The 239,619-nt window shown below is 39.6% G+C and overlaps 17 protein-coding genes and 1 long non-coding RNA gene across 29 annotated transcripts; 9 read left to right on the top strand and 9 right to left on the bottom strand.

Annotated features, from left to right (window-relative positions):
• The first annotated feature begins 223 nt into the window (after window positions 1-223).
• On the top strand, window positions 224-5,029 carry ddx49 (DEAD (Asp-Glu-Ala-Asp) box polypeptide 49). The gene is made up of 13 exons (XM_088312601.1): window positions 224-469; window positions 854-977; window positions 1,670-1,755; window positions 1,829-1,950; window positions 2,147-2,334; window positions 2,406-2,546; window positions 2,936-3,011; window positions 3,109-3,185; window positions 3,538-3,635; window positions 3,718-3,792; window positions 3,914-4,002; window positions 4,147-4,218; window positions 4,451-5,029. Exons 1-13 carry the CDS (start codon window positions 355-357, stop codon window positions 4,619-4,621), a joined length of 1,434 nt encoding a protein of 477 aa, XP_088168727.1. The 5' UTR covers window positions 224-354; the 3' UTR covers window positions 4,622-5,029.
• Window positions 4,618-18,985, bottom strand: upf1 (UPF1 RNA helicase and ATPase). 2 transcript variants are annotated; one of them, XM_088312600.1, is made up of 24 exons: window positions 18,530-18,985; window positions 17,986-18,128; window positions 17,344-17,433; window positions 15,405-15,572; window positions 14,810-14,990; window positions 14,546-14,707; window positions 14,219-14,303; window positions 13,857-13,955; window positions 13,468-13,576; window positions 12,841-13,000; window positions 12,539-12,657; window positions 12,257-12,421; window positions 11,552-11,666; window positions 11,276-11,419; window positions 10,556-10,769; window positions 10,335-10,452; window positions 9,952-10,108; window positions 9,695-9,837; window positions 9,396-9,570; window positions 8,652-8,733; window positions 8,388-8,552; window positions 8,044-8,261; window positions 7,694-7,816; window positions 4,618-6,882 (listed from the first exon to the last, which is right to left on the bottom strand). In XM_088312600.1, the coding sequence occupies exons 1-23, from the start codon at window positions 18,698-18,700 to the stop codon at window positions 7,697-7,699; spliced, it is 3,303 nt and encodes a 1,100-aa protein (XP_088168726.1). In that variant the 5' UTR covers window positions 18,701-18,985; the 3' UTR covers window positions 4,618-6,882; window positions 7,694-7,696. The 2 variants fall into 2 exon arrangements, with proteins under 2 accessions (XP_088168726.1, XP_088168725.1); XM_088312599.1 differs by having other exon boundaries at window positions 14,216-14,303; window positions 18,530-18,984.
• A 5,814-nt stretch (window positions 18,986-24,799) lies between these two features.
• Window positions 24,800-34,895, bottom strand: LOC148324257 (pyroglutamyl-peptidase 1-like). The gene is made up of 5 exons (XM_088313855.1): window positions 34,707-34,895; window positions 31,471-31,523; window positions 28,368-28,484; window positions 26,745-26,977; window positions 24,800-25,752 (listed from the first exon to the last, which is right to left on the bottom strand). The coding sequence occupies exons 1-5, from the start codon at window positions 34,738-34,740 to the stop codon at window positions 25,557-25,559; spliced, it is 633 nt and encodes a 210-aa protein (XP_088169981.1). The 5' UTR covers window positions 34,741-34,895; the 3' UTR covers window positions 24,800-25,556.
• A 912-nt stretch (window positions 34,896-35,807) lies between these two features.
• Window positions 35,808-38,969, top strand: lsm4 (LSM4 homolog, U6 small nuclear RNA and mRNA degradation associated). The gene is made up of 5 exons (XM_088313856.1): window positions 35,808-35,962; window positions 36,388-36,429; window positions 36,597-36,695; window positions 37,144-37,324; window positions 38,232-38,969. Exons 1-5 carry the CDS (start codon window positions 35,960-35,962, stop codon window positions 38,333-38,335), a joined length of 429 nt encoding a protein of 142 aa, XP_088169982.1. The 5' UTR covers window positions 35,808-35,959; the 3' UTR covers window positions 38,336-38,969.
• A 2,443-nt stretch (window positions 38,970-41,412) lies between these two features.
• On the top strand, window positions 41,413-44,158 carry LOC148324259 (transcription factor JunD-like). The gene has a single exon (XM_088313563.1). The coding sequence runs from the start codon at window positions 41,587-41,589 to the stop codon at window positions 42,415-42,417; it is 831 nt and encodes a 276-aa protein (XP_088169689.1). The 5' UTR covers window positions 41,413-41,586; the 3' UTR covers window positions 42,418-44,158.
• Window positions 44,159-45,398: 1,240 nt separating this feature from the next.
• On the bottom strand, window positions 45,399-56,643 carry rab3ab (RAB3A, member RAS oncogene family, b). 3 transcript variants are annotated; one of them, XM_088312724.1, is made up of 6 exons: window positions 56,511-56,528; window positions 53,966-54,067; window positions 51,123-51,347; window positions 48,856-48,974; window positions 47,844-47,968; window positions 45,399-47,621 (listed from the first exon to the last, which is right to left on the bottom strand). In XM_088312724.1, exons 2-6 carry the CDS (start codon window positions 54,014-54,016, stop codon window positions 47,431-47,433), a joined length of 711 nt encoding a protein of 236 aa, XP_088168850.1. In that variant the 5' UTR covers window positions 54,017-54,067; window positions 56,511-56,528; the 3' UTR covers window positions 45,399-47,430. The 3 variants fall into 3 exon arrangements, with proteins under 3 accessions (XP_088168850.1, XP_088168851.1, XP_088168852.1); XM_088312725.1 differs by lacking the exon at window positions 53,966-54,067 and having other exon boundaries at window positions 56,511-56,643; XM_088312726.1 differs by lacking the exon at window positions 56,511-56,528 and having other exon boundaries at window positions 53,895-54,045.
• A 749-nt stretch (window positions 56,644-57,392) lies between these two features.
• mpv17l2 (MPV17 mitochondrial inner membrane protein like 2) lies at window positions 57,393-62,912 on the top strand. Its single transcript, XM_088312266.1, has 5 exons — window positions 57,393-57,715; window positions 58,961-59,122; window positions 59,567-59,643; window positions 60,895-61,023; window positions 61,139-62,912. The coding sequence occupies exons 1-5, from the start codon at window positions 57,526-57,528 to the stop codon at window positions 61,241-61,243; spliced, it is 663 nt and encodes a 220-aa protein (XP_088168392.1). The 5' UTR covers window positions 57,393-57,525; the 3' UTR covers window positions 61,244-62,912.
• Window positions 62,913-63,636: 724 nt separating this feature from the next.
• On the top strand, window positions 63,637-67,688 carry cist1 (colon, intestine and stomach enriched 1). The gene is made up of 4 exons (XM_088312325.1): window positions 63,637-63,685; window positions 64,363-64,647; window positions 64,968-65,131; window positions 66,706-67,688. Exons 1-4 carry the CDS (start codon window positions 63,637-63,639, stop codon window positions 66,751-66,753), a joined length of 546 nt encoding a protein of 181 aa, XP_088168451.1. The 3' UTR covers window positions 66,754-67,688.
• Window positions 67,689-70,808: 3,120 nt separating this feature from the next.
• LOC148324263 (3',5'-cyclic-AMP phosphodiesterase 4C-like) lies at window positions 70,809-133,491 on the top strand. Of its 5 annotated transcripts, XM_088313054.1 has the most exons (18): window positions 70,809-70,970; window positions 76,909-76,956; window positions 85,488-85,690; window positions 121,581-121,772; window positions 121,928-121,969; window positions 122,860-122,896; window positions 123,214-123,287; window positions 123,371-123,420; window positions 123,611-123,723; window positions 126,135-126,228; window positions 128,561-128,733; window positions 128,808-128,906; window positions 129,644-129,808; window positions 129,898-129,997; window positions 130,382-130,536; window positions 131,346-131,468; window positions 131,848-132,030; window positions 132,712-133,491. In XM_088313054.1, exons 2-18 carry the CDS (start codon window positions 76,942-76,944, stop codon window positions 133,237-133,239), a joined length of 2,346 nt encoding a protein of 781 aa, XP_088169180.1. In that variant the 5' UTR covers window positions 70,809-70,970; window positions 76,909-76,941; the 3' UTR covers window positions 133,240-133,491. The 5 variants fall into 5 exon arrangements, with proteins under 5 accessions (XP_088169180.1, XP_088169181.1, XP_088169182.1 ...); XM_088313055.1 differs by lacking the exon at window positions 121,928-121,969; XM_088313059.1 differs by lacking the exons at window positions 70,809-70,970; window positions 76,909-76,956; window positions 85,488-85,690 and adding an exon at window positions 103,308-103,489.
• A 3,423-nt stretch (window positions 133,492-136,914) lies between these two features.
• LOC148324264 (gamma-interferon-inducible lysosomal thiol reductase-like) lies at window positions 136,915-141,887 on the bottom strand. The gene is made up of 7 exons (XM_088313064.1): window positions 141,599-141,887; window positions 139,619-139,807; window positions 139,466-139,537; window positions 138,701-138,790; window positions 138,264-138,416; window positions 138,124-138,192; window positions 136,915-137,784 (listed from the first exon to the last, which is right to left on the bottom strand). Exons 1-7 carry the CDS (start codon window positions 141,740-141,742, stop codon window positions 137,725-137,727), a joined length of 777 nt encoding a protein of 258 aa, XP_088169190.1. The 5' UTR covers window positions 141,743-141,887; the 3' UTR covers window positions 136,915-137,724.
• Window positions 141,888-142,620: 733 nt separating this feature from the next.
• On the top strand, window positions 142,621-167,260 carry LOC148324265 (uncharacterized). The gene is made up of 4 exons (XR_015846305.1): window positions 142,621-142,836; window positions 142,909-142,978; window positions 162,794-162,883; window positions 166,830-167,260. It is a non-coding gene; the product is annotated as an uncharacterized LOC148324265 (long non-coding RNA).
• Window positions 143,257-158,776, bottom strand: LOC148324266 (phosphatidylinositol 3-kinase regulatory subunit gamma-like). 2 transcript variants are annotated; one of them, XM_088313063.1, is made up of 12 exons: window positions 158,187-158,776; window positions 155,966-156,561; window positions 152,760-152,894; window positions 151,796-151,898; window positions 151,560-151,658; window positions 151,072-151,252; window positions 150,747-150,869; window positions 150,527-150,669; window positions 149,596-149,772; window positions 149,338-149,406; window positions 148,955-149,116; window positions 143,257-148,869 (listed from the first exon to the last, which is right to left on the bottom strand). In XM_088313063.1, exons 2-12 carry the CDS (start codon window positions 156,195-156,197, stop codon window positions 148,680-148,682), a joined length of 1,614 nt encoding a protein of 537 aa, XP_088169189.1. In that variant the 5' UTR covers window positions 156,198-156,561; window positions 158,187-158,776; the 3' UTR covers window positions 143,257-148,679. The 2 variants fall into 2 exon arrangements, with proteins under 2 accessions (XP_088169189.1, XP_088169188.1); XM_088313062.1 differs by having other exon boundaries at window positions 150,747-150,872; window positions 158,187-158,774.
• LOC148324267 (GTP cyclohydrolase 1-like) lies at window positions 159,797-162,330 on the bottom strand. Its single transcript, XM_088313421.1, has 7 exons — window positions 162,297-162,330; window positions 161,103-161,297; window positions 160,730-160,839; window positions 160,576-160,631; window positions 160,178-160,209; window positions 160,018-160,102; window positions 159,797-159,926 (listed from the first exon to the last, which is right to left on the bottom strand). Exons 1-7 carry the CDS (start codon window positions 162,328-162,330, stop codon window positions 159,797-159,799), a joined length of 642 nt encoding a protein of 213 aa, XP_088169547.1.
• kank3 (KN motif and ankyrin repeat domains 3) lies at window positions 163,643-185,313 on the bottom strand. Of its 2 annotated transcripts, XM_088313060.1 has the most exons (12): window positions 185,197-185,313; window positions 173,107-173,175; window positions 172,504-172,589; window positions 170,366-172,141; window positions 169,969-170,077; window positions 169,654-169,875; window positions 169,481-169,571; window positions 169,024-169,243; window positions 168,118-168,264; window positions 166,852-167,048; window positions 165,306-165,407; window positions 163,643-164,863 (listed from the first exon to the last, which is right to left on the bottom strand). In XM_088313060.1, exons 3-12 carry the CDS (start codon window positions 172,538-172,540, stop codon window positions 164,804-164,806), a joined length of 2,961 nt encoding a protein of 986 aa, XP_088169186.1. In that variant the 5' UTR covers window positions 172,541-172,589; window positions 173,107-173,175; window positions 185,197-185,313; the 3' UTR covers window positions 163,643-164,803. The 2 variants fall into 2 exon arrangements, with proteins under 2 accessions (XP_088169186.1, XP_088169187.1); XM_088313061.1 differs by lacking the exons at window positions 163,643-164,863; window positions 165,306-165,407; window positions 166,852-167,048 and having other exon boundaries at window positions 168,120-168,264; window positions 169,492-169,571.
• Window positions 185,314-195,099: 9,786 nt separating this feature from the next.
• Window positions 195,100-197,717, top strand: LOC148324269 (angiopoietin-related protein 4-like). The gene is made up of 7 exons (XM_088313168.1): window positions 195,100-195,726; window positions 195,836-195,946; window positions 196,028-196,115; window positions 196,520-196,633; window positions 196,717-196,812; window positions 196,906-197,187; window positions 197,266-197,717. The coding sequence occupies exons 1-7, from the start codon at window positions 195,100-195,102 to the stop codon at window positions 197,439-197,441; spliced, it is 1,494 nt and encodes a 497-aa protein (XP_088169294.1). The 3' UTR covers window positions 197,442-197,717.
• A 400-nt stretch (window positions 197,718-198,117) lies between these two features.
• LOC148324270 (dipeptidyl peptidase 9-like) lies at window positions 198,118-211,345 on the bottom strand. The gene is made up of 21 exons (XM_088313902.1): window positions 211,181-211,345; window positions 208,700-208,790; window positions 207,337-207,581; window positions 206,380-206,492; window positions 205,512-205,685; window positions 204,944-205,112; window positions 204,755-204,865; window positions 204,541-204,669; window positions 203,980-204,041; window positions 203,738-203,838; window positions 203,427-203,604; window positions 203,184-203,343; window positions 202,992-203,071; window positions 201,858-202,028; window positions 201,464-201,599; window positions 200,952-201,097; window positions 200,625-200,771; window positions 200,330-200,482; window positions 200,052-200,194; window positions 199,723-199,834; window positions 198,118-199,379 (listed from the first exon to the last, which is right to left on the bottom strand). Exons 2-21 carry the CDS (start codon window positions 208,753-208,755, stop codon window positions 199,287-199,289), a joined length of 2,679 nt encoding a protein of 892 aa, XP_088170028.1. The 5' UTR covers window positions 208,756-208,790; window positions 211,181-211,345; the 3' UTR covers window positions 198,118-199,286.
• A 328-nt stretch (window positions 211,346-211,673) lies between these two features.
• On the bottom strand, window positions 211,674-230,087 carry dazap1 (DAZ associated protein 1). Of its 3 annotated transcripts, XM_088313481.1 has the most exons (13): window positions 229,878-230,087; window positions 227,393-227,433; window positions 226,185-226,351; window positions 225,748-225,813; window positions 223,417-223,524; window positions 223,174-223,222; window positions 220,171-220,253; window positions 217,823-217,970; window positions 217,615-217,647; window positions 216,994-217,143; window positions 216,614-216,778; window positions 213,673-213,762; window positions 211,674-212,490 (listed from the first exon to the last, which is right to left on the bottom strand). In XM_088313481.1, exons 1-13 carry the CDS (start codon window positions 229,907-229,909, stop codon window positions 212,324-212,326), a joined length of 1,299 nt encoding a protein of 432 aa, XP_088169607.1. In that variant the 5' UTR covers window positions 229,910-230,087; the 3' UTR covers window positions 211,674-212,323. The 3 variants fall into 3 exon arrangements, with proteins under 3 accessions (XP_088169607.1, XP_088169606.1, XP_088169605.1); XM_088313480.1 differs by lacking the exon at window positions 213,673-213,762 and having other exon boundaries at window positions 223,417-223,521; window positions 229,878-230,084; XM_088313479.1 differs by lacking the exon at window positions 213,673-213,762 and having other exon boundaries at window positions 229,878-230,083.
• A 5,217-nt stretch (window positions 230,088-235,304) lies between these two features.
• On the top strand, window positions 235,305-239,189 carry gamt (guanidinoacetate N-methyltransferase). Its single transcript, XM_088313687.1, has 6 exons — window positions 235,305-235,635; window positions 237,390-237,535; window positions 237,640-237,703; window positions 237,793-237,860; window positions 238,009-238,119; window positions 238,937-239,189. The coding sequence occupies exons 1-6, from the start codon at window positions 235,449-235,451 to the stop codon at window positions 239,075-239,077; spliced, it is 717 nt and encodes a 238-aa protein (XP_088169813.1). The 5' UTR covers window positions 235,305-235,448; the 3' UTR covers window positions 239,078-239,189.
• Window positions 239,190-239,619: the final 430 nt, after the last annotated feature.

Genomic DNA, 239,619 nt, shown 5'->3' on the forward strand with positions numbered 1-239,619 from the left:
TGTTATCTTCTTTTCTGTTTCTAAACAGGGCACCTGATGGCATTTTCACATCACCCAATCAATAATGTGAAGGCATATGCGTTTATATTATTACTATTATTATTATTATTATTATTATTTATATTTTTCTCAAAGTTTCTCAAGGTTCTCAAAAACACAAAAAGACGCCGCGATACCACCGTTTGGCCACTAGAGGAACCCATGTGTATTCTCAACCTCCTGCCTGTTGCTATTTTACAAAGAAGAAGAAGGTCATCCATGTTGCGAAGCTGAGATAAGCACACGAGACTGTCTTTTTGCCTCTTTTCGTATTTGTTCGTTACTTGGGCGTGTTTAAAGCGAGATAATTTCAAAATGAGTGACTTTTCGTCGCTCGGGCTCTCAGACTGGCTCATTAAACAGTGTAAGCAGTTAGGCATCAACAAACCGACCCCTGTCCAGGAAAACTGCATGCCAGCTATTCTAGAAGGTATAATTAACAAACTTGCATGTAAATTCATCTCGGAACATTTTACAACTTTACACACCTAATTAAAATAAGGCACCTCGCATTTTGTGACGTCAGCCAGTGCGACACTTTAATGGTATATATGTGTATAAATGTGCTTTTGAGCATCAACAGTTGCTAACGTTTTATTTACATTATTACATAACAAATGTCAGAAACTTTCCAGCTCTGGTGTCTGTAAGGTTATATTAAAAACTGCAAATTAGGAGTTTTCAACATTCTGACAGACATATAGTCTCTGTTTTGTTGGACGATGACTGTTAGTGGAGTTGAGTTGGCGACCTGCTCTGCCTCTTCTTCTAAACACAAGACCCTTGTACAATATTTTGTGCTTTTTGCACCTAGGTCGTGACTGCATGGGCTGTGCCAAAACTGGAAGTGGGAAGACTGCAGCGTTTGTGCTTCCGGTGCTCCAGAAACTGTCAGACGACCCTTATGGCATCTTCTGCCTGGTGTTGACGCCCACCAGGTTGGTGCTGCTGGATCACACTTACTGCTCTTTTGGGTCATTTAAGGGAACATTCACATCTTCATCTTGTGATTTTCTTTTTCATTTTGCTTAACATTTTTTTTTGAAGGAGACAAGAGCTGCTTCATTTCGGTCAATCTCTAGACTAGATTTATTTTTGTTTATAGTACTGATATAAGAAGTGCAGTCCAGTTGTTTACGTATTGTTTCATGAAATATTAAATTGTATTTTTTTTTGCATTATTATTGTATACTTGTTTATGACTGACTCACCGATTCATGCTTGCACCATACTTGTTTGGTAGAATTTTGTGAAGTTGTAAATGTGAATGTTTAAAAAAGGCTGCAGGTCTCCAACTTAAGTAGATGGATAAACTTATATTCAATCTTGATTCATTTGCCTTTATTTTAATGTAATTCTAACCAATAACATCAAACAATTTGTGTATAATAAGATTGAGATTATTTTTTGTAATGCAATTAATATATTGCCTGTGTTTCTTAAAAAGAAAATGAATCACTGGTTGATTTCTTTTTTTCTTATTTTTTTTCTATTTCAAAATCGTTCAGCCACAGTTTCAACATGTTTGTCATGTTGCCGCCATGCACATGCCAACTTACTCCAAATACTCAAGTGCTGATTGTGCTCATTCATCTGCTAACCTAATAAGTGTCACTGTGTTGCGATGCAGGGAATTGGCATACCAGATCGCGGAGCAATTTCGAGTCCTGGGGAAGCCGCTAGGTCTGCGCGACTGCATCGTTGTGGGTGGAATGAGTATGTGCGGTCATCGTGAGCAGCAATTTAGTCCCAAATTGTGCAATTCATGACACACTGTGCTCACTAACAGACATGGTGAGTCAGGCCCTGGAGCTTTCGAACCAACCTCACGTGGTCGTAGCCACGCCGGGCAGGCTCGCCGATCATATCCGAAGTTCCGACACCTTCAGCATGAGGAAGATCCAATTCCTGGTGAGTTGACCGCAAAAATATAGATAAGAAAAGGCGGTCCAAAGCTGACCAGTCTTCGCTTTTAGTCAGCTGATATAGACTCCAGCTCACCCATGAACCAGCGAGAACAAGCGCTCCCCCAAAAAAAAAAAATAAGGGATGACTGTACGCTTCATATTTAAATGTTTGTCCTGCTTTGTGACATTTTGTCTGACAGATCTTGGACGAGGCAGACCGGCTGCTGGAACAGGGCTGCACAGACTTCACAAAAGACCTGGAGGTAATCCTTGAGGTGCTGCCGGTCAAACGACAAACTCTTCTGTTCAGCGCCACGCTCACCGACACGCTGCAGGATCTGAAGAGTATCGCCATGAACAGGCCCTTCTTCTGGGAGAGCACATCCGAGTGAGTGTCCCGCAGATCATCGCGGTGTGATGGTACGTGACCGCTACTCTACGTGTCGCCGTTGTTAACAGGACGCGTACGGTGGAGGAGTTGGACCAGAGGTACATCCTCACTCCAGAGAAGGTGAAGGACGCCTACCTGGTCCACCTGATCCAGACATTCACGGACGAGCATGACGACTGGTCCATAATTGTCTTCACTCACACGTGCAAGTAAGAAAAAAAGCCACTTTGGGAACATTGAACATGACATCTTACATATCTGTGCTAGTAAAGCTTATAAATGCTTCCTTCCGTTTTCAATTAGCAATAGAATGAAAAAGTTTTTTTTGTTTTTCATCAAATACCAAGTAAAAAAAATGACACATTGTTCACATTTTCGGTTTTGTATGGATCACCTTTGCATTCATTAAAGTTACATTGGCATAACAGTTAAGATTTTTCAAATATTGTCCAATGATCCTGTTTCTGGTTAGCTTGCAAAGTTTTCGGTTGTTTGATGGTCAGTTTGAAATCGATTTTTGTTGTACTCTTAAAATTGTTTCATATGTAGGATTTTCTCTGTGGTTAGTACAAAAAGACGTGGTTTTGTTTTGCCACAGGAGCTGTCAAATCCTCACCATGATGCTTCGGCAATTTGACTTCCCCGCAATCTCCCTCCACTCGATGATGAAGCAGGTAATGAACGCAGTGGAATAACCCGAAATTTAGACTGCAAAAAATCCTGTGAGAAGCGTGTGAGCTGTGATGTAAACACTCCTCTTTGCAATCCCAGAAACAACGATTTGCCAATCTCGCCAAGTTCAAGGCCAGTGTTTATAAAATCTTGATTGCTACAGACGTAGCTGCCAGGTAAGAAATGCACACTTGGTGATTAATTGCAATTAATTCGTCACTCTTTTGTTGTTGTTTTTTTTTGTAATGTCTGTCGTTCAAATGGTTGATGCAACAAAAGGGCTGCAAACTGAGAGGAGATAGCGAGTGCTTGAAAAGTGATGCTTTTCAAAAAAGCCAACTAGCGAGGTTCATTTTTGCCCCAAAAACAATCATTTTCACATTACTGAATCAAAAATAATTTTTTGGTGAGGAATGATGCAGATTTTATTTCAAGGCCATATCACAAAGCGCTACTCTAAAGGAAGTGGCGTATCCTTCTTTTTCATTCACCCTCATGCATACTTACTCACCTTTGACTTTGCAACAGGGGCTTGGATATTCCAACTGTGCAGGTTGTCATCAATCACAACACCCCTGGCCTGCCAAAAGCATACATTCACAGGGTGGGCCGAACAGCAAGAGCGGGTAATCATCACTTCAATGCCTGTAGGAATGTTCAATGATTCCTCACATTGTGTGACTTTCATGAGATGCTCTTCGTCTGCAGGCAGGAACGGGGTGTCCATCACACTGGTGACACAATACGACATCCATCTTGTCCACGCCATCGAAGAACAAAGTCGTAAGTCGTAATAGAGGACCAACGCTTCTTTTGGTTTACTTATTTAATAATGACCAGTTTTGTCGTCCATTACATTTTGTCAGCACGAGGAGATCTAAAGTAGTTTTTTTTTTTTCTACAGAGACTAAAATGAAGGAGTTTGCCGTAGAGGAGAAAGAAGTCCTGAAGATCCTCACACAGGTCAACGTAACCAAACGAGAGTGTGAAATAGTAAGCGCTTGGCTGCATTTGTTCCCATTGAATGCATGGCATCTTATGTTCGATTTTCACCTGAAACAAAAGCACTCACTCATTTCAATGACAATTAATGGCCTGTCCCAACGAAATACCAAATTGTGGGGTTTTTTTTGTCAGAGACTGGAGTCTACAGACTTTGATGAGAAAAAGGAAATCAACAAGAGGAAGGATATGATATTGGAAGGAAAGGCATGTATTTTTTTCTCTGGAAATTACTATTTAATGTTCATCCACACAAATGATAAATGCCAGTTATACTGCTTCATACAATATGCATTCATGTTTTCTGTATTGAAATACTTTTTAAGAATGGAAAAAAAAGTGTTTATGAAAATGAAATCTGTAGTCAAGTGACCAGAATTACACAAAAAAAGTTCTCTGACTGAACTTTTAATTCGTGAGGTTTTTGTCTTGATTCCAGGATCCAGACATGGAGGCGAAGAGGAAAGCAGAACTGGAGAAGATCAAGAGCCAGAAGAGGAAGTTCAAAGAGCGCATCCAGAATAACATTGAAGCACAGAAACGAGGACAGCTCAAAAGGAATTTCAAGACCAAACATTCGCCGAAAAAGACAAAACAAGGGACAGATTGACACTTGTTGGGTGATTGGTTCTTTTATTACTGTGCAATATCAAATACTTTCATATTTGTGACCGTCTGCAAATCAACATGACATCTATTTTATACCATAAAGGAAATAGTTCTTGGCAGCATTTGAGTCCATCACTTCACCAGAAATGAGACTGCTCACTTGTACTTCATAGTTACAGCTCACTGATAGATGACAAAGTGCTGCCGTTAGATGTTGACAATCCATGAGAAAGATCACAAAAGTTCAACGGATCACTACACTTTACACGATGCAAACACATTGGCTCTGATGACAGAACGTAAGCTATTCTTTTTAAAGCCATTACATGTTAGAAATAGATCAAGCACAAATTGTCTGCAAAAGGTAAAAACTAAATCTATACTTAATAAAACTATAACCACAAGCAGAGTCTGATCTAATGAAGAAAACCTTCCTGTTGGCTACACATTGCTACAAACTAGTAAAAGCAGACACTCGACTGAGCAAAAATAAACAACAAATGCAAATAGAAATCAAGAAGCAAAGGAACCCCACAAGAACTACACAACATAGGCAAGTCTGCGTTCTAAAGTCCACAGAAGCAAAAGAGTCTCTCCTCCTCCATTGATTTTACCCCAGAGAAGGAAGGTGGCTTCACCCGGCCTCATTTCTATGCCGTGGGTATAAAACAAAAATAAAAATAAAAGTTGAGCCATGTGATGTCAAAAAAGGGCGTCAATGCTGTTTTTTTGTTTTTTTAACTTGACAACTGCAGTTCATTCATGCTTGTTCTGCAGCCATTTCGGTTTACAAATGTGTAGGCACTGATTCAAGGTTAAAAACTGTCATAGTCCATCCCATCAGCACTGGTGGCCTCGGGTTTAGTTCTATGAAGAGTGCATTTTAATTCACTCAATAAGGGCCCCTACGGATTAGGAGTAGTTCTCCCATGTCTAAAACTCTTGATGTAAAATGTTCCTTATTTGGAGATTTGGTCGCAGTTTCAACATTTTCTTCTCTGTGGCTGGGTGACAACCATCAGCGTCGCGTGACTCATTACGGCAATGGCGTATATTTGCAGACTCAAGCGTCCCGTCTTGTCCTTTTCTTCTCAAGCCACCTTCCTTTTCTTCCCCTCCCGTGTGAATACTGATGAGCAAGTTTACAACATCACTTCAAGCAGGGGTTCATGTTGACGCTTCAATGAATTCACAGACTTCCAATTTAAGCCTAAGCAGAGTTCATTCATGTGTGGCCAAGTCACCAACGCTGCGTTCGGGACATTTAAGAAAGCAATAACCTTGGCTGAAACAGAAGACCCGATATTCAATGCTGGTCAGGTTAGATTAAATCAGTCTTTTTTTTTTTTTTTTTTAAATTTTGTGCTCAGTGATTAGAAAGCTACTTCAGAGAAGAAAATGGTCTCAAAGAGTGTGGCATGGCTGGGATTTGTGTGCCATGCCTTGGAAAAAGTCTGAAATCCCCGATGCCAGTCCACCACTGATGCGTGGTGCTAAACCATTCCATGAGAAGACCTTGTAAAAGAGCCAGGGGTTCCCAAGGCAAATGGATGGTTTCTCAGTTCAAGGCTCCAGATCATCAGTGTCAAGCACAGAAATTGTTTCCTTCCCTCTCAGAGAGAGGGAGAGAATGTGTGTCGACTGCCGCTTTTCCTTCAGAGGCCGCTGAGGATTTTGGGACCCTCCTCCCAATATCAAACTAATTTAGATCGGCCCAGGACTTCTCCTGAGTCGGACATTTTAAGGATGAAGATTTTTTTTTTTTCGTTGCCTGTTGGACCACTTTGCGCGATCCTGCCTCGTGCAAGTCTGGAGAACCAATTCTTCAAATTCAGCCGGAAAACTTGGGAGCATTACCCGCAGTCTTTCCTGGCGTCTGCGAGGTGAAGGATGTTTGTTGGACATTTGGGTTGGCATTTGAGCCTCGAGACCGCCGGAGTGTCTCCTCGGTTCCCCTCGGCAGCTCGACAACACGTGGCCATCTTGTCGACTTCCCTCCTCGCTCGTCGCACCGCCGTCGGTGCCCGCCTCCTGCCCGTCCACCGGCCTTTTGCCTCCTCCTCGCCCGTCTCTCCGTGCCCTCGTCTTCTACCCTCTTATTTCTCTCGCTGGTCATTGGTTTGCTATTCCGTCGCTTTCACTCGGTGGTGCTTCGGTTGTAGCAGAGGAAAACAGGTATCCATTTTATGATTTTATTATTTCCCAGATTAAAAAGCTAGTGAACTAAGCTCAGCTCAAGCCTAGCTCACTTCTTCAAGCAACCTGCATAGAGGAGAAGTCTAGTTTAAACCAAAATGAACACACAAATAAGCATACCCCTTCACTAAATGATATAGTTCAATTGAAGAAGTGATACTAAAAATACAGTAGATTCTTCCAACAATTCTCACCTTAATTTAATTAATCCTGTTGCCTTGTTTTCTATTTTTTCTCACGTGACATTTTAGTGTCAGCCATAATTGGCACAATAAAATATTTCCCTGTATGTGTGCAGTGAATCTATGAGTTTAGCTTTTTTTAATTTAACTCCTGTAATCTGCCTATTTTTAGTACACTATCTGCAAAAATTGCCTACATTCGAATTCAAAACAATACATAAACAAATAAAGTCAGATATACGTACTGTCTGAATAGTAATTTGACTCAATGACGGAGGTTGAAGACATATTCACGGAAAGACAAGCTTTGTAAATTGAGGAGTTAGGCTGAGCCCGGATCGTTGTTGGAAGGTAGCAGAGCCATCATTGCATATGCATGTAAATGTGCACTTTAAGTGCATTTTTTTTTTCCTGGAAATGAAATCACCTTGAGCCATTAATGAGGGTAACGTTGTAAAATGAGATTGAAATGTTTAACTTTATAGTTTATTGTATATTAATATAGCTTAAAATATTAATTTGAGCATTTTCTTTTTGTCAATTGCATTTTTTTACTGTTCAAATTTAGTATTCCATGATCTGTATCATTTATTGCAATGCACTTGTAGTTGCTTTCAATAACATAAATCTCATTTGCGCGTTCTGTGTGACTGTCAAATAGAATCCAAGTTAAATGTCTGAGCTGCAAAACTTACACTCTAGTACTGTGACAAGCCGGTCACCCCACCATGCTGGTATGCACGTTCACCCTGGTAAGTCGAGTCCTGTGACAAAGCCACGTCGATTTGGGACTTGAACTCGTCACCCAAGTAACTGTCCTGTAAAAAATAGACCCCCCCCAAAAAAAAAATCTAAGGCAGTGATTCTCAAACAATGTGCCAAGGCACACTAGGGCGTCGTGAAAGAAATTAGCGGGGGAAGAATATTCAACTTCACTTTACTGACTTTTTAAACAGGTTTAAATTTTATCAACACATTAGCCCACTTCAAATAAACGTCAAGATGCTGCGTCCATGTCAGTGATAGGGACAGTTTATGCGTTTACCTGCGACAGTTCTGGCTGGGAGAGACCAGGCTGGCTCATCTGGGAAGGCTGACTCATGGAGATGTAGCCTTGAGTCAGTGGCCCCTGTGAGAAGGACTGGGAGGCACCGTCCTGGCTAGCTTGGCTGTTTGGTCCGTGACTGGCACCTTGGGCCGCCGAGCCACGGGGCCTCTGGCGCCCGCCACGTCCTGGCTTATTGCCCTTCATAGCTCCACGGCCTGAATTGATCACATCGGTCATGTAGAAGGATTTTAACACGGGAACAGGCTGCTCAACTTGACGCTGTCCTTTATTTTTCCACCTTATGATGTGACTCAAAGGGTTTTCTCTTTGCGGTAACATACCTGCAGCGGGGCCGTTAGTCTGGCCTAAGTAGCTGGGCGGAGGCATGGGGGGCATCACCAGGTTGAAAGGAATGGGGAGATTCATTGCTGCCATGTGACCAGGACCCGCCCCAATCATCCCAATCTGGTCATGAGTTTGGAAGTACATGTTGGATGGGCGACCAACTGTAAAATACACACGCACGTACACAAAAGAAAATTACCCAATTCAGACCTGGTAAAAACCCTCTTTTCATTTTTCAAATTTTCATGCAAAATGAGCACCAGTATTGCTGCGGTCGTAAGCAGAGCCAGGAATAAGAGCTTCACGGGCATCATACATTGCAGTGCTCATGAAACGTCCACCCTAAAACAACACCAAAGAAAACAAAAATAATAATTACTTGCAGACTATAAGTCAAATTTTTTCATAGTTTGACAAGTATTACATTCATAGACCAGTGCAATTTCTTTATATTGAAAATGGAGCTCCGACTGCCACCCAAAATACACAAAAGTAGGAGAAGAAATGGAAGCAGAAGAACTAAAAGATGAACATAAACTGCAGTTATGGCAGCAATTGTGTAACGCAACTCTGCTGCCGCCATTCGAATGCAGAAATCGCCACTAGATTTTGCTTTTTGCAGCATTAAAAGACCCAACAACCGACAAGGATTTTACTTTTGGCCACTGCCAGACGCATCCGACTTCGGCACTCTTTTTTTGGGGCACTCTAAATAACCATATGGTACATTTAAACAACAATCTGAGTTTCCAAACAATAGGAGTAAAGCAGTGGTGCGTCTTGCTTATTGTAAAATAAATTTCCCCCCAAAAATACTCTGGGTCAACATGGATGTTTTTGTTTCTTCTTCCTGATACGTTTTTTGGACTGGTACAAATTACACACAGGAGTAAAGAAGAGTCCAAAAAATATGGTCTTTTTTTTTTTTTTTTTTTAGTGCATATGTTCCTGAAAGTGTTTCTAGAGTGTTGCGTTGCCCCACTGTCGTCTTCTCAGCAACTCACAGGATTGATGGTGTTGACGAGCTTGCGTGGCTTGCTGAACTGCATGAGACTCTCCCTCAGGTTGTTGAGGGGACCCTCCACGAGGACCTTCTGCTCTTTGTAGTTGTTCAGCAGGTTGTTCCACAGAGGCTGCTTAGAAAGTGCCTTGGGGTTCCCCACAATGATCACACCATATCTTCACAAAGAGTGAGAGAGTATTTTCAATATATATGCATTACATTTTGCACTTGTGTCAATAAATACAACCAAAAGTAAGCGTGCTGTGTTTTGCAATTCCAAAATGGTCAGTGTGTCCTTACTTGGCTCTGGTCAAAGCCACATTAAGTCGACGTGGATCATTCAAGAAGCCGATGCCCTGGTGCTCGTTGGCACGAACACAAGACAGGATAATGAAGTCTTTCTCTCTGCCCTGGAAGGCATCCACACTTGCGATTTCCACTTGCTGTTATGGGATAGGATAATGAAAAAGTATTACTTGTCTGCGCAATCTTTTGCATTGGAAAAGAGTAGTTGAAGAACTAACATATGTGGTGAGCTTTGCAGCTGGGTTATGTACCTGATAGAGTTTAGTGTGCAGAGAGCCACTGAACTGCATGTATTGGACCAGGTAGGAACGCTGACCCTCATAGGGGGTGATGATCCCAATTTGGTCAGGCTTGGCACCTGCCTTCAACAGCCTGGTGGTGATTTTCTCTACATTTGCGGCCTCAGTCCTGAGCGGGAAAAAAAAAAACACCATGCAATGAACCCAACGAATGGGTAAAAAAGGATTGACTGTTGAAAATTCTGAATGTGAGCAAACGTATGCTGCTTGAATTGCCTGTCACAAACTGTCACAAAGAGCAGAAGCAGACCCCATTTTAACTTTTGCACAAATGTAAGAAACTTCAAACGCTTCATGTACTTTTTTCTTCCACTGTATGCATTGTGAGATGTTACCTGTTCAGGTAGGAGGTTCCAGAGCTAGCAATTTCCTCCTGGCCTTGAGTCACATAAAAGAACATGGGTTTGTCTGGCTGCGGCCACTGGAAGTCAAAGCCCTTTTTGATGCGGTCGGCTAAAAAGAGTGGAAGAATCTTGTGTTTTAAATCTCTCCGGGTATAAGATCTTATTCTCCTTGGTTCTGTTACCACAATACCACAAAAGCGACAGGCGCAAACCTGCAGTGACGCCGTTCTGCAAGGAGCCCTCATAGAAGATGTTAGATGGGAACGCGCTGAGAGCGGGATGCATTCGGTATTGGACTTGAAGGCGAATTGGTCGGATCCCCAGAACCACCAAGCGCTCAAAGAGGGACTGGGACAACCCTGCTTTGGCTGCCTTCTTACACATCACCACAGGACCAAGCTGGCAGTGGTCACCCACCAGGATGAGCTACAGCATAGCAAAAAATTGGTAACGTTAACAGAGTTTGCAAACAGCTTACATACACTTTTAATTTGGTTTATTTGTTGATGGTCAACATTTTGGGGGTGGAGAAAAAAAAAAAAAAAAAAAAACTCCAAGTACAATTAGATCCGGATACTAATATTTTAAGGCTAGGATTGAAAACCTGATTGAAAAAAGACTCCCCACCGTTGTAATCGCAAAATTATATAAACCAATATTTTATTTTATGAACTTTGTGATCGGTCATAAAGTCATTATTCGCATTCCGATAAATGACTTGAAATTACGACCGTACAGTTCATCCCACAAATCTATTTATATATTATGAGTCGTTACAAAAGAAGTTGGCCATTAGAACTACCTGTAAATATGTAACCACTTAATTTTGCTTCACGGAAATTGTGTCACGAGTTAAAATACTCTTTATCCCTATCACCTGACCTTGAGCCAGGTATCCATGACATTCTCAACCACTTTTGTTTTAATCATACCTGCTTTGCTCCAAGCACAACGGGCACCATGCACTCTGGCTCGGTGGCCTGGGTGCTCTCGTCAATCAGGATGGAGCGAAACTGCATCTTGGCTAGGCGAGGGTCTCCTGCACCAACACAGGTGCAGCAGATCACGTCTGCGTTCTGTAGCAAAGGACAAGAAAAATTAGGAACGTCAAACCTCCTCCAAGTCAACTTTTTACTTTTAGCGTGAACAGCTTCAGATGAAAAAAACAAACTTTAAAAAAAAAAACTGTCCATTTTGGTAGGACTTACCATTAGAAGCTCTCTCTCAGCGGTACGTTTCAAGGCTCTATAGCGCTTCTCATCAGCGGAAGACAGCTCGCCGGTCTCATCCTTCAGCTGCTGAAGTTTCTGAAGTTCCGGCATGCTAAAATTCAAACACTAAAGGGATGAATACACAAACTATACATAACAATGCAAATTCAAATACAATGTCCTTGGTTTATGAAGGTGCCGTGATTCGACATATCCAAGTTGCAAATGGCGAGTACTGCACGGTGTAAGAATCCGGAGTAGCATGGCATAAGAAGCCACATTGAGTCGATGCCGTACTTACTGTTTTTCAATTTAATTAAGTTTGTTTTATGACTTGGAAGCATTTTTCGAACAATTACTGTAATTATGACTTTACTACTGCGTTAGTTACTGAAACCAAGGTCCCTCGTTACCGTAGTCACAAAGTGCATCCAGTACTAGTAACACAAAATTGAAAAATGTGCCTGTGTATTCAAGGTTTCAAGTTCTTATTCTGCAAGGTAATTGCGAATAACCAAGGACCGGTCTACTCGTTCCTGGATGCAAAATCCAAAAATCTTACGATACATTCTGAGTAACAGAGGAAAGCGGATGCGTAACTCGAATGTAAATTGGGGTAAACATGTGACCCAAACCATCCAGCAAAGAACAACTAATTTCTCAGAGCAGAAGAGCAAAAGGACTTAATTTTGATAAACTGACCTGTCCATATTACTGATCTGGTTATGCAAAGCCAGGAATGACACTGGTGACTCAATAGCCTCACGGCTCTTAGCACAAAGCCTGACCACCTTAAGCCCAGTCTTGTCAATCTTCTCTGTTAACTGGTCCACGGCAATGTTACTGGGAGCGCACACAAGGACTGGTCTACAAAGACAGTGAGGGATAAAGACAGACAGAAAGCTTAACAGACAGTGGATACTGACTCACATAAATTACAGAATTAAAACTAAGGTACGAAGAAAAACTTGAAAACGTTGTTACCCGTTGCCCTGACGAGACAGGTGATAGACAATAGTGGCAGAGGTAACAGTCTTGCCAGTGCCAGGAGGACCCTGGATCAGGCTGAGAGGCCTCTGCAGCACCGTCTTCACAGCATACACCTACACACAAAAGTACATATTAAAATTAACACCAAAATGGCTTGAATAATGATGAGACACTGAATTCTTAAAAACTCAAAATCTCATCTTGCTAAACTGCTTTTCATACCTAATTAGCGACAAACCACCGGAGGCAATGTTCAAAGAAGGCGAGATAAAAGAGAAGATTTCTAAAATTCTGACCTGTGAGTGATTAAGATCAGGTAGGCCCTGGGCTGTGAAGCGCTTGGGCAGCTGACACTTAATGGTAACATCTTCCACTTCATGACCCAGAAGCTTGTGGTAAATGTAGCCCGACACTGAGGTCTCATCCACAGCAAAGGTCTTCAGAGCACTCTGCATTCTGCAATTGAACAAGCATGAACGGTTAGTATCTCTGGCTGACATTGATGACGAGCATTTGTTAAGTACTAGACATGACACCTGAACGGCTGGTATGGGATTACCCATCAAAATGGAACGCGACAAATGTTTTGTCAACCAAGTCAAGGTAGTGCAAAATGTTTTTCAGTAATCAGTTTGAATCTTGTCATTTTTCTGAATATCCCATTGCCGTAGTTCAAGGACAGAGTTCCAATATTCAGTCTAAGCAAGGAAATATAAAGAGGCGGCGCCCAAGTTCTGTGGCCAGAATGACATTATCTACTATAACAAGATGACCTCTTTTTAAACTACATTCGTATGTGTTCATAAATGTCTTCACCACTAACAAATGACATTCTATCACATCATGCCAAGTAATGCCAACGGTCATTTATATGTTCTTAAAGAGCTGCTAAAACAAACAAAATTGGGGTTCGGCTAGCCTACCTGTCAAAGGAAGTAGCCTTCCATACAAAGTCCACCTGAAAGTTATGGGGAATTTCAACAGGGGCTCCAACACTGCTACGCAGTTCAATAGCAATTTCATCCCCATAGTCTGTAAAAGGAAGCCGTTAAGGAACTGTACATCTTACATATCACAATAATACCACTAGGAGGCAATAATTGCTCCATCTATAATACGCTGGAAAGTGGCAGGTTATGGTGCAAGACAGCCTTTCCTAAATATACATCCAATAGATGTTCTGTGAATGTCTGAAAATCTCTTGCCAATGTGAATGTAGTATTTTAACATTTTACTGGACATGTTAATTTATCCTCAGAGGTATAATAAGAGGGTCAACGGACACTGAACCCGCCAACCATGAAAAGGATACTGTCTGGAACCTTGATGACATGGCCGATGCCTTTCCAGAGCGGGGCCAGGTCGCCTTTGTAGCGCAGGCAGATCTCATCACCTTGCATCAGACGCATATCTGATATTGGTAAAGGAGAACAGAAGGAATACTGTGTTAGAGTGATTCACATAGAAACTTTAAAAAATGACTTGCTATTGAGTCCACTGATACAGTTTGTTAAAAAAAAAAAGCTGACTAGAAGCCAGTCAAGTACAAAATTAAGCATGCATGCATGCTACTAATTGATGATGGTTGGAGGAAGTTGTACGCAGTCAGTGGGAGGAGATAAGATGAGGATCTTTCTGCATGACTGGGAAGAAATGAATCTCATGAATTACCACCTGAATCGGTCTTCGGCAGAGTGAAATATGCAATCCGCTTCTTATTCAGTCCCAAGTCCCACCTTACTGTTATATTATCTTGGGTCTGCAAAAGGAAAATACAAAAACTGATGTGATGTTTTAATCAAATCCATACAAAAGGAAATACTTAATTGTAAAGTTGCGGTGGAAAAAAACTAGCAACTAACCCACGCAGCAGTGGCAGGTTAAAAAAAGAAAAAGAAATTGTGCTTGCTATACAGTACATTTGAATAACTGCAAGCACAAGCTTTTTATGCTATAAACAATATGTGAAGATGCTTAAAATGAGAATCATAGCGCAAATACCTGAGACTCCTTAAGCTTCTTGTCATAATCGGCCTCCAGTTTGACCAAAGGACCAAAAATGTTTTGGTACTGGTAGGCATCCTCATAGCGCAGTAACACATGTTGGGGCTCCTCATCTACACCTGGCTTCTCCAAATCCTCCAACGTGGCAGTGGGGTTGTCCTGAAGGCAAGACAAAAGGCATCATCTACTTGAAAACCAAAGCAGCAACCGATTGCGCCTTCTAATCTTACTGAATAGCCTCGAAACATGTCCGAAGCCTACCTTCCAGAGTTCCTCCAGCTTGTTGATCTGCTGGGCAGTAATCTGCCGGGCGCGCAGCTGCTCCTGCTCCGACGGGATCTTCACCAGCCACGAGAGAAAACAGCGGTCTTGGATCAACGGCTGCCACTGGGAGCTATCCCAGTTGATGTCTTTCAGGCTACTCTGGCTGGCACAAGGCTGTCTGTGAAGAGATGCAATGTTCAGAAAGATGGGATCACATTGCTTCTGACCAGCAGACCAGAGTTATAAACAGGCAATATAATACAGGGTCAGGAAACAGTGAACAACATTTATATATTTTTCGCTACTGTATTTATCTTCCTCACTTTCAAGTAGTTTCACATACCAATTTCAATTATCCGTTTAATGCCTAAAAGAAAATACTATGCGTTTAACTGTGAAATATTGCCAACAGCATTGCTTTGAAAATAAACAGACAAGTAAATACGGCAAAATTATGACAAATTGCTGGCTTGTGTTCCACATAAACTGCACACCTTCAGTTATCGAACCATCAAGACACTACAAACTAATGTGGCGTTAAGAGAGACAAGATTTATAGGCCATTGAGTTTTGGTACAAGTCGGTCACATACCTACAGAGCAGCACCACGACAGAATCAGCCTTGGCAGGGATGAAACCCAAGAGGAAGACATTACGACACCCGCAGTTGTAACACTCCAGGACTGTTTCTCCCAAAGGTCCATCTTTGTGAAGGGTCACCTCTTTGCATTTGGCTCGGACCAAATGGTTCACTATGTGGCTACAAAGTCAGGGGGTGACAAATATATATATAAAATATCTCAAGATTTCAAACCATACATTGGAAGCTGATTTCAAACATTTTAAGTCATGCAAACAAACTAATCAGCATTTTCAAGGGAGAAAATATGAAAAGAAGAAATTTAAAGTATAACACAAGTTGGCTTTTTCTGAACTTTTTTGTGATGATACAACAGCAAGGTTAAGGAAATGCCAAAGAGGAAAAGACCCATGATAACAGGACTAGAAAATTATATGCACCAAATCACTACAATAATTGACAAGCGTAATTTCTTAGTTGTGTGATGAGATCTCTGCCTCTGAGTGAAAACGTAATCGAATGTCTATGTGTGCGTGCTTAAAGCATGCACACGTTTTAGGGTTATGGTCACATTGGGATATAGACGATCAGAATAGAAGACTTGCACTGGGCACAAAAATAGGGAACTTTACGATGAAGAGTTCAGAACACGAACAGTTCTTCAACATATGAACAAGATGAGAGACCCAGTCCACTCTCTAATCTTCCTGGCACTTTGCATGCGCTTCAGCATGCCTGATTGAGTTGAGTAATTCTTTGTGTATTGAAGGCATGTCGGAGTGCCCCTTCTGCCCTATAATTAAACATTCCGGGTCAAAGCAACATTCATTATCTCTATAAAAAAAAGGATGGAATGGTGCATTCTAAAGTCAGCTCTGAGTAGTGTTAACGTGAAGAAACTCACCTGCCAGGTACATGCAGTAATCCTCCATCTATATGTTGACCACCGCGCCACACATCCTTCATGCGTTGTCAGTTTTATAAGTTTTACAGTGTTCAACCTATTTTAACATTTATATTACTGTTAAAAACATGTAGAAATACAAAGTAATGTCATCTCGCCTGCAGCAAGCACTCTTGTAAGTTCCTGAAAACGCTGGGTCCACGACACACGCATTTGAAGGGTTTGCAATTTTGCAATAAAGCGTTTAAATTTATATTAAACTTGTACAATAGTTACGAATGTTAGGGCCCAAACCTTATGGATTTTTAGAGGCTGATGTTGATTTTTGGTGGAAAAAAAAAACATGACCAATTAATCAAATCCATTCATCCATTATCTGTACCGCTTGTCCTCCAAAGGGTCGCGGGGGGTTCTGGAGCATATCTCAGCTGTCTTCGGGCAGTAGGCGGGGGACACCCTGAACTAGTTGCCAGCCAATCGCAGGGCACACAGAGACGAACAACCGTCCGCGCTCACACTCATACCTAGGTGCAATTTAGAGTGTTCAATCGACCTGCCATGCATGTTTTTGGAATGTGGGAGGAAACCGGAGTACCCGGAGGAAACCCACGCAGGCACAGGGAGAACATGCAAACTCCACACAGGAAGGTCGGAGCCGGGATCAAACCCACGACCTCTGCACTGTTAGGCCATTGTGCTAACCAGTCGGGCCACTGTGCCGCCCTCCAGTTAATCAAATGATAAATTAAAAAAAATGGATAATGCATAAAATAATAATAATAATACCAATGGACGTACATTATATGGAGATTTTGCTATCCGAGGACCTGCCTGGTCCCTATTTCACGGGAATATTACGGTAATAGTGAATACATTGCTTAAAATAAAAAATGAAAAAAAAAGGCAACGTTCCTTTTTGTTCTTTTTGGTTCCTATGGGAAACGCATTTCTTAAATACATGCAAAGTCGGAGGTTAATCAGCACCCTGGAGAAAATTGTGTTTGATATTTTAGGTTCCATTAAGGTGTGAACAGAATGCCTACACACCTGCCAGATGTATTTCCACGTCCATTGCAGAACCACTTTTTGCTTGTGTTGCAGTACACCACACACGCTGGATCGTGAATGCCACAATAGCTGGGGGGGAAAAATGTGTTGGACAACATGCAGATTTTAGTGGATGTTTTCAAACCGCAGAAAACACACACATTTGTGTTTAATGTTCTTGAATAGGCTTTTTAACCTTGCACTGTGCAGGAAAAGTTTGACTTGCTTATCTACTGATTATATTTAAGGGGAGAACGTCCTGGCATGACAAAATTATGTCAAGCATACAGCACTTCCACATAGGAAATTAAAACAACATTAAAGGAAGCTTTTCTGAAGGCCACAAGTCACCAGAGTGTACTGTAGTTATTTGCAGAAGGCACCCATTGGAGATTTACCTTATAGTAGTAGAATCGTGACAAAAGGGAAGACTGTTATTACATTTGGAGGGGTTCATTACGTAAACGTTCAAGCGCCATTTCGTTATTTTGCTCTAGAAACTGAATGTAAAAACATTTGACATTTTAACGATGATGTTTGCTTATGCATTTGCTTTAAATACAGTGTTGTAACTCAGCTAGAATAGTGCGTTTAATGTGTCGGTATTCATCGGTATAGCCAACGTGTTGCTGTCAAGTGTACCTGCAAGCGTGCACGGGCAGGTCCTTAGTGTAGTAGGCGTCTTCTTCATCCTCCTCAAAATTGAGTTCTGCCAATAGCTGACTGGCTTTGGCCACAGAATCCTCCACTCCGCCGTTGTGGAGACCCTCATCAGGACCGTTTATCTGCCGCACAACTCAAGCTTTACCTCCAAAATAGCCTAACGATAACGTGTTATGCGAACAACTCGAAGCTAACGTTGGCGGCCAGACATCACATTGCGGAAAAGACGCTCTAACAAAGTTTCGTTCGGGTCGCCATATTGTCAAAGCACGTTAATCTTTCTCCCTCAATAAGATAACAAATATACAGATTGGGCCCCATCGAACTCTTATACCAAACGACGGCGCACATGTATACTTTGGAGGTTAGTCGGAAGGGTAGCTTAGCAACAAGCTAACAGTCGCATACGTCCAATAATAATAGCGGGTTAGCATAGCATGCAACGCTTTAGCAGCTAACTAGCTTCGGCTAACGTCAGTATACCGCGCGAGGACGTTTCTTCTTAGCAAACACATATGCAAACCTGGCCATCCAGCTGACTCTGAGTCTGGCCCTGGGTTTGAGTCTGGCTCGGGAGGGTGAAGTCGGTGAAGTCGTATTCGGAGCCCTGTGTGTCCGCTCCGAGCAACTCGGCTTCCTCGGTGTCCAAGAAGGTGAGGGTCTGTGAGCTTGGCCCGTACGCCTCCACACTCATCTCGTCTCGTCTCAACTTTCGGTTCACTCAAGTGTTCTGGGGCGTTCGTCTAAATAGTTTTACAGTCCGCGCCGTATGTGCTTCTCTACGCGGGGATGTGAACTCGACACGAAAGGTCTGCTGATAAAGCTGGAGCAGGTAAAATGGTACCGAACAGAACCTCGATGGAGGTCCAGTAGCGACGGATTTCTGTGCGGCGCTCGACGTGTGACGTCCCTTACGTTTACAGTGAGCAGCAGAGAGAGGCGATCACATGAAGAGCTCTCACTCAGGGCTCGTTTCCGGGTGTCGAAAGACAAACGCCAAAAAAAACTTTGCGAGGCAAACATCAAAGACATAAAAGCGATGCCGCTTTTCTGTAGCTGTTACATCACTGCATTTGATTTGGTCGAATTATTCAGCAAAATGATTCCTTTACTTTCTGATTACAATTTTGGAAAGGGGAATTTAAATGTAAAAGGTTTCTTGGTAGTTGTAGACTTAACGAGATATGATTCATTTTGTGTGTTTTTTTTGCCCTTAAATACAGCTGTGTAAATTGAATCACCCCTTGATGGATTCTAATTATTACAATAGAGAAACGGTAACTCCCCAAACATGGCAAATAGAAAACTTGCAACAGGACAGACCATACAAACGATGGTCCAGGAGCCATTTGAGGCCCACCCATTTTTTTTGTTTGCAACCCACTGCATTTAATAAAAATCATATTTGACATGGCCTGCAATGCGCTTTAAAAAAGGGTGTGTGCAGTGTTAGAAGAGCGGCTGTCGAAAAAGTGGGGGAAAGTGAATGGCTGACCACTATAATTGTATAATATTCCGTGGAGCATAGATAATACAGTTTCAGAAATTGTTCGTGATGGGTCCAACGACACCGAGGCGTCGATGCGCGCGCCGAGCTTCCAGGGCAAACCCCGTGTCGGTGCGCGTACTGCTTTGAGAAAGTCACGTGACCACTACCAGAATCGTGTCGACACAGCGGTCGCGCGCCAAACTGTGTTCATAAGGAAGCGCATCTGTCAACAGGATGGACGCTCAAAACAAGCATCGAGTTATTGGCGCGTTACTTTGCATTAAATATCCGCAAGATGGAAGACGTCACTGTTGATGCGCACTCAGAGGTGCAGCGCTATATGTCAGCAGGACACGTTGCACGTACGGAAGACCCGCTCTTATACTGGAAGTCCATGGAGGCAACGTTCCCTCACCTATTTATATTAGCCACACAGGCGTTGTGCACACCGACCTCTTCAGTGCCTTGTGAGAGGATCTTCTCAAAGGCGGGGGAAATTGCCTCAAAAAAAGAAATAGACTGAATAACAAAACGCTGGAGAAACTAATTTTTTGGAATAAAAATCTTTAATTACAATGAGTCCATTGTCATTCACAACACTTTTACTTGGGCATTCAGACAGATGTTCTCTTAATTTATCAACTGCGTCTCGAATATCAAAGATTTTTTTTATGAAATTGCGTGTATGTAAAAATAATGTGAAAGCAAATGCCTAATCAGAATCAGAAATCCCTTTGTCTTTGTACTCAAGTGTGCGACGAGATTAGAGAGCTCCCCTCTCCAGTGCAATACAACAATAATTCAGTTAAATATATAAATTAGATAAGAGAATAATTAGTGCGATGGAAAGTAATACGAAATAGGATATATAAAAACACATCACGTCGCTAATCAATGGAATTGGATAAAATTAGTTTGACAGATCAGTGTCAGATGACCCTGTCAAATGTTTCCTGCAAGTCCACCAGGTGTCAGTATTCAGCAACACAGTGTCAACACAGTGTCAACACAGTGTCAATACATTGTGTCACTGTGTCGAAACGATACAGGATGCCTCAGCTACCCATCACTAGAAATTGTTTCCTCCACTCTCTGGTTTGTGTCAAGGTACAATTTGTGAACATGTCACATTATTGATCCTCAAGTATGGTCAATTTAGTACAGAATGCTCCTGGTTTGGTTCTGAAGGTGGAGATGGAATTTAGCCGCTCCTCAGTGGAAGTGTGGATCTATTCTAGGTGGATTCAGGGCCATGGGCCACCCCAACCCCGCCCCAAAAGTAGCATAGTAGGCCTCCGCGTTCTTCAAAAAACAAAGCAAAAGTTTGAGCATGCATTGCACTTAAATATAGGAAAATGAAAAATATATTCATTTGAAATGTTTTGCACATAAATGTAATAACATGGTACATAAATAAAGGTTTAGCAACAACATTTAACGATTAAATGCAAATGAATTAGGATGAATACAACAGAACTGAACTTGGCCAGTGATTCTTGTGCGTACCACTAATGGTACTTGTACCAAACTTGGACAGTCATCGTAGCCTACAACACTTGTAAAGCTCCCTCTCAAATATATTATGACATCAATGAGATCAGTCTTTTTTTCCACAATGAAATGATTCTAAGAATTATATTATCAATTTCTTATACATGACGGATATGGAATGGAATAATTTCCCTTTGTCCAATTATAACACCTGATTCATAAGATAACAGTTGCAAAATGTTATAATAAAATGTGACACACATCAATTCGTTAACATCTCAATTATCTTTATTTAAAAGCCTTTCCTCTTATAAAGCCAATCTTACTTATTGTAACAGTGCTTTGATAATGTCAGAAGCAGAGAACAGGCCTTTCATGGGATGTTCCCATACAGAGGTACAGTACTTACAATAACTCACAGTCATAATGTTGCGCCCACATTGAGATTAAAAAATAGTTTTGAGGTAGCCACACATTTGCCTGGAATATATCCAAATATATCTTTGAACTGACCGGCCACCCAACATTTAAGGCCTTTATCCAAAGAAAAATAAATAACAGCAAGGCACATGAGTTAAAAGGGCTAGATGTCACTTGAAACAAACTAGCTATACATTTGTGAGCAGCTATTAGGCACAGCACGACCCATTCACATACTTGCGCTCACAATGCCACACCCCGTTAAACATTAGCACCTACCAACTCTGAAAGCTTGCTCGATCAGCAATTCCAACATTTTACAGACTATAGTTGTGTACAGTGCTTAACGAATGTATTAGGCCACCTGTCATCAAAATGAGAACGGAACATCCAGCACCATACAGGTATAGTGGTTTAATGTGGACTCTTTCGATTTCAGCGAGTCCTTAACATTTTACGACTTTGAAGCAGAATAAGCCATTTTAAATATGAGATTGAAAATCAACCACAGCATTCCAACGGCCCAATTTTTGTTTTCCTTCGGGAATAACTGTAATTTCACATTCTAATCAAGGAGCAATTTTGCATTGTATTTTTTCATCACTAGAATTGCATTTCAGGATTAAAAAGTTCACTTTGGGTGCATCTTCTACACACTGGTTTCACAGAAACAAAAATGTGGATTTTGTTAATTACCAGTGCTGTTAATTGAAAGCAGCAGTGCCATAACTAAAGTGTGGCTTGTGGTTTAATAAACGTGTTAAGTACTGTACAAGTTCTGCCTCAGGTTACTGGTTGCTACGTATTGGCATGAAAATAAAAACTGGCCTAACTCACGTTAAGCTGAACTGAAAATGAAAAGCATGATACAACTCTAACAATGCCTTAAAAAAAAGCATTCCTCCCCCTTGATTTTATTTCACATTTTGTCACCTTAAGACCACAAACTTCTGTTTTGTCTTTTTAAACGAGATTTCATATGATCGACACAAAGTAGCTCATAATTGTAAAGAGGAACAAAAATGATGCAGTTTGCAAAATTTTAGACAAATACACATTTTAAAATGTGGTGTGCATTAATATACTTTACAGCGCCACCTTTCTCTGCAATTAACACAGCAAGTTTTTGGGGGTCTCTTTCAGCAACATATAGACCTTTTTTTTCTTTGCAAAGAAGCTCAGCCAGATTGTAAAGAGAGCATCTCGGAACATCATTTTTAACAGACGCTCAGTGGCATGTAGGTCTGGACTTTGACTGGGCCACTCTAACACATGACAATTGCTCTCAGTTTTTATGTTAAGGGTCATTTCTTCTCGCTGGAAAATGAATTTCCTTCCCAAATCTCAAGTGTTTTGCAACCTGCACCAGATTTTCTTCCAAGGTTGCTCTTCATTGCGCCGCATCCATCTTCCCATCAACTCTAAGCAGCTTGCTGAAGACTATGACTTTCTTTCGTTCTTAGAATGATGATAATTATGTTCTACTTTGCGTTGGTCTCAGACATAATCTCAACAAAATACACTCAAGTTTGTGAGGAGTTGAGTGTTTGGGTATGCATATGTTCTCAAGGCAGTTAGTTTTCTAGCCAGAACAATTTACTCCACAGTTTCAGCTTTTCCACATACATATCAATTTGGGGCGTTTCGGTTGTAAAAACTATACACAGCTACAACTCTGGAAGAAAATAATAGTTCGATGTCATGCTGATGAACCGCTGTCGTCAGGGAAAGGCTGTTGTACATGGTCAAATAGAAGACAGCTTAAAAATAAAAAAAGCCATAGAAATAGAATCACATTTAAACCTGGAAGTGGCACCAACGTAAAGTTAGGGGATTTCCTACATATGTTAATATTATTGAGAAAAATAACTCAAAAATGCAACAGTAAATACTTTTTAACAACTGATCTGTAAAGCTACATCAAGTACTAAATATAAAGGAGTATGCCATCTTGAAAAGGAAGCTTTCTCAAAGAACATGAACAATTTTCATAATTTTGATGATGATTACACAAAACCCTCGGATAAAATCTAACCCCTCGTTAGATTTTTTTATTCTTTTTTTTTTGCTCTAACCTAAGAGCAGCGATTTTTAGCATAGTATGCCCTAGTAAATATTGAGAAGAACGCATTGAATATGTCGGGGTGCACTCCTTTATGTTCAGCAACGTATCGTAATAGCGATGAACTAAGAGTGGAAAAACAAGAAAGTGCTACAGAAACCATAATTTCCGGCCCAAATCTGACTTGACACAATGTCCCGTGGATTGTTATGTAACTTGAGCAGCGATAAATGACCTTTGAAAGCTTTAAACAAGAAATATGGTTCCAGGCTGCGCAATTTGGGCAAGGGGGAAAAAAACATTGTACTGGTAGGAAAAAAAATATTGGCAACTGTTTTTACAGACTATCGAATGAAAGAAGGAGAAAAGGTCATCGATTTCAGTGTTCATCGTTGCAATTTTGTTTAAGTCTGAGTATTATAATCTGAATATTTTCTACATCCGTTAATTTGCTGTAGCACTCATCCATTTTCACGGGTGAGCTTAATACCTCTCGCAGTTAAAATTGACAATAGGAGGCGTCCACCCGGAACTGGTCGCCAGCCATCCGCAGGGCACATATAGACAAGCAACCATTCACATTCATACCGACATGCAATTTAGAGTCGCCAATGAACCAAGCAAACTCCACACCAGAAACTTCAGAACTGTGAGGCAAACGTGCCGCAAAACTACAGTCTCTATAGTATTATTTGTTTGACATCAAACACACAATGAGTTTTCAAATAATTGTGCAGCCTAGTAAATCAACAGAACTGGAGGAGATCTGTTAACATCATATTGCACAACCTTTGATCAGATCTCAGGGGGCTGAATTATTGGCTGCCGGTCAGAAATGGGCCACGAACTTAGGGAATGTGAGCTGGAACCAACCCGTTCCCATTTTTAAATCACCTTTGTAAAAGAAGGTAAATTCACAACTTCTTATAAAGAAAAAGAGTCCAGAAACAATTCAACATCAAATGTGAAATAGCAAAGATAGACTTAAACGGGTCAACTCAAAACAATTCCTGACAATAATAAGTTCTATGTGCCTTCACTTGTCTAAATACGACACTCTGATTAATATTGCCTTTGCGGAATATAAGTGATGCAGCAAAATCCATCCGTTTTTAGCCATCTCAGGGGGCAGCCATTTTGTCACCTTTGTCGACTGAAAATGACATCACAGTTGTTCGCGGCTCAGGTAACGACCAATCACGGCTCACCTATTTTCTAAAGCTGAGCCATGATTGGTCATTAGCTGAGCCCTGAGCAACTGTGATGTCATTTTAAGTGAATAGCAAGTGGCAAAATGGCCACCCCCCAAAAAAAAAAAGAAAAAAAAAATGGCCACCCCCCTAAGATGGCTAAAAACAGATGGATTTTACTTCGTACTTAGCTCACATTTCGCAAACGCAATCTAAAGCAGAATGCCGTGTTTTGACAAGTGGGCCGCATGGAACATATTCTTGTAGCGAAATCTTTTGGGTTGACTTCCCCCTTTTAGAGAAGATGGAAAAAATATCAGAAAGGAACAGCATGTTTTATGCTAAGGGTTTCTACATTGAATATACTCATTTAATTGTTCACACTGATATTCTGCTGACTTGTGGTGATTTATGGATTGAGAATAACAAAAAGAACATCATCAGAAGTTGCCTGGAAGCTTTGGTAACATGAATAAGGCAAAATTCTGAAATGTAAGGATGAAAAATTCCTAATTCAACCCATTTAAGGCTACCAAATGTGACTTCTGTAATCATGTCAATAACCCTAACACTGTAAGGTGCAATACTAGTAGCCACATTTGGAGTAATGCTGTGTAGAATCTGCGACGCTCTGTCGCAACTACAGTTTTTGTGAACACCAAAGCTTCTTGTGCTTTGGATCTAAATCATTTAGAAGTGGGAATATCTCGTAACATTTCTCTACTATTGAAGGGCAAAAAAAGGAAACTAAAGCCAGGACAGATAGTGAAAAGGTCCTACACACTAAAACGTTTGTTATATCAGACAGGATAAGAATAAAAGAAAGAACTTGGCTACTTGTGGTCGAGTGCAATTTGTCTTGCGTGGCTGGAGAGGCTGGCTGGCATCGAGAGGTCACTTAGTGGAAGTGTTGCTGGCAGTGAATCTGCTCCTTGGCGTTCCCCAGAAGTTCCAGCATCTCCTGGACGATGGCCTGCAGCGCACGGCCCAGGTCTTCGCCGCTGTACGGCTTCCCAAGAGGAGGCACGTGAATGAAGGCTGAGCGACCGTGGCTCATGTACAGGGAGGTGTAATAGGTGAAGTCACACAGATACCTGGAAGAAAAGGCAAGTGAGACAAGCCTCTCGCTTTGAGAAACAAGGTGATGAGAAGATGAGGGGTCGCCGTTTGCACGATCCATGGTGATTTCTCAAACAAATCAGACTGACATGGTTTGGACTTGTTTTACCTTGGCAGAAGTCTGTGATCTATTACTACCAAGTAGAATGGCATTCTCACAGCAAGCGCTATCAGTACAAATCATTTAACCCGACAAACACTATTTGTAATTGAGACTAATTGCATTGTATTGATTTGATTGGAATCAATTGTCTTTGTTCATAGTGACAATTTTGGTGGGTTGCATCAGGAAGGGAATCCAGAGTAATAAACTGGACCAAAACAAATCATACGAGTGACTCGCTGTGGCTACCCCTGATCAGACAAGTCGGGGGATTTCTGCATTTTTCATTTTATTTCTTTTTAGGGGAAATTGTAAACATTTTCCTCTACTTCAATGGACCTCCACGTAGTCATGGCTAGGTCCCAGTGGATCGTCTCAATTATAGATTTCTTTAAAATGATTTATTAAATAAGATATCATAAAGTACAAGATTCAACAGAAAAAATTAAGACTGCATGTTGTCATAAACTAGGCTAGGAAGTATGTGGTCCTTATATATTTAATTCTGATAAATACTCCCTCTGTCCTCAAGCAATGTCAATATTTGAAAGCAGTTTCTACTTAAACTGTTGAATGGACACTTAAGCTTAGATATTATATCCGAGACAGTTTTTTTTTTTTTTTTGTATTTTGTTTTCATTCACCCCCACAATGGATTTCTTTGGAATTTCTTTGGATTACTCTGTATAGCAATGGCTGCAGACTTTAACAGAAAATGCCATGTGTTTATTGGCAAAATGATAAAAATGATCTCACTGTCCAAACACAACTGGGCTGAACTCTGTAAATATTAAAGCCAGCCACTTGAACTTGTACCTTTGACTAATTCCTGTTGAACGCAAACAAAATAAAGTGGAAAAATACCTTCCAGCATCTTTCGAGACTGACACAGCGACTCCCAGTCCAGAGGCAGTCACCCTCTTGCAGACTGATTCCATATCAATAACGGAGTCAATGCAGTCTGGCCCTCCCACAATGCAACACTGTGAATCGGGACAGAAGCTGCTGTTGTCCAAGCCCTTGTAGCCATGATTTCTGCCACACTTCTCTAATGTGACAGTGGTGGCCATGCCTGATACTCCAACATGAACAACCAACTGGGAAATGGAAAAAAATAGTACATATTATTCAGTATGCTTCATGGTGTGAAATCAATAATTAATGCATAGTTAATTCGTAACACGTTGCATAATTTCATGTGATTTTAAGGACCATGCATGTTTTTGTTTTATCACATATTAGATGCAAATATTCGATCAGTTTGGATCAAGTTTTACATAAAGTCTAAGTCCACTAGTAATAAAACAGCGACTGTTCATGAGCAACCGGAATTTGAGAGTGTGAAATATTGGGTAGTTATATTTGGAACATGTTCATTTATAGCAGTTCTTCAGTCAACATGAGCCATTATGACTTTTATTATTTCTTTTCTAAAAAAACAACAACAAAAAAACAGATGAACTGCTTTGGTGATTTACTGTTTGCCTATCCATTTCGACTTTGTTAATAAAAATGAGTTACATGAATAAGCAAGATTTTCAGTTTTAGATTCAGCAGCAAGTGAAATATAGTAGCATGGCCTCAGGAAGCAATTTAAATTCCAACAAGGGGTGACCGATGTAATTTCAAGCTTTTGACCGTCAAAAAACAAATTTCTGCTAAACAGCACAGAAAAAGAATTGAGTAATTTTCGCTTTCAGGATCAAAATGTGATCTCTTTTTTTATTTTGTTTGACTTCTTCTTTTATCTGTATATAAAGATGTCCCGAGAATTTGTGATCCCGTCATAATTCAGGCTTTGCCTTAAAAACTTTAGCAAGTTGAAGATGGTTTGATTCCATTAAAAGTAGGTCACCCTGGCAGGAAAAAAGCCTCACACATCCAGAAGATAATCATCGCTGCTGAGTGTACTCAGCAAGCGTGGGGTAGCTGTTGGTGCTACATGAGCGGCCCAAAAGTGCAAGCATATTCAACACATTTCGGGAGATCAAGAAAAAAAATGATTGACTCAACTTTGTCCGATACCTCCTTTTTGAGATTCAAGATCCAATTGAAGAATCTTCCAGTTATTCCTAGCCTATTTTTATTTATTTTTATACTTAAGATCAAAAGTCATATAGACGGTGTGGGGGTCAGAGCATAGGACAGGACAGTGTCCTGACCCCAAACTGGGGTCCCTGCTTGCCCCGCACACTGCGCCCTTACATCACATTACTTTTGCGCGCTAAGAATATTTTAGGCCAGCTTCAGTTTGAGGTCAAGTCAGCTGCCACAAAACTTGCTTTCGAGGACTAACTTCAAAATAAAAGTCATTTTGTCAAGGGTCTGCGTCAAAGAGGTTTGAGATCACCTAAGAGGCAATTTCTTCAAGTAATACAATCTACTGCACATTTTCTGGGCGGGAGCTTTTTTTTTTTTTGCTTCTACCATGTTGACAAAATTTACAACGGCAATATATTTCAAGGTCTCAAACATTCTCTCACTTACCATGGGATGATACTTCTTCCATAATGACGGAACTAAACTCTGCACTGTTTGGTACTCCACAGGGACCTCGTAGACCTGCAAGTCCACTTCAGTGCCGAGCCCAAGCTTCTTCAGCTCCTGTCAGGGCAGAAAAATGACATTCAGGTTTGCATGCTCGGCCCCCAGGCAAATTTCTGCTTATGAATACGACTTATCGCTGGTTCAATTCGATGCAGTTGTCAATTAGCAATCTCAAATTGATGCCTATTTATTTGCTCTGTAAATATTATTTTTTTTCTTGCTGTGTGACGAGTTCTTCCTATTTTAAAACAGTATTTGTGATGACCTAAGCTTCTATGATTTAAAATTCACTGCAGTCACATTTACTTCCATTTATTCATCCTTTTTCTAAACCGCTTATCAGTGAGTTGGAGCCGACATGGTACACACTAGACTAGGGATGGGAATTGATAAAAATTTGGCAATTACAATTCCGTTAACAATACTGCTTATCGATTCGATTCTTTTCATCAAGTCTTATTGGGTGAGAGAATGAAAAAATCCAAATGATAAAGGGCATTGTTGATTTAACTACCATTGTTAATATCCTTATGATGATAATCCACAACATGATTGTGCATAGTGCAAAGATCAAATTTTAGATCACAATACACATTACTTACTTTGTATCCAAAGAACAATATATAACCTAGTATAATATTTTTCCTTAAAATTACATCAAATTACAATAACATAACAGTAACATTTTTCCGCTGATCTTGCAACCACTTATAAAACATGTTTTGTATAGGAAATTCAATGGATAAAAGATAACTACAAATTTAATAAAATGTAACTAATGTTTTCTCTACTCAGATGAAGATATAATAATAAAAAAGTAACAACAGATTAATAGATTATTTAAGAAAATTTAGTTTTTGTACCAAATCCATGTGACTGATTTTGATATCAGCCGGTCCCACTCATGGATGATCGGAATAGGCAGCTTTAAAACCTGATTTTTTTAAAAAAAATTTTCAAGAGAATAAATACAAAACATTTGCTGGCACAATGCAGAATCAATTCAGTCAAAAGGATAACTAAAAAAACTTACATTTACCATCTGGAAGTAACACAATCTTTAACACATTGAAATAATCAGGACTCTCAACAGTACTATAAAGAGTGCAAAAAGTCAAATAACTAAAGTGCCATAAAAGTTCCACACGGCAGCCATGTTTGTTTGAGTTTGTAGCTGAATAGCACCTGCGCAGTGTGAAGGAAAGGGAGAGGGGACGCTACACTGCACACAGGCGGTGGCTGCAGGCTGCAAAGTATGAGCTGCATGTGGTCGCTTTTTGTGACCGGTAATGAAAGGCTTTGATCAACATTGCCACGATTGGTGGCCGATAGTGTGACTAAAATAATTAGTCGGATGTTTTTCAATTGCATGTTTTGAAAGCAGTTGTTGGTAAACAGTCAGACTAAGCCTGGGTTCCAATCCCTACACTAGACTAGTCACAGCACGCATATTTACTTCCATTATGTTTAACAAACCATGAGATGTCTAAAGATTTCTCATCATTTGCCTTTGTGATGCAATGTCACTGAGGTGCAAGGTGGTCACTTGCCTTCGAGCCACAGCCACAAGCAGACCAAACCCGACTCACGTCCAAATATTTTCTAGTTTATCCGGTTCAACAGACTTCCATATTGAATCTATTGCGCTAACGAGAGGAGTTACGAGGAGCAGCTGTGCTCACCTTTGGCTACACCTATGCCGCCTTTATTAATGTATTAGAAATTATTGTGCGGGTACTCTAGAGTTTGGCAAACCAAACAGTGGCTATTACTGTATATCAGGGGTCTCCAATCCTATCCCGCGAGGCTCACTGTCCTGTTTTCCATCTCTCCCTGCTGCAACACATCTGATACAAATAATCGGAAAATCAATAAGGTCTACAGAAGCTAGATTGCAATCCTGATTATTTGTATCAGGTGTGTTGTAGCGGGGAGATAGGGGAAAGCGGCCAGGACAGCCGACCTCGAGGAACAGGATTGGGGACCCCTGCTGTATATTTTCAGCACAGAATACTAAATCATCATCTGCAGAGGCCGACATGCTTTTGCTCCATTCTCAGACATGGTGTGGCTGGATTTTTGTGGTTGCCTGTGAGACCGCGTATAAATAAGAGCTTAATATATAGTAATAATACATTCCTGTATCATGAAAAAAAAGGAAAAGAAAAAGGCATACAACAATTTTTAAAAATCAATTTTATGCCTTAATCCGTTCAGGATACTTTACGACAATTATTTCTCCCACTTCTATTCTAACAGCTAAATGTGCGCATGGCTGATGGCCACATTTTACAAATTCAGTAAAAGTGATGGAGCAATTATGGTGGGCATCAAACACAATGTTTGGAAGTAAAACTGAAATATGACAAAATTACTTTAAAATCAATACATTAAAAAAAATGTAAAAAGCAACCAACAAGACAAATGTGTGACAAATTCACAGACGACGCAGCAACTCCTCCCCTCAGCTCGTTGCAGGACAAATAGCCCTGGACACTGACCCCCACGGCCCCAAAAGAAGGCTCGTTTGACCACGTCTGTGACCCTGCCACAAAGCTGCCCTTTGTTTGCCTTTAATATCCTTATCAAGTTTGTCTAGACACCCTGAAACACACACACACTCACGCAGAAACACATTTAGTAGCTCCAGCAGGACCTCAGGACACCTGCGATCCACTGCTGTATACTCACTGTGGTGGGTAGGTTTGATGCAATTGTCGAACGTCGCATTGTGTACAACACACAGTATAATCTTCAACTCCTTAAAAGCTCTCTGAATATTACACGCGGACCAATTGTTACAAATGAAACAAATAATGTAAGCCTCATATTTCTAGCAAAAAATATGTGCGGTGTTGTACATTTTGCGCATCTAAATTAACATTGTGGATTAATAATGCTCTGCGATTAGCTGGCAACCAGTCCAGGGTGTACCCCGCCTACTGCCCGAAGTCAGCTGGGATAGGCTGCAACATGCCTGTGACCCTTGTGAGGAGAAGCGGCTAAGATAATGGATGGGTGGATTAATAGTGGTTCAACTCACCTGGACCGCAACCCAGCTGGCATTGACTGTATGCTCTCCGAATGGCCCAAAACCTGCAAAATATTGACTGTTACTTCAGTAGTATGAATACAAAATATTGTCCGCTTTCATTGTGTCGCAATTTGGAATTAGTCTGGTTTCTCTTGAAATACAATCACTGAACACATAGCATTATATTTGTTTTATTCACCGAAATTGTAATTAGGGTCTTCGGTTTATGGAGGAGTTCAATTTCTATGTGGGCGACGTAAAAAGAAAGTCTGTGGCTAATCTTCACTGACATAGTGGAGTCAAGCTCAACACGGTGAGCTCAGATAAAAAAAGAACTGAGTCCACGAGTGTGTTTTGCTCATTCTATTATTTTCATGTGTTTTTGTGCTGCCGCCAACAATGGCTTGGAGAGAAATGTGGAGTTAGGGTTAGTAAGGGTTAGGTTCGGCAACAGGTCTAATTTTCCTGTGAAATGCCACACCTATAAATTACAAAACATGGTAAAATCTGTATTGTGCAAGCTTTTTATGGGTGAAACTTAAGAACAAAAAATAACTAAATAAAATGTAGCAAAAACTCGATATGCTTGAAAAAAATATTTTTTTTTAAGTCAGCATTTGAAATGTGTTGAAGCCATCTCTTATTCAAATTTTCAGTCGACCCGTTGAATGGGAACTTTAGTTTGGAAATTCAAAAACTTTGGAGGTTCCAATGTATTTGTAAAAGTATATTTCCACTTGACTGCAAGTTTAGGTCGAATTACGGATTGTATCTTTATTTGCTACGTTCAAGTGACCAACATAAGGGCGTTAACACCCCCTGCCCGAAAAACAGTCACTACGTATTTATCTATCTACCTACCCAATTTTCCGTGACCTGCAAAACCAGCGGCGACAGACGAGAGCTATTCCCTCACACAGCCTTGTTTATATTGGGATCTATAGCCAAGACCCCTCCACCATCCCTCCAAGGGTCAGCCGGTCCCTGGGGGTTGGGTGGAGGGAGGCTCAGTCTGTCTGACAGGCTGCTGAATAGGAGCTGAGCGAGGGGTCGCTAGTTGCCAGCCGGCAAGCTATTGTGAGGAGGCCGTTCCCAGGCATCCTATACATCTAGCATCAGCTGGGCCGCCTTTGTGTCTGGAAACGGAGTCAAGTCACTACCCGTGCTACTTCTCCTCACATTTAACATTATGATGTCCTATCACGCGTGCTTGTTGCTCTATTGATAAGCAATACAGATGCAGGTTGAAATTGGTTCTCTTCGGGGAAAGGAGCCGACTGTAATTGCAAGGTAAAACTCGTGATTTGCTTTTGAGAGGTGCAAAGCAGTCGCAGAACCACGAAATGTGATTCAAGTGTCAGATCATTGCTTTACTATGAGCTCAAAGACTCTTTTAAACCAACGCCAATATACTGTATGGTAATGAACGTTTTATGACAGATTTGATACGTACCAATACTTGTGATACAACACAAAGCAATAGATTGCTTTTTTTGAACGATACGATTCAATATGATAAAGGCAATTTTGATACCTTATTTTTATACAGTAAAAATGGCATTTCAAAAAAAAAAAACTGTACTAATTAAGGTAACTGATAATGAGAAACAATTTTATTTTTTTTCACTGGATTTCATTTTAAAACCAATTTGGTTTTACTGATCCCAAAATGGAAAAAAAACCATTGATATTTGAACAAGAGAGTTCTCTTAACAGACAAACAACAAACTTGTTCTCATTTTATACGCCAACTTACTACCTTATTACCAGAATAAGATGGTTCTTTTTATTTATTTATACATCAACAAACTCTCTTGATAAAGTGCTTCATATTATCTGAATATTCAATGTTCTCTTTTGTGCAAGTATTAAACTTATAAACGTACGTTTTCACAATAAATAAACCTCCTGCTGTGATTGTTCTGTAAAAAGAACAACTGTATGTGATAGAAAAAAAATTGTCAAAGCCTTACATATTCTTTTTAAAAAATATCAGTCGTCTAATGTTGTATGGCAGCAAGACACTTCTCGACATACTCTCCATGGGCCACGTTTATTAACCGTGCGTATTCACCAATTTGTGCACAAAACGTGCATACGCAATCATAGGTAATGCTTTGGACACAATGAGATTTATGATCGGGTTTTTTAATAAATAAGGCAGCAACACCTTTGTAGTTTGTCCCAGTTATTGCATGGAAGCCACCGCTCTTAATTCATTCTGGTTTGCTGCTGTTTGTGATATCGTCGAGATTTGTCAACAAATTACCGGTATCAAGTTCCTGTTAGATTTCACTTCGCATTTGCAAAACATATACATGAAACCATTCGGTGTGCCCTCAGCGAAGAATGCATCCTGAACAAGATATGGAAAAGGACTCAAACCACAGCTGAAGTAGTCAATTTAAGCAAGAGAGGGGGGTAAACGAGACATGGGATCCAAACCCTTCCTTTTTGTGTGTGTTACTCGTCAACGTAAAAATCAACAGCCGTTCGAAATCACAGTTGTTTGTTTACATTCATAGCTTGCAGCCATTGCGAGTGACGTCATGCACACCCTCAAACTGATCATCAGTCAATGGAGAATTAAATCATGTTTCTCTCTCATCTACTAGAAGATTCAGCACAATATTTATAGTAGAAGTAGAAGTACGACAGGATAATTAGTTGGAATAGCAATTGTAGTAATAGTCGTAGTAGTAGCAGTACTAAAACACTAATTGGGATTTATTGTTCCAGCCGCGGTTGTTGTTTTTTTTTACCAGTCCTCCATAAATAAAGTTGAGTTGAGCATAATAATCAAAACTTGGATGACGTATTTTCGGTTTTAAACATGTATGCCACCATACGAGTTGTGCATGTTGCAGAATAGTTAAGTTTAGTGTAATAACAAGTGTATTATCATAAAACTTCGTTGTCGCTTGTTTTTCATTGCACATCAAATAATTCGACCAGTCTCTTGCAAATTAGTTCAATTTTGTTATTTAGCATTGTAGCACAACATGCAAAAACAAACAAACGACATTCCACTAAATCCATAAGCATGCAGTTCCGCGGTGTTGAATTGGTACTTTCTGCAGTCTGCAAAGGCAGCCGAGTGGAGCAAAAACAGGCCGACGCCATTAGTGTTCGAGCAGCTGTCATCAACCAACCAAACAACCAACTTTTTCACTACTTCCACCCTTGGACTAGCTTTCCGCGAGACTCGATAAAAGGGGAGCAAAAAGAAACAAATACGGACACACCTGTAACGACCACAGTCCGTTTACTGTTGTCCATTTCCCGTCGCGAGACGTCGAGTGTTTCGGTGTTCTATGTGGGTTGTGTTGTGCTGCAAGACCATAAAGTCTCCCCCGTTGACCCCCTCTCTGTGCAAGCAAAGGGCCAACAACAACCACAGACCGCCGACGACCAAACATCCAGGGCGAGAAGGAGACGTGATGACGTCATCAGAGACGTAACCACGGCTATGGCAGCTGAAACGTGTCAAGTCAAATATACCGAAATATCAGACTACAGTCGTTACTGATCTTTAATTACTTCATCCATGATCCTGCAAGAAAAACGCTTCGTCATATCTATTTTCTCCATAGAAATTGCATATATGCAATAAAGGGATTTCTAATTCTAATTCTAATAAATTCATCACAACCCAGGAAAAAAAAGCTTTGTTTTGTTTACAATTTTCATATATATAATGATATTAGCACTATTATTGAAAAACCGAATAAGAGAATGTAACGTATGTGTTGGTCATTTATTTACTCATCCGTGCATTCGTTCATTCATTCAGTCTTTATTATTTCAAGTTAGGCAATTGAGAACAGTTTATCTTTTGCAATCAAATAAATACATATACAACAAACTGATTAACGTCATGTACACAAACAAAACATAACCCTTTCATGCTTTTTTTCATGGGTTATCATAAATCGTATTAACCTACATCTGGATTTTAGGGAGGTCGTTCATATATGAGGGAGTAAATTCGAATAAGGGTCCGTTGTGGTGACCATAGTCCCGAAGAGGGTTAAACATATACATAATTAATAAAATATTAACAATTATGCAATCATAAATAACGATTAAAAATCTTATCCAGACATAACACCATAGCTCCCTTCACGTTGGCATGTTACGTACGGGAGGTGCAGAATTGTATTCACTCTTGTTGCAAATGTTTTGCAGTTCGCAGATGGGGAGCAAATGTTAAGATGAATAGCATGTATGTATTATGTCATTATTTTAACCTAATCTTTGAATGACCTGACCCATGTGTCCATTTTGAAAAGTCAAACGTGATATTCCTTGAGCGCAAAGGTTCGCCCACCACCCTCGTCCTGAAGTCAAGTTGTACTGCCCATTTGAGACTGTAGAGGGCAGCATTTTACATTGTAGTCATAATCCGCCTTTAACAATTGCGGAGAAGAAGGCGAATACAAATCGTGTGCTATTACGTCTGAAGTCGGATTAAAAATCTTAAACATATACTATCACAATGGTACGTTACCTATTGTGTTTTTATGTGAAATGTGATGCGATCTTAACGGTAAAAAAGGTGGTTAGTTTGCATGTTAAGAAGGTAATCGCGGCAGGAACATAGCAACGACACACATTGCTCGGTGGCTAGCTAGTTTGTTGTAGTCAAAACGTAGTGTAAACGTTTCGTTCGGGTTTCTTGTTCTGAAGAGTAAATGGTTGAATGTTTTACGTAGAGCTGCAAATTTTCGTCCTGTTTCAGATGCTCATTATGTTTGGATACATACGCTAAAAAACTGATTGTTGAGTCGACCAGAGCACCTGTTTTATATTACTGAAATCAAATACTGTTACGTAGGAAAGCAATGTTTGTAATATGTACCCATGAAACTTAGGTAAAGTTACCCATGAAACTTAGGTAAAGTTTTTTTTTTCTTCGTTTTACAGCTTCCTTTGTCTCTGCTGAAGACTGCCCAGAATCATCCAATGGTGAGGATGAATTGATTCCTGTGTGCTAATGTGCATTAACACAGCAGTGAAACTACACTTTACTTCTTTGGTTTTCTGTGAAAGCTTCACTCCTGCATTTATTTTTTGTTTAATGAGGAAACAAAGAGCATCACCAATTGGTTTGTCATTTTTTTTTTTCTCAACAGCTGGTGGAGCTGAAAAATGGTGAAACCTACAACGGCCACCTGGTCAGCTGTGACAACTGGATGAACATCAATTTGAGAGAAGTCATTTGCACCTCTCGGGTATGGCTAAATCTTTCTTTTGTGTGATTGCTGTCAGCTGTTTATTGCGAAATGGCTTGTCAATTCTACTCCCTTCATATTCTAAAGGAAACATGCATTTGTTTCACAATTTTAAACCATAACTATGTCTTATTTTTTACAAAATAATATTTTCCTAATAATTCCTGTGACATACACATGTCAATGGTGACTATGTATTTTTTTAAATTAGGAACTTCTAAAGACAATCAGAGTACAGGGATTTAAATATAAAATTACAAATACAAATTTGAAAACATAATTTTCGTTCCACTTCTTGAATATGTTCTACATTGTGTCGATCACAAAAAAAATCTCAACCAAATGCACCAAGTGTGAAAAAGTTCTCGGGTTATGAATACATTTTCAAACTTTTGTACACTGTGTAAGACACTTAAAAAAACATAAACACACTTGACTTGTCTCTCAGGATGGTGACAAGTTTTGGCGGATGCCAGAGTGTTACATCCGAGGAAGCACCATCAAGTATTTACGAATCCCAGACGAGATTATTGACATGGTGAAGGAGGAGGTGGTGTCGAAGGGTCGTGGGCGGGGAGGTGCCCAGCAGAATAAACAGCAGGGCAAAGGAAGAGGAGGAGCGGGTCGAGGTGAGCTTTGCAATTCCCGCTTTTTGCTAGCCAGATTTCACTTGGATGTAGTGTAGTGTGCAGTCTCGAGACCTTTGTACTTGATTTGTTAGCCATTCCCTTTTAGTACAATTTCAGAGATGCCTGAAAAATATAACTGCACTAAAATAAATTGTTGATACTGCTACTACATACTATACAATCTATACTGCTGACACACTGAATAGAGTGGAAGCGGTAGGACGACCCTTTGTTCTTACTTTCTGAGAACTGAGCATAATCTTAAACCCTTTTTCCATTGTACCGGTTCTGAACTGAAACTGCCCTTTGTGGTCACTTTCCCATGACACTTTTTCACGGCTGTGGAGTTACAATAGAAGTGTTCCTCAGGACCTCGTCCAACTTGGTTCTATAACACATACTGAGGAGGGCCGGGACATCACTGTCATCTGATCGGCCGATACCTGTAGGTCTTTCTTTAAGTGTCGCCGCACACTGTGTGAGGCTTCCAAATCTGACAGGACCCAAACATCGCAAAAAGTAAGAGCTGGCCACTCATTCCAGCACGTTGGGTGATTTAGCATAAGGACTCCTTGTGATGTGAAATGTGCAAACCTGATTGTGTTTTGAGGCTCCTCATTCAGTATGTTGTACCGTCTCTCTTTTTTTAAACCCTAAAAAGATGAGTGTCAGTTGAGAAAGACGTGCATTGTGAAAAAGTTGCTAAATTCAGAGTCACTTCATTTTGTTTGAACCGTGTATCCAGAAAGATTGAGGTCTCAAATAATTATGTTTGAAATCTGGTGTTAAATTAATTATGGGCATTGTAATGTTATTACTCGTGTTGTTTTGAAAATTGCATTATTTTTGTCATACTTGATTATTTTATGAATCCAACATTCTCCCTCGCTGTCTCTTTTCCCGCTAGGTGTGTTTGGGGGTCGAGGCAGAGGAATGAGCGGCCCTGGGCGAGGTCAGCAGCAGGTGGATAAGAAGGCAGGCAAACCACAAGGGATGAAGAACCAGCACTGACATGATACCTCATCAGCGACACACCCAAAAGCCTCTTCCTCACGACGCCAATATATAACCAACACTCAAATAGTCAAGCTGAAACGTGATGGATAACTTGTTTTTTTTTTGAGGGGGGGGTGATTAACCTTTTTATTTTTTATTTTTATTGTAACCTTATTTCAGTATGTCACCCCCACCTGCCAGAATTTTTATTGTTAAATTGTACTGGCAACATGTTTAGTTTCTTCCTAGACATAACAGTTTTCTGTCATGTGATGCACTGGAAAAAAAACTTTTTGATTTCTTGTTGTATGTTATCAGCTTGCCTCTTCGAGTGTAGTTTTATAGCACAGAGCTGCAACTTAATTAGCATGTCCTTTTTCCCCCTTTTTAGTTTTTTTTTTGGTCTATTGTACAATAATTGATCTGCTGTGCGTGTTTCACAGCAGGTGGAGCAGTTGACTGGCTGCCCTTGGTCATGAACACTTTAGTTCAAGCACTTGGGTGAAGATTTGTGATTGAAAAAAAATATGAAAAGATTTTCATTCTGTTAAGTCTCATGTGCTACAATGGTTGTTTCTTTTATTTGTCATTACAGAAGTGTAATAATGTATGTACATGAGAACATGCAAATAAAGAGCTTTTGTTTAAAGTTTTGCACTCATTTTAAGCAGGCACATTGTCATAATAAAATGCACCAACACCGCATTATCAAATATATACAGTTGCATGTCAAAAATGCATTTTTTTAGTTCACATTTTCAGCATTCAGCAATACATTTTTAATGCATATATGAAAATAGTCATTCAACAACAAAGAGAAAACAAACTGTTTTTTCTTCCCATTACTGTTGGCTCTCATGTTAAAAGTACTATTCAAGGATGGCACAAAACTGATGAACAGCCAGGGATGGTGCTACATGTGGGCTAGGGGGGAGGGGGTGGCTATGGCCCTGTCTGAAATTTGTGTAGCCACAGATAAACAAAACAAATGAAAAAAATGCATATTATAAATAATACAAATAAATGAATTTGCGGTTTCTGAGCTGCAACTATGTGCGTGTTCTCTGTCGTAGAGAAAATTATAAAAAAAAAAATAGTCCTAAAACCATTGTTACATAACCACACCAATGACCCTAACCCAAGAAGAAGATAAGTGGATCATAATTTCATATAAATCACATATGTACCATGAATAAGGGGGTCAATCTGGGGATAAAAATTAGAAGACTTTTTGGAGTGCTTCGAACACCGACGCGTGCTGTTGATTTTTTGATATGTTAAATATCATCCAGCACACCACCACTGCCCGCCCCATTGACAAAGGTGGCAGAGGTAGCTTACATAACATAATGTTAGAAACTATATTTTATTTATGATTCTGTGTCATCTCTTGCACAGTGTAGCTGAGTAGCATTTTAATGTAATTTTGAGAAAATATATTTATAATGTAACTGATGATGTGTTCACATTTAATGGTTCATTCTGAGGTAAAAAAAAACAACAACAGTATTTTTAAATATCTATATGTGTCTGTCTGCGTGCATGCATGTGTTTATGATTTTCATGTAGGAGGGTTCATTTCAATATCTCAATACCATGCCACACTATCCGCCTCTTCTATTTTTGCAGTTGCCAGCCAATCATCATCTTCTTTCCTTTCTGCTCCTCTTACCTGCGTCACACTCCACGTGTTGCCTTGGTAACCTCTGATGCGGCCCCCCTACACACACACTCTTTATCCTCCAGCCCTCTTGCAGTATGAGAATGAAAGCGACTTGCGGTTGCTGATGCAGACATGCTGCATACGTCATCACTTCCCGCAGGATGAAGGTCTATTTTTATCAATGTGCACAAAGTCTACCAAGATGTACAACATACAGTATTTATAGAGCTGAATCTAATGTTTCTCTCAATATTCCGTTCCTCCTATCTTTATTTATGAATTCATCCTTGACCTATCCTTTTCTCCCTGGAGTTGTGTGGACGTTGTGGTGGTGTGACAGACTCTTTTATCGTTGATTAAAATTGCAAATTTGGACAGATACACAAGTGAGCAACTCTATGATAATGTCTTAACATGTGAAACGTGCAAATGTTAAACATAGGCCGAAACTCCCCCACATTTCCTATATTGGTTAAGCCCCCACAAGCTTCACCAACAGCACTCAGAAATGAACAAGTTTCATTTCTGCCACATTTCCATTGAAACTTGACATCAGAGGCTCCTCCATATTATCCACCCGCACATTGCTTTGCAGACGTGGATAGCGCCTACTTGTGACGCACAGATGTCATCTGGTAACTCTTTAATGGCCAGAGGCATCATCATGAATAAAACAGTGGCTCAGACTACTTGCTTTGAACAAAAAGCGAAAATACATTTTGCTGAGCGAACTATAAAGTACGTTATTAGGATTGCATTACAAGTATAGTTCTCGAGCCACAATTTAGTTTTGAAGGCCGTTGTTGTAGAATCATTTGTGTTTGTTTAGGTTTTAATAAAACCCTAATGTAGAAAAAACATCCAGGAGCTAGGATGTTTGAGGACATTTTTCCGATATTTTGTCAACAACTCTGCCCTATGATTGAAGTGGACTCACTATATGGTATAATATCATACCATAAATAGGCAACGATTGCAAGTGATACATCACAGTCATTCTCAACCATTGCGCCGATGACAGAGCACCATGTGTACAGTGAAATGTGGCGTGGTAGTAGAGTGCTTTGAAATATGTTTTAATGTAAAAGAAAATAAAAAAAATAATTAAAAAAAATAAATAAATAAATAAATAAATAAATATATATATATATATATATATATATATATATATATATATATATATATATATATATATATATATATATATATATATATATATATATATATATATATATATATATATATCAGTTACCAGTTCATCAAAATTATACAAACATAAATAAAATTTGATTCAGAGTTATGTAACAGCTGTAAACCACTTAAAAACAAAGCAGAGTGAGACGATTACCTTTCTCCTATCTCTGGACGAACTCGTTGAAATAGAATGGAGGCAGGCTGCGTTAGACTGATACTGCGCATGCGCTGCTGTGACATAACCCAACTTGGCTGCATTGAAAAGCTCCAGGCGGCGTTGGCGCGCCAGCATTGCTCGCATCCAGCTGCCAGCAGCGGCAGTGATCACAACTGTTTTAGCCCCGAGGCTAGACTGTCAGGTTATGGCCAGGGCACAGCGCTAAATGTGAAAGAGGAAGATTCCGAAAGAATGATGAAGAAGGATATTAACTTGAGTCTGACCGACGCAGACATGAAGCCGCACCTTCGCGACGTTGACGGCATCCTGGGCTCATCGGACATGGGGCTGCTCAAACTGTCCTCGCCTGACTTGGAGAGGCTGATCATCCAGTCCAACGGGATGGTCACCACTACAAGCAGCGGCTCCCACTTCCTGTTCCCGAAGCCAGTGACTGACGAGCAGGAATTCGCCGAGGGCTTCGTCAAGGCGTTGGAGGATCTGCACAAGCAGAACCAAGTGCCGGCGAACAGCTCTTTGGATCTGGGCACCACCATCAACATCGCCCCCGTTACAACACAACTGGAGCTGCCCGTTTACACGAATCTCAACAGTTACAGCAGCGGGCCTTTGGGAACCACCGTCAACTACTCCACGGACACGGTGCCTTTCCCACCGCCACCCCCGCTCCCTCCACCGCACAACTTCGGCGGTGCGCCTTCGGCGGAGCCGGAGATCTCCAGCCGAGTGCAGCCGCCTAAGGAGGAGCCTCAGACGGTACCGGACGTGCAGAGCTTCGGGGACAGCCCGCCGCTGTCTCCCGTCGACATGGACTCACAAGAGCGGATCAAGGCCGACAGAAAGAGGCTCCGGAATCGGATCGCCGCTTCCAAGTGTCGCAGACGCAAACTGGAGCGGATCTCTAGGCTAGAGATCAAGGTGACGACGCTGAAGAACCAAAACACCGACTTGGCTTCTACGGCCAACGTTCTCAGAGAGCAAGTGGCCCAGCTCAAGGAGAAAGTCCTCACACACGTCAGCAGCGGCTGTCGGCTGTTACCACACGAGGTTCAGGTGCATTAGACCAGCCAAGGCCAATTTACAATTAGACAAATCTCACTGCACACCACCAAACAAAAATATCGCCAAAAATATAGAAAATGAAATAATCACAGTTGATCATCATAGTGATGTTGTATAAATGGCAACAGATTGCAGTGGTTTTCAACCTTTTTGGCTCTCCAATTATGACCAACAATAAAATACAGGAAGCTTGCAGTCAAGTCAAATTTATTTGTATAGCCCGTAATCACAGACAGTCTCAAAGGGCTTTACATACGCACAATTGACATCCCCTGATCTTAACCCCCAGGAGGGCAAGGAAAAACTCAAAACCCCATTTGGGGAAAAGTGAGAAACCTTGAGAAATGGACCACAGATGGGGGAATCTCCCTTCCAGAATGAACAGGCTGCAATGGATGCCAATTGGGCAACATTTGACACATAACGTGATGCTATTCACAGTCCTATGTGTTCACCCCAAAATAAAGTATCAATTTTTTCAATTGTTCTGCCTTTCACTATGTCGCTCACATATATTAACAAAGAAAAAAAATGACCCAATTATGTGAGATTGAATAATTTCATTTCCTGAAACCAGTAGTTGGGAGTCATTGCTCTCGACAAGAACGACCCTTGCTCTATAAACTCTCTTCAGTGGACAGTGTGTGTTGTACAGTGATTTAACTGGACTTCATCTATCACAAGGCAGCTTTTATGAATCAAAACTGGGTTATTACTGATCAAATATTCATGGTCAGACGTCAAATAAGTAGTGTAGTGTGCAACATGGTGACTGGCTTTGAGGGCGAGACATTCATTCACATTTGCAGTGTTTGAGTGTACGCTCTGATCGATCATTTGTGCACCTGTACAAGTACAAGGGGGCCTTGGTACCAACATTCGGTTTCAAGGCACTTACCGATGTAGTAACTGTTTTTCATTTGATATGGTGATATGTTTTATATGTATGGCCTAAAAGTGTTTTTCTTACAAATATCAACTGGAATTATACCTGCTACTGTCTTAGCCTAACACTATGATCTTGTTACTTTTCGAAACAATGTTACTTTAAAGGTATTGATTTGTTGGTGGTGTAGAAATGCACTGCATCATACTGAGCTAGTATTTATTTTATTCGTTTGAACACCACCCCAGTATGTTGTGATGCAGTTCAACACCACTGGAAGCTTCACTAAGAAATGTGTTGATTGGATAGGTGAACATATTGAATTGTATTTGTTTGCATGTTGTTGACAAACTCGAATGTAGCCAACAACTGAGTGTCACATTATGCAAATAATTAGCTGTATATGACAGGTCATGCGATCTTCAAGGTTTCTATTTCATTTTCGGGATCTCATCCCATGCCTGCAGTTAATACTGTATGTTTTGTGAAATAAATTGTAATAAATTGTACATGTGGTTTGCTTTAATTTTGGAAACACATAAGGATGTATGCAACAATATATATATATATATATATATATATATATATATATATATATATATATATATATATATATATATATATATATATATATATATATTTATTTAGTGAAATTTAATTTGTTTCGACTTTTAAATGATGTGCAGCAATTTATATGATAACTGAAGATTCAGTGCAAGTTGACAATTATTAAATTGTTCTTTCAAATATCTATATTTTGAATTATATCACATGTATTGTTCCATGTTGAAGTTTGTATCGAATAGTAATATATAGTTTCAATATTCTGCAATTAAAAACTGATTGTTTTTGTGATTTCTTTTTAATCCTGGAATTTTTTTTCCATTTACTCTTTTTGCCTCACCCCCAGGCACGTTCCAGAATTTGCGTTGTATTTACTAGGATCCGTTTTTGTTTATTTTAATGTGATCAAGTATTTATTCACTTCATTCTCACTAACTAATAATTTTATTGACTTTTTAACCTAAGCTCCTCAAACAATTGGGGATGTATAGTATATAGTATTTATATTTTTTGTGTTTAATTGTCAAAGGTGTGTTTGATTTTAAAATAAGCCTTTTTAGAGTCAAATTAGCTCACCTTGACCAAGGCCGCCCCACTGATGGCAAACTATCATTTGCCTCCATCTGCTGGACAGTTCGAAAATAGTCCGAATTTTCGCTTCATTCGGACTAAAGTACAGTATTTTATTTTATGCTATCATGTCAAGTATTGGCGCTACTCTGGGCCTAGAGGGCGCTATAGCACAGTCAGAAATCGGCGTAGCTCCAGTAGAAGCCTCTTAAGCATAAACAAAAAAAAGAAAATGAAAATATATCTATGAATCACTCTAGCCTTACTTTAAACCCGGGAGGCTAAAAAAAATCAAAAAGCCGTGCCTGATTATGCAACAAAAGCCATTCATCCATTTTCTATCGCGCTTGTCCTCAACTGACTTTTGAGGACGTCATGGAGTAGCTGCCAGCCAATCACAGGGCACTTATAAACACACATGGATAATTAAGACTAAATGAACCAAACAATGTTTTTGAAATGTGGGTGGGGCCTATCAAGCAACGTGATTATCACATTTGATCGCAGAAGTAGAAGGTCAACCAAGGTGTCTTGTTTCTGGCATGCATAATCACAGTGAAATTATTTATTTAATGCAAATTTTGAATTTTATGCTTGTTGTACCCTCGCTATTTTCTATAAATTGCAATCTGTCATCACAAGGTCCCAGCTGGCCTGTGACGAAAACAGAAATGATTTTTTAATGATGGTCTAGCTTATGGATGCAAGCTTCAATCACATGATAAAAACAGTTTCTTGTTTTGTTTTGTTTTGGGGTTGGGGGTAATTCATGTTTTTTTTTTTGTTTGTGTTTTTTTTCACGAGAAGATTCAAGGATAATATATAGCTGCAAGTTCAGAATGAAGCTGAAATTGATTTTTGGTTGTCATGTTAAATACTTTTGTGAACTTCATGCATTAGATGAGCCAATCATTGACAGGAAAACATGAGGGCAATGTTATGCCTAAACACAACAGTGCACTTTCAGTTAGTAATGCTTTTATTGTTTTACCACAAAGTACAGAACAGATAAAAACACAACAGCATATTCTTTAATTTTACTGGCCCAAACTGAAAGGGGGAGGATGTAGGTTGAATAGGCAGTGAGACAAGTCAGCAAGTCCTGCCGAGATGGATGGAAATTCAATTTTTTGTAGTTACTCTATTGCTTTGTAACTGTAACTGAAACATTCATTCTCAAACAGGCCTGGCGATATGAATGCAGACGTGCTGCAACATAGCTCTTTTGCATTGTTTTTTCCCCCCTCCCCTCTATTCTTTTTTTTTTGCAAGCCTGAGTCAAGAGAACACAACCAACACACAGGAGTCCAAGGTTCAATTTTTACACTTCTGGTTCATAAAGAGAGGAAGACATGAGATAGAGAATAATTTTAACAGTTCGGAAAAGAAACAGTCACCACCAGAAGGACACAATTTGACTCCTTGGTATGTCTAGATTATCATAAAAAAAAAAAGAAATCCTCACTTGCACTCTAATTGAAACATTACAACCTGACATGTCGACAACATGAAAATAGATATTTCAAAATAGAAATGATGGAATAATGCCTTGCTTTAATCACAATTTTTTTTAATCATGTTTTGCCCTCAATCCTTTGAGATTATTTTCTCGATGGGGCTGGGGTAAACTTGAAAAAGCTTTAATATGTAATTTCATTCAAATGAAATAAAATTACCCAAATTTATGTGGAGGTAAACCACCACAATATATATATATATATATATATATATATATATATATATATATATATATATATATTCAACTGACAACACTGTTAATTTCGTTTCAAAAAGTGCTGGATTGTTTGAACTATAGTGCATGAAGCTATTTTATCATATAAAGCACCTATGTGAACATCGAACCAGATGACAGAAATGAGCTGCTTTGAAACAAACAAGCTAGTCAAGATGCACAACATGATATATGAATTTCTTTACCCTATGTTAAATACTATTCTGTGAATATATGAGGCAAAAGTTTGTTCAACACCGTCATATTAAATTTGTCACATCCCTAATATTTCCAAGAGCGTTTGTTACATTTTATATCAAATACAATGCCCCTTAATAATATTTTCCCCCAAAATTGTTTTAATAGCAGCGGTGTTTGCATTTCATAATAAAATAGTGGTTGTCCCATCTTTCAAGTGTTGAATTTGTGATTTTGCAACATCGCAACAAAGCTGCATGAGACCAAACTGACCGGGACACGAGGTAAGGAGTCATTTGCACACAAACCATCCAAACAAACTTCACAACAAAGACCTGATAGATGTATATAATATCATCCTCATAGAACTTCATATCTTTTTAAATTGACTTCCTGTATATATTATCATATATTCCACAATATTCATATATAAACATCTGAAATAAATACAATGAAATAAAAAAACTTTATCCATCTTGTTCATTCACCCAGTTCTTGATGTCGCAACATAATAAAATAAATGTAAAAAACAACAAAAAAAAAGGCTGGTGTCTTGCTACCTTCAATAATAATATGTCGATACAAGTTGAGACACACATATTCATACCTGACTACTGAAACTGAACACATAGATGGGTTCAGGTGGAGTGTTTCTTCCTGCCAACTACATCTATCATGGCTCCACTGGGGACTTCTTGTTCACCAGTTCCCCAAAAAACATAAAAGTACTGTAAACATCAAAAGGATTTAAATGGCACCCTGACGGTGGATGGACGCCGTCAAATCCTTTTCAACACACACACACACACACACACAGAGAAACAATAAAATAATCCCAAAGAACCTGATTGAAAAGAGTCTGAAACACAGTGGTGTGATCGAAGATGAAAAATAAAAATATGACTGTGGGGAGCAACATAAGAGCATCTGATGAGCTGATTTGCTCAGAGAATTTCAGACACGTTCACAAAATGGTTCCCGGGACCACCAGCCGACGGTCCTCACTCAGAAGAACTGGAAAGTGGGTGAAAAGGGTGATGGACAATGGAAGAAGGAAGCTGATTTAACATGCACAGTCCTGGTGTGGTGGAGCAGGCTGCTCTGTTAGCTGAGGCCCCTGCTTGGCCCCCGTGATAGCGGGATCGCCAGCATCCAGACTCTCTGACATCTTTTCACATATAATGTCGACCAGACGCTCAAAGGTCTGCTTTACGTTGATGTTGTCTTTGGCGCTGGCTTCCAAGAACTCGAAACCTGGAACGGGGGAAAAGGACTGAAATGTTGAATGCTCATCTGTGTGGTGTGATGTTTGACATTAAATAACACTCATTCTGGAGCAATTTATTTATTTTTTATGTAAAGCCTATCATTACCACACAGAGTTCCGACCCCCGTTAATGTGTGTTAATGCTATGAAAATAGCAATAAACTACACAAGATAAATCACAAATTTGTGCAGCGTATGTGCGTACTCACCGAGATGGTCAGACAGCTGCCGGCCTCTGTCTCCACTCACCATGCGCTCATCGTCCATATCGCATTTATTTCCAACCAACAGCACCTGGGCATTATCCCATGAGTATGTCTTAATCTGAGTAGACCTGGAAGTAAACACACACACACACACACACACACACACAGGAGTGGGAGATTAAAACAATCAATTAATCCCATTATTTTTCTTGAGGATTTTTACAATTGGAATTTTTGTTAACCCAATATTTTATTTAAAAAAAAAGCTGTGCTACACAGCGTGTTCCCCACCTGCTACATCATCGTTTGCATCAGTGAAATGTTTGTTTTCAAAGTGATTTAAAAAAAAAAAAATATCCCTCTATGCGCTCAGTAAAAGGAGCAAAAAAAACAGCCATGAAAAGCAAAAAAAATAAATCTGAAAATAATTGACATCCTCCCTCAAAAAAGGTGGTCTGTGATTGGGCAAAGCACTTCAAACAAAGAGGATCATAAAGTATCAACGCTGAGCATCTTTCAAGTACATAATCATAAAAGCATGTTACATAAACAACTGCATTCAGTCATTGAATTATTTAACAAGAAAACCACCTTCGCGTGCGGTTTATCGATATTATCAGTGAGCATATTAGCCTGAATAACACGCCTGCAAAAACACACGCGATGACACATATGGCCAAACAAGCACATCACGCAAATGGAATTCAAGTCATTAAACTCACAGCTTGGCATTTACACACAATAATAAATTTTAGGAAGTACAGCAAAATTGTATTGACAAAGTGGACTTCATGAGCTTTAAGTAAGCTACCAACAAGAATGGAATCCAAAGAGAATATTCATGCATGAGCTGATCGCTAATATTCATGATTGTTAATCAAGGATATTGTAGTCTAATGCCCATCCCATATAACATTTATGCTAAATTAAAAAAACAACAACTAAATATCACGCATTCATTTTGAACTGAACCAGATTGAAATATCCCGTATTTCTTATTTCTCTTCTGACGTACCAGTCCTGGACGGCATTGAAGGACTCCTCATTGGTGATGTCATACATAAGGATGAAGCCCATGGCTCCACGGTAGTAAGCTGTAGTGATGGTACGGTAACGCTCCTGACCCGCCGTGTCCTTGAAATCAGAGAAACGAGGATGAAACATCTTTTTTAGATCAACATGTATTGAAGAAATGAACGGTTTATAGATTATTAAGAAACATTAACAGGAAAACCTGAGTCATTGTAAAATATGGATTTTACCCCAGCTAAACTGTCTACTGCCAGTGAGGCCATCATTTATACAGACAAAATACATGGGATACTTTATGGAGTACTCAATGAAGTTACTTATTGGAACTAACTGAGTACATTGAATCACCCCTGCGACTTGAGTGTGTATATGACGCACAGAAAACAGATGTATGTGCAAATATATTGAATCACCAAATGGGAACTTGGTGATCAATAATCATGCTGCTTTTGCTTCAAGTGCCATTAAGTCAAACTCTGAATTCAAAATGCACCGTATAATTTGAGATCACATTTTCTAAAAAAAAAAAAAAACAAAACAAAAAAAAACTAAGACAAAAAGCTTCCAATGTTGCTAACAAAATCCAGACATTGAACCGCCAAAATGCATGAAGCCACGTGAGATCACAACACATCTTGCAAGACCTCAGAAAATCAATAAAGGTGTGCACCATCTTCTTGCTTTTCTGTTGCACATATAAAGCGGTATATTTTACACTCATGTCAAGGTTAAGAACGAAGTTTGAGATGAAAGGCATGAATTCTTGATCCTCCCAATTAGTGATCTGATCTCCCCCCCTGCTTGCAGGTCAAATCAGGATTCAGAATGAGAACACATTTTATTGTTCTTTTTCTTTCAGCGGTTAACTCATTTTTAGATTTGTATGAAAGTTACGAATATTACAATGTGACTTAAAACCGTGGCAGGTTTTATGACGTCAACATTTTCACCTGGCAACATATTAATTATCACCCTCTCTGTATTTTGTTCCAATCAGGACAAACAGCACATTTGAATATTGCAATCTATATTTGGAACAGGCGCTCCAAACAAAATCGAAATAATCCACACATTTGCATGAATAGAATGTTTTCTTATCACTCTCTTCTCTCTTCGTTCTGCGATGACAATATTTGTCTATTTATAGCCAGCTACATTGCTGATGCATTTTAAAATACTCATCTGTTCATCCTTCATCCACTCAATGTGCGTGTTTGTAGAGGACAGGGTCCTCATTTCTAGGACTAAAATGTCAGCGTAGGTAGCGCCGAGTGTTATGTAACGGACACACCGTGAGTCAACACGAGTGCCCTATATACGGTAAATGCGTCGAGTAAATAACTACATTCAAATGAGATATTCTGTTTTAGTGTGATGGCGGGGTGAGTGATGTTGACATCTCACTGTATATCCATTTGATACATCAGCCGCTTTGCTTTTGAATCACAAATAATGTTGAATCGTTACTCTCAATACAACTGGAGCTCAAAACACATCATCTTTACGTGACTTGGTTGAGAGCGTTGCATGAACCGGGGGATGGGGATTTTACGTGTGTGTGTAACTGAGGCTATTTGCTCCGAGATGTCTACTAATGGGGGAGGGAGAGAGAAGCACCGGTCAGCCAACGCTCATTTGTGATTGGCTGATCGCGTCTTCCTTCTTGGAGGCAAGATCTGAAAAAAGGGTGACAACAAACTAACACAGACATACTGTATGCTTACCCGGAAGAAAACAAGAGAGCATAACGATAACCTTGAGATGTTCATCCAAAAGGCCAGCCAACATTAACATCTTCTATATTGCTTCTCCTCATAAGGGTCGCAGTCGAGCTGGAGACGAGCTCAGCTGACTTTAGGGCGAGAGCTAAGGAACACTGGATTGGGTGCCTGCCAATAGCTGGCTAAATATGTAAAGACAAGCAACCATTCACACTCACATTCGCACAAAGTGTCGCCAAAGTAAAAATGTGTAATTTAAGAAGTAACTTAGTTAAGCAGAGCTGGGCACTTGACCCTTTTTTGCCGGTCAGTCCCCCGCGATCTGGATAGCCTTCCAGCCTCGACCCTGTGGCCTCAATCATAAAAATTGCCATTTCAGCTTTTCATGAGATCAAAATAATCAAAAAATATTCCACTGTGTGTAGTGAATTTATATAAAACACAAGTGAATATTATCACTTTTTTTTAAATGAACTGCTAAAATAAATAACGCTTTGTTAACTGCATACAAGTCATCAAAAGGACTTACCCAGATCTGTAGTTTGATCCTCTTATCATTCCTGTAGATGGTCTTCACCTTGAAGTCGATGCCCACCGTACTGACAAAGGCGGGTGTGAAGGAGTCATCGGCGTAACGGAACAAGAAAGAGGTTTTACCCACACTACTGTTGCCAATGATGAGGATCTTAAACATATAGTCAAAGTTCTGATCTGAGGACTCCTTTTGTCCATAAGTCGCTGTGGCTGACGCCATCTGCAGACAGAAATCGAGGACAGCAAAGTCAACTTCTGTGATCATTTCGGTAACAGCTAAAGTTGTAGAATCTGTGATCATAAAATTCCGTCCGTCAGCAACCAAAAAATCATTTTTGCTCAGTGAGCATTGAAAGGGCAAATGCCACAAGTTGGTTTGTTTTTGTGTTCCAAACAGAAAAAACTGTGAAATTGTTACAAAGCTCTTGAGTGTTACCCGTTTAAAAAACAACCAAACAAACAAATGAATACACACCACTTAATATGAAACCTGTTAGATCCTGGAATTATTCATTTGAAAATGAATTCACAATCTGAACAAATTGGAGGCAAATTTGTGTCCTGCAATGCGCAGTGACATCAGAAAAAAAATAATGTATAGAACAGAAAAAGAGTATTGTTTACAATATATCATTGTTGTACAAATGTAATATTCCAGTTTCATTATTGGTTGCAGTTGTAATTACGATTTTCTGAAAGGTTTCTGTGATGCATCCATCTCCGAATTGCCAAAACAAACATCGTTTGAGACTAAAACTAAAAGGATTTAAAAGGCAATGAAGACGAATGAAAATCCTAATCATGTGACTTGTTGACAAAAAGGACTGAAAAAAACATGGAGACCTTGAAAAGATGTTGACTTCAGCCCAGTACTCAGACTCCCTCCGAGTCCCAAAGCGCCGCTCTATGTTTAGACCATTATCTTGACTTGCTGCAGTGCAACACTAGAATGCTGAGAGCCTGAAGCGCCAGGCAAAACAACTGCACCCTGCTATCAGCTTACGTGAATGAACATAAAAATGCTGGATAATTAATGAAGGAGCACAAAACCAAAAGGTAAGAATGAAGCTTCTGTTTGTGTCTGTAAGTCAGAACTTCCCTCCAGTTCTGGTCAATGAGCATTTACACTGTAGGTCTTCATGGCCAGTTCTCCCTTTTTTCTTTTTTCCTCCTTTCAGGGGACTCATGTCTAATACTGTGTTTACTTTTACCCGAAACATGTATGCTCACAAGCACAGCATGCAGTTAAAGAACATTAGTGGGCAAAAAATACAAACGCCGACAAACACTTTCCTAAACACTATAAAGAGTAGAATTGAGTTCCCAAGTTTGAGATCTGTGAACTTCCAAGCATTCATGATAGTTTTGTGTGTTTTTGAAACATTGGCAGCAGGGTAGTGGTTGGCATAGATCAGGTGTGGGCAAACTACGCCCCGGGGGCCACACGCGGCCCATTAAACTTTTTAATCCGGCCTGTTGAATTTGAAAAAAAAATAAATGGATCAACCTTGTTAATGTATTATTTTCTAAATTCTGTGGTTTTTCAAAGACATATATATTGTTGTAATGCTTTTGTTCACTTTCATTTAAAGTTAAATGTATTTTTTTTCTCCGATGACATGAGGTTACCAAAACACTCCATCCATCTGCTCCTCTGTCAAATTTTAGAACCCATTGTGGCCCGCCAATCAAAAGGTTTGCCCAACCCTGGCATAGATGATATTTAAACAGGTGGCTGGGATTACAATCGCCTTGAGATTGACCAGGTTCATGCTGTGAGGTGTATCTGAACTGCGCCAAATATGGGACAAGGAAAAGAATGACCACATGGCAGTAAGTCAGCTCACAATTTATCACTGCCAAGGTTCAGTGTTTGTTCTCCTCGTGGCTAGCCTCATTAAAAATGTATTTTCTCTTACTGTCACACATGTTTACTCAACTTTGAAAGGATTTAAAACAGTAAACTGTCATATATTTGATTAAACATGTTTTGAATTTTAGATTTTATTTATTTTTTGTTCATCGTTGGCTAGTCTGTGGCCATTCATACTAAACTGTAATATATATCATTGTCTACCCAGAAAAAAAAAATAATCTCGGTCTGACCTCTTTTACCTTTTTTTCCACTTGATAGTTCATCGGTTGCAATTATGGATGTCACTGCTGTTAGGTTTAGTTTGACAGCTTTTGATCCAAGAGCATCATAAATGGTCACTGTCTTTCACGGGCACATTTTCCCATCAGAAATAACCATTTGCCATCATAAAAGCTTGATCAACGCGCCAGGTAATACCTCACGTTACATTATTATCTGTCCTCTTTGGCCAACTAAACAATATCCACTGTGTTATATTTGTATGATAAATTACTTCTGTGTCATCATCTCCCAGTGCTGACACTTGTGTGGCTATTTATGTGCTTGCAGTTGCCCAAATTATTTTCAATACATGTTATTTTCAAAACATTGGACATATGCCCTTTATTTGAAGTGGCCACTTGGACCTGCGGTGTAAACCCATCCTTAGTGTTTTAAATGAACAAAAATGGCAGCATGGTAGCGACGGTATGCAGAACTGCTCTCTCACAATAAATCTGTGAGAGAAATAAAACCTTTACATGATGAAATATTTATTAATATGGCTGTTTATTTTGTATATCTTTTCAAGGGTGCTCACGTTAAACCCCTGTGAACATCATGCTAGTTTAGAAATCTTGCAAAACACAACTACAATAATATAACCCATAAAAGAGTCTGAATCTAACATACATCTTTTTCTGAGAAAACCTGAGTAAATTCCACAGGAGAAGGGCATAGCTGAGTCACTCCGAAATGCTCACCACCATGACACCGTGCTGCCCATGTGGTCGTGTTTTCAGGAATTCAGTCATGAATCGGACTGTCTGTTCTCGGTGATGACGTCACAAGGTGATAACTTGAATCTGTCAAATAAAGAGGAATCACGAGCAAAGAGCGCGGTTGTTCTGGAACAAAGTGCTGCTGCCAGCGAGTCGGACTCATTTAATTAATCAGTGTTTTTCTGCAGACTGCCAGTTCAAGTGCTACTGGGATCAAACACGCAGCCCCCTTCTTGAGAAAGCAGTCAAGACCGCTGACAGTGACCTCCTGAGCGCAACCTGAGCACAGCAGCAGCGGCGTAAATGCTCAAGTGTTTTTAAGATGCTCATTAACACCTCCACACTCATGTAAACATCCATCCACCCATTGCCCATAAAGTTTTTCCTCATTAGGGTCACTGGTGAGTTGTAGCCCATCTCAGAAGATTTTTGGGCAAACGGCAGGGTCGTCATCATTACTGTACTTTTCGACATCCTCAATGAAAATTCAAACATCGCACATCATGTGACTTCAAATGATGTCATTCAGAAGATCACATTATTCCTTGTAATGCAGCAGCTGTCCTCACAGGTTGTCTGAGATGACATTTCCCTCTATTCCCTCCAATCACATGCCTCTTTTTCTAGGAAGCGTGTGGATACAGATGAGAGGAGGAGGAAGATATAAATAGCACCGCTTCATCTTTTTTCCCCTTTTCTGCACAGCAAACAGAAAAGAGATGCAGATAAAAGGGTGGTGCGGGTTGGTGAAAGACAGTCGGCATGAAAACAGGAATCCGAATACAATGCGGAAATGGCTGCCTTGTATTCTCAAATTTTCGAGATATAATGGTAAACTTTACATAAATCTGTAATTGGTGATAAACACAGTCGCTTTCTGTTCTTTGTTGGAGTTAAAATTGTTGATTTGTGTGTCTTATATGGCACAGTACAGACGTATAATACAGTAAATAGCAATCCATCATCCAACCATCCATCCATCCAAACCAATACGGCTTATCATTACCAGCATCACAAGAAAGCTGGAGCCAATCACAGCTAACATTGCACAAAACCCGGACCTTGGAATGACCACCAAAAAAGAGAGACCTCCATTCACACTGTGACTGAATGAGAATTAAACTTGCCCTAACTGCACGGAAGTCAGGCGAGTAAACCACTATACCGTAGAAGATACAAACCCATTACAATATTGTAAACTGGGGCTGTACACGAATCGGTGCTGGCTCATGGCCGTTAAAAACAAATGCGAAATCACAATTATCGGATTCAAGTGAGAATGAATGATGGCATATTGACACTTGGAGTAGTGCTACAAGAATTTGACTGGCGACGCATGTAATGTATGCCCACATATGTCATCATGTGAAGTGTGCTCTGCAAGAGTGACACTTGGACGTTTTTGCACATGTATCGGAATGTTTAGACTTTAACTAAAGATGTTTATCTGCAAGAAATTTAATTTGGTGGGTGTTCTGACAAATACTGCAACATGACAAAACGTCTAGGGTTCATTATTTGAAATGAGTGCATTTTTTTACCTCTAGTGTTTAGCACATCTGCTTCATACTTGCTCTGTTTGGAGTTCGAATTTCAACTCTTTCTTTGTGGATTTGCTACAGATGCCATGGCTTCCTCAAACATCATATAAACATGCATTAGGTTCACCGAAGACCCTCCCTCTGTGTTCCCTATTGCTGGCTGGCGAACACTCCAGGTTGTCAGCTCGGAGAGGCTCCAGTTACACTGACCTTATTGAGGACAAGCCTATAGAAAATGGATGGTTGGCAACCTGATGATTCCTATCCAATAAATTGTATGAATCCAATATTTTTTATTAAGTTTATAGCCTCTGTTCCATGAATACATTTATCATGGATCCAAATGTGATGATAGTTTTTTCCATCAAAATGGGATAGTAGATTTTTCCACCAAGGAATTCATCTGTTGTTAATTTGACAAGATATGATTAGTTGAGCAGCAAACATTTAAGCCTATCGCAGATAATACAAACAGCCCTCGTGATTTATGTTACATAGTGATCTAATATTGCAAAATGCATGCAGATCATTTTGTATCACCAAATATTAAAGCAGTATTTGCAAAAATGCATTACAGTACTAGAAGATGTCTGAATGAAGTCACGTTTTCTTTGTGCCTTCAGCACAGTTAGGATCCATTATTTCGATTAGTAGCATCCGACAGTGAAACGCGTTTGCTTGCAAGACGCCTTGCATCACTCCAAACGCCCTGTGCACTTGTCTTCATCACCCATCCAAAGCCCCAACAAATAAATACGTTAAGCGTAATACGGTATTGGTTTGGCCTTTCTAAAACAGCTGTTGAAATGCCAACATCTCCCGCGCGTGGCTTTTAACACCTCACATTTGACAATTAAGTGCAAGGTATTACAATTATTGATCAAATACATTGAAATCATAACGGTATATTTGTTTTAAATAGGATTGGATATTATGTCAACGTATTACACTCTATATATTTATTAAAAAATAAGATTGAACCCCACCTTGTAGATTCCTTTCCAGCTGCTGTCAGTGTCCACCGCGTCCTGCAACCGCAGAGACACCACAAGGATTAAGTTGGAAAGTGGAGAGGTTTAAGTTCCGTGTATACTTTCAAAATAAAATTAAACTTGCTGAAGTCACAATGTCACTGTGACGCTCATAATCTAGGTGGTATGGCTCGGACAAATCATCTGACGAGAGCCGAAACGTTACATTGTAAACAGGAGTAACTGGCTACACTACGGCCGTTTCCCACCGTTAGATTTTATTTTGAAGGCAATATTTGCCTTCCTTATTTTTTCTAACTCTACCAACTACTGGCCCAGTTTAACCACACGGTGGACCAAAGATGGACAGTCCGTGTAACCAATCAAGAGCCACACTGGAAATACACACCCAAGCATCACATTTTTTATTGATGATAGCTGCTGGAGGGACTGAATTACTGATGATGAGGAGGTCACTTGCCACAACTGTCATTTCTACCCCTAATGCTCCACGCTGGGTGATCATTACTGCACAACATTAGTGCAAAAGCCCAAATGTCACGTGGTGGAGGGCACTGAATTCACTGCTCTTTTTCAACTGCATTCGTTTGTTCATTCAGCCAATGTTAAATATTAAAAGAAATTATTAACAAGGGCAGCACGGTCAGCCAGTTGCATCGTAAAATTCGGGTTATGTCGCCGCTGTAGAACTCAGAAAGACTCAAAAAGAGAAACTCATTTGCAAATCGAGGACATCCAATACTGTCTTGAGCAATTGTGAGCAAACAGCAGTCGTTCAGTCTTCCACACCAGCAGGTGGCGTGCCCACATTTACTTTTTCTTTTAGCCCTCGTGAATTATCTTGAATAATTTCTTCTGTTTGTTTCGAACATGCAACCAATACGTCATCAAGTTACACCCTGTCATTGGGAGTCGCTTCGTTTGAAGAGTGTATCCGGAGGTCTGTCCTTTAAACCCGTCCGAAAAAGAACTTTATACATGACAGTGTTCTTTCTACGGTCCAGACAATATGCTTCCCCGGGCGGGCAAAGAGTTTGTAGTCCGCATACAGTTCTCGTGGCGACAGTTGTTCCAGGGTCGTTACCTGCTGCTCACCAACACGCTGAGCGGAGGAGGCATGCTGGCGCTGGGTGACTTCCTGCAGCAGAGCCGGGAAACGCACAAGGACCCGACCAAAATCCGAGACTGGAAAAGGACGGGTGAGAGGCACAACCAGAAACGTACTGGGAGGAGGGGGGGGGGGCAATCAAAACGTGTAATGTAAAAAAAGTTTAACGTGGCTTAGTGTTAGAAACCTACGACCAATGGTGATCAAAATGCAAATGCACATCTTTAATAATCTGTAATTCTGCCCACAATCGCCATAGTATTAATAAATAAGTTTTTTTTTCCTCCCCTGAGACATTCTGAAAAAGCTTAAAGTATCTGTCTAGCAAAGATGGCCCATTTTTCCACTAACAAACTCAGTTTGTACATTTTTTTTTATTAGGAAACTGAAATCAGTTATTTTCTTTTTTTATCCATTAATTTTGGAGAAATTAGGAAATAAGTGACGACTTCAAAAGCGTTTACATTTAATGAAGAATATGGCCACGCCCCCTCCGCTCTATCTGTGGGGGGCATTTTACTATGGAATGAAAATGACATCTCAATTGCTCGCAGTTGCTCAGGCTTCTGTTACTGACCAGTCATGGCTCACCTATGTTATACTGGGGTTTGTGATAATCACAGGATCTTACTGTACTTAACATTGTAGGGGGACACTCAGAACTGCTCGCTCACAGGCACATCTTTTCAAATAAAGTAACAAAGGTTTTGCATGATGGTTTAATTTCACATTTGATGGCTCTCTGGAGAGAGCTCACTTCTTAACAAAAATATCAAAATGACATTTTCCCTCAAAAGTATGTCCTCTTTAATCATATTAAATCTGTGGCAATTATTTCTCATTACAAAAAAAGTGAGTCTGAATGGTTGCCAGGATAAACACTTGAATCAAGTCATTCATTATTCAGATCAAAGAACTGCGTAGCGACTATATAAATCATTTACTGAGATGATTATTTTAAGTGGTAAATATGGTACTGTTGACAACTACCGTATATAGACTCATCAGCATAATAGTCTTCATTGCTTTCTGATCACAAAAGTAGTACTATTGTTTTCAGAAATTAATTTTCTTGTGGTCAAATGGTTATATCGTAGGAGATCTCTTACATGAAATAGTACTTTACATGATACATTAATCATCAATATACCAACCAAGACCTTTCTGTGCTGAAGGCAGCAGTAGTTCAGTGAGGTTAATAAAGCACTACTATCACTTCAAACTAAATGCTCATAAAACATATCTTCTGTAAGTATTGTAATAAGAGATTTATTGTTGTGTTGTACATTATTTGCAAACCTCATCAGTATTTTTTTTCCCTTCTTCTTCCCAAAAGGTCGTATGTTTGTGGTGGGCTGCTCCATGGGTCCCGTGCTGCACTTTTGGTACACATGGTTGGACAGAAGATTTGTGGGTTATGCTGTCAACACGGTGGTCAAGAAGGTTCTGGTGGATCAGATGATAGCGTCGCCAACACTTGGCATGTGGTACTTTTTAGGTGAGCAGTCGTTATTTTTTTCCCTTCCGTGCCGGCACTGTGCATAAGTGTTTGCGTTGCCTGTCGAAGGTCAAAGCGGCTGGTGGGGTTCTGAACCTCAGCCTAATTTGCTAACTTCCCGCCATTTGTTTCATTGTGCGTTTTTTTCAAGTGTAAATAAATGTCACATAACAAACAGGATGTTTTATCAAGAATAGTCTGTCTGAAAAACTGTCAAAGGTGGAGGTCTTGATGTGGGTGAGGTCTGACAAAAGACGGTATGTTTTCATATCAGAATGAGTTCAAAGGTTGTTTGTGATAAATGAAGCCGACGCTTTTGTTTGGTGCCAGCAATTCAATGCTTTATAAGAGTTGAGCTCACCGCAAGTGTGCAACTTATCTCTAGCTTGTTTTGATGAAGCGCCTGGCTTACGCACAACTGACTCACAACTGTGTTTATTGCAGGTATGGGCGTCATGGAGGGACACTCTTTATCCCACGGATGGGAGGAGTTTAAAGATAAATTCTGGGAATTTTATAAAGTAAGTGCACGTGCTTGCAGAAACTCCAGGGATTAATGGAGATGTGACAAGTGGGTCTGGATTTGTGTGTTCTTGTCATTGAAGCGCAGTGTGGGGACCACTTTTCTAAATGCTCTCTCGTTTCCACAAATGGTTTTGTTGTTGTCAGTCAGTCAGCATAGTTCTCATTGGAACAAATAAAGACAAAGATATCAAGCACTTCAATGTCAAGTAAATTCCAGCGGTGGCCGCGGCAATCCGTCAATCAGCTTGTAAGCGACAGCCAAGCATCATCCAGTGCGTACTTACATTGTCACACACAGTCACCGCACAAGCTGACATGTTTTATTTATTAATTTTTTTTTATTTGGATGTGTCTCTGCTTGTGTGGTCAGCACGTTATTGATGCTGATTGGCTGTTGCCAAAGACTCAGACAGATTGGGGCGGCCTGAAAAAATGACGTCGTGCATTATGTCGTTCTCTCATCTTTTATGTCTAAATGTTCGTGTGAACTACCACATTTTAAAAGATGGTCATTTGTTTTGTTTGAGTTTGAGAGACAGATGTTGATGTGGGTAGAGTTGCAAAGGGGTGGTAATTTTCCCCTAAAATTTATGTAAAGTTTCCAGTTAAAATTTCATGGGAATTTTAATTGGGGGATTTTGGAATTATTCCAAATTTATGGAAATTAACCGGGAATTGAGGTGAATTCAATGGAAAGGTATCATATTCAAACCTAAATAAAACCTTTTTGATTTGTCATAAGCAGACATCCATTCAAAAGGGAGAGTTCTCCTTGCCTTCGTGCGATGGCATTACACTACCTTATTTGCTTCTTTTTTTCCCCTCCATTTCACTCGGGCACCAGCGCGTCTGAAGTTTGCTTATACTTTACCTCAAGTATTGTCTCACAACACAAAGCAAAACTTGACTAACTCGTAAATGAAGTTGCCACTGCTACCTGCATTCAATTTGGTCCTTTTACTCATGATTGTGCTAAAGTATATTTCCCCAGCTATGAAATTCCCCATTAAGAGCCACCCTTCAATATCATAAATCCCTGATTTCTTCCCATAAATTCCCATGAATATTTTCCAACTTTGAAAATTGATAAGCTTAACGTGGCTGATGGAACATGCTGAGCCTCGATGTCGCTGCGCGTTTGTGGGTAGAAACATTTGGCTTGTAACACGAAGCTTTAAACAATGTTTGCGTTGCCTAATCCGCTAGGGTTTGTTTATGCTGATCTGTGTTCCTCCTCCTGCTAACAGGCAGACTGGTGCGTTTGGCCTGCGGCCCAGATGATCAACTTTTATTTCCTCTCACCCAAATTCCGTGTTGTGTACGTCAACACCATTACCTTGGGGTGGGACACCTACCTGTCCTATCTAAAACACAGAGTAAGTTGGCCTTGCTGGAGGCTAAAGGGACTTTTTTTCTTCACAAAGCTTTTGCTTTGAGCATGAAAAATGTACTTTGACTGAATTTTTGTGTCTGCGCTTGTTTCGTGCGCAGGATGACAGTCCGCCCTCGGAGTTGCTGTCAGACAGCAGTGTGGCAGATGTGCAGCAGAAAGCTCTGGAACCATCCAAACCTCTGGAGGAGAAAAGTGGAGGGTGAAGCCAAAGACGGGTTGCGCTTCTCAACTGGATGTAGACATTTTTTTTTTTTTGCTGGGACATCTTTGTTCCAAGTCAATTTCAATGGGACTGCATTCATGATGTTAGAGAATTCAGACAGTGCGATGGTGCACCATGTTTGTGTGGACATTCCGAGATTAAAAAAAAGAATAAGATGAGAAGCTGTACCACCTAAGACAGAAAGAAGCGCTGCTTCGTGTACTACAAATCCAAATTTTGACACTGGTCACAAAATACTTAACATGCAGTGTATATTCTTAACATGCCAAAACCTCTGACACTGATCACGAGAGAATTTTTGTATTTTATTATAATTATTAGTACATTATTATGTGTTAGGTTATTCTATTGTAAAAATGTTCACATTTCAATTAAACAATTTAATCGACACTGTGAGTCGGAAAATACGGATTTGATTGATTTAAGGCCATATTTTTGTAACTTGTTCTACACAGTTGCATTTTGTTATTTCATCACAACGCAACAACAATATAAATTTGAACGAACACTGGGATTGCTCGGCGCACTGTCCAAGATGCACCGCTTCGTGCCCTCTGTCCGACTACAACTCTCCTGGGATATTGAACTGTGGAACCGGCTGACATAAAAATATGTAAATTAGCATTTTTAATGTGTAACTTATCCGCTTTAATTTTATTGTTTTCTGTGTAGTATGCTCAACATGTTTTAGTTTGTTGTTGTGTGCGTGCGCACGTACAAGAATTGTTACTAGAAAATAGTGCTTCATTTTCTATCTGCATGGCCTCTCTTTCAAGTTATAAAAATATGACTGCACTTTTAGATTTGATAATGGTCATTTTTAGAGTTGTGTCAGCTGTTAAATTAAAAAGATTAAGATCTTGTAAATCGCTGATGCTTAACTGAAGATGTACGTTTAAAGTGTGGAAAATCGTAATTTTTAAACAACTTGCGATGAATGTTACAAGATATCATAATTCACTCTTGCGGCAAAGTGTCACATGATGACTTGATCACATAAACCGCAAGATGTAATAGTTTGGTGCTGACAATTCATTAGTATAATAAGAAAACTGTTGGCTTTGTGTTTATTTACACGTTTACAATTACTGTGTAAAAATAAAAAGCCTCAAAATTATTTCAAATGTATTTTCACTGGAGGGTCCAGACAGTTTTTCTGCCGTCTCAGGAGGTTCAGTTGGGAGGGCAGAGATTAGAACTCTGTGTATGCCACTCAATAACAATTCTCAACTGGGCTGGGACTGCCACAAACGATTATTTTGCTAGTCCGCTAGTCACAGATAGCTGATTCCAATTAGTCAACTAATCGACTTCTATGTAAATTGCGGCATATCGCAACAGCAAGCAGCTTCTCTTCAATAATTAACATTAGTTTACAGATTGAATTCTTGATGTACAAATTAAAAATGAACACCGTTAAGGTGATGGTACATTCAACTTTGATGGAACTTTGCAGCTTGTATCAACATCCCCGACATGTTTATAAATGGTGGTGCGACATAAATTGAAGGCGATATTGTGGCTTAACATTTTTTGCGATAAAGGGTATTTTAAAATGGAACCAAAAATGACTTTATACTCCATGTGCACTTGCGCTATGAATACTATGAAAGTATATATAAATACAAAATAAATACTTGGAAACATTTTGCTCTTTTCAATTTCTAAGCATTTACTTTGTGTGTGAAATGTGTTTGCTACAAAAAGCTAAAATGAAAAACTGAAAAATAAAATGTAAAAACTTTATGTTTTTTTTCTCCCCTTTTATCGTTTGTTTTGCGAACTGTTTGCTGCTCAAAGGGGTGAGGCCTGGGTATGGTATGTACATATTGAAATTATGATGACCTCATTGCAATTTCTTCACTTGCTTTGTGAAATCTGGGCCTGTTTATTTGAACTTGAACGCTCAAAAATCTAGCTCCCTATTTGGGATTCAATAATAGAGACTACACGATTCGTTTAGCGCTGATGAACATACAAATAAGTGGCCTTGTACACCACTGCAAACAAAAATAAATACGCTATTAAATGCCAATTAAGTCAATCCAAATTGAGTAGTGTTATCTTTCTATCGAATATATTTGCTGCAACATTTCTCATGGAGTTTCCCTGATGAATTACCGCAAAGACTTGAGAATCTTAAAATCACACTGCTTGTATGTGAAGGTGCCAGCTTCAGTGTGCGATTGTTGTACACCAACAGAGATGGAGAGCAGCATGCCAACACTGCTACCAATCAAACATTGCAGAACAAGCTTTTAGGAGATTATGAATTGGCCAAACAGACTTGCGACGCATCCTGTTCATAAGGATGTGTGTGTGTGTGCAAGCGCGTGCTGCCAGATTTTTTTCCTTGTTCACCATACAGCAGTGATGCATCTGATTGTGCTCATCTCCTTGTTGGCTGTGACCATCAGTCAGAGTAAGTCGGACTTTCACATTTCTACTGCACAACCGTGCGTGAGTGTTTGTGTGCTTGTTTAATAATTTCAGTCTGTTTGAAAAACTCATTTGCAGCTTCATGCTGATTTAAGTATGAATATGAATTACAATGGCTCCTTACCGATGCTTCCAGTAATAATGTAATCTGTTAGAAACTTGAGATGATCAAAAAAGATGTGGTAATAGTAGTTTCTTTCCGTAGATGTTCTACCAATTATCGTCACGCTATTTTTATTCCAAGTTGTGACTTTTTGTATAGTTGCGTAATTTCTTGTTCGTGATGATATGAGTAGAGAAGCATCTATTGTAAACTTGAAGGACTTAGTGTACCTCAGTTGTGAGAAAGTCCTTGGTAACAAATTCGTATTCGCTTTCACTTCTTCAAGGTATTAATTTTATAAACTACTTAAGTGAAGCATGAGTGTATGCTGGAGTCTTGAGTGGGTGCTTTCTTCCCTGAAATTACAGCAAGTAACTAACTTGAGTTGTGTCTGTTCAAATTACTAACAATAATTTCATGTTGCGATAATCAAGAACAATTCCTTTGAAATATACTCACAATTCAGCATGATACTTGCTTATATGGTGTATTTGTAAAAAACTAACTTTTGGCATAATGTATATGAAACATAAATAAAAATGTTTATTCATTTGCAGGCATCGGCTTCTCTTCAACAACTGAACAGACGCAAGTGGCAACGATCACCACCGCAACAGAAACAAACAATGAAAGTTGGACCAGCCACAGCACGCTGAAGCAAACGATTACTCCTACGAGGACGTCACAAGAGTCAGAGTGGCCTCCGCAAACATCCAACAGGATACAGGAGGAGCATGACACAGCGGTTACCAGGCAGACTCCCACAGAAACAACACCTCTTCTATCGACAATCTCGATCGAGTCAACTGCCGTCACACCTCCCCAGAAATCAACCAGCCGAGGCCAGTCCGCTACACCAAGACATCGATGATACACAAATTAGGCAGCCTCAGCCGACCTTTCCCCTAAAATTGTTCTGTTCATTGTAATATACTGTGGAATATATTTGCTCATCTCTAGGCTCAGGCGCAGCTTGCAGTTGACAGCATCGATCCAGCCATTCATTTTCTATGGCGCATGTCATCCGTAAACTGAAAAAAATGACCAGTCCAAAAACCCCCAAAAAATTCTCTCTCTCTCTCTCTCGCTCTCTCTCTCTTTTATACACACACACATATATATGTATATATGATTTTTTTTTTTTTTAATGTAACCATCTCAGGTCCCCCTCAAGACTTCGATGAGGATGACCTGCCGGCCAATCCTGGCCTTGTCGCCATCATCACCATCTTCTGCATCATCCTTGCGCTTGCGCTCATCGTGGCCACTGTGAAATGTATCCAGTCACCGAGCTCAGACTTTGAGAGGCTTGAAGATGTGCCCATGGTGAGTTTGAATACAATTACAGTTTTTTGTTCCCTAAGTGCTTTACTGTTTGGTGTTGTTAACATTGACTGTCAATCAATTTGGTCTGCTGGTGAGGCTGAGCGGCTTCGAAAATGAATGGATAGTTTTAATAGATCAATTGCAACTGACTTGCAAATACTATATATATGTATATATGTGTAAATGTATGTATGAATATTTGAACTCTACTGACAACATTGTCTGTACATACAATAACATAACACCATAACGAAACTTATTTGAATTTAAAAAGCTATCAAAAGCTCTGTTTAAAGTCTCCGAACATGTTTCTTTTATAATTGTTATCCTCCGCCCTTCCCACGAAATCCTACTAAATTCTGGCCAAAACAGGTTGAGCTCAGACCACATATGCCATTGTGTTCCCACTCAGTCATGGTGTTCCCCGTGCAGAGGCCACCATGAAGCAAAGGGTGATACGTCGAGTCTGGAGCCAAATGTGGATGAATGGTGACTGTTGTAGAGTGATGAGCTTCGCAGGGGAATTGAACACTCAGCCATGGCGGGGAATGAAAGCTTGTATTCAAAACACATTGGCGTCATTTGTTCTCCTTTGCCCCTCAGTGGTTTTTTGCTTACTCTTTTACGTCAACAGATAAGCTGACTGGATTGTTGTGCTTGAAAAAGTGAGAGAGTCAGGAAAGCAAGACTGTTTGTGTTGTCGCTTAGTTTTTTTTTTTTTTTTGCTTCTTCTTTTTAGCATTGCTGCCAAATTCTTCGTACTATCATCCAGAAGTTTGAATGAGATTTTAAAGTCCTTATGTTCCGTATATGGCAAGCCCGCTCAGCACTTTGATTAGCAGGCTACTAGTGCGTGACACGTGCCTACTATTCGGGCCTTATTGTGTTACTATTGCAGCTTAGTATCTTATTTTACCCATCACCAACGATGTCAGTCAAAGCTGAGCATTATCACCTTTGCAAAGGCAAAATGGTTGATGACATTACTGAATATTGTGCAAGTGTACCTAATGAAGTGGCCGGCGTTGTTTTTTTCACATGCTGCTCATATGGGTACAAACACTGACTCTGCAAAGTCAGAAGGTGATGATTATCCGATAAGAGGCAGGCTTAATAAATGACAGCAGAAGCGACGTTGAGAGAAGCGGAGGAATGGAAAGGTTGCCTGGAAGTCGGTTAGTTGGAGGTGACTTTTTGTGTCTCGTTAGCTTCAAAACAAGCTGTCATGTTTCGTAGAAGTGTCATCATTTACATTTCCTGTTTGGTCATTGTATTGTTGCAACACGACTGATTGTGAAAAGAAGCAACTTTTAGTATTGGAATCACATGATTTCTTCCAGATAGTCAGCAGAGAAAAGATAATTCATGCACTTTTGGATTTTATGACAAAATCAAAGAACTTGTGGTACTTCAATAATTATGGTTGACACGTTTCCAAGTTGTTCAATTAGTGTCCAGTTGAAAGAGGATTGTCGGCTTTGTCGAATGACATCAAATTAATTGAATGTCGCATAAATATTAAATGCATGTAATGTAATGGATCATATTATTTGCTTTTCTTTTTATCTTCCCAGGACAAAATCAACGAAAGATCTTCATTTGCTCGCTACTCCAAACACTAACTTTGACAACTTCAAGAGAGCGGTTTCGTCAACGTCTCTGCTCCAGTCTCCACATCCATCACTTCGGAATCAGAATCGGAATCAGAATCAGAATCAGAATGCCCTTTATTATTATACTCAGTGTACAACGAGATTGAAGAGCTCCCCTCTCAAGTGCAAATATAAAGAATACAAATAAAAACAAACAAAAAGAGTGTTGCGGCAGTTCTACAAAGCAAAGGTAGTTGTGTGCGAGAGTTCATCATGGAGATGGCTCTTGGGAGGAAACTGCTTTTCAGTCTGTTAGACTTTGTTTTAATGCACCTGTTGCGCCGGCCAGAGGGCAACAGGTCGAAGAGGTGTGAGCTGGGGTGAGTATTGCCTGGTGGTGTCTATGTCCAACAGTGAGTGGAGAGGGCAGCCAATAATCCTCTGCGCTGTTTTGACTGTCCTCTGGATTCTCACTCTCTCTGCCTCAGTGCAGCCGCCGTACCAGGTAGAGACACAGTAGGTCAGCAGGCTCTCGATGGACGAGTGGGAGAAGGCCAGCAGCATCTTCCTGTCCAGGTTGAATTTAATGAGTACCCTCAGGAAGTGTAGATGCTGATGGACCTTTTCACCATCTGTGATTAAAAATTGAGCCTCCACTTCCCTTTTTCAAAAAGCCAATCAGTCAATTACTGGCACTGTAAAGAACAGCGCAATTGATGCTTGCACTATAGCACGGTTCTCAAGAATGTATTTCTGAAATGGAGTGCTGTATAACAAAGTCACAAGATGGCTGATTGAATGAATATCGAGATTAAGACTTTTTGTTAACGCAACGGGGGATTTCAAGGATATGTAAAAGAAAATGTAATAAAAGTAAGAATCTCTAATGTCAACACCACTCGGCCTCTGTCATAATACTACACTTATGCGCGGGAAAACTTTTTTTTCGTGTCTTTTTTATCATTTGCCGCAGTGATATAAGCTCCTGTTATGCCACGCAAAACTATTGTCCGCTCACACACGTTTCCTGCAGATGACTCAGCAGCATACAGCAGCTGTACACACGCTTCGATGGGGAAGGTCAGGGCCGCTGCAACATGACCCACATGATTTTGTGGTCAAAGACTTTTCTTATCGAATGTAACCTTGAAGAAATACATGACGTGAGCCACTCGTCAGCCGAATGTCTTTCCGAAACATCCTCAAAACCTTACTGTACATTTGCGCAGTCCATGACATAAATATTGTTTAGTAATCGCTTCAATCCATCCATTAGCTTGGATAACGCTTGTCCTCCGACTGTCTGTGAGCGACAGACGGGGAAAATTCAGGACTGGTCACCAGACAATCGCAAGGCCGGGCGGGGGTTAACTTGAGTAGCCACAAAAAAGAAATAAAAAAATAAAAAAATTAAAAGCATGGTAAGAACATGCAAACTATTCCCAGAAAGGCTTGAATTGAGATTTAAACTCAGGACCTCCCAACTGTGAGACAGACATGCTAACCAAGATCACACCATGCTTCCACTTTAGTAATCTCTTCAAGTAACAAAATAGGTTATGAATTTCAGCAGTAGTTGTACGAGTGATTAGCTCGTCTTCTTCAGTATTCTGTTGAGCTTGCACACTGCAAATTGGCCAGACTTGATAAAAAGTGTTGCATTAACACTAGCCAGTAATAAATTAAGCTGATACGTTGATAAAATAGGTGTGACCTAGAAATTGAAACCATGCCCTCACGTAATGACTGAAGTTGACTGGTTGGAGTCAGCATCATTTTCCTCCCCGCTTGCAAGACAGAATGAAATTTCCCTAAGGTAGGCAAAATGTCCACATGTTTTTATGTGATTTAAAAAAAAAAGCCTCAACTTGGTTTCCACTTGAATTTTCAAGTTCATATTGTTTAAAACAAATTGGCCAATAATTGTTGCATTTTATGTACACGGGTTCATTAACACGGTATTTAGCATGTTTTGGTTGAAGCAGGGATAGGCAGGTATAGGCTTTTTTTGGACAGGTTTGTAGCATACTTGACTCTGTTCAGATCAGTGAGCGTCATTTGTCAGCTGCTTAATAAAGAATAAGCACATCCTCTAAAATGTAACATATAAATAAGATGATATGATAAGCCAAGTGTCCTTTCAAGAATTTGATTGTGTAAAAGTTCACGTCTGTATTATCTATGTCTGTGGAATTGTTTCCCTCTATCCTAATCTGGAAGACAAGGTCTCACCAATTAGTATTGAGTTGTAAAAAAAAGACATCTAGGGTTTTCTCATTTGGCCGTAAAGGTATTTAGGAAATAGACAAATACCACCTGGGTGATGGAACTGAATGCCAGAATGGAATGTTTGTATTTGTGGGTACCGAAAACTAATCTGATACTTTTAGGTACCGTATTTTCCGGTCTATAAACCGCTAATTTTTTCCTAGATTTTGAACCATGCGGCTAATACAGCGATCCAGCTTTTCTGTGGATTCTTCTTTCACCAATAGGGGCGCTCTATTGTTCAGAAAATACGCTAAATAAATCTCAATTTTTTTTCTCTTGGATCTGTTCTGTTTTAATTAGCAAAGATGTTGCCGTGTTAAAAGGCACTGTTTTAACAATCTGTTTATGCACCTTTACGTGCATTCACAGTACAAAATTGTTCTGTACATGCAGAAAACAACAAATTTTTTTCAACAGAGATAACTGCGGCTTATAGCCTGGTGCGGCTTGTATGCCGGATTTTGCAAATGTTACTTTAACACCAAGTTGTGTCACACTGGTAGATATTTTGCCAAAGTTAAAATCGACAACACACACACACACACACACACCCATACACCCCCACGCACACACACACACACCGACATGCACAAGGTTGTGCAAACCTTCAAACTGAACTTTCCCTTTGCTCTCTCATCTGAAATGTTCCTTTGTTTCTTTGCTCTTTCACCTTTGATGACATAAAAAAACGCCAATCACCAGGCCCACACCCAGAGATAATAAAAAACGAGCAGTGCATTTGCTTCTTTGGCTTTTAGTAGAGATTTATCCGACGTCATTCGCATTTTTATACCACTATCATGTCAAAATCGTAGAAACCACCAATGCTATATAAAAGAGCAATATAATGGCACACACCTATGCTCAATACCTGGGGAAATTTCAAAACAATCTATCTTAGAACATGTCAAAAATATTTAAGAATTAAATAGAATTAATCATATTTACTTGAGATGCAGTTTATTAAATCTATTAATGTTTGTAGTTAGCTACAATGAAAACATTTTTGTTATATGCAGAAATAAAATGCTGTGTTCCCTGTCGCAGTTCATTGATTTTTTTTGCTATAAATGAGAGTTATAGCAATAAGATAAGAGATGTCACGAGAGCTCCTGGTGATGTAATTAAACACTTAATCAATGCAACCCACTGAGTTTTTTTCCCGTTACATGTAAAAAAAAAAAGGAATAAAAAACAAACTATTTTAGCACATCTCCACTTCAGCACTTCTATCTCATGCACTGATTTACACTTGCTAGATAATAGCCAATAAGAGTGATCCATTATCTCATTCATTCAGCTTTCAGATCAATAAGTAGTTCATATAAATAAAGTTTGGCAGAGTATCTAGTTGTCAAAGAATATTGCATTCATGCGAAAATGGCAGGGATATCACAGAGAGCAAAATTTTGTCCGAGTTGGTCCGTCTGGGTGGCAAGAGAGAGTGACCATGACCACCTCTGGCCACGACGTAGCTCCGCCCCTGCTTTGCTAGTCGAATTTAACATGTTCTGACCAAACATGCGGAGGACATAAAAATATTTATTGACATTTCGTATTAATAATTGCCCGAATAAGGGTACGCAGAAAAAACGTCATAAATAAAAGTTATAGCAATAAGATAAGAGTTGTCACGAGAGCTCCCGGTGATGTCATTAAACACTGAATCAAATTTAAAAATTAGGTGCGACAAGTCAGTTTAATATTTTTATATTACTTCGATGAGCTCTCCTCGTGCTCGGTGTCTTGTTGACGTCTTGTCATGTGATCTCTCGGTGACGTCACTGTGACGGCGCTCGGCGACGCACAGTTTGAACAGTGTGAGGAGTTTGAAGTCGGACTGTCCTTTCGAGGCGCAGCAATAAAATGCAAGAGGCGATAAGAGCAACCGTGTTGCCCGGTTTACTGGCTTGAAGGGAAGAAGAGGCGTTTAGACGTGCGGGACAAAAGACGGCGTCGACACGAGAGTCTCACCGGTGAGTTCAAGTTTGTCGTTCAAAGTTAAAAGACCAACTTACATGTAGTTCAAGGAATCTACATAATATGTATTAAAACATTTCTATGAGCAAATTTATGGCAGGTTACTTCGCAGTATTAGACATGCTTACAGACGCACTTTGAGTTGAATGCAAATTTCTCACAACTTGCACTGTATGATTCTTAACTGTCGCATGCTAGTTTGATTAGTAAATTAAATCATTGTGTAATGTCAGCATTGTTTTTAATAGTGTTGTATTTGGGTGCAATGTGGAATGTATTTCCTCCCAACTATTTATTCGTTCCCTCCTCGTCTTTTTTTAATCTCCTTCCTTCCACCATTTATCTGCTTCCTTTCTTCTTCTGCTCACCCCCCAGACAGACAGACACAGACTTGACGTGGATTATTTCTTTCCTGTATCTCAGGGGAAGAGACCGTCTCGAATGTTCATCATTACGATAAACGCTCCAAAGTCCAACACAAACTGTTGGCAAAACATTTTTCACTTCGGAACAAATGGTAATAGAGCTGACACAACTTTTGTCATCATTAAATCTGGCCAGGCAATTTGTAAAGAACATTTTAACTATATAAACTGTCATACAAGTGCGATACATGCAAATTGAGACAAGCATGCACACTCACAATGATTGGATGATAACTGATGAAAGACACATTTCCTAAGCGAATTCACAAAGCTTGCAAAATGTTCAATATGCGCACCACCTGTGGCATTTTTTTATTTTGCAGTCCTCTTTGAATTGTGTGTTGTATTCTCCAACATCTGCTTTCTAGTTAGTGGGATTTTGTTTGGGTAAATTCTTGTACACAAAGTGCCTTTTTGTTTCTAGTTAATGCCATTTGTTATCTGTTGCAAAAGTAAAACATTAAAGTTAAACATTAAACAGTTTTTTTTGCATGTTAAAATTCAAGGATATTTTGTAGAGAATTTGAATTTATTTTAATACTTTTATATACCGTATATACTCTTGGGGGGATATTCTGCTCACACTTTGTTCAGACTATGACATGTTATCAAATTGTTTGGAACTCGGTATACTTAATATTTTACAACAAGTGACTCGCACGTTGACTTGTTGCTTTGAACATGAGTCCTCTGATCATCATATTTTTGCAGTATACTTATTTTCTTCATGGATTCTGGCTCCGGCCTTCCTGTGTGGAGTTTGCATGTTCTCTCCGTGCCTGCGGGGGTTTTCTCCGGGTACTCCGGTTTCCTCCCACATCCAAAAACATGCATGGCAGGTGGATCGAACACTCTAAATTGTCCCTAGGTGTGAGTGTGAGCTTTGCGTGCCCTTCGATTGGCTGGCAACCAGTTCAGGGTGTACCCCGCCTACTGCCCGAAGTCAGGTGGGATAGGCTCCAGCATGCCCGCGACCCTTGTGAGGAGAAGCGGCTTAGATAAAGGATGGATGGATATGCTCTTTTGTGATCAAACCATATTATGAATGGTCCTTTTGGGATAAATTTCACAAAAGAAAACGCTAACGGAATTGCATCATTCGCGGCCCTTTTAAATTATCTGATTTTTAAGCAAATTTTTATATATTTTTTTAATGTGTTATTACGAGTTAAAGTTTGTTTAAAGTACGTGGGATGGTAAACTACAGGACACATCCCTCATGATAAATTTTAATTCTATTTTAGGGCATGTATTAAAATGAGAATTTTAATTGAATAAGACGAGTACAGTGGACTTTTATGTTGTGGTAAAGTTTTCCCAAAAAGCGTGAACAGTTTCAAATAAGCTTGCAGTGAAGCTGTGACAGACCCCGAAGGCTTCACAAGACTGAAGAAGGGCCTTTTCACCACACATTTCTACAACCCCTGGCAAAAAAATATGGAATCGCCGGTCTCAGAAGATGTTCATTCAGTTGGTTACATTTTACAAGAAGAGTGGGAAAAAATGATGGAATTACTCAATTCCGAGAAAAAAAACTGGAATCACCCTGTCAATGTCCATTCCCCAAACTAACACCTGCATCAGATTAGATCTGCTCATTGCATTGGAAAGCCGTTGCACCAATTGGACTGACATATATCATGTTACATGTTACTACATGAGAGATGTGAAATGAAACAACGGAGAGGATTATCCAACTTCTTAAAGAAGGTAAATCTTCATGCAAGTTTCCAAAAACTGAGTTGTTCACTGACAGCTGTGTTTAAAATCTGGATCAAGGTCAAACGTGAGAAGGTTGTGAAAGGCAAGCATACTGGTAGACCATGGAAGACATTGAAGTGTCAAGACAGAAAACTAGAGCAATACTTCTTGAAAACAGAATACGCACAGCAAAACAAACAAAGAGCAAATGGGAGCAAGCTAGAGTCAACGTCTGTGACCAAACTGTAAGAAACCGCCGAAAGGAAATGGGATTTACATACAGAACAGCTCAACGAAAGCCATCATTAACACCTGAACAGAAAAGAACCAAGGCTCCAATGTAAGGAAAAGCGATCGTAGACTGTTGATGACTGGATGGAAGTCGTCTTCAATGTTGAATGGCAAATCTGCATTTGGCAAGGTGATGATGCCGAAACTTGTTTGGTGCCGTTCCGATCAGAAGTATGAAGACTGTTGCCTGAAGAAAACATGCTTATTTCCAGAGTCATTAATGATGTTTTGTATTCTTTTATTATACCGTCGATTGAAAGGACGTCTGGGGATGAGGAAATCATTTTTCAGCCGTCAAAAACTGTGAAAACATTTCTTGAAGAAAGACTCGTAAGTTCAATGTTGCGGCTTGCAAATAGTCCAGATCTATATCCACTTGGAAAATTTTAAGTGGAAGTTGAAGAAATTGGTCCATGACAATTCTCCAAGCTGCAAAGCTGATCTGGCAAAGGAAATCTGTTATAAAAGCCAGAGGTTGTGTTTGAGGGATTATTATTATTTTTTGACTGTTCTAAACAAATAGTTGCTACTGACTGCCACATTTGATCTTTTAGTGATCCTTAAAGCCAGAAAATTGTCTTTTGAACAGATTTTTAGTTTTGTCTTTGATCTGCTTATTTTTTTCTTCCCACAAATTTAAACAATTGAACGAACATCCTCTGACTGGTGAGTCCATAATTTTTGCCAAGGCTTGTGCAACATCCCTTCTGTGTGCGTCCAATAGGTGGCATGCTGCTACTGCTGAAATAACTGATTGTCTGATCTGTAAACATTTACAGGCATGTCAAACGTTCCTTTTTTCTGCATCTGGTTCGTATACCGGCCAAACTACATAAACCTTTTCATTAACAAATCATTAATAGGAAAAATAGACTTTTTGGTCACCGTGACGGGTGACTGTCGTAAATGTCAGTAATATATTTCATGCTCGTTTTTTTCCTGTGTAATTGCTTGCTTAGAATGCCATCAGTCTTATGACATCCCGGCAGAAAAATGCCACTTGTCACAGTTATTGCATTTGCAGTGCTTTCGGTTTTGAAGTTTGACAAGATATCAGGCTGAATGGAAGTTGAAGATAATATGTCATGAGTTGCTTGGTAACAACTCAAAAAGTTGTTAAAGGGAGTTGAGTTTTCAAAGCCTGCTCAGGAAGGATAATGGCAGACCTGTTGGTACATTAACACGTTATTTTCAACATTATTTTGTTTTCCTACCGAGGAATTGAAACATTTTCCATATTGCTATGCATATGTAGTTACACATAACAATGGGCCCAAGTCAGTAAACATCCGTCTGAAAGTGGGTGATAATCATCAGTGCTACAGTATGTGTCTGTGTGCGTGTGTGTGTGCGTGTGTGTCTTAAAAGTAGGGATACCCCTTTTTTGCAGACCGATAACAGTATGAGTTTTCAACACTTGATTACTCATGCTGCCCATACCAAGTATCCAATACCGCTAGTACTTTTGATACTTCCAATTTCTATTAAACCAATGCCAAATAATTTCAAATAAAGACCTTTTGTTTATTTCTCACCAAATGCAGATCAGTCACTCTGTAATAAAGTGCAAAATAAGTCAACTGAGATTCATGATTCATTTCATGATTCATATGTATTAAATTAACAGTTGTCCTTATCGGTAATCCCCCATGCCTACAAAAAAATGTTTAAACTCAAAATAATTTATGAGCTTGTCTTTTCATTAATTTCATGTTAAATATCAATCACAATATTGAGTAAAACAAATTGTATTTCAATTTTTTTCTAAATCGTTCAAAACTGAATTGTGCCACGTCATTGAATCTTCTTGTCATTTGTCGTGCAAAGCTTCTTCCTCTTAATCTGGAAAACGACCCTTTTTATTTTGTATAGCTCTTAGTAGTAATTGTTTTGCCTTGCGTGACAGTCACGTTTTCCCCTTTGCGGATTTATAGCTTGATGACTAAACTCTTGAACGTTGCTCAGACTCTTATCAGCTTATGTTTTAACCAGAGCTACCTTCTTTGCGTCATTGTGACGATACAATCACAAGACATCTTGTTTTCACCGAAAGATGGTTCTTCTTTCTTGTTGGTTAATCATAACAGGACTTGGTTTAGCTACTACCATATTTCTTCCTAAATCTTTTTTTTTCAATTCTGTAGTCAGAAGTGCTTTCACTAAAATCATATTTTTAATTTTGAAATTGAATTATTATTGTCAATAATGCTTATTTTGCCCTCAAAAATTACAGCAGATTAGTTCTTGCTTAGGATGTCAAATTATAGTTAATTGAATTACTAAACGACTTGTTTGTGGTTGAATGTTTGCTGTGATTAATTTCTGACTGAGTATAAGAAGTTGAATTGACTTTGAAGTCGCACCAGTGATAACTCACTGAAATTGAAAGACGAATGATTAGGGAGAATGCGTGAATCGTCTGATGCATGGAAAATTTGAGGGAACATTGATCAAGGGCCCTATTTTCGGTTTGTGCATTAGTGCAGTTTTCTTGCTTTTGGTATATTCCCCGACTCGCACCGGTGGAAGAGGGCGTCTGCGCCGTTGTGGGATGGAAAAAAGCCGACTCCTGGTCAACGAAGCGGCTCCCCTCATTCCTTTTAGAATTATAGCACATAGTACTTGACATTGACTCATTGGGATTTGTGCATGAGATTGTGCGAAAGTGCATGTAAACATGTAAACTGCAAGATCTCCACTTGTCTGCACATGTTGAATGGGCTATTGGAGACCACCTTGCACCCCTGATTGAAGCTGCCCACATATCTGCTGTATTTGTCATTTGTTTTGGTTGATGACAAAATACTGGCACTGTTGTGGAAACAAATTCAGATATCTCAACGAGTTTATTAGCTGGTCTGCTTTTTAACAAACGTTACCTCGACAGGTGCTGAAATAGCTCCAGTGTGTCCACTAATTGTGTGTTTGCAGTAGTGCTGGGCGGTTATGGAAATAATAATAATCGCGATTTTGATTGTGATTGAAATTACGATTAATAAAAGGATTATTCATTGACTTCAAAACTTTGTATTGATTCAACCACTAAAACTCAACTATTCAAAAGTATAAATACTCCAACCCTAACCCTGCACATTGAACACTATTATTTTTGTCAAGTGCAAAATTACCTTGTAAAAATCATGTGATGTTCAAGCCTCTTGCATTTTCATTCTGTGACATCCACACCTTTGATGCCTTACATCTTTGCAAGCATTGAAGTCGTGAATAAACATTACCCCCTTATCTCTTTATCATGTTCATTTTTTCTTATACTATTGTTCGATCTTTATTTTCACAAATCTTGCGACTGACTGGTCTAACCTGGGAAATTGTATATCGCATATTGCGTCAGATCATATGGAAACTTGAAAAAAAGCCCTTGGAAACTCAACTTTAAATATAATTTTAAAGGACAGCAAGAAATTAAATGAGTATAAAGTAAAAAAAAATCATAAAGACTGTATTACTTGGTATTGAGTAATTTCTCAGTGTGGTTTTTCTTTTGTCTTTGTCTCAGCTGCTGCTCTGCTGCAACAACTAACACGCATCAATGTCTTGGCTTGAGGTAAGCAAGACAGACAAGACAGACATACACACACCCACACACCACGCAAACACACACACACACACCCCCACACACACACGCACACGGTGGGTAAAAATAGTAATGTCATTAATCTTTATAAAAACAGTAAACCTGTAAACTGACAAGATGTATTACTGTGTAATTACCCAGTGTTGCGTTTATATAGAGGGGGGTGGTACAGTCTTGTTCCTCCTGTCGATGACGATCTCCTTGGTTTTTGCAGTGTTCAGCTGTAGTTTGTTGTCCTCACACCAAGCCGTGAGACTCTGTATCTCCTCCCTTTAAGCTGTCTCGTCTCCTTTTGAGATTAGACCGACACCACTGTCGTATCGTCAGCATATTTGACGATGGTGTTGTTTCCGTGGGCCGGGCTGCAGTCATTGGTGTGGAAAGCGTACAAGAGAGGGCTCAGCGACATCCCTGAGGGGAACTGAAAAGCTTGTTAAAAAGCAATCAAAGGACAAGTTTGTGAAACATAATGATTAAAAATGTTAACAACCCAGCTGTTTCCTTGCATATTCACGTTATTATATTTAGTTATTTACCATTTTGTAATTACTGTACTGTTAAGGTTTTGGTCATTATTTAAACATCAATACCATCAGTGTTTTTCCAGAACATATTCTCTTTCTGTCTGCTGCTTGGTAATTCACGGTAGGTTGGTAGAGGAAGAGCGCAAATGCAGGAAATATGGTAACAGGTTCTATTCTGGGGATGAAACAAATCACACTCCTTTCACCTCTGGGTGTGATTATGCATCCAGTATAGGTGAAAGTTTTCCAGATTTGCTTCTGGCTTTGGAGACCTGCTGGGATACACGGTGACAAACATCAGACTCGCAACGTGAAGGTCATCACGGTTGCTCTTCACAACATCATGAGCAATTAATATTCACTTTCTCAATTAGGGAAATAGTAGCAGCTTTTGATTGCTTCTGATGCGTTCTTCGAACAACAGCGGGTCCTGATGAAATGCTCTCATCACTGATTACATGATGCTGCCACATACTGAGACGGTGCGTGTGTCTGTGTGTGCGCACATACGTGTGTTATTTTAAAGCCAGCATTAGGTGCCAAAATGTAGTCTGAGTAAGTTTCAAAACTGGAATTGAAGTTGAGCTGTTCCACTCTAAACTCACCCAACAATGATTGTACCAGTGTTGTAATAGATTTTTCATAATATTTATAAAGTTTTATTGATTTATTTATTTATTTTAATTCAGTTAGTTTTAATTAGTTTTTGGGGCTGGTTTGTTAGTTTGAAATGTTGGCAAAATGCTTCATTTTAGTTGTTTTATTAGATTTTGTATTAGTTTTAATAGTTGCTGTATGGAGTATTTGTGGAGTGCAACTGGAAGCAGCCACCATATCATAACCCACCGGTGAGTGAACAAAGGCTTGGTCCCAAAAATGACTTGTGAGAAGTGACATGTGGCCACTGGACAGCCACACTGCAGGCAGGTTGCTTCCTAATTTGCCGTTGTTCTGTTTCACGTCACAGTCAGTGGCTACGTTTACATGCAGTCAATATTCGGGTTAAGGTCAAAATTCCGATCATGTGGCTTGAGCTATCCCCCCAACCTTTACATAACCCGATTGAAACGGCGACGCACGGACAAAGTCATGATACAGTGATATGTCATCTCAACTTTTTCTTCCGCGTACTACAATGACCAAGATTTCTTGTGGGTGAGCATGTGCAGAGTGTCCCATTCGATTGGGGTATTCCCATTGGCGTATACACGCGCACATATTTGGGTTCGAAAAAGAGTAACCTAGGTATAGGTCACCAGGTGGAATCAGAATTTTAAAAAACTGAATAAGGTCATATTCGGTTTATTGGACGTGTTTACATGGCTTGTAAAAAGCGGAATACTGCCAATATTCGGGTTTCAAAAGGTTTATTGACTGCATGTAAATGTCGTCAACGAGTCTGTGGCAGGGGATTGAACAGGTTAACTTTTGCTCTGAACTGTTTTCAGCTCCGAGTAAACGTCACTCTTCATACCTTACACCACAGGAAAATCATTCTGGATATCAGATAATTTGGCCTTTGAAATGCTCAAATGCAGTTTGTAATACTGTTATTCACACGTGCTAAGCAATAAAGAGACCAGCGTGATAACGTTGAAGAAATGATATTGGAGCTTCCAAATCGCACACTTGACACACACGCAGTGTGTTGCCTCTGTTTCATGTCTATCACTAACTTCTTTTCATTTTTATCCGAGATGTCTAAATCCAAACTGCACTGGGGGTGCCGTTACCGGTATGTAGTTAGTTTAAAGACGTTTGTAAAAGACAACGGGCAGATTATAAATGCCAAATGTGTTCAGGAAACAGCCAGTGGCACTTTCATTTGTCTACGGAATGAGAGCACAAAAGGCTGGCATATAAAAGGCAATTTGTGAAAGCAAATTATGCTGATTGGTGGCTGGTGTCGAGATCCATATTATAAAGATCTCTCTAGTGACACAAGTGACTGCATTTGAGTGTGCGCCGCATTCAAACAACTGCTTGAATTAAATCAGAGAGAGTGGTTCTTCCCAGTGAAGATGCAGCCACCTGACTTCTTACCTTCAGTTTTATTGATCGAAACGTGCAATGTGGCTCCTTTTCTATGCGACAATACGCACTTCATCATCACTGCCCATTGAAAAGCTTGCATGGTGGCACCTCTGATGTTGAACAAAATTCAATTTGACAGCACACATTTGATTCCATCTTGAAACCATCCATCCATCCATCCATTATCTGTACCACTTCTCCTCACAAGGTTCGCGGGGGTGCTGGAGCCTATCCCAGCTATCTTCAGGCAGTAGGCAGCGGACACCCTGAATTGGTTTGCCAGCCAATCGCAACATCTTGAAACCTTAATTTTTAAACCTTTTATTACAGATGTTAATCAATGTTAAAATGAAAATAAAGTAGAACTGCATGCCATTTGAAGACACTTGTCAGACGCACATTGAGAAGGAATGCGATATATGTAACTGATATTTTTTTCAAATGTATTTTTTTTTCTCCATTTACTGCCCTTTTTTGTGGGGTTAAAAAATATTTATATATTTCCCCGCTATGCAATTCAATGGAGCTGTAGCATTTCAAGTTCTTTGCCATGTCAGTATTTTTTTTATTTTTATTTTTTGATGGCTGCGGTTTGAGGACCATCACTACAATGGCGCCTCGGCTCATGCATGAATCCCCCTTTCCCCGTTATACAAAAACTTGACTGCCGATTTTCGCATCAGTAGGTAACCGTCACAATTGCAATGTGTATGCATGTCCCCACTGATAGACTGCTGGCGTGAACGCCTCATAATGTCTCAGAAAGGTATAAGAGCGAGGGGCAAAAATAAAGTCAGAAAGCACAGCCAGCTTGTGGAAAGGTACTTCGAGCTAGGATGACCGCTTTGTCGTCGCTTGAGAGTACCTCGTTGTTGCCGCGTGGAAAAGCCTCACCACGACTGTGATATATTCCAGCCAGGTTGTAATGGTGGTGTTTGATTGACAGCTGACAGTGGAGTGCATCGTGGTTTCAATTCATTCAGCAGCGTTTCAGACGACGACGTGATTTTTATAATTTAGAAGCATCGGTTTATGAACTTACAATTTTTTCAATCATTCAAATTTGGCAGGGTTGTTAAAAACACTTCTCTATAGTGTGCCAAATTTAAAAGAAATTTTGAAACCTGAATTTGAAACCCTAACCCTACTTTGCCATGTACTACTTAATAAATAATCCTTTAATGCAGTGCTTCTCAATTATTTTATGCCACACCCTCCTCTAGGAAAAAGAAGACATTTTGCTCTAGATTCGTCTATAAAATCGTAAAGTATGCCTTTGTAGAATATTGTATCCTTATTCAGACAAAAAAAAAAAATCTAACAATTAAAAGGCAGTATACGGCAGATCAATTTACGGCAAAGAATAACTTTAAAAGCATGTTCCCTGGGGTCAAGGTTTATTGAGGAGCCATTCTTCTTCAAACATACCCATTGATTGCACCTCTTAGTTAATGAACTAAGTGCAAGAATTGAGGCTGGGCTTGAAGTAGTTGCGTGCAATACATAAAATCACTTGGGTAAAGCGAGTGAGTCATCCATCTGCATCGACACAGCAGCAGCCTCTTGATTAATACAGAAGTGTGGCGAATAAGAGCGCAATTGTCTTATTGGTTTTTCCCATGTAGAGGCCTGCTGAGCATCTTCTGTCTCATCTGATTACACACTGGCCAAACTGCTTCCATCTCAGTCGCAGCTCTTGTTTGGCGCGTGGCGGGACACCAGCCAGGTGATAACGCCACCAGCTGCTTTCTTCCTGCTGTTGCTTGCCTGGAAGACAACGTGCCATTCAACTAATAAACAACATGTTGAAGGCCCCAGGATAGGGTACATTATTCTGCATTCAAAGTTTGCACTTCAAAAATGGTCAGCCTTTGGCAAAATGGCGTCTAATAGCTAAGGAGTTAGTCATACAAATAAGGTTAAATTAATGTACCATGTGTGTACTTTTTCTGGTTCCTTCAAATGAAATAATGTTGACAAGAAAACTTGTTTTATAATTGCTTTTAACGACTGAGCCTAACAAAAAGAGGATATTGATTTTTGTGGCGTCTGTTTGCTTGGCTGCCTCTGTATCATCGTGACACTTTTAAAATAGGGTACTCTGTGTACCGTTCACGCCAACCAGAATGGATTTGTCATGTTGTCATTTGTCAAGAAGACAATGCTACTCTCTTCAAGCTGTCGTTCACCTCAGCCATCAACACAAAAAGAGGTGGACGTGCGGTTGTTCTGTGATAACTTGTGAAAAACGTGCCTCCTCTGCAATGCCTTCACACAGATATGCTAGCATGTAATTTGACCTTTAAGGGTGCATTTTGCATGCCGTTATATTCTTATCCCCTGTTTAAAAAAAAAAAAAAATAGTTGCTTAAACACAGTAATTGATTTTTTTTTTAAACTCATTTAGCACTTGTGAGAAGTTTGGCATTTATGTTGTGCAAGTCAATGTGGGGAAAAATACCCTATGACTCACAACCTTAAATAAAACACATTTCAATTTTTTTTTATTTAATTGCATTCTATATTTCAGACAGCTCACATAAAATAGCAGGAGCAAATACTATATTTTTTCATTTCATATGAAAACTGCCCATCATGCCAATAATAAAATTAGGTCAGACAAACCAATAAAAGTGAACAAAGCACACAAATCACTACTAAATTAAAACCCATAGTAATAAAAATCTATGTTCAAAATAAATGTCTTATCATGAAAATATTAATTTCCTGAAAGTAGGGAATTTATTTTTACTACCACACATGAGAAAGATTCCATTCTGTCATTTAATTCCAGTTGTTTTCATTCAGAGTGGACTGGCAACACCAGAGATCACTCGGTCTCGTTAGTGTCGCGTGTCTCTGTGTGTGAACAATGCCTTCATTTTGACAATTTGACAACTGGCCAGTTGGCCAAACATTTAATCATGGACATGCACTCATCACCTGAAGGCTGTTCAGATGTTGAGTGGTCTTGGAGTCTTTATTTGCAGCCTGCAAAATTACAAGGCAGCGAACAGACAGACGAATGTGAACACAAAACAATTAACATTGCATAGTCATCCGTTTCCCATATGTCAGCATGGCCAAATGAGAAAACCCGGAGTTGTTGTTGATTTTTTTTTTTTTTGCAACTCAATACTCAGATAAGTTGGTGAGGCCTCGTCTTCTTCTCCTCTTCCAGATTGGGAAAGAGTGTGACTATTCCACTGCCGTGGATAATGCAGACATGAACTTTTCACACAAGCACTTAACTGAAGTCGTATTCCTTCAAGAACACTTGGCTTTTCATATTATCTCATTTACATTTTGGAGAATAGAAATATTGTTTGCCAAGCAGCAGACAAATGACGCTCATTAGACTCAATGGAGTCAGATGCAGAATTCACCAGTCCCAAAAAAGTCACATGCAGCTCGTCACTTCAGCTGCATGCCTGCTCCAACCAAAACATGTTTAAAAACTGTTAATTAACACGATTGGTCGTGAAGCTCTTGTGACGTCACACGGAACACAAGAACTACTGGCCAATTGGATTTAAACAGTACGAAATAGAAAATTCAAGTTGAAACCAAGATATGAGGCAAATTTTATTTTCCTCATTTACCATAAGGTAAAAGTTTTGCCTAAGTCAGAGAAGTTTGACACCATCTTGAAAGCGAGGAGGAAAATGATACTGAAGAAAATTGTCTCAACTCTGACCCCTCAATTTCAATCATTACGGAAGGGCGTCGTTTCAATTTAATCACCACAAACCTTAGACACAAACCACTGTAATCAAGTCGTTTCGGTATCAAGTACTGCTTCAATTTCAACCGACACTCAGCAAAAAATGCATATTTAAACTAAAATAATTAAGGAATGACAAACATGGTTTAACCTTGTTCTTTGAAGGCCTATGTCCAGCTGGAACATGGAAAACTTTACCATCAACTAGCGAGGAGACTTCCGGATTTATCAGACGTCCCTTGATTTAAACTCGCCCGTGGAACCTCCTTGATGCTTGATCCTTGCACCTTAATGTACGTTTTTAAGCCGGTGAAAGAACAACTTCAGGGTCGCTTTCTTCTGACGAGCGAGTAGCTAGGAATGTTGCAATTAGAAGACTTCGTCACCCCTGCATCACTTGAGCTAAGGTGGTGAAGACAAATGGGTCACCTTGACGGTAGCCAGCAAGCACTGCAGCATCTCTCCAACCATGATTTGCCATTTTTATGTCTGTAAAATTTTTTCCCATTTACTCAGGCTAAATGTCACCGTATTTCATTTAATCTTTCGTGATCAAGGATAAATGCGAAGAATACAACGTATGGCCACAGAAGAAAGTTCATCCATTTTTTATACAGCTTATCCCTTAGAGAAGGGGTGTTGAACTCATTTTTGTGGACGGGCCAAATCTTAGTTTGGTTTCCCTCAGGGGCCGTTATGACTGTGAACCCGTATAAATGTCTGCTCACCTTACGTTACCACATACACACAACAAATTGATAGAAAGCCAGTTTTGAAATCAGAAGCCACTCAGTGTTTGTTCAACAATTCTTCAAATTATTTTAAAAGGGGAGGATTGGTAACAAATAAAATGCAATATCCCATATCTCTATGTTGTTAAAAGTAAAGAAAATGTGTAACAAACAGGAAGTTGACGCACATGATTTGCCTTATGCCGGCCACATAAAATGAGGTCGAGGGCCAGATTTGGCCCCCGGGCCTTGTGTTTCACAACTTTTGCCTTAGAGCGTAGGTGTCAAACTCCAGTCAAGGAGGGCCGTTTTCTTGCATGATTTCATTCTCTCCCGGCTGCAACACACCTGATTCAAATGAGCAGCTCATCAGCAAGCTCTGAAGAATCCTGATAAGTATCTAACTCATTTGAATGAGATGGAAAACATGCATTTTTACTGGTTCTATTAATGGACGTATTTGTGTTGGTGGAGCCAAAAAACAAATAAGACAAATTACTGTTAAATAATAAATGGCACTAGTAGAACTGTTGTGTAAAAGCCACATCACACTTGTTGTGATGTTCTGTGTATGTCATGGCTGTGATTCATTCATGAGCACAAGGCCCCATCGCTTCATCTGCTGTGATCTTGCTTAATTAATTGTATCCATATCTTGTTGATATCGTTATGATTGTGAGAAAACGCCATCATGCAACTTTATAACAGTCCAGCCGTAAGTGCAACCAAAAGTCTGTTGAGCTCTCCTATTTCTGTATTGCATTGATTTTTTTTTTATATTAGATTTAGGCTGACAAAAGAACAAATTACCTTGAGACAAATGCTCATCATTTAAAGTTGTTATTATTGTCGGAAGAATATACACTCTCCCTTGCTGTTAGGAAAGTAATCAGAATCACATCGAATCGTTTCATAGCTGTGAGCAGGTGTGATGTTTTATTGACCTTCACCCATCACTGGCAGCCTCCCTGTTTACACATTGACGATGTGGTTTCGAGGGGGAGGTCATTTTAAAGAGACAAAGCGTCCAATTATATGGTAGACAAACAGCAATTTAATCTCACTGCTGTTTGACTGAAGTGTTATATTTTGTTAGTGTGCGGTGTTGTTGATTGTAGGGATATCACCCCCGAAGCCCTTTTGTTACGTGCACATGCACAAAACAGGCCCTGAGAGAGCTGTGCCACCACTTAGCATAATGGTGAATATGGATATGTGGCGGGTGGGAGAAGAAGTTGATCCACATGCACACAGGACCAGCTGCATTGAGATATATACGGGCTCCACACATGAATTGAGTCCCGAATCTGACTGTTTTGAATGCACATTGTGTTTGTTCTTTAAATGATTCCCCACATACTGTTTGGGGAAAAAAAGACACCCTTGGATTCTATCTTTCATGGCATCAATAAATCTTTCTGAGCTACTGTCAGTCTTTACGTACAACCATCCACATTAATTTCCTCGTTCCTTGTCATTGCTCTACAGGGTCGTAGGGAGTCGCTTCCTGTGGCCCACCAAGTGGTCAGGCGACGCTACTCAGGCCCGTTGCTGCTTCCTCCACTTCGGAGGAGACACTCCTGTCAGGATCATCACTCGGACACTCGCCGCTTTTCTGCTGCACATGGGTTACCGCTGCATCGCCTCGAGGCTCTCTACTTTCGGGCATTGGAGAGTCATGATGAGCACCGGTCAGTTCCTTTTTGTATTTCAGTTACCTGCCTGTTTGGCTAATGATTGGACTTTGTGCATATGCACAAAGCCTTTGGCTCTTGAATTCATGGGTGGAGCGACGTGGTGCCCAGGTCAATTTTCTGTTATTTGTGTTAACTGCATATTTAAAAAAAAATATATGCTCTTGATTTCAATGCAACTCGAAAAGTTAAGTAAAGAACATTCCATTCTTCAATTCAACGTCAATAAAAATAATTACTTTCACGCGATAGCAAGCCAACAACATGGCTGAGAAGTCACCATTTATTTCCCCCAAATATTTGAAAAATAGTGAAAATAATTTAAAAATAAAAAATCTGCAAATATCTGAATCTGCTGGACAACTCTATACACTTTTCTTTGACGACTAAAATCTCTTGCAGTTTTCGTCAACTAGAATGTTCTGGTATTAAAACTACATTGACACTTGAATGTAGATGACAAAATAATGACAAAAAATAACTTACTTTTTAATCAAAAGACTGACTTGACCTAAATCAAATTTTGCGGTCAAAATTGACACTGATTCATAGAGTATCAGCTCTATATTTAGAAACGTATTTCCCAGAGTGAGTCCATTTGTGAGTAAATTCATGTTGTTTTCGTACTGTATTTGTTCTTTTAGTAATATTTTTGTTTGGTGGTGTGCCGTAAGATTTTTCAGTTCTTCTGATGTAAAATACACCTCTGAGATGAAGCAAATCCTTGCCTCAAGTGCATACCGCGGCACTTCCCTCCCATATGTGCATTAAACGCTCAGGAAGGGAGTTTAAAAAAAAAAAAATGACACGATTGATGGACAGATGGCGAACAGCTCGGACCCATGAGGGCGGAGAGTGGCATAAAGGCCAAGTGAGAAAGGAAGCAGGGCGATCGAGCCGCGGAGAGGAGGAGACAGAAAGCAGAGTGGTGCACAGCCAGTCTCATCATCAGTGTGGCGCGTGGACAGCAGCGCACCATGTCACACGCTCGCATCCTCTAACGTCCACTTTAAATTTGTAGTCTGCACCACTCCTGTGTACTGAAGAAATTGGCTTTCCAAAGGAGCCTAGCAAACTAGCGACCGAATACATTATAACATGGAGTGCGCGACGCTGAGCAGAGAGGGAGCCGGGCTTGCCAAACCACCCAAGCATTTGTGGCGGCAGCCCAGGACAAACATACGGATCAAACAGCGCTTCAACTCGGACACCGAGCGCTACCTGTGTCGTAACAGGACCCTGGAGAAGCTGCGACCCGTACTGAAGAAACCGCGATTGTCCTGGCCCTCCTCGCTTAAACGGTAACCAAATTCTCTTGGCAATTATACTCCAAATTCAGAACTTCCCATAAAGTGACCAGGGACACAATATTAGCTGTGTATTTTTCATTTATACCGCCAGAGAGGTTTTGATTGACTTTATTTTACTGTTCTGTGCAAATACACTGTGTAGTAGTGAGAGGATGCCACATGTACTTACCAAATATACCATAAACGCTCTCAGTATGATTCAATGCAGTTTTGCACTTCTGAAAACGACATCCATAATAATACACTAATCCTTTACATTTTAAAGTAAAACCTCCCTGACATTGTGAATGTATGTTGAGCATTAAAATTTACACAATTAAGTGTTTCCAAAATGTTCGTGTGTGTGTGTAAGAATAAAACGCTAAATCAATAGAAACTCCAATTTGGGACCTTTGTCCAACGATTTTATTGGACTTTAAACATTGAGAGGTTTTCCAATATGCTCACGTCTGAACACACGTTTGTCTTTCTTTTAGTAGTGTAACAAAAACAATTTGAATTGGAATTTTTTTTTTTTTAATTTAAAAGATGCAAGAATTCAACTGTTCTTCTTTGAAATATATGAGATATGTAATGATATGAAATATTCGTCTCTGTGAAGGAAGTTGAACATTCACAATACTGACAAATTCATTCAATTGAATGTAGAATGGCAACAAAAAAAGTCATTGCGTCATACCCATACAAATCCAACCGAATTGAATCATTCCACTCGTGCTCTGCGTGTCAAAGTGTATGGGACACAAAGAACTAGTTACCCGAAAAACCTTTTTAAGGATGAGTACAAGTACAAATAATAGAATTCCAATGATTACTTTGGTCAAAATGAATAGAAAATATTTTGATATTTTCGTGAGCTGGGTCCGCCCACAGACCATTTGTGCTTGCGTGTCATCACTAGCCCAACGGGGTCGTCTTCAGACTCTGAAGATGGCGATGACAAGCTGTAGGTAAGTAATGGTCACACTGTTTTTATTGTTTAACTTAGGGAAAAACAAAATGAATCCGAAAAAAAATCTCATCGAGAACACTTCATGGCCTGAAAAGTCAGAGATGAGGCTCGATTATGTCATATCCGCCTTCTTCCAGATTTCACTGCCGCGCTGGCCCCGCCCGGAAGATTTTCAAAGTGTGGCTAAATCCATGATAATGTGTATCAATTTGTGAAATCGTTCATTGCGACATGGATATTTTAATGTTTCATACAACAAAATCATGTCCCATACACTTTAAGCTATACATAAAAATGATATTTTAGGCATGTCTCTTGTTTATACAAATTTTGATTGGTGATAAAAGTGTGACAAAAATATCTCCCACTTTACACTTGAGCCTTTGATCCAAAGCAGAAGTATGCCTCGCTTTTTTCGTCGACACCAATTAGAGTCCTAACACCAGAATTTACAAACGATTTTATGCATTAGAGATTTTTCTCTCTAAAGAAAAGATTTTCCGAGTCACCATTGTCTTCCTATCAGCTTGCGCCATCTGGTCATTCTTCTTTGACCTTTGTCATTACTGAGTCGAAAGAACTGTCACTCCGTGGATGATTTCCCTTTGTTGGACCATTCTGTATAAGGCCGAGAACTTGTGTGTGAAAATCACAATAATTCTGCAGTTTCCCAAATAGCATTTGGCACCAACAACTATAAAACGTTCAAAGTCGTCTCACTGTGTATCTAGGCCATTCAAATCATCCAGGGTATGATCATGAATAACTAGCAAGAGAAGCAGTCAAATAGTCATCATACGTTGTAGAGCTGGTTAATAAATCAAAATTGTAACCTGATTTTAAGTTTGGATTCTCTCGATGTTTGTCTCAATGACTGTGAACCCATATAAATGTATGATGGTCTTCCATTATCACATACACACAACAAATGGATGGAAAGCCCGTTTTGAAATCAAAAGCCAGAAAGTAATTGTTTGTTGTTTCAATTTATATTAAAAGGGGAGGACTGCTAACAAATAAATGCCAATATCTAATATCTCAATGTTGTTAAAAGTGAAGCGAATGTGGTAGAAGTGGGAAGTTGACGCACATGATTTGCCCTTCGCGGACCACATAAAATGAGGTCGCGGGCCAGTTCTGGCCCCCGGGCCTTGAGTTTGACACTTGTGCTTTAAACTGTTTAAAGGAACTCACTGGTCCAAATTCATGTAGAATTTGAGGCATGCCTAAAAAGTGAAACGCATGAGTGTACGTTAGTAAAAGATGTCATTTTATTGCTGTAGTTTTTCGCGACCAGTTTAGTACCGGCGCTCGGTACTCTCTTCACTCGTCTGTATCAACTACAAGAGACCAAGCACACTTAGCAGACGAGAGATTCTCCTTAGTGGCCTTCGCTCACGACACTGTGTGTACACAAATGAGCCCCCCATTTTTTGTAAACAGGTGATGCCAAGAGATTCACCACACCTTAATTTGGTTAGTTTTTTATTACTTAAATGCCGAACAAATTCTGCACCTCTTGCTATAATGGCCATCATATAATTGTGGGAGTATGGGGGACGTTGAATAATACTTAAAAAGTTCATTCGTGTAGTCATTCAGATCCAATCAACTTCATGTCTCACTTCAGTGAGCATTTGTGCGTATGCCTGCATGTATGTGTGGTTGTGGTTATCATTTCATGTTTCTGCATGACTGAGCGTGCAGCGGACAAAGTCTACCTTTCCCATTATGACAATTGTGTTGACTTTAAGGCATGCAAATTGCTGCCGTATGTTTGGCTGGTAAGATATTTTCATTGGTATTGTAAGTGCATAATCATTGTAAAGGTACATCATTTGCATTGAAAACAATTATTTCTAAACATGAATTGAATCAATATGAATAGATGCAATTGTTAGATTTGCATCGCCTGCTTCGCTGGATGTACTCCAGATCCCTGCAGCCGTGCCTAAGAATAACAGATATAAATAATTGTGAAATAATTAAAAAAGAAAAAAATATATAATAATAATAATAATAATGATAGTAATGATGATAATAATAATAATAATAATAATAATAATAGAGATATGCTTAGTAATATTCATGTATTTAGTTAGGTTAAAAAATTGGTGGATTTTTTTTTTGAATTGTCATAGCCATACAGCATGGTAAAATCATTATTGCCAAAGCTCTCAAAGGTCAAATTTAAAAACACAAAAATGAAAAATCTCAAAAATATGATGTGCTGGTTAAGACATTTTTTTTTTCAAATCCGTGTCAAAAGTACGTTGAAGGGCACATTAAAGCCATATATGATTCAAATTTGCTGCTGACCAGCATATATAATTGATGGAAAATGTCCAACTTTTGGTTTAGCGTGTTTTATATTTCGTGCACACAAAGATGTAGTTGTGTGATTGATGGTTTAGCAACTGGGGAACGAACTGGCTTCTGCACTGCATCAGTCATGGAGACGGAGGTGCTGCTTTGCTTGTTTGTTTTCCACTGTCTTTCATTCCTCACTGCCAAGCGAGGAGGATGGCGTCCGTTGTTCTTGCTCTTGGATTTGTTGGTCTTGGAGTTTTGTGTGACACCAACATTACACGAGAAATGGGGTTGTGATTTATTTTTTTCATTGTGCAAAGTAAGGAGAAATGCAGTTTGTCTTGATTTCAAGGCGAGATTTTTCCCATTTGCATTGCTCTTGCTGACCGTCCAACTTGTGAAACACCACATTGAACTGAAACCACTTTAAAAAGATCTTCAGTCTTCAGTGTGTGATTGTTTTTACTCCTCAAATGAAAGGCTTGAATAACAGCACATTTTAATTGAGATTCTCACTTTATCACACATCCTACATCACATCACCCTGGAACAGTATTTGTGTGCAGTGGCTTTTGTTCGGCACGACAAAGGAGACAAAAGGCTTCAATTAAAATTGTGTTTGTGATTGGCTGCCACACAGTTGATGGGGTATGACAGGCGCCTTAGCTGAGCTCTTTTGATGACATTTGCTGTCAACAAGTGATGCTGCGGCTCATTTCACACACAGAGGAGCCGTTTTGTTAATCCCCTGATAGTTAATTAGATCATCGCATTAAACATTTTCCCTTGTTCGATATCTCTGTTGGTAGATACCAGTAGATGGAGGAAAAACTCACCACACTCGGTTCTTTACATTTGGCTTGCATGCAACATGCATTAACTTGTGAATGAGCTGCAGCCGTTTGATGATTTCACACTGGTGAGTAACCCCATCTACGCCCCCAAATGTAGGTCACGCCAATTAACAATTTGACAAACATTCAACAATCTCTAGCAAGTGTTTAGTGTCGTAGATGATTCACCTATTAGTCAAGATTAGTTGAAGAGAAATTATATTAAAGATTGCGATAAATTGGTTGGCATTGCACACCACACACTGAAACATAACAGGATTGCATTTTCATCAGAATGGCACGGTGGATGACTGGTTAGCTCGTCTGCCTCACAGTACAGCGGTGCGGGGTTTGATTCTGGCTACGGCCTTCCTGTGTGGAGTTTGCATGTTCTCCCCGTGCCCGTCTGGGATTTCTCCGGTTTCCTCCCACATTCCAAAAACATGTAGTATGATTGTGAATGATTGTTCGTCTTTGTGTGTCCTCCAATTGGCTGGCAACCAGTTCTGGGTGTACCCAGCCTACTGCTCGAAGATGGCTGGAATAAGCTCCAGCACTCCCGTGACCCTCGTGAGGATAAGTGGCTTGGATAATGGATGGAAGTCATTTTCACCACAGTGTCTAAAGGCAGGACTGTGATAGCTTGGATATATCAGCCAAGTGCCAGATTTTCTGGAGTATAAATTTCCCCATTCAAAAAAAATACATCATGGAGAAAAAGAAAAACATACAGTTTATGTAAGTCATACAGGGGAAATTTATTTTCCAAAAAACGAGACCAGGAACAGCAGTGCTCGCATTCTCGCCAAAGATAGCTGTTCCCTAATTGTGGGTAGAATTTGCGGTAGAATTCAGGTCCGTTATTGCGCCTTTTGGTTCCGCAAATCCTTGTTGTGGAATAAGGAAGCCGCAAGTCTAACTCAAGATACGCCATACATTAATTGCACGCACCTTCCAACCGCTGGCGGTCATGCACCAAAAATATTTGCCAACTGTCAAAAGAAAGGCAACAAGATTAGGCAATAGGGTGCCATCCAAACTCTTATTTTAATATTTGCAAGTCACACCTGAGTATACGTTGCATAAAAAAATAGCATTTTATGGTCCGAAAAATCCGGTAAATATCATGACATTTAGAATGTGTGCAATTTAAAGAATAGGAACGTGCCACAGCCAATTATTGCTTGTTTAAATGATCCAACTTCAAAAACTCAACTTTGGCAAAATGGACGTTATTTCAAATGCTGCTCATTTTCTTCCCGTTCCTCTCATACGTTCCACTGTAACATACAAGAGACAATTATCTGTTGACCAATCAGGAGATAGCAGTGTGTTTAACGCCATGCACAATGAATATATTTAAACACGTATGATTTATCTGAATTCATCAGCCTCTGCAGGGTTAAAAGTGCAACATAAACACCCGTTGTGCCACTTTGGCGGCGAGCTTCTTCCATTAGTCTGACTGTCGGCTTGTTGCTGTAAATGTGTAGCTGGAACTATAACAATGCTTGTATTCCTGGAATTTTTTTTTCACTCCCACCTATATCATGCATGAGTCAGATCTGTCTCATCAGTAAAACATCCTCATTATTGTGAAGATGAAGGGGGGGGTTCAAACAAAATCCTGTAATTCAGTAAAATATTGTTTGCATGCTGGCAGCATGTTGACAAAAATCTGTAAAACCAAATATTTTGTGTCGTTCATTCAATGTGAAAGCATCAAAAAGGAATGAGTGGAAGCTGTCTGAGACTTAGCTGTGTAAATGTTTATCCAACGACCCCAAAAAATTCAATGACCATCTGCCATATACTGGACCCCGCTTATGGTGCATCGTCATTAATGCGCTGCTTCTTGTTGTAGACATTTTTCACACTATATCGCTCAGCTCGTTATTCTGACTTTGGTTGACATTTAAGACACCTCCAATATAGACATAATCACATAGTCGCTTGTGAAATATTTATGTAAAAGGAAAGGCAGCTTGGAGTCCTTGAATGCAGTCTGAAGAATATCACATTTCCAAATGCTTTTTTTTCTCGACTTGAAAGAAAAACTATGTTGACACTTGACAGACAGTGTTTCTTAAGCGTGACACAATATACAAACGGGCTCACAGTCTCAACTCTGATTGACAAATGATGAATCCAGGGTGTCCCCACTTATGCAAAGTCTGCTTGGAAGACTACAGCATCCTAAGCATGATAAATGTTTTTTTCTCTTTGCACCATGGTCCAATACGACCATTCATTTATTCACTCCTTGGGAACAACACAAAAAAAAAGATGGCTAATTTGTTCAATTATTTTGCCTATTTATTAGTATGCAACGTTATTATGCTCTTCCTATTTTATCATTCTATACATTATCCAAACATTGCCACCTATTCATCTTAAAACGACTTGAATGGTTAATTGTGGAAGTTTCCCTCTTTCTATTTCAAGATAAATCGCCATGAAACTATTTACTTATACTGATTTGCAAAATTGAATATACTTAATATTCAGGAAAGGCCAAACATTAACCATTGATAGCTTCATGAAAAAATAAAAAAAGCTCTCTCACTCTGCCTGAAAGTGGTGAGTTAACATTGTTTACGCATTTCCAAGGCACACCATTCACCCATAGCGGAAAGCATTTAGCCGTTTCTAGGAAACCACTGTGTGCTTGCTTGATCAAACCATTTATTCAATTTACTTTGGATGCGGCGTTTGATGCCCATTTGCGCTTCCGTAAAACCCTCTGTCAATGTCGTTCTCCCTGAAAAAGGAAAATGAATATGAATCTCAGATGCAGTGTGGGTGTTGATATTAATCACACAAACGTGAAGAATGTAACAAGGCAAATTTGTATAGAACTCATCATTTCTACACTCTGTGTAGACCACTGTATGACTACATTTTAAACCAAACTCAAAGACACATCATGTCAAATTTGACTTTCGTTGCTTTTTAAAGAATTAAAAACTGAGCTGCGAATTTCTTCACAAAAACTATTGGCAAAAACTGCTCTCTCTGCTGATGATGATTTTATCGTACGGCCACAGTGAGCTCTAACACGAAAATCCTCGAACAAATATCAGCAAGCCCGTCCGTGCTAGGTGGGGTTTGTTCAGTGATGCTCCGTGTATTGCTGGGAAGAAAGCAATCACAACTGCAAATAGAGATTCTGAGCCATCCGTCAGCAGCCGTTCTCTTGCTGGCTGATTGATCACTTCTGGAGATCTCGTACTGTCACACAATATGGCCCTTCTTGGTGATATGCATGTATATAGTGAGACCCAGTTCACTCAAGTTAAAACAGGTCGCTTATGTCAAACCCATTACTCAATGTTTTTCGTAAGTGGGATTGACATTTTTAATGTTGTCAGTTTCATTCATCCGACTGGATTTGAAAGTGATTAGGTGGGAGGGAAATTGAGCCATCTTATTATGGTGGTGGGAATACTCAACCTCAGTCGAGACTTTCCATAGTGCATTAAATCGACCATAGACGAGAGGAAGCTCCTTCTCTGAAATGATCACCAAAAAATACAATTTAGGTTGAGAGTTAACATGACAAATAAGGACAAAGAGAAGACATTCTATTGGCATTGTATTACGTTGACATAATGGATCGTATTCATCAGATCGCTGCGGGTCTTGGTGTCAATCAGTCAAACATATGGACAAAATAGATTACAGCTTCCATTTATGGCACAGAGGCCATTTTCCAGAACAGTATAACTGTCAACGCTTTCCTGCCATCATGAAGCTTTATTATACGATGATTATTTACAACATGTGACTCATGGCCGGAAACAAACCAGAGCATGTTAGTATAAGGTTTATTAGTTTCCATCCTCTCATTTTTTTAACTAAGGTGGTATATTCATTTGCTTACTTGTTTAGCTTTTACAAATGTCTCGAATATTTGTTTGAGTAGACTTAAAATTACCCGAGGAGGGTATTTTAAGAAATCTTGCTGGTCTGTCATTCATCATTTCATCATCCGTCAGCAGGCTGGCTGCCCGTCCATTATTTATCAGTCCTTCATTTTTTTTTCAAGCTGAACCAACCTGTAATCGTCAGTTAGTCTGTCCGCAAGTCCCTCCATCAAATACTTCGAAAGTCTATTCTATTGAACTGGTGCCTGCCTGCAGCTGTTTTAACTCGTAGATCGGCAAAATGTTTTCATTTAAAATTTACAATCGGTTATCTTAACCAGAATCCAGCTCTGCATTGTGGCCAAAGGGAAATAAAATCCAAACCAAGTAGCACACTTCAACTATTGAAATAACGTCTTCTGATTTAGCCTCTTTAGCCAATCACAGCCGGCCATCACATTACCTGCAGAGATCTTCTTGAAATCAGATGCACTCAACTCTGAAAAACATTAAAAATTGCTCTGGATAGCTACTAATCAAACTTTACAGAAAATTCTCTGAATTTAATTCACTTTACAGGGTCTTTAAGGCTAACAGAAAATACAAAACCATCTTATACCCACTTAGCACCTGCAATATTTGGGAATATAGTCAGAGTCCACATTGCACCAAGAAAGATCAAACCTGGAAATGACACCATTTTAAACTTTTAGGGGATTGCCGATTACTGATGGGAATAAAAATGAGCCTTCCCCTCAAATGCTGTGTGACCTTTCGCCATACAACCAGCCTCATTGTAAATGTCAGTCTCCATCTTGAAACGGAGCAGATGTGTGACCTATAGTTGAATTATCAACGATCTTCACCCTTGGGATGATGAAAAGACTCGGTTAGAATATACAGTATACGATAATTGAGTCGTTGTATAATATTTAGGTTTTACGTTTGTTTTCCTTCAATTATCCTCTTTACCACCTGAACTAATTATTACTCAATGCCCATTTTGGTAGAAAAACGATATGCACTTATTTGAAAATATTAGGATTACAGCATCTCTGTCTCATTTCTCCATCAACCTGAACTCATTTCAATACCTATTTTCTGTCAGAGTTGTTTGTTATTATTGAATTATGTGTGCGTCATTGTTTATTTCTAAAAGTCTGATATTCAGAGATGCGAGGAAACCAGAGTTGCTTGGAAAAAACCTACACAAGCTTGGGATAAACATACAAAGTCCACATAGGCGGGCCTGGGGCAAGATTTGAACCCAGAACCTCGTGACTGTGTGGCAGTTGTGACAACCACTGCATGCTTTGCTGCATAAAAAAAAGAAAATAATGAGTAGGGTTCTTTAAATGAGATTGTGTGTAGGAAAAACAAAACAAATAAAAAGCCACATCATACAAAGAAAATGCCAACATACATGAGTTAAACCTTGTGAGTAATGGAGAAAGAACTCGACGACTTCTGCAATGTCATTGAAGGGGATGATAGCAAGAGGTTCGTTCCGAGATCTCATCTCTCACTGACTCGAATGTCTCCAGATTCACTAGCCGTGTTTTGTGATGACTTAAATAGTCCTACTGGCATTCTTGGCACGGATGCAGCTCTCCCAGCAGGCATTGTAAATGCAACTTGCTACAGCAGACTGATAAAAGCTCTCCAACATCATTTTGCAAACACTGAAAGATGTGTAAGACCCTCCTCCACAATCTCAAGTTTTTGTTCCAGATATTTTAAGATTTGGAAAGTGTTAATAGCAGCTAAATAAAACATACAAAAAAAATGTCCAGAGAGGAAATTCAGGTGTTGCAGAAACACAGCACAAAACATATTGCATATTATTCAAAAATAAAAATAACAGTTAAGAAATAGACTAAATATGTTCAGTAAGGAACTATAAACAAGGTGAGTGAAGAGGAAGATATTTACTTGGGTGGACGGGAAGGTTACAAGAACACTGCTCAGCTTTAATAACTCATTCTGGTGTTATTTTTCTCACCATCTGGTGTTAAAATAAATGCCATCTCCACCTTTAGTGAATAAAAAATAGTTTAACAATGTAGAAAATCGTGCTACGATAGCTTTCACTGCTAAAATTATTCAGTTCTTCAGAATAATACAATAGCGACTGTGATCAGTAAGGAATGTTTTTGTGTGCCATTTTAAATACAAAACAAAAAATGTTCTCCTGGGTCTTGAATCGCTCTAAATCTTTCTATTTTTATCACAACAAAGACTGCCTATAGGAATGACTGACAGAATATTTAATTATATTTCAGCAGCTGCTTTAATTATTATTTTTTTATTCATTGATTGTTCAAAACCAAAAGGATAGTTATGCAAAATTGTACGATTATACCAAAACGCACCACTGGGTGTCACTCATGAGTAGGACCCCAAAAGACATGTTACAGATGAACAATCGAGTCATTAGTTATGTAATGGCATTTTTCAGCAGTTTAAACTGAAGAAAAATATTGCTTACTTCTCACGTGGCTATATGCCTTTGTAGTGTAGCTGATCCTCTTGTGTAAGCAAAACAAAATTTTGTTGTGAGGCATGTCATTTCAGAACAAATAGTTCAGAAAATTAATTTTGTCTGGATTAATGCTGTGTATGCTTTTCAAATGTTTTTGTTCTGTCTTAATATTTGGCTTTATTCTTGGGTGTGACGAGCTAAAGCTGTGGATATCCTTATACAATCCAATACAATACACCTTTATTTATCCCTGTCTCTTTAATAATCCTGCAGTGAATCACTAATTGCAACATATTTAAACATCAAACATCGGCCACAAATAATTGGCCAATTGGCTGATGTTTTCCGATTTGTTTTTGCCTTCATGTACGCTCACCAGTAGTTGTACACAAATAACACTGGTCTCATTATGTCTAATAAGCTTGTATCCTTAAATATATACAGTATAATGAAATTTCTTGACATTTTATAGAGCTGTCATGAAGAAAAAAAGAGTTAAAAAATAAAAACAAAGCAAATGTTAATTTTTACCAACAATGCTTATGTGATCAAAGCAAATAGTGGAACTTGGTGTCAAAGAAAATCTATTTTACGCGCAACTTAACGTCACAGTTGGTTTAAAAAATAGTGAATTAAAAACAGGCAGTACAATATAGATCAAACATGAACATGTTAAATATGACACTCAATTTGCTACCCGTATCAAAGACACACATAGGAAAACATTTAATACCCTAATAACTTCATTAAGCAAATGCATTCTGGGAACTGAAAAGGACAAGTTATTTTTTTTTTTAACAATTTAAAGTTGACCCCCGCGACTCGTGGAGGACAGGCACCAGGCTGCCCTGTGAATAGCAAAAATCTGTGTCTAATTGCCGGCCGTTGAAAAAAAGATGTATTAGAAAGATTATCTTTTTTAAATGAATCAGCTGGTTAAAAGATAATCAGTGCCAGAAATCAGCCTGGGCATCAGCCTGCACAAAATCAATTTCATTCGGGCCCTAGTTCATATCTAGAACCATCATCAGTAATTTGAATGGCCATGTCTAAACATACAACTGCATTTTGTAAGATTATTTTTTAAAAACCAAAAGTTATGTAACCAAGTTATAAAATATGTTTTTCCAACAACAATAACAAGTACAAATAGCAGATCCTTAATGACCAGGTTGGCCTGCCATATGGAACCTTTCTCCAGCCATCCATGAATTCCTTCCATCTGTTTTCTTCTGCTTGTATCAGTGGCAGGTGCCACCTTCTAATTTGGTATACCTAAACTACTCTTTGACTGATCTTCTACTCTAGTTCCACCGGCGGAAACTGATACGTTCCTAGACCAGCTGTGCCTCGTATCCACCAGCTGGTCCACTTTCGTTTTGGTTTGTTGTGCTTCTCAGACAGTTAATTTTCTTTTCCTGAAGTAGAACTTTGCGGTAAAAGCTTTGGCAACCGGCATAGGAACTGCTTGGCTGCATGTTTTGCTTTGCTTGCTTTTGTTTGATGCATTCAGACTTGAAGTCCAAGGCCTTTCAGGTGTTTTGACACCGATTTTCTGATGTGTTCGATGATGAATTTGCACCTCTTTGTGATCGCTTTTTTTTGTGTGTGTGTGTGTCTGGTGCGGTGGTGGGAGGACGAATGTTATGTGACTCACTCCAATATATAGTTCCATTCCCTGCATTAGTCACAAACATGGGATTCAGTGCTTGTGTGTTCTCCCTCAAAATTTATTGTCATTATTTTCACCCCCTTTAGTCAAAGCTATTTGTCACTTTCAGGCACACTGTGCGTGATTAAGACCATTTCTAAAATGAGTGGCTCCAATGTTACTGTATCAGCCTGTTGTGTGTGCGTGTGTGTGTCGGGGCTTACCATCTACTGGTCACATTTCGTGTTTCTGTTTGTAAGCTCATGCTCTGACCACGTAAAAGGAATTATACACGTATTTGAACATTTTTATATACACCCCCGTGTATTCCGGACTATAAGGCGCACCTGTATATAGGTTGTAGTTTTTCGATGTTAAAAAAAATTTTGTTGTTTACTGCAAGTACAGAATGATTTTGTACTGTGAATGCACATAAAGGTACATAAACAGATTGTTAAAACAGTGCCTTTTAATACGGCAACAACTTTGCTAATTAACGTTCTATATTAACAGCATTAACATTTCCGTTGTAGTGATGTGGGTCGTTGAGTTTTCCCATGAGATAGGAGCACCGGTTGAGATGACAATGTCAGGCTTCTTGGTGTCTTTTATCTAAAGATGACTCTGTTTTTAGAAAGCAGGGGGGGGCCCCACTGACCATCACATTGAAAACGTCTATCTCAACTGCTGCCTGTTGACACAAAACAGCTCCTGTTTTTTGTCCACTGTCTGACACGTTGGTGAAGAAAACCGATGTGAACTGGTGCTGCCAGTTTACTTCTGCAGGAAGTGGTACCTGTGGCACGAGTCTCTAAAATTGAGTCTTGTCCATATTTAGGCAGGGCTCAGTGCCTTGTAAACAGAGATAGCAGCATGAGGAGGGATTTGTCTGCTCTCTTCTCCCCCTTCCATTTCTGTGTCCCATAGTAGAGCGTGGATGCATGAAGGGGATCATTATTAGTTCAGCGTGAGTTACATTTTACTGATGGACTACCTGATCTGCATGTTAACATGAGAAAAGTTGTACAAGAGCTCATTGTGAGCGATTGAAGTCTCCCGCAACGAGATGAGTGAGGCCCTCCGGGTTAGCTATGGAGAGACGGGCTCCTTGTCACTCAGCAACATTCAGTCGGGCAAACCGAAGCCACATTCAACATCTGCCTCGCCTTGCGGATCGCCAAGGTTGTCTCCCTGTGACTCTCCTCTGCTATACCGCAAGCTCCTGGTGAACCGCAGCCTTGCCTTGCAAAGACGCTTTACATTGGCACACGCTCCCAGGTATTGTCAGAAAAAACACGTTATATCCTGTTGTATCAAATATCACAATCACATGACTCTCTTTGCTTTGTACGGAAAAAAATCCCAATTGTTTAAAAAGGAGCTATTGTCTGAGGATTGTTGCATTGTGCTCGTGTGTCATCTTAGTAGGCCTTGGTGTTTTTTAGATAAAGGGAAGGTCGCTTCATCTGGTATGAAAAAAGTTGCACTATCTTTCAAAGTTAGATTTTTAGCTCTCTCACAAAGTTGGTATTAAATAAGTCTTAATGTGGCGAGAATGTTTTCTATCCCTTCTGGTCAGCGAACTTGCAAAAATCAATAATTAATTGATTACTAAAATAGTTGTCGATTTATTTGATAATAGATTTGTTGTAGATTAAGTAATGGATTTTTACACCATCTGTATAATGTTTCTAAAGATAATTTTAAGTTGGGGCAACTAAATATATTTGTCTGGCTTGCTTTGCTATGTAGGTATAGTAAAAAAAAAATCTGGATTACCTTTGCTCTCACCTTGATTTGCTGTTGTTGATAAAACATGATTGATAAATTATCTATGTAGTTGGTTAACCCATTGTGATTTATTTTTCATTGGAGCTGAGGAAAGATGCTTTCAGAAAATCCTTGTCTTGTACACATCATATTGACGCGGATTGTTTTGCCGACACGGTTACACTGCAGACTGAGCTGCTGGGATTGTGGAACAAAAATAAACTTGACTTTGCTGGCCCGGTCTTAAATATTACAGCCTGTTATAATTCATCCTCAGCTTCTTAACTTGCTTTTACTCCATTAATCTGTCGAATGCATGTGACTTGATTGTGCTGTTTCTTCATGACTGGACTTTGGACTCATTTTTTTTTCCAACAACCTGTTTTGCTAAAGTTTGAAAGGTCTGTTTTAAATGTCCTGCAAGCTTTCTGCAGCTGCCAACTTGCAGATTTTCATTGTCAACATATACTGTCGAAAATGGGCCGGCAATTATTTTCCTTATTGTTCGTCAGTGCAAGAACCCTTTTGATTTTGATGTTCTCACTTATGCTGTATGCTTTGGGTGTTACCTCACCACCAAGTCAGCAGTCTGTTGGCTGTACCACCATCCATGTGTCACCTCGTTCGCTGCTCTAGCTTTGACTGATCATGATCTGTGTGAATTGTTAATGAGTTGCGAAGATGTCAAGTGTGTCTTTGTACTCCACTTCTGTTGTTGTCTCTCGCGCACAATAGTAGAATTTTCCTTGGCTATTTATTAGGGCTGCATCTAATCTGTTGATTATTTTTTGTCAATTATTTGTCGATCGACGGATTGGATGAAAAAAAAAAAATACTCAAGTTAATAACGTTAAACGAATGATGATTCAGTTCCTGGTTTGGTTGGTAAAAAAACGAACGGCACATTGGATCAGGTTTCTGAAGGGTCTGGGTGTAGCAGCACGTTCGGAGCGTATTTTGGAACTTACCTATGATGATAGAACAGAGATTTGGGAGGCGGCAAACTTTCGGGCGTGCTCGGAATTGCACTCCACGTGTGCTTTGCTTCAGAAACTCAGAGCGTTGTTTCGATGCGCTGTTCGGTTTAATCGAAGTGGCGAGCACAAGCTGCTGATTGGTTTACGACAGGCTGCGTTCAGAAGTTATTCAGCGAGGAACTCAGACTTATTTGGACAATATTTGGTTTTGCATGTTGAGTTCCCAACTCTCACAGTATCGTAAAATGAATTACATTGACTTTAAGCTGGCACACCTTAACATATTGCAAAATAAACACAAAATTATGATGGTGATCTAAGACTTACATTTTGTCTGTGTCTTGTACGTCTATTAAAGTGCACCAAAACTATTCTCAAGATGACTTAGTTGCAAATTCATTTGCTGGGTCATGATATTTCGTGGTACACTTAAATATTTAGGGTAAATGTGTTGTGATGTTTCATTTTATAGAACAGCTTCTGTCGTAAATCCTTGTCCTTGTCATTTCGTCTCACACAATATCGATCAAAACCTGCAGTAGCATTTCACTTCAGTTTGGCCTTCCTTCTCATTGCATGTCTCAACAAGAACTGAGCTGATCCAGCTCTCTGCTACTCACTACCTGACATAAAAACACCCTCCGGATGTACAGCTGAGTTGAATCTGCCTGTGCCAAGGTGAAACACCCTGAAAGTTGCTGCGTTACTCTAAAAACGCTGGCGTGTTCTAAGTCTTCAAATGTTCACCACTCTCATAGTGTCTAGGTCAGTGTTTTGGCATTTTAGTCATCGCAAAGTGCAGCTTAAAGGATAATCCCCTGTAACTTGATGCCAAGTCATTGAGGGTTGGCCGTGGGACTGGATACCCTGTAAATATCCAGACTCATCGACAGCCACCGATGACGCCGTGGGCAGCCGGCCACAGCAAGCTGAGGGGACTGTCCGAGCACATTGCTGGACAAAGACTTTGGCTAACGCGTGTGGACGTTAGCTTGCAAGAGCAACTGATTCCTCTTTCGCAAGAGACTTAGAAAGCAATTGCATGACAAAGCAATTTTTTTTATTTTTTTATTTTTGGCTCTGTTTTTCTTTTTTTTTTTTGGTAACCACACTATACTTGCTACAACATTGGCTGCGAAACATGAACTCACTAGCTTTGAGTGAAGGTGAGAAAAATCCTTCACTTCGACTCAATTCTTTGTGACTTCCTTTTGGAACGACAAATTGACATTCACACTGCAGCCCGTCTTGTCTTGGCTTGTCTCACTGGATCATCTGTTAAGCATTCTTCAGCAATTTTTTTTCCCCCCCTTGCTTCCCGAGGCTCTGAGGATTAATCAAAGCTTGCATCTGCTTGCATTACTTTTGTTTTTTGTTTTTTTATCTCTCACCTGTTTGGGTTGGTGGACGAAAAAAAAAAAAAAAAAAAACCTCATGGAAGTCAGTCCACACCCATCCGCTGGTTCATCAATGAAAATAACAACTCGAGTAGAAGAATTTTCACAAGAGGCTTGGTTCAGATGTACATCTTACGATTATTGAGAATGATTTAAGGGTTGAGTGGGACGATGAACAAAGACACTCGATTGTCAAGGAAAGGGTTGCCAGCAGGTTTTGGACATGGTCGACGGCATTCGTGCCTGGGGTAGGTTTTCTGTTTCTGTTTTGTTGGCTTATCCCTAGGGAGTGTTTGCTTAGCAAGATGATTCACTGATTGATCGTACAACACAAGTGCAACGATGTTCGGTAGCTATTTTAGAATGCCAGTTGTGAATCTTGTGAATGAGGTCATTGTCTTTCAGCAAACAACAGCACATGGAATCCCCAATTCTTCACTTTTTTTTTTTAAAATTAGTCAGATTTAATTTAGCGTTCTCGTTTTGTCCCTTCATTTGAAAAACAATTGTCTAAAAAAAATAACCCAATATGAGTCAAAAAGAGGCCGACACAACATATTATGTTCAACCCAACTGTTTTAGTGTTGTTGAAATTTCCACATGGGAGTTAACAGGAACATAACTCACATTCCTTCAGAAGGAAGGTTGAAGTAGTGTGTCGTCAAACTGAAGTATTCTAATTGGCGGGTGTGGCAAATGTTTGCCTCGGGGACTTTCATATTGCTCTCAGCTTTATGGATTTTGTTACGTTTTGAAAATAAAGTCCAAACATATTACGTCGTACGGTTTAATACGGCGGGTGAGTTGCAATAGTTCCCGAGATGTATTATGTTGTCTTATCACTGTTTGAGCACGTTACAGTAAGAGAGTTCCTGTTTTGCGGTCTCGTTTTGACAAATGTGGTGTCGTGAAATATACTCTAAATTGTTACTGCCTAAACTAATTAAACTGACATAAGTGTTCCACCATGTGGAAATATTTGCTCTCAAGCATTTTAAACAAATGAATACAAAGAACAGTTTACTTTGCAAGACTGTCGGAGTTGTCGCCAAAGCATTTTCCTGAAAGGAGAGTGTGTACACGAGTTTAAGATTGTAACCATGTCGCGAGTCACTCTGTTAGGTACGTTTTATTAGACGCTGTACGGAGAATTATTGATGAATGGTGACTGTGCTTCACTGCTCATGTCACAAAGTGGAAGGGGCATGTGCAGTATGCTGCTGAAAATAAAGTGCATGCACTATTCTGTACGTCTCCATAGCCAGTGTTTACATGTGTTCGAGGGTGTATTGGGAGTATTGTGCCGGTTTCTATTCCCAGTCAGGCCGGGCTGGGATTCTTGGACTTTCCGCTCGACTGCTCGGTCAGCCGCCGCACACGACCAAGTTTGACCACAAACACATGCCACAAGTAATGGCTGCCTGCCAATCATTACATAAGTTGTATACTATGGCAGTGGTCCCCAACCACCGGCCCGCGGCCTGGTTCAAAGCTCAGATGAAAGAAAAAAAACAACGTGCGTTACTTCTGGTTTATTTATTATTCAAGGGTGAAAAATATTTTTCTTGTTCTCCCGATTCCGTCGGACTCCTGACTCGGAGTGGGACCATTCACATACCTCCCGATTCGATTCAAGTCACAACACTAGTGTTGCGGTTAGATTGAAATCACAATTATTGATTCTAATGCAATTTGCGATTCAATATCACAGTAATTGCTATTTTTCTCAAACAATACTCTGTTTTCTCAAATAACATTTTAAAACACTTCTAAACAATATCAACCGTAAATAATTCATAAGTTGAATCGTGTACTTCAATCAATGCAGCCAGATGAAAGTCAGTCTTTCTGACATTTATTTTCAGCCAAATGCCAGTGGTATAATATTACAACATGATGCGTGGCTCAGGCATTGGATTATTCAGATGATGTAGTGACACTCTGCTGAATGCTTAAGATGGTGTCTGGACTAGATGTGGCTGCATATAGTGTGAAATGTTTCTTAATAAAACATTTCCATAGTTTCCCTCCAACCCGCAAAGCGGTCTGATTCCCAAAGCAACGGAACATTGACCTTACGGCTTCGACAGGCACGCAGGACACCAAAGGATGATCCTCACAAAATTGGCAGTAAATGTACTTTATTTATTTTTTTAAATGATTATTATTTAGTAACTCAAAACATACAAACAGGGGTGACAAACATGGCGTCAAAGAAATATATTACAAAAATATATTATAACGTATGACGAGATCAGCGGGCGGCCAGGCCACCGAAGGACCCCAAACGCATCGAGCAACCCGACCACATCTAGGACTGACACCGGCTTACTCACTACAACAAATTGTCTCTGCCCTGCCATCTGCTGGAGGAAAGAGATTGCCTCACTTTTGATTTCTGAAAAATCATGAATATTTTGACATTGATTTCTTGCATTTTAGTGTATAAAATCTTGATTACTGAGTGAATCGATTTTTTATTTATTTTTTTCACCCCTACTTAATTGTCTCGCACCCCTACTCTTGATACGTCAAGATGCTAATTGTCTTGGTCGTGTTACGCTAATATTGAACCCACAAGCTAGCAAAATGTGTAAAAAAAACAGACCACGTACAAAACCCGCTCTGCCCTATAAACAGCCAGCCACCCCTCCGCAAAAATTAGCGACTTGTATGAACCGGTCCGTCAAAATATAACAGTTTGATGTCCGCAGTGCACGCATACACATCCATATTTGTAGGTGAAATACATGTGTAACTTATCAAAATAAAAATTAGCAAGTGGACTTTTGGAGGCGGCACGGTGGACGACTGGTTAGCACGATGGCCTCACAGTGCGGAGGTCGCATGTTGGATTCTGGCTTTTGCATGTTCTCCCCGCGCGTGCGTGGGTTTTTTCCGGGTACTCCACGTTCCAAAAACATGCATGGCAGCTTGAACACTCTAAATTGCCCCTAGATATGAGTATGTGAGCGGATGGTTGTTTTTCTATGTGTGCCCTGTGATTGGCTGGCAACCAGTTCAGGGTGTACCCCACGGATTACCGGAAGATAGCTGGGATAGGCTCCAGGACCGCCGCAACCCTTGTGAGGAGAAGCGGCACTGATAAAGGATGGTTGGAGTTTAAGGATAGTCCATCCAACTCAGAGGCACTGTCTAGAATTGTCCTTAGGCGTAAGTTTGAATGTTTATTTACCTATACGTGCACTGCCATTGCCTGGCAACCAGTCCAGGGTGTACATACTGCAAGCACCTCTTTTTTTTTTTTTTTTTTTTTTACAATTACCAACTTTTTCTGAGGGTGTGAAGCCCAAGCAATTTCAAGTTAAAATTTATAATCCTGTGAAAGTGAACCCTCTCTTGAGACTCTGATCCAGCAGCTGTAGAAAGAGTGGTAAAGGGGGGAAACAATAATACAACAGGTCCCCAAAATAAACCCTCAATGCCTGGAATAGTTCCTCAGCCCCGCCGCCCTGGCTGCTCATTACACGTGAATGTGACCACGTGTTTCTTGTTTCTCATACATACACACACAGTTGAAATCTGTGAAATAGCATGCATGCTGACGTGAGTATCGCTCATCAAGTGGAAGTGCAGGTTAGAATGCGACGTCTCTCACGAATCAAAACTATCTTTGTTTGCATGTCAGTAGAATGTCTAAAGTTTCGATCGCTAATCTTGGTTTAGAGCGACATCTGCTGGCGAGTCACTTCGCTCTTCTTGCAAGTATAACAGGCAACCCTTGACCTGCAGGAGTTTGTTTTAAGGGAGGTATGTGATCATGGCTGAATCCTCATTTGCGGAGGAATAAATAACGAAAGCAGCAGCTTGACTACATTCAAACTGAAGGTTGACTTCAAAGAAATGGATTGGAATTCATACTCGCGTGTGATGCTTATTTCCACAAAGCCAAAATAATGCCCTCGTCTTCTGCAAAGTTTTCTGTGCACCCGTGGAGAGCATGATGCAGATGAATCGAAATTCATTGTATTAATATTTGTTCACATGTTATTTTCTTCATTTTCATTGACAAATGTGTCTTACCTTGCTCATGCAATGACAGATACTTAAAACACATTGGCCAGCCACAATATTATGCGAACTTGCACAAAATGATTATATGTGCTGCACGAGATGTATCAAATATGCTGCCGTTAAGATAATAATGCTCAGTTTTTAAATCGGTATGAATGTAAAACAATGTTTATTATTGTGGTTGTAGATTTCCGCATTTGTAGAACTGCACTGTGTCTCAATAACGTCCTTTTGTAATATTCAACTGTTTCTCGTCAATAAGTTACATGTCACATGTATTAGACATAGCGGTCTATATAATGTAGTGCAGTTCTTTTCCGAAGCACTGATACCTCCATGACAGTGTCAACCAAGATGAAAATTATTATTTTTTTAAAAATTGGATTTTTGATTCCGCTCTTGTGTTGGATATCTTTATGCTACGCAAATGGTTTTAAGGTGTCTGGCCTGGTCTATATATAGTGTCCAGTCCAGCACAGGCCATCTGCTATAACTCAGTTTCTCCACAAGGTGGCAAACAAAACACACACTACCCTTTTTGTGACCAGAACCGTTAATTTCACCTCAAGCCACTTTGAACAACACTGTTTTGTAGTTATAGTTACATTACATTTAAATACACTTATTTGAGAAAAAAAACATAAAATAACTTCTCATGACTTCAATTCAAACTGCCTCTTGTATTTCTGTGCATTAACATTCCTAATGTCTCAAAGGCATTAGTTGTCAGGTCGCCGGCGCTTTGTCATCGTACCGCAATTTTGAATAACAGGATATGTCCCATTGAGTTTTAATGACTCTACTTGACTCAAAGCTTTTCATTCTACATTATTCTGTCTTATTTTATGTATGCTTATGTGTTTTACTTCACAAAGCAGAAACTACGTCAAGCAAAAACAAATACGTTGTCAGACACTGGGTTTATACTTCAATGAAATAAATGTGAAAATAACCTTTTCAATGTAAATAAAAGTGGCATTTTATGAAGTTGACACTGACATCTACACAAAACACACACTTGCGCATAAATCATACTTGTCTGTCAGTCGCAGCTTATTCTCATTAGCAGAGTTAATGTTGTCATCGGAGCCATCAGCCAGCTGGGCTGCAGAAGCCATTTGACGGCTGGATTCGGTTACACGGTGGCCTCACAAACACCTTCTTCTCATCTAGCATCCATCCCAGCATCTGTTTCGAGGTCCGGCGTGTTTCACAAGCGCTTTGCACATGGAGGGAAGTGGCCACGAGTGGGAGGAATAGGAGGTGCCTTTGGTTTGGACTTTGTTGCGTAATCGAGCAGAGCAATCTGAACTAAGTATTATACAGTGCAATCTTACGTATTTTGGCAGGCAGCGTGGCAAACTAGTGGTTAGCATGTCTGCCTCGCAGTATTGAGTTTCACGTTTTGAATCTTGACTCCTGCGCTCCTGTGTGGAGTTTGCACGATCCCCCCGTGCTTCCGTTGGCTTTCTGCAAGTTTCAGTTAGTTAATTGAAAGCTCTAAATTATCAATAGGTGTGAATTTGAGTAAGTCCAAAGTCCGTTGACATCTAATGATGAATGTTATTGGCAATGGAAGGATGGATTATTTTATTTGATGGGTCAGTTGTGGGGGAAAACTAGAATGCACTTTCTGAACTGGACCTCTCTAGCTTTTACGTCAGAATGCCTTGTGAAAGAGTTTACACACGTTTTACACATTTTTCTCTACAATTTGCCCTAGAAGAGGTCCAGGATAGTTCCTGAACAAAGTTTGACGGGTGGGTTCTTTCATTTGTGTGAAGCAGTGAGTCACTTTTTTGCATCCACTATTGAGAAAGAATATCCCGAGAGGCATAATTCTTTCATATTGCTGTACATCAGAATTGTTTTGGGTTAGTATCTGATACTCAGCCCCAACTTCCAAAATGAAAAAAAAAGAGGGGAAGAAAATCTCATAGTTTGGATTTCCAAAATGTGGTAAAATGGCATAGAAATCAGCCAGCAGTAATGTAATCATATAGAATCGATCAGATCCCTGTAACTATAAACATTTATGACTATATTTGATTATAGTAACACATTTCATAGTTGTCCTTCGTCAAAGTTCAGTAACTTCCATTACCGTCATAAGGGTTTCCAGTTACATTTGAGCGGTTGTTTGAGGTTTTTGAGGGTCCCTCCCCTCTTGACCCATTTTTCTATACAGCGTGCCTGCCAACACTTCTGCATCAGTCCCTTGCCCCATGTCTCAAAAGACAAATATTTGTCCATGAGTTGATGACATATCAGGTCCAGCAAGTCCATTCATCCCTGTGCAGTAATTCACAAGTTATCCATTCTCGTCGCGCACCAAAGGAGATAGACTCACATTATTTAACAACAATAAAAGATCAGTAGTTAAATACCGGGTACAAACCTTAACATAATAAAGAAAAATAATAAGAGTCGCTTTCTTAACAGCTAATGAGTAGGACAGGACAGAGAAGACAGGATAGGAGAAAGAGAGATATATTTTGCACCTGCATGTTAGTCGTCCACCCTATCGGAATAGTTAGCAGCATCCAACCGGCGTCCATTATTTCTTCACCTTGAGCAAACATTAATTCCAAAGAAATTGGAACGTTGCGTGAAATGTCTGCTCACTTGTTGGCGTTCAGTGGAGACAGCAACAATGCATACTCGTCAATGAGTAAGACCTGCGTGTATGAATTAGGTCCCGACTGAGACAGTTTTTTTTTTTAGGATGATGCTGATGCTGATTTTTGGCAGATATCGATTAATCGCACGATTAATACAAAAATTCATATTGAATGAAATAATTTTCCCCTCAAATAGATTTCAGCGGGCTTCAATTATATGCTGATTTTTGCAATTTGCGGGCGAATGTATTCCTGATTCCTTGCGGACAGCAGAGGTTAACTGTTAATATATTGTTAAGAAAAAAAACCAAATTCGGGTGAATGGGCATCTGCCAGCATTGCGTGCGCTCACAAAAATCTTGACCCCAAGTTTCAAAATGTTTTTAGAGTCAAGTAGACTCTGGCTGGTTGTATGTGTGCACCCTATAATTTTTTTGGGGTCACCACGTCATGAAATCTGGGCGCCTGCGCGCCCAATTAAGCCCTGGTTCAAATAAAGCGCTGTGGGAGAACTAAATCCGTGTTAACAAATGGCTCACTGTTACTTCTGAAGTTGCGTGCAGCGTCGTCATATTACCTCCTACGTCATGCAACATAACCTTGGACTCTTAAAGTGACAGTAACCGCTCCAACGTGAGGCGGCTTTCAATATCGGCCCTAATTTACTGATGTTACGTGACAGAATTATCTCCATTTATCCGTCTGATAGTTATCATTCTGATTGCTATCATGCATCCCTACAAAAGATATTTGCTTTTTGGCCCACACAATAGCAGCACAGTACATTCCCAGACTGAATGAGATTGTCTTATTTGACTTATTTTGGATAAAATTGAAAATATCAGCCAATAAGATTGGTCTAAAGTCTATTAAATATGCAGTAGATGTTGTTGTACAGCCCAGCTACTTTATTTTGTGCGTGCACAGCCATACTCAGGGATTTTTGCTCGAGGCATTTCCTTCCATCCATCAATTTTCTAAGGCGCCTGCCCGAATTAGGGTTACAAGTGAGCTAAAGACTTTCTCAGCTGACTTTAGGCCAGCCAATCATAGCGCACATGTGGACAAACAAACATTCACATTCACACCTACAGTCTGGATAATTTTGCCTTCAGTGAAGCTAACGTGCACCTTTTTGGGATGCGAGAGGTGCCTAGAGAGAACCCACACAAGCACAACGAGAGCATGCATGCAAACTCGGAGCAGAGATTCAAACAATGAATCTGATTCAAACAACCGGCAGACCACATGCTGCTCAAAGCATTTCCAACTTCTTATTTATGGCAGTAATTTGATATGCTTGCGTATTTTATACAAGTTTTACTGCTGCAAAACTACGATTAAATAAGTGCATGTCCAGTACGGTAGTTTCTGCAACTTACTACTTAGACGCACGTGTTGCAGCTTTTGCCCAACCTCAGACCCTCCTCTTTCCCTGCAACACACACTCACTCACGCAACCCACACATTCTGTACATACACATGCACATAGTTTGTGTTTCTTTCTTTTTTTTTTTTTTTTTTTAAATAAACACTCTGGCCATGTGCCTGGAAGGAGGAGACAAGTCAAACGAACCATAGAGTGGCAGAGAGAGGGAGGAGTGTATCCTCAGAGAGTTCCACTCACTTTAGATTTGAAACAAGCCACCTAGCTCTTGCTCTCACGTTCTTGTCCAGCTCTCCAGAACCAAATGAAACAGTGATCTGAGGAAATGGCGCTTTAAAGCCAGCACTACCTTGGCTTTCTTCATGCTTTGGATTGGAGGCATGCATCTGAAACACACCGAGGAGGGCTTTCCTCCATCTGTCCGTACGTCAAAGGAAACCCGGTGTGGTGTGAGGGGAAAGGAAAGCTCACGCAAGAGTCGAGGAATAGCGGAGTTCCCGGGAGAAGAGGAAGGGGACGATTAGCGGAGAGCAAGAAGAAAGGAAGCGCATCCCGACCGCCAACTAAAACATGAGTTTGCCAACGAACTGCGTGTATCTGGCCCCCTCGTTCCCGGACCGGTACTTGAAAATGCGCAATGGGAATATCGGCGGTTCACCGTGTGCTGTTAATAGACCCATCGATATTGTGCAGAAACGAAGACGGTAGGCAAGATGTGGAGGAAATGCACAAACTGCAATACTTTGTGTCAATTTCTCCTTTTTTCAAATGCTCATTCGTGAAACTTGGACACCCCACCTCTGATTTTTATTTATTTTTTTGCTGGTATCCTGCTCCGTAAATCTGTCAACACTACACGTTGAAAACTTTACAGTAAATTACACACTATAGAATGACGTCCCTCACCCATCAATTTTGTTTTGGAATAATTACTAATTAATTACAGTAGACCTTTTTCTTTAAGACAGTCATTCGGTAGCTTTTGTGTATCAAAAGGTGAAATTAAATGTTCTCTGACAACACGTCCGCATAACGTCTAGAATATCAAGAGAAGTTTTCAAAATATAAATTGTATGTTTTGAATGAAAACTATGGAGAATTTATTTCATTTTATTGTTTTCTTATCCGCAACAGTTCTGTTAGATTGCCCTCTCAGTAAAATGTATTATTTGATTCCCTTAAAAAAGTCTTATGTTTTTTTACTTGTTAGGGGAATTCCAATGCTTTTTACAAAAATTTACTTCTTATGCATCTTGTTTAGGGTCAAGCTGGAGTCTATTTCCGGTCACTTTTGGCCAAATTTTGGCACACATATAGACAAAACGGTTCACACTAATTGGCAATTTTGAATCTTTAATTAACCTGCCATGCATGTTTTTTTTAATATTACCCAGAGAATAAATGGATGAAAGTGTGGGACAAACATGTTTGAGCTTAATGAATAAATAATAACATTTTTAGAACCCAACACCTAGCGGCTCCTTCAGTTGGTTTTCAATCACAGGGAAAAATAGAGTGTCCTGAATTGGCAGCATTTCAAACAGTTGGCCGTAGAAAAGTCGGAGGCAAAAACTGACTTGTCAGATCAAACTCCATCTCGAGTCATGAAAATATCAATAATCTCTGACATCATAAATTGTATTTTGCTCCAATAATTTGCCACATCTTACTACTACATTTAAAACCTGTAGTCTTTCATTGCAATCCCTACAACAAATACCCCCCAAAAATCCAGAGATGCAATTTTAAACCATTCCCATTCTCCCAGGCTGAAATAATTCTCTCACAGCAAGGTTGAAGTTGAGACGAGGTCAATTTAAGAGTCTCTGGTTATTATTTTTTTTTTAAATACGCCGGGGCAAATGTGAATGAATGAGCTTGATAACACAGTCCTTAAATAGTAATTTTCGCCGAATCATACCTTACATCTTTTTACGCTGAATCACTCCCCCTTCTTGCCCTGTTAACATATCGCTAATACTGTTTGCATCCAAATAGTGATTTTATGGTGTAGAAAATAAAAAAATGGATAAATATTGTGTTGTTTTGGAAGCGTGAATTCCAATCTGTTTTCTATTGCGTAATAACACTTTTCTTTTGTTAATTGTGCTTAGATTAAATAATCTTTGTGCTCATTCGATGCAGCAAGGTCACGTTCAGGGTGGAGGTTGAGTTCCAAAGTTTTCTTATCAATCTGAATTATTTTATCAAGCGCTTTTATTAAGTTGTGAGTTTGCATTGTTGCCAAGAAATATGCCTTCCATTTCACCAAGGTTGTGTGACTTATTTTCGGAATCGTCCTTTTCAGAGAGAAAAAAGAAAAGGGATATTTTAACTTGTGTGGGGAAAGAGGAGGAAGAGAAGTGTGTTTAGGCTGTCCCGCTGATAAAAGGCTAATGATCACAGTCAACCACATATAAGGTCCTTATGGATAGAGCATATGTGCGAAATAACGCTTTCAGCATAGAGTAGAGGAAGGGTGCACACAATAATTGCCTGTAATGACTTTCACTGGCCACCCTGTGCACCTTTTAACGTAAAAAAAAAAAAAAAGAAAGACTCATCTTGACTTTACATTGTAAAGTTGGAGGTTGTGTGGCATTTGTGATTTTTTTAGCCAGGTCCACTTGACTCTGGTATTGATGGTTATTTCAGCTGTTATCTCAATCGTCTCAATCCTCAGTTGGTGATTTATTGGCGGGCAACAACCGCCATTCTTTTGGAGAGAGCTGTGATGTTTTGCAATCTACTGGAGAAATTAGTGAGAGTGAGAAAGTGAGATAACCTTGAACATTTAGATGAGCAGACAATGACCATTGTAGAAAAGGAAAAGAGGAACTTACGGACCAGTTGGAATTCCAGAAATAGACGCGAGCATAAAATCAGTAATACAGTTGAGCGTCGGTAGGGAATTTGTCAGAATTAAATGTGTCACTTTTTTCAAGAGGAATTAATAGAAATGCAATGAATCAAAAATCCAGATTTAAACTACTGCCATCTCACTGCAGAGACCGTTTTAATCAAATAAAAAAAGAACCATTGTTAAGTGAACTACAAAACAGTCACACACTCTAGGCGCTTTTGGGCACCACACCGTCACGCTCTCTCTCTTTTTAAGCACTCTTTACTTTCAAACAAAAATAAATTAACCTCTTTTGGGCTACTTTTGAGTCACTTCCTAAAAAATAAAAAATTATTAAAAAATATATATACATATATATATACATTCTGAATTGTTCCACTGTCTTATGAAAATCGTTTTTCTACTGTTCTCTTGATGATGTATTTTTAGTAAAATATATGTATTTTAGGGATTCAATCAGTATTTCTCCTATAAAAAAATAGTACACTTTACACGCCGGTGTTTTTTTATACTTCTGAACAGGAAATCAACCCACAAATCAACTGTAGAAGTTGGCAACTTGGCAATTAAGGCATGCTAGCTTTATTATAATTAGAGCACATGCATGCATGCATGCACAACAGCACATATTGTGCGCCCGCGTGCCATGAAATACAAGATGATTAGCGAAATTCAGTCACCCTTTTTTTTTTTTTTAAATAGGCGAGCTAATCATTGGACCAGTAGAAACTATGGACTGGCTCGGTGGTTAATTGTTCTTTGGGTACCAGCCTTGAAGCCAAATCTGGCGTCGGCAAGAAGGTGTTTAACTCTGTGACTGTGTACTACTTTTTATAGACCGCGACAGCAAAAGTAGTGCGGGGACTGTAAATCGAAAAGGATAAACAAAGGGAATAAAAGGCTGATGAAATAGGATAAAAGTGTTTCAGATGGGCTTTTAAAAAAGAATCAAATAAAGTACAATAGCCTTTGTTGTCATTGTCGTGCACAAAAAAAAATTTGAATACTACTACCTCCTAGTGGGAGATGAAAAAAGAGAGGAGGTAAAAGAAAACCGGGATAGTGTGCAGATGAAAATAATGAAATGATGCGCAAAGAGCAATATAATCAATTAAAAAAATTTTTAAATAAAAGTGAAACTTATAGCCAAACCCCGATAAAGAAAGGAATTTTTTCAGAGCGATGTCGATTTAAATTTCTGACCGAGTCAAATTCCAATAATTGATTAACCGATTGGTTAATTAAAAATATATAATGAAATAAAAAAACATTTTGGGGTCCTTATGCTTACAACAACATAGGTAGGAATTAATTAATACAGGCAGTCTGTTTTACAATACTTTGTCCTTTAGTATTTGTTTACAACAAAGAGAAAAATTTGCAAAAATCTGACATTTTTTTATTTAATGTTTAAACATCAATGTCTTATCTAGCAATGTGTTAATGTGTAAAAAAAAATCCACTTGGCAAACATCTGTTTTTGGGGCCAATAGAACGCCCCACCAGCCCCGTCGACGAATATGTCTCGCCGCATGTCGGCCACTGTCGACGGAAATTCCCAGGCTGAATTTTGGTCCCAGTACATCCCTTCTGGCCCTACTAATGATAATTAAAAAATGCAATAAGATACAATGAGGTGCCCGGAGCAAGCAGTATTGCTCTCGTAAACTATTTGATACTCTTGGGAGTGACGTCAATGTGAAACTGGCCTAACAGCTCATATGGCGGCTTTGAAAAACAAACAGTTTGTTGGTTTAAATAAGTCAACGTGAGTGTTGCGTGATTACAAATAGCTTTATTAACTTTTAGAATAGGCATTTTCCTCTTCTTTTTGCTCCCAATTCTAATTATAGAATAAAGAAGTAACTGGGAATCAGTCAACAGTGTATGGAATTGTCCTCTTTCTTTGACGGTGATTTTTTTTTTTTTTAAACATTTTCAAAACACATGGCAAAAATATTGATGCTTTTTCATTCCTGGGTTATGGCTTCCAAAGAATGAACGCATCAAACCGCAGAGACAGCCTTAAAGAAAACAGTCGCAATTTGTTTTTGCCATGTCCCACTGTGAGCTTGAGGACTGGCTGCTCCTTAGTTGCCTTTAGCTAATTAGAGGAAGAAGTGGCATAATCGTGACTCTCTGTTGGACTCGATCACTGTATAGCGAAAGGCGCCAATTAGTGCTATATGAACATGATTAGAGCAGAGTGCAGCATGGCCTGTTAGCGGCCCTGCGTGTGTGCGTGTGCGTAGCTGTGTGTGTGTGTGTCATGAACTAGCCAATCCAGTTTGTGTATCAGTGTGATGTCAGGTTGTTCGATTTTTGGATCGATAGCGGAGCCAAAACTGGGCCTTGACCACAGGGTGGGTAATCACTGCCGTCTGTGATTGTGTGTGTGGATATGTGTGTTTTGTGTGGGTTTCTGGCCTGTGTTGGCTCAGTGTGTGACTGTCCTTTGCAGCTTCTAATGTTGTTAATACTGATCAGCCACTGTATTGAATTCTGCGCCACTGGACGGACAGAGCTAATCACTGCCCGTAGACTCCTTGATCAATACCTATCTGCATGGAGGAGTATATCTACCTTTGAGGTGGTCCACAAAGAGCAATTGTGATTCTTTATAAATGGTCAAGACTGGAAAAAAAGAACGCAATTTCTCGGCCCAAACATTAAAGGTTCCGACAATTTGGATTATTTGGATTTGAAATCTTGGCTAGGAAATCAATGATGTCACAGTTGCTCTTGTAAACAGCTAAGGAGGTCAAATGTGCTTTCAGTCTCTGCCAATTTTCCATTTTTAGAGGTGTGAGCACTGTGTAAAAGAGAACGATGATACAGCAGGTCAGAAATATGATGGTTTGATGATGTGCTGTTTTTACTTTTGTATGTAAAAAGATTCAGATGGCTTCTGTTCAGTTCAGTTGAGATGGGCTCTATCCATCCACCCATTATTCAAATTCAAATATCCAAATTCACAGATGAGCTCTGTCCGGGGTTGCACTGTATAGATGGCTGCATTTATTGCACTTCATCCCTTTGCTCAAATTTAACCTAATGCTTATTTTGGCTCTCAATTGCTTCTTCACACTGCTACATGTATCGCTTCCGTATTTTTATTTAGTTTATTTTTGCACGTCTCTCTCTCTCTCTCTCTCTCTCTCAGTCGTACTCTCAGTCTAACTCTCAGTTAAAGGGCCGGTAAACGCAACAGTGCAAATATCTGAATTCCATACATACGGTTGGGGGCTATTACAGAGACGGTCAAAAACCCACTACCGTCCTTGGTTAGTACATTCTTTTTAAAAAAAACTTGTCGTCCTGAGTCCCCAAAATGAACCATTACTGCGATGGAATTCCCATCTCTGGAAATTATTACCTAATATCTGGCCTTGTTCTATTTACTGTATGTATGTACGCTTTTGTACAGTGACGCAATACTCTTATCTGTGAGGATCTCAACCAAAGGCCATGGACATACGTGCAGTATATATGTATACGTACTAAACAAAACTGATGACCTGCCTTGAACGTGATCTTGTCCTTCTCTCAGCTATATTTAGACCTGTAGCTGCTCTGAGATGTTGGCCTGTGAGTGTTTGTTGTTTTTTTGACAGTGGTCCACTTTGGTCGGTCAGGGTGGTGTGGAGAGCAAAAGGGTTCACAGTATACTGTAGTCACATTATGTAAAAGACATCTGAAGGTTGACATTTTTTGGGGGGGGTTGAAGTCATTGATCCATCTGTTTTCTATAGTATGTGTCCTTATTTGGGTTGCGGGCAAGCGATAGGCGGGGTACACGTAGGACTTTTTGACGGAGCAGAGCACACTAAATCACATTCACGCTTACCGGTATGCACAATTTAAAGACGGGCTAGGATGCCACGCAAATAAAGGAACATTCATAGTCTCTGTTTTGTCTTCAGCTGGGACTTTACTGTTGATGGGCAGCAGGGGGCGTCGTTGGCTTTCTTGCTTTGCTACTTTGCTCTCAGAATCTGCAGTATGATGAACTTTAGTTACATACATGGCTTGTTTGTCTAGCCTGCAGCCTGACAATTCCTCCCTGGGTGTCGTCATGAGGACATAAACACCGTCACGATCAAAGGGGAGACACGTTGAAAATGGCAGCACAAAGGGAGCTGTTTTTTTTTTTTTCTGCTTGTTCAAATCAAATTTGCAATTGGTTTTCCATCCAAAGAAAACAAATCCTCTTCAGTTCCTTTTTGCTCTCACATCTGCGCTCTCGCATAGGCTCGTCAATGTGCAGTATGTTGTCGTTAACAGCTCTCACGGTAACGCACGCTCCGTGCAGTGTCCCCTCATCTGTTTTGCTTCCTCACCTCTTGCCTCCTTCCTGGTGTGATGTGTGAGGCCTCCCAGCCAATTCCCACGCCACAAGAAATAAAAACAGGAGGTAGCATGTGTTTAGATATGCGGGGGTTGACCTTTGACACCAGTCCTGTGTCATTCCCCATCAAATAACATCTGCATGCATATCTTACTTAAATCCCTCAGCTCCGTTTCCCATGAGCACATTACACACATATACTGACATTTGTCATTTTCCATCCTGACATTCTGACTCTTAGCATAGTTGCACATACTCCATGACTGATTGAAGGTCTCCCAAGGATTTGTCTTTTAGTTCTCAAAAGTCTACTGGGAGTTTGGACGACAGTATTGCTAAAGTTATTTCAACTCCAAAATCTTTATTCACTTGCCAGTTTACGTGACAGTTATTAATGAAAGTTGAGTTCCTTTCCAGTGGGAATTGCTAATCTTCTTAATTGCGTAATATTAGGAAGGCTCTTAATATTGTGATTGCACTGAATCAAGCATTCATTTGATCCCAAAAGAGCCCCACTGTCTTTTGTTTACAAAATAATTCTTACTTTAAATCTATACGGCTACGAATGAATGTGGACTCGCTAACTTATAATATAAAAATGTAGCACAGTTTTAGTTTCTCGTCACTGCCATCCACGGAAGCGCTACAATTGACAGGAAGCAGACGAATGTTAGTGTGTTTGAGGCGTCTCTTGTTATTGGTCCAGTTTTGTTGATATCGAACCGATGAATGTGACGGTCCGATAGTTATCGTGCTGCCCTACAAAATATTACAAACATTGCCTTTAATGTTTCAAAGCATATTGAAAAGTTTAAACTGTGACAAAATGAACAGAAATATCTCTTAAACCTTGTTGCGCAACTTTTAAGACTTGTTTGCTCTCCAGTAAATTGAGGGAAGACCTGGCAGTGAATGCAAACTGCACATCCTGGGAACAAAAGCCGATGCTAGGATGTGGGTGTGTGAGAAAAGTTGAGTAGAACTGAGTTAAAGAGCGAAAAAGGGGGCGGGGGTTGTCATTTGCGTCACAGAACTGGAGAACAATGCTGAAGATAGGAGACCACCAAGGTCATCTTGTTATGAATGCAAACTGAATGAACAAGAAGTCGGCCTGCCTCTTTTTCTTTCTCACTTTCTTTCTCTGCCTGTCTGCATGTTTAGTGGAAAGTTTTACTTGATGTAATGCTGACATTGTCAACATCAATAACAGCCTTGTCACATTAAAAATGAAGTATGGCAGTTTGCAAAGATGGAAAAGGTTCCAGCTTAATCTTGTGCACGGCCAAATATGCTGATCAATGAAAACACTGCTTGCATTAATTAACTCCTTTATTTACAGGAAAAATCCACTAATCCTTCCGTGGTTGGATTTTGATGTTTGCTTTTTATTTTAAACACATGGAGTTGTTTCTCCTGAAGATGAGGTTGTTGTAGTACGCCCCTTTCATCAATAGTGGGAGCCCTCTCTCCATTATTTACTGTTTGAACACACCAGCAGGCTAGAAGGAACCTTAAACTATTCTAGCGACACCAACTCAGGTCCTCGAGGACCCCGACCCTGAAATGTTTCGGGTCATTACGAAGCTTCTACAGAGCTTTCTGAGTAGCTGATCATTTGAATCAGCTGTGTTGGAGCCAGGACACGTCTAATACATGCAGGATAGGGGCCCTCGAGGACCTGGCTTGGTGACACCTGCTACACTGACTGAAAGATATGTGTTGACATGCAAAGCTTTGCAAACCCTTAAGGTGTCCCGTCAAAACTGGACTAAACAGGATCTCATATATCCACAACTTAAATGTAGAGCAAGAGTTCCTCTCAAATGAATTGGTGAAGGGTATTTGGGGGAGCTACGTACGTAAGTTCCCTCACAGCTGCCTCAGTTCCCCAGGCGAATCTATTTTTAGCTTCTGACGTCACTGGCCTCCTCTGATGGAGCCTCGTCACGGCCTGTTTCACTGAGCTGGCACGGGTGGGGAGGGAAATCGGCCTGGGTTAGGTAGAAGGAATCGTCATTGAGGTAAGGGCTGCTGTAGCCCCGCCCATCTTGGCTATGTCACACCAATCAGGTGCGAGATGGTGCACTGCATCACTGTGCTAGATACAGCCCTGCTGACCCTCTACCCCTTCCCCCACCATCCTCTCCAATTCTCTCTCTCTGTGAATCGGGCAGGTTCATTCAGCATCAGTTGCATAATAGCCTTCTTCCATTTATCAGCCGCAGCTATAAGTGGAGTGCTGTAGACAGGTTGTGCTAAAAATAGACTCCAGCAACCTTCAATTGCTCTGTGAGAGCACTATTTTCTATTGTTACAACCAGGCCAGAGGGGTGGGCTGGGGTGACCTATTATTCAAAGAGGAGGAAAAATACCCCAAGATCTGAGCTCGTCATTTTTCACCCAAAGTCACATTACCTTCCAACAAGGTTACTGCCCAATCGTACATTGATTGCTTCCAGTGTCTCACAAATGGTTAACCCGAAGACAAGCGCTCATGCGCTTCAGTGTGTCCTCGAGCAAGGCAATGTTATCCTGAAATTAATATATTTGATATTATCCAGTTTCATGAGGGTTGCATAGTGCACACAGATCGTCTTTAAATGTAACGACTGGTTAATAAAGGGTGTGGAGAGGTAATATGAATGAGCGGCGCGACTGATGTAACATGCTTCACGTCAGTGTTGATGTCATGTTGATGTAATGAGCTAGCGGGGAGGAGGTGTGCGTTTTATGGGTCTCTGAAAAGCAACGTGTCTCAAGGACGAAAAGATTCTAGCAAATTTTGCAGGGATCAAGATTGTGTGTTATGCTTTAACCGTCATACTGAGCCATACCTTGTGGAAATAATATATTTCATATACTGTATAATGCACAGACCAGCCACAATATTTTGACCATTTGTATCCGACTCAAGGCAATACAAAAGTGGTTTTAAAATTCCGACAACAAGCTGAGCTTCACTTCTATAGTATCTTTATTCTTCTTTTTGTCCTAGGTTTTATTTAAAATTTATTTGTCTATCTGTGCATTTAACATTGAACATTTCTCTGTCTTTTTTTTTTTTTTTTTTTTTTTTTTTTTTTAGTTTTGATGTGGAGAATGGCCTATCGGTGGGTCGCAGTCCTCTGGACACCCAGACCAGCCCGGGTTCTGGTCTGGTCCTACAATCCAATGTCCCACACAGTCAACGCCGTGAGTCCTTCCTCTACCGTTCGGACTCGGATTATGACCTCTCTCCCAAAGCCATGTCGCGCAACTCGTCTACGGCCAGCGACTTGTGAGTATTTCATTACAAATAAATGTCATTTTTATTGATTATTTTTTCGTTTTTTGCAGTAAATTAGAATAATTAAATATGCTGTATTCACTGTTGTGTAAATATTTCATATCCCCATCTGTGGCGTAAGTGGTATGTCACTCCTTTTTTTGAAGGGAGGAGGGATTGAAGCAATGTGAAGTCAGTTGGCTACCTCGGTGAGACAAAGTGGAAAGATTGCTGTGATTTAATTGCCATGATTTAAAGCACTGTCTTGGATGCTCACCACTGCAAAAGTGTTAGACCGTCCCCGCATGCAATATTGTCAATATCCCAAAATAATGGCCTCAGTCATCTTTTCAGTTTTTGTTGAAAACAAACTAAATTATGACCATATTTTATTTATCCAGGGATTTAATTGATTGATGTTAAAACTAAGGATGGAGCCGATTTTAGAAGTGACCAGCATCCTGATGTGATGTTTTAGGCAATAATAATAATAATTTTGGGCCATTATTTTTAAGAGGGTGCCAATATAGTGTTATGTCGCATACCTAAAGTTGTGGAGTGAAGCTAACATGTTCAGTAACAAATTCACAAGAATGTTCATCGCAAGTCAACCAAAGCATGTTGCTCTTAAACTTCCATGTTCAAGTTAAAGAAGTTACATGTTTTACTTGTGACATAATCCCACACACTTTAATTTAATGTTGCACAAATGGGTACTCGACAATAAAAGTATCTACTAAAGAAAATTTTAGATTTAGAAAAGATTTCTTCAAAATTACAGTTCAACCACTGCAGAGTCTAATCGTCATGAAAATTTGGGTAATTTTGTGTGTTCACTGAGAAATTGATACAAATCTTTCCTTTCGAGGGGAGAGTAACATATGTTGGCAACAATGGGGGCATCGTTTAAAATTCTTTTCACACACACACACACACACACATGCATGCAACATCCTTCCTTCACTATGAATTTAAAATGTTGCAAGAGGAAAGTAAGTCGCATGATGCTCACTGAACAGAAAAGACTTAAAAAAAAAATTCTACAGTCAAATGGAACATCCAATTTAAAGTCTTACAAAGTGCATGTTTGTATTTGCAGGCATGGAGAAGACATGATAGTTACCCCATTTGCACAGGTTAGTGGCATTTACACGTCACAGCTCTACAGTGGTTTCACTTCAGAGTATCTTTATTAAATCAAAGAAGCTTGATTTCAATCCAAAATAGATTTGTCAACATGATCGAAATCAAACTGCCAAGGCAAAGCCGAATAAAGCTTATTCATATAGCACAATTTCATACGAGACAACTCAATGTGCTTCACACAAGCAAAGACACAACAGCTAACGACATTCAGAAACAAACCAGCGAAAACAAACGTCATGTCATAACCTAAACCCTCTCTGTGTTTTACACGCAAGCCTGCATCTTCGCTGTTTATTTGTCTCTTCAGATTCTTGCCAGTCTACGAACAGTGAGAAGTAATTTTGCCATACTCACCCATTTGCAAGATCGTGTGGGAAACAAGTAAGAGCGAGCAAAAAGAATGGAAAAAAATATCTTCTCGACGTTTTCCTATACCTTATCTTCCCAACTGGCGCTTGTTGCAGGTGGCCACCAAGCAGTAACCAGCCACCCCTGTGGAAGCCATGTCACACAGGTCAGCACCAGCACCGCTCCTTCAAGAGTGATGACATGTGGTTTCATATATAATTAGCGACATTGTGCCCTGAGATGAGATAGATATGCTTCAATGTTGCCAAATATTGATTCTATTGTAAAAAATGATGATGCAGCACTGATTTAGGGTGTTTTACTGACTGACCCTGGACCTGTATTTGTCCTCTCAGAGGAGCCTTATCAGAAACTGGCAGTGGAGACTCTGGAGGAGCTGGACTGGTGTCTCGACCAGCTCGAGACACTTCAGACGAGACACTCGGTCAGCGAGATGGCGTCTAATAAGGTGAGAATGTGCACCGATGAGCTACATCCGCTCATCTGGGTTCAGCTGTAAAGGGCGCCGTTCCTTACATTTTTTTTATTGAAGTTGTTGATCAAGCAAGATTGGGGAGAAAATCCATGACCACACTTCAGCAAATCAATGAATTGAATACAAAATGTGTGAATATTTGATAAAAATTTAAAAATGTATTTGAATAGGTTGAAAAAGATGTGCTACTAATTGTATACTGTTTTCTTCACTGGAATTTGGGTTTGTAAACGTCAATGTTTTATTTTTTTTTAAGAGCATTTCACAAATTTAAGCCAATGTAAGTGTGTATAAACACTCGTGCTCATGAACAGTGATGTCACTGAAAGAGTTAACCCCTCATCCATCCCTCGCCCGCTTCTTTCCCCCTCCATTTCGGAGTTGGCGAGTCAGCTTCTTCTCCTCTGCCCATCCTCTGAAGGAGGCCAATCTGATTGGATAGAGGGGAGCCAACACTGTAGGCTGGGGGAGGGACAAATGATTCCCACAGTCTCTGCTTTTTATGTTTCTCATTGACAGTGTGTGAAAGTACTTGAATGGGCGACATCAGTCGCTCCTTTTTCTCCCCCTTTATTGAGCACACATTTGCAGTTATCTCCGCTGCACCGCCACTCCATTCTCCTCTTGACAACCGACCCAACCTTTGCATCACCTTCAGGACTGCGGAAACTTTTATTTTCACTGGCGCTTCTCTTCTTTTTTTTTTTTTTCCAACCATCTCTGCTGAGTATAAAGCAGCGCAGCGACCAGTTGTAGGCTGGAACTGAGCAAACAATTAATTTGCCTGCCCGTTGAATTGGATTTAAAGCAGAGAAAGAGCAACATGCACGGAATGGCATGCCCGCCGTGTTGGTTCTCTGGGGTTGTCTGTGCCGGAGACTCAGACAGGTGAGCATGCTTTGTTTACATCTGGATTGTGCTTGGTATTGGTCAGTAGTGCAGACTTTGCAGGGGTTGTGTATCAAGTGAGGCACATGCAGAGGAACAGGGCATGCATGTTAGACAGAGCAGGCATTATGCATTTTTTATGCTTATTCCATTTTTTACAGTACATGTGGAAATAAATAAGAATACATAAAAGTGAGAGTATGAATGCTTGCAAATCAACGAAATGTCATTTGCTACACATTTTTCATCTATTGTATTATTCTGCATATTTGTGTCTGTGACTGTAGCACACTGCACCATCCTCCACCTCTCTCTCCTCATGCTAGCGATGTCACATACTGTAAACCCCTTGTGCTGTGATAGAACGTAAATGCTGAATGCTTATATTTTGGGGGAATATGAAGGCATTTGTGAAGTTTGTAAGTTTGCACAACATCTTCACCGCTGAGAATGAACATGCAGCAGAGCTGAAGGTGTTGAATGGACATACATAACTGCCTCTACATCTGTGAGCCACATGATAGAAATGGTCTTGCATCTTACGTATTACAAGTACACATTAAAGTATGTCAAGTAAATTTTACTCTAACGACTCTATATTTCGTCAGAGTAAAATATTCAGCGTAAAATTTTCTGAAAATATTTTACGCCGAATTTTACGCTCAATATTTTATTCTCAAATTTTACTCTGCTTACTGGGACCAAAATCTAGTCTTGTTAGAGTAAAATGTACTCTGCGAAACTTACTGCGTAATTACGAAACAATACATTTAAAAAAAAAAAATCACGAAATGAATTCTGATTAGTTTTTCCCAATGATGGTACTTGTAGAGGAGCATTTTTTTTAGGTGGGTCTTCCTGTAAAACATTTCAGAACCACTGCCCAAGTGGCTTGATTTGTGACACTCATATTACAGATTATCCATTTTGTCTACATGCAGTTAGTTACTGCTATATTTTCCACATGCAGATTTAATATATAACATTCATAAAAATAATGGCACACACAGACGGATGATCAGAAGATGTGCAAGGTGGGCTCGAACTGCCCACGTCAGACAAATGGCTGACTACATGATCCGAAAGGGGGAGGATATTGCAGTTGACATGCCAATGTCATTCATGAACTCCAGCCAGTCTAATTCCTGCAATGTCAAGCACGGCATACTCAGGCGTGGGATGATTGGACGGGAAAACACTACGTCGCATCCCACAATTGCGCACATGGGCCATTTTACACACAATCCTACCAGCGCAATGTCTATCAAAATCCCAAAAGAAAGAAAACTCACACTTAAACTGCACTTTACGCTAGACTTGCGCCTGGAATGAAAATAAGGCCCTTCGTGTTCAAAGGTTAAATTCCTGCTCTGTTATTGTATGACACAAAGAAATAATGCTTTTAGGTAGTAGCGTCCCAATAGTTAATTAATCAATTACACATGAAGATATGGAAACAATTATTGCACTAACCACATTTTTTTTTGTTCACACAGTTTAAGAGGATGCTAAACCGAGAGCTGACTCAACTGTCAGAGACCAGTCGCTCAGGGAATCAGGTGTCAGAGTTCATCGCCAATACCTTCCTCGGTGAGTTTTCAACTCAGAGCAGAAACTACAAAATAACCACCGACAATAATGTAACAGTCTCTATGTTTTTCCCAACACTGACAAAAAAAAAAAAACAGGCTTTGAATCCTTTAATAAATATAAAAAATATTGCTATTCAAAGCAAACCAGAAAAAAAATCTGCCATTTAAAAACAAAACAAAAAAAACAAGTTAGATTAAATGAAATTAATTAATTAATATGAATTAGATTCATAGAGGGCTGGTGGATAAAACAAAGGAGAACACTTAATTGGTGATAATAAAGATCAGGGATGGGCAACTGGTGGCCCTCAATTAATTTTTGGTGAATTAATTAGGTCAAGAAAAGAAGTTAAATAGGAAGCAGGTTATAAGTTCACTAAATCTAAACGCAAACCTGTTTGCCTACTTTGCTATAAAGCTATAAAGATTTCAATTGAAATTGCCAACACAACACCGATTTCTCAAACAACAGCATTTTTATTTTGGACAGTAAATTTGAATTGCATGAGGAGTTGTTCAATGTGTGTGCATGGAACAATAAAATACAATACAATGTATATTTTTTGTCTTTATGTGTGTGGGGTCTGCCAAAGATAAAAAATCTTTTCAGATTTGAGTAATCCTTATGTGTGTACCCGGCCAAATGAACTGCTCTATGAATTGTTCTCACTTTTATTATTAGTTGAAGCTCGGTGACGTCTGCTCGGTACTGAGACATTAGGCTATATATGGTGTGATATATGGCAATTGTAATTACTCACACAACAAATCGAAAGGTGGCCAAAGACTTTTGCACACTTCTCTACAGTATCTGTAATTGTTTTCCTAAAGGACAAATGTCAGTTTTACATTAGAATTAAGATTATTCTTCAATTTTATCCATTTACTGTATCTGAAGGGAGAAAATTGTATCACTACTTTATTAAATTGACGTAAATACGGAGGAATTTCAACATTTTAAATGCAGCGTTATACAAAGAATTGTAAATATTAGAACAGATCTGGAGCAAAATACAGAGATTGTTTCTCGATGAGAGCCCAGAAGGAGAGGGTTGCTTCTTATGCAGACAGCGAGTACGAGGGTTTTTCCTACCCTAAAAAAGGAGGCGGCGTGGTGACAGACAGCATTCCCGGACACATTGTGTGGCGTTGCCGTAGCAACAGGGTGCAATATTATTAGAGGGCATGTTGCATCAATAGAAGAATCAGTCTCCATCAGCCGCGCCGGGAGGATGGCGGTTGAGCCGAATAAGGAGGTCGCCGTCGTTCACGCAGGGTTTTGATATGGGTGCCTCGACGTCCAACCTGGCTGTCCTCGGAGATGACCACCATGGTTTCTGGCGTGAGAAAACGAAGGCACTATGAGGGAGGTGAGCGGGGCCACATAGCTTCTTGTGTGATGCCAGCACTTGTACTCGCTGTGCATCCTTTCGGTGCCGCGTCTGATTTGGATGTAATTTGAGTGTTCCCGTATGTAAAGCTAAAAGTCATCCTTTAGAAATACGGCAGAACTTACGGTGTGTAATCGTAAGCTTGCTGTCTGTTCTTACGCCTCCAAATTGCCACATGGAATATTTTGCTGGATGTAAGAAAAAAAAAAACAACAACCTGATGAGTCACTTTGAACAAGCACGTGCCCATGGGGACAGCATCTTTGGGTCAACACATCATGTTTTGCCATAAAAGGAGGCCAAACTCAGACAAAAATTCTGTTCAAAAATATTTAAATCCACAAGTTCAAATAAATGCTTACTTATAGAGCAGTTTACCCAACATGACTTTCTGCTGGTGTTTACACAATACTGTACATGATAACAACTATAAAAATAAATCTCTATCACCCTCTTTATTTATTGCGTTTGTATTCATACAATATAGTTGATATTATACGTGAAAACTGAGTTAAACATATGCTTTTCAGCCGGTATTACATCTGGTCTTGTTTATTAGCGTTTCTTTCTGATTTTACGCTTTCTTGTTCAGGTTCGAAGCTTTTGGTCATGAGCAAAATCCCAATAGATAAACACTTTGCTATTGAAAAAATACTTTGTGGTCAGGTGTTTGAGGGGCAAATGTAAATCACCTTTTATTATCTTATTGTTAAAACATTTAATCAATTTACTACATAAATCTTTAAAAAAAAAATTACACACCTATTTGGGAGTTCTGAATGATTTCAAGTGTACACGAAATATATAATTATGACTGAATAAAGTTTTATCTTTTTGGTATTTTTCACATTTTCAAAAGCAGCGCAAAAATGCTTAGTATCAGACACTCAGTATGTATATTTTGTGTTCACAATTCTAAAATGAATGCTGTTCTTGCAGAAAAACAACATGATGTGGAGATCCTGTCTCCGCCGCCTAAGGAGAAGGAGAAGAAGAAGAGGCCCATGTCCCAGATCAGTGGCGTGAAGAATGTCACACAGAGCCCAAGCCTTGCGTCCACCTGCATCCCTCGCTTTGGAGTCAACACCCCACAGGAGAACCTGCTGGCCAGCGTACGTCCACCGACAGAAACGCACACGCAGAGAAAGAAAACATACATTATAAATGTCTTGTTTCACTTCCTCAGGAGATTGAGGATCTCAACCGTTGGGGTCTGGATGTATTCAAGATAGCGGAACACTCTGGAAACCGCCCTTTGACGGTCATCATGTTCTCCATCTTCCAGGTAGGAACACCTTAACGAAATACACCACAAAGAAAGTTGTAGGCCAAGAAACCCCCCAAAAAATGAATCAACAAAAGAATTAGAAATGACAGTGAACTGTTATTAATTTTCCAATTTTCCTGAAGTTTATGAATGCGTCTTTGGTCATCAATCTAGGCTAACGACGCATAGTGACAGGCAGAACAATTAGCTGTAAATGCTCTTTCACTAGAAGGTACATGACTCATTTGGTCTCTACTTTCTTTCGCTGTTTGTTTGGCGGGGTGCTATGCGATTTTTCCAAATATAAAAAAAGGGCCTTGACCCAATGAGGTTGGAAAACGTTATCTTAGATCTTGGTCTCACTTTCTGGAAGAAGTGAGACCTTGTATAACACCAATTTTGCTTGCTTCAAATTCCTGTTGAAATTTCCGAGAAAACCGACACCCAAAACAGACAGAATTAAGAATTGTAGTTTTAAACATGTTCAGCCAAACCATGTCATTTAACGACTAATGATAGTCCTCTAATGCTAACAGATATACAAAAAAGAAATTTGCGTATCCGTTCCAGTAGCAATTGGATAAATTCAAACTGCTACTTTAGCACACATGGAACAACAACTGTTTTTGCTCTGCTATCTGCATATTTTTTGTAAGGGACTATCTGTGTCTTTTATTTTTGCTCTCAATCAAGTTGCATCTACATCCAGTAGACATCAATCTCCAAATTGACAAATTCTCTTTGACTCGTCCCAGGAGCGAGATCTTCTAAAAACGTTCAGGATCCCGATTAGCACCTTCATCACCTTCATGATGACCTTAGAGGACCATTACCGTGCTGATGTAGCTTATCACAACAACATCCATGCAGCTGATGTTGTGCAGTCCACACACGTGCTCCTGTCTACCCCGGCTCTGGAGGTGAACCGTCCAATGATTCGGAATCGAATGTGACCAACACTTCTGAGCATGCCCTTTCCAATACGATGCCTTTGGTCATTTCTTTCCAGGCTGTATTCACGGATTTAGAAATCATGGCTGTTTTGTTTGCAAGTGCCATTCACGATGTCGACCACCCCGGCGTCACAAACCAGTTCCTAATAAACACAAGTAGGTCTTCTGCTCTTTTTGTCTGTATTTAGAGTCTGGAACATTAATGAGATACGCATATTTAAGAGTAAAAGGGTTTTGATCATTTTTTAAAAAAGAGATGTCTGAGAAACAATTCATTTAGTGTTTTGACCGCAAGTGAATGATATTTTAACTTCGTATACGCACAATCTTACACCAGCCGCCGCATTATGAACATTTTCACAAGTCAAGCAAAATTTTGCCTTCTCGCCGATAGTAGTGCTCAGCTTTGACTGACACTCAAAGATGTGTTCATTTCTTATTTCTGAGGTACTTCTCATAATATTTTAGTTGAGTCTCTGACTTTCTTCAGTGAGTTTCCAAGTCACATATTTGAGGCAACCTCCTCCTTCTCTCTCACAGGTTCCGAGTTAGCGTTAATGTACAATGATGCCTCGGTGCTTGAGAACCATCACCTCGCTGTGGGCTTCAAACTGCTCCAAGGGGACAACTGTGACATCTTCCAGAACCTCAACAAGAAACAAAAAGATTCCCTCCGCAAGATGGTCATAGACATGGTGAGACTTGTGTGCTCGAGATGACTTGTCTCAGTTCAGGATTTTATTTGGTTTCATAAACATTACACCGGTTAACACATAAACTAAAAGAAAATAGATAAATGTTTTTGTTCAGCGCAGTTTACATGTTCAAGGCTCATGTTCAAAAATGCAATCGTTCACCCCAAAAAAAAGAAAAAGGACCTCTTTGCGTTATCTCACAATGATTGCAAGAGAACCTTTGCGAAGGAATGCAAACACTTATTGTGAGTGAACGTTAATTTTTTTTTCGTCTTCCATGCCTTTTTTTTTTGTTGGTGTATATAAACTTGGGTCCCCCCCAGACAACAGGATTTTCTTGCCAATATGCACAATCACAATGCTCCCCTCTCCGGTTCTTTTATATAAATAATACTCGGCTACCATCGGTGAATCGCGCAAAGAGCCGGGTCGTCATGTGATCACGCGAGCGCTCTCCCTCGGAGGACTGGATTCTTGACCGGTGGTGGAAGAGAATCGTTGCGTGTGACTGTGATGAGATTAGCTGAGCACGCAACAACAAGCCAAATTATTAAATACACTATTTTTTTATCTTTATGTGTGGCATCTGACAAAGATAAAAAAAAAAATCTCGTTGTTATTAGCTGACGGGCACACTATAAAAAAATAAATCCAGAACCTCTGACTGAGAGCCAAATGCGCCACATTTGTTCCGCAGATTTCTGTTCGTTGATGAATGAACTATATTCAAATTATTTTTCCAAGTTTAATGTACGTATTCAATGATCATGATTAGCATTTTAATGCGTCACCTGTGATGTTGTCATTAGGTGCTAGCCACAGATATGTCCAAACATATGAACTTCTTGGCGGACATGAAAACAATGGTGGAGACCAAGAAGGTGACCAGCTTGGGAGTTCTGCTGCTTGACAACTATTCAGACCGAATCCAGGTTAGCGTCACTCCTGTTGACACAAAACGCAGAAAGTTTGCAATTGTTTGCCTGAGCAGGGCTGTTTTTCTCACAAAAGGCAAAATCCAAATGGAGTGTAACATTCAAGTATCTTCAAATGTTATCATCTAGAAAAGCTAATTAATATTCTCAGTGCTCGAATAACTTCACTTCTTTGTCGTCAGAAAATTTGGATTGAGCAAATTTTTTTTTTTTTTAAATTGACCCTCACTGAGAGAACATCTTGTTGTGATCGTGTTTATGTCAAGTGATTTCTTTGTCAGTACTATTGGTTTAAAGTGTGGCTAGCAAAAGATATCCCGATTTGAAAATGTGCCATGTCCCAATAACTCAAATTTAAAATGTGCGTCTCCCCCAGGTTCTTCAGAACATGGTTCATTGTGCCGATCTGAGCAACCCAACCAAGCCCCTCGAGCTTTACCGTCAGTGGACGGACCGCATCATGGTGGAATTCTTCACGCAGGGAGACAGGGAACGCGATAAGGGCATGGAGATCAGTCCCATGTGTGACAAACACAACGCCTCCATTGAAAAGAGCCAGGTAACACATTAAAGCTTGCTTGTAATTTGGGAGCGAACCAGGCTGATCTGTTTCTTTTTGTTTTTTTACGTACAACACAGTGCAAGATTTTTTAGATATTATTTGAGATACCGGTGTTCTGAGCTAAGAGCACGAGGATTAAATGAATTCAACTCGTATTTCGAGGCACCACTGTATATTTTCCGCCCATGTAGCAAACGGAATATTTCAAAGCCTGATGCAATGAAGTCGCATACAACTGCAACCACAAAAATAAACGGTAATACTTTATTTGGAGTTTGTTCATAATCGTGACATGACATCTGTCATTAAGTGTCATTCCATAACCCTAACCCTGACCCCTAACTCAATTTTGCATCAAAAGTGACATAATTTAATGAATGACATCTGTTATAAGTTCATGACAGGTGTCATGTCATGCTTATGACAGTCTTATAACAGTCTTATGAACAAACGTCAAATAAAGTGTTACCCAATAAGCATACAGTACTCAGCAAATGTTTCAAGGTCAATTAGGTTGACCTGTAAAGGTTATTGTGCATTTTCATTTCATCTTGCAATCTCAAACGGAAGCTAAATATCCCTAACTTTTTGTGAAATGAATATCTCTCCTATACTGTTTGATGCAGTGTCAGTGTTCATGTTCTCATTGTTGGTATTCTTCGCGTCTCTCTTCTCTAGGTGGGATTCATCGACTACATTGTTCACCCCCTGTGGGAAACGTGGGCGGACTTGGTGCACCCTGACGCTCAGGATATCCTGGACACCCTGGAGGACAACAGAGAGTGGTACCAGAGCATGATCCCGCGTAGCCCCTCACCTTCTAGTCCTGACGAGGCTCACTCTGAGCTCAGATCGGGAGGTAGTCTCGGGGGGGCTAACCCTTCAGCAGGGGTAGGCGGGGACAAGTTCCAGTTTGAATTGACACTTGAGGAAGAAGAGGAGGATGAGGAATTGGAGTCTGACCTGGAGAGTCCACTAGAGGATGACCCGCAATTGGGAATGGAGCGGCACCAGGACTCGTCCTCCCCCACGACATCCCCGGACCCGCGCAGCAGGTACCACCACCCTTCTTCGCCTCATTTGTCACGGCCCACCAGTCTGACGTTGCAGAGCCCCCACTCTTACAGGACATCAACCTTGCCCGGTCAGGATGGACCTAACTGTGAGGAGGTTGACAGTGCCCCCTGCCTGCATGAAGGCACATAACAACCAGCACAACCTGCCCTGCTAAAAAGACACACGGCAGCACTGAGAGGAGGCAGGGCGGGCCCTTACCTACCAATAAAGTCTGTAAAATCACCACAGTCCCTTTACACTGGAGACAGCCTCTCTGTAGACGGAGGGATGATCCCCCTCTTTTTCATTTCATATTTATATTGGCCTCTCTTTGGGTGCCTCCTCAGTCTTTGTTTCCCACCTTCCTTTGGGAATGTCACTTGGACCGGGAAAAAAAAAAAAGGTGACAAAAGGTAAAAAGAAACGTCTTCCTCTGAAATAACTGTAACTTTTGGACGTGAGCAAATGAGAGTTGCAGTGGTATGACAGGGTCTTGGAGATTATTTTGCACCATTTGAAAATATACAATTCTGAATCTTATCTTGTGGAAATGATATGTCATTCTAGTTTTTGTTGAAAGATATTGAGGCGATGCGATATTTGAACGGGCGAGGAGCAGCAAGAGAATTGATGGACCTAATCCTCAGGGTATGAAGAGAAACACAAATCGAATGTAGCATGGATGTTGTGCATGCCCCCATCCCCAGTCATTCCTCTTAGAATTTACCTCTTATCTTCACAACTGGGACTTGTCTAACCAGTTTAAACCCTTTAAAATTAGGCACTGAGCGCAATCACATGAATAAATATCTAAATAAATGTTCATATATATATATATATATATATATATATATATATATATATATATATATATATACGCACACTACCAAAACACACCTGATTAAAAGCCACAACAGCTGACTACTTTGTATTTTTGTATTCATAGCGGTGGATCTCCACATTAAAACATGGAAAAAAGAGATGGATTTTTTAAAAACCTTTATTCACCTTAAACACGGCGGTCCCCCCAAAAATGCCGAACACAGTTAGTTACACTGTAGCCTTCCAGCACATCTTTTGCTCTTGAAGCTTCATCAGGCTGAATTCAGCCTATGGAAAGCCGTTGATCAACTTTGCGATTAGCAGGGGATGTCCTCCGTTTCCAGCGATGGTGGGCATCGGTCGTCAAGCAAACAACAGAGAGACGGGGGTCGCACTGCAGAAACGGCTGTGTTTATGGCACTCGTTCACAATGCTCATTAAACTCAACTGATGATGCTTATTTCGATCTCCTATCTAGTATATCCTCTATATTCACTCCAACACAGCTGCGCGCACACTCCAACCGCCAAATGGCTGATGAATATTCTATATGAGAGTGGAGTCAGTGGACTCAGAAAATGTCCTTAGTTCAGTGTGACATGTTCGTTAATTTCATTGATCAGATCTGAGACTTTGGGTTAATATGTTGTTTCATAAATAATCTCTGCCACGTTTAAAGCCGCCGGGTTCAAAGTGTGGGGAAAAAAGTAGCGACTTATAGTCGGAAAAATACTGTATATTTGTATGTACAGGTGATGTGTGTGTACATATGTATAGCATACGTATAGGTGTGTGTGTGTGAACATATACATATATATATAATGTATGTATGTATTTATATATAATTATATATAATGTGTGTGTGTGTGTATATATGTATATATATGTATTCATATATTAATTAGGAAACCAGCTTGTAGCACCTCAGATTGAGCACTGAAGAAGACACCATCTGTAGTCTAAGCTTTATCCCTTTTTTTTTTTTTACAAAAAACCTGAGATTAATTTATATGGTGCCCTTTTTCCAAACTTACTATGACCTAATTTTTCATTTTCCATACGCTGGTTGTGTCTTTATGTGGTTAAAACAATTTTTTTTTTTAATTATTTCATCAGAGTGCCTCCAGTTCGCAGTAGCACTTTACCATTTCTGTCGTTCAAGCTCTTCGAATGTGTTACTAAGGGCTTCACCCACTGTAGACCTGCCCTGCACATCAGAAATGCTGTACAAGTTACCTGAAGCTGGGCAGGAAATGAAACATTTAATTGATATGGAATTTCACTAACTTGATGGGACATCTCTACAGTGAGTTATTGGTTATAATCAGTTTTCAGGTGCAAAAGAGAAATCCCATCTATGCCAAACGTACGAACCAAAAGCTTTCAGTCATTAAGCTTTGATTACCTCCACCGAGCATGTGCGCGCCTCGGAAAGTAATGTTTTCAAGCACATGGTAGTATATCAAAATATACTGGCCCGTCCATGTCTTAAATAGCGATAGGCATTTGACAGCACTTCCTTGATTGGCCATTTGGAGAACTCGCTAAATATTATCCAGGCGCTATCACTTACAAGTCCAACAAAATTGCGTAAGTGTGTAAACGGTTGCAGCAGTGTAACAGTGTATGTCTGTTCTTCCAACTCATGTGTTTGGTTGCTAATAATAATGAGGTAATGTTGTAGTTTTGCTCTTGTCAGCTAATTGCATGAGAAGACCAAAAACTCGAGGCTACATTTGAATGTTTTTTCCACCTTGTTTGCCTGCCATTGCCCTTAAATCATTTCAAACTGGTGCAAATATACAGTCCAAATATTTTGGCAGTGACACAAGTTCCACGCTTCTGTACACATTGCTGTATGAATACATTTTCGATCTTTATTGGACAAATAAATACAATGTAGTTTTTCAAAACGGTTGCCGTATGCTCAGGCACACCAACGATTTTGGGCTAAATCTGAAACAAATGATTAAAACTGCTCTTTCCAAAACATCAACAATGTACATAAACTAGTGCAGCAAAGTTTGTGATCCACTTGAGTCACTGTCAAAACATTTAGCAACTTTTACCTTTGTCTTTCATTTTTTCCAAATGAACTTTACTTTTACCGTCAATACTTAAGAGCTTAGTGAGTTTCAGCCTTCACATCTTAACTCATGATAATCGTAACCACAGTGCCTGCTTGTCAACGAAGCATCAAGTCACCTCAATTATTTATTCATTTCTTTAAGCTTGTTTTTGTCAGCAAGACACATGAATATATCAAGTTATCTTCATGTTAAAGGGACCTGTTGACTGCTGATCGTTTAAAGCTTATTTGTGAGCATGATTATTAAAGAATGAGCCCATCAGTTTATTTCCATTTTGCTTTTAAAAAAAGGCAGGACCAAAGTTCATGATACAAACCTCAAATAAATTTTCCTTATTACAACTCAAATTAGTTTAGATCTTCATTCTCTGCCCAGCCCACAGGTCGCCTACAATTTTACAATGGGGGGAAAAAAGGGAGTGGTTCTGAAAGTTGTTTAAAAAAAAAAAAAAAAAAAAAAAAAAAAAAAAGTGAACCAAGAAATCATTGTCACAATTTGAAAGTGCTTGACTGTAATAACTGTGTGCCGTCAATGTTTAAAGAAAAGAAATAACACCTGCCAGCCTACAACGCCACATTTTTACACTCGAGATTTTAAATGGATGATTGTATCAACGTCATTGACTTTATAGAGATAGTTTTTACCAACGATAACTCAAGCGTGTTTAAAATCAGTTTTTGTGCAATTTAGAAACAGTGCTCCGCCTTTCTAATCTGATAGTTGAGACTTGAGAATGTGTAGTTTGAAGACTTATTTTGTCTCTGTGTGTAGTACATGCGCATCCATTCTTTAGATGAGTCTTTGTGGCAGGGCAAAAGCAGGAAGTTTAACCAGCATGACATTTTATTGCACTTCCATCTCAGGCAGTGGTAGGAAACACTAGTCGCAAAATATTCCATGCGCACACTACACGTTATTGATCAGACTTTTTATTGATCATATGATTTAGGACATTGGCCGTGGATGTTAAAAGGACCAAATGTGCTGTTTTTGACACGCAAAAACCAAGATGAACCACAAAATGTTGCAAATAGGAATGACTATGCCAGTTGCCAGTATCAGTTATTTTTAATAGTCAAAACAATGTAATAACGGTCGGACTTTCAACAAGTCGAAGGTTGGTGAGTTAAACTCAGCACTGTGGTTCTTTACATATAAACACTAAAAGTATTTCAATGTGCCCATGAGTGTTTATTGCTCACTTCTTGTGTTGAGCTCATGTTGCCGTCATGTTGGTAATGTTGCTCAGCCTCAATGTCGTGCAAACTTGTCTGATGCTATTTATTCTTCATACATGTCTGTTGAGGGAAAAGTACTGTAAAAAAATACTAAATTACATTGAATTGAATGTGTAATCATACGTTGAGCCTCAAGATCAAATATACAAGTATACATGTATACAGCTGATCTGCCACTCTTGACAGTTTTTTTGTCATTTTTTTTTTTTTGTCAAAGAAAAATGTGTCCTTTTAAGCCAAATGATTTTTCTGCAGTTTTAGGGTGTTTTGTGGAGGAAATGCCAATAAATTACATGGAAATGTATGTCACCGTCTTTTTCATGATTGTCTTATTTAAACTACATGTTAGTAAGTATGACTCCAGTGGAACATATTTTTCAATAAATATATTAACTCATTCACTACCAGTCGTGTAAAAAAAATATATATCTTGAACGTCTTTAGCCGTCAATGGCAGTAAATGATTTAAATGACTTCTGACGGTTTCAGCAGAAGCCTCTGTCAAGTCTGACCGGGGCTCCGTTGCAGGCTGGTGGCTTCACTCCCTGAAATGATACACAGTCACGTGGGAGCAGCATCCAAATAAATCTGCAGTCACAGCTCAAAAGTCAGCGGCCACTTCTTAAGGTACTCATGCACAATCAAATACAAATTCCACCTGCATGATAATACCTTTATAAATATAGTTGCATTTTTTTTTATGATGCTACATTGGTAGGTTGATGCGTTGACCTCATTAGGATTACACAGGTATGCATGTTGTGTAGTTATTGAACTCACACTTCAGAAAACATCTATACCACCAGCGCACAAATAAGAATTAAGGAATAAGTAATCAACCTGCTAAAAAGATATGAAAGCAAAAGTTTCTCATCGTTTCTCACCTTGTAAAGTTGGCAAACCAAATGGAAGAGTGAGGACATGGCCCTGTCTTCATACTCCTCCGTAAATTCCTGCCATAGAGTTCATTTGTAGTATTCCATGGTTCATGGTTCGACTCTTATTTGCCGAGACGATTCCTTACCCCATTGAAGGTGACCCACGGGACGTGCGTGTGGGGAGGGCTTAGCGCTCTAGTCATGACCGCGTTGGTGTGCATCAGTCGACGGCCCACACCTCCCTTGACACAAGAGTCAACGCTGGCCCAAGAGACTGCGGGGGCGTGCATCTCAAGACACTACAACAACAACACGTGCACAAAAAGAAGGCGGGAAATACGATACAGGTCAGTTAAGTCAGACTCTTATTGTAATTCCCCAGCGAGTTATTTTATTCTCAAAGTGATGAATATGAAAGAGTACTTCTGTGTGTTTTTATTGTTATTGGCTGGTTATTTTGACAATAATTATATTCATTGGAATGGCACCAACTTGCAAATCTTCATATCAATCTCCATAAATGCAGCAGCTATCCATGATTTATTGATTTTTTTTTTTTAATTCTTCAAAAGAAAGCACTTACCGGATGGGCAGCACTGAGACTATTGGCAGCGGATTCCATGCAGTAGATGGTATGAAAAGCTGCAGAGCCGCACAAATGGAGGATGCAGGCCTGAGGGGAGGAGCAATTTGTCACAAGGGTAAAGTGCATTTCAGTCATCCTGCGGTGGGCCAAGGGCTCGTTTATTTTCAGTTTTGCCGCCAAAACTGATGAATTAAGATGCAATTATGTATTTGTTCTTATCTAGTTAAATAATGGCTCAATTGATTTATTGGAAATAAAATTACAGACGGAAACTTCTTTAATATGCTTTACTAAATGATTGGTTAATTATAGTTATATTAATTGTAAAAGCAAAAAAGTTAATTATCTGCTTTAACTTTTACACATATATTTTTTCCATTTTACGATTGTAATGAAATGATGAATAAAATATTTTAACATTTCTCATTAAATACCTTTATTCTTCATAAGAAATTAATAAATACTCATTTAACCAAATTATGACTCTTAAAATATTGTTAATTATAATTCAATTCATTATAAGATGCAAATGTTTTTTTGCATTTATTGTTATTCTTAAAATTTTAAATATGTAAATATAAATTCTGATTGAATTGATTGATTGATTAAATTACAAAAGCAAAAAAAATGTGTTCTTTGATTTAATTTGTCACAAATTGCTTAACTGATATCGCGTCGTGTCAATATATATATTTTTAATGAGTAAATTATTCAACATTGAGCACCAAAATTTTCCCACCGTTGGATGAAGTCATGCCTAACCTCAATCATGTTCCCATGACATTCTGGCTCCCCGTGCTGGCAAGTGAAGGTAGTATTCCCTGACAGCATCTCCTGCAAGGAAATACCGTTTTGAAAATAATGACACCATTTCCTTGGATCTAACGATAAGCAGGAGCAAGCTGATCTGCGCACCTTAGCGTTGCCATACGGCACCAGCGTCACCTTCATGATGTCCTGCAGCATGGACCAGGTGGGGAAGAGCTGCTGGGTGAAGAACAACTTGTAGGCTGGACACAGACTCTCGTAGTAAAGAGTGACAGACACCGGAGGAGCCGCCTCCCTTGGACGTATGGCGCTTAGTTCCATGCACTGCTTCTGCACCTACAGCAGGGGAAGATGACAAAAATTTGAAGCAGTGATGTTGGTAACGCATTACTAATTATCTAATTATATGAAACATTTTCAGCGCATTGACGACAAGTCATGTCTATCCATAGACCGACTTGATTAAAGTTTGTTGCACACTCTATACTGTCGACAGTATTATCTAGCTTCAGTAATGCTGTTAAGTTAAACTTTTGAAAAAGTACAACACGTGTCTTTTTTTTTTAATTAAACAAATATTTTGTTCCTCAATTATGTCACTGTTAATTTACCCTTCCAATTAAATGGAAAAACTGAGGATAATTTTTTTAGCAGGGCTGTCGGTATCTGCTGAATGTAACTTTGATTATGAAAGTAACTTGTAATCAAACTTAGTTAATTTTAAAATCAAGTAATCAGTAAAGCAATCAAGTTACTTTTCCAACTGTGGCAACACTGCCCATTGTTGACATTGAAGGACAAGTACCATCCATTTTCCATTCCATTCATCCATCGCGTGTCTTCATTACGGTCACGGGTGAGTGAATATGACCGGCTCAGGGAACATTGAGACAAAGCAACCCAACTAAAGAACAACTTGGGAGTTTTCGGTTAACAAAATATTTTTGGAATGTGTTAAACTGGATTACCAAAACCACAGAAACACAGAGAGAATTTGCACATTCCACATGAGAAGGCCAAAGCCGAGATTTGAACCTCATTTGACTTGTCAGAAGGATGTGCCAACCATTCATCCACCGCGCGACCCACCCAAAAAAATTCTAATTTGAAATCTAATTTATCGGTTTAATACATTTAGGCCAAAAAGCCCATCCGGTCACATGCAGAAGCACTGCAGGCCTTAAATAGCTGAGGCATGACTCTTATTTTACAGCAGATCACACAAACTCCATTCAACTCAATTAGACTTAAACTTGAATCAGACATACAATTTTCTTTCTACTTGCAACTATGTCACAGCGTAAGCAACTGCCGGCCCGTGACCACACTCCTATTGGAGGGAAATTCTGTTTTTAAAAATTATTTTGGATGGGAAATTAGAAGCATGCTTTGTCTTCTACAGTGCACCGGCGCATATCGCGGCTCAGCACCCGCAGATTCAATAATTTTCTCCTTTTTTTTTATATTAAAGGATCAAACACACGTTTTTTTGTGTGAAATGTATATTGGAATGTTAATGTGCTTTTTGAAGAATTCTTCAGGTCCCCCCCCCCCCAAAACAATTATATATATATATATATATATATATATATATATATATATATATATATATATATGTATATATATATATATATATATATATATATATATATATATATGTATATATATATATATATATTCAAATCGTTATTGAAGACTTGATCTTTTATACAGTACATGCATTGAGAAATGTATTCTAAACCATGACATAGATACCATGATGTAAATTACACATACAAAATAATTTTCTCACACATCAAGTTGAGGAGTGTGTTATGAAGTGAGGTTACCAATTCCGAGTGTAAGCCTTAATGTGGTCGTATTTACCAATAGCACTCATGTAAAATATTCCCACCCATTACTCAAATTAAAATATTTAGGAATCTAGGTAAAATCAACATCCGCGTTTTATTTCATTCACACCTAAAACTAAAAAGTACAGTGTACCTGGAAATGCTTCTTATAATACAGGATATAGTATGGAATTGTCCTGCAACTCCGCTATCTTGATAATAATCAATGGGAAAAAAATGGCAATGTCCTTAATGTAACTCAATGCTACAAGATTGCAACACTTTGTGCACTCACCTTGCATTCAATCGCAATCTCGAGTGAGCGACACCACTGCGATGGAGGATATCGACAAGACGGTTTGGGATGAGACGAGACTGCGCGCCGAGCATGGCAAACGAGGACGACCACAAGAGCAGCAACAAAAGACGCGACGTTCATGTCTGCTGGATGGGAACGAGAAAGCAAGACAACTGGATCTAAGGATGTTGAGAGTGCGCTGCACACTGAGGACAGACCAAACTATCTGCTCAGTGCTCACCACTATCAGCTGACTACAGGTGCTCAAGACCGATGATGTGTTCAGGGTCCCTCGTATACGCCAATGTCTCGTCACAATGAACAGGTTAGTTGTACAGTGTACGATTACCTGAAGAACCTAATTAGAGAAATAAATAATGCTGTGTCTTCTACTACTGCTATAGTACTTATATCGTGTTTTATGTTTATGTACAGCACTTTGCCACAGTTGTAAGTTGTTAAGTGCTATATAAAATAAATAGTGATTACGTTTGAGTTGAGTGTTCATTTCAATGGTGAACATGTATCTTGATCGCTAAATCGTACGTCGACGGTGCGGTCATGTGTAAAAACAATTCCTTTATTTGTTGTCGTGCGATGGCCATATCGTTTTACACCCAAGGCCAGATTTAATTTGATTTAGATTTTTAAAAAAATTAAATTTGTGTTTGTCAATTTATTACATCATTTGTAGACTTTGTGGCTGCCTGAGCTATGAACACATTCTGAAGAATAAATTGGCTCTTTATCATGCCAATGGTAACAATGTTGTGGGATGATGATGAGTTCATGGGGCATCGTTCACAATTACATCTAGTCAAAATGAACAAGAAAGTGCCACCGACGAGTAAAAATAAAACAAAACATGAATTTGAAAAATATGGGAATTAGCATGTATAACTTGATTGGAGGGGTAAATAGAACCCCGTAGGACAGATCTTTATAATATTGAACTCATCCTTGCACAGTTTTGTCACCCTCCGCATCCACTTTATGATTTCATGGCCACTAGAGGCCGCTCGAGCTGCTGCATGTTCAGCGTCGTGCATGTTTCCTCCTTCGACATACGTTTCGTATTTGATAGTCTCATGTCTCATGGAACGTACGGTAGCAATTGAAAATGAGTGTAAATCATTATTAGCACCACCTTGTAGCGTGGCTTAGTGAAGTTTTGTTAAATTGTGATGAGACTTTTGTTGGAGAAGCCAGAACAAGTACGGGATTTGTGCAGTCAGGTGAGCAAAACTTTTGAACTCGGCGTTAAATCTGTGCAATGGTTTAATATTTGTTTGTTTACCCTTGACCAGAAATGCCTGTGGCGTCACGCATAATGATACTGACAGGAAGACTCACAGTTTAGCAGAAGTCTTTTTTAAGGTAATTTCATTTCCCCTTGTTGCATTTATTGTTAGTGAAATTGTTTATGGGATTGTATGTTGTCATTTCAGTTGTCAATTGTCATTAAATTCGGTGCACGATTGTCACTAAACATTTTAAAGCCTGAAGTTTTATTAGCATCTTGTGCCGAAACATTAAAATTTCTTTGCCTTTATTGGAAAAACAGAACATTATTTCAAATTCACAGTGGACAAATCGCACGAGCAAAATAGTACAAAATCATATTGTAAAATGAGACAAATATATATGCACGAATCTTTATAATCATGACTTTATTTGGTAGTTAAAGTGCATACAAGGACAAAGGTTACTCTGAAAGAAGGCAAGGAAGGATGGACAGGAGTTTTACAGCAACTGAAACATTTCAAACCAGCACATTTTTTCAGATGACTTGACTTCTAAAAAGAAAGACGAGCTACCGCGATACAACGCACAGTGTCATTGCATAATTGAAACAGTAAACAAACATTTCTATGCACATAGATTTCTTCACAGCAATAGACTAGTAAGTGCAGCTAAATTATTTGATTTGGATCAAAGCAGAGGAACAAATTCCTACGGTCACGACAGCAACAAGCCAAAGTCACAGAAACAGTACGCATTTTGTTGCGTGTCCTACACAAACAAGAAGAGGTATTTGATCATATGCACAGCAGTGCAGCTCAAACTGAAACAAAACCTTCCCAAATACACAAAGTCACGGGCTATTGTTCATGCCAAGTCTTCGGATTTGTCTTGACATGGATTTTTTTGGTGTGGTTTGGATGACTCTGCTGTTTGTTTGACAAATTGGCAACATGAAAAAGAACATCGCTGTCCTTCATCACCCCAATCGGTGTCCCGCAGGACATTCCCTAAGATGAGAGGGCTCATCGTGGCTTTTCCGATTATTCCAAACCACTTTCATATTCTGCAGTCCTCAAAGATAACATCGACCCACGTCCTGTTTTCCCTCAAAAAGACTTAACAATCCTATGACTTGGAATGGATTCCTCAGAATTCTTGGATCTTTGTCAATATGAACCCTGAACCATTTTATTGTCATTTTAATCATCCACACCACAAAATATCTTGTCAAATCAGTCAAAACCTAATTTAGAGGCCTGAGTATTTTTTTTTTTTTTACCTGTAAGAAAATCAGAGGTAGTTCAAAGAACATTTCAATGGCTACCCTTTTCAAATGAAATTTTGTCATGCACATGGCGAGTACAGTGAACTTCCACTGGCTGGTGAAATCGTTACCACAGAGTAAAGTGATCATTTTAAGTGCGTTGAACTATTTTTTTTTTCCCACACAATAATGAAACATTGAAGGAATAAATCACAACACCAACAGAAAGAGAAACTCCACAAATACAAAGTTGTCGATGTAAAATAAAATACTGTTGTGAATATGTTTAGGATGCCGGAACAAACGCTGTCTCTGAGTCATATAAGATCACGCAACAGGTTTAGCACCGTCACAAATCGGCTCGCTTCATCATCAACAATATGATCGCACGAATGCAGCCGTCATCATCGACATCAATTGAGGTGCAGTAGTGCAAATTCGGCTTCAGATTGCCCCCCATTTCAGAGCTGCTGCACAAGTCCCGTAAGGTGCATACAGATTTCATCTCTTTTTTTTTTCGGCAAGCACTCACCGCGATTTGCTCGCTAAAACTTAGCTTATCTGGCGAATGTGTCCAACGGTAACAAGAATACAAGCACGTAACATATGAACCAAGTGGATATGTTTCACACAACATCCCATCGATCGGGTGCTCTTAAATTTGGGTCATGGTGGACTTGGGCCGCTGTAAAATAATTTTCAACAAGTTGTTACCATTTTAAAAAGTGTGTACCGGCATACTGTAGCCAATAAAATGAACAATACAATTACTCTTGTCCATTTTAAAGCTGCGATATATTTTTTGACATATAAAACATGTATTCGTTGATTTACGTCAAAGAACAAAATGAATATTTCAGGAAGCATAATCCTTATGACAGAGGTCATCAACATGGTGCCCACAGGCAGCAGGTAGCGCCCCAAGGAACACGTGTGCAGCACATGGCTTGGCTATTGTGATTTCCGAGGAATGTTGAAGAATTGATTTAAAAATTTTGCAGTGGTTTAGAATATACAAAAGTGTCACATTTTGATATTTCATTTATTTTATTATATATATTTATTATTTATTGGTTTTATTTAAAGATATTTATCTGTATCCTACCTTGTTTAATCATTTTTGGGAATTATTACCATGAGCAGTGTCTACACCTAGATGCATGTCAGTGATAGTTTAGTGCATTATTAACGGTCATTTAAGAATTTCATAAGAGTCAGCAAGTAGATCTCTGTTTCAAAATGGTTGGTGACCCCTGTCTTGTTATGGAATTTAGAGGTACACTTGCTAGGTAGGTTCCCCGGCCATTAGTGTGTCCACCACGGAAAACGTCGTACATGGCTCATGCTATTTGTCTAATAGCACTGCTCTTAACACAGTAACAAACTTCCCCTTTTGACTGTATCTTCAAGAGTTCCGCAATCTGTACAGTAGCAGGTACACAGCGGATCGCTCCAGGCATACGTGTCCCTAAGCCTAACCCTAATACTGAGTAACTGAAAGCACGCACAAACTGAGTTTGAAAAAAAAAAAAGTTGAGAACATGATGTGTGGGTGACACACAACAGACCATTACTTATACTATTCTACTGTTGACTAATGTACATACCTCTAAGACAACCTTTTACGTTTAGGTCATACATAATACTTGAGGGTGTTAGTTTATGACTATAAAAATAATTTTGAGTGATTATTTGATGAGCACCAATCCACCTCCAACTCTGAGATCACAATCAAGGAGTGCAAACCTGTCCAGGGCTGACAGAGACGTAGACAGGTCTGAAATGTAAACACATTTGGAGTGACGGGGCCACTTTTTTGATTGTACCTCACAAATGCTTCAAAGAACTCATCCTGACACTGCAACTCTGCACCAATGAAGGGAATTGGATTTCAATTCTGCTTGTCAACCGAACAGAAAATTCAAAAGCTTCCCTAAAAGCGTAAGCCGTGACTGAGCTGAAAGCTAACCTTGCAATAACGCTAATGGACTTCTTTTTGTTGTGCTTTTTCTGTGCAAATGGAAATATCATTACAAAACCACCCAAAGGCACTTATAATCCAGAATTTCCTGGATTACTTCCTCCAGTTCAAATCTTTTTCTCACCCGGATCTAGAGATGCAGATGCATTGGAATGAGTCGCTTCAATAGCTTGACTTCAAGATATATTTGTTCCGCTTTTGTCATTTGTAATTTGCTTTGAGGTAACTTCTCAGCTCATCTCTGTATTTTAATACTTAAAATTGGATCAAGCATCCTCGTCACTGTGTTTTCATTTCTCGTAGCGCTGCAATGAGCACATCATCATGTGACCAAATATACAAGAGGGACCCAACATAACCTAATCGTGGATTTTCAGTGTTTTCTTTTTTTTTTTTTTTTTTAAACAGTAAATGATGTTCTTATCTTAAACAGTATATCTAATATAATTACAGAAATTCCATGTTTACCACACACAGGCATAACCTAAAGGGAGAATCTATGAAATTGTACGAAAATGTATTTTTTGAGGGGTCGATTATCTAATTTTAAAAAAAAACTAAAAAATCCTGGTCAAGTATGCAACACAACATATCAAACGTGTGCATGCATGTGTTTAGAATAGATGCAGAGATACACTTTAGATACTTAAACAGGACAATCAAATCCAATCTGCAAAAAAATGTTTGTGTTGTGAATGTTGCCAGTTGTGTGTGTGCGCGTGTGCGGTTATTGGGATTGGAAATCACACCTCATGACCATAAAGTCTTATTTTGAAATGTTTTGATTTCACTCACCATAACTGTCTGAAATTTGAACGTGTATAATTACTTTTCAATTTTCTTAATTACAGTAAAAAGAAAACGACAATTTAGTATTTTAAGTATACATGAAGTGAGTGAAAGAAATGTGAATGAATAATAACAGTGGTCAACAGCAAATTCTATTTAGAGATGACTTTTTGTGTTCCTAAATTCATTTTGGTCCCTGAAAAAAAATGTACTATTTTTGAAGCACATTGTGTTTTCAAGATATTCCCATTTTCTTGTTTCTACTTTGACCTACATAAGCCTGCGCAATACGGATTTTACTGTGTGGTAATTTATGGCCATGAAGTTTCAGAAAAAAACTCCAACTGTTACTGAATCTATCCCTTAATTCATAAATATCATTATGTATATTGCTATGCTACAGATAATTATTATTTTTTTAAATTATTATTATGAAAAGATCATGTGCTAGAAAAAATATTAAAATATAATTTAATGGAATAATTAATTGATTATTCATTAATTTAATAATTAAAATATAAATTTATTGCATCTCTGATTAAAACATTAAAAAAATATTTGTTGACCAGTATGATTAGAGATGCACCAATTGAATGAACAGTTATTGGTTCGATCACTATTAATCTGGAAACATTAATCAGTCAGTGCCAAACACAAACCGCCCGGGTCCACTTGATTATTATTACATCATATAAATTTTTAATTATTAATAGTGAGAAGATCTCTGAAATACTTACGACACCCATGATTAATGGCCTAAAATAACGATGGTGTTGATCTTTTCCCAGTCTCGCCTATTAGTAAATAGGATTACTAGATTGTTAAAGTAAATTTTTGACCTCTATTGTCTCTGAGAATATTTAACTTTAGTGAGAAAAAAAGGTTTTACTGACAGGCAATCACAATTGGCAAGTCAGACAATTAGTGCATCTCTAGGGAAAAAAAATGAAAAAAAATCAGCCAAATCACTTTTAACTGGCAACTGAGAGACAACATGGCAGTCGAATGACACAGTCCAATAGACAAGGGTGGGCAAATTAAGGCTTGTGGGCCACATACAACCTGATATGTTCTGGAATCTGGCCCAACAAGGATTTAAATTAACACGAGTCCTGAAATATGTGTTGTTGCATTCATTTGCATATTTGTATTGCCAGATAGAGGTTGCTTAAAACATATCTCTTTATTTTGCATTTATTTATTTAATGGAATAATTAGGTAATCAACTTATTGTATGTAATGAAATAAAAATATCACATTTCAATTTAAATTAGTCATCACAAAATATTTCCATTGTAATTCCAACTAAAAAAAGTGACTGTTGTTAACATAAACAATTTTACAAATTTTATGTCCACATTTCAACATTTTGTTTTGTTTTAATTGTTAATTGTTTTACCTCATCCATTTTATTTGTAAAGTGGCCCTTGAGCACCAACCTTTTTGCCCACTGCCGGTCTAGACCCGAATGTCTGCAATTCTTTCTTTGTCCATAGTTGCGCCGCCAATTACATTTACAGTAAACCGCTTTGGAACATTGGAAACTATGATAAATATATATGTATTTTTTTTGTTTGTATTTTGTCATGACATAAATGTATAGAATTGTTGGGTATACAGTATTTAAAAAAAAAAAAATCTCACTGAAATTGTAAAAACGCAGATTTTTTTTTTCAGTTTGAGCAGGTTCAAGGTGTTCCCCTTTTTTTTTAAATTTTATTTATTTATTTATTTTTTACTGAGTGCTCTTACAGTGAAGCGATGAGAAAGTGCTATCAGTGTGACGTGCTGGTGGTTTCTCAGCTGGGCTGCTGGCTGAGAGCAGGCCAGGCCAGGGTTACATTCAGCTGCTGGTTGTGTTGGATCAAGGATGTGTGCTGATAGTGAAGGACCAGCTCTCTGAGTGACGAGTACAGGTTGTAGGGCTCAGCAAAGCCGTAGCCTGTGGACGTCCTGTTGATCACACAGTGCTTCACATGCCCGTCCACACTGTGCAGGAGGACACCTGTCACTTTCTGGAACTTCATTGTTTCTAAATAATGTTGCGCAATGAAGTCGATGTGAAGGTACTTACACAACAGAGCAGGCAAAGGCTCCTTTTTGACTTTGGCTATCTCTGATGAGGAAGGTGCCATCTCGTTTGCCTTCCAGAAGCTCCTCCGCCTGTTTCCGAGTCATACCTCCAACATACCAAGTCCTCTCCTCGTGGTGCGTATCGTCTGCAAGCGTGTACGGGCTAACAAAAAAGTACAAGAGTCAGTTTTGCTGTAGAAAACATTGTAAAGCAAACAACACTTGTTCTCGTTTGCCAATCTCGCTGAGTGTTATTTGACCTGGCCGATGTCACTATTGTCATCCCGATTGTAGTTTTACCCCATTGTCACCGTGACAATTTGCAAGAGTTTCATGTATTTATTTTTTGAAGGCATAAATTCTTGATAAATGATCGACACTTACTCTTCTTCATTCCGTACACCAAGCCAGTCGTCAATCTGGCTTTGCCTGGTTCCTTGCTGAGAGAGCCAACTGGAACGGAAAAGCAAAGTTACTCTTGCTATCTTCGATTGCTCTAAGCGAATCCGCAGTTTCTCGCCTAAGCTTTACTTTCCTAACAATTACAGACGGTCCTTTAAATAATATGACTGGCTACAACGACATGCGGACATCTTAATGAAGCCGAAACAGCAGCTCCGAAACAAAGAAAGTGAAACCTACAACAAGTATTGATCTCTGATCCTCCTGAGATGCACAAGGTCTGGCTTCAAGTGGTTTATTTTTCTGTCGACCTCCGTGTGGGCCAGAACCTTTGTCCTTAATTCCTCCTCCAATTTAATTTTGCTGTTATGTATTTCCTCCACTCTCGACTGCAGCTCATCAGGGTTGTTCTGAATCCTGGAAGCAGGCAGGAGAAAAGCAAGTCAGCAACTTGATGAAGATGATACTTAATTATTTGTCATCCCTGCTGTGGGAATGACCAATTTTGAATATTTTGTTGCTTGAAGGGGAAGTCGACCCCAAAATATTATTTGCAATAAAATGTGCTATGTGCCTTCACCAGTCTAAACATGGCATTCTGATTAATATTGCGTTTGTAGAAAAGCAAAATCCCCGCGTTTTTTTAAGGGCCGGGCATTTTATCACTTTTGTCGACTAAAAACGACATCACGTTTGCTCAGGGCTCAGGAACGACCAATTGTAGCTCATCTGTTTTCTAAAGCTGAGCCGTGATTGCTCGTTAGCCTTGCCTTGAGCAACTGTGTCATTTTCAGTCGACAGAAGTGACAAAATGGCCGCCCCCTAAAATGTCATAAAACTGGATTTTACTGTTTAACTCATATTCCACAAATGCAATATTAATCAGAATGCCGTGTTTAGATTCGTGGGTCTGCATAGGACATATTCTTGTAAAGAACATTTTGGGCTTGACTTACCCTTTAAAAATTTACAGCGTGGTAAAACCTAAAAATGACAGCCCACCAAAAAATATTTTTCTAAAATGTGAGCAAATGACACTGAAATATTCCAAGACCATGTATTCTGTGTCAACACATTAATCGTTGACCTTTGTTACTGGTAGACTGCAAACGACTGAAAATGGATTCATTAATAATCGAATAATAACAACTATAAGCATTTGGCTCCCTACTTGTCAGTCTCCGTGTTGTTGTCTAATTTGAGGAACATGTCGATGTATTCCTTGCTGTAGCGTTCCTGCGTTTCACACTCCTCCTCGAAAATCCGAATGATTTCGCTGAATGCCTCAATGGCCATCCTTTTTGTCTGCAGTTCCTACAGCGGTGACCGCAAACAACAACAACCAATTAGCTTCTTTCAACTTGTGCGTTTACAAAGAAATCCGACGGTACCTGTGATGTTTGGTTCAGCTCCTTATGGAGACGGTCATACTCTTTGCTCTTCTCTTCGTATTGGTCCTGAAATACCTTGAGACGTTCTCCAACGGCATTAATGTCGAGCTCCATCATCACAGCCTGCTGCACAGATGAGAGTACAAATGCTATTGATTTAAAAAAATAAATAAATAAACAATATTCAATAAAAAAACAATATTCTTGAAGGTTAAGGACTGCTCATTACTGAATATATTTTCCACATCTTTTATTTATTCTGCCTGCGTGAGTATAATAAAAAAAAAATTATAATAATAACACATAAATGATACGACAGACTCACCTGCATATATTTAGAGATGGGAAACAAAAGCCGTGTGTCCAGTTTGGAATTGTACTGGGCCAGTGACTTATTCTGGTAATACTGAATCAGGTCCACAACAGAAGGGAAGGTCAACGGCTCGGAGAAGCCGTACCTCCCTCCAAGATGGAAGATCTTTATCAGTCTATTGGAGCCGTTTTTCCTGCAAGATTCAAGTTAAAGTCATTGAAAAAGTTGTAAAAGCATTGTGAAACTCTAAAACAAAGTCTCGCTTATAGTAACGGTAGGTGCTGAAATTGCTACCTAACTAATTGCAGGTGGGAAATACAAAGAAGTTTCCTCCATTTGTTGAGGAATTCAATTGGTGATTTTCACCCAAAATAACGAAGTAATGTGAATAGAAATAATGTAAAATCCGTAAGCCCCAGATAGATACTTTTTTTTTTTTTTAATGAAAGCAAGGCTTCTAATTAAATGTTTCTGCAACACAATGGACGACAATTCTTTACCTCAGCGTTAGTGTATATTCTCCTTTGACCTTGCTGGAAGCGTCACGGACCAAGAATGTGCCATCGGGTGTGTTTCTCATCATTCCGTTCACTTCATCTCTGGTCAACAGCACAAAATGGAATATTTCATTAGCATATTTTACGAACAAATCCTCATTTCTGGGGCTTGTGTATTAAGACCCATCCATCTATCCATCATTATGCTGTTTTCTATCAAGAGAGAAGAGCCCGTGCACCTTGAGATGTTGCCCCAGTACCACTCTGCATCAGCCAACTGCTTTTGCTCATAGCAGGACTCACATGCTGCCATTGTTTTGCCGATGATATTTGGTTGGATCTCTGCCCACAAAAAGAGAAATATTTAACAATGTAATTAAAATATTTCTGTTAAATACATTTCCTCATGCAATTAGTGCATTCCTACGGAGCCCCTTAGGGGACATGGAAGAGAAAAAAAAATAATTTGCGTTCCCTCGCAAAATCTTTGCGTTCCCTCGCAAACTTTGCGAGGGAACGCAAAGTTGTTGTTTTTTCGAGTGAATGTTTATTTATTTATTTTTTTTAATGCGCGTTTATGTACTTCCGGGTCAGTTTGACTACCCTTGCCTCGAATGCGCTGCTGTTCAAGAGACGACAGTACGTTGGAGGCGGCACTAATCATGGAGGAGGGCTTGGAACTGTCTTTCACTTCTTTGAAAACCGTGCTTAATATCCAGAACTGATTTTATTTCTTTGTATTTCAAGACAATTTCAAAGTAAAATTCAATTAAACTCGCCCACGGGTGAACACACTCCATCTTTGCTGCGTTTGTTTACACGGAAGATGAGCCGTAAGTACATAAACGCGCATTAAAAAAAAAAAAACATTCACTCGAAAAAAAAAAAAACAACTTTGCATTCCCTCGCAATCTTTGCAAGGGAACGCAAAGATTTTGCGAGGGAACGCAAAGTTTTTTTTTTTCTCTTCCGTGTCACCTAAGGGGCTCCGTACATTCCAGTGTCTGGTTGCTTTAGAAAAAATTATATGACTTCAATGATGAAAGATAAGTTGCGAGATACAGAAAAGAAGGAGAATAAATCTAGTGGTAGTAACTAAAACCTCAGTTTCAAAAAGGTAGAAGATCCATTTTGTATTTAAAAATTAAGCTGCATATCGACACGACAGAGATTCCCTTTGACAAAGCAAGTTGAAAAGCGTACCGTCTTCCTTGGGGACGTTTCCAGAGTCTTGAAACACATCATTATCCGCATCCGCAAGGGTGGAAAGGTCCTGCAGAAAGGCTGTCGGTGACGGTGCCTCGCTGTCATTTCTGTTCATCCTCGGCTCCGAGAACACTGCAACATCAAATGTAGAAAGGTCCCGTGTTAGCCATGCCGCTCACCCAGACCAGTGTGGACCATGTCTGTGTTGTTGTCCTTCTGATAACGACTCCAGTAAGAGATCGGCTTACGTTGCTTAGTACTACATCATGGCGGAGACACTGCCCGGACTCGTCTACTGACAGGTGACACTGTCTGACTTCCTAGAATACCACCAGTGGCACTCCTCAATGCTCAGGCTCGGGCCGCAATCCACGTTGCTTAGAGCTCAACCTCGCCTTGCCTCGCCTCGTTTCGCCTCGCCTCACAAACAACAGCTGTCTGCATAAAGATTTCGTGTCGCACGGAGACTCGAGCCGCTGCTGTGTGTTTATTGTCTGTTTTTTCAACACGCCGTCTTTCTGTATTACATCCATTTGAGAAATAATTTAATTCCCCAGTATTTGCCATTGCATGGGTGACCTTTATGTGTGTGCAGAGGCCACCACATGGTATTAGCAGTTGAGGAAAGTTTACACCTTTGACACTTGATGATGGTATGCAAAGTGATTCGTTAAATCACTGTATATAGCCGGAGCGGTAGTGTCGAAGGAATAACATAAGTGTTCTGTTATTATTAGAAAGGCCCTAACTCACTAATCCGTGCCCGTAATAAAGAAACATAAATATTTTACCTGGGTCATAAATCGTCTGATCCATCTGGCGGATAAATGTTAAATCTATTTGAATGCCATCACTGGGCAGTTCAATTCAAATCATTGCAGCTGTTAAAAATCTCCTACGCGATGATTTATCACAGAACAGCAATTTGTTCTACTTTTTTTTTTTTCAAGACGGTATGTGTCGTTTGTGTCAGCAGTTAAGTGAAAGCAAAAACAGAGCAAAGTTTATATACTGTATGCACCTGCGCAGTTTAATGAGATTCAAAGCAAGAGCTGAATAAAAGTTCTGCTTTTACAGATTCACAAATATTTATTTCATTCAAACTAGCAGAGATATGATAATGTAACACCATGGTTGGTATTGTGTTTGTATTTATTTATTTATTTATTAATTTTAGCGCTGTATAACATACGGGACATTACACGAGTGCCGTTACAATCATTTTTGAGTCCAAATACACCACTGGAAACAACATTTGTGAGTAGGCAAAAGTCAGTCCACATGATTATAATTTTATTACATTGTTTGGGGCCATTTGTTTTCGAAAACGCCGTATCAATCATCTGCTGTCAGTTTCCACTGCTTAGCTGTTGGAAGACAATTCATTTGGCACAGCCGGCAAGCTTATTTGATCTTAAACCACCTCATTTTCCTTTTTAATTATGCAACAATAGTCCCCATTCAATGGACGTCTCTTTCCTGCCTTTTTACTGACTTGCTGCCCTTCATGGAAGGTTTGTGTGACGTTTACCATCCAAAAACTTAATGCCCGTGTCCTTTGTGTTGAAAGTCATTGGCACAGTTGCGCTGACGTTGCCACACGTGTAATTATCTCACGGCACGAAAGCCTCAACAACTGTGTAAATAATCGTAATCTTTTTTTTTTTTGTCACGGCAGCAGCGCAGCTAACTGTGTGAATGTCTATTTCGGTAGTATGTGACGATAGTCGTCAGAGCTCAACCAGTTTGTCTTGAAGTTCTCGGTGTTGTCAACACTGTGTCTAGAAGCGTTCAGTGGAAATGACATATATTTTTTTTTATTCCTGCTGTTAAATTTGCAAAATGTCTTCAACATAAATGATGCGTAACAAATTTGAAGAATCCGTATTAAATGCTTGAAAATCATCTTAAAAAGAAAAGCTGCTATTCCACACGCTGCGTTCTGCTTCCATTGGCAGGCGCAAGTATAATCTTGGCACAAATACTCGTTGCCAAGCTAGGCAGAAAAGAAGACGGCCAAACAGCAGCACGAACGGGACGGTTTCAGTTTTCCGATAGCCGGGCTCGCCATCGGCTCGTTAATATGTGGGTGGGACGAGGGCTGACACTCCGCACAAGACAGATCCGCCTCTGTCATGAGTCAATTACACCACGGCAAGAAATATGCAAATTCTTGAGCTGTGCCGCAGACATATCGTTAAGATAGCTTGTAATGTTTTACATAAAAAAAAAAAAAAAAATATGCATGTCTCCTCATTTGTGTGAGTAACATTTCAAAAAAATCGCATTTGAAATGAAGGGGCCATATTTGTGGGAATATTTTGTCGTCCATTCTGTTTGGGTGTAATCATTTATCTGGATTCTATAGCCTAAATATATTTGTAAATTCTATTTGTGCTCCCTCGCCGATCTTTTATTCAACACATGCTAACACGTTTTAGCCAGATTGTTCGTTCTCAGAGACATCTGAGAACTTGTCCTCAGAAACCACAAAATATTTCACAGGTGATCTGATGAAGCATCTGTCTTTCATCGTCTGTCATTTAACCCGAAAAGAAAGGAAACATTGTAAAAAGAAACGTTCCCTTCCTATGGATGAGTAACAATTTTCTGGCAGTATTAGGAACTGATGCATGCTCACTGAATTCAAAACGTCATCACGTCAAAACCTAAATTCTGAACGATCAGTTTCCAAATGGTAAAGAATCCGAACTGTGATTTTACTGAGTTTCATTTTGTCCAGCTGTTTTACATGAAGAGGGCATTGGATCTTTCTTGTGTGTCACGTCTTAAAGTGCTTTGCTACGTCTTAACGAAATACTTGGCCCAAGCAGCGACTGTTCCTTCAGGTATTGCCGAGTCAAATACTTTTCTCAATTTGTACAAAAACATCCTTTGAAATTGATCATCGTGCATGAATTTAGAATATCACGCAAGAACGCAGCGTGTCTCAAGAATCCTCATTTTAGCAAGTATCAAAAGAACTTTTGTGATTCTTACCCATGCTAGACTCAATTGTGTTCAACCTTAAAGATGGCTCAACTGTGTTTTTTTTTGTTTTTTTTTAACTCTGCATTTTAATTCCTTCGTATTAGCTCTAACACACATGGCTTGTCTTAATCAGGTCGGATTAATCAATCATCTGTTTGTCAAACCGCACTTTCTAAGCATATTGTTTTCGGACACGACATGTTCGTCTTTACCTTGATCTGCTGTTGCCTGATAAGAGCATGAAGCTGAACATATCCCGGTCTCCTGTTGTGATTGGCTGGATGGCGATGACGTTATGGGAGGACATGCAGAATTGGGTCCAGGCTCATCCGCCGTTTGGTTGGTCTTCTCGTCCACTAGTTTGAGTGATGCGATTGGTGACGTCAGAAAATCTGCAGCCTGGAACTCGTCCGCTGTCCTGAGCCGCAAACCCGCATCTGCCATTTTCCCCCGGCAAAGACGGCGGCCGTTTAATTGAGGTGGTATAGCAGCACGATGCTGGGGTCCCTCAGTGCTGTCGATCACATTGCTATCAGCTTCCAGTGACACTCGTGGCCAATGATCGAGAGGGAGACGATGCTGATTTCATGGATGCCATTTGTTCAGGAGGTAGTGCTCATTCCTCTGCCGAAATCCCTCGTTGAACCACATCCTTGAGCAGAGTGACATTGTCAGTAGATCTTGTTCCATGGACTGCTGTTTGCATTTAAAGTCATTATCGTCGGTTTATGCCTGCTTGGCGCAATGATTGGCTCATTTAGTTCCTGATATCAGTTGCGAGCCTGCTTGAAAGTGACCGATAAACAGCCTGAAAACAGGAAAAGAACACAGTCAGCATCATGTAAACTGGATTTTTATTCAATCGGAAAGCAATCCTCTGTAGATTTGTATTTAACTGTCCGTCTAGCTCTATAATAATAGCTCCCCTTTCTCTCTTAAGATTTAAAACATTATATCCTGGAGTCTAATCAAATCATCGGAAATGCCTTTCGAGAGGAAATGCACATTGACATTTTCTATTGTTTATTTTTGTAACAGTTGTTTCTTTATTCATTCGCCAACATTTTTTTTCTGTGTGTCTTTTATTTATTTATATAATAATAGTATATTTCCATGAATGTGGATTCATCTGTCTGACGCACACATCCAGTCTTGCGCAAAATAATGCAATATAAAATGTTTGCATTTTCTATCGCGGCCACATCAGAATAAGCAAATATGAAATCAAAGATTGAATCCTTTTTTTAAATCCCCTGCACAGCCTTTAAAGTCGAATACTAGCATTTATTTTTTTCTCTCTCTATAGATAGACGATAAAATTCAGGGGAATGCCACACAATCCTTTCCCAAGCTTCTGGAATTAGTCAGCAATTTCTGATGCTCTAATGGGCATCAAACACATCCTGTACGATGTGTTGAGTTTTCTTATCGCTACAATACACGGCAAACTAGAACTACAATTGTGTTTAGGGTTTTTTTTTCATGGTAATGCTAAATCAATTATGGTCACGATATCTTAATCGGATTAAACATGGGAAAAAAAAACATCTGATTTGATTTCCAACCGAAAAAAAATAAATGGAAAATAAAACAAACCCAAAACATTTATCCAGGTCAGTGATGGACTTACAGATTCTGCATTCACATCAATGTCGTGACTGATTTTCGTATTTAATTTATTTTTCCTTGCACTTTATATCAAATATATGACACATACTTGTGATGTTTTCTGGTTTCTTAAAAGAAGCATAATGGTTGAATCTAAAATTACAGACCGACGCAGATATTACATACGTTGAAAATTGTTCGAGAAATATTTCAAGTGAAATGCGGACATGACGCAGTTTTAAAACGTAATTTCTTGGTCATAAAGAGATTAATTTGAGGCATGGGTCCCAAAGCAACTTCCAGATCACCTTGTATTTTTTTATTTATTTTTTTTTTTTTGGGGATCAACTAACTGCGCATTCCAATTTCTGATAGCAACTATCAAGTAAAAGATTGGCGATGCTATTAGGATGGATTTCGATGATGACAACTTAATGGAAGCGATCTTCTTTGCTCGGTTCACACGTTATTGATCAATTAGGAAATCCAAAGAAAAGATCGACGAAAATTGCAATAATTTCAAAAAGTGAGGTTAAAATGCGAACAAAATACTTCTTTGAGATGTTTATAAAGACTCTAGTAGCTGAGTAGCTAATATCCACCGCATAAAAACGAAGGATCGAATCGTTTCTGCAGATGGGACGGTTGACATTCGCCATATTTGCATGAAGCCTTCATAGTCCTCGTTGCCCCGCTTGAACGCTGTGACGGCTAAACGTACATCGAAGTTTTGCAATGGCAAGTTTTTTTGGGGGTAATATCCAATCTGCCTTAAAAATGAAGCTATCGTTGGGGAATGCCAGCAGTCAGGGGGTACGCACTCACCTGTTCCAGAACTGCAGAGACCGGCCATCAGAGGAAGCAAACGTTTCGTCGACATCCATGAAGCGGCGAAGAGACGTGGCTGGACGCACACGTGGCTCAGATCAAACCAACCACCGGCTTCGGTCCTCACGCCATCTTATGTCCTTGCGCTCCTCCTATCCTCCTATCCTGTACCGCCTCTTCTCCTGTTTCCTCCATCTTTGAACAGCCTCTCCTCCTCCTGGTGTTTGTATATCCCGTCTGAAAAAAAAAAAAAAAACACAACTTCCTCCCGCGATGTCATTCCTCCTGGGTATGTCTTTTTTTTCCGGTGAGACACTTTCTGTCCTCATTATGCTGAAGCTTTTTCCACCACGACTTTGCTCATTTTTGTTTATTCTTTGAAAAGCTTGAAATGAAAGAAAACTCAACTTTTCTGGGATGGGAGGAAAAAAATCTGACATTTCAGATTATATCAGAAATGTTGCCTCCCCCCCCCACCCCCCTAAAAAGGTTTTAAAAGAACTCTAAAAATGTTGCAAGTAGGAGAAAGGTAAGGCTAGACGCAGCAGTGCTGCGCTCTTCTCACTGGAACTCTTTTTCACAGTTGACGAGCATAGTGTGCCAGCTCAGTGGGGGTCAGAAGCATGAGAATGAGTCGGTGGGAGAAAGGAGGCTCTAAAATAAATAAATAAAAGGAGGATGCCACTGTTGCTATACAGAGCGAGGTGCTTAGTGGGCTCCTGAAATTCTATTGGCCGGCTTGTTGCCATGTGCTTAGGAATCAGCAGAGATGCTGCTAACAAATCAAGGAAATGTTCTAATATTAGACTGTATGTATCTAGGCGGTGGGAGCCCCTGACCTCTCTACTCTGCCAGCATTACGTTCCACTTCACAGATCAACATAATGAAAGAAGTGGTGTGGAAGGAAGCGGTTAAAAAAAATGTTAGGTCATCGTAGACAAAACAGGAGACGCAGCCCCCACATTTCTTTTCCTCTCGGTCATGTCCCAGCCGGCACATCTCGTGTCGAGCGGATTGTGTTGCCGCTGTTGCTGTTTGTTTTGAATTGTGCTATTAACTATTTGCAGAAGCTTATTTTGGTAAAAGCTACTTCCAATATAATGTGCTGTTATTAATTATGATGTTTGCATGGAGTGGTGGTGGTTTATTTTCATATAAAGCTCTCGCTGTTTCTAGGCAGATGTGGGGGCTTTTTAACCAGGTCTCCCTGCAGAAGACAAAATGTAGCCAACCCGTCAAGTCAAATTGCATTTCACAATATCATAAAAAAACATTATTTTTGCAGGACCAGCCAATTCTGCGGCCAATCTTTCTGCATAATGATACATTTAGTATTGGAGTTACTTGAATCTGTAAACCACAAATGAATTGTCTTTGCGTTTAGAAGATAATCGGATAGCAATCATGTAAAAAGTCAGAATGAACAAGGATGAAGAAAATGAAGGATAGAAGTGTTCATTTACGCTTTATTAAAAATGTTCACATTCCAATTAAGTTAAAAAAAAATTCCTTAGGAGAGAGAGCAAGTGCAATTTACTGACGTCAAATCAACGGTGTCAGCTGAATTGCCTGATGACAACACCAAAAGGAGGGGGGGGGGGGGCAATCATTTTTTCATAGTGAGGCTGAGGAACCCCTTTCTGGCCTTGGGATCCTCTTCAAATGCTCCCAACATAACACTTGTCACAGTACTGGCGTTGTTCTTTTGTACACCTCTCATCAGCATGCACATGTGACTGAAATGAACAAAGAACATTGTTCACTTGACCTTAACATTCTGCATTCTCAATGCATACATTTGCAATCGGAAAATAATCTTCTACCCGCACAGCCTCGATGACCACTGCCACTCCCACAGGCTCCAATGCCTCTTGGATGGCCGAAGCGATCTGTTTGGTTAGACGCTCCTGAACTGCAGCGTAAACAACGTTTAAGATGTCAAATTGCAGAACCAACAGGAATTGAAAATAATACGATTGTGGCTCACCTTGAAGTCTCCTGCTGTAGATTTCAGTTATCCTGAAGTCGCAGAGTGTAAAAATAAATTCAGTTTGTGAAACACCTTCTTATTGCAGGCTTTACAATCATTGAGTAGATTAGAATTTTATGTCTTCTCCTGACACTAGCCATCGATCAGCGCACCTGATTTTTAACATATTTTTAAATATGTTCTCTGGTCATCAGTCTGGGGAGTGTTGCTTAAAAGTCATGCTTTAGATTATGTTCTGGATAATAATCTATTTTTTTGTTTGTTTCAAGGTAGAATCTTTCCCTTTTGTTTCTTGTGTTTCCATATTATGATCATGCGTCGCAAAGTGTAGTGTCATGCAACATGCGCATTCCTGCTACCTTAGGTGCATCAGTTTGTGTCTCATCAAAACAAACCTGGCAAGCTTGCTAAGTCCAACAATGACCTTGTTGGGGATGTACGCAATGTGAACCTGCAACAATGAAGCCAAGAGTTATATGCAAATATGGAATGCAAATAATTGACAGCACCGGCTAAAAGCATTGACTGCAATAGTGCACTATCGATTACCTTGCCAAAGAACGGAACCAGATGATGTTCGCAGAGAGAGAACAACTCAATGTCCTTGACAATCACCATCTCGCTGTGATTTTCATCAAAGATGGCATCATTCAAGACATCTGGGAAAAGTCAAACTCATGGACTTTGGATTCTGTTGCATTCCGTAGAATCAAAGCTGAAGAGGGTTCATCTATACTTTAAGTGATCATGTGATATGCTGAAACGTATTAGAGTGACCTTGGCTTCTTTAAATACGAACCCTAAAACAGAAGGCTGGCCGCCAATTGAGAAAGTGAGAAACGTGACGTTTTAACAAGCAGCAATGGTTGCACATAAGGAATAACTGCAAAAAGAAAAAAAAGGCGAAAGATGAACAACTGACCTTGTATGGTAACTTTATAGCCTTTGGTGAGGAACTGCATGGCTTTGGCTGCACATAGTGGCGTTCGCACAAGCCCCTCTCGGGTGACGTCCTCGCCAAGCTCCCTCAGTATCGTGCTGTGGGCTTTTTCAATGTGAGGCACTTTGCTTTCGTCTTTGGTCTCATTGGACTCCTCGTCTTTCTTACACAAACTAGTCATTGTCAGAAAGTCGCAGACTTCTCTGTTCATCTCCATTCTGACTCTTCGCGCTGAGTTCCAAGACGTCGCAGCGCACAAGCAAACTGTCCCAATGGCTCGCTGTTGGCTCACTGATTTCTGAGGCAACGTCTCCTTGTTTTTAAAGAGCAACCGGGAGCCTTCAGGCAGGACAGGCCTAAAATCCTGAGATAATCATGTGTGGAAAAAAATGGAAATCAATTATCTTTTTGAATTACTGCTTTGATTAATTGAATAAGCATCCAAATCAATTTGCATTTGCTTTTTCTCATATGCCGTGAGCAGCGTTTTAGCTCCTCCAGAGTGAATATACTAATGCAGTTATAGTAGCAGCACTAGTACTGTAGTAGCAGAAAATACATTCATTGCCAAATGTGTTCATGTTGCCTTCCAACAGACAACACAACGTATTCGAATTCAGACTTCGGCCTTCATGTCTAGAGTTTGCATGGTCTCTCCGTGGGTTTTCTCCGGGTAATCTGGTTTCCTCCCACATTCCGAAAATATGCATTATCGGTTGAAATTGTCCCCAGGTGAGATTGTGAGTGTGAATGGTACCCCGCCTACTACCTGAAGACAGCTGGAATAGGCTCCAGCCTTCATGTCAAGTCAAATTTATTTCTATAGCCTTAATCACGAGAAATTCTCAAGCGGCTTCACATGCCCATAGTCGACATCCCCTGATCTTAAGCCCCTGGAGGGCAAAGAAAATCGCAAAACCCAATCTAAGGAAAAATGAGAAACGTACCATGATGCATGTAAAATGCACATCATCCATGTTCTGGTGCACTGGTTGTGATGAGGAGTTTTATGTTGTCGAAAGCCTCGTATCGAAGATAAATGAGAAATTCGCAGCATTACGAATGAAACTGTTCAGCATATACAAATTCCAAGAGCACATTATAGTCTCTGTTACAAATTATTGTCATCACATATCGGTGATGTTTGGAATTGAACTCTAATCATCTACCGTAAGCAGTGCTTGGCCTCGCGGCATCTTTTTATATTCATCTTATCATATAAACATTGTGTCAGTTGCAATGTGACTTGGTCATAAACAAGAAGACCTGTGACATAATGATTCAACTACTCAGTGAAAATCCCCAAAGAAAGTGTTACAATTTTTCACTCAACACACATTTTGACAAATCCAGAATTAAAAGCATCGTCTACAGGTTCGACTGAAACTCATGCGTAAACGATAGATAACAGCAAATAATTGATGCCTAAATGTCAAGGTGGTCCACAGCTCCTTTGCATGTGTTGTCATCCAAGATGTTCCGAGGAACATGCGACACGTAACCGTATATTCCTCCCTGTATGGAACATCTTGCATCCCCTCCGCGTGTGTGTGACTTGGGAGAACGCAGGATTTTCCCAACTTATTCTCCGTTTGGTGATCACCTCTTGCTCCTCTTCCTCTTCGTCCAAGCTCAAGGCCTCTGAGTGAACTCTTCCTCTCATGTCTCTTTAGGTGAGTCAGCACTTGCGAGAGTCTCATCCTAATCCAAGAACCATATGACTGCTTCACTTGCTTCTTGTCAAGCCGAGCCTTGTTGAAAAGGTGCGTTCATAGGCTGCCGGCCTTTTAACAGAAACAACCATCATAAACATTGTCCATTGTGATGAGTTTCTCACAAAGGCACACCTGCACTCACACAAAATTTCAAGTTCACCACATTCACACCACTCTACTGCATCAGTCCCAACTATGCAGTCCCCCCCCCTTTTTTTTTTATTGGCAAGCTTTTTGTGAGTAAACGCGACTGATCTGCATATATATATATATATATATATATATATATATAAAATTTATGGCGCCACCTTGTGGATTTTTTTGGGTGGTGCGTGGGTAATACACTTAAAAAATTCAAAACGGTTATTCATGAGCATTAGAGCGGATAAGTATTAGATAATATTGAATATTGTTAGAATGGGAGTCAATAGAACCATAAATGGTCCTGGGGATGGGAGTGTGCCGTCTACTTCTCATAGGTTAGCAATAGAATTCATTTCAAAGAACAGCTTGTTAAAAGCTATCTGACCAGAATTCAGTCAGCTAAGCTTTTAACTGAGCAATGTGTGAACGATTGAATAAATGAAAATTCAGATAAGGTCCATTTATAGTCCCAAAATGCCTCAAAGGTTAAATGTGACCGTCAGCAGACACACACAAGGTCTGTGAGATGAATGGAGGATTCATTTAGCCCTAATGATCACAAATGAAGTTTAGTGTAAAAATCTTTCTAATGATGTTGATTCGGTATTTCAGATCAGATGATGTGGTATAAAATATGCTCACTTGAAAAAAAAAACAAAACTATTTGCAGAAACTTTTAGGTGCATTTATTTCCAACAGAGATATACATTGTATATTGGTTTGTTTTATTTAGGAATCCTAAAATAGAATGACAGTTAGTGCAGACAGTGAAGCCGAGAGTGTTCGCAGATCAGGGCTGAAAGGCAACACTCACTCGTCTTGACTCACACAGGTCCACATCCCAACAAAACGTGTGGCACCAAAATTCATGTTCTACAGCGCTTTTCCTGTCCAGCCTCACAGGGAGCTGAAGCCGATTCCAGGTGACTTCTGGCAAAAGGCAGACGACACCCTGGACTGGTCGCCAGTCAATCACTTTGCACATACAGTGTATATAAAGTCTATACAGACTACACTTCTATTCCCATCAGCACAAACGTTAGGGAAGTGGAGTGTAGTCATATTTTACTTTATTTCTATCATTTTTTTGTGTGCAATTTAAAAAAACAATTTTATGTTACTCAGCTCAACTCTGATAGAAAATAGAATCAAATGGCTGAAGCTTTATTTAAAACAAACAACATGTGCTGCGGGATTGAGTTAGTTTATGTGAATGCTGAGACAAATGTTTACACGTAAAACTATTATACATTTAAAAATATATATTTATATATATAATAATGAATTATTCCTGTTGTCTTCATATTCACCCATGTTGACCTTCTGACAGGACAAGTGGAACACAATCGGAATTGGAGTGTAGAGACGTAGTCATGGAGAAAATGATCAGAGCATCCTTCCTCCGTTACCAGGCATCGTACATATGATGTACTGCAATACGTTCTTTGGTATTGCTAATCATGCAGAACTCACATGAATTTTCTCAAAGAATTATAAATTCTTTAATTTTCCAGAAGAAGTCTTCAATTTGAATCAGCAGCGTTATACTGTAGATGAAGATCATACAATCCGTGTTGCCTATCGAGTATAAAATGTTAGTGACGTGCAAATAATACAACCTCCTGTAACTGATATGCAAGAAGCTCATTTGTCAAGGACAATATAACTTTCATAATCTTTATGGAAAAATAATATTCTCATATTAACAATACTTTAAAAGCAGGGCATATTACAATGGATTAAATACAATTAGACTTAAGCCAATTCCAGTGGAGCTTTTGTCAGCCCAGGTCCAGTTTGCGTTTCTTTTCTTCTTTTGCCGTGTTACTCTGCAGGCCATGACTTGTGACTGCTGGTCGGGCTCCTCGGAGACTTTGGGCTTCCCTGAAATACAAAATGTAAAGCGGGGTTTCCAACCTTTATTGTGCCAAGCCACAGATTCTACATTCGAAAAAACTGATTGTACAAATTTACTTGGTGTGTAATCATGGCCCGTTTACTCAACTCAACTTTATTCATTGGGGATATTATTTGTATATTTATAGCGCTGCGGTTCATAAATAAATATAATGCATAGCAAGTCACATGACAAAGTTAAAAACTAAGTGTGTCGTGTACTAAAAGACTATGTAAGAGCATGATAATGCCAATAGGGGGCAGCAAAGCACGCTACAATCGTTTACACGTCTTCTAAAAGACACGGAAAATGAAGTATTGGCGTTCATTATTGCTGGAACCTGCAATCTCTTGGTAGCCTGATGCGTCTTGATGTTACGTCTTTGTTTGTATGTGAACAAATAGCATGCAAATGAGGAGGAGTGCTTACCACCGAACTCTGAGTTTTCGCATAGTTCATGTGGGCGTAGAGCAGAACAGCAGTGTCATTGTGAGACGCCTCCAGCGCGATGGAAAGCGCATTGCTGCCATCCTGCAGTACAATAAAAGGAGAACAAAAAAATAAAAAAAAAGATTAGCAAAGTTTGCAAGAACTGCCCTGTAACCCTGAGTTGGATATACAAAACGGAACAATTAGCACTAAACTGCAACAAATTTTTAGTTAAGATAACTTCAAAACTATTCATCCAAAACTGAAACACCAACTACTCCAATTGGTTTTCGGTCCTGGTTTGTCATGTTGTGTGGGTTTGGAGTTCTCCCCACCCTCAGTCCAGCTGTGCGCAAAAGTGAAACACAATCTAGTAGCAGCCAACTCATTCTGGCTTAATGTCAGTCCGTAAATGTTGGCTCGTCTGGACGTTTTTCTCCCAAGCATCCTGACTGATGCAATGAAAAAAAAAAAAGTTTGGGGTTTGAGTGTATGGTTGATTGAAAGGGTTATGTGGTAAATCTTCAGTTTTACCAATCTCGAACTAATGCACATGAATGAAAGCACGTGCATTCGTTAGGTGTTTTTTTTGTTTTTTGTTATGCTTGAATGCACTAAAGTCACTCACTGTGTGTCCTGTCAACAGCACAATTAGGGGTTATGTCAAGACAGACCAAAGTGATTGGATTTTTGTCCTATCTTGCCAGAATGGAAATAAAAACATTGAAAAAAAAAAAGAAGAAGCGAGTGAACAAACTCTGACAAGCTGTTTCCTGAGAACAGATGAAGCAAAATTACAGATGTTAACATGGTCACGTGATTTTAGCTCAGATCCGGCAGTCTGCACTTGTTTACTGCACAGCAGTAAGCAAATCTACAGGAAACTTTTGATATCGAACAATACCACAAATATCTTGTTCATTTTTCCTCTATATGCCCCGATTTTTTTTGTAATTTTATGGGGCTAAATGAATGGTACCACTGTCCTCTATGCGAAAAACGGATCTATAAAATATTTACGTCATTCTTGTTTATTTATGGATGCAGCTCAGAGAGATCATGCATAAAAGATTGCGTTCACTGGTGAGCACATTTCAAAAATAAGAATTGGGCTATTGTTCAGGAATGGTACTCTACTGATTTACAACTCACCTCAGATAGCATTTAAATAAATAACTTGCTTTTATATTCCTAATATAAACTATGAACGTTTTAAAAGAAAATTGACTGTCCGATGGGAGAACATTCAATCATTTTACGAACGTGTATCAATTAATATTTGAAGTTTTTTCTTGGTATGACTTATCGAAAAATCAACTGAGAATGATGACCAGGAGAATACGCATTTGAAAATTTCCACAATAGGTCTGTTGGGCTCAAATTTACATACAACACAGGGGTGGGATGACCTAAAAACGAACCAGGCTTGGAGAATGGGAACCGAGATTTAGCAGCAAGCACAATCACGGGTCACCAGATTGACTAGCAATGTGCAAACTTTTTTTTTTTTTTTTGGTCTGTCAGAGGACAAGGAGGCATATCTCACATTATCAACGATGGAGATGTCGCAACCAGGTTGCTCCAAAAGGAGTTTGACAATCTCAGCTCGGCCGTGTTCGCTGGCACACATCAGCGCCGTGGAACCTTCGTCGTCCTGCACGTTGACATCACCGCCGCACTCCAGAAGCGCCTCCACCATCTCCTGACGGCCATGACTCACAGCCAGCATCAGCGCCGTCTGACCTGCCTGCAAAGACAATAAGACATTTTACACACCTGTAGGGACTTAAAAAAAAATAATAACGCACATCGGCCGCCATTGGGTCGACAAATTACCTGGTGCATAACTGTCAAGTCAGGTCAAATAAAACAGCACGTCTCTGTTTATACAATCCTGGAATATAACTGTGCCAAATGTTGGGAATGAGTGAAATTAAAAGGCAAACCAAAGTAGACAGTTTTAGTTATGCTTGCAGTTATGTTTGGTTTGTTCGCCTGCGGTGATTTAAGTTAAGACAATTTGCTCTGCCGGAACTAGATAAGTGATTTCAAAAATTGACCTTCCAAAAACAAGCAGGTCTCTCTTATCTCGGAGGTTCTCGTGTCTTCTGCGTCCAATTAATGATTTAGCATAGAGACGAGAAGTGTGGTGAAAAAGCAGACAACAAAAGTTCTTCATAAGTGGATGATTCCTCTCTAAAATGTCAATTTTATGAGCTCTCAAATGGAAATGTGTCTAATTCAAAGGAAATTAAAAATAGACTGTCAGCTTTAAGTTTCACAGCATGCGATGTTTTGCACTCCTCTGAGCAACAAGCATCAGTAATTGGATTTCAAATCCGGGCTGTGACGCCAGACAGTCTTATGACTTCCTATTGTGGGCATGTTGGATGCAGTTCACAACCTGATTTAATTCTCCAAACAGATAATTGATTCATATGTGACACGACGCGACACATATTAGTAGAACCAATGGACCTTATACGTGCCAATGTGAAGCATTTGTGGTGGAAAGGTCACGTAGCATAACGGTCTCTGCTGTCAATATCTTAAATGCTACTGGGATGCCGTCTTTTCTTTAGTTTTTTTTTAGAGAGACTGACGATAAACGAACATGCAGACCGGTGAAACTGACAGGCGCGCTGACGGAAGAGATGTCTCGTACTGACTTTAATCACTTAGCGTACAACTTCTCACCTCCTCGTAATTAGCGTTAGTTGTAAACTTGAAACTCCTGGAGAAGCTGAAATCTTGATGACAGCTAATAATGCCATTCATCAAACGGAGTGTAATAGACAAAGTTGCTGATCACGTGCCTGGCTGGCCTTGGCATTGACGTTGCCCTTGCTGAAGAGTTTCTTGACCACAGACATGTCGTCGTCCTCCTTCACAGTGGACAACGCAGCCAACATGATGGCCGTGTAGCCCGCCTTGTTCTGCTTGTCCACGCCGCACATGCCTGTAATATGTAGGCAGACGGCTCAGTGATGCTCCTCAGCGAACACGGGCAAACAAGCTCATCTACAGTCATGACATTCACGGTCAGGAACAGAATTATTTCAAAATTAAACTTATTGTTTAAATTTTGAATATATTTTTACTTTTTTTTTTTTGTTTTAAAATGCCAACTCCACGAATGACCATTTTGAAGCTCAAATGTGGCCCTTGAGCACAAACGTTTGCCCAACCTTGCACAAGAGGACGCTGCAGTGCAGTTCAGATTGTTGAGCCATGCCGGGAGTCTAGACTAATGTCCAGGCACCAATTTTCCTTTGGAAAAATATCACGTCACACCACCAACTGTCTCAAAATGTATATGTATTGAAATAATGAATAAGTTCTTTTTTTTTTTTTTTTTTTTGCAAATTCTTCAAGACAATAATTATTCCATGAGATTTGTACTACATAAACTGAGTGCCTAGGCTCAATAAAGGTTAGGAATCACTGGTCAAGACTGCGGATCAGTTATTTTCAATTATTTTTGTGCTTCCCCGAGTGGTATGCAAATTAAATGTTCAAACTATGCAGTGTCTTAAAACATGTTTTAAATAAGAGGAGCAGATTTGTTCGGCACATTTCATCTTGATTAATTTTGAAGTACAATACAATTTAATTTCATATTTTAGATCGATTTATTTAGTCACAATATTTATTTTAACAATGCTATACTTTTAAATTGAATCATTGTGAAAGTACATGGAGTGCTGTGACCACCGACCTGTGTCCAGAAGCAGGTCGACGACCCCAAAGTTGGAGTGTGAGACGCTATAGTGCAGAGCGGTGTTGCCGTTGCCATCGGTCATGTTGACCACGTGCTCGAGCAGCAGTGCAGACACCTCCGAGAACGCCATCAGATAGTCGGAGACCCGCGAAGGCTGAGCCGTTTTGGCGCTGGAAATGCGGAACCACTCGAGCTGGACCATGTGAGTGCTGGCGAGCTGCGAGTACATTTGGCAACACAACTTACATCCGAATGCTATTTGATAGCTTGGAATATCTGCGCGTGTGTGTGCATGAATGGTTCCGAACTACCAAAACAACCCACTGGGTCTTAAGAGAATAATTTCCTGTCAGCAGTTCAGTTCTCCAAAATGCTGTCACAGCGCTTCCATCATCTTCCGGCACTGATTACAGAAAGAAACTGAAATGGTTCAAAGAAGCATGCAGGGACGCACCACTTCCTTACTCTTCAGTGTTTGGATGTCCTCGTTGAGGTGATTCTTGAGAATCAGACAAGCTTCACGCATTTTGGAGCTCAGTTCAAACCTGTTACAAACAAAAGAGTTGATTGTTTGGGGAAAGGTCTCGTGAGCGACGGGTGAATCGAAATGGACACTGTAGTACACACTTCTCTTTGATGCCATCGGGTGACGCATTTGATGCTCTCAGCATTTCCTCGTCGGTGTCGCTCTCATCCAGGTTGACGTTTCTTTCCTCCTCAGACGTTTCTTCCTCCACGTCCACTTCCTCCTCCTCCGTGCTGTCCAAACAGTCCTCCTCTCCACTTCCTTCAGAGGAGCTTCCCTCTTCCTCCTCCTCTTCCTCTTCTTCACTGGATGTCGATTCATACCTAATGAAGACGAACACAATGAAACCTCTGTAATTCACGCTTGACCTGATATCGTAAAGACGTCTTTAGCAATTCATGAAGTGCGACACTCACCCTCCATTTAAAATGCCAACAAACTGCAAGCTCTTCTTGCCTGTTGTGCGATTTTCACCTGCGCCATTGCCATCTTTCCTCTTCATGATTGATTTCAGCATACCTGCTTCTACTCGGGATGAAATATGAAAGCATCATATAAAATAATAGTTAGAATAAATCAAAACTGGCTGCATGTTTGGTTTAGCATGTATAGTAATGTATTGAAACGTCTGGTAGCAGAATGTCTTTTCGCTTTCATTTGCTCCAAGTGTGCATTTGGCTATTTATTGGAGACTGGCAGAGCGTGCAGAAACATATTTAAGTTGCCAACAAAAGGTAAATAACTTCTGTGGTTTTTAGTAGAGCTGTTTTAATTAGACACCAAAGCTTTCCTTTTACATTTTTGTGAAGGTACCTGTCTTGTTGTCGGGTGTCGTCATGTCCTCTTGGTTTTCCTCTCTCTCCTCAGACATTTTGACAGCCTCCTCTGGAAAGATCTTATAATCATTTATGGTCAACTGTCTCTTCTTTAACACGGTAACTTTCTGGTCTTCGGACTTGTCTTCAATCATGTTTTCGTACTGGCAACCAGTGGTGGCCATTACAACAGATGCTGGTTCTTCTGACGACGTAACGGCATCCGTTTGGGCACCTTGCTCGATCAGGTGTGCTGGACAGCTGTTACCTACGCATACATCTTTCACGGCTGGGCAGCACAAAACGGCAGCATCCCTCAGGCTAGGGGATGTGGTCTCCATCTGGGCATCCTTAGCATCTGGTTTGGCAAGAACACCCTTCTCAAACGTGACTTTTAACGCCATCTCCTCAATCTGTGCTCGGAGAGTTCCCAGATCTTTGTCTGCCAAGCTCAGCTGGCTCTCTAGGCTGCTAATGGACTCCTGCTGGAATTTAATGGTGTCCTGTAAGGTGTCCATCTCCCGTTGCGCCTCTGACGTCAGCCCAAGTAGTGACTCCATAACCCAAACCTCAGCGTCCACTGTCTCGGCTCTGACCCGTGTTCCTTCCTCACGAAGCATTTTGTTTTCAGTTCCTGTGGCTTTCTCACAAACATGGAGCTCCGTTCCCTCGGCAGCATCTTTCACACCGTGGCTGTAATAGAAAACCACCGAGTCGATAGGCTGATCATCTCCCACCGCCACGGATTTCTTATCAACAGATGGCTTCCCGGGAGCCTTCAATACAACTTTTGATGAAAGTTCTGCGGCACATCCATCCTTCCCCTCAAACTTCTCTGCAAGTTTTTTCAGTCCCTCAGATTTTCCATGGGCTTTGTGACCAGGTGAGGTTGGGCAACCTAATCGACTCTGGATATTAGGGCTGCATTGGGAGGATGCTGTGGTCTGCGTTGACGATTCTGCCAACTGTGGCTGAGGGATGACGTGCATGGTTGCCTTCTTCTCCTGCAGTGCTAACAACAGCATGTCTTTCTCAACACGAAGCTCAGCCACCTCTTTTTCAAGAGCTGGAACTCCCTTGACTCGTTCCTCCATCTCCTTCAGTTGTTTCAAAGCTGTAGCCATCTGCTCTCTAACGGTCTGCAATTGGCTGGGGGGCACCGGAGTCACTGCAGTGCCAGTAGCAGGAGTGCTGAGTCCCGAGGTTTGAGGACTAGGTTTAGTCCAGCTGCTCGGCAGAGGCTGAGTTGGCGCAGAGGTGGACAGCTGCTTGGGAGGATCTGCGAGCTGGAATCGAGCACCATTATGATGACTCTGTTCCTGCTGTAACCGCCGGCTAGTTTCAAGAAGCGTTCGCTCAACTCTCGGATTGCGTTGTGGGGGAGGGGGTGGTACTTTGGCACCGGCAGACAGTGGGGGGATGCTGAGGAGGGCCACAGGGGATAGAGAAAGCACTTCACAGGGTGCGGAGCCAAGGCGGTTTCTTGGCGGCGGAAGCGGAGGCACCCTGCCATCCTCACTTGCAGGAGACGAAAGAGACTCGGTGGAAGTCCAACCACTGGTGCGGCCCCCGAAGCATCTCTGAGAGGTTTTGAGCCCCCGTCCGGAACGGCGAGATGTGACAGCAGCCCTGCGGATATTATGGCCACTTTCTATTTCTTCCACATATTTCAGGAAGTCCAGATCAAGCTGGAAACCATATGGCGTCTGGACAGAGTAAGATGCCGGCTGGTCAACTTGCTCTTGACTGGAGTAGAGAAACGGAGAGGCCAAATCTGTGAGGAAGATTCAGCATTTAGTACACCTTAATAAGATCCAAAACGAGAGATTTTTTTAATCACCAATTGTGATTGGTGAATTACGATTTTAATGAATAAATTTGCCTTTCTCAAACTCTCCAGCCATCCTTAGCGGGAAGTACATTTTATCTGCAGTTCTCCATACCTTTAGACGTCATCATGTTATCAAGCTTATGACTAAGAGCAGCAAACTGTTCACAAAAGAATGTTAAGGAAAAATGATTATTTCTATTTCCAAGCTAATGACTTATTCTAAATTTAAACAAGACTATCTTGCATTCTGAAAGACATTTTTTTTTTGTATTATTCTAGTGAAGAACATGCTCTGATTAACTTACCAGGCAGCTTGGAGTTAACTTGCACTGACTGAGTCATCTTTCAGGTGGAGGGCCTTTCAGCACGCACAGCCTCAAACAACACCTGGCTAAGAAAACATACGGTGACATGAATGCATTTGTCATCAGTGACAAAGAAGCAAAACTGATGTCATGTCCAAAACACTCCCCTACTTACTTTGATTTATAAGGAAAAAAATGGTGCCCGGAAGGCAAACACACTCTTCCTACTTACTGTAAATTTTACAGTATGATGCGTCTACATGATAATCAAATGTTAACTGTTCTATCCACATTTTATTACACAGGGAACCAGTAAAGTAAAATAAAAACACACTGCTCAAGTGACCGCAGCGCCTGTCACTGAATTGAACCAAATCCACGGCAGGGATGGAATGTTTTCTTAACTCCTATACACTGTTTGCTTTTCAATACGATGACATCACCTAATACAGTGTGTCAATCCTCTGACCTCCTTACTTGGGAGTCTTTCTGGACATAATAGCATTCCACTGCAGGTATACAAGTCGATGCATGGCAAAGGCTGCGCTGAACATGGCTCTTGATTGTCAACTGCAGACCGATGGCTGATGCTTTCAGACTTACCTCGCTCAGGACGAATGTAGAATTCATGCAGATAGAGTCCAGGTTCCCTCTGCTCTGCTGAACGCAACCCTTCAAAAGAAGGAAAGGCCAAATCTGAGTGAGTGACAACAGAATGATACCAAAGAGCTCAGTTCACTGTGTCCAGTGCAACCCTGGAATAAGTGAGTTTAAAAGAAATGTCGAGAAAAAATATATATAATCCGAGATTAAAAACATGTTTCTTCAACAAGCTTCCTCCAACTACATGTCATGTGACTCATTTTCTGGTGTGAGCAAAACTGTGGCTATTGCTAATGCTAATTCAGTTCAATTAAGTGAGGAGAGTGTTACAGGGAACATGAAGACAGAGACGGCTTGTACGACTAACCCAGAAATCGCGGCCCCTCCAAGCTCATGTAGGTAAGAAGCGGAAATCAAGAAATCCAACAGGAGAAACGAGCCAGATTAAGGACTGATGTTCCAAACTGTACTACGACCGGTCGAACTGACCTGTAATTTGATATGCTTGAATTACAAAGAAAGTGGATGTTAAAATAAAGTATTGCCGTGCATTCACCAGCACCTACCCCCACGACTGCATTTGGACTTTCTCATTCAGAAACATCTCACATACAGAACCCCAAGTACATGCAGTCATTCATTGAGCTTCAAACACACATTTGCGCACACACGCACACACACGTTACCTAATAGCCTCAGGCACATTCCTACAACCTGCTGTTGAAACACGCCAGTCGTCCTTGTATCTGACTGACTTCTGATAACACACACACACATATACACCTGTCAACTCAGACAGTTTATTGTCAAAGTAAAAGCCACAAAGCCCACAACAGACAAGACACTCAAAAAGACTTCATGTGCAATGATTGATGGTGGATTAATTCATAAATAGTCCCCAGTGGACAGGGAAAACACTAAAACATGGGAGTTCTGGCGGTCTCTGCGCCGTATCGTCTTATCAGCTACTGACTGTTCCTACTCAGTGTGTTGGTCTGTTTCTTGTCTCAGTACAGAGCACAAAGAACAAGACATGCACACAAACACACACACACGCACAGTTTTCAGTGGTGAGACCTGAGGCGTGTGTTTTGGGCCAAACCAGACAGAAGCAATTAATTTTTTTAAACTGGTGCTTTTGCTTTGTTTTCATGTTTGTTTTCCCACAAAGTGCGACAATTACATCACATAAACATTAAATCGCAAACATGCGTTACTGATGAGTTTACCAGTAAACGTGTCAAACTGGGTCAGATTCAGGTAACTTGTTTGTTCATTGGTGCCACAAATTGGTCAAGTCCAACTAATATTTTTATATCCATGGCAAAAAAAAACATCAACAATGCGAACATTTATTGTGATAATTCCTGAGATTTATTTTCCTAAAAAAAAAAATCATCTAATCTTTTTTTTTTTTTAATATCACAAATCTGGCATTTGAGCCGAAGTGTGTTGACTTTTTGCATCCACTGTACACAGTAAGCACACAATGAATAACAATAAAACCTTGAAAATGGGTGGATTTTGTCAGGAAGGAAAAAAAAGCCCAAAAATAAAAGCTAGCATGTTTGTTTAGTTTTTTTTTTTTTTTTGCTTTGCTTTTTTCTTCTTCAATTCCAAAGCTTTTTTTGTTGATTCATGTTTAACTTCCTTAAGTGACATTCATTGCATTTAAGAATTTTCTCTTTTCACCACCACAAATTATTTGCCATCCTCATCTCATATGACAGTTGTTACTCTTCTCACACACACACTCCGGCCTGATTTGATGAGAGGCAGCAAATTACAGGGCGCATGGTCAAGCTGCATTCTTTCCCTCGACACCCTGAGCTGTGAGTAGTTAAACACACACAAACTCACTCAATTGTATACTCACATTTGTTGGACAGCCTTAAATTAAGCCAGTGAAAATCCCCCAAAAATGTTTAAATATATAGGCAGTACACACAAAAATGTACTTTTTTTTTTTTAAAACTAAAAGTAAACACTTTTAGTCTTTTGAACAAATAGTATTAATCAGCTCATCTATGGAGATGACCATAGTATTTAATAGTGATGGGCATAATAACAGATTAGTTAGTTAATTGTAGCAAAGTTTTGTTGATTGTGCAGATTTTATTATTGCAATTGTTTCTTGAAGCAATTGAAGCTAAAGTATGAGTGTGCACTACTTGTCTACAAGCAGCAGAAGCACTGCTGACAAACAGCAAGGCTGAATTTATTAAAAGGGGTGCGTCTGCAAAACCTGATGGCTAAACCGCTGTGGAAGCTGATCTACCAAATGTGCTAAATCATCACGCGGTTACTTTTGTGCATTCTGGGACAACATAAATACAGCGTCTGAAATGCAGGAGCAATCGACAAACGAGGAGACGGAGGCAAAATCTGAGACAATGGGGACAGAAAGACATTTTTTGCTGACGTAAACGTTTTTGGAATGCCAAAATGTTGAGACGAGTGAGGGCACATATTGCAAAGAATTTGAGGAGGGTTGACTTCCCTTTTAAAGCACCAAACTTTCTTCCTCCACCACTTTTACACCTGTTGCAAACAGAAAGCAATCCGCTTGCATGAACGCTCAATTTAGCCGACTAGTTCATCTGGACTATCTTCACAATGGAATAATCATATTCATTCAGCCTAGGGGAAAATGAGATTTACAGCTAGGCTAGCAGATTTATTGAATTAGTAGTTTTACAAGAATAAATGCCATATGACATAGCCAATAAAGAGCAGCCATTTGATGCAGTTTCATATTTTCCCCTCAAAGGCGGTGTGGGAATATGTGATGAGCTGCACAGTCCCGCGTCCTCACAGAGATGGAATCAGGCAAAAAGAGTTGTCCACATTTTCAGTGAAGAGGAAATGTGCTGCTTTGGGTCTCAGGATCATGTTTTGCAACAATGACCTCATTTCCCCACACCGCCCCTTTTTCCCGAAAAAGAGACGTCAGGGCAAAAGTGCGACCCTGGCGAGGGGTGGGGGGGACTGAAAGCTCATGTCCTCCTCCTGAACAGGCAACCGCTTGTTTCACTTGGCTGTTTTACATGAAAAACCTCGCAGGCACTAATCTGCACGCAAATCACGATCAATCCAAAAATAAACCATTTATAACCACAAAGTTAAATTAATTTATTTATGTCCAACAACAAATACCACCCGTCGGCTCGTCCTTCACTCTCATAAAATCTTTTAAACCGAAATCCATGTTATCCCAATTGTAATCCCTCATGAAGGTGAGGATCTGGAATTCATTCGAAGGAGATTTAATTCATGTCTTTAGACATGTAAATCCACAACAGCAAAGGCGCCTGGCGCTGCTTTGACACAAATATGCAGTTTCCTGAAGGGAAGGCCACTTTTTCCCCTAATAAATCCCACTCGTATACTCCCGCCCACCCTTCCCTGCCCCTGCAGGAGACCTGCCATTGTCTCCCAGTTCGAATCCGGGTGGAAGTGCTGGCGTGTTTGGCAGAAGGAGGAGGAGTGGGCAGGAAGCCCATCGGGCCGTCCTGAAAGCTGCTTCCTGAAGGCAGCAGGAAAACGCTGCAGAAAAGACAAGCAAACGAGTGAGCGCTGAACAATTAGAGCCAGCATGACCACACACACACACACACACGCACACACACCATCATGACAGAGAGGTCGCACGAAGCTTGGCTCCAACGTTTGACGGCTCATCATCACGTACAGTCCACTGTCACCTCATTCTAGTTACGGTACACGTTTGAAGACGACGACGACGAGCTACTTCCTGTCTCCCGTTCATTCTGCGCACATCATGTGTGTGCACGTCTACCAGTCAGGTTGACTCGAAACGTCGCATGCAGGCCCTCCCTTTTCCTTCCAGATTGTCCAACAAGCACAATCGAGCACATTGTGGCTCAACAATGAGGCTTTATGCCTCTTTGGTGGCGACACTCTCACCGCGTTTTGTGAGGCCTCGTTGTTTTTCTCTCGTAGCACAAGGCCTGTTCTTTTTCTCACAACTGCGTCCAGATTCATAATGTCGAATGAAGTTGATCAGTGTTTGGTGAGAGTGTTTGAGAACACAAGTTCTATTATCCTGCGAGTGTTTCTCATTCTGCATTCAAGTGTAGGTGATTTTTTTTTTCAGGGCAAAGAAATTGTGTAACTTGTGTCATCTTGATGTTGAAGTGAGTTAAGGACTTTCATTTAGACAAAAAAAAAAAAAGGTGATTTTCTCCCTTTCTTTGGGGGATGACTGGAAAGGAGCTGAAAAGTTCAAGTCGCGTCAATACTTAAGAGTACTTTCACTCGGGGGGGGGGGGGAATGAAGATGATGATGATTCTCAGGGCACATGACAGAAACTATAAAATAGCCTTCAAATTGTGGAGCATACTTTGGCAACACACTTTTAAAACATTCTCAATTTGAGGTGTGTGTGACAAGATGTCGGTGTAGCATCATATTTTGTTGTTGTTATTCTGAATCTCACACTTGCAGAAAGTCAAATATATCCATCCAGGCAAGAAAAGTAATACATAGCTTCCCGACCCCTAACAAGCTGTTTGATTCTGCCAAAATATTTAACCAATGTACTAAAATGGCGTGTGTATTTCAAGGATGAAAATTATATTTGTGTTCGTGTGAATGAGGCAAAAGGCTCCAGCGGAAGCGCTGCGAGTGGACGAAGCAGCATTGTGGCTTTTGATCCAAGTTGCGATATTCGAAAAAAGGTATTACCGCAGGAACCAAAGCTGACAAGACGTAAATTATTTCTCAGAATAGCAACATTTTTTAGAACAATGGCGTTCCTGGCATATTTTTTTTCATCCTAAAAGGGTACAAAGCGCTCTCAGTTTGCATCTCAGTAGCAACTATCCGTCAGACAGCAAAAGTCGTCCCAATGTTGGAAGGCTCAAAGTCTCCCGGAAGTAAAGCAGGCCTCTCCAAACGGGGTTCCCCCCCCCCCAAATACAACATCGGTGAGGTCACTTAGCATTTCGGAACGAGCACACCTGCTTCTCCCTTCACACACTCACAGGCTTGTGCTCAAACGTAATCATCATCACTACTGAAATGGAAATATAAACATTCAAGCCTTGCAGGTGGTTGTTTTCTCACATTTTCACCCCTCACCTCAGCTCTTTGTGTTTCCTCGCGAGCACACACCAAAAGTCAAACGTCTTGTGTTGACTCAGGTATGAGCTCACCAGACTTGTGTTTAAAGATCTTACATCTACGGAAACGGAGCAGATGGCAGCAGCATTTTCTGCTTCGGAACAACAGAAATGTGTTATTTTCTTCACTTGCGACAATTATAGCACTGCAGCACGTCTTTGGTGGAAGGGCTGGAATAATGACAAGGTGCTGTGGAGACATCTCAAGTACACACCTTTGCCACTGTGGAAATGATCACAGTAGAAAAAGAAAAAAAAAAGAAAAGTAATGTACTTTGTAATTCAATTTCCCAGAATGGACTAATTCAGTCAACGTCTAATTGGTGTTCTGACGTCAGATAATATGCAAACTACTTATGTTCCCAATTGGTTGTTTAACGAGTTTAACTTTTTAGCTCGTTTGATTCATCGGAACAGGCAGCAATCTGGAAGAGATTTGTCTCGACTGTGTTGACCCTCAACAGTTTGCTGCAAACGTCAAGGTTTGTGAGCAGACTAAACAAAAGCAGACAGACGGAAAGAAAAGGCAAATGTTACCTTCTCTTGTTTTCTCGTTTCGTTTGACCTTTGTGTTGGCTTTTCCTTTGTCGCGGACAGCCAGGATGAACACACGATGGTAAAAGTCAGTTATAACTGGGACGTCAAACAAATATGAGCTATTCTGTTCTTATTTCAATCTTTTATGTTATCTTGCTCATTAAATGGAGCTGATGGATTTTTTTCGCTGACACAGTCAGATTAAATCATAAGAATCAAATTCTGATTGAAATAGAAAAAAAAAAAATGAATAAAATGTAAATATGAGAATGGTTGAGTTGGCTTTGAGTTCTTTGACGTCGCACTATTAAAACCTAGTCCAGCCTTCATAAATGACTTCATCTGGCAGGGAAGCTTTTCCACAAGCGACACATTTCCATTCGGAGCCAATGAACAAAAAGGCTTTTCTGAAGGAAATGTTCAAGTTGAAAACTGCACACACTTAGCAAATATTCTAAAGTTATTTTTCAGAACATGCTTTAATGTATTTTATCCCCATTTCCCTCAAGAACTTTATTACATCCAATGTAGCAATTCCTCCTCTGTGAGAAATATTTTCATTTCCAGTCATCTTGTCTTCATCCATGTTAGAAATGCTCTCATTAATTGCCATTAAAACCAAAACAGAGAAAGATGACGTGAAAAAGCCAATGACATGTACTCATGTTCACCTTGCAAAAATTGTAGTAAGAAAGTAAGATTGGTGCAATTGAATGTTTTTAAAATATTTTTTGTGCCAGCGCAAGTCCAGTCGACCATGATTGGGGAAGTGTTGTGCCTCTCGTGGCATTCGGCTGCATGGAGTTGCCTTGCCATGACTCGTCCAACAATTTGGTAACAGAAAGTAATCTTTGCTTGGCGTAAAAATGGGCGCAGCGTCATTTTCATGCCGGGGCAATGGTCTAGCTCGGCGTGTTAGTCAATTTGGTAGGCAAGCTAAGGCTCACTGGGTGTTCCTGTCGCATCTGAAAATTTTCGACATGGAAAAAAAACGTCTAACTCTGTGGACAGGTGGCATAACGCAATTTAGGTGTATTTTCTGGAGACAGGTTGAGCGCCGGTGGACGTCATCGGATTTCAATTTTAATGATTACAGCCTGGGACAATCCCTCTGATTCATTGGAGAAATTAATTCACAGAACCAATTCGACCTATGGAAATACTAAAAGAAACAAAACTACACTCATGCACAGTTAGACTGCATTTTGCGCTAGATTTGCGCTCTGGACGAAAATAGGGCCCTACGTGTTAGGCAATAATTTGATTGAGACAAGAAGCAAATAATATTTCAATGAGGTTTAAGGTCATCCTAAATGTCTGTGTAAATGTCAGTGTTATAAGCGTATTACTGTCCATGTAAATGCAAACTTTATTGATTTAAAAAAATAAAAATGTGTTTGTGGGACCACAGTTTCTAAAAGCAGTCGTGGTTTTGTTCTTCCAACAAGAAAGTGGTCCCATTGGGATAGAACCTTTTTGGGGATCCAACCACAAGGCTTTGGTTTACTGAAAGTGATTTACTCCGCAAAAATCCGTTCACACTCCACCATTACAACCAACAACTATGTGAAAGTGTGTGTGTCACTGTATGGTTACTGTGTGTCTTTCCTGACACCGAGCAGTAGATGAATGTCTTATCCTCAATCCCAACATTTTTATCTATTTAGTATTTTTAGCCTGGTGTGGACACAGCAGAAGAGAGACACACGCAACAAAGCTATTAAATGTAAACTATTGTCGAGTTCAGAGATCAGACGGCATCATGTCGCTAAAATTACCATGAAGCTAAAATAATTCCTATAAATAACTCCAATGGCTCAATCCCTCACCTGAAGTGTGTCCAACAACTATTAAACAAACACCAGTCAGCATCAAGTATCACCCAACATGCTCCCGCATTCTTATCAACATGAGCACCGCTGTTTATTTTAATACTTTCCAAGATACTTAGCTTCCAGACAGTTGTAAATACTTCTAAACTGTGCTGCGCCTCAAAATACACCCCAAGGTCTCAACAACAACAGCTTGGCTATACAGTACAAATTACTGTAGCCACAAAGTCCCCATGTTTAAGTTTTTTTGTAGACATTTTGTCTGGTTACACAAAATGAATTTATTGATTTTAGATTATCGTATTTTGCAAACTATAAATCACACTTTTTTTCCTAGGTTGGCTGTCCTGCGATTTATACTCTGGAGCGACTTGTACACTGGAAAAAAAAAACAATTTCACAGACAGCCACAAGAGGGCCCTCTAGACTTATGTGCATATATGTCCTACTCCTTATAAAGACAACTGAGAACGACTGAACACAAATGCCTTTATAGAATCATATTCTGCAGACTACAAAGCTGCAAGTAGTGAAATTTGCAAATCCAGAGGAACGAGTTCGCCAGTGGCTGCCTGCCGCGGGAGAGGCTTACGGTATGACTCCATACTCGGGTTTTTGCCAAGGCGATGAATATAAAGGACTTTGCGGAAGGATCTTCTTGATGCTTTCACTTCATGGAACGCAACTGCCTCGCTATCAGAGCACGGACGCGGAGTCAATAACTGGCCCAGATTTGAGGGAGCATTTTGAAACAGAGTATGACATGAAATGAAAGGAAACTCAATGTTTTAGAAAACCTTTGCGTTTAATATAAACCAGTAATCTGTTTGACTAAAGTGCTGAACATCAAGTTGAACACATTGTGAACTACATTTTGTATCATTATCCTCATTTAATAGTTTTCTCATGCCTTGTTGACAGTCATCTAACCACAAAGCGTGATCGGGCCAAGCAGACGTTTGACCTTTTCCCCCTTGTATTATAATAAAGAGCTTAAAATAAAGCTGCTTCATAAAAATCCCAATTTCACCGTGTAATACATTATAAGCCGCCCTATTATAACATTTAGAAATTAACATTAACACACACTTTGATGCTGCCATTTGGGCCTCAAGGCAAAGCTTTCCAAATGGCCAAACAAGACTTTCCAGTGGGTAATAAGAAAATAAATCTGCAGCCCACTTTGTACGAGCGCCAATGCGTAACACATTACTGCTAACAAGAGGCTAACACAATTAGAATTCCACAAAGCTCTGAAGCGATTTCATACACTCAAATCGTAACAGAATTGGAATGCCACAGGAAAATCAAAAGCTGAATCACATTTATTCCAAGCCTGTGGTGAAGCTGTAAAACGTATCTGATATCACACCATCAACTCAAGTTGAGGAGAAAAGGGTACAGAATGGACTAAATGATTGTGGGGAATTTTCTACCTAATCTTGGGATCAAAAACATCAACTGGCTAACAAAGAACAACAGATTATTATTTTTTTTAATAGAACTACTTGAGCATTAGTGACGTCAGTAAATAATAGGGTGTACTTAGACCACCACATCCTCAACGGCTGCTTCAGTTCCACTGTTGAATATTTATGCTGGCCCTGATTGTCCCGCACTGCGTGCATTAACTGTGTTCTTCCTGGAGCCATTGTTCTAAGAAAATGAAGCGATTAATCAATACATCAAAGAACTATTCGGTTACTTCTGTGGTACATGATTCAACAACGTGACTTTCAGTTCATTGTTGTTTCTTGAGAATTATTTTTACATAGCCTGTGTAAGTAAAGAGTTATACACTTTTTTTTTTTCCAGAGTCATCGTTCTGTTAAAACAATAAAAAAATACAGACATGGAATTGGGGAACATATTAGCATGCCAACATTGTGATGGCGTACCATTCAGTTGACGACGACTGCATGAAATGAAAAGTAAATGCCGGAATGGTGAGACAGGGGTATGAAGTTACAGACTCGACACTCACTTATCTCACCCCTTTTTACTCAATATAAAAGGACACACAGTTGCAACGCATTCTGACTTTTCTGGGTTGTGTAATTGCCAATGGTGTTTTTTTTTTTCAGGCTCAAACAGCCTCCACACTCTTTGCCCATGACTTGGTAGTTAGACAAGGTAAAAATTTGATATTTTAAAGTATGACTGATGGACGACATCGTACAATCATGCTAAAGTCAAAAGGTATAAGCAGAGCCGCAGTGTTAGCACAGAGTAACATTAGCTAACAGTGTTATTAGCACTAGCTTGCGATAGCCAGCACAGAAATATAAACATGGAGCTAAATTATAAACTTTGGGGCAGGGGGTCAATGTTTTCGGCAATGTGTGCACTGTATGTGCCACATGCCCCGATCTGTGACACGAATTAAACTATTTGACGTGTATTTCGACAGCTTGGTGACAAAGTGCTGCCCGCACGAGTGAAAATACAATTTAGTTTTCGTTGTTTTCTTCACACTCTGGGATAGAAGTAAAAGCCCTCAGCTCGTCACGACAGCTTGTCCGATTGCATGCATTGCATATCAACCGCAACTGGGTGTATCCTGTAATTCTTTATCCACAGTCTATTTTAACTGAAAGCACATTTTATGAAGATACTTGCGGACTGTTTTGAATGCAAAAGGTCTCCTTTAAACCATGCGATACCCTGCTAATTAAAAAATGCAGGTTTAGCCTTGCAGGAGGTTTGCAACCATTGCAGGCAATAAACGCTGTTGAGTCTAGCCTTTCAAACCTTACGTGACAACATTTGCACGAGGCGACTGATAACGTTAACTCATAATAGGGCTAAAAATGGAAATCAACGGCATGCATTTGATCAAGCATCAGGACATTGCATGACCGAGGAGCTAAATTTAATAGCATCTGATTAAATGAAGTCTGCCTCGTCGCCTGCAGACACTAGAGGAGCGGGTTTGTGGAGCGGTGTTTGTCTGTTGCAGAACCAGAGAGCTCCGCTGGCCTGCTGACACGTCTGACTAAACTTACAGAGGGTCTATTTGAAGCGCCGCGGAAATAAGTCAAAGCTCAAGGTACGGTTGCATAAAGACGCCCGAGGGAACAGAACAATGTTGTTTGGATCGTCATACGTACGGTACTTAAAGTAGAACTCCAGCAAGCTTCTGAATGTCTCCTCTCACATTAAATTGCTCTGGTCAACACTGCGTGGTGGAACCTCCAATGCCAAATCTGGGCTGATCACATGATTTTCGGCAATTGGTATCAGCCGGAAAATATTTTTCAATTTTCTTAAAGTCAATAATAACATGTTTTAGTTAATTGGTTTGAACAACTTCTGACTTGGTGCCACATAAAATGTATGGATACATATATTTAAATTATCTATTAAACAAACAGAAATCTCGCATTCCATATATCAGGTCATCTTCCAGGAACATGCAGGAGGGGGCCCTTGAGGACCGGATTTTGGTGACCCCTGCACTAGAGACACTGATCATCACATTCAACGGAACGTGTCTTCAAACACTACAGCCAAGTCTGACAGCCAAACGTTGACGTCAGGACCCTTTCCTAGAACCACCAAGACACTGGTTCATTCTAATCTGGATGTCATTTTGATTCTGTCAGTGCAAATGTTACTATGGTCACCTGGACACATCTCGCGGTAATCAACCAGTGCAGCAATAGGGTGCCAAAATCCTGACCTATTTGTACTGATGGCCTGATAAAACCAAAACACAATCCTGAGGTCATCAAAAAAAAAAGGTCACACCCTTTCATCCTTTTACTGTGTTAACACTCAAAACACCAGAAATTATGAAAATAGTGGGCCATTTACGCTCTTCAAGACCACGAAAAACAAGGAGATTAAACGTATTTTGCAGAAGGCTGCAGCAACAAGGTTTGCGGTGGATGATGTTACCGTTGAGGCACTAGATATATTTTTACATTTGCTTCTCACTTCCAGAATTCCATAATCAGGAAGCTGCCATCAGATCCCCAAAGCTGTTGACGTGCGTTGCTTGCATATGATGAGATCTGCTTGCATTTGCAGAACAACACAATCAAATGCCATGATACCATTGCTGAATATTCAACAAACGTCATACGTTTGACATATTAACAGCGGCTTAGCAGCAAGATCGCATCAGAGAGCAACCAACACATCTGTCAAGAGAAGTTCTGTAGGTGAGAATGCTGCGTTTGGGCTGCTTCAGATGTTTGCTGAGTGAAATCAGCCGAGAAAAACAAGCTTATAAATTATATTTCCAAACAATTCGTTTCCAAATATTAATTTACAATTTAAAAAAGAAAATAATTATTAGGATTTCGATGGTTTCAGCACTGACGATGGGTTAAGATTTGGAAAGGATTGTAAACAAAACAACGCATAACATTGCAAGCACGAATGTGAAGCATTTACAGTAAACATAATCGTGCATAGTTTAACTTACGGAAAACTTTTTTTCCAGTAGTTGCGAGTCTGGAATCATGTTCACGATCACAAGTAAATGGAACTTCTAATTCGAGAGCAGGCAGCCAATCAATCAATTTTGCGTATCGATGTGTGCTAAAAGAGCCCTGCGGCGCTTGCTTACCTTCTGACTTTTCTCCAGGGTCGGATCGTCACACTGGGACTGCTCATGCCTCTCTCGGTGAGCAAGGAACGTTTCGGGAGGGGGAAAGAAAGAGAACTCCCATTCCCCTGAAAAAGTTCAATTTAAGTGTCGAATGATGCGAGAGGGTACGCGTTTCCGATTGAGACTTTCAAAATAAAATGATCGGAGCGCTAATAAATTAAAAATAAATAGATGAATAAAACTACGTTCACGTACACCCAGTGGTGTTTACAAAATGTCAAATGTCCTATCAATGAAGTAGTATTTCCTCCCTCCTATGTTAGTGGCCCTCGCAAATATGCATGAACCAATGTTTTCTATCAATTAATTCATATGGTTAAATAAATTAAGGTTATAGTTGCTCAAAGTGTATTTGCGGGAGTTCGAATTGTTGCGCTCGCATTGTCTGCTCTCAGTGATGTTCTCATTAGAATAATAATAATAATAATTCAAACACTCCTGTGTCTGTAATTTCAGTCACACAAAAATACAGATTAGATCAGTTTATTTAAGGTATATGTCACTATGTAAAATCTGCAAATGGACGATCAAAGTTTGCTGTAGTTACAATTGTAATGCTATTGTGAATTTATTTGATGATTTAAGTTTTTATTTGAACCCCAAAGCTTTTATGTAAACACTGTGACTTATAATAAGAGCTGTCTTTTTTAAAGATTAATAACATTTCATTGAAAATACATTGCATCCTCATCTCAATACTTACCTAAGTTCCTTTGCCAACTGCAGTGTTGTCACTGCTCCAGCAGAGAGCGCTGTTGCTTTATACTTAGAATTTTGAGCATGAAATCAAGAATCAACACTCTTGCTCGTCATATTAAAAAAAAACAAAACAAAGGAAGGCAAACAGTATTTCTATTGTGACGCATTGCATTTTTACCACCAAAATAAAAAATAAAAAAATAATAATTTACTTATTAATAAGAAAGTGATACCTGGGTGAAGATAATTCATTACAATTGGTGATATGGAACATACAGATGTGCATGTAGGTAACAGTGAACATTTTCATGGAAGGGCACATGAAGCTCAGCTATCCAACTAACGATAAATCAAAAGCACGGTTTCTCTCCGTTGTTATGGAATTAATGTAATTTGTTTAAAAAGATGAGCATGTTTTTGGGGGTTTTCTTTGTTTAGCCATTTATCTTAACGTAATCCATTCTGTATTTTCAACTTGTTTTCTTGTCTTATCGTGACAAATACATGTGACACACGATACAGATTTTGTCTTATAAGTGGTCTCCAAAAAGTTCCAAGGCACATACTCTCAAGGCATATGTTCAGCACTCCACCAACAATAATAGTATTCACAAAGTCTGAAATGTGCTGCATGTTTATAAAATGTGAGAAAACCAAATATTTTCAAGTCACCACAACACTTTCATTCCCAATCAGTGCACTTTGTCTCCATAGAGTGACTCAAACACTAAGCGTGCTTGAGTTTGGCTGCAAACTTTTTCCAAAAGGAAATTTTGTCTCTCCTGTGGCCTACTGAGGAACAATGCAGGGTTTGGCAGGTCAATGTGACCTGACAGAAATAAGAGGACAGCCAGTAAATGAATGAGTTACGAACACCCTCAAAAAACAGCGTACATGAAAATAGCCTTCACGAGTTTAATCCCTCTATGGAATACATTTGAATATGATACATTACATAAAGGATACAAATATGAAATGTGCCTTACCCCTTAGGGTATCTTAAACTTGACTTCATCGGCCACCCTCAGGAACAATTTTAATAATTTTTATGATGGACACATCTCTAATGTACTGTAGTGTACTTACACAATATTTACCTCTCTATAATTCATCTTTAGTTGAAATTTGCAACAGGTTATTGATTGTTTTTTGTTTTCTTTAGGCAGACGCAGGTGTGTTTGTATACATCCTCAGACAGTGTATTTCGATGACAGCAACCTGATAATGACTGTGTATGAGAGATCTGACCCTTTATGCTGCATTTTACACAATTTTGACAAGCTTTTTACAGACAGAATATTGTGTCCTACTTTTATTTATGCATCAAGTCTACCAATTGAAAGAATATTGTCTTCTTTCACCAGAAAAATGATTTGATTCTACCCTTTTCCATCCCCTAGTAACCCGCTTTGGTGCAGTTTTAAGAATTCATCTGCTGTGCCCAAAATCTGCAGTTTTTGTGGAAACAAACAGAGCAGGCAGCACAGTGAATCTGATGCTAATATTCTTGCTTTCGTAACACCTCTAACATCTGAACAGTGATTTCATTCAGTAAAGCAGAAAAAAAAATTACATTTAGAAATGGCTTTTGATATCAAAATAATCTATCCAGTGATATACTGTACAAGTGCTGTGAGTGACGCCAACTCACCAGTACGGCTCATCAACCGTTAGTGGCTGTTCACGTGACAACCTCTTCATCCTTGTCATATTTGCAAGATTGTTGTGGTACTTCTTTCATTTATGACTCTGCAAATCCGATATGTTCCCTGTGTGTGCTTCAGATTGTCGGTTAAAGTGGTTGTTGTGTGCCGCCATGACAGTACAGTCCTCCTTACCCCGATGTATATGTTTGGAATACACAGGTGATTTTAAATCTAAAATGGTGTCCCACGAACCTCTTCTGGCGGTTTGGCTCATTTCCGCTCTGCAAGTGCTTCCAATTTAAAGGTAAAAAAAATGGCATCAAGCTACTCCTCACAATGAAAAAAAATTGAATGAAACAACAAAACCCGTCCTTGGCATTGAACGTATTGATGTCAACTACTTACTGCACACGCGGGAGTCATGAGAACAATGTGCGGGACATGGCCAAATAATGTACATGCATTGAAAAAAATTGGATCAAATTAAGGGAACAACATCTTAAACTTATCATGTTTGCGCCTCGGCGTTTTATGACATTTTCATGCCGGCTGAGAGAGTCTGATGAGGATATCAAAGACACTCTCTAGCCATCCTCCCTTGTTGACTTCATGCAAAACAACTTGAGCAGTGCTCAGAAACAGTCGTTATCAAAATGAAATAGTTGTTCAGTGATTCATTGGAAACACAAAAAAGAAATGTGTTTCAGTTTGTACAGTTTGTGTTTCTAAGGAAAACACAATGGTATTATTCTGAATACTACTCGCATTTACTGTATCTAAAGTTTCTAAATATCATGTCCTCCTATGCCCTGTGTAGGCGACCTCTTCTCCACAGATGACAGTTTACGACAAGCGTTTTGTCTCCCCGTAGTGGTTTGCATGGAATGTTTCCAAATGGTCTGCGCAGATGGAGGAAGTTTTTATCAACTTCCTCCTCACGGTCAACCTGACCTCTCGCACAGATGTTCAAACTTTCAGTGACCCTGATTGACCATAACAAACAAAAAATGCAGAGCAGCCAAAATCCATCACAATTTTAGGGTCATCGGCCAAGTGTAACTTTTGTTTTATTTATTCGTGACGTGTAACATTTACTTGCACTATATTTCCATGTTATCACCACATAAACATTGAATGTCATGTCTAGCAAACTGCGGTTTCTCATTGCAGGACACGTGCAAACGACACAACCCACCCTGCAAGTTGAGGTCAAAACACAAGTCGATTTTTATCAGAACAATAAAATTATTTTCCCCCACCAAAGCCACAAACAGAACAAAGTTAGCACAATACCAGTCTGTCACCTCCAAACGTGCATCAAAGTCCACTTCGTTGGCAGCAAAACTTGTTTTTACTTTCCTTCGAAAGAGTCCAGTGGGCAAATCAGGAAGAAGCCATAAACGCCTTTATATTGGTTTCAAGGTCTTCAACAAGGGGAAGACCTTTAAAAACAAACATGTTTACATACAGCTCAAATGTAACACGTTTTATTGGATTCCTCAGCTAATAGCTTTTGTAAACAAATATTAAGTTTTACATTCTGCTCATATTACCTTTTTATCATTAATGTTCACTGAAAACCAACAAATCAAATTTAGAATTCAAGAGAGAAGAGCTGGTGGAAGACTTGAACTCATCATAGCATAATATAGCAATTATAGTATATATTATATTTTATTAATATTACTATATAAATATGTATTAACATATATATATATATATATATATATATATATATATATATATATATATATATATATGTAATTAATATATACAATCTAGTGCAAATCTCAATAGCACGTGTCTCCTGCTTTTTTTTTTATAAATTGGGTATGAATGCTGAAGAGCTGATGATGTGTTGAGACTTGAGACTTGATGAGACTTTCCTACAACTCCTTTTGAAGCAGTTGCATTCCTTTGGCAGCCACTTTGTTTTCTTCTTGTTTTTGTTCGACATTCCTGTCAATATCGCTGTTGTTGGTCTTTATCGTTTCTTACCACGGCAACGAGAGCATATAAAAAGCAATATTAAGGTGTTTATTTCATAGCATTCATTTGTATTATATTTAAGACCAAAGAGTCACTTCAATTTAGTGCAATTTGCAATTGAAAAAGCCATCTTGGCTGTTATACATCTTAGCCAGCCATGTCTCCTGTTGCTGTATTTCTGGAGGAATTGGGTGTGAATTCTGAAGAACTGAAAAGGATTCAATGCTATAGAAATCCACATCATATTTGCTGTAAGATAACCAACCTCAAAAATATAAGAGTATCTAAAAACGGTCATGTTTTATCACAGCCCCAGGCGCAAGAGTAGTTGTCATTTTCTGTACAGCTTGTCCTCATGAGCGTTAAAGGTGCGCTCGACTGGTCGCCAGCAATCTCAGTCTCAGGACGCATATAGACAATAAATAATGCTTATATTGTCATGTGGGACAGAATCTTCAATGAACCTAATACAGGTGGCTAAATTACCCACATTGCTTGGCTTTCTTGTTTCTAGGTAAATGGTGAAATAAATTGTGCGAGGGTAGGACGGGACCGACCTCACAACAGAAGTCATAGCCCGACTGACAATTTTTGATTGAGACGGACCGAGCGCCAACAGCTTATTTCGCATTAACACCTCAGCAAAGGAAAGTCACCATCATGATGTACGTTGAAAGTGAATTTCTTTTGGCATCCAACTCAACGTCAACTCTGAAGCATTCACACCCAATTACTTCCGAAAAAAGCAGGAGATTGCGAGTGCTACTGAGATAAGCACTACATTGAATCGCACAATCCACACAAACATTTCTTAATTGTAGTTAGGAACTCCGCAAACAGCGTTTTACTAATTGGATTTCTATTTGAGGATTAAATGTAGTACAATAAATTAGATCAAATAAAAAGACTGTGATCGACGGCATAATAAACCCATTTATATTGTTCATTATTGGTCTATACAAAGTTATTGAGAATTCTAAATTTGTATCGTGGCGCCTGTAACTTGATTTTTTTGTTGCGCAATAACATCATTGCATTCGGTTAGTTGTTTGTTGTCGTTATCTCCAGCACAAATATTACAAAATTTGTTTGAGGGCAGGGGTGAAAATGCAGCTGCTGTAGTCGGCATGAATGTCATTAAAGGACATCTGCAAGTATTTGGATGCAAGTGAAAGGGCAGACAAAAATGTAACTTATCAAAGGTCACCACAAATGCCAATAAAAACAATGCAACTGCATTTTTAATGGGACTTTGACTTTATTTCTTTTTTTTTTTTTTTTTTTTTTTTTTAGAAAAGATTAAACTGTTAAAACAAGCTCTACCCAAACTGCCAAAGCAACAAATGTCTCTGACAATCTTTGCAACAGGAAACACTTCATTGCATAATATTTTTACATAGCAATTGAAATGCATTTGGCATTAAAGTTATCTTAAGAGTCAAGATACAACTTGCAGATTTACTCGCTGGAAGGCTTAATTTATTTTGGATTGTAATTGTGACACACACATTTTTTTTTTGTCCCCCAAGTTGACCATTACTCTTTCAGAAACAGAAACTTATAAATGGACATACTTGATGAAGATATGTTTATTATCACCCAATAGCCTTGAACAGACTTGAACACTACACAATACTATAGATGTACCATAAAGCTATCATTTGTCTTAGGATTTGATTTAGTCGCTGTTAATATATGAGCAGTGTTTGGTTCAGTGGTACACATTAAAAAAAGACAAGTGTGGTGGTGTACAGAAACCTCAGAATAACAACAATGCTTTCTGGGTTAAAGTTCAAGCTGTAGAATGAAACTGTTAAAAGAAAAAAAATGCACAAACAGGGCCCAGAGCAAGCTGGGACACAAAGGGTACATACTCTTTGAGTGGAATCTGGGTAAAAGGTCGTTCCAATGTAAGTGATGAATGAAGGAAGACTCAACCTTTGGAGTGTAAATAGCAGCTGCTTTTAGTTCTAGGAGGAAATGAATTCCTCATGGCAGCAACATACAAATTGAAACAATTTGTATCATGACTAGCAGCTCCTTTTGGACATTGCCAAAAAATGAACTGAGAATTTCACCAAAGACAAATACAAGTAAAAGAAAGACACTGAAGAAGTATGTTCAATCATTTCACATAAGAAGGGACCCACAGAAAGCATTGATTGGTTTGCAAGTTTCTAACGTCAACGGCGACAGATTCTTATACCGTTGCAAAAACTCGCTTGTTTGCGCACATGTCGGGACTGAACCATTTTAGAATTGAATGAGAACGATGCAGTATTCTATCAGTGTGATGAACCAAGGCAAGGAGACAAGTGGTTAACCAGCAAACGGACAAACAAATCGTGCCTGTGCATCGGCTGGCTAACAATATACCAGAAACCACTGGCAAAAAGGTTGGGATATTCGGCTTTCAGGTTTAAATTTTAAAATTAACCTCAAATGTTTGCAGGTGATTTTAATTTCAACTTTTGAACGCACACATCCAACTGTTCATTTTGGTGCTGTTGTTGCCCTGCTGGTAGCTCAACAATCAGAAGTACTTGTGGACAATTCATGCCAACAAATCAGCTCTGAGATGGTTTAAAAAAAAAAAGCATGGCGTTCACATCACTCAGTCACTCATCCTCCTGCTTTCTCGGCTGCTCGTAAATGCTAGGTGCTAAGCTAATTTGCAATGGGCGGCAGCTTGAAGCTGCACACTGCAGATACTAACTTGTGACAAGTTTATAAGGTCAAAAGTAATATAAATATGTATAATACAGCAATATGATTTGCTGGAGTTTGGACTGCGGGGTTCCATTTATAAATGTTTCATGTTGTCTGCATAACAGAGCTAGAAAAGTAGCATGTAAAGACTGAACAGCACTGGTCCAAGCATGGAGCCCTGTGGGACACCACTGCTAACTTCTACACGCGCACAACTAACTCGCTAACTAACTATCTAAAAAGTGGCTAATGTTCATGACAATGTCAGAGAGCTATGTATTAGTCTGTGTTTATTTAGTTGCTACTGGCAGTGGTGCAAAACAAAGATCAACACAGTCTTTGTGGCAACATTTTGAACAAGTCTCATATTATAAGGGCATTATTGTGGCAAGCGAGCGTACATGCTTCTTGTTTGTGATCCAGCTGCAGCTTTTCAAAGAGGTTGATTCAATAAAGCAGGCATGTGACGACAGTCTCACCTTTCACTCACTAACCCACTGATGTCTCAAATAACATTCTAACCAGTAGAGGGTAGCTCGTGTACTATGCACGTGCAGATGTGGTGGGACATATGGTGTTGTCATCTATGCAGCGGCCTTGCAGTTTATTAACAACAGTTCTGGAATGCTTGGAGTTATTCAGAGGATGAGCACTATACAGAATTATTCAGAAGGATTTGACTGATTGTGTCACGCATTTTATTTTGTGCAGAAAAAGTGCTGATGTTGAAAGAGTTCAAAGAGAGTCATGTCTGCTATCGCGCAGTGAATGGTGATATTACAACTTAAAATTCCACAGCTATCGGCGAAAATCTGCACATAGCCTAATTGACACTCGCTGAAAATCATTGGAATTTTTGTGTTGTGAACTTATTAATACTTGCCGAGTGGCTGCCAGGATGGCCGAGTGGTCTAAGGCGCCGCGTTCCGGACCCAGTCTCCCCAGGAGGCCTGGGTTCGAATCTCGTGGCTGCCAGGATGGCCGAGTGGTCTAAGGCGCCGCGTTCAGGACCCAGTCTCCCCAGGAGGCCTGGGTTCGAATCTCGAATTTCCCCATTGTGGGACTAATAAAGGCATTATTAAATGCTGATATCCCGTCAATAAAGCAGGGGTTGACTCCCACCACCCAAAAATTTAAACATAAAAAAATAAATAATGAAAATCTTAGAACAGAAGAATCACTGAGCGTAGTAAAGCAACATGATTATAATATATAATACAGTATTTATTATAGAGAGGAGAACAACTGTCCATTTTCATTAAGAGTTCTTCCACCAAACGGAAAAGATTGTTTTAAGAAGGCTTAACCTCATGTGCAAATAGAACAGTGTGTTCTGACGCCAGGCTTCCAGCTGACCAGCTACGGACGCCGTGCTCTGCCTCATGTCAGCTGAGGCACAAAAGGACGGAGGATACGTGCAGAGCAGCAGCTGCAACAGGGAAACGTGCTCTGCATGTGCACTGGACTGCCATTTCCTCACTTCGTGCTAACTGTTCTTCAGGATGAATGGAATTGGGGAAAAAAAATCCCACGGACTACAAACATTTGTAGAACAATGTGTATGCTTTAAAATAGGTAGACATAAAACATACAATTGGTTTGTTTTAATAAATCGAATAATAATAAATCAATAATAAAAACCGCCAATTCTCATTTTTCGTGCTTTTTTATGTTAATTTTACTAGAATTAATCAACCAATTATTTAATTGTTTTTTTTTTTAAGTTAATTTAAAAATGTTTGTTTTTGCAATAAATAATGGAGTCTGGCATTTTTTTCTCCTAAAAAAATATACATTAATACTATACTAATCCTTTACTTGTCATAAAAAAATCATGAAACAACTTTAAAATATGCTTTTTAATGCAACAATTACAGGAATGTTGCTAATGTAAATGCTGGGTGGGCCGGATTAAAGAACGAACGGTGTGGCCCAGATGTGACCTGCACTCCATACTTTGGCCAACCTTGATAAACAGTATGTCGACTATGAAGTGTTTTTTTTTTCTCTTTACATCGAAATGTTGGAAGATTTGTTGACAATGAACACACCAACAAAAAACCTTTTCAGACACTGCTTAATAAAAAAAACATTTAAAAATAAACAATTGTTTTGCCTGCCTAGCTAAATTGGCCCACTTACGTTATTTGTTCAAAAGAGGTTTTTATACGATCATGAAGTTTGAGTTGCCTAAACACACAAAGTGTGTGTTTCAGTTTCCACTGCGTGTAAACCATGTGACTTATGTCTGGGTGTGCGTGTCTTCATGTGCCTGCCATTGTTTGGGATTTTGCTGTCAGGAGCGAGGGTGTAAAGAGCCCTGCGGGATGAACTTTCCCCTACTTCACACAAAGTTCTCCCCAGCATTCCTGATTCATTTGTGAAAAATAGCAGCCACTAGTCCAGTACATAAACAATATTTTATCTGGGATTTATTTTCCTAATTTTCTTCACTTAATTGGGAAGAGCAGCTATTTTGGAAATTTCACAGAGCAATTATTAATAATACCCGTGCCCCTAATATGGCCAAGTTTAATGGAAAACGCCTAGATGGATGAATGTATATTAGGTTATGATTCATCCGTGTATTAATTTGCTATTATAACTGTATGATTTTAAAGAAACAAATCAAAACTTTTAGGTTCATGAGGTCCATTAAAATTAACTTCTCTTAAATTGCTAATTAACTATTTAAAATTTTGAATATGGAGTTACTAAACAAATCAACAAAAGTGTAGTTCTACTACACAGAAATAATAGTCGTGTTAAGAAAACAGCAAACTCAACCCTTATCACAACCACTTATGTGAGCCAAGAAATGGAGAGCTTGCATTGCATCATTTTACAAGTAGTGACCTGTTTCCACACCCCAAACTGTCCTCGGTGCCCACCTCCAAAGTCTTGCGGCCAATCAAAGCAGTCCTTGGTCGCAGCACTCAGCTATATAAACCTTACAATTCCGTCTGCATCACAAACCAGACAACAAGATCCGCTTTTGAATCTAAACAAGCCAAAGATGAAGACACTTCAAACTGTCATCCTCGTCCCCGTGCTGCTCTTGAACGCAGCGACGGGTTTCCCCGTGGACAGAGAGAACAAGTATGCCTCGTGGGATGACGTCAACGTGGTGGCCCACGGCCTTCTGCAGCTGGGCCAGGGTCTCAAGGAGCATGTAGACAAGACCAAAGGCCAGATGAGGGACGTCAAGAGCCAACTGAAAGCCTTCAATGCCAGCATTGCCTCACTGGAGGGAAAGCGCCACGAGCAAGTTGAAGCCCTGAAGGCCAGCCAGGAGGAGGAGGAAAAGACGAGTGGGGAAGTGATGAAGCAGACCAAGGACATCCGTTCCCGCATGAACGCGCTCGAGGAGAAAGTGGATCAGGTGCTTAAAGCGACAGCCGACGTCAGCCTCAGAGGAGACAACTCAACGATGTTATTTATCCAGGTGAGCAGAAGGAGGCTTGAGTTGTTAAATGATGGGAATGACAACAAACGTGTCCTCACCGGCGCTTGACCGAAAGTTGTATGACGTTTCTTCTAATGTGTGTTCCCAGAGAGTCTTGGTAGCGCAGAACAGACGCATCGACCAGCTGGTGGACAAGATCAGGCAGCAACAAGACAAAATGGACAAGCAGAATTTACACGTGCTCACACTGCAGAACAAGGTGAGTGTCTCTTCATCCTACGGGACAAACACACAAGTGAGCGCTGTTGTTCAGCTCCACTGATAGACCGATTGATTCCAGGTTGCACACAGAGGAGTCCGATTCCTCAGGCGCAGGCATGAGGAGACGTCACTGAAGGGAGAGTCGGCACCGAGTGATGCCCAAACAGGTCATTAAATCACTTTGAAAAATGTCTCTGCTGAATTATGTGTTCAATGAAGTTCTTTCTCTAAATTACAGCTGCAGTCAAATATTGAGCTCTCAGTAGTGTGCATCTTGTTTTATGTATCATCACTTTTTCTGGTGGATGTGCATGTTCCGGTCTATACGTAACGTTGAACTTTGACAGTGTGGTAAAGAATCTGTCATGATAAGTACTAGTAAAGAAAGCTGAGCGAAACCTTTGACACTCAAAGTTCACAGCCTGACTTGTTGTCAGGGCAGTTTGCAGGCAGTCCAAAGGTCAGGAAAGAAAAGTTGTCTTTGAGCGCAGCGGCAGCCAAAAACTGAAGTTGAGCATGTGAAAACTTGTACACCCATCTGATCAGTTTGTGATTTTTTTTTTTTGTTCAGGTTTCGCTCGAGATTGCCACGATCTGTTTGTACGGGGGCAGCGATCAAGTGGAATTTACACAATCGAAGCACGGAAGTCGCAGCCGTTCAACGTCCTCTGCGAAATGACTTCAGGTGAGACAAGAAGCCTACCCGAAGCCTGTCTTGATTGCCAACTTTTAGCCTCAAAACTCAACTTGTTTTTGTTACCTTCACAGAAGGCGGATGGACCGTCATCCAGAAACGTCTTAATGGGTCTCAAAACTTTAACCAGCTTTGGGAGAATTACAAGAAAGGCTTCGGCAATCTGAATGGTGAGATCACCCGTTGACATCATACATGAAATACACCTCAAATTCGTATCACAAAACACCGGTGATAATAATGAGGGATTTTTCTTCTCTCAGGTGAGTTTTGGTTGGGCTTGGAGAACATTCATGCAATCTCCAAACAAGGCCAGTACCTGCTGCAGGTGGACTTCACGGATTGGGCAGGAGAGACTCAAACTACTCTCTCCCGCATCCAACTTGACGGCGAGGAAAAAAACTACGCGCTCCACCTCGAGCAAGATTCTTTGTCTGGAGTCCAGGGGGGAAGCATTCTGCCGGGAGCCTCGGGTCTTCAATTCTCCACAGCCGACCGTGACAATGATCTTGCCGCAGACGTCAACTGCGCTGAGCTTCACTCCGGTGAGACCTTCATCTAATCTGTTTACATCAAGTGCGACAAAACAAGAGAGTGGATTCTGACTGCTCATAATGTTTCAGGAGGGTGGTGGTTCAACAGCTGCGGCGCCTCAAACCCCAACGGCAAATATCCCAAAAGATCCGGCCTGCTCCGATGGCACCCGAGGAAGATGTTTTGGACCAACAAAAAGGGACAAAACAACTCTTTGAGGACAACTCTGATGAAGCTGGCACCGATTTCAATAAACCAGCAATAAAGTCTTGAGGAAAGGGCAGCAGAGGACCAAAGCAAGCTGGGAAAATGAGTGTTTGTGATGAAACAACTGGCTGTCAAATCAGCAAGCACATTTATCATCTGTTTATTGCACTGAATTATCATAATTGTGTTTCTATGCTATGCTATAAGAGTTCTCTGTCACATTGACATTTACAACTATTCCCTTTATAAGGTTTTTTTTTTTTCTTTTTTACAATTTCAAGTTGTGTATTTCCTTCACTATTTTATACTTCAAAATAAAAGTTTTTATTCTTAAGGTTTGTGTCCCTGCTAATGAGTGACCTAAAAATTCCACATGAAATATAAACCACCATGGAATGGTCGCCAGTCAATCACAGGACCGATTCTGTATTTAGAAAAACATTCAGGCTCACATCCACTCTGCCAATACAGGAACTCAGCTCATGCTTCCTGCACAGACGTCAGCCAAGTGAACCACTACACTACCATCAACTATTTTTCTTACTTATCCTGTTAAAACAGCAACACAATCGGAGTGTAGATTTCTGTTTTGAATTGGTCGAATGAAGGGGGTGGGATATTGAGTCATTTATTTTGGTTATTGCTGTGAGATAAAGCACATGAGGAATTCTTGTGGGTTATATAAATAGTAAAATCTGCACAAAGAGTTAATTGATGGAGCTTTGGTACCAGAATGATGGAAACCTCACATTTATTCAAAGTACAGTAAAAATCATACAAAAGCATCTTTTTAGGTTAAACCAAAGTTCAAATACTAAAAACAATATCTTGGCTGGTTTAGTCAGCCATAATTCCCATGATAACGGGAAGTAAATAAGTACACAGATCTTGCACATCAGGGCAATAAGTAACAAGGTCACTCAGTGTGAAAGGACCAGCATTCAAGTTTGATCCTCTAATTTATAAAACGTCATTTGTCTTTTTAAGAGAATTTATATGAAATCATCCACTGTTTGGAGCAGGAGCAAAAGTCACCCCCGGTTAATTCCCTCTGGGGTGAAAGGCACTTTCAGGCAAAAACAAAACAAAATAATATATGAAACAAAACATTCACAACCATGGGAATTTTTTTTATACATATACATACACACACACACATTAGTGTTAGTTTTTTTTTAAGCATCTCTACAAGCATTGTTTAAATAAGTCTGTGACAAAGGGAAAACACAAATATGATCCTTTTAGATCATGACACTATCTCGCAGTTCTGGGTGAATAGCTCCCCCTGCTTGTTTTGAAGCCAAAAAAACCAAAAAAAAAAACAACAACAACGTCTTATCCAAATGTTTTTCTTCACCCAAGTCTGACAAAATAGGACAATGTTAAGACCAGCACACAACCATCAAATATATTTAGTTTGGAAAACATCTCAAATCTAGAGATAACATTTTTTAAAATATTATACCCCAAATTGATGCAATGGCACTCTTCGGCGTAGGAAATTGTCAAAACACTTGACATTTCTGTCAACTAGCTGTGGGGTAGATAATTGAAAGAAAGACTCAACAGCTTAGCTTTGCTACACAAAACATTAAAATGTCATTGATGTTGCTACAAAAGGAGCAGCTCCTTTATCAACAAATATGGTGGAAGAAAGATGCATTTGAATGTGCAAATGTGCTCATATTTTTTTTAAGCGCAAAATGGAAAATGAAAATACTCTGACTGGTCGACAAGTAGTATCTGTCACATTGTATATTAGGACTCAATACTTTCTAAAAGTTGAAAAGATGAATTGGAAAAACAACAACATAGCGTAAGACTTTTCTTTGATTGAAGACACAACAAATGCAGAACAGCTCCCCCTGCTGGAGTAAACTAATGAATGCGTGTGTAAAGCTTTTCAGAGGTTCTCCTGAAGGAAGTGCAACAGCGTGATTTCATAATGTTCTCCAGACTCTGGACCCTTGATGCTGTGCCGTTCGTTGGGATAAACCTAAATACATTTTAAACACAGGGAAAATCACTGACATATGTCATTTTGAGGGCAGCTGGCTTTGCAAAACACTAAATATCTTCAATCCTTTTTGTTCCGTAACATTCTCATCTAAATAACATAAAGGGTGAGTGAAAAGCAAATATCAGTAGAAGTCTGATTGTCAATTTCTTTACATTATTATTATTAATTTGAATGAGTTCCTTTGTTCAGTTTGTAGGAAATGAAAACTTCCCAAACAAACGTTAGGTTGAAGTATGAGATGAGTGAAGAACTGGTTCACTGATTCTGATTGCTATGATGGCAAACTAAATTAAGATGTCATTGGAGAAAACGCTCCTACCTGAAGGCTGTACGGTTTCCCCGCCCGGATGAGTTGGGATACCAGAAAGTTAGTGTGGAAAAAGTGAACATTCTCATCAAGAAATCCATGCAGGATCAGCAGTCTGTTTGGTCTGTGGGTTTTAACAGCAAATTGGATTTGTTAAATTGCAAACACAAAAAAATACATTTAACCAAAATGAGTATCGGTCAATGAAAATCTAACAATGCAAAGCAGAATGTATTCTTTTGTGACATGAAGTCACGTTTGGGGCATAGAACTTTTGTATGGTTTCCATATGAATATACTGTGAACTTAAAGGCAGTGTATTTGGAAATGCATGTCCTTACTCATTAGGGAACTTGTTGACGTGAAGTGCAACTGAGCAAGCATCGTAGCCCTTCTGGTTGTTTTCGGGGGTATCCAAGTAACGCTCTGTGTAGCCGGTGTCGTAAGCCATCCACAATGTCACTGGAGCGCCTGCAATGGCAACCTAAGCACACCCAGAAGTCTTCCGTTAATTGACTTTAAAGTCATGAGTCTGACATTGTGAGGAAAATGAGAAAAACTGTTTTTATTGTAAACTTCTTTCTAAATAGCAACAAAAGCAAATGGTTGTTTTGCCTGCCTTGAAGATGTCAGGTTTGTGAATGAGGCCCATGAGAGAGAGAAAGCCTCCGTAGGACCAACCATGGATGGCAACGCGATTCAAGTCCACAAACTTGTACTTGTCCGCTACATAGTGCAAACCCTCCACCTGGTCTTCAATCTCCACCTGACCCTGGTGAAGGTAGACAAGGGCGCAGAAGGAACCAAAGGTTACATTTGTGCCATAAATTCGGCCTAAAGAGAGAAGACTAGAATTTATTAATCATGACTTCAGCTGACATGCTTCCATCTCATATTATTTTAACGGTAAATACCATTTTGTCCTTCACAGCTCCCTCAAACTTAAGTCCACGCTGACAGGAGCCCCGCCCATCAATGATGAGTACAGCGTAACCAAGAGACGCCAACCTGCTCATCAGATGGTATTTAATGCCTTTATATGAATTATTTACCAACTGGACCTGAAAACAGTAACATGTCACAAATCAGGTCCGACATTGAAAAAAACTAATCTGTGAAGAGCATTCAACCAGTGAGTCCAAAATTTTTGTTGAATACAGCAGAAAAAAATAAATAAATGCATAACACAACAGAAGAAAGTGTGTGTATAACTGTATACAATTAGAATGAGGAGCTCAAACCTGAGGACCACCGTAGACAAAGACAACGGTGGGATATTTCCTCCCTGGGACCAAACTGCGTGGTTTGTACAGGAGGCCATAAAGCTGAAAGCCGGACTTCCCCAAGAAGCTAAAAATCTCAGGATGACTGTAATTAGGAGGGTAACCTGAAAGTAAAACCATGGGAACATTATTGTCAAAGAACAAGAGAACATAAAACATTTTGAGAAGTTTATTGGCTTTGCCTCTTTGTGATTGGCTATTTCCCAATTCACTTATTCAGTGATGTAGATTATTTTTAAAGTATCCTCTTATTTTCTGAAAATAAGCCTATATTTTTTATCTTTGTGCTCAGGTTAAAGTGCCAGTAGAAAAGTAGTGCGTTGCCGCCATTTTACGTGATACCTAGACAATTCTAAACTTTTTCAAAGATGGCGATAAATACCGGTACATTTTTGCTATTTGTGGCAGGGCTCGGTCCCTAAAACGCTGTACCGTCTATTTGGAAGAAACATTTAGAAGTCGTTCAGTACCAGTAGGCTCCATCAGACTTGCCCAGAACTCCGTCTCTTTGTGCAGCGCGTTGCCGTCTGAGCGGTTCAGCTTGTAGACATGCACGCAAGGTGTGCTGGTCAGGTTGCTGTAGTCGCTCACAAACATGTCAAATGTCTGCGCAATTGGACAAATGGGGGGAGTTTCAACACATTTGAGAGCTCTTGACCCCCAACACCACATTATTCAACCCTAACTTTGTCTCTACAACTTGGGCAGGATAACTTTGTGTGTTCTGTGTGAATGAAGTTTAGTAACTGGTATTTGGTATGTTTATCATTTTCTTTTGAAGTCGGTACAAAATCTGACATTATCATGGAAAACCACCTATTACAGGTAGGCCTTTGTGTGTTGTGATGTGTCGTGCGTACGTACGGGGCTCACAGCACAGCTGTGCGAGAAACCAGGCTTAGTAAGCCGCACGATTTCTCCTGGGGACTCGTAGCTCACAACATATAAATGTTGCTCCAGGGGTGAGTCTTTTGTTCCCTGGAAGTACACCAGCTTTTCCGACTCATCAACCCAAATCTGAGGGCTGGACAACCGCTGCATGAAACACAAGAGAGAATAGCACAGAATAAGAGGGGAAATCATCAGAATCATTCTTTTGTTTGTTTGGTTATATAGTACATTATTGATCACATCATTGTAACGTGCTTAAGACTATGCAACTATAAGGCAAGGAAAGTTCATTTACATATCATACTAAACATATGTACATTTGTACATATAATTTGATCATATTTCAACAAACATTCACTTTTTTTCCCGCCATTACAAGGTTTCAACTGTGTGGTAATACATGGTACCCTAAAGTAGCTTGTAATTTAATATACATTTTTAAGTTTTAATTATTGAATCCAAATTAATTTTGTTGAGATAATTTTCGTTTAGGTAAATGTAGCATAACAACAGTTTTGTATTCTCTCAGAGATAAATTGAGCAAAATTTCCACATATGAAAACAGCTCCGAGGTAATTAACACGAAACAAACAGTGAAAATACCCCAAGTATCAAGAATTACAGCCCACTTTTGAATTGCCCTGTTGCATTCAGCCTGTTTTAGTGGGCCTGTTCTGTCTCATTCAAATGAGCCACTGCTCATCCTGGATGTGGTTAGTCACTATTTGTGTACATGACTGCCCTGCATCTGAAAAAAACAGTACGTGAGAAACACAGCTAAGCAGTCAGTTTTCCATAATATCCATGCATCCAGTTTATTTTGCTTTGATCTTGTCCCCATCAGGGTTGCGTGTGAGCTGCAACTGATCCCAGCAGACTTTGGGCAACAAGTGAGGTACACCCTGGACTGATCGCAGGTAGTGCACACATACAGACAAACATTCACAACCACGGACATTTTTTTTTACCCCAAAGTTGTCTAAAGCTGACTAATAAGTGCATACTTTATTACACAGCTCGTAAAAAAATTGCTCCACAAGCAAATGTATTTTACAATGCAATGTCTTGTGAGTGAGTGGTGCTTTACGGAAATAGATAAAGTGCAACCTTTGATCCATGATTGGCCAACACCTCCCACTCGCCACTAGTCAGTGCCACCTCCTCCTTGATTGGACATTTGAAATGATCTAAGCGGAGAATAGAAACAAAGGAAATCTTACAGTAAAGTGGTTAACATAGAAAATCATGTAAAATTTTCAAATTAGATTTATATGTAAGGTAGATTTACCACAATGATACCTTCAGAGTGTGTGTAGCCTTTCGTCCAGCTGTAACTGCCACGTTCTAACAGCGTGGTGACCTTGTACAGGTGACAGAAGCCAGTTTTGGACTCGTTTACAGTGATAAATGTGATTTCCTCATCACTCGTTTGACTGAATGGGTAGAAGATATCATGGACCTAAAAAAAAACAAATTGCATCGTTCTCTCATGTCTATATTATGTACGTGATGGAGGTCCATGTACTCCGAATAAACACATACATTGATCCATATGTCGCTGTTCTGTTGGTAAATGATGAGTGGGTGAGCCGTGTCCCCGACAGCCTCCAGGCTCTCTAGTCTGGCGGTGTTGTCCTGGTCCACAGGAATAAAGAGCGACAAAGGCAGCAGGACCAATTGGAGATGCTGCTGCCGTCGGTTCATTAAGGTTGCCCATGCACTGACAGTAGAGTGACCAAGAGTCATCAGATGAACTTCAGAAGTGTAAGCATTCTTTGTTACGGAGCACATACGGCGCTACAATCACAATAGCATCTTTTTTTTTTTTTCAACCTTGCTGTAAGGGAACTTACTATCGACCATCTTTAGTCCATCCAGCTCGGGTGATGTACTCAGCATTGGGGAACATGCTTGTGAAAGGCATGAGTAACTCCTTCTCCCGTGTGCTGACAATCTAGAGAGGAGGGCAAAATATTGGTCATTTTTATTACCAGTGCTGTATTCACTGGACATCAGCTAGATTAATGGAAGCGAACCAAATTGGATGACAACAAACAAAACCTATCCACTCGTTTCAAAACGAGAGAGCACTCACATTGCCAAGATTGCCTATCCTGATTTCAGATAATTTCAGGGTTACAGCCGGATTCTTGCTGCCTGGAAATAAGCATTGTTATATACAAGCATAGTGCATACTATATTACAGAGTAAAACCACACATTACTGATGCGTATTAAGAATCGTCGTCGGTAAAAAAAAAAAAACAATTTAGTGAGCAATTATGTTGAACTTAAAATGTCGAAATAATTAAAAGACAATTGCAGGCATTTAATGCATTCAATGCACAAAAATTATAGTAGGACAAACTGTGGCTGCTCCCTTTTATGAGGGGAAATGTTAACTACAGCTTAACAAATCTGATGTCAAATCATCATAATTACCATCAAATAATAATTTCTCAGACTTTAAGTATCTAACCGCCCATCCATTTTCTGATCCACTTATCCTAACCCCCAACTGTGTTCTGCACACTGCTGGACACATGAATCATAAGTAGCCCAGTGGGTTACAAGAACTGAGACAGTTAAAAACAAACAAACAAACAAACCAAAGTATTCACCAACCATAAACTATATTTATTTTATGAAAAATGTACCTGCGCGTGGATATCTGTATACATCAGTGGTACATTCCTCCAAAGCTGGAGATGGGACGTGGATGATGTCAACCTCCGACTCATCCACTTCCTCATACAAAATCTTCAGTGTTTTTCCACCATCTGATTCTAAGACGTCAATAAAAAGAGAAATTGCAATAGCTTCACAAAGACATGGCTTTCCAACGCTGACAACTTATTGTACATTGCTCACCTTCTTGCACAACTGGACACCACCAGTATCCAGTGAAACGATCAAATTCTTCTTGAGTGACAAAAGAGGCTACACCGGCAGTTTTGCAATCCTCGTTAAGTTTATCAATGCCTGAAATTACATTCCAAAGACAATGAATCCACCATTGCAGCAATGCGATTGTATATTACTATAAACATCATTTGTGACCTTTATGGCAGAAGGTGAGTCTCTTTTCTTCGCTCGTCTTGATGCTGGTCAGCCAAATGTCATTTTTGTGGACAAAACTGATTAAGTTTGAGTCGGCGGGGCAGATTTTGGCATCCATGCGTACGCCTGAACATTGACTCTTAATCTCACAAGGGTTCATTGGAACTTGCTGCATGCAAACAGACCAAAAGGTGAACTTAAATTAAAAACTTAATGTGTACACTTGTAAAATCTTGGTTAGAGTAACCTACCAGATCACCTAAAATGCATCAATTCTAAACAACTTTTAAAATACATCTAATGTACAGTATCTATCAACATGGAACAGGGAAGTTACCATCGACCCAAAACATGTTTGCCAAAGCTCAGAAGAATTTGCCTTGAGTACCGGTAAATATTTGTGAAAGATTCAAGGCGCTAAGTGAAGGAATACACAAAACACAAAAAGAGAGTAAAATAGCTAGCTTTTTTTTCCCTATGTAACTTGAAGCAGAACTGCTTCATTTTTTAGCGCTCCTATTGGTCTACAACATGGTATAGAAAATATGTAACAATTAACGCAACTCACATTGAAATCGTTATCTGAACCGTCAAAGCAGTAGTAGAGACTGCTCTTGGCCTGGAACAGAAAAAGTCCCGTAGCTCGGTGGTAGTCATAGGACGTGATGCCAGACGCACCTAAGCGTTTCCTCTCTTGCAGCAGCTCCTCTTCCCTTGAAAAATAGTGTGGGTGAAGGTTGGCCTAAGATGAAAGGAGACAGAACACACTCGTGATCATGCTGGCCAACCAAGAACCAGTTTGTTTTGACACATAGAACAAAACTATAAAACTAAACTATATCAAGAGTGGCATAAATAGACCATTCACTCCATAATAGTCCGAGGAGCCCTGTCTACATTGCACAGGGTCGTACAATGTACACTCCTAAGTTAGCACTAGGGATGTCCTGATTGCATTGTTTTCCACCAGTCCAAGTCAGAGCCATTGATTGTTGGCGACCACCTAACGAGACAGAGTCCCGATCTCTGCAAAGCAGTGCAGTGTAATTAAGAAGAACAAGAAAGCCATGTCCAAATTGTATAAATTATCTTTTTTTTTTTTTATTTAATAAATGTTTTTTCCCAAGATGCTACTTTTTTTAAAGACTTTAAGTCAGCAGTGGTTTAATCAAGCAAACAACTAAAATATTTTATTTGAGACTTTACAAATTAACAAAATTTTAAAATTCTGATTATTCATAAACCAAAAACCATGTAATCTGCCCTGATTTCCAGTCACGTGATAAGGACAACCTTATTTAGTACATGCAACAAAATTGAAGAAAAGTCACCTTGTATTGGTCAAATGACCCGTTATCCCAATAATTAAATATTCTACAATGACAATTGAGATCAGTATTACTAATATAAGGGTATCAAAATCAAAACATACACACCTGAAAGTGATCCAGCAGATGTTTCCATGAAAGAATGAGAAGGGCCTCTTTGCGTATCTCTTTGGGAATGTCAGAGTAGAGTAATGAGTTTTCCCTGCTGCGGTAAGGGATACCTGTAAGATGAAGGAACAAAGCTCTGAAATCTGGTGAACACACTGGCCCTGACATAGAACCTAAACTACCAAAGTCTGACCTGCGTGCCATTGAAGCCAATCGTCTTATCTTTTTTAGTTGCTTGCGCCATATACTAAAAATAAGGGCATTGTGAAAAGTGTTGTACGAGTTCAGATTGTTTGCTTGCATACAACCCCCCTGACAACTACTCTGACAACCACTATCACGATGTCTACAACTACTACTACTACTAATAGTAATAATAAATTAGTTTAACATAAAGTTTTTATAGATTTGAAAAGGTGGAGAAAATTATATCAAGCTAAATCGGTAACAACATTTCTTTTCACTGTGTTCTAGTGAATAAAAATAATTCAATTTCAGAGCAGGGAGCAAAAAAATAAATAAATAGGGCAAACCATCTCCATGTTCTGAATGTAGAGATGTGATTTGGCAGCTGCTCACTGGCGGGGTGTAAATATTATAGTGAGATCAAGGACCATGTGGCACCCCAACACCTTGAAACATTCTAAGCTTAGCTGTGAACTAGCAGTTTTTCAAACTAACAATACTATATTAAAAAAAGAAATCTTGAGGCATTGGTTTTAGCATGTTTAATGTAAAACAATGCCAATGTGGCCCTTGCTGACTTTATTTTTTCTGAATGCGGCCCTCAGAGGAAAAAGTTTGGAAACACTAACCTACTCTTACCTAAACACTCAAATAATTACATTTTTAGTTTGTTTTGCAATTTGTCACGTTATCACCTCTGTTTGCGAAGAATTTATTATTTATCATTCAAACAATCAAGTTAAGCTCCAGCTTTTCTTTTACCCTTCTTACCGAGGTAATAGATTCTGTGGGAATGAGTGCTGGTCTCATCCTTCTGGACAAACAGGAAGTTATATGGCGACTTGTTGACGAGAAATCCAATATTCTTGCGGCCGTCATGAATTATTTTTTGCAGGCCAACCCACGTGTGCTTTTGCACCTGGAAATGGGTTGAAGACACATCTTCCATCTCCACAACCTCTGTACTGTCAGAGAGCTCGTCCAACACTGGCATGCCTGACAGTGCCTTTCGAATGCTGTGGACACCACATTCAGCTCATTATAACAGAAAAACGGGAAATTACGCAAAGATCTGATGCAGACACAGTGGAACCCCCCCAAGTCAAAGTCTTCAAAAGTCAGAACATTTTTGAAAATGTGGACCACAAAAAAGTCACATCAAATAGTAGAAACTTGGGTACAACCAATGTTATGTTAGATAAAGAAAACTAATGAAATACCTAAAGTTTACAAAACATAAATAAAAAATTACTTCAATAAAATAAAAAATTAAAATGTAAAAATAAATTAATGAATTAATAAAAAAAGAAAACTAAATGTAACTACAACTAAAACTAGCTATGATTATAGAAAAACGTTCTTTGTCAATAAATATCATACATGAGCATTCAGCAAGGAACTTTCGTCAGTCAATTGATTTTTCATTCCGTGATAAATCTTGCACTCGATAAACTCTCCATATACTTAAATATATAAAACTAATACCAAAACTAATACTAAAACTAATAAAAACAAACTAAACAAACGTTTTGAAAAAATAGAAAGTACATAACTGCTCTAAAAAAATAATTCAACTAAATGAAATTAAACAAAAATCAAAACAAAAAAAATACTTATTTAAAACATCCCCAACAATTAAAAACTAGGGTCCAACAGTCCTCATGGGTGATGTCATGCGATGCGTAAGCAAATCTCTTAGGACTTTAGGTCGGTGGGCAGTAATGGAATTAATGATGCCACCACAGAAGGGTAACAGTGACAACCCAGCAACACAGAAAAGGATCAGGTTTCTCATTAACAGTCCATACAGTTTAAGTAAACAAAAAAGAACACGATGTGTTAACACATGTAATATTTACAGCAATACCTGTGATTTTATAACACTTTCCCGTTCCCTCTCCATTATTCGTCTGTTAGTTATCCTCAACGGATGCGTAGTTCATTTTAGTTTTACCATAAAATGGTCAAGTTGTCTTTGTACTTTAAGATACATTATATGAAAAAATTTAAATTGTGACTTCAAACGGTTTATGAAGGTTATAGTTAACAAAGGTTTTATGATGGTTCAACTTTGGAGGTTCCATTATAACAAAGGAAACAAATGACGCTTGACCAAATGACAAATGTTCCATACCTGCCCTGGCTGTCTTCTTTCTTGTCTTCAGTTTTCAGCCTCTTAACAATGTGCATGAAACGCTCGATGACCCTGAACCAGTTTTGGCTCCCTAAAGAACAAAGAATGAACATATGATAAAAAAAAAATCCCATCAAATCACATCAAATAAAATGCATGTTAAACCACTATCATGACAAGAACCTGGTCTAACTAAAATCATTACGCACAACATATCTGATCTAATCTAAGCTCACATGCTATCGACAGGTAAACTTTTTCCAGTACTGTGGTGACGGGCCCGTTCTGAAACGATGTCCGCATACTGCTTCATCGTGCGTGGCTCCGTTACTCTTCAGCCTCAACTGCCAAAATGTCCACAGGAATGTGATCTTGCTTTGGAGTCTTACTTTGTGTGACTGCTGTATGACGTCGACACTTCCACGTCTGTGTCAGTACTCTGGCAAATGTAACACACTCACTTCACATTTTACTAAGTCCTGTATACTGCCAACTGTTCTGCACCCGGGACTGGGTGGATAGACAAACTGCGACAGGAAGAAATTCCCATAACAGGTAATTCTTGTGTTATCAGATACAATATTTTAAAAACATGACTTAGCAGTCTTAGAGGAAATATATAGAACATTACCTTTTAATGATTTTCAGTCTAAAAAAATCAGTTAAGTTGGAAGTTTGAGAAAGCTTAACGTACACACAGTACAATAAGGTTTACAGTATTTTCAAATTCTTATATTAACAAATGCGAATTGGTGTAATTGCAGGCTGAATTTTAATTATTGAACTGTCCATTGCTTTTCTCTGGGGCCCAGGAAACTTTGCTTTGAGAACTGCTGACATACATATTCCTTTTGAGTTGACTCAAGCACAGTCATGTTAACTATTGCAAGCATTGCCATCAGCCATGAACTTAATCACCCCAAAAGAACAATGAAAACTAAGGTCATGCAATTTTCTAACTTGACAAAAAGGTAGAGCAGTTGTTAACCTTGTTTACTTGTGTAACAAAAAAATGTTAACATTTGACAACTCACCTTTGCATTACTCCTCAAGTCATTAAGTTACAAAAGACTTACTTTTACACTTGCGTGCAAATTAAGTACATTAAAATGTGACTTAAAACATTGCCGCTACTATAATTGCAATTCAATTAGGAATAATTGTTTTGAAATCCTAACAATTCCGGACATCCACCAATATCTAATATAAGGAAAGTGTTAACTTTGGAGATGAATTCAAATTTTGTTTAAAATATTAACTCAATTAACAATTAAATCTAAGTTTTATTTACTTCCTGTGGCAGCTGACCTCTGCACACGTTGCAGCCACACTTAAAGGAGAGTCACTAGCGCAATGACGGACAAAGACAGACTTTTACATAGTTTTACTTTAAAAAAATTGCTCGGTGGATCATTGGAGAAATCCAAAATAATTTGTGCACCTTGCAAAGCCAATTAGTTGTATGTCTTTTATGCATTTTTCAACGGTTGTATTTTACAGGAAAATAATCTTATTCAATTATCAAAGAAAGCTATTAGAACAATCATTGAATCAAATTGTATTTTTAAATTTTCCACAAGAATAGAAGAATTGACTCAAGTAAATATCTGTTACAAGCTTCGGACAAAATTATAGTGGAAAAAAATGTGAATAATCGCGATCTTTTATGGAAAATTTTGCCATTAATTAGTCAAAACACTGTAATTGCTTGACAGTACTAATATATGTATGTATATATGTATATATATATATATATATATATATATATATATATATATATATATATATATATATATATATATATATATATATATATGCACACAGACAGTTGCACACACAAGAAATTGATGTTAATAAGATGTGAAATTAAAAGTTAATGATTTTTTTTGCTGAACCATCATTTCATTTAAATTAAAACGTTGTATGATAAAAAAAAAACTAGAGCCAATTGGGATTAAAAATATGAGTATTCGTAGTACCACCATTTCCAAGCGAACTGCTATTTGTACAGAAGACAAACAAGACCAGTACTACTTCGCAAGTTTAGATTGAAAAAAAAAAATACAAATAAAAAAGGAAAACTTTATGAACACAAACTCCGCATAATTCTATAACTATGCCGCTGAACAGTACAATATATAGTTGGGGTCGTTTCGAAACAAGATTTTTTTTGTAACTTAAATTATCTAATGTGAAACGATTTTAACTGACGGTCTCAACTGCCTCCGAACCTATTTATGATACAATTTCATTCTAGTAGCAAAGAATCTCAAACAGTACAATGACAACCTAAAAAATATATATATATATTGTTAAACTTGACACAAACTTGGTAGGCAATTTTGTCCGTGTCCCTTTAAATTTATTTGTTGGGCCTCTTCGAAGCTAGCAACATGCTACTTTGCGACCCTACTAAAACACAACTTTAAAGAAACACTTTTAAACGCTCAAACACATTTGAGGTTTTTCACACATACTAACCTTGTTTGGTCTAATCCTGTAGCAAATTGATGTCTTTAACTACTTAAAAGGGAACAGGAAGTTCGCAGCAGTGACATAAAAGACTTTCCTTGGTCGTCACCTGATACTACCCGGATATGACACATACACGACGGAAGACAAGCGCCAAGGGCCAACTAAACTCTTTAAATTGGATGAAAATAACCACGTTCTATTCACACCAGGTACAGTTATATTGTAATGTCTGTAACTGAGCCTGGTGATTGGCGTTGTGACGTCACGAGAGTTGAACGCACAGAGGCATTTGAGCTTCTTCAATGAATGAGCATTGTTACCGCTCATGATAATAAAGCAATTTTAGTGCATCGGCGATTGCCATTCATAATCACATACAAGGGCATTGCAAAATTATAAATGCTGCATATGAATGCTTATCAAGCTAAAATCAAATGTGATTATTACCATTGGAGCCTTCAGTATCCCCCCCCACAAAAAAACTAGGGAAGAAATCACATCTTTCAAACTTTTTTTAATAACTTATTCATTTTGCATAAGTGCAAAACGCACCCAAAACAGCCACCTGAGGGAAGTCTACATCTTTAAATTAAAAAAACAAGCAAAGTGTACATTTTAGTACAAAATTCCTTTTTAAAAAATTGCAGTTTGTGTATAATATATATCTATAATCTCAATTTCAAACAAACTTGAAAGGCTCAGAAAGTAAACAATATTGACCAAATAAAAACAATTTCCCTAGAATTTAAAGCTGGGGAAATGCAACTGTTTTCATTTGTGTCAAGCATAAATATACATATTTATATGCAAGTCTCTTTCCATATAGTCTATGTGCTAGTGTTTGACGTGACAATCAAAATTATTGCAAAGTAGTTTTAGTTCTACTATAAAACATTGTTGGAGTATTGGACATAAAAGCATCTTTAAATTCCATCGTGAATTTTCCATAAATTAGATAAAGAAAAATATTTTTACAACTCTTTTGACCAAACTGGAAGACCTACTTTCATGGAGGTTCCCATTTCACAATGTGCATTCAAAATAATCCAAAAAAACAATCCAACACACATTTCCCTGACTCCTACCCCCCCCCCCCCCAGATTATTTTTGTGTAAAATTGTACATCACATCCCTGTCCCAAAGTGACAGTCAACGTCGATACGGGTGGAAGCCTTGTACGTTGTGGTTCTGCCCTCTTGCAAACGCGCTGGCGGCAGGCTGTGGAACAGCAGCCGGCTGTGCTGAGCCATATGAGGCCGTTGTTTGACTAGGGTCTGCAAAGGTGTGGCTGAACGCAGTCAGGTCCTGAGCGTAGCCTGCGGTGGACGAGAAGATTTGAGGCAACAGATTAGTTGACTAAAGACACGCAGCAAGCACGATTAAAAAAAAAAAATCATCCATTCATTGGCTGTATCAAGAGGGTGAGCTGGATCTTATCCCATCTGACATAAGGCGAGAGACGGGGTGCAACCGGTTTTGGTTGCCAGCGAATCACAAGATAAACAGAACTGACAACCAATCATTCACACTCATATTCACAAAGATGTGCAATGATTAAACACACACGCACACAAAACCTCCATAGGACGACACTAATTCTCAACAGTATCACATCAAAAGTACTTTGTAGCCATTGTCCTTTTTGGAGTTATGAAGACAATTCGATGTTAGTTGCATAATTGCTTGCTCGTTACAGACACACTATATTATAAAGAACTTCATGCCAGCCTTCTTAGGGCAAAATGCATCCTGATCAATTCGGTACGGCATTCTTCTACTTGGACACTTGGTGGCATCGTCACTCTGCAAATTGGATTAAAATTGAATCATTGATCATGAAAAGCAGCATATTCTTCTTGGTTCGGGGTGATTTTACTGTCTTTGTACCGGACTAAAGCTGTCCAGATCACAAACATAGACACGTAAAACACTATTCTAATTGGAATGGGAATAACATGAACTAATACAACAGAGAGAAAATGCATTTTGGTCTTTTCATTTGGATTGCTATAAGACTGAATCAAAAATGTGAAACAAAAGATGGCTGTCTTTACACAATAGTGTCCTCTAAATTGAAGTCCATTTTATATGACTTCAGCTATAATGATGTGGAGAGGAAAGTACTGAGTGAATGGTGACACATATACAAAACTGAGCTATGAACTGTATTTCTGACCATTAGATCATCCTTTTCATGAACTGCAAAGCAATGCAGACAGACAAGAATAAAAAAATAAATAAGAATAGGCTTTTTCTTGGTATAGCCCAGCAATATCCACAGAGGGGAGGCAATACGTTTGGAGCTCTGGTATCTCATATGATTGTAAATGACTTTCAAATGCACTCAACAACCAGCGGCCATGTTTTACTAGAATTTGAATGCACATGAAAAATCCTTTGCAAACGAGGCTAAGAACCAGGTTGTAGTATTAGTAGAAGCACTACAATAATGAAGAAATGCTAATTCTGAGGTTGGAGAATATGATGCCGGCACCTACCTGCACTACATCCTCCCTGATCATCCTGACCATAAGTGTGAGGACGCGTTGGTCCGTAGGCAGAGCGCTCCTGAGGGTAGTTACCCACGCCTATCAGGGAGACGAGGACACCACGTTGACCGCACCCTTATACTGGCCGACTATTTCCTATATTATAACTTGGCAAAGCTTAACACTTTTATCTGGTGATGAGTCACTTCTCATTGTCCTTGGAAAGTATTTTCATAAAATAGAGTGCGCATATTGTCGCAGTCGGGTAGAAACTCCCTATGTTTGAATAAGATAAATTTCACATATGTTGACAAATCAACCGATACGATTGTCTTCTTTTATTTTTAGATGTTAATTAAAAGTGTTGAAAGACTAAATCTATTTAGGTTGGAGACTCGAATTGTGAAATGACTTTTATCACGCTGCGGGAGCCTGTGGCTTGTATAAAGTATTGGGCTCCCTTGAAGTTTTTAGACGTATTGTCACATTTCTGTCTTCAAACAAAGATTTAAAATTGGAATCTTTTGTGAAGAATCACTACCTAGTGCGACACAATTTTGAAGAGGAACGAAATGCATGCAATATTTTCAACTTTTTATAGAACTAAAGAAAAATGAAAAGTGAGACGGGCAAAATTATGCCGCTCCTGTGAGTAAATGCTTTGTCGAATCATCTTTTGTTGCGATTAATCCTGAAAGTCTTTTGGGTTAGGCTTCCATCAGTTTCGTACATCTAGAAACAAATATGTTCGTCCAATCTTTCTTGCAAAAGAGCTCAGGTGCAGTAAGGTTAGATGAAGAGTGTTTGAGAGTTTAATTTGACCAGAGCACCTTCTTTTTGTTCTGTCTCCCAGGTGCCTTATGGCAAACTTCCTGTACAATTTTTCAGACTTATTTGAGAAATGCCTTTTTTCCATAAAGGCCAGATTTGTGCAGTGTGCGACTAATAGCTTACACAGGCAATATGTCCTACCACCTTTTTGATCAATGACAATGTAGTAAATTTGTAATATTTTTTTAGCATTTTAAAACAGCAACTAAATATGATTGTTGGGTGGTCCTTGTCGATGTGAGCGCGCAACACTATAGAGTATGAAAAGAATAGGAGGTATACTACCAGCTGTTGTTTATCTTCATCAAATGTTGTGATTTCGGAGATGTGAGGATTCTGCCCGACAGCGACAATGTGAGTTATTTGCTGACTTGGTTGCTTGCCTTTACTTTTACACCGACCAAATGTGCAAAAATTGAATGTCAGCTAAAGAAAGTAACTGACTGCAATAATTACTAGTTTTGTTTTAGATATCAACATATCGAGGTATTAAGTTTCAGGTTCCAGATAATTTTATGGGGAAAAATGTATTGACAGTCTTGGGAAATTTACTGTTCTAGCGCTGATGTTAATACTGAAGACACACAAGCCCTGGACCTGATCTAATTATACCGCAGAGGTCTTTAAACAATGTCAGGGTCCTTGGAAAAAAAATAATTTGTATGGCAGTTAAGTGGAGATCTTAAGAGGGAGGGAAGACTGAGTGCAAAAGGCTGAATGAAAGGAATGCACAAAGAGGAAACAGAACATGATGGGTAACTCAAGACTGAGTGGGGTCATCAGGTCTGAAGAAATACTGGGTGGAGTTTCTCTTACATAATTTTCTTATCTGACACTGACACTATGTCGACGAAACTGAGTGTAAAAGATGAACCTTGTATGTTATGCTCTCAGGAAGATATTTAACTTAATTATGTAGGCGAACAAAGTCCTCTGCAAAAGCTGAAATTAAGTAGTGCCAATGTTTTTGCACTTGGCTGCCCTGTGCTGGTTGAAATTCGGCAAAAACCTCACCTGCTTGACAACACCTACCTAGATAATGTTTAACAACACAGTCAAGCTCAAAAATAAAAAAAGACATCCCACAGAAAGGGACATGAAGAAACACAGTTACACTTAGAAGCATGCAAGTGGTACAAACAAATGCCAGATTTATAGAAAAATGTCGAAAGTAGAAGTGTACCGATCGATTGTCCGAGATCGATATCAGCGCAGATTTATTTTGAGGGGGAATTGGTGATCGGCCGATCCCTTAAAATAAAAACAATCTTGTCCGCTGATCATATCTTCCTCTGCAGAGATTGAAAAAAAAAAAAACAGTCTTTATCCTCCTATGCCGTGAGATGACTAATGGGGTTTTCATTTTCATTTGAGAGAACTACTTTGTACAGTTTAAATAATCTGTTTGTATTGTGCCATAAGTACTGTTCCATGTCTTACAATAAAGCAAGATTGGAAAATTGAAGGTGTATGCTGCTGGTTATAAAAGAAAAATAAATAATCGGCAGGTCTGGCATGTTGAAGATTGGGGATCAGTGATTAGCCAACAAAATGTGATTGGTACACTCCTAGTTGAAAGGCATTTAAGCATGTTGAAGTCCAACAGGTTTTCTTTTGATATTGTGTGGGGCAAATGGCAATCGTGCTAAAACCAGGAATGTTAATCAACAAGGCTCTCAAAAAAGGGGAACGGAGTGTGAGGGAGACCATTACTAAAAGGCAGAAGTATTTTTACGTTATATGTCGCAATCTGCCAAGAATGAAATAAAAGAGCTAAAACAACCGGAAATGCAAGGCAGGATGATCTAATTGAAACCAACACCTACCAACCTTTTTACGCAACCACAGCCCAGCTGGAGGAACCTGACACTAAAGACAGCCACTTTACAGCTCAGGTGAGAGTGGATTTCATGTATGGAAGATGCATGTAAGCATGTGTGAGCCGTTTAAGATATGAGTGGACTATTTCAATAGTAAGCTCTGTGTTAGCGGGGGTCAATAAGGCATATGCATTAAAAGTAACTAGTTGCGACCAGTGGCACGGGCTGCGCTTAGGTGTACAGAAAATAAAATAGGAGCGAATGGGGCATGGAAGAGCAACAAACACAACACTTATTACCATATTGGCTATACGGAAAGTCAGGCTGTCCAGAGGAAGCTTTGCTCAAGTCCTGAGTTGGTGCAGTGGTGGGAGCAAAGCCTAATGTTGCAGTTCCTGGAGTAGCAGGTGGAGGAGGAACCTGCTGAACATACTGTTCTGCTTGAGGAGTGCCAAAACTGTAACCTGTTACACAATAAAATGATACTATTAATGACTTTTCTCTAATGATGAGTTGGACCTAAACACCTCATACTTTGTCTTTCAACAAATCATCGGCCTCGATAAAAGCACGCCTCAGATCGAGTTCTACACTTGTATAATTTTCTATACCAATTTAAACTACTAAATTATGCAACACTTGTGGATGTGGCTGCAATGAGTGTGATCGCATCACTCACCAAATTGAGGTGCTGTGCTGAAGCCCTGCGGAGGGTAGCCCTGAGGTGCAGCAAAGCTGCCCGCTGGGGTGGTGACCAGGAATGCACTAAAAGGTGAAGGGGGCTGTGTGGGGGTTCCACGGCCCGCAGTTAATGGAGGTCCATAACTACCTGATCAATTAGAGAACACAATTTCTTGGGCACACTTCTTATAAATTGAAGCAGGTAAACAGTATGCGCTACAGTATGTCAGTATACAATGGCGACTGTTAACATGTTCATGAACAATTACAACATGCATGGTATCCTGTCCGGTTTGGCTCAAAACACTGCAGATGTGAACACTTTATTTTCTGCAATGTGATAAACACTTATTTTCATCACATTTAAAAGAATATGTGTAATTATTTTCTTTGTAAATCACATTCATGAATTACATTTAAAATGGTTCATTATTTTGCTAAAGCTACATAAAACCAATATTAAAACAAATAGATTAATGCCAAAAAGCCAGAGAGTGTGCAAGTACGTTCAATGTAATTTTTTTGTTATACAGTAAAAGAGACTTAAAATCAAGTCATTATTAGTTGGAGAAAATATTGGGTTGTTGCCGTTGTTGGCAAGACAAGGTTGAGAGCTTACCTATTGGTTGGCCAGTAGTGGAAACCCAAATTCCTTCAGGGACAAAATAATACAATGTTTTAGACAAAGTGAAAAATTGTCATCTGAAAAGTAGAACCATGTTCACAATCCACATGAGCCTTAAAAGTGAAACATTCTCACAGAAGGTGGCATTGACTCCAAACACAAATAATGCCTTTCTATTTGTTTCTTCACAGTTCGCACTCACCTTGTGCCCCATAAGGCTGTTGCCAACCCTGGGCAGGTTGTGCTGGCCAACCATTAGCTGCACTCAAGATGCTCCTGGGTGCCCACTGGCCTGGGCCGAGCTGGCCAGGAGCTTTATTGTCACGGGGTTCTGCCTTCTTTACTTCAACCTGGACAAAGGACAATGAGGACACATTTGGTAATACCAGCAACTGGCCCATGAAGTCGCCCACCGAGTAAGACCTTTCCTAAGCCAAATTGCAAGGCATCTATCTTGTGGTTTGTTGGCCAATTTGAAAAGTTTCACTTTAGGACAATAGCATGGCTTGAATGTCTATATCAAAGTTATTGTGTAACCGGGAGACAGCTATGTGTATCAGGTACTAGAAATCAAATAGGATTTAAAAATCAAGAACAAACACAACAAAATTTGTAATGCAAATATTTTGCAGATATTTTTAAAATGTCTTGATCTGAACAAGAATGTACCTGAGAAACATAGATGTTTTCTTTAATTCAATGAACTGCCTTCTACAAAAATGTACTCTAATGTAAAATTAGAACTTACCTTTCTCCATCTAATGCGTATGAAGAATCTCAATTTATTCTATTTGGCATACATTTTAAGGGGAATGGATGTAGAGAGAAAATTGTATCTCAATTCGAACAGAATACAAGGTAAACATGCAGAATAAAAAACATTTTTCAGTATAAAATTGAATCTTCATACTGTGTCAAAAGGTGAAATTTTGTCGAAAATGTCAAAGGTGACGTGACACAAACTCATCTCTGCTAGCCCTAATCTTTCTGTGGTCCATTTGTTACTTGATAGTGATTGTTCATTAACCTCATATATCATAATTATTTTTATTATAATTATAATGCTGATCATTATTATATATTTTATTATCATCTATTTTCCCACACATTTTGAATTGGGAAAAACTGGGTGCCAAGACAAAGCAACAACCGATAACCAGCTCAAGGAAACAGGCAGAGACTAAGGGGGAGCCAACCAGAAATAGACTGAGGGGTTGAGTTATTGGGGTCACCTTGCAGGAGGAAAATGAATCACAAATTCCACCCAGCTTTAAGGTGTTGCTGGCAACCCCAGCCTCCTCTCTTTTTTCTCTGTCGACCCAATTACGCGCACGTCTGGTAGTGGCCCCCGCTGCCGCCGGCTGCTCGCAGAGCGCTTTCTCCCGTGGGCATCACAGCTTTGCGTGATGGATACCATGACTTCTGTAAAGTCCCCAACAGCAGAACTGGGATTTGTTCCTCAGTTTGATGTGCTCCATTTTCTAATTTTGTAACTCATACCTCCCAAGTTCCCACAAGTCCCAGTAGAAGGTAATGTCAAGTCAAGAACAATGGATTAAGTTGAGCCTTGATGCCTGCAGAAAAAAAAAATCATGGCAAAGTCAAGGGGGGAGTCTAAATGGAGAGTTTACAGGTTGAGCTAAATCCATCACCGATTAGATTGGATCCACCCTGCATATAATGTGAAAGGGACATTTTAATTAAAATATTCAGAGAGTAATTTATTAAATATTAAAAAATTGAGTCAATGGCAACTTTTTAGTGGAAAAAGACTGTCATGGGTATTGTGTGACTGCATTGGAATTATGAGAGGTACATAGGATATAAATGCAATAGTTTTATCATTTCAGTCAGATGGGGTCCAAGGTGGGTGATGTTTGTCACGTAAAACAGCAGAAGCCGGAATGTAAGAGGACAAATCCGTTTACTTACTTTCTCCCTGACCTGAAAATTTGTCTGTAAGCCGGATGGACACAGTATGGAGATTCTTTGATTGTGGTCACTGAGGTTTTTTTTTTTTTTTTTTACGTAAAAGAAGACATGTTGACGTGGAAGTGACCTGCCAACCAAATATCCAAAAAAAGAAAAAAAAAAAAAAAAAAAAAAAACTGAACTGATTTGACCAATCCTTTAGGTGAATTAAATTCTGTAATTCAGTGGGCTGCGAATTATTTTTGTTTTTGGAATTACAATTATGTATGCTTTGTACTGTATTGTAGGAATAATGGCTGATTTTTCGTACCGTTGAATTAGTTTTGAAAATTAAATTGTTGGGTGAACTCAATTATATGTAACACACCCTAAAGGAGTGGTCATTTTTTAAACAGAGCCTTAGGCGACAAGATTGGAAATACCAAAATGTCAGTGTCTAGAGAACATGCTTTAATCTAAGAAGCCTAATCGTAAGATCCTGCAGTGTGAGTCGATCTTGGAAATTTGCTAAATATATCATTATTTGTACGAAACAGCATCACATTATGCTGAAATATAAAGCCAGTCGCCCAAGTCTCTGTTTTATCTGAAGGTTAAAATAAAACTACAACTACACACTTTTTTGCCCATGATGTCGTGAAAATGCATGTTGACAGCCTGGTCCACTGATTGTTCGGCCTCGAAAGTAATAAATCCAAAACCTAGCCAACGACCAAGAGTGAATCAAGGTAGCAGGGGGGGGATTGTGACAACACAAGATGAAGAACAGTATTGGGATTCGGCAGAGTGAGGATCATGTCAAGATTGAGCGAGAGGCTCCTAGGGTTTGGATGATGTCGCACAACCGCAAAAAAAAAAAACACAAAATCCAGGACTGCACAGCCTGGTGGCTTGACAGAAATATTTCTCAGGAACATTTTAAGAATTAAGTGACTGATTGACATGGATGAAGAGTGGCAAATAAATATTGGTGAATCTACAGTTTATCAAAGACGAGCAATACTACTACATGGTAATATTTCATGCGGTTTCATCCAAACCCCACCTTGAATTCTCCCGGGTATTTTGCTTTGGAGCACACACACTTGTGGCAGCCATTGTTAATGCATTACAAAAATATGGAGAAACACAAACTGTAGAATGCCTAAAGCTTTCTCCAAGCTTTCCCAAATTTAATATTTTACTTTTGAGTCAGCCAGGATAAGCCGAAATTGAACAATAAAACACTGCAAATGATAACACAAAGATATAGGCCATAACAAGTCTGCCAAAATCTCTTGTATCTAAAGTTTTCTTGGGGGATATACAAAGACGATCAAGAACACACACACAAAAAAACATTTTATTACCAATGTATCAGAGAAATAACGTGTAGGTCTTAACTCATTAATCATGCAAAATGAGCACCACCCCCCAAAAAGGAATTTATCTGACAAAGTGTAAGAATACTTTTCGAAATGCTACAGTGATCTACTTTCAATTAAATTAACTTTCCACTTTGGCAGAACTAGGTTGAGTACCCATCTCCACTTGGGGACCTAACCTGAATCCGCTTTAGCATCCTAAGAGACAACAAACGGAGATTTGAGCGACCTCCAGCCAAGCATCCCCAAGCTGTGTGGCCTATTGATATTAATAACATCTGTCAGTCCTCGATCTGAATTTAATTTAGAATCACACTATGATCCTAGTTCAAGTCAAATTTTGTGGTGATGTTGCTCTACTAAATGACCTGATATTCCTGAAATATTGCACACAAAATGGAAAGTATCTTTGGGCTGCATTTAGTAGGTTTTCTGTTTGCCATATCACATCTGGCAGGATAAAAAGACGCATCCCAGTTCACAACAGATAACGACTTTGTATACACCCCAATAACCAATTGAACGTCTGGGCATTTTCAAATGTTTGGCCTGTACCTCTGCGGTACCAGTCAATGCACAGTAACCTAAAGGAGAAAAGACAAATCTTAAGAGACACAGTTAATCACATTAAAAAAATTCACAAAGAGAAGGGGCACAGAGGAAAAGAAAAATAGAAAGGGCTCACTTGCATAATTGCTTAAAATTTCTACATATGGGAAAACATACGACGCCATTTAAGGTACATGTATTATTTGTGTGCAAAATCAAGCTTAAGAAAACTTAACCCGAGACTAAACAGCAAATGATTCAGATGTTTTAAAGTTACGTTAACAAGAATTGTGCAATGATGTTAACTGTTGCATTAGATCATGTTAAACTCCAATGACAAACTATTCCGCTTCTCCCAACAGAGAGTAAATGAAGTGAAGGAGGAACAGTAACACACAACATGTTGTGGGTCACTGGTCGCAACATCATTGCTATGTAGGACAAATGTAGATGAAACAGATGTGACTGGAGCTCACTGGGCAGAGGCTGACACCAACATTGCCGGTGGCTGGTCTGAGTCCCAGCGAGGCAATTCTCGCTCAAAGTGACACAATACATGTAGGATGCAATTCTGTCATATGCTACTTCTACTTTTAGTGAATTCATCAGGAGGCCTTTTTCAGAGGAGCAAACACAAGATACAAAAATACACGATCTCCTTCATCATTGAGGACCCTTTGAAGGTCAAATCCCCCTTCGGAGCTCTAATGTCGCCCCTTTTAGTTGACGCGTTGCCTCCCAAAGCAACTGCTAATGAGTTGCCATTAACTTTTTGCATTTCTGATTTTTCTCTGGATGTCCTCCAAGGCTACGACTCCTTCTAAATGGCCTGTTGTGGAGGTATCCAAACAAGGGAATGTGATTGTGACGTATGACGTTTTTTTTTTTATTTTGAGTTCAACAACAGTTGTAGCAGATGCAACGGTGTTAAAGGGGAAGTCAACCCGAAAATTATCTTTACAATAAAATGTTCTATGCAGTCCCACTAGTCGAAAACATGGCATTCTGGTTAATAATGTCGACTGAAAATGACAGCAAAGTTGCTCAGGGCTCAGCTAACATCCAACCATGGCTCAGCTTAAAAAAAACAGGGGTGTTGCCTGAGACCCGAGCAACTGTGATTTAATTTTCAGTTGAGAGAAAGTGACAAAAAAAGCCGCCCCCTTAGATGGAGGATTCTGTTGCCTAATTCATATTACACAAACGCAATATTAATCAGAATGCCGTGCCTAGACTAGTGAAAGTGCATAGAACATTTTATTGCAAAGAATTTTACGAGTCGTTGACTTTATGCACTACAATTGACACGTCGTAAAGTACATCCGTTTTACCTGGGCTGGCAGCGAATGAGTTAAATGGTCTTAAAAAAGATGAATATTGAAATGGTGAATATGTTAATTAAGTGAATGTGTCACTCAGTCTCCTGTTGAAGGTCATCAAAAAAAAATTCAATAAGAAGTATTTGTGAGATAAATTTTGATGTTTTGTTGTGTACACTCTGAAAGCATGGTATGACTTCAAATGGAGTGCCGACACACAGGAAGTGTATCTGATTAAAATAAATGTAATTTCCGCAGTTGAATGGTCGCTTTCTCTTTGGGCCCCGAATAGTTTGTCATTAGATTTAAGATGGAAAGGTATGGATGGAGGTGGGTGGGAGGAGCGAGGTGGGACGGGGGGGGGCGTTGAAAACGGGTTCAGCTTTTACCTCGGGGCCTCTGCTTCTCCGCATCATAGATCATTACCACTTCTGTGACCTTGAATTGGACAAAGGGAAACAATGGCCATTTAGAAAGGCGGGCAAGGTGCTTTGTTTACGTAAACTAAGACAACAATCAAAGGGCTCTTTCCCATTCAATGAAATGTGCTTTTTCATGACTTAAGTATAAATTGACTCGTCCAAACAGTTATAAAGCCAATATGAAGTAATTATGTAATTGACAATACTCACCACTCCGAACCTATTGAAATAGTCCCTGAGTTCAGGCTCGCCACAGTTATGGGGGATTCCACCTACAAATATCTTCTTTGATTTATTGCTATCGGCTTTGCTGCCCTTCTGAAACAAAACAAGGAGTGTATGGATTACAGTGTCTGTTAAAGGATCCCTCTGGGAAGGGCCGCTTAGCCATCATCTATTCAGGCACTGCAGAGGAAATTAGGTTCTCCTCTTGCCCTGGGGTATAATTCTTAACATGTCATGTCAATGCAAACACTAGTCTCCACAGATCAGGGAACACGGCTTCCTCCACTCACTCTCTTCACAATCGCACTGCGCTGCACTCAAAGTGTAAAGGCTCGAGGCTGCTGCTACGCAAAAGACTTCAATCAAATGCATCTTTTGCTTTGCCAGTAAAGCACTGAGGACCAAAAAGGACCTCACTCACAATAGCCTCCGACATTCTGCGCTCATGCTTGCAGACAAATGTGTGACAAAAGGCAATTAGTCATCTGCTACTCAATGGGACAACATGGCTGTAACACGTGAGCGAGGACCAACTCAACAATTCCTTTTCACCTTGCTTTCTTTCAGGTTCAAAAGGCAATCGTGTCGGAGCTAATTCTGTCACAGATATACTTGCAGTTTTTGGTCACAACCATGTTATAAAGGTCAACTCCATTCCCACGTCGACCACAACATTAGGTACACGTGCACAATATAACCGGTTATCAAAAAAAAATCTTTCTCTGACTTTATTCTCAATTTTGAATGGTTTGCTGTACCACGTTCAGCAGCTGTTTCAAACATCATGTGGCTAAATTATCAAAATATTAGAAACATCATAGTGCAGCTCAGCTCTATACCAGTGCGAATTAAAATGTCAATCAAAAAAGAGCCATAACCGTAAGACACTGTTGCCCAACCTTTTTCATAAAAGTTCACGACTTTTGCCGACCGGCATCGTGGGGACGGGGGAAGGGAGGGGGGATGGTGCTCGCCGCATATTTTGCAGAAGCGGCTTCATATGTGGGTTTAATATTAGCGGAATGAGAGACGAATAGCATCTTGACGTGTCAAGAGTTCGATGTAATGGAAAGAAGCGGGTCACTTTTCAATAATCAAATATTTTAAAAGGCGTGAATAATACATAAATCGGAATTACTGCAAGTTTATTTTTGTTGTTGTTTTGTGGGGTGTGCGGGTTGGGGACCACTGCCTTAGGAGATGCATGTATGAGACCTATAGTTAGCACCGATAACACTTGTTTTTCCCAGAGCAAGTACAAGTACAATTACAGATATATACACATCGCTACGAGATGCAATTACATCTTGCAATTTTGATGAAGCTGAATTACATTTAAATCAAATCTTGTTCAAAACACGAAACTAACTTTTATTGAACACAGAATAATCTTGACTCAAATATAAGATAAAGAAGTCCTTTAATGAGTTTATTACCAATACTGTATTATTTTTTTTATTGTTTTTTCCATATTCTTCTTATTTAAAGCACAGAGTTAGGAATGCATTTTTTTTAAATGTCCTCAATAAAATATTGAGTTGATTTGAATTATTGTGTACATGAAAAAAAACGCTATGTAGAAATAATATCAGCCTTTGAGTATTGTTATATCATCTTTCTGTATATGTTGCCGTGCTATTTGTGTTTTAATGTTTATTTTCAACATCAATGCCATCCTACGGCATTTAATAGCAAGCGGACTTTTGCAGATCAAAGCAAAGTGTTTTATTGTATTCTATTGTATGCTTAAATAAATGGCATGTAATTCTCTTCACTTTGTGTTAGTTGTACTGTACATGTCAACCCAGAGTTTCAATGCAAACAGCAAGAAATAAGCATTCCTGAATCCTTTAGAAGAGCTGTTCATTTTCTGCAAACCACACACTCATGGAGAACAGAATCGTCAAGTATAGTATATGACAAGTGTCGGCGTCATAGTATCAGAGCATTTGTATGAGTCCGGGTGCGAGCACAGATGTACAGTATTGGCACAGATTGGTTTATCTTAGTTCTTCGCTGGCGTTTGGCAGAATCCTCACATCTCCAAAACATAATTAAGGAAAACCCCAAAAAACATTATCATAAACATGGCAGCGTCAAAGACAGCAAGCCATTGTCACCACTTTATATTGGTTAATAATTTGTAAAAATAACACAAATACGTAGGGGCTGACCTAATGGTGATTTGTGAAAAAATATGAAAACAGCGTTTTGTTGGTTGCTTGCTTAGTTAGCATAATTACTCAAAAATGACACCTTGCACTGTATGGCCAAAAAATATACACAAAATAAAAAATTAAAACAGATTTGCCTTACCCAGCCTTCCTTAGTTCGAGTCTTTTCAGGTTGCATTCCTCGAGGAGTGCATGGCTTCGGGTCAATCTGACAAGAGGAAATATTTAAGCATCAACAGAGTGTGTCAAATGTTATTCACACTGGCTTATCTGAATAAATGAATTACTGCATTCAGAATGAACAATACTGGCGACGATCCAGGAAACTAACAGTCAATTCGATGCAGTCAGAATAGTAATGTGAACTGCCAAATTGGTCAATTTGACTTTGAACAGGTAAGTCTTGTCGGGTAAACAAATATCAGTCTTTGCAAAGAACACGTCCACCACCCCCTACTTGCACTTAACAAAAGTCTCGTTACTGCGAGTAACCGAATACAGTTTAACTGGTTACAACTGCACATTTCTTACAATAGGCAAGTACATTGTTTCAGGAGTCTTTTCAAATGAAATACTTACATTTCTGCCATCTAAATTATGTGGCTTTGTCTCCAGCACCGTCCGTACACAATTGGGGTCTTTGAATTTGACAAAACCAAAGCCTCGCGACTGATTAGTTGTTTTGTCCTTCATTATAACACAATCTACCACTTCCCCATATTGTGAAAAGTAGTTTCGCAGGGTTTCTGAGGGAAGAAGATAAAAAGAAGAAAATAAAGATAAAATATGTCAGCAACACTGCAAATGTGAAATGGTTATGAAAGACATGACTCAGCTCTGTTTGTCTCCTGCACACGAAGGGTAGACGCATGCTTTTAAAATGATAAAAGAAGCTTGGCAATACCTTCAGCACAGGTGTCAAAAGACAAATTAACATGTATAAAGTTAGCTTTACTCAGGGTAATTAGGCAATGTTTTTTTTTTTTTAATTGGTACAACAAAATCTGAAAACACAAAGATGTCATGTATCCAAGTTCCTAAAGCACTGACCCAATGTCCTTTTCCATAGCACCAAACACGCCACAGCCCTGAGATGCCAGCACACACCCAACTGAGTCAAAGTGAGCAAGTTTCAACAAACGAAGACTCTGTAATTGCTTTTCTCATTGCTGGGAAGCCCTGCGGACAATGCCAAGGGAACAAGCCGAGTTCCACTGTGCTGTGCTTGTGATCTTTATGGTACACTGCCGTTAACACACACACACGTCCAAAGTTACACAGTGGTCAAGCAAGAAACCACCAGAGAAGAGTTGGACACAGGCTCGACCATCTCTGAGGAGGTTGTGTAACTCGACCAAAGTCACGTGCATCAAGAGTTGTGTAAATTGAGCAAGATTCTAACCAATCATATTTGTCTCAGGCCAAAAGCTCACTGAAGAACCCAATTTTTACCCGTTATCGTCACATTCATTCAAGCGTTACCTGATTTAGATGGTATGCAATGGTTGTACATAGTTTTAGGAATACCACAGAAACAAATTCAAAAAGCAAGAATAAATGTAAGCATTGGGCTCTGCTTTTGGTTTTACAGCAGAAAAAAGACGCAGCAATTCTGTCTGCTTTTTGTTGAACCATTTTCAGTTCTAATAAACAAGAAGCTAGCTTCACTTGTATGACAACAAAGTGTGCCACTATGTTCTGGAGACAAATGGCTGTTTATTCATGACATGCTGCATGCAAATGAGCTGAGTATTCACTTTATTAAATATGACTGTTAAGATACCTACCTTGTGTGGTGCTCCAGTCCAGCCCACCAACAAATAATTTTCTACAAAAAAAAAAAGACAAATAAATGACCATCACATGTTCCCAATTACAATACATACAACTGTAAACAATCAAGTCAAATATAGTGGAGTAAACTGCCAAACAAATATATGTACAAGGGTGTTCACAAGTGTAAATAATAAAATACTAGGGATGTCCTGATCAGGTTTTTTTTTGCACGCAGGTCTGGTTCACCTTATTTTGAGGTTCTGCCGTTACCGGGTCCGGATCCGATACCACAGCAATGTATTAAGAAGAGGACAAAAAGAGGACAGACATTTATTTTCCTTTAATACAAAGCTATCCCAAAAGAAACCTCTATCTATCGGGAAAGTGGCAAAAACCAAGTAAAACACCCGTTTCTCAGGTGGCTCATATAAATTAGTTGTGTTAAACGCAGACTAATCATTTCCGCCCAGTGAAATGCTCAATTTGCACATATTACAAGTACACATGATACTGTCTCTGCTCTCCACATTAGAATTTTGCTAACCAGCACAAATTAACATTGTTACAAGATGCTAGCTTCACATTAGCTTCCCGTGACAAGTACCAGAACATACCTCCACTGGCTGTGTTTACTTTCTCTTGGCAATATCTTTGCACCGCCTGAATACAAACGATTTCTAGTCACATGATCGGGACATCCCTTTAAAATACACAAGTGTGCATAGTAAGGTTCAGAGGTGTAAACAGTAAGGTACACAGGTGTAGACAGTCAAATAGGAAAACCTACTCAGTCAAACAATCAAATACACAAGTGTACACAATAAGGTACACAGATACAAACACCCAAATACTGTCCATAAAGTATCTACAGTCAGGTGGGGAAAAAGTCAACTACGCAGGTAAACACAGTCAAGAACACACAGGCGGAAAGAGTACATATGTCAGCTCGAAAGCTAAACATGACGGTCAGACACAAAGGTGTCAATGCTCAGGTAAACAGATGTACACAGTGTTGCACATTAGTATCAATACCAGATGCAGAGGTACACACAGTAAGTACATATTAGTGCATAAAGTCAGTTACACCAGTGCGAACAGTCAACTACATGAGAGTATGGTGTAAAAAGTCAGGTAAACTGGTGTAAACAGTATTGCATAAGTGCACTCAGTCAGCTACACCGATGTAAACAGTAAATTGCACAGGCGGAAACACTCAGGTACACTAGTGTGTTTAGTCAAATAGAGCTGCAACTCATTTTAAAAGTGGAGTAATCTGTCAAATGTTGACAGATGATATGATATGATATGATATGATATGATATAGGATGTGATTATTCAGTAACTGGTTTGCTCTGTAACATGACAGAAAATAGGCAAGAATGTTGATCATTGTTTAACAAAGATGATCCTCTACTTTAATTGTGGACTATAACAAAATGGGCAATATTTGCATTTGACAAGCTAAAATTGAAAGCATTTTGACGATTTCAATTAAAAAGTACCAAAACTATTCATCAATTACCATTAAAAAAAATTACCGATGAATTTGATAATCAATTAGTTGTCGATTAATCGGCGCACCTCCAAAGTCAAATACATCGGTATACATAGTTAGTTACACAGGCGAAACAGCAAAGTACACAGGTATACAGTCACCTTCGCCAATTAAACCGTTAACATGTGCAAAAAAATTAAGTGCAACTGTAAACTGGTTTGACTATCATGTGTACACGTGGTGACAGTAAACACAGGGCGCGATATAAACACCAGATTACTATTAATATTATTTTTAATCCCACGTGCTTTAGCCACGTTCTTTAACTTCCACTTGGCCACGTCTGCTCATTCTCACCATCCAGTTAACAGCAAATTGTGAAGGTACAATGACACAGGCTGGAGCCGGCTGCATCCAGTCTGAGCACAGTGGTCCCGGTCGGAGGGACGCTTCACTCGGATGCTGCAATTTCCCCAGCCAGCACTTTATCATACAAACTATCAATATCGTTCCATTTAATCTGGCCAAGAGCAGACTCGACGATTGAGCGAAAGGTGGAGGACAAGCCGGGGAAAGGATGCCGAATCCTCCCGCGGTGCCCGCTAAGTGTCCTCTTGGCCAAGTCAGTGAGACTTGGGCTTTGCTGGCAAACGTTAGCTTGCCTAGCTCAGATGCTTCGAACCGAGAGGAAAAAACCCACCAACCGGCTTAAGTGAATAGTGTGACACTTTGACATATTATCCTAGCAGGCAACAAGGCAGAAGCCAACGCCGACGTCGGACGTTCCTGCTCCAGCTGCCGTACTCGCGACTTCCACTATAAATATCACTTTTTGCTTTAATTTCCAGCTGCTAGCGCTCTCGCTAATTTAATGGAGCTAAGCTAGCTCGTTAGCAAACGCTAGCTGTCAAATGAGTGTATATTACCAAAAAAAAAAAATAAAAATACTTTGGAAAAAAGACTACATTCCTTTTAAGGGTGCATCGCAGAAAGGAGCTTACCCGACTTCATCGCCGATTAAATTGTTGTTCATTTCTGAGGCTAAAGCTGAGGGGGGGGCTGCGTGAGCTGTGGCCGGCTTCTCGCTTGACTGCTGCCCCTCTCACACCGAGAGCGAAGGAAGGAAGGTCACTCCGCTTTTTGGTTCAAAACTGATCTGCGCAATGACGACATTGCGGAGTGCACCGCCTTTAAAGGAACACTGCACTGACTCCACCACCGCCACAGCAAGCAAGGGGTAGAGGCGATTTACTGGATGAGCACAACAAATAACCCAAGGAAATAAATCAAGCGAATGTAAAACCTCGTCACTCTGTCATGAGTCAAGATCAATAACTCGGAAGTGTGAAATCCGGTTGGATCAATTTGTTTATGGCAAAAAAGAACAATAAGCGATGCACATTGAGAAGTGCAACAATCGATTAATTGCCTACTAATCAATTATTAAATAATTGACAACTATTTTAAAGGCTGATTTGTCATTTTAAGAAATTGCTCGACTCAAAATGTAGAATTTGCGACTGGCATCAGTAAATATTCTCACATTTCTTCAGACTGCCATGAAAGCAGGTTATTTTTATGTTTAATCAAGAATACATTTGCAAGAATCTGCTTTTTACCCTGGAAACAAAATGTTGACAAACATTTTTGCCCATTTTTTACATATATTGGATCAAACCAATTACTAAATCCTAGTCCATTTATGTGTTTGCATTTTCTGCACTCTCAATTCCAAATAGTGTTGTTTTTTCATCCAACACATTGCCGACTTTCAAATTGTTCATTTGATCCTTTGATCCTCTGATCCTTTGCCCTTCCATCTTAAAGGCATCACATACACAATTATGACAAAGCAAATAAAGCGCAACTGTTAACTGAATACAGCTATACAAATATTTACAAGGATGCTGGGAAGAGCGTGGCTTCACCATCGCAACAATTGGTTCTGTCTACCTGACAGTTTTCAGGTCTTGGGTTCAAGTTTATGTTTGCGTATTCTCACTGCATTCGCATGTTGTTTGTTTTGTTTTGTTTTTTTATCCGGGTACTTGGGCTTCCTCCCATATCCCACAAACATACACGTAAATTAATTGAAGCCTTAAATGTCATTGTCTCACTCGACGCAATAACGCTCAGTTCAATGCAATAAGGCAATATTCAGTGTTGGCATTTGGTAATGTTGTCAGACTCCTTTTAATGAACAAATATCGGAAGATGATTTTTTTTTTTTTTTTTTTGGGGCAGTTTCAGCTTTTATTTAAAATTAAATAAATGGTTTCTTTCTGAGGACCACAGGGTGGTTGTTTTTTTATGTGCAGTAGGCTTTATTTACAATTAAAGGAGAAGTTAACCCCAAAATTTTCCAAACAGTAGTATGTCCTGTGTACCACCACTAGTCTAAACATGGCATTCTGCATACTATTGCGTTTGCGGAATATGAGTTACGCAGTAAAGTCGACCCATTTTTAGCCATCTCAAGGGGCGGCCATTTTGTCACTTCTGTGACTGAAAATGGCATCACAGTTGCCCAGGTCAGCTAATAACCAATCATGGCTTAGCTTGAGAAAACATGTTAGCTGTGAGCCCTGAGCAACTGTGATGTCATTTTCAGTCGACAGCAACTGATAAAATGTGATGGGTAAAAATGGCTGCTTAACTCATATACCACAAACGTAATATTAATCAGAACGCTCTGTTTAGATTAGTGGTGGAGTATAGAACATATTCTTGGAAAGAAAATGTTTGGGTTGACTTCCCCTTTCAGTTAATTACTTCTTTCTTTTCTTTACTTTCTTTTTCATAAACACTTCTGAAGTAAAACATTTTCTAAAATGTTCCTGAATATATGAAAATAGTTCATGATACGGAATGTGAAGACACTGATCATGTAGATGCTTTCTCACACAACTACATGGTGCTGATGCAAATAAAAACTGTAGCATAGATTTAATGCAGACTAAAACAAATTATAAAGGCTCACTAGCCAAAACATTAGTTACACTCAAGGTCAAAGATATCTATGGATGATTACTGCTCACTCGAATCTGTGTCGTGACCTGTGACACTCCTTCATGGTGAGCTGCTGCTGCCGCCTAGTGGCTCTTTTTTTTTTTTTTTTTTTTTTTTAGCCCAACTTATATTAGACTACTCGTATTGCCAACATTTAACATGTCTATGTGTACATTAACAACAACAAGGAGCTGGTATGTATTCATTGTTGTGTTTTAAAATGAAATGTGATGTTAAACATTTGAACACAAACGTAACATACATTTTAATGAACGTATCTACCCCAACCTTAATATCATTCAAAGTATTTTAAAGCAGATGTACAATATCTCTCTTCAGTCCTCTACATCGTTGCACAAAAACTTGTGCATCGCAGGCAAATTATTTTTACATTCTTCTACTTTGATACAACTTGTGTACGGAGTAAAATTAGTTGAAAAACAACAGCTACTGATAATGATTATCTGTTCGCCCTCTACCGCTGATTACTATGGACATTATCTTTGCTTTAAAATGGATAAAATAATGCTGAGCACAGCAGTATGTCACACATTATTGGAAAAGTGGTGTTTAGTAAAATATCAACACACAAGAACCATGCAGAAAAAAGTCCGCATTCAGTGATTGTACAGATGTGACAAGTGAACACTGTCAACTGAATATGTGATTTTGTAGTTGGTGTTTTCACAAAGACTCATTTCTTTCTACAGTAATGATTCCCAACAAGGATGCCATAGAAATACACTTGGTCATGAACATTATGTCACTATTCACATTTTTGGTGACACTTTTCTAATGTAAAGCGAGTGCCTTGGCTCATTAAAGGTTGGGAAACACTGGGCTTACATGTACATGACCTTTGCTGTTTCTCATCTCCTTAGCCACATTCTTGAAGACAGAGCCACACTGGAAGAATTCCAAAGGGTGGCTTTAGTTTAAGGAATGCACAAGACTGAATAGAGGGAATAATTTGAGACCCTTACATTCACTGCATCTTAAAAGGCCTGTCCTTAGACTGTAAAACCTAAAATCCAGAGCAAAGGCGAGTTTTTGTGACAAGAGTACACGAAGATACAAACCATTTATTGCTTTGAAAACATAACCATCGGTATTTAATTTTTCCAATTTGAAATGAACTAGCTGTGTACATAACGTCACAACAAGAAAACTGCAGTGGTAATGTAGCTAATGTTTTTTTTCCACAAAAGCGCATGAATGTGAGCTCTTACATTAATATTCAAAAGCAGTGTAACTAAAGAGGATCCTGCAGGAGGAGAGGTAGGTGGACATAAAGCCATGACTGCATGAGGACCCTTTAGTGAGGAGTAAACCTCACTCAGCCTCGGCTAATGTGCCTGAAGTGCATGATGGGTAATGGTGGTCGAGGTGATATGAAGAGGGCAGAATAAACTCTTTTGGCCCATTGCAGAGCCATCGTGCCGTGTGTATTGTTGCACAGGGGAAAAGGTTAGACATAATTGTACGTATAATTAACATAGGACTATTTCAGATTGATTGTCAGAATTTTTTGTGACAGTTGAGTTGTCTAAACAGAAAACAAAATAATATGGAACATTTTTGCGTTTTTGACAAGATAGCCCCAAAAAATCTGTAGGAAATTTTTGATACCAAAATATACATATCTGTAGAGTGTTGGGCAGGGGTGGTTGATTCGATTCAGGGCTCAACGTGTGCCCTGCGATTGGCTGGCAACCAGTTCTGGGTGAGCCCGGCCTAATGCCCAAAGACGGCTGGCATAGGCTCCAGCATGCCCGCGACCATGGTGAGGATAAATTCTCCACAGATATTCTATTACTGTTCTAGTTGGAAATGTATTTGTGTATCCCCCCCTCCACTTTTTCAACAGCCACACTTTTAACACTGCCCACACCCTTTTATTTTTTAAATAAAATTGCGGCCCATTTCAAATGTTCTTTTTAGTATATGCGGCGGGTCGTTAAAAACGGTGAGCGGGCCACCAATGGCCCCCGGGCCGTAGTTTGGACACCAGTAGTCTAGTGGTTTCAACGGCAATGTATATAATTTACAGGGACAGCTGCATAGTCCAAATACACAATATTACAGAAAAAAAATCAACACCTGCAACATTTGTGTTTGTAAGACATGCTGCCCTAATTATTTTTGTACACCGAGGGGAGGCATTTAAATAGCTGAGGCCGCGAACAGATGGTCTATGTGTCTGAACTTTGTAACCAGTGAAAATCCGCTCGATACATTGGAACTGTATGGTCCTATCAGGGTGGTTCTTAGATGTTTTACATCATCTTTTGAACCTAAAAAAATACTTAGTTCTCAAAATACCTCAAGAATGACTAATATTGCAGTACAGTAACGTATTAGGCCTAAATACAACTAAATTGTACTTAAAAATGTAGGCTACTGCGCTTGAAAAGTACAGCCTAAAAAGGCTCAAAGAAAAAAGAAAAGTTAAGAGCACTCACTCTGATGCTGGCCTACAGAACAATGAATGTGGATGCTCTTAGCAGCAAGCAGCCGTTTCAAAATAGCAAAGTGAAATAGATAGCTACATATACTGTCATTTGTGCCCAGATGTTTTCAACTTGGGACAATGTGACGTGTAGAAAAAGGGAAGCAAGAGGTGAGCATTTCAACTTGTTTGTGAAACATACCAATTCAGTACACTGTAAACATATGCTAAGCAGTTGCGTATATAAAAAAAAGTCAATCTAAATTAGCCGTTAATGAAGGAAAAAAGAGCACACGCATAATTGTAAGAGTCAAATTCAAAATTAAGATGTGGCAGGTATCAGCTAGCTGTATTTCATTTTTTTTTTTAAATCTTGTTTTTTTTTTCAGTTGGGTTGTAGCAAAGGGATAGAGTAGTCCTAATGTCTTTTTTCTTCTATTGGACGAGCAGCACCAGGGGACATTCTCGGATCAGATGTTTAGGGATGCTGAGATTTCGAGATTGTTAAAAAAAAATGCAATTTCATTCCCACTTTTATGTATAACACAACAATATTGGGGAAAGTCTGTGTGACGAAAAAAATCAGATAATCGTTACTTTAATGTTGAGACTGCAGCAGAAGAGGAATATATTGGATTTATAAAATAAACACATCAGTTACATGTTTAGGGGAAGACAATTTATATTGATGCAGCTGCCCCTTGTTAAAATATGTTTTAACCAAGTACTGCATAGTAATACACTTATCTTGTTCGGACTTTAAAAAACGATATAATTTTTGTGCGTTTAAAAACAGTGCAACCAATTTTATACAAAGTCAATAGTTTATATAGAATGTACAATATTTCACTTTTCCTTTCAAAATTTATATTGGTCCTTCGAGGATCAAGGCTCACACTTGCAAATTATTCAACCGAGTGACGCATCTAACATGAAGACAATCTAGGAGGCCAGTGAACGCCGTCCACCACTTGCGCCTTTGACCTGCAGTGCTGCCAAAACCCCGCAGCGTCAGCACGCCACAGCCCGATATAAAGCCCGGCCTCTCGCCTTCCTCCCCCCTTTGCTGTGAAGACAGTCTGGCCAGCCCAACCATCTCCAGGGAACAAACACAATGAGCAGCAGCGTCTCAGCCGATCATCCCATCTTCTCCAAGGGGGAGGACTGCAAATCCTCGTGGCACGACGCCAACGCCGGCTACAATGAAGCCGACACGCACCTGGAGATTATGGGCAAGCCCGTGATGGAGCGCTGGGAGACCCCGTACATGCACTCCTTGGCAACGGTGGCAGCCTCCAAAGGTAGAAAGCGTTTTCAACATCTCGGCTTCTATTGTCGGACATGACGTTGTTTGCCAGCGTCCCGTCCGATATTTGGTCCCCAGGGTGTATATTTTTCGATTATTTGTCAATAAATATGGCATTTTACGGTTTATAAAGATTGCTCAATAATTTTATTTCGTTAATCGACTATTTTCACTTTTTACTCGTGCAGCCTTAACAAGCGTTTTACTACCTTTTTTGTTCAACTCTCTTGGGCACTCTTGGAGAGGGAGTGAAGCAGCTGTCGTGGCAATCGGCCAAGAAGTCTGCTCGGGAGGGCGGTTAGGGGTGGGAGGCAAGGTGCGAGGACAAGCGACAGTGTCGTGGTATGTTTTCAAACATGCTTGGTCGTTCGCTTCACGTGAACTCATAAAATCTACTTATTTAGGAGGAGGCTATCTGTGTTTATTATTTTTCTTTTGATGGCGCATGCAAAATAAATTATCCAAAAAGAAATAAAAAATGCATTTACTTAACAATGTCATAAAAGTAATGATTTAATGCAAATACCAAACATATTAAAATGAGGTATTTGCCAATTCAAAATGCCGACATAACTCCTCATGGTGTAAGTAATTGAAGGCCTATAAATCAACAGGAACCCAGCAACGACAAATCTCAAGCTTCGACTCACATCTATTTATATTCTTGAAACCCTGTAAGCATTGCAGCCACATCCAACCAACTGGTGTTCCGTGATCAGGAAACCATAAAACATACACAGTATACTGAATCTGTATTTTAAATCCCCAAAGACCACTCAGCCTATTTTGTTTGATTGATACAATATTTATACAGCACATTTTACAACTGGAGCTGTAACAAAGCACTTTCCATCTGGTGTAATAAAAATTAGCAGGAAATTAAAACAGATATTCAGTAGACACCAGAAAAACAGCCAATCTCATGTTGCGTCAAAAGCTAAACAATAAAAAATGTCTTCAAACGAGTTTTAAAAGTGGATATAGAGGGGGCTTGCCGAACATTTATTGGGAGGTCATTCCATAGCGAAGGACCGTCAACAGAAAAGGCACGATCCCACCTGAGGCTGCGCTTAGTCTTCGGTACCTCTCGCAGAATGTTGTCCGCAGACGCGTAGGGGTGGAGGGGCTCAGAAAGAGACGCTGGGGCGAGGCCATATAGATTTGAAGACAAACATAAGTATCTTAAAATGAACTCTAAAATGCACTGGGAGCCACTAAGGATAGGCCAGAATTGGGGTTGTGTCCGCTCTCTTCCAAGTTCCAGTTACAGGAAAGCAGCAGCATTTTGGACCAACTGGAGAAATTTGAGGGAGGACTGGCTGACTCCAAACTAAAGTGCATTACAGTAATCTAGCCTTGATGTAACAAAGGTATGGATTACTGTTTCTAAGTGCTGCTGAGGAGGAAAGGGCTTCACCAGATAAAATAAGCTAGATCAAACAACAGCACTGATTGCCGATCTGATTTAAAATCACTGTCTAATTTAAAAGCCAAGTTTGAAACCGTTGGCTTTAAATAGGATGCCGGGGTCAACATGGTTGAGAGTCGAAGGCACACTGCGACCGAACACCGTAACTTCTGCCTTCTTTTCATTGAAATTCAAGAAATTAAGTGACATCCAGATGGTGATTTCTTGTAGACAGGACAAAAGTGGTCTCAAGGAGAGAGCGTCTTTTTTTTGCTCAGTATTCCCCAAGTTTCACTGGCTATGATTGGGTCTGATGGTGTTTCTGGTGTTTTGTCATTCAGGCGGTCGGGTTCTGGAGATCGGTTTCGGCATGGCCATCGCAGCCACCAAAGTGGAGTCTTTCCCCATTGAGGAGCACTGGATCATCGAGTGCAACGATGGCGTTTTTGCCCGCCTGGAGAACTGGGCCAAGTCTCAACCACACAAGGTCTGTTGGCTTCCACTAAAGAGCTTTTGGAGAACATTTTTTTTTTAGGCTTGTGGTTTGCAGACGTGTGAAGATGTTAATAAGTAACTGTATTGTCTTTGAAGGTTGTTCCCCTCAAGGGCCTCTGGGAGCAGGTTGTGCCCACCCTGCCAGATAACCACTTTGACGGTATGAAATCGCAACAGATGCACAGGAATTGTGGCCACATCGACTTGCTGCAGTTGCATTTCTAACGAGCACTTTGTCTCCACTTCCAGGTATCCTGTATGACACGTATCCGCTGTCTGAGGAAACATGGCACACTCACCAGTTTGACTTTATCAAGGTTGGTTCACAATTTGGGGCTTGCAATCCCAGCAGTTTGTCGGTTTGCATGAAATTAGAATTGTTTAGGATGGCAAATGTTAAGATTGGCAAATCACATCTTATGTTGGTACACTTGAAGCTCTGATTCGTCTTCATGCGTATGTAAGGGTCACGCTCATCGAATGCTGAAGCCTGGCGGCGTCCTCACCTACTGCAATCTGACCTCCTGGGGCGAGCTGCTCAAGGGGAAATACAACAATATCGAGACGATGTTTCAGGTGAGTTGCTGTCATCAGCAAACGGGGTTGTCGCTCTGGAATGGGACACAACCCAAACGCAATCTGTCGAAGTGGACACCATGACAAGTTATAGCCAAACAGGTTAGGTTGTTTGCTAAAATATTAAGTTGCAGGTCCAATCAATGAAAATGTCTTGGTGGACCTTGGTGATGCAGGAGTGGAATGGAAAAGCAAAAAAAAAAAAAAAAAAATATACAAAAATTTAAGATTAGCACTGAGAGGAATTTTGTTATTTTCCCACTATGGGATCAATAAAGAATGATTAAGTCTTTTTCTCACGTTATCCATAAGTGAAGACATGCATTTTAAATCACCTAAAGAGTAACATGTCACATTTATCTTGGACACACAAGTAATTTACAGCATCTTTATGGCTTAAGCAAGACCAAAGTTCATTTTTATTAGGTTTTTAAGAACTTGCCAGATGAACTCAGACCCCCGACCATTAGGATTATATTGAAGCAACAATTGACTGCTCAAACGGTAAACATTCACTCTTGATGACGATAGCAACGAGTCAATCAGTTCTTCTTGTCGAATACCAATCTCGAGTTCTCCAAGCGGAATGTTTCAACCTTTAGAGTACATAAACTCCATTCGGAATATTTCACTCTTACAGTTCATGAAAAGCTGTGCATTTCCCTAATTACCATTCAGCGTTTGTGTGATTCAGATGCAGAGCACGTTGACTGTCATCTTTGAGATTAGGGCTAAAGTATGCAACATGTCGCTAAAGGTTCAAGGTTATTGATTACACCGCCGTAGCAACTTACGGAGCGACTGTTAATGATTTCAGGAGAGCCAGGTGCCTCATCTACTTGAAGCCGGCTTCAAGAAGGAGAAGATAAGCACTACCACCATGGACATTGTACCTCCCACTGAGTGCAAATACTATTCCTTCCATAAGATGATCACCCCCACCATTGTCAAGGAGTAAAGTGCAAAACACTGCAGAAACTTTTTTTTTTTTTTAACTCCAATGTGCCTTTTCTGATCCTCTCCTTTTCCTTGTCTGCCTTTGATCAATAAAACCAAGTCCATACCAACTATATGCATGCGTCACTAGATTTCTCCATGTATGAATAAAAAGCTTTTATGCTTCACGGTCCTCACTTTATTAGGCAAATTGAAGCAGCACTTGACTCAACCTAAGCACTTGCACAGTCAACAAGAGGTGATTAATATTGAAACATGATTGTTTTATGGCCTAAACATTCCAATTAAAAGATAACAGTGCATGTTGAATGAACATAAGAATATAAACTCATTAGAAATTTGTCATAAAATTGACAGAAAAGGGTATGTGGACAAACTATGGCAGTTGGCAGATCCCAAATTAGAGAACCACGTGGCTTGCACATGTTAGGTTAGTATATGCGCTTGTCTGGTTACTATAGCAACCTGTACTGGTGGAAAAAAATGTTTACGGTGTAGTACGGAAGGGGAAATATTATCCATAACAGACGCAGGTAGTTTTTA

Source organism: Idiotropiscis lumnitzeri, chromosome 13 (genome assembly GCF_059441095.1).
Source record: "Idiotropiscis lumnitzeri isolate Australia: NSW breed Sydney's pygmy pipehorse chromosome 13, RoL_Ilum_1.0, whole genome shotgun sequence".
NCBI classification, from domain to species: domain Eukaryota; kingdom Metazoa; phylum Chordata; class Actinopteri; order Syngnathiformes; family Syngnathidae; genus Idiotropiscis; species Idiotropiscis lumnitzeri.

Coding starts and splice junctions, on each gene's coding strand:
- ddx49 (XM_088312601.1), top strand. CDS start 355: ATGAGTGACTTTTCGTCGCTCGGGCTCTCAGACTGGCTCATTAAACAG. Junction 1,951..2,146: donor TGAGGAAGATCCAATTCCTG/GTGAGTTGACCG, acceptor TTTGTCTGACAG/ATCTTGGACGAGGCAGACCG. Junction 4,219..4,450: donor ATATGATATTGGAAGGAAAG/GCATGTATTTTT, acceptor TCTTGATTCCAG/GATCCAGACATGGAGGCGAA.
- upf1 (XM_088312599.1), bottom strand. CDS start 18,700: ATGAGTGTGGAGGCGTACGGGCCAAGCTCACAGACCCTCACCTTCTTG. Junction 10,453..10,555: donor GCAGAACGGCGTCACTGCAG/GTTTGCGCCTGT, acceptor CACTCTTTTTAG/CCGACCGCATCAAAAAGGGC. Junction 10,109..10,334: donor GGAACCTCCTACCTGAACAG/GTAACATCTCAC, acceptor TTTCCCGCTCAG/GACTGAGGCCGCAAATGTAG.
- LOC148324257 (XM_088313855.1), bottom strand. CDS start 34,740: ATGGACAACAGTAAACGGACTGTGGTCGTTACAG. Junction 28,485..31,470: donor CCAGCTGGGTTGCGGTCCAG/GTGAGTTGAACC, acceptor CTGCCCTGACAG/GAGCTGAAGAAGCTTGGGCT. Junction 26,978..28,367: donor GGAAGAAGTATCATCCCATG/GTAAGTGAGAGA, acceptor TCCATTTCCCAG/TTGGTTGTTCATGTTGGAGT.
- lsm4 (XM_088313856.1), top strand. Junction 36,696..37,143: donor AAGTCATTTGCACCTCTCGG/GTATGGCTAAAT, acceptor CTTGTCTCTCAG/GATGGTGACAAGTTTTGGCG. Junction 37,325..38,231: donor AAGAGGAGGAGCGGGTCGAG/GTGAGCTTTGCA, acceptor TTTTCCCGCTAG/GTGTGTTTGGGGGTCGAGGC.
- LOC148324259 (XM_088313563.1), top strand. CDS start 41,587: ATGATGAAGAAGGATATTAACTTGAGTCTGACCGACGCAGACATGAAG.
- rab3ab (XM_088312724.1), bottom strand. CDS start 54,016: ATGACTGAATTCCTGAAAACACGACCACATGGGCAGCACGGTGTCATG. Junction 48,975..51,122: donor GGATCAAACTACAGATCTGG/GTAAGTCCTTTT, acceptor TCTGATTTCAAG/GACACGGCGGGTCAGGAGCG. Junction 47,622..47,843: donor GCAGCTGTCTGACCATCTCG/GTGAGTACGCAC, acceptor CCCCCGTTCCAG/GTTTCGAGTTCTTGGAAGCC.
- mpv17l2 (XM_088312266.1), top strand. CDS start 57,526: ATGCTTCCCCGGGCGGGCAAAGAGTTTGTAGTCCGCATACAGTTCTCG. Junction 59,123..59,566: donor TGGCATGTGGTACTTTTTAG/GTGAGCAGTCGT, acceptor TGTTTATTGCAG/GTATGGGCGTCATGGAGGGA. Junction 61,024..61,138: donor TGTCCTATCTAAAACACAGA/GTAAGTTGGCCT, acceptor TTTCGTGCGCAG/GATGACAGTCCGCCCTCGGA.
- cist1 (XM_088312325.1), top strand. CDS start 63,637: ATGCATCTGATTGTGCTCATCTCCTTGTTGGCTGTGACCATCAGTCAG. Junction 63,686..64,362: donor GGCTGTGACCATCAGTCAGA/GTAAGTCGGACT, acceptor ATTCATTTGCAG/GCATCGGCTTCTCTTCAACA. Junction 64,648..64,967: donor CCAGAAATCAACCAGCCGAG/GCCAGTCCGCTA, acceptor TAACCATCTCAG/GTCCCCCTCAAGACTTCGAT.
- LOC148324263 (XM_088313054.1), top strand. Junction 123,421..123,610: donor GTGGAAGCCATGTCACACAG/GTCAGCACCAGC, acceptor TTGTCCTCTCAG/AGGAGCCTTATCAGAAACTG. Junction 130,537..131,345: donor GCAAGATGGTCATAGACATG/GTGAGACTTGTG, acceptor TGTTGTCATTAG/GTGCTAGCCACAGATATGTC.
- LOC148324264 (XM_088313064.1), bottom strand. CDS start 141,742: ATGAACGTCGCGTCTTTTGTTGCTGCTCTTGTGGTCGTCCTCGTTTGC. Junction 138,791..139,465: donor GTCATGGGAACATGATTGAG/GTTAGGCATGAC, acceptor TCCTCCCCTCAG/GCCTGCATCCTCCATTTGTG. Junction 138,417..138,700: donor GTCTCAGTGCTGCCCATCCG/GTAAGTGCTTTC, acceptor TTGTTGTTGTAG/TGTCTTGAGATGCACGCCCC.
- LOC148324266 (XM_088313062.1), bottom strand. CDS start 156,197: ATGGCAGATGCGGGTTTGCGGCTCAGGACAGCGGACGAGTTCCAGGCT. Junction 152,895..155,965: donor TCAGGCAACAGCAGATCAAG/GTAAAGACGAAC, acceptor TTGATGTTGCAG/TGTTCTCGGAGCCGAGGATG. Junction 151,659..151,795: donor TACTGGGGCAACATCTCAAG/GTGCACGGGCTC, acceptor GCTGTTGACCAG/AGATGAAGTGAACGGAATGA.
- LOC148324267 (XM_088313421.1), bottom strand. CDS start 162,330: ATGAATATAAAAAGATGCCGCGAGGCCAAGCACT. Junction 161,298..162,296: donor ATGCCGCGAGGCCAAGCACT/GCTTACGGTAGA, acceptor TTCTGACAATGA/CTAGTTTGTGTAAGAAAGAC. Junction 159,927..160,017: donor GCAGTGGTCATCGAGGCTGT/GCGGGTAGAAGA, acceptor TGTTCATTTCAG/TCACATGTGCATGCTGATGA.
- kank3 (XM_088313060.1), bottom strand. CDS start 172,540: ATGACTCAGTCAGTGCAAGTTAACTCCAAGCTGCCTG. Junction 167,049..168,117: donor TGCCAAGGCCAGCCAGGCAC/GTGATCAGCAAC, acceptor CTTTGCAGGCAG/GTCAGACGGCGCTGATGCTG. Junction 165,408..166,851: donor ACATCTCCATCGTTGATAAT/GTGAGATATGCC, acceptor ATTGTACTGCAG/GATGGCAGCAATGCGCTTTC.
- LOC148324269 (XM_088313168.1), top strand. CDS start 195,100: ATGGAGAGCTTGCATTGCATCATTTTACAAGTAGTGACCTGTTTCCAC. Junction 195,947..196,027: donor TGCTCACACTGCAGAACAAG/GTGAGTGTCTCT, acceptor GATTGATTCCAG/GTTGCACACAGAGGAGTCCG. Junction 196,116..196,519: donor ACCGAGTGATGCCCAAACAG/GTCATTAAATCA, acceptor TTTTTTGTTCAG/GTTTCGCTCGAGATTGCCAC.
- LOC148324270 (XM_088313902.1), bottom strand. CDS start 208,755: ATGCACATTGTTAAGAGGCTGAAAACTGAAGACAAGAAAGAAGACAGC. Junction 205,113..205,511: donor GTTCAGATAACGATTTCAAT/GTGAGTTGCGTT, acceptor GTTTGCATGCAG/CAAGTTCCAATGAACCCTTG. Junction 204,042..204,540: donor ATACAGATATCCACGCGCAG/GTACATTTTTCA, acceptor GCTTATTTCCAG/GCAGCAAGAATCCGGCTGTA.
- dazap1 (XM_088313481.1), bottom strand. CDS start 229,909: ATGAACAACAATTTAATCGGCGATGAAGTCGG. Junction 225,814..226,184: donor ATAATTTAGATGGCAGAAAT/GTAAGTATTTCA, acceptor TCCTCTTGTCAG/ATTGACCCGAAGCCATGCAC. Junction 216,779..216,993: donor CAGCACAGCACCTCAATTTG/GTGAGTGATGCG, acceptor ATTGTGTAACAG/GTTACAGTTTTGGCACTCCT.
- gamt (XM_088313687.1), top strand. CDS start 235,449: ATGAGCAGCAGCGTCTCAGCCGATCATCCCATCTTCTCCAAGGGGGAG. Junction 235,636..237,389: donor AACGGTGGCAGCCTCCAAAG/GTAGAAAGCGTT, acceptor TTTGTCATTCAG/GCGGTCGGGTTCTGGAGATC. Junction 237,861..238,008: donor ACCAGTTTGACTTTATCAAG/GTTGGTTCACAA, acceptor TGCGTATGTAAG/GGTCACGCTCATCGAATGCT.